Source organism: Panthera pardus, unplaced genomic scaffold (genome assembly GCF_024362965.1).
Source record: "Panthera pardus isolate Hobbes unplaced genomic scaffold, ASM2436296v1 HiC_scaffold_20, whole genome shotgun sequence".
NCBI lineage: Eukaryota > Metazoa > Chordata > Mammalia > Carnivora > Felidae > Panthera > Panthera pardus.
The window spans coordinates 35,167,006-35,455,363 of NW_026526766.1; the positions used below are offsets into that span (position 1 = coordinate 35,167,006).

At 35.2% G+C, this 288,358-nt stretch overlaps 1 long non-coding RNA gene across 1 annotated transcript; it reads right to left on the minus strand.

The window, feature by feature from the left end:
• Nucleotides 1–16,285: 16,285 nt before the first annotated feature.
• Nucleotides 16,286–241,008, minus strand: LOC128778580 (uncharacterized). The gene is made up of 3 exons (XR_008424196.1): nt 240,870–241,008; nt 98,934–99,005; nt 16,286–16,462 (listed from the first exon to the last, which is right to left on the minus strand). It is a non-coding gene; the product is annotated as an uncharacterized LOC128778580 (long non-coding RNA).
• Nucleotides 241,009–288,358: the final 47,350 nt, after the last annotated feature.

Below are 288,358 nucleotides of genomic sequence, written 5' to 3' on the forward strand. Positions count from 1 at the left end.
GGAGCTTTTGAACTATGATAATAAAAAGACAAAATTACCTTTTATTTTCAGTAAAGTCCTTATAGCCTTTTATTTACATTTTCTTAGGCATATAGTCTAATGTATAATGCGATACGATGGTTTGTATAATTTCTTTTATCTCACATCAGGTCATAGTCTCACAAGGGTATGCAGTGTCTTTAATTCACCTGCATACAACGGTATGCAGTATGTTGTGTTTCCAGTTCCAACCAGGCTTTCTATAGTAGGATTTCCAGTAAGCAATATATCGGTACATGACTTTGCCTATCTTTTAGTTTAGAAAATTAAAAATTAAGTCTAGCCACCTGTAGGTTTTCTACTCTCAAGGTTTTTGTTTGTTTGTTTTATGTATCATTTCCTACACTTTCCTTTATTTTTCTCTCTGTCTTCAGAAAAATGTCTTCTTCGGGCACCTGGGTGGCTCAGTCAGTTAAGCATCTGACTTCAGCTCATGTCATGATCTCACAGTTCCTGGATTTGAACCCCACATTGGGCTCTATGTTGGCAGCTCAGAGCCTGGAACCTGCTTTAGATAGTATGTCTCTCTCTCTGCCCCTCCCCTGCCCATGCTCTGTTGTTCCCTACCAAAAATAAATAAACATGAAAGAAAGAAAGGAGAAAGAAAGAAAGAAAGAAAGAAAGAAAGAAAGAAAGAAAGAAAGAAAGAAAGTTGGAGCCACCTTCTACACATACACCTTGGATTTCATTCATTATCATTTCTTCTGAGTCTTACCTAACAATTACTTTTCCTCCTTCTCCCCCTCCTTTCTTCTTTCAGAATGTTGATCATACATACATCAGGAAGTGAGTTTTGGGAGAAATGACTCTCATTTGGCACATTCACACCTCTCCTTGCACTGATATCAGAGTTATTATATAATTTAAGTGGAAATATTTTGAAGACAACACCATCATTTTAAGTAATAGATAATACATTTTCTTCTAGAAAGTAAATTTATAAGAGATTCCATCCAGTAAACAAAGTCAGTCTTTGACTTGATAAGAGAAGTACTTGGGAAGAACCTTGGAAAGATACATGAATTAGAATGGGTTGGAATGAGAAGTTCTGCTTTGGCTGGGATAGAAAAAAGATATACAATTGTCATGCACAAGAATTAGGTTCTCTGAAGTCACAGGGACCAATAAATTGGTGAGTAGTGAAGCATTGCTCCTCAGGCAAATACAGGGTTACATTCCTGGGCTTCAGTCACAATGTTTTCAACAAATCAAGACATAACCTTATTTTAAGTGTGTTTCTGTTTAAAGATACCTTATTTACCAATATATTGTTAATTTACTAACATTTAATGTATAGCTGGCAGCAATCTAATCCATGCCTGAATGAAGCTTAATTTACACCTGTACCTTCACCATAAAATAAAGCCAATCTCAGTTAACTTGCCCTTAGGAACACTGACAGCACCTCAGGACTACAATTCAGGGCTATTTTTAAACAGTGAAGATACCATAAAATCCAACAAAAAGGAAACATAGCACTAGGTAGACTGCAAAATGGACACTTGTTTAGAAATATAAACAAAACTGCAGAGTATCAGCTGTTCCACCTAAGGTGGGAAAGTATGCAGGGCAACGCAGATTTTCCCTGCTCTGTGCATGTCTGTGAATGACCATGGAAGTTCCATGAACATTGATTTTAGAGGCACCAATACATTTTAGTAAGTAGGTAAATTCGCAAATATTGGAATGCACATCAACTGTATGTATGTATACACACAGACACATAGTTGATATACATGAAGTTCTGAGTAATAGGACAGTTTACAACAGATTCTATTATGCTCAAAACCACATTCCTGTAGGTGGTTATAACTGAAGTCCATGCTTAAACATCTACAATAGGGGAGCCTGAGTGGCTCACTGGGTTAAGCATCTGACTCCTGATTTTGGCTCAGGTCATGATCTCACCATTCTTGAGTTCAAGCCCCACATTGGGCTCCATGCTGACAGTGGGGATCCTGCTTGGGATTTTCTCTTTCCCTCTCTCTCTGCCCCTCCCCAACTCTCTGTCTCTCTTAAAATAAGTAAAATAAAAAACCTTAAAATACAAACATGTACAATAAATTCTTTCATACTGTATCTCTGTGTATCATGGCAACCATTCTTATATAAGGTCATAGAGTCCTATTGGATATATTTTTGCATTTCACATGGAAATAATCATAATATAAAAATGTAAATTTTATTTTCTTCACATTATGTCAAAGAGCAGAATGGGCTTTGTCTCAACCCAGAATATTCTGGGAATAGTCAAGCAATATCATTATAGTTGGAAATTCAAATAAATTTGTGAGCTTGCCAAAGGTCATATTTAAAATTCAAATATAAAGCTGTCCTAATAAGGAGATTCATTTTAGGGAATGACTTAAAAAGTGGTAAGGATGAAGACTATAGAGCCAAATATTCCTGACTTTGCCACTTAGTGGTTTCACAATTTTTTTTCTTTTTTTAAATGTCTCTTTGAGGGGAGGCGAGGAGGGTCAGAGGGAGAGGGAGAGAGAATCTTAAGCAAACTCCAAACCCAGCAAGGAGCCCGATACAGAGAGATGCAGACATGAGCCTAAATCAAGAGTCGGACTTTTAACTAACAACCAACTCTTAACCAACCTGGGCGCCCTAGGAGTTTCACAGTTTTTAATTAGGCAAGCAAAACTTACTGTATGCTATTATCTTGATATTTAAAATAGGAGTAATAATTAATATATTTATAGTATTTACAATGTAATACATGTAGAGTTCTTAGAAAGATGTCTGGCATATAGTTCCAACTCAATAAATGTCATTTTTTTTCACCTTTACTGATCCCAATCTTAATGTTGAGGAGGTAGAATATTATCTGGCAGGCTTTATTGATTCATGTGAAGCAACCAAAACCAGCTTGTAAGAAAGCAAAAATATCTAACTGGTTAAAATATGCGATTTACAAAAAATGAGATATGAACAAGCTTATTTGAATTTTAGCTATTTTTCCTCCTCATTACTCAGGACTTTGCCCCTCACACTCATATCATAGTGCCTTTTTCTTACTTCTCCAATCTCTTTATTTCCACTTACTCCATTGTCTTGTGATCACAATCTTGAAAGTTCATTTCTCTTCCTTCTAAGTAGCTTCAGAACTTTATCACCTTGACCCTCAATCCCTCTAAGTCAAACTCATTGACCAGAGTGATTGAGGGTCTTGCCCGAGCCCCACCCCAATCCTTCTTCAGTCAGGGAAGTCCCTGTTCAGGAATAAATGTGGCTTTCATGTCAGGTGCCCTTTTCTGAAGAAGGGTCTCAGCCCCCTTCTCAGCCATCTCAAATCCCCGCCCTTTAGACTGCTGTGGAGTCCTGCCTGTGCTGCAGAACAGTTATTCAGCTAAAGTACACTTAGCACTTCCATTGTCTAAAGGCCCATTGATCCGTGCGACTCCCACATCAGCACAAATGAGAAGTTCCTGCCTGAATGCAGCAGATGGAAATGGAAATTATATACTCTGGTAACACTGACTTTATTACAGCTAAATTATTTGCATTTTCCAAGTTGGGAGTTTTTCAAAAACTAAAAGGAAAGAGTCCTGGGCCATCACTTAGTGCAAAACCAGCTGCAAGTAACGTAGGTGCCTTGACCTGGTGCTAATCATTTCACCTGGCTGAGCCTCAGATCTCCTTGCTGTCACATTTGTAAGGTGTCATTGCCTGTTTGAGCTAATGCCTTATAAGGATCGCTGCCAGGACTGAATGACATAATGGATATGGAAGCAGTTCACAAATTAGAATATTTCATAAATGCAACAATCTGTTACATTTATATAAGATCTATACTCTTGTATATTTCCATCCTCATCAGGACCTCTATGTTCCCACTGTCTTCAAAGATCCTTTCTTCAGGTTAAAAAGGGTAAGATTTAACTCATAAACAGGGCTATTATCAATTTTCTGAAGGGTTCTTAAAAATATTTAAAAATTTTACATTTAATTGGTAACAAATTATGTTTTCAGTTTTTGTTTGCTTCTGCTGCAACACAATCTTGAGAACTTGCTCTTTAAAGGGGTGCTGTAATCTTGCTGAAAGGTGTTAGAAAAAAAAACAGTTTGTCTGCCTCAGTTTTTGGTGATCTGTTTAATTTGTACACAGCTTTCCAATAAGCTGGTTTGTCTCCTTGTCTACATAGGTTTTGCTGTAGCCATTTCACGTTCAAAATTACTGCAAAAAAGTAATTGATCCTCTATTTCAATATCCCTGCTGTTTCATGAGCTATCTTACAATTCGGAGGAATCTATTTCTCACTGATGTTGAAAAACATAATAAGGTCACAGCAGGAAGGCTTTAGCTTCATTAAAGAACATTATTATAAAAATAAAATGATCGAGGGCAAATTGTTTTTGTCCTTGTGGTACTCTTTCTGCAGATTCACATTAATCTGAGTGTTTAAAGCAACAATAAATGTGTAATCTTCTCTTTATCATTCACTTCACCATGGTAGCCTCTAGTGGTAGAAAGAGATGTCAATCGCTCACGTTCCAGGGGATTTCTAGCTCTGTTGAATAAAAAGGAATTAAGCCTCTCTGGAAATGAAGGCTGCAGCCTGTCAAGTAACTAAATTTATTTCTGCTTTTAAAATATCACGGAGAATGCTGGTGTCCAGCAAATGTAATGCCAGCATTATTTAAAAAATGATTGAGCAGAGAAATGAATTGAAATTTTGACCCACTCAGGCTTCCATCTATCATGGAAGCCTATAATGGGGGGATGAGGAAGAAGGATTTAAGATAGAGAATCAGTGATTGCCCTATTAATCTAGTTTAACTGAAACTAAAATCTGACAGAGTGCATTACAAGTTGCAGGCAGTAAAGCTTATCAATTCATTACTACTTTCAAGGCTCTCCCTTGCTTTCTTTCTGCCTTCGGCTCCTGGCAAAGGACAGCTTTTTACAGTTCAATTTCTCAGTTTATTTTTGACTGCTTTTAATTAAATTTGATGGCCTGCTTCTGCACCACTGAAGTTATCGGAGTTGCAAAGCACTTTGCTGTTATAATGATAGCTCCCTTGATGTCTGTTCATTATTAACTGCTTTTCAAAAGTGCTGCTCTCAACTCTCATTTTATAAATATTTAAATAACTGAATTTCTGTAACATAAATATCAGTGCACAGAAGATAAGGATTCTATTGCCTGTTAATAGGTTATACATAGTAAAAAGAGAATGCCTTTTTGCAAAGTTTCATATTATAATATTAATTGGGAATGTGATCTTAGATCATCTTGTATATAAGTTCTCATATAAATAGTACAATGTCTGAAAACCACAGTAACCAATGACTTAAGACTTTAGGACACCTCACACCTATAATTCTAAAATAAACTACCTTAGAAAGCAGAATGAAGGATTTTCATATAGATAAATGAAATCCTGAAATTAACCTGGCTTTTTTTTTAATGTCATTCTTATTCTTAAGGTAAGTGAAAGAATGTGCCAAGAGAGCTTAATCATCATACAAAAAAGTCTATTCTTCAATTAAAAAAAAAAAAGTAAATAAGAACCTTACTAAGATAAAACCAAAAACTAATGAATTGACCACAGTTATTAATTTCTTCAGCTTCCCAAACCACAAAAGACAGTAAAATCTTAAAAAAAAAAAAAAAGTCACCTAAGGGCTGATTAAAAAACAATAAAAAGTAGGGGCTTGGAACAAAAGTGGAGACAGTACTGGAAGAGGTAGGGCAACAATGTGTCAGTTGCTATCAATCTTGCTTTGTTCAGGCACTGTTCTAACCCATTCTGTACCTATAACATCTCCACAATCGTCTTTTCATAGGTAAGAAAATAGAGGTTCAGGAACATTAAGCAACCTGCTCATCATATATTCAACAAGTAACAGACCCAGGCAGTCTGGTTTCAGAGTCATACCCTTAATCACTAAACTGTATTTCAATACATTGTGGAAGGTAAGGAGCAGATAGAGGAATGATGATTGATGGAGCAGAGCTTAGGATGTGCTGCCCACGTGCTCACAGTGCAGAGTACCACAAGAAGTCAGCTACGCACCCACAGAACCTGCCAGCAGTCCAGCCCTTTGAATAACTGAGTGCTTTGGAAGGCAGGCGTGAGAAGCAGTTCCAGAAAGGGGAAATTTGTTAAAATTCTAGAGGGGTTGCTCTCTCATTGCCCACAGCTGGCAATTACTTCATTCCCTATCATCCCCTACCCCCAAATCCCAAATTCTAAGTCCATTCTCTGGGGAAATTAAACCTAGTACACTTGACTTTGGACAGAGCTCTTATTTGAACTAGACATACTTAGTCATGGAACCTATAACCCTCTTCCCTTGCTTCCTTGGTTTCTAGAACATGAGCAGCCAAATTATACTACCCCAACTCCTACTCAAAGACCCCACTTTATACAAATGAAGAACAAAAGGTTAGTTATTTGAGGAAAACAGTCACATTACTGAGACCTACAACTGAGATGTTAACACCCAAAAAAAAGGCTAAAAATAAACACACAATATAGGGAGTGAAAGAACTGGGGGGGGGGGGGGGGGGAAGTTACTATAAGCAATATAGAATAAGAATGTATGACAATAAAACAAAAACATGCTGTGACAATCAAAATAAGTTATTAAACCTTAAAAGATGATAAATAAAACTTAAAAACCAGCAGAACATCAGATACAAAAATCATAACATTCTTTTTTTTTATTTTTTACAGTTTATTTTGCACACACATGCACAAGAGAGAGCATGCAAAACAAGCAAAGGAGGGGCAGAAGGAGAGAGAGAGAGAGAGAGAGAGAGAGAGAGAGAGAATCCCAAGTAGGCTCCACACTGTCAGTGCAGAGCCCAGCAAGGGGCTCAGTCCCACAAACCATGAGATCCACTAAATGAGTCACCCTGGCCCCCGAATAATATTTTATTTTTTAAAAGGCAGACTGCATTCTTAACAAATGATGTGGTCAAAGAAAAGCTGCAAAAATGTTACAGAGTGAAGGGTACCGCAGAGACATGGCTGTTGTTAAATTAAAGGAGGCCATTTTACTCAAGTGGCTGAAGTGCCATGGTGGCCTATGTAAACAAGCCAAAATCTAAGCCTGTAAACCCCTTAAGACTATGAAATTGTAACCTGAGGACAACCAATCACAGTCAATGGGCTGCCAGTAGGCTTTCAGCTATAGCCAATCAAAAATTTCTTTACTGGGGCCCCTGGGTGGCTGAGTTGGTTAAGCCTGGGAATCTTGATCTCTGGGTAGGTCATGATCTCACCATGGTGAAAATGAGTCCCAAGTAGGGTTCCCTACTGAATTTGGAGGCTGCTTGAGATTCTTTCTCTCCCTCTCTCTCTGCCCCTCCCCTGCTTGCACTCTCTCTCTCTCTCTCTCTCTCTCTCTCTCAAAATAAATAAACCTTAAAAAAAAATCCTTACTTTGCTTTTCCCTTTTCTCAATAAACACCTATCATTGACCTCCTGTTGGGGTAGTGTTCCTAAACATTTCCTTTTTGGTGTTGCCTATTTGAATAGATTTTTCTTCAAATTCCCCCAAATTTTAATATGCCTCAGTTTGGTTTTTAACACCACAGAATGCAATACATTTTTCTATACTATATCCCACAGTGGGATAAAAGCATACTATGAAAGATTGGTTCAGCTGATATCATTGGAATACCAGCAGTAGATTAAATCAAAGTATTATATAAATGTTATTTTTTCTAAAGCAAATTACCTTACTGTAATTATGTTAGAAAATCTCCTTGTTCTAAGGAAACACAAACTGAAGTATTCACCAGAGGCAAAGGGCAATGATATATGCTACCTACTGTCAAATGGCTAAGGCAAACAACAACAACATAGATGATTGATACAGCATATGTGTGTGTGAGTATGCAGAGAAATCAAAGACACAAATGTTAACTATAGATAATCAGGGTAAAAGGTATTGATGCATTCCTGCATTTACCCCCAACCCCCAACAACCTTTATGTATGTTTCAATTTTTTTTCCAAATAAAATTATTTTTTAAATTCCAAGAAAGGTATAAGATAAAGTCAAGGAGATCACCCAAAGAACAAAACTAATAGAAAATGGATGAAAATTTTTTTTAAATATAGGAAAAGAGTAATTCAGAAGGCCCAGTAGCTAACTAATAAAAAGAGAAACCTGTGACAGCTAAGATGAAACTAAGAAATTAAATTTTTAACACAAAAATATCAATCTCCAAAATGAAGTTAGTCGCACATCAAGGCCCATTGTCATGAGTTTCAAAAACCCTGAGAGGTTCTTAAAGAGAAAGCAAAACAGAACACAAGAGAGAAGTAAAACAGGAGAATGGGGCTGGGATTGGAGCGATCATTGCATAATAATCAAGAAGGAAGACGAAGTGCAACCCAGGACCAAGAAATCCAACAGAGAAAAGCAAAAACAGGGAGACTCAGAGAGCCAGCAGGTAGATGGGAGCAGCAGGATGGAAGGACGGAGTGTGCTCACATAAATAATGGAGGTCACAAATCTTTTCATCATTCTGTGCATTTGAAATTTCAAATAGTCATTAACAATAATATAAACTTGGAAAATTAAAAAATATCTTAGGTTAAAAGTTGGAAACCGACTAAACAGCATTTGTATAATCATGATTTAACGTTGAATGTTGATTTCTCTAAAATAGTTTGATTCAGTACATTGAGAGAATAGTGGAAAAGAATCCCTACAAATGGTGTTCCTGTCCTTCATCCTAGGTAAGTATCATACTAGGAAGTTAATAGGTAATGCTTAAGATTAATCAAGATAATACAAACACAGTAAAATAAAAATAAGGTAACTACCAACAGATAAGAGTAGAACTTTGTTCTCCATTCAGTGTGACTGAAGCATAGATGTGCAGCAAGCAACTGTGATCCTGCTGCTGTTGCAAATCTCTTAATACAATTTGATTACTAGATCATGAGTTTCTATTTTTAAGAATAAAAGCAATTTTAAGAAGTAGAACACTTCTTCATTCTCTGAAACTGATTAAATCATTTTAAAAATAGAGTACGTTGATCATTATACAGAGAGGTCCCCTTCCCCAGTTTTTTCTGTCATTTTTTTAAAAAGGAAGCATTTGTTCAGTGTTACATGTGATGCACTTTTGAACAGAAAACCCTCCCAACAAAATAAATTTCAAAGACCCATATGTTTTTGTTGTCTTTGTATCTCTTAAAACAACTGCTTTACAAAATTAGGATTGATGGTTTGAGAGAAATTTGAGAGCAAGAGTTTTATGGCTTTCAGTACGAGGATACTAACACCACAAATGCATCTAACTTTCAATGTTTAATATGTTTGAGGGGCTCCTGGAGGGCACCGTTGGTGGAGCATCTGACTTTTGATTTCGGCTCAGGTCATGATCTCATTGTTCCTGGGACAGAGCCCTGAGTCAAGCTCTGTACTGATGAAGTGGAGCCTGTGGGGGATTCCCTCTCTATTACTCTGTGCTTCTCCCCTCTCCCTCAAAATAAATAAATTAATTAAAAAATATATTTGAAAATGAGGCACATCCTATCCCTGTTTTCAATTCCCACCCAGAGTAAACGCTATCTCTACAGCTAGTGATAAGATGTCAATTTCCACAATTTATGTGTGCACTCTCATTTCCAAATTGCCAATATTGAGTACAATACCTTTGACTTCAGCAACTGGTATATACTGGTTTTTACTACAGATGGTGGTATTTAACTGTTACAGCATATTTCAACAACAAAAAATTACTTTTTCACATATTTAAGATACAATGACAGATTTTAATGGCAAAGATCACTTATTCTTTCATAAAAAGGAAAGGGATACCTAAAACTCTAAGAAAATTCTTCTCATTAAGATAAAAAAAAATTGCCTTAACAGGAATTTTTATGTATTTACCATTTACTATTGTTAAGGTCTGAGTTTATATAATCTCATCTATAGCATCTGTCATAGATCTAGGAAACATGCTGATGTTTCTTGTATCTGAAGTCTTATTTTCTATATAGAACACTGAATGAGGTTCTATATAATATAAAGGATCCTTGAAGGGATTGATTTACCTTTTTGAATAACCAGAAAGGTGCTTCACCTCACATTAATTTTAGAAAAAACAACATCCGTTTCATTTTTGTGCAGCAAAAATGTATTTTATCAGTTCTCTTTTTCCCATCGGCAAACATCAGCAGATGACAACAATAACCACATTTTAAATTTTATTTTAAATGTTTTTATTACTTTTGAGAGAGAGAAACGGGACCGGCGGGGAGGGATAGAGACACAGGGCGAGAGGAAGAATCCCAAGCAGGCTCTACACTCTCAGCAGAGAGTTGAACTGACAAACCGTGAGATCATGACCTGAGCAGAAATCAAGAGTCTGGTGCCCAACCCACTGAGCCACCGAGGTGCCACAACAGTTTTTAAAACACTCCTTCACCTAAACTCTCCTACTTTTTCATCATGACCTGAGATTATTCCTTCTCTGGCTAATCGTTTTTCTTTATTTTATGGACATTATGGACATTATTTTAATGTCCATGCCTCAAAACAAGTTTATTTTACCATCTGTCCTTTGTCTTGCTTTTGTCTTTGTCTTCTTCTACCACAAACTAAGTATCTGTAGAAAGGAATCTCAAATCTATGCACCCAAACCCCAACTGCTCTTCTCAGTTTTTCACTCTTTTAACTGCAACATTGTCCTTCTGTATAATATCCTTCCACTACGCCAATCCCTCAAAAACTCAGTATAAAGAGACACAATAATTTTGGTGAACTATAGCAATAGGATAGTGCCTCTATCTTAAAAGAATTACTATGGCAAAGATATGACAAAATAAAAAGGAGAAAGAGGAAAGGGAGACAGTATTGGAATAATCATTAAGGAACAGTTTTAAGTATCCAAGACAAAAATAATCCAGTTTAAAAAAAAGGGATAGACAGAGGAAAAAAGGAAAATACAAAAGAGGTTGTGAAAGAAGGCTCTGGTATTTGGAAAAGTGCTTCACTTCAACAAATCCTAGGTGAATAAACAGATGTGAGGAAATGAGGAGAAAAGACAATTAAGTAAAACCTCCATGATTTAAAATGTTAATAAGTGTCAAGGTAATTCTATCACAAATAGATTTGAAAAATGGTAGAAATAAAGATTGTAAGCCTCAAATATATTTAACTCATTCTTGACTAAAACGGTAGTTGAAACTTGAAGCCAAAATTTTGAGCTAGTGTTAATCTGGAACGTTCAAGAGAAACTAAGAAATTGACACAAGTACTTTGAGAAAACAAAGCTATGACTCACTCACTGTGTGTAGAAAGATATAGATTACTAAATACCCATATGCTATCATAAAAGGTGCATTTTAATCTATGCTTTTTAGCATTATGTTACATGAATTTGATTTTGTTTAGTACAAATGGTAAAAAGCTTTTTGTAATATACCAAGATTAGTTTTGATAGTTCCAAGTACCATTGATTTGTAACCTTGAGACCAATATTTGTTGTGAAAATTAAATGTACTTAGAGGTTGTAGGAAAAAGTATTAAATTTTATATTTTATCTGACTTTGGATGTAAATTTTGTTCATTAACTCACACTGCTCTGAGCCTAAAAGTTTGGTAACAACTATTATATGCTCCACCAGTATAAGATGGTGAGCATTTTTATTTTAAGTTAGAACAAGACTATGCAAGATTTGTACTTGTGATGGTATTGGGGTCCAATACAATGTTAAGTTCAAAGATCACTGGAAGGTGATCACAAAATTAAGAACACAATATTTGGGCCAACATTAAACACCATCAGAATTAGTCTCCATCCTCCTCTTTCCAATAATGTCACCCTTTATTAAAAGAAAAAATTGCTGGCTGCCCTTTTCTGCATCTCCTCTACATTCAATGCCATTGTTTGCATATAAATTGTCCCCTCCATCTACAATATCATTCCCAGCCTGCACGTCACCCATTTAACTTATCAAATTCAACTTCCTTCAAGAAGCCTTTTCAGTTGCTGAAACACAAGTCAAAAGTTTTCTTGTTGGAAGCCATTGGAACTTGATCTCTCCTTATCTTTTGACATCTGACACTAATATTTATCTAAATAAGTATGATATGTATCTACGTAATGTCATACTACTTAATAGTGTCTATATTTCCTCTCATGGGGAATCCTCACTTTAATATTTGTATGTCTCTAGACCTGTGGGGAACATAAAGTGTGTTGTAGAGGCTTAAAATTTTTGAGTGATTGCGACTTTTAATTATTGAGAACCACCATTTTGAAATTTAGTCTTTTCCTTCCTTCCTTTCTTCCTTCCTTCCTAAGCTATGGTCAATTTTCAGGTAATCAAATTTTCTTGAAATACATGAAAAAAGGACACACACATAAATCTAGTTGAGAGTATTGGTTTGTGGTAATCTAATTCTCACAGATTTTACTGTACATTATTTAGAACTCTAGGTGGTTTCAATGCAGCCAAAATGAAATGTATTTTGATTTATTCTAGGCATATATTATTGAATGTCTAATGAATATTGATTCATCTAACCAAATTCTCATCTTCTGAGGAGAATTTCTAATGTCATAGTTTGCAAAATATTCTCAGTACTTCAGCAAATGTAATTTCAACTGTTAAAGTTCAACATCACTACAGTTGTTGGCAATATTAAATAATTTTTGTTGCTGTGTGATGTTCGCTGCAGCTTAAATTTCAGGTCATGGAGTGTTATTAATATTATATGGTTGGAAATAATTTCCAGATCAATGAATCAATGCTATCTTAATAGTCTGTGTCTTTAAGTTTCATACTACATTTATTTGTGAGTTGATTTCATAAGAGAACGTTGCTTTGTGTTGCCTAGCTCATTATCTTGTGAATTTATCCCGAGTTGAAGTCCCTTTGTGACCAAAGGGCAGAGAGAACACCTCCTGAATTATTGAACTGTGCTGATTTGATGGGCAGGCCACACATTAAAGTAAAAAAGAGGGAACTTTCTCTGCAAATACCTACTTGAAGATATTTTACCAAAAAGCTAAGATATCACTGTGGAAACAACTACTCCTACTACTTCAATAGAAGTAGTCTGTCTTTCTATATATGCATACACAAATGTATATATACATATACACACACGTGAATATTTTGGGAAGTTGTATCTGTTCTCTATGATTGGTAACAATCAATGCTCAGGCTCACAAAGTGCTTAAACATTTACACACTGATTACACAAACACTGTATTAGTTGACTTATAGAATTGGAATAACGTACAATGAATAATTTAAGACTTGGAGGCTTGAAGAGAATGATAGATTGTAGAGTGCATAACTCATGCATGGAAGAGTAGATATTTGAGCCCAGATCACCCAGTAGAAATCTGTCCCACATGCCCATGTTGGTATGTTGACAACTCTAAACTACCATTGTACACATTCTTCTGCCATTCTTCTCATTTCAACTTCATGTTAGGCCATGCATTTATAATGTGCGTATTGTGGGGAGAAGCATAGATAAGGGAATGATGAAGAATTACCAAGGGTAAATTCACTGATAATGGAAAAAGGGAGAAACATTTGTATTATTATTAAGCTATTAATATGTTAATGACAACAAACTTGTCCTTTCTCCTGTCCATAATTCAGGCCTACTCAGTCAATCTGGGCACCCCCCTCCATATCCCTATAAGAGGGATTTTACCTTTTCAGAATTGACATCAGGAGGGTGGAAACAGGAGACCCCATTAAAGAGGAATCTGAAGAAAAAAATGCAGAATATACAGCCTAGGAGACAATGATACCTGTGGTTCTTCTGGTATTTTGATTCAGTGGACGATTAGGGTGTGGGTTTAGAGTTATAAATCTGGGGATATTAAAGCCATGGGTGTCCACATGATCACCCAAGCAGAATATAGAAGAAGAATAAAAAGGGCGAAGAATGGACTTGAAAACCATAATCTAAGTGGAAGATAAGTACAGAGAAGTGTGTGTAAGAGAACATTACTGCTACTCTTCACAATATTTATTTTTAAAGTGAAATGTTCACATAAGAAATTAGACTTGTTTCTTTCACTTTGTTTTTCTAAGATAAATATGCAACCTACTTAATGCATCACAGAAGTCATATAAAGGAGAATTGCAGATGGCTATGGTAATGAAATATAAGTAACTTTCACAGATTTGGCGAATATGTTCATACTGTGAATAATTACACAATGATGTAATTTTTGTTAAAAATGCAGTAGTATTTACAAAATGTCAGTGAGGGATAAAAGATACCATTTAGTTTGGCAATTTGAGTATTCTGAACTTGAAACAAATATCAATATTCAAATTCAGGGAGGTTGGGTGGCTCAGTCAGTTAAGCATCCTACTTGGGCTCAGGTCATGATCTCACGGTGCATGAGTTTGAGCCTCACGTCAGGTTCCTCACTGACAGTGTGGAGCTTACTTGGGATTCTTTCTGTCTCCCTCCCTCTCTCTCTGCCTCTCTCTCTCTGTCTCCCAAAGTAAATAAATAAATAAATAAATAAATAAATAAATAAATAAATAAATAAACTTTCAAAAATATTCAAATTCACACAGTGTGTATTACTTATGCTATAATTTTTTACAAAATGAGAAGTGGAACAACGCAAGTGAGCATCATATGTGCTTCATCCATTTTAACAGGTCAGATGATGTTATTAATACTCATGAAAGCACATTTCTGTGTATTTAACCTTCAACGCTCTACTCAAATTTCAGTCTCTGGGGACTTTACATACTTATCAAATAGGAATTATCTTCACTCTCCCAAACTCTTTTATTTAAACAGAAAAGTTGCATATATTGAATACACACACACAAGCACACATACATACATACATACATACACTTTAAAAAAATACAAATACAAGTGCAGGATTTTACCCAAATTCTGTTTTGTTATCTATATAGATAGGTGTTTTACACAAATGTAGGATTTTAATCTAATTCCATTTTGTAACCTGGTTTTTAATGTCTGAGATACATGGTATTTTTTCATTACTTTATTCTTGTAAAATCTTATAATGATTTAACTTTCAATGTTGAGTCATATTTTTTCTGATTATAGTAAAAACAGCCACTATGAAAACATCACAAAAATAAAGTTAAAAGTAAAAATAATCATAGGTAACTTTCTGTCTTTTCTGCATAAACACACAAATGCTATTTTAAGACATTTTGAACTTTTATAAATTTAAAAATATACCTGTTCTTTCTTTCATGTCATAAGCATTCTTTTAAATCATTTGAACCGTTCTATAGAATTTCACTCTTTGAACAAAAATATATTTTGTAAGTTCAATACAAGTAAGTATTTGGGTTGTTTATCATTTGTATTGCTGTAAAACAGACTATGAAATACATCCCTAGCTCATATCTTTTCAAGTATCTTAATTTTTTTTCTTACATTGTCACTAGATACAGAATTGCTGTGACAAAATATACACTAAGTAGACTAAGTACTTATTCCATGCTCCTTACATCTTTTTTTAGTCCTTGTCCTAGTAGTCTTAATTAGCTTATCTCCTTTATCAATATTTAAATCTGTTGAAGGCAGAAATTATATGTGAACAAAAATAACATGTGTGTTGGCCTCGTATGTAAGTCTTCCAAAGTTAAAAAATTGAGTTGTGTCATATTTGTCTTCCATTCCTTAGATCTAGAGCCCATTAATCTATTCAGCCCACAAAAGTTTCATATTAAGGTCCCTAGGTGATGCATACATTCTGGCTTATGAATTCATGAAGGTACATACTCTGAGAATCATAATTAGAACACAGGTATGTCTGACCCTTACTTCTGATCTCCTGCAATTTAGAAGCCAGAAGTCAAGGAGTCTTTTGAGTTACTGGATTATCTGCTTGCTCTAAATGCATGACTTTGGAAGTGACAAAATCTGGGGTCCTCAAGGCTAACTCAGCCTTCATGTGCCAGTCATCAGAAGGCTATAGAACAATGTGTCAATCTGAAATGCTTAATGATAACTTTATTCCCACACTGGTCACTTATAGAAATAGCCTACCCTCCTTAATCCTCAAACATTCTATTAAATTGCATCTTTCATTCTATTTATAGTTCAGGCATTTTGACACCCAGTTCAGAAATAAACTTATTCATAGTTACCTGTTTCATCACTTAAAGAGGAAAAAAAAATATATATATATATGCATTGACTTTAAAGTACTATTTTTACAGTGATAACATTTTGAAAAAATGCAGTACTCTTGTATTTTGAGAGGGTAAAAATCTTTCTGGAGTTATCTTATGAGCTCTGTGCTTAAGAGTCAGAAAGATGCACACTTTATGCCTTGGCAACTGTACTTACCTGGAGCAAAGCCCATCACTTCCTTCAATGCTGGTGCCAACATGCTTGTCAGTCAGACATCTTTAACTGGAGTACCACTGGCCAGGAACCGCTTGCTTTTTACTCCTACCTGGAACAAAATACAGTGTCAGTCATTTTTTTTTTTTTTATGTTCATTCAAGCACATTAAGATATTCATTATGTTATCTTTCCCTGTCACATTAGACACCCATTTATTGGAATGTTCAACACAAAGGAGAGAAGCATAAACTCTTCCCCTCTATCATTTGTACCGCAATGATTAATATAGCACCTGTTTAAGTCAAAGGGACCGTCTGTATTTTATCTCCTAAAAAATGTTCTTTGTAAAAGATTATTATTTTAGTGCCATCATTCCTATCCATTTGGTTTAAGTAATTGATGTGTTAATTTAGGAAGCCATTTTTATATATTGTCCTTGGAGATGGTAAATCAGAATACTTTAAACCCAGAAAATATGTTGAAAATATTGTTTTCTGGATTTTTTTTAACACCATGAGAAGGAATCCCAGTAGGAAACAATTTAGGAATGCAATAGTTTTTCAACTTGTGAGACATTGATGAAGAACACAGATGCTTTCTCAAATGTACCAGAGTGTTGCTACTACAGAACATTCAATAAAAATAGACATTTTGACCAGATGATGAAATCACAGACTAAAAAAAAAAAAAAAAAAAAAAAAAAAAAAAGCCCTCAGAGCTGGGCTGCCTGTGTATGAATGCAATGTCCTCTGTATGAATGGGATGTTGGGTTATTCTGGTCCTTTACTTGTCACAGTTGGGGCCACGTGACCTTCAGCAGTCTCTCCAGTCTGCTGCACAATTGGGTGGTTTCAGGAAACAGAAGAAATCAACAATGTTCCCATCTTGTTCCAGTTTGTCCAGCCAGCACTTGTTTTGCCTCTGCCTTCGTCTCCTTCCCCAGCACTTGGAATCTGACTCAGGATTGAATCTCATGGTGGAGATCCTGTTATCTGCTGACCTTCCTCCTGATGCTTGCTGCCTGACTAATCCCCTGAGCCAGGCTGATATACCCTACTGTCTGATCTACCTGCCAGGGTAACCTATTTATTATTACCTCTTGTTGGACCTACTTTGCACTGATAACTTGTTTGAATCTCACCACCCTCTCTGAATGAATAATGTGGCTCCATGTGCTTCAACACAAGAAGTGAAATCAGCTTCCCCAAACCCTAAACTCCTTGGTGTCAAGTTACAAACTACCTATTTTGTCCCATGTTGCTATTGATTTAAGAGCGGGTAACATAAAAGGTGAGAGACAGAGTCATTTCATTTTCTTAATAGAATTCAGATCTTAAGAGAGAATATTGTTCATACTTTGCAGCCTTTTAAAAAATTCAAATTTTTCTTATCTCACACTGAAATCCATTTTATTCCCTTTGTTTCTTCTGCTCGTTGCACAATAAACTTTCATTAGCTCTCATTTAGAAAATAACAATAACTTCTTAAATGTTGATCTAGTGCCAACTGAAAACAGATGGCACTTTCAATTAGAATAATTTGAAGAGAGTTTAATAAAGAACCTATTACAAAACTGTGGGCTCCACAGAGAGGGAAACCACAGAGAGGATGGAACAAAGTTGTTATCACCCTTCGGCTGGCAGAGATGAGGACAGGGGGCAGCTACTGCCTCTAGGAGCCCGATGTATAGCGAGAGCCTCCTGGGTAGAAACACTGATCTTTAATTGGAAGTCCTGTGTGGAACAGGATGGCAGGATGGGAGGGAGCCCTGTCATCTTGCATTCTCTCATCTTCTCTCCAGTTTCCTACCTACACTACCTATGGGACAAATCACACTGGACTCTCAAGGTCATTGAGCCTCTTGTTGAACCCCATCTGAACTAGTTTCCAGTGTTAGTAGGATGGAGAAGGGTAAAGAGTGAATCTGAAAGGAGAATGGAAGAGGTTCAGCAAACACTTACTCATAATCCAGATCATGGACTTTGGAATTAGATACAGGTTTGATTCCTAGCTTTACTCACTTGTGTAACTAGATAAATTTTTATAATTCTTGGTATCATCATCTGTGTAATTCAGATAACATACTTCAGAGTTTCATTGTTAGAATTAATGGCATAACATACCTAATACAAGTATATCTAGTAAGTAGTTAGTATTAGACACAGTGGCAGTAATTCCTCTCAAAATGTGTTGAAATCAAACACAAACACACTCTAGCCACACGACACTCTTCAGCACTCATAATGGACGGTGTATTTCCAGACCTTTCACAAGTGCTATTCCTTCCCCCTCTCCATCCCAACTTGTTTGCCTAGAGAATCCCTACTCATGTTTTAAAATCCATGAAATGGTCTGAAGGTTCTCTTCCGTTTCAAAGGACATCATTCTCTTTTTGTCTTTCCATGGCACATATCACTCTGCAAAGTAATTAGACTATGCCATCTTCCTATTTGACTAGGAGTTCCTTAAAGGAAAGGTTATGCCTGAGAGATTTGTTTCCTCAGAAAGTGGTTCATTCTCAGGTTCTTAGTAGATATTCAATAAACATTAAGTGAATAAATGTGAATTACTAGAGTAAGTCTATGACAATGAAAGGAAAAGGTTTCTTAACTTCTTTCCTCTTTGCCCAAAGGGCAAATCAATCTGTAACTTGGTAGGTGGTGGGGAGTAAGATTATCATGGAAAGTCAAGACAACTGAAGAAGAGGTCCCAAAGGAAACTCAGTGAAAAGGCAAGTTGAACTGTCAACATTTCCTCTATGACTAACCCAACACTTTTTCCCTGAAATTTAAAATACATATATTGGGGTACCCGGCTGAGCATCTGACTCTTGATTTTGGTTTGGACCATGATCTTGCGGTTCATGGTTTCGAGCCCCACGTCAAGCTCTGCACTGTGCAGAGCCTGCCTAGTCTCTCTCTCTCCTTCTCTGTCTGCCCCTCCCCCCATGTAAGCTTGCTCTCTCTCTTTCTCTCTCTCTTTCTCAAAATAAATGAATAAATAAACGTAAAAATATAAAATACACATTTTTTTCTGTTTTGTGAACTGGTAAGAAATTTGCATGAATCTAAGCATCATAAAATGGCATATAGGACTAAACCTTTCTCTCACCCTTGCCTCCTTCCTCTTCTTATGTCACCTTCAACAAGATCACCTTTATTGGCAACTGTGGATCCCTGCAAAAATTCCTTATACAAATACAAGAAATCTTGTATATTATTCGGCTCCCCACCCCCACTTAAAAAAAAAAAAAGACTGCATTCTTCACCCACCATTATGGGTCTTGCCTTTCCCCCTTCCCTACATAAAGTAACTAGCAGGCTTTTTATATTAGGAAATAAACAACACCTCCTGTGTAGCCTTCATATCTATTATTCTGAATCACCTAAAGTTATTTAATTATACCCCAAGATATTTATCTTTCAAAACTTTTATCATTCTTGAGATTTAAAAAAAAAAGTGTTAATTTCTATCTAAGAGGTACATCTGTAGGATACTTTCCTCTGAGAGTGGAGAAGCCAAAGGCAAATGCATTTGTAATTTTCAAATATGTTGCCAATTTTCCCTCCTTGAAAATCAAACCAATTAATGCTACCACCACCAACTTCTACTTGGTTGGGCAGACTTCTAGATTCTCGAAAATCTGATAATGAACATTTTTATCTCTGTCATTTAAATGAACATTTGAAAAATTATGATGTAGGTTCAATATCTCCTTATGTCAATTAAGGGATATTATGTATCTTTTTGTGTGAAACTTCTATTACTATTCTTTGCAGTTTTTAAATTTCAAGTACAATTTAACACATTCTTTCTCATTCTATGTACTTTCAAAATGAAGCAAAGTCATTAACGACATCAGCAAAATTCCTCTAAGTTAAGGTTTTTAAAAGCCTGTGTTCCCAAGCTCCTTGCAATCTTATGCTGGAAAGCAAATCCCCGCAAAGAGGTCCCACAGCGCTCTCTGGTGGCCGTCTGCTCCATCGCATCTTCCCTGCATTAACTCTTGGGGCAGAAACTATAGGTAGATACTGCTTGTTATCAAACTCTTCCTTAACCTCTAAACCTAGTCCCAGTCTCCTCACCCTGGAGACTATATGGAACCGCACCCAGCCTGAAAACGAGGAGACATTAGAGCTACGTTAGCCCTCAAAGAACGAGGTTTGTGTCTGCATATTTGTGGGTGTCCTAATAGGCAAGATTCATTTTTTTTCCTAGGCGCCACCCCCCACCCCCACTCCACCCCCACCGCCACTCAGATGTTGTAAAAATGGCCCTAGAGTATCTTGTCTTGTCTTGGGCTGAAGTACAAGGCTTGTTCCAGGAAGTCAGGCTCTGCTTCACCCATCTCTGTACATCAGTGTGTTCAAAAGACCTATCATCATTTTTTAGAATTCCAAGGAGTCAAAATAGCACAAAGTCAGCTCAGTCAGAAGCTTGAAATTCCTTCCTTCCACAAGTATTTCAAGTCCTATATGCACTGTTCTAGGTGCTTGTGATTATTTTCAGTGAACAAAATATACAAAAAAAAAAAAAAAAGTCTGTCCTCTTTGGAGCATATCTTCTAGTTCACGGAATTCAGGAAGAGGGTAATTAAGTAAGTAATATCCTTATATTGCGAGATATGGGTCTGTGAGATTATGTGGGGCAGAAGAGTGCATGTTTCTCTTTAAATTAGAGAGGAAAATAAAGGGTAGGCCTCTTTGAATAAGGATGTGAGGGTGTGGAAACCATGTGGTTCTTAAGACAAGAAATCATCTAGAATATGGCAATAGTTTTGTTTTGTTTTGTTTTTAAATTTATTGATTTATTTTGAGAGGCCGGGGGGAGAGAGAATCCCAAGTAGGTTCCATGCTGTCGGTGCAGAGGCCGATGCGGAGCTTGATAACATGAACAGTGAGATCCTGACCTGAGCTGGAACCAAGAGTTGGACACTGAACCGGCTGAGCCCCCTAAGAGTCCCTGGAACGTGGCAGTAGTCTTATGCCCATAGCCCTGCAGTGGACATCTGAAAGATGCCCTTTCAGGATTAATAAATCTTTTCACCCAGCTGATGGGAGTGCTGCCAACTGCCACTTCTAATCCCACCTGGAAATTGCCCCAGGCTGGCCATGTTGCCTCACCAGCCCCTCGCTCAAATGCAGCCTGCATCCAGTTACAGACACTAAGCATGAAGGCCTGGCCTACAGCCACCATGCAGGACAGCTCCCTGTGTTGTTGAAAGAAACCTTAGTTGAGGCTACATTGCAGCCCATCTGCCATTTGCTCACTCCTTGTTCCTTCCCTTCTGTTTCACACAAGTGGATCCCAGAACACTGCCTATAAACTTCCTGCAGGCTGACCTCTGCCTCCTTCTGCTCCTACCCAGAACGGCAAGGTGACTACTGTGCAGCTCATAACCTGATACAGCATCCGGTCTTTTTCACAAATATCTGTTGACTACCTACTAGATGCTAGTACTAATTTTGATGTTTAGAACACAGTAGTGAAAAAATGCAATTTGTTCATATGTAGATCATAGCAGAGAAGACAAACATAAAATACATAATAAATAACATAGCAATAACTGCTAAGGAGAAAAAGCGGCAAAAGGGTGGAAGAAATGTCTGGAAAAGGTTACAGTTTTACACGTGAGAGTGAAGTAAATCCTCACTAAAGCAACATTTGAGTAAAGACCTGAAGGCAATAAGGTGTCAGCCCTGGGGGCAACTGGCAGGAAAAAGTTCCAGGCAAAGGCAACTTGAACAACAAAGTCTAAGGTGAGTATTTTTGGTGTTGTTGTTGATGTTGTTTCAGAAAAACAGCAGGACACCGAGTTAATTTGGAGTGAGCTGAATGAGAGAGAGAGAGAGAGCACATGCACGTGAGGGAGCCTAGTAGAAGAGCTCAGAGAATAATAAATCTGAGAGTAATCATCTAAAAGTTACTGTAGAAATAAGACACCAGCTTTTATTCCTAATGAGATGGAAAGACAATGGGGGATTGGGGGTAGATGACAGATAGAACCATTCTGGCTGACTTTTGAAAAGTAACTGAAGGGTGTTAAAGTCAGGAGCAGAGAAAGGAGACTATTGTATCAAACTAGGGAAGGCATGAATATGGCTTAGACTAGGGCAGAAGCTGTGGAGGTGGAAAGAAATGGTTAGAATATTGTATGTTTACAGGTAGAAAAGTTAGGATTTGCAAACAGATTCCACGTGGGGTGTTAGTGAGAGAGATAAAGCATAGCCCCATGGTTTTATTTTTATTTTATTTTTTTATTATGTTTTAAAATATTTATTTATTTTTGGGAGAGAGACAGAGTGCAAGTGGAGAAGGGGCAGACAGAAAGGGAGACACAGAATCTGAAGCAGGCTGCAGGCTCTGAGCTGTCAGCTCAGAGCCCGATGCATGGCTCTGACTCATGAACTGCAAGATCATGACTTGAGCCAAAGTCAGACGGTCAACTGACTGAGCCACCCAAGTGTCCCATAGCCCTATGGTTTTATATCTGAGCAAAAGGAAAAGTAGAGTTGGCATTAACTCAGAGAAAAAGGACCACCAAAGCTTAGGGGGAGTTATCAAAAGATCCATTGTGGAAATGTGAGTTTTAGGATGCCCATTAGGCAATGAAATGAAGATATCAAATAGGGATCTGGGTATCTGAGATCCAGGGGGAAGATTGTGGCTGGAAATATCACTTTGGAAGTCATTAGAATATCGGTAGTATTAAAAAGCCCTGAGAGCAGATGACGTCACTGAAGGAGAAAGTCTGTTTGGAAGGTTAAGAGGTCCAAGGACTGAAGGCTGGCAGATGAAGAGGAGAGAGCAAAAAAGAATGAAAAGGAACAGCTACTGCAGTATGCAGGGAAACCAGAAGTCAAGAAGAAACAGTCCTTTGAAGAGGAGAGAATGTTCAACTGTGTCAACTGCCCCTGCTGAGTCGAGGAAGAGGAAGAGCAAGAAGTACGCAGTGTATTTGCAAAATGTAGAAATCGATGACTAAGACGAGATTTGTCTCAGTGAAATGATCCAGGAGGGTGCTAGAATGGAGAGGAACCAAGACCTATGTAAAGGGGAGACACCAGAGAATGTGTAATATTTTCATGTACAGGTTTATTAAAACTGACTAGATTTCTATTAGAAAGCAAGCCTTAATTTTAGAAAGTTCATGGTGAAAGGACATGGTCTATATAGGAATTCAAAAAAATAAGTTGAAAATCAATACTAAAGAGATACAAAATTAACCTATTTATCTGGTAACTTAAAAACGCATTTAATAACCCAAGAAATATTAGTTTAAATGTAGAATAATATGTTCTGAATGTAACAGAACTTCTTCATATTAAAACTTGAGAAGCCCTGAGGACCCTTACCCTCTCTGTCATGCTCCACTTCCACAGGCTGAGGACTGCTTCTAGCAACGTATGCAAAATAATTGGCCATGCAAACAAAATCACCATCTTGTACCCTATTTCTAAGATAATTTGACTATTTGCTCATCTTCCCCACTGCACTGTGGGAGGTTTAAACATAAGCATTTATCTTGGTAATCTTTAGCACTTGCCAAAATACCTAACAAGTGGGTGGTGCTCAATGCATGCTTATTTAATGAATGGATGAGATGAATTTTTGAACAATTAATGGTCTTACACATTGATAAGTATAACTGAGGGATGTACAAAGCTGTTAATATGGCTGAAAATACCTAGATTAATAAGTGGCATGGCAGACATCAGTTAAACTTTTGGAATTTTTTAAAAATCTGCTCTTTAAACTAGCTGCAAAAATAAATATGCACAGAGTGCAGGGTTCAGTAGCTGCTTCTCAGTCCCCCAAAAAGGATCCACTCCTGAGGACTGCCATGACCTTTTGCCTGGCTTTTACTGAAGCACTCACCTCTCAATACACTCCTTTCTTATTGTAGGTCTCCAAGCTCCTCGTCCCCAAATCTCCCACACAAATACTGGCTTTCTAGAGTACAGTTTCAGCAGCACAGAGGCTGGGAAAGTTTACAAAATGCATAAAAACACTAACACAGTAATAGACACCTAAGCTGTAAAGTCACAAGTATTGTTTTCTCCTTAACCCATGCCTGAAATATCGTAAGAAAGTTTTCACAATAAAATTAGAAGTAAAAAATCATACAAGTTTCACTGCAACACAAAATATATTTTAACTGAAGCAAAATGTTCTGTGAAGCAGAATTATGAATATGTGCTGATTCATTATCATGTTTATAATGCAAATGACAGGATGAATAGTGATTATATATATTAAACTCCTGATTTTGTGAGCCTCACGTAGAATTCTATTTGCTTCTGAAAACCAAAATTGAAGATTTCTTAGTTGAAGATCCAAAAAATAAATGATTATCTTTTTATAAAAAATAATGAGCTGAAAATTTGACACTTCTCTTTAACATGTGCATCTCCGTATAGAAGAGGATTGCTCGGTATGGTGAGCAGTTCGATGATAATAATACATCATGAAGCTTTCAGTAAGGTACCTTGGGATGCAATGGTAACATTTAGGTGTCCGAATCCTTTGCTAGATATATTTGACATGTGCTCTCTGGATGACAATGCAATTAAAAATACTATGACATGTAGGTAGTGAGACGGCAAGGTAGATTTTCATTCTGACTCTTGGTTCTAAAGACTAAAATCCTTAAAGTTAGCAATGTTGTGAATATCTCATCTTCCAAAAGCTTTTTCTTCCCTTAACATTTGTGAAACTAGATAAGTTAACTTTGCACATAAAGATATTTGCATAATGTGACTATCAAGGCTGTTTTATTAAAATGTCTACTTCTCAGAGTGAATATCTCTCCACAGAAAACACGTCAAGAAAGGCAGCAACAACGGAGCCTCCTTACTCTGGAAGGAATCTATGTTTCTTTGTTGGAGGAACAGCGTGCTTGCAAAAGAGCACATTTTTTTTTTTAATTCTCGACTTTATCCAGAAATGTGACAGATGGAGGAAACAGGTAAAATGAAAAGAAAATTTAGAGCACAAACAATTGTGGAGATGCTTACTGATTATCCTAAAAGGAGTCATAATTTGTCAGTTTGGTGTCTTCCTCATCATTTAAGACCCTGCTGAAAGTCATCGGCTATCCTCAAAGTTAGTTGTTCCATTTACTTATAAATTGCACTGTGATTCTCTATCAATACCACTCTCATTGTATTTTAATTTAAAAAAAAAAGTCACCACTTTCCCTCATTTGATCAAGATATTCCAAGAAGGATATGTGTCCCTTATTACTGCCACTCTTTTCTCCTCAAACCTGCCATCATCCCAGTCCATCTCTAGTGCCTAGTATCATGCCTGGAAAACAGGTCATTTGAGTGTTCAGTGAAAAAAAAATGACTGAAGAAAACACACAACAAATGTAAGAGATAAAGGCAACTAAAAGTAAAATTAAGCTAGATCAAATACCACTGCACTTTTAGCTTCTCTTTTTCTGTGATTGGTTCATCTAATACTCTCCTATATCCATATATCTTACAAAGGTGAAAATTTAAAGGTTAACATGCAATATTTAGCAAAACATTTTAAGAAGTCTATTCAAGCAATTGCAGTACCTTCAGGAACACTGTTCTAAGAGTAAGGCAAGTATTATCAGTCTAACAACGACAACAAATTTGGCAGTATCCTAAAACATGATCGTAGCAGTAGGTACAAAGGAAAAGACCGAAAAGATATATTACAATAAGAGGATAATTACATAAAACAAGAGGCCAGTCACAAGTATAAAGGCTATTTGAAGTGAAAATAATACACTCAGTAGCAGAGTTACATAAGTAAAACAATTCTTACGTGCAGCAAACGACACTAGCATTGATACGATGGCAGGATGGTGAAGCTAAGACTTCTGGGGTAGAGTAAAGGGTCACCAATGTGAGAAAGCAAGATGTTTCACAAGGGAAATTTTAAGTCAGATAAAGTCCAACCACAAGAGAAATATAATCAATGATTCTCATAGGTTTAATTTTCCTGTCACGGATCTATACAAAAATTTTCATGTTTGATTCATATTTACGACTTTCCTATTCTTCATACTTTAGCAAATGGTAGTTACTTCTAAACCTTTCTAAGAGATTTTTAAGATTGACAATATATTTAGAGTGAAAAAACTGTCCCGGTAGGAGGACCCTTAAAAAATTATTTCTTGATGAAATCTATAGGTTTTCAGAATTCTATCTTTAAGTTGATTTTACTAAGAAGTAACGATTTAGTGATTTATGCAATCACCCCTATTTCCTTACCTCAGTGTCCATGTGCACATTTCTCCTTTCAAACATCTCCAGATGGGTGTTGACTATACCTTTGTCTAGGGGACTTCTACTCTCATCATTAAGGGAAGGGTCACATGACCTAGGCTGACCCAATTACCACACATCCAGCCCCCTAGTCACATTCAGAGGTGGGCATGTTCTAAGTCTACACTTCTGATGAAAACTCTGAGAAAAAGATACTTTGTCATTCTCAATTAATGAGAACTTGGAAACATGTAGCCCTAAGTCTTGTCCCATCTTGAGATGAGGTGATTTTATATTAATGACAATACACTGAAGAGCAAATTAACACAAAGAAAATGGGATACTTGGTGACCCCATTTAATACCTGGACCATGGCTGTTCTGGAACAATCATCACAAAACATTTTAGTTTAACTAATACATTTCCCTTTTCTGTGTAAGCCAGTAAATTCACCTTTTGGTTTCTTGTGATCATTTCCTAATTTTGTCTCTTCACATACATAATAAGGTCTCTCTCATTTGTAACTTACAGCCCAGCTTATCTGTTATCACTCACACCTTATGAATAACTTTAGGTTTTCTTGGCCTTAACTTGTCTTCTGTCCTAGTTGACGCTCTGGCCGTTCTGTGAGCTGTGGCAGACTTCATGCTGACCTGGCCTAACAGTGATTTATCATGAACTCATACCACATACCTCTCATCTTCTCCCTGTGACTTCCATGTTGACATCTAGATGGGAAGGCTGTGAAACCCTTTTTAGCAAACACACATATTTAAGCCAGAACTGTGGGGTTTTAATTTCCCAAGAGGTAAAGCTTTGACAACAGTCTATGGCAGCTGGTAGAAAAATTATTTACCCTTTCCTTCCCTGGACAAACTTCCTTTAAACGGTTTTATTTGGCACCCAACGAAAAACAAAACAAAACAAATGAAAAACAACAAAAAAAAAAAAAGAAAAAGAAAAAGAAAAAGAAAAAGAAAAAGAAAAAGAAAAAGAAAACACTGAGTATGAAATAATCTATTGAAGCTCTGGCTCAATAATGCACCTTTTTATTATATTTCCCCATTCTTTATTCTATTTTTCCTTTATTCCTATTATACAGGGATGTCCCTAATAACACTAGTAGCACATAATATTTTGTTCTGATTAAGGCAGTTGGAACCATGCATGACACTGGAAAGCAAGATGAGAAAGGATTTGGAAGTGGGATTACTCACTGGTCTCATATAAGAGATTCCATTTTTGCTGGTAATAGGGTGGTGATAATCCACAGAATGCAAATGTATCCCAACTACTAAGGCTTTTTACCTGTGGTTAGTAAGAATCAAACTGAGGAAGAAGGTGAAATACTAGCTATTTATGGCCCTTAATGGTACAGAGACAATGATAACTGTGGAGAGATCTAGCTTTTGTTAACTGAATTAGAAGCCTTAAAAGAGAGAAAGAAGAAAAAATTGAGTGACAGACCCCAGGCAACCAATCTCAACCCAAAGCAAGCTGTAAAAGCCTGAGGGTGGGTCCCTAAAGCAGTTTTTGAAGATATTCTTATCTCCCAGAATTAAAAGGCAAACTACACTGAAAATCAAACCCAGGATTTAATTGTGAAATTAATCCTATTTCACACTGGAGCTATGAAGAACACTGTAGCCTTGGTTGATCTATAATGAAGGCCTGGTCATTCCACAAAACACTATGGGAAACCAAGTCTTACAAGGGTACATTTGAGTGGATGAGCCTTTAAATTCTGAACTCCTAAATTCCTTGGAATCCTCTTAGCCAGAAAAAAAGCAGCACCTTCAAACTCTTAGAGAAAAGTTATACCTCTGCTTGCTTGGGAATGTACAAGGACATTACTTGTAATAGGTCCCTTAAAAGATAATATTATTTTCTCAAAGATCCCACTCTGCAACCCTTTTTGTCCCCACAGGGCAATAACCATGGTGAGATCTTAGCACAGCCTGACTGGAGAAGTACAGTCTCTGCTTCAGAGGGAAATAGCTTACACACTGTAGAAACAGCAGGATCTACCATTCCACAGAGCAGGAACCAAGATTCAGCGTGTTTAAATCTGCTGTGGTAATTAGACCAAGGTGGGGTTCCGAATTAGGCTGGGAATGAGGAGAATTTGACATAGAACCTATTGATGATTTGGATCCCATGTTTGGATAGGAATATCTGGCCCTAGAACAAATGTGCGAGTTGGAATAACTCTTTGAAGATTACATATAATCATGGCCTGCATTAAATAAACTAGAGATTTGCAGGCGTTTTTTTGTTTGTTTGTTTTTTGGGTTTTTTTTGTGTGTTTTTTTTTTTTTTTTGCAAAGTATTAAAGAAATCTAGAAGTTTAGAATGGTAGGAAAATTTGAATGGATTTACTAGGTAAGGTTTGAAAACTAACCACCTGCATTTATGTCCCTAGGAGAGCCCAGAAGACTCAGTATGATTTAAGCAGTGAAGGGTACATTGGTAAAAAGGGAAAGGGTAACACTGGGAAACTCAAAGGTGCTATGTTCTGTAGTACAGGTTGAAGATGAACTAACAGGCTCTGCAGTTTCACAGAGGATGATGGGACTCCATATTAGAATCCAGGTAACCATCAGGAATAGTTACAATGGAAGCAAGGTAGATATAAAATGATATAAACGCTACAGTGCATAGTAATGCTGGATTGACAATCACAGAGCCTTCATCCACAGGTTCTTTTGGCAATGACTGGTAGATCAGTGTTCCTAGTGACAAGACTTACATGTGACTGAGAAGGCGATAAGGGAGACTGAGCAGAAGGATGACATCAGTCTGCTATGGAAAATTGTTGTTTCTCAACTATTTTCTACAACCAAATCAAATCATAGACTTCAGAGTCCACCGATTGAATGAGAGGCTTGCCTCCTATTGAGGAAGTATCCTTCAGTATCACTGCAGATATATAACAAACATTTTCCCTTCCCCAAATAATGCTAGGGATGTTTGCCAGGGTAACTTTTCACTGCCAAGTGGCAGATATAGAGTCTTCTGACTTGCTGACACAGGATCTAACCCTGAAAATAAAGCACTGAGATACTCTCATGGACCTGTGGTTAGAGGGAGGGCTCACGGAGACCAGGGGAAAAATTAAGTTTGTTCCAAGTTCATCGCACAGCGGTCCTCATATGTTTGCATTTCTGACAGTTATTTCCCTGGGAATTGCACCTGAAAACTTCATAGATCCATACATAACAATGATACAGTTAGCAACTAGAGGAGCCCTCACATTGGCTCCCAAATCTGGGGTAAGGGACATTATAGTGGAAAGGAAAAAGTGGCGGACCCTGAGAAGTCCCCGCCTTTGTTTTAACCAACATAGTTAGTCATATGCAGCAATGATTTACAGAAATTAGTGCTACCAAACATCTGAATCCTTAATCCTTAATCCATAAGGGGCTGTTTTTAATAAAACCCTGAGGCATTCCTGCAACTATCACTGAGCCTCAGTTGCCTCACCAGAACAGTCCAGATAAGCCCCAGGATTCCCTCTATAGTGAGAATTCCATTAAGATAAAGACAGAGGCATTTCTAAATCTATCCTTTCATTTATTTATGCATTTGTTTTTCATTTAGCATTTATTGAATTAGAGGTATAGGATGTTAAGATGAGTAAGATAAGATCATTTCTCTTAAAACTCACATCAAGTAGAAAAGTAAATATATTATAGCATGATGTGGGGGGATGAGCTAAATGGATAAGGAGCATTAAGGAGGACAGTTGTTGGGATGAGCACTGGGTGTTATATGTAAGTAATGAATCACTAAAGTCTGAAACCATTGCTACACTATATGTTAACTAGTTGGATTTAAATAAAATTTAAAAACATAAAATAAAAACAAGAAAAAAAGTATATAGCATGATGTGATAAGGGCAATGCAGAGCTGTGTAGAATAGAATAATGTGATAAGAGTAATATGTATATACTATGTAAGAGACATATACACCAGGCAATATAGGAACATGTGGTACACTAAGCAACTGGGAGTTTTAACATACTAAGCAAGCAGATAGCAAATGCAGAGAGGATATTCTGGGTAGAAAAGACCAGTGCTTTCTAGTAGGAAAATTAGAAGCATCATGGTGTGTTCTAAGAACAGCAAACACTTAGGTGTTTATGGAGCATGTTTAAGCAGAGGTGAGAGCAAAGATATCAGGATAGAAAATGTTATGTTAATAACTTTGACATTAACTGATATGATTTTCATGGATTAAAATATGCACACATTTGCATGTCGTTGCCGAATATTAATATTCTTGAGGACTTGGCATGTATTTCACTGTGAAACTGTCCATGAATAGTGTAATATCAATATTGCCTTTTACCAACGTGGTCAAAACTTAGATGAAATGAGGGTCCAATATCACACATATATATGCACATATATTTACGATGTGTATATTTGAATGTCTCACAGGCAGACAGAGTCTTTCTTCCCAACTATAATTATTGCCATATTTATCATCTATTCCATATCAAAACCTACAGTTAGAAATTTTGAAACCAGAGAAGTTTGAGACACAGCAAACATGCTTTCAACAATTCCTTGTTTGAGAAATAGTAGAAAATATACTTTCTGCAACTGTGGTCTTAAATAACTGAACTTGGGAGTAAATATGATTTCCAATGTACTGTTTAAACAAAAATATTCACTCCAGCAATATATGATAAAATCAATCCTCTTCCCCAAAAGGCTTAAAATTTCTAAAAGCATTAGTAAGGATTCATTTAACAGACATTAAATGAAGCCTTCCAAATAATAGGCACTGTGCTCCATGTTGTAGGTTAAAGCATGAAAAAAATATTGTTTTTGCCCTGATGATGATTGCCTAATTGACTGGTGTAATAAATGCTATGACAGACAGCATAGGAAGTAGCAGGCACGCAAACCTGAACACAAGCGCATGTTTTGTTAATGTGAAAATCAAGTGAGGTTAGCGTGAAAATCAACTGTGTAATATAGTGCTTGGTAAAGCTAATGACCAGTTATCAAAACATAACCATCATGAAATTTAGAAGTCAAAGTTTTGTGGGCCACCTGGGTGGCTCAGTGGGCTAAGCGTCTGACTTCAGCTCAGGTCATGATCTCACGGCTTATGAATTCAAGCCCCGCATCAGGCTCTGCATTGGTGGTGTAGAGCCTGCTTGGGATTTTCTCTCTCTCTCTCTCTCTCTCTGCCTCTCTCTCTCTCTCTCTCTCTCTCTCTCTCTCTCTGCCCCTTCCCCACTTGCATTCTCTCTCTCAAAATAAATAAACTTTAAAAAATTAAACAAAAAAGAAGTCAAAGTTTGTAAAAATAAACCCAAGAACAATTACTAGTGGAAGATAGATATAGTGGTTATGACTGGTATTGCTTCTATCAGTACTTTTAAAGAATTCCATAGAAAATGTTTCAGAATTAAGAACAGTACCTTAGAAGTAGGTATAAGTAAACTTGCAGGACATCTTCCGTTTTGCTCCTGATAACAGTGGTAGCTTTTTAAAAAGTTGATGATTAAAAGGATATTTAGCTTTCTAAAACTGCAAACAAAGCAATGAGGGACCAGGCATATAAAATATGTCTCCAGTTTGTAACTGGTCAATTAATTGCATAGAAGAAAAGCACTCCATAACTAAGGTGCATTTTAAGACACCCAAAATATGTAGGTGAGGTGATTAAAAGATAGAATAATTGAGAATAAGTGAGAAGCTAAACGAAGTAATATTTCTAAAGTATGACCAATAAAGAATTTTATTTCCTATCCATCCAGCTTAACTCATGATACCATACTAAATAAGTACTCTATTATAAAAGTGAACGTAGGCTAAGCATATTGGCTCTTGTACCCATTTGTTCTCTTTTGGTGCTCCAATTTGTTTTCAGAACACAGTCCTTTCAAATATTAGGCAACAGTTTTTAGAAAACTGCCTTTATAAACTACTGCCTGTATTTCCACAATTGTCAGTTTCATCTAAAAGTTATCATTCCAACGCAAATGCATATATACATACACAGATGGGTGCAGAACCTTTGCCCTTTTTTATCCTGTGTCTTCTAGACTCCTTATTGTAAGCCTGATTTTAAAGAGATTATGGTATTCATCAATGCTCTTCTTTCAATAATCCTGACTCTTCATCTCCTGGGCTCACAATAAACTACACCTTCTGCCCTAGGGTTGGGTGGAAGAAATTTGTGGTATTTGGCAGTAACAAAAGGAAGTGATGTACCCCTTGCAATTCTAATATGCCCACCCCCTCAGATGCCAGTGTTGATATTAATTTATGTAATGATATGTACTTTTTTCACATGTGTATGTTGTATGATATAATGTAACATGTTATTGTTCACATGTGTGTTAAAGGGAGCCAGAAAAAATTGTGCATGAACCACTGATCTAAGTTCTTTATTTTCTCTCTGCCTCAACTGTCCAGTAAGACGCCCTGTGCTGAATATAGCTCACCTCAACCCAAAGACAGTCTTGTATTTTTAACCAAAACACATTTTCCATAATTAGCTAGCTCATGTGAACTTGTGGATACATCTGCTGCCACCAGGGGTCAGACTAATAAGTGTGTAATTGAAGATGAAGGTAATTAGGTTGTATAATTAGGTTGTATAATTTTCAGCCATTCAAGTTTAATTTCATATGTTATGTTATACAGAGGTATTACGTATGATGACTAAAAAGTGAATAGATGTGAAGCAGAGAGCTAATCTGATCTTGGTCAGCTTGCTGACAAATGTTATTAGAAAAGAAAAACACTAATATATTTCTAATTAAATGCCAAATCTTAAAGAAATCTCAGCTGCTCTAACTTCTTTCATTAACAGCCCATCTTCCCCTCTCTCTCCCTCTCCCCATCGCTCCTCCTCTCTCTCACTCACCATTTAAATGTCCCTATTACTTTGCATGCCTAGGGTGCTCTAGCGGTTACACATACTGCCATCCAACTCCACAAAGTTGAACATCTCACTGGCTAAAATTGCAACAGGTTTCCAACTTCTGCTTAAACTTACTCATTGAGAATCATGGTTGAAACCTAAGAGGTTAATAAAAATTATACACAATAGGAGAGATGTCAATATATTTGTTTTAATTTTTTAAAAATGTTTATTTATTTTTGACAGTGAGAGAGTATGAATGGGGTAAGGGCAGAGAGAGAAAGGGAGACACAGAATCCAAAGCAGCCTTCAAGCTCTGGACACAGACCCCGACGTGGGGCTTGAACTCACGAACTGTGAGATCATGACCTGAGGCAAAATCGGACCCTTAACCGACTGAGCTACCCAGGCCCCCAGAGATGTCAATATATTTTTTCAAAATGTGATACACTATAACTTGAGTAAACCAACTGAATAAGAATGTATAAATTTATGTGTTAAACCAGAAAGATAAGAATCTATCAGGGCAATAAAATAGTGGAACATTAAATCACACCTCAAAATCCTAGAGAATAGATTTCTTATTCTCTATTGCAACCAGAGAAATAAATTTAGAAGTTGTCAAGAAAACAAATCAGGCATATTTGATGTCTTTTTAAAATGCTTTTGTAAACAATTAATACTAACACTTAAACATTCCTTGTCAAATTCAGACAAATTTAAAAAGAACTTACTAGACTCCATTAAACTGAATTGTATGCACCTAATTTTCCATTACTGCTGATTACCAAGATTTAATATTCTAGGTCTATTTGCCACTCAGTTGGCCCCTATAAGTCCCATTAACAGTAACGGGAATACTATGGGCACTGAGAAAAAAAGAAATACCTATATGTTTACATAGTTTTCTCCTTTATAATTAACCTCTGTCTTCTGCCCAATTTCTTACGTTTGACATTTTAATTCTTTCAATGAAAATGATTGGATTGTGATAGAAACCAGATTGTAGTATCATTAAATAAATCAGGGCAACAGAGAGAATAGCTGCATCACAGAGATTGGCATATTTGCCAGTATAGAGTTCATTGCCATGCAAAAAAGGCAGCACAAAATATGCAATCAAGAAATTGAATTTTGATTAAGTTGAGCTGCTTGATGTTTAAACATTTTCAGAAGAAAGTAAGGAAAGAAAGTCTCTTTTGGTAATGAAACCCTGACGTCCAGATCAAGACAGACAAATCTGTTATGTTAAAGACTTAGAGTTTATATATAAGGAAATAAACTTGTGGTTTCAATTAGTTCCTAGAGGGTACTCGGCACAATCTTATCAATGTTAATTAGAAGGCTGCCAAAGCATTCATCAACCTTAATGAGTACACATGTGGGTTCATAAACATTTTGAGTTAGAATAAAATTCTTAATCTAGAAAGTATTTTGCTTTGGGTACAAATAAGCGGTGTTTCTGTTTCCATTTATATGGGCATTTCTTTCATACATTAATATATAAATGGCATATCCATGTCAGAGCTTATTTAAACTACCTTTGTTCAAGTGTGTGTGAAACTATGCCCCGAAAAGTTAATGAGGTTACAGCTAACAAATTTAAACTTGTTTTTCAGGGACCTGTTTCTGCCCAATCAGCTGTTGTTTCTTTTCAGACCCCACTCACAAATGCACTAGCTGCCTCCCGAGGGGCCCAAACTGACACAAATGAAGGTCACTGATGTGGTTGCAGAGTATGAACCAGCAAGGCCTACATTCCTTCCCTGCGATAAGGAACTCAAAACCCTACCCAATTTATCTGTGTTCTCGGATCGTGCCCATCCGGATAGCACCTCTCCTGGACTTCCCAACAAGAGGGGCTGAATTTTGCCTCATTTTAATGTCTCCATCTCAAAGTAAACATGGAATATGTCGCATGCTTGCTCAATGCACATGCTCCACATTTTCTCAAAAGTAGTCATGAGTTTTTCTAATCTTTTCATCAACAGCTATACAACCCAACTCCTAGGATTATAAAAACTTGCTCTAATCTCAATTGGGTGAGGAAGAATTAAGGCTTTCCCTCCTGTCTCCTTGTAGGGCTGCTTCTCAAACCCTTGCCTTGCTGCATACTCAAGGTCTCAGTGATTGGCTTTGCTACACATTGGGCATACAAACTTAAGTTCAGTTACATGTGTATGATGTGCATGGTTTCTGAAATAGAATCAGAGAGATATCTATTCTTTTCAACTAGGGACTCAAATTCAGTCTCAAAATGGGGACAAAAGCAGTAGCCAATTTAGCAGTGAATTTGGTTTGGCAGTAAAGGAATCCAGCTATCAAATATTTAATCACTACCAGGACAGAAAGGAAAGGGACAGGGCATCTTACTAGAAATATTACTGCCTCTACTTTAAAACATGTGATATATTTGAGACAGGTATGGGTCATGGGGTCAATGTTTCTCATGATTTAGAAATAGAAGCTCAAAAGGAAAGAATTGAGAAACTTCTTTCTGGGTAATTCCAAATGCTGTTTATGATGCAGAGTAAAATTTATAAGAGCTCAGCAAGGAAACAGGAAAAAGGAGAAAATTATACCTTAATCATGATTCATAATGGACCTGAGTAAATCCTCCTGATGAAGGTTAGGAGTGGCGTAAAACTTGTTTTTGGATAGAACATTATACAGCTTTATTTTAGTTTTACAGTTTATAGTTTCATTTCTTAAATCTAATCAAACTGCATAGCAAGCTAGATTATATTTACATTTCTTCAGGAAAAAGTCAGTTTTCATCTCTTGCTTATAACTTAATGTGATTGAAGTGATACATTTTAAGAACATAATGAAAGACAATGAAAGCTTAGTTTGTGTAGCATAACTATGGGATTTGTATGCTTTGTGTTTAAACCAGAAGGTATAATGAAAAGGTATATTCCAAGATCTGAGTTAACTAAACCTATTTTTCACTTGAAACGTAACTAAATAGTAAGCTTTTATTTTTGTTTTCTCCTCTTTTTTGGTTATTTAAGCAAAGCTATGTTAAAGAACAAGTCTGACATTAACAAAAATCTGTAATCTTATTTTGGTTTTGGAACCTCTAAGTCAGTAATGGTCATAATGACTTATTTCAACACTATGTAAATTTAGGAGAATTTTGTGATTTGCAAAAGATCTGCAAGTAGGCACACACGTGTGTATGCTCAGACGCAACACACTGATGGAGTCTAAATTAGTAAATTCTTTCAGATCTGGGCAGACCCTGGGAAACCGTCCTCAAAAATAGAAACAATTTTTCTGTAAATACTAGAGCCAAGCAATTAAGAATAAAATGCTGTGAAATCTCAGGTGAGGAGTAAGAGGAGTCAATTCTATTTTAAGATGGTTAGATCAGGTAGCTTTAAGAAGAGGAATAGAAGGGCACCTGGGTAGCCCAGTCAGTTAAGCATCTGACTTCGGTTCAGGTCATGATCTTGCAGTTCAGGTCATGGGTTCGAGCCCTGCGTTGGATTCCGTGCTGACAGCTCAGAGCCTGGAGCCTGCTTTCAATTCTGTGTCTCCCTTGCCCTGCCTCTCCCCTGCTCATACTCTGTCTCTTTTTCTCTCAAAAATAAGTAAACATTTAAAAATGTTTAAAGAAGGAGGCAATAGGAAATTTTTCTAAGAAGAAATAGTATTTGCATTGGACACTACATGAGAATAGAGGAAGAAACTAGTTAAGGCAGGAATAAAAATAAAATAGGTAGTCCTAGATTAGCAGAAAAGAGAGCAGCTCAGTGTTAGTTTAGAATGTGTCAGAAATAGGAAATGTTAGGGGATGCAATCAAATTTGTACATGAACCAGTTGAGAAGAACCTCATATGCTATGCTAACAAGATTCAGAGACCCTTTAGGATTTTACCGGCACAGAGAGTGGCAACATTATTCCATTGTCTGCTCTCCTTTTCCTTTGACCTAACACTGGTTTCCCACGGTGGGGTTAGGATAAGTCCAGTATCTGAAAAATGGTCTACTTTGGTTGCAGGCTCTTTTGGTTAGTATTAATTGTTCCCGAGGATGACAGAGGAGGGGAAAAGATTCACACACACACACACACACACACACACACACACACACCCATGAGTGCTTTAGACAGAGTTTAGAAGCCGAAAGGACAATAGGTGCTTGTATCCATTAATAGAAATAGCTAACTTACACCCGTTTACACTGTACCAAGTATTGAGCAAAGCACTTGTGTATACTGCCTCAATAAATTCTTATAAATGCTACCCTCATTTTACCGATCATAAAGAGTCCTAGAGAAGCTTAGAGACTCAAGATCAAAGATAGGAGGTAGCTATCTGGATTTGACCCCACACATCATGACTCCAAAGGCAGAGGGCTTCCCTGAATGGTAGTGGCGAGTGTAGTATGGGGAGCCAGGGTAGTTTAATATTTGAGTCGGTTTCCATAACCAGACTGCCTGGACCTGCGGATTATCTGGACACTCTTGAACTAAATGTCTCAACCACCCTTTGCCTTGGTTTTATCATTTGTAAGTTGTAGATATTAACAGTTTCTCTGAGTTGTTTTGACAATTGCATACACTACACAAAATGTTAGCCGTTGTCATCATTATCATCAGTATTATACCATTTAGGTGACAAATTGATACAGATAAAGACGCTTAGCCATTCGAACATAAGCCAGGCTTAAGTCATTCAGAGGAAGATAAAGCATGGCATTCTCTAGATCTGTAAGCCTCCTCCTGCCCTGTTTTAAAATCATCTGTATGCCCACTAATCAACAACCTCTGTACTAAGATATTAAGATAGTGCAGGGGCAGAGGTTGAGAGAGGGAAAGATAACATGCGAGACACAATTATGTATTAGAAGGTATGCCTCGTAATTCTACATGTTATATCATTGAATCCACAGTGCTCATAAAAGGTGATTATTATTCGGATGAGGAACTTGAGGTTCGCAGAGTTCAAAAGACTTTCCTAATGTCACCCAGAATTGAAAGTTATATCAGGATTTGGAACAAGTCGTGAGGGGTCTGTCTTAATGGAGTTGGTAGCTTTGGTTTATAATGTGCTTTCATTCCTGTTATCTCAAAATCACTAAGAAGGATAATTGGAAGAATGCAATAAGTTGAAATGTAACTCAGTATTTTTTTAGTAAGAATTATTGTAAGCACACCATGCCTGAGAAGTTAAAGAGATGGAAACCATGCTCTAAATACACTGTTTAGATATATAAATATGTAGGATATATATCCTTATATATGAAATCGTATATTAAAAAAACAAATTCAAAAATTTAGAATGTTATATTCATATTAGAGAAGCTTTTGTGAAACATTCTGATTAGAAGAAATGGTAAGAAAAATGTTCTCTAATGCTTATGGTAATGAGTATATATGTATACAGGTCTAGTGCTTTTAATATTTTTCATTAGGTAGAAGAATTCTATTTCAGAATATAAAAAGATTTAAAAGGAAAACTGCTATCTGTCTGTTAAACCATGAAGTCACAATATTGAGTATTTACTATATGCACATGTGTCACACTAGGACATTTGAAGGCCACGCTTTTGTTAACTGCCAGTGAAGCTGGATTGTGAGGGCAGCTAATTTGATTAGTGTTAATGATATTTCTAGTAGCCTCATTCAGAAGCACAAGCCCTGAAACGTCATTTTGCACTGTCTTATTAAGTAACAAACACTGTATAGGAAATTTTGAGTATATAATAGTAAAAGATTAAAAAATAAATTGGATGAATAAAATAACACTGCCCTTGTAATTATAAGCCATCCAGATTGCCACTAGAGAGACAAAGGCAAAAAGCAAACAACAACTAGTTAAAGGATCTTGAAGAAATGGGCCAAAAAATAACATAGTCCCCAGAGAAGCAGAGAGACCTGAGAAAGGATGATTTATTTTGGTTTTGTGTTTTGAGAATTGAAAGGAGGGGCAGTCTTCCTGAGCAGATTATCAGACCTTTTCTTTCTAAATGGTAAGGATTCACCTGGGGACTTTGGCACACCTCTTCCTCTCTTGCAGGAAAGCTAGGTTACAGAAATAAAATGTGAGCACGGGGTCCATGATCTCAGCGTTGACTCGGTATGGAATTACAGAAAAAAAGGAAGGAAAGAAAACCTTGTCTCCCAACCCAGCAGTTTTACTGCTTGCAGAAAGCCGTAGTGGAGGAGGAGGAACAGATACACTTTTCCCTCACACTGCCTAGCCTTTCTACACTTAAGAATATAGTAAATACAGACAATTTATTGTTCTTTATGTATATATTTTTAAAATTTATTTGTTTATTTTGAGAGAGAGAGAGAGAAACAGAGCAGGGGAGATGCAGAGAGAGAGGGAGAGAAGGAATCCCAAGCAGGCTCCATGCTGACAGAGCAGTGCCCCACATGGGGCTCCATCTCACAAACTGTGAGATCATGACCTGAGACAAAATCAAATCGGACGTTTAACCGACAGGGCCACCCAGGTGCCCCTATTGTTCTGTATTTTGATTTTAAATTCATCAATCTTGTTCTTAGTTATTCTAATGAAATCAGTTATTTCTAATGAAATCTCTTTTCATAGAGGAGGTTAATTCAAGAATCTCAGCAGTTATTATTTACGGAGGAGCTAACACTCAAAAAGTACCAACCTACAAACAGGAAATTTCTAATTGGTTCTATTTGTCATCCTGCCTCAAAGATTTTTACAGAGTCAATATTCAAAAGGAGAAACTAAACAATATAGTGAAAAATCATGTGGTTAAAAAAATTATTGAAAAGTGAAAATATCCTCACTCATATGTGGAAGTTGAGAAACTTAACAACTTGACAGAACACCATGGAGGAAGGGAAAAAAAATATATATATATGGTTACAAACAGGGAGGGAGGCAAATCATAACAGATTTTTAAATACAGAGAAGAAACTGAGGGTGGAAGGGAGTGGAGGGGGGTGGGAAAAACGGGTGATGGGCATTGAGGAGGGCACTTGTTGGGATGAGCACTGAGTGTTGTACATAAGTGATGAATCCTGGGAATCTATTCCTAAAATGAAGAGTGCACTGTATACACTGTATGTTAGCCAACTTGACAATAAATTATATAAAAATAAATAAATAAAAGGAAAAGTGATAAAAAGAGGGAGAGAGAGAGAGAAAAGAAAAGTAAACATAAGTATAAAGAGAAAATTTTAAAGTTTCTTTAAGAATTCTGAAAACTTGGGTGCCTCGCTGGCTCAGTCAGTGGAGCATGCAACCCTTGATCTCAAGAGTTCAAACTCCACACTGGGTGTGGAGCCTACATTAACAAAAAAGAAAAAGAAAAAGAATTCTGAAAACAGATGTGCAGCACTAGCTGAAGATCTCTGAAGTAATTAGACTGAGGTGCAGAGTGGAAACCAGGTATCTAGTGGGCTGGATATTTATCAGGAGAGGTGGGGGAAGAAATAAATGAAACAAGACAGGCCAGGAATTGATTGTTCAAACTGGAACACAGCTTTACAGTATTTTCTACTTTTGCATTTTGGATTTTCCAGAACAAGAAGTTTATTTTTTTAATTTACTTTTTTAAGTATGTATTTTTTAAAGAGAGAGAGAGACAGAGAGAGAGATAAAGAGAGAGAGAGAGAGTAGAGGAGGGGCAGAGAGAGAGGGGGACATAAGATCTGAAGCAGGCTCTGTGCTGACAGCAGCAAGCCTGAAGCAGGTCTCAAACTCATGAACCTTGAGATTATAAACTGAGCTGGTCCAACAATTAACTGACTGAGCCACCTAGGTGCCCCATAACAAGTTTCTGGGGAAAAAAAAAGACTAAATCTTCACAATTTTGAGGATTTAAGGTTTAGAACTTAAGATGTTATGGGGTGCCTGGGTGGCTCACTCAGTTACGCATCAGACTTCAGCTCAGGTCATCATCTCACAGTTTGTGGTTTCCAGAACCTCATTGGGCTCTGTGTTGACAACTCAGAGCCTGGAGCCTGGAACCTGCTTCAAATTCTCTGCCTCCCTCTTTCTCTACCCCTTCCCGGCTCGTGTTCTGTATGTCTCTCTCTCTCTGTCTCTAGGAAACAAATAAACATCAAAAAAATTAATAGAAATCAAGATGTTAGATTGTAAAATAAGCTTTAATTAATTTGAATTAGATCCTGTGAAAAGAGAAACTGTTTTTTAGTGTGTATACACACACACACACACACACACACCTCTAAGTATATATATAGAAAAAGCACTCAACATGCTTGGACAAAATCCTTGTATTGATTTGGTGGTAGCTGGGCAAATGGCTGTTACCATGATTCATTTAAAGTGGTACTTTATGATTCATATAACAAAATAAGCTAATTCATTGAAAATGTAACTTATCCCAAATTCTTTTATGTGCTTACATTTTTTGAATTCTTTTTTTTAAATTTAATTCCAGTGTAAGTAATATACAGTGTCATATTAGTGTCAAGTTAAAATATAGTGATTCAGCAATTCTCTACATTATCTAGTGCTCATGACAATAAGTGTACTCTTTAATCCCCATCACCTATTTCACCTATCTTCTCACCCACCTCCCCTCGATAACCATCAGTCTGTTCTCTACAGCTAAACGTGTTTCTTGGTTTGTTTCTTTTCTTTTTTTTAACTTTGTTAATTTGTTTTCTTAAATTAAAAATGTGAGAGAAAATTGTTGGTATTGGTCTTTTTCTGACTGACTTACTTCACTTAGCATTATACCCTCTATGTTGCTGTAAATGGCCAGATTTCATTATTTTTTATAGTTGAGTAGTATTCCACTCTGTGAGTGTGTGTGTGTGTGTGTGTGTGTGTGTGTACGTGTGTACACTCTTCTCTATTCACTCATCTATTGATTAATACTTGGGCTCCTTCCATAAATTTTCCATTGTAAACAATGCTGCTGTAAATATAAGGGAGCATATATATTTTCAAATTAGTGATTTCATATTCTGGGTAACACCCAATAGTGAAATTACTAATCATGTGGTAATTATATCTTTAATTTTCTGAGGAAGCTCCCCACTGTTTTCCAAGTGACTGCATTGCCACCAACAGTGTATGAAGTTTCCTTTTTCTCCACATCCTTGCCTTGTTATTTCTTTGTGTTTTTGATTTTAGATATTCTGAGGGATGTGAGGTGATATCTCGTTGTGGTTTTGATTTGTATTGCCCTGATGATTAGAGATGTTGAGCATCTTTTCATGTGTCTATTGGTCATCTGTATGTCTTCTTTGGAGAAATGTCTGTTCATGTCTTCTGCCCATTTTTAATTGGTTTATTTGTTTTTTGGATGTTGAGTTGAACAAGTTCTTCATATATTTTGGACACTAATCTTTTATTGCATATGTCATTTGCAACTATCTTCTTTCATTTAGTAGGTTGTTGGTTATTTCCTTTGCTGTGCAGTAGCTTTTTATTTTGACATTGTCCCAACTGCTTTGTTTCCCTTGCCTCAGGGGACATATCTAAAAAAAAATGTTGCCAATGTCAAAGACATTACTATCTAGGCTCTCTTCTAGGTTCTTTATGGTTTCAGGACTCACATTTAGGTCCTGAATCCATTTTGAATTTATTTTTGTGTATGGTGTAAGAAAGTGGCCCAGTTTCATTATTTTTCATGTAGCTTCCTGGCACCATTTGTTAAAGAAACTTTTCCCCATTGCACATTCTTGCCTCTATCAAAGATTAATTAACCATATAATTGTGGGTTTATTTCTGGGCTCCCTATTTTCTTTCATTGATCTATGTGTCTATTTTTGTGCCAATACCATACTCTTTTTGATTACTACAGCTTTGTAGTATAAGCCTGAAATCTGGGACGGTGATACTCCACCTTTGTTCTTCTTTTTCAAGGTTGCTTTGGCTATTTGGGGTCTTTGAGGGTTCCATACAAGTTTTGGGATTGTTTATTCTAGTTCCATGAAAAATGCTGTTGGTATTTTGACAGGGATTGCATTAACTGTGTAAATTGTTTTGGGTAGTATGGACATTTTAACAATATTGGTTCTTCCAATCCATGAGCCTAGAATATCTTTCCATTTGTTTGTGTCCTCTTCAATTTCCTTGATCAAGCTTTATAGTTTTCACAGTATAGACCTTTCATGTCCTTGATCAAGTTTATTCCTAGGTATTTTATTATCTTTGCTGCAATTGCAAATGCAATTGTTTTATTAATCCATCTTTCTGCTCCTTCATTATCACTGCATAGAAATACAATAGATTTCCACATATTGAATTTGTATCCTGCAACGTTACCAAATTCATTTATCATTTCTAGTAGTTTTTTTGGTAGAGTCTATATATACACTATATGTTATCTACAAATAGTGAAAGGTTTACTTCTTACTAATTTAGATAACTTTTACTTCTTGTTCTTATCTGACTGCTGTGGCTAGGACTTCCAGTATTAGGCTGCATAAAAGTGTGCAAAGTAGATATCCTTGCCTCATTCCTGATTTTAGGGGAAAAGCTTTAAGTTTTTCACCATTGAATATAAGGTTACCTATGGGCTTTTCATACATTGCCTTTATTATGTTGAGATATGTCCTCTCTACACCTAATTTGCAGAGGATTTTTATCATGAATGGATGTTGTATTTTGTCAAATGCTTTTTCTGCACCTATTGAAATGATCATATATATATATATATATATATATATATATATATATATGATAATTTTCTCTTGTTGATATGGTGTATCACCTTGATTGATTTGTGAATGTTGAACCACCCTTGCAACCCAGGAATAAATCTCACTTAATTTTGGTGAATGATTTTTTAAAATGTATAGTTGGATTTAGTTTGTTAACATTTGGTTGAGGACTTTTGCATCTGTATTCATCAGAGATACTGGCCTGAAGTTCTCATTTTGCGGTGTCTTTATCTTGTTTTGGTATCAGGGTATGCTGACCTCACAGAATAAATTTGGAAGCTTTCCTTCCTCTTCAATGTTTTGGAATGGTTTGAGAAAAATAGGTATTACCTCTTCTTTAAATGTTTGGTAGAATTCACCTGTGAAGCCATCTGGTTTTGGACTTTTGTTTACTGGAAATTTTTGATTACAGATTCAATTGCTAGTAATTGGTCTGTTCAAAATTTCTATTTCTTCCTGTTTCAGGCTTGGTAGGTTATATGTTTCTAGGAATGTATCTATTTCATCTAGGTTATCCAATTTTTTGGCATATAATTTTTCATAATATTCTCTTTTAATCCTTTGTATTTCTGTGGTGTCGGTATTATTCTTCTTTCATTTCTGATGTTGTTATTCAAATACTCTGTGGGTTTTTGTTTTTATTTTAATTTTTTTTGTTTGTTTTTGATGAAGCTGTCTATGTTAAAGGTTCATCAATTTTGTTGATGTGTTCAAAGAACCCTCCTGGTTTAATTATTCTGTTCTTTTTTTGTTGTTATTTCTACTTTGTTTATTTCTGCTCTGATCTAATTAATTTCTTCCTTTTGTTGGTTTTGGATTATGCTGGTTATTCTTTTTCGAGGTCCGTTAGGTGTAAAGTTGGGTTGTTTTGAGGTTTTTCTTGTTTCTTGAAATAGGCCTGTATTGCTATAAACTTTCCTGTTAGAATAGCTTAAGCTAAATCCTAAAGATTTTGGACCATTGTGTTTTCATTTCCATTTGTCTCCATGTATTTTTTACTTCCTCTTTGATTTCTTGGTTGACTCATTCATTGTTTAATAGCATGTTATCTAACCTCCAGGTATTTGTTGTGGTTCCAGATTTTTTCCTGTGGTTGACTTCTAGTTTCATAGCATTGTGGTCAAAAAAGATGCGTGGTATGACTTCACTATTTTTGAATTTCTTAAGACTTGTTTTGTGGCCTAATTGTGATCTATCCTGGATAATGTTCTATGTTCACTTGAAAAGAATGTGTACTCCCCTGTTTTAGGATGGAATGTTCTGTATATATCTCTTAAATCCATCTGGTCTAATGTATCATTTAAAGGCACTATTTCCTTATTGATTTTCTGTTTGAATAATATATTCATTGATGTAAGTGGGGTGCTAAACTCTCCTATTATTATTATTGTATTGATATCTATTATTTCCTTTATCATTTCCCTTTATTATTATTTTTCTCTCCCCTGTTCAGTTTTATTACTTTCCATTACTCTGTTCTCCAAGTCACCAATCTGTTCTTCTCCTTCCTCTGGTCTATTATTTCCTCCATCTACTGTATTTTTAATTTTATTTATTGAGTTCTTCATCTCTGACCAGTTCTTTTTTATGTTTTCTATGTCTTTGTTGAGGGTCTCATTGAGGTAGCCCACTCCTTTGTCAAGTCCAGTGAGTATCTTTATGACCATTACTTTAAATTATCTATGAGACATATTATCTTTGTTTCATTTAGCTCTCTTGCTGTGATTTTGCCCTGTTCATTCATTTGGGACATATTCCTCTGTCATTTTGTCTAACTCTTTATGTCTGTTTCTGTGTTAGGAAAGTCATCTATGTCTCCTGCTCTTGAAAGTAGTGACCTTTATGAAGGGATCCTGCAGTGCGCTGTAATGCAATGCTTTCTGTTCATCAGAACCTGGCACTTCAGGGGTGTCTCCTATGTGTGTTGGATGTATCCCACTGTTGTGGCTGAGCCATGTTTGCTTTCAGTCCAGTCATCTATATTGGTTTTCTTTGCCTGTTGTGGGAAGTGTTTGGTCCCTGTGCTGTTAGTGGGCCAGTCTGGGGCTACCTTGGTCTTGGTTGAGTCAGATCAAGGTTTGCCAGAGATGCAGTAGCACTGAACTGCAAGGTGCTCTCCCTATGTTGTCCCCTGAAAATCTTTCTTTGGTTGGCCAGCTGCCTGCCCCCAGCCTACTGCCAGGGCCACAGTCAGACTGGTATGTGGTTATCTCACCTTTCACTGGAGCAGGAGTCACTTTAGAGTGATGCTGGCTCCTGTCAGGGCTGCTTGCACCACTGCCAGGCTTGTAGCACCACTTTGGATAGGTTCTTGCAAAGGTCAAAGGCATATTGGAAGGGGCAGGCCCACAGGAGAAGATGGGGGTGGGGCACACTGTTAGTAAGCTAGGTGGAGTGTTGGCACTGAGCTTGTTCCCATGAGTGTCCATGTGTCTAGGATGAGGAGGGAGAGAAATGGCACCCCCTAGCTCTTTTGTTATTGGAGAAATCTCCCAAGGATCCCTGCCCCTCCACCACATGCTCTGAGATTAGTAAACAAATATCGATCCTGAATATCCCATGCAGTTTTCAAACTGCTGCTGCTATGCTGTATCTCCGTGGTGCTATTTGTTGTGCTGTGTCTTTGGAATAGATATTTGGTTTCTTCTTGCCCTCCTGACAATCCCAGAGCTTAGCCTACTGATTTTTAAAGTTCCAGGTATTAAGTTCTGCAAACTGTGAGGAACTTCTGAGGTTAGGTCCCTCTGGTTTTCAAAGCCAAGTGTCATGGGGATTCATCTTAACCATGCAGGTCTCCTGTGCCTAGGGTGCCTGTTATGAGGGTCTGTTTCTTTCCCCTCTGTGCTCCCATGGTATCTGTCCCCCTGAAGACAGTCCTGTAAGTTCATTTAGCTCCTGACCATGCCTCTGCCCTTCCTTCCTTCTTTTATGTGGCCTCTTCTCTATATTTGGCTGGGAAGAATCTGTCCGCCAGTCTTTAGGTCATTTTCTGGGTTATTTACAGTGATGTGAGACTTATCTAGTTGTATCTGTGGGGAGAGGTAACCTTAGGATTTTTCTACTCCACCATCTTCCCTGGAATTCTCCTTCCTTGTGTACTTACATTTTAAACAGCATAAACACTTAGTATTTTGAGAACAAATTTGGGACAGGTCACAAATTCACAACCACTGATCTATATTAACAAAAAAAGGAATTTCATAAGCAAAATCATCTTCAGTAATGTTGCTAGTAACTTATACCTGACCATTAACTTTAGTAAGAAAGTGTATTGTAAATAGAATTTTTAAAAATATTGAATTCTTCACATTAAAAGTCTGTTTCATCTGAATGAGCTGCGTTTCTTCGAGTAATATAAATCAAACTTGCAGCATTTGACAATATGCAGATTCATGCTGTATGCTATTTGATTATGTAGAATTTGTCAGTCAAAACCTGATCCACAGAGAAAATGAACAAACATTCATGGCCATTTCTAGCAGTTTTCCCAATTTCTTTGTCACAGTAAGCATTAAAGAATCAACATTCGGCATTTTAGCGTGCACATTTGTTCTTTACCTCTCTTGAAAAATATGAAATCTTGACACCTGTTTTACTTCCTTCAAGAGGAATCAACTAAAAAGTTAATGAGTGGTTTGGGGAGTCCCTTGGGAAATTTCTGTTTTATGCTTCTGCAGTCCTCCTAGCAGTTATAGTTTGGCTACAGTGAAACTTCCTGCTATTCCCATGCTAGCTTTTTAGGTTACCAGTATGATTTTAAGTTTACCCCTTCACTTCATTTAATATACATTGCGTGACTATTTGTCAATGTCCTGGTGCATTAGTTTCCTGTTACTGGCACAAGAAGTTACCATGAACTTAGGGACTTAAAAAGTCCTGGCGGTACTAAAATTGGAGGTACGAAATCCAAAATCAGTCTTGTGTCAAGATGTCAGGCTTTGTCAAAGCTCTGAGGAAATGGTCCATTTCCTTGTCTTTTTCAGCTTCTAGAGGCTACAGGCATTCCTTGTCTTATAGCCTCTTGCTCACATTACTCCTATTTTTTGCTTCTTTCCCGACATCTCCTAGTAATTCTGACCCTTCTGCCTCCCTCTTATAAGGATCCTAGTGATTACATTAGGCCCACTTGGATAAGCCAGGGTAACTGCCTCATCATTAGATCCTTAATTAATCACATATGCAAGGTTCCTTTTGTGATATAACATATCCATAACTTCTAGAATTAAGGCATGGACATTTTGTGGGGGGCATAATTCAACCTAGCTCAAAGGGCTAAACAGGAACATCCTCAAAACTGATTTTGGAGACTTAGAAAATTCCAAAGAGCCTAGTATATAGTTACATTTACCGGAAGGGAAGAAGACACACACTAACATGGTTGAATTTTTGCAACACTATTGAAGTTTGGCAGATATTCTGATGATAATTGGAAAGAGACATACTCAATCTGAATTGCTCAGAAAATTTCCATAACTCCTCACTCACTCTTATCATTCTAAACCCAATTTTCCTGGCTCAGAAAAGAAGAAACTGCATTATTTATACGCATTCCTTTTTAAAAAATGTTTACTTATTTTGAGAGAGACGGGAGGGGAAGAGAGAGAGGGAGAGAGGGAATCCCAAACAGGCCCCACACCCAGCAAAGAGCCCCATGCAAGCCTCAATCCCAGACTGTGAGATCATGAACTGAACCAAAATCAAGAGTCAGACACTTGGGGCACCTGGATGGGTCAGTTGGTTGAGCATCTGACTCTTGATTTCAGCTCAGGTCATGACCCCAGTGTCGTGGAATTGAGCCCCATGTCAGGCTCCACCATTAGTGCGGAACCTACTTAAGATTCTCTGTCTCTCTCTCTCTCTCTCTCTCTCTGCCTCTTTCTGTCTCTCTCACTCACTCTGACCCTATCACCCACTTGGCCATTCTGTCTCTCTCTAAAATCAAAAAAATTGTATAAAAAAAGAGTCAGATGCTTAACCAACCAAACTACCCAGGCACCCCTATACTGCATCCTTTATATGCCTTATAGAGACTAAGTGCCTCGGGGACTCAAAGATGAACACAAGGTTAGCTCAGGTGCAAGATTTTTACCTTGAGTTAGGAAAATATGTTGATGTGAAAATATATACCTTGATATAAATTAAGGGGCTTTTATTTGTATTTTTATGGTCTTTTGTTGTTAGTTTTCTAGTTAACTAGTCAGTGCAAATGTGCTCCAATATAATTAATACTTTAAGGAGGACACAAAATATTGAAAAGTAATCACAGACTCTCCATACCTCTGAAATTGCTTTGATACTTGTAAAAAGGGAAAGCACATATTCAGCTTGCTCTATAAATAGATTTGTCCACATCATAGGAATTTAGAAATTATGACCCCTGGGATGATTTGCATCCAATTAAATTATGAAGTAACTTTCACTACAGGCAGCTAGAAAAAGTAGGCTTGCCCAACATCTTCAACTTGATGAAACATGGAGATATCCTCCTCATTATCTCTGACCTACATATCAGAGATTTTTTGGTCTTGTTTTATTTTGTATGATCTACAACAGAAAGGCACTGACTACATAGCTTCAATGTATTAGTTCTGAACCTAATGTAGGCTTCCAGAGATGTTTAAATATAAAAACTACCAATTAAAAACATTTTATTTTCCCACAGAAGTATGCACAGATAGCCTGTTTTAAATTATGCCAAAATGTTTACAAAAAATATTTCTCTTTTGCTATTAAAGAAGCTGCCTACAGCCTCATGTGGACAACGAATACCATTCACTTTACAAGTAGTGTTTAATTGTGTATTTCTTTCCATAAAGGTGTTTTGACACCTCTTGGCCAGGGTCACTGGGCTTTGAGAAATTTTTTTTTAATGGTTTCTTCAAGATGATCTGTTTTAATGAAGCTACACTTGGTCTCCTACTAACACCTACTTATTCCATTAATTTCAGGATAAATTTCCTAGGCTGGGGTGCTTTTCTCAGGGGTCTCTGACATCCTTTCAAAACCTTTCCAGAATACTTCCATATATACTTCCCTCTGTATCTTAACTAGATTGTGAATTCTTTGAGGATAAGAACTCTGTCTAACACCTTTAATTTTCTATCATATTGTTTGATATATGAAAATTTTTTGGTACATCAGTTGAATAAATGAATTCATAAATATAACACGCAATGAATGAGGCCTTGCTCTATTCGTTCACCTGGTAAGAAGATGAGAGATTTCACAAGTCTTATTATTGAGATGTTTATAGTTTATTTAGGGGTAGAGACAAGCAGAACTGGAGAAAAATCTCAAAACACAACATACAATTGAAATGTAACTATAATACATGCTCTAAATCTGTGATTCTCTAGGCATAGATAAGACTATATCAGAATCACTTGGGCAGACTTCTTCAAACTGTACATGTTCTCTTCTTCACACACTCTTGCATTAACAACATATTTTAGCTTTACCCTCCCCAGTTCACCTCCCAGTGATAGAGAGCACCATTCTTATGTATATAGCTGATAGAGTTGCACCCCATGACACAGTCATAATGTGGCAAGGTGGGATTTAGCCTCACCATCTCCACCAACTCCCCTCCATTTTTTCAGCTCCCTAGATATTTTAAGACATACCCTCTAGCTTCTCCCTTCTGAATAGGGCTAACACATCTTTTGGGGATAAAATAAAGTAATAAAATAAAATAAAATAAAATAAAATAAAATAAAATATGTTAAAGTAATGTAAAGGAGGTTCAGACAAAAATTCAACTGTGGTTCCTCTTCTGGCCATTATTCAGAGTAACCTGTGAGACTTTTATAAAATGCAATTGCCTGTGCTCCATCCCCAAGTTTCAGAGCAGACAAAACAACAGGTAATTCTGCTACACTCAGGACTGAGAAATACTGAGCTACTCAGAATGGGGACCTAGGACCAGCAGCACTGCATCAGCTGGACTTGTCGGATATGCAGAATCTCTGACTTTGCCGAAAACCTCCTAAAGAAGAATCTGCATTTTAACAAATTTCTTATGTGATTCACACATGCAGTGAAGTTTGAGATGCACTACCCCATGTTATGTCAACCTACTGAAATACAAAGCGAGAGAACTCTCTTGAGCTAATCAGGAAAGGCTCTTGAGGAAGGCATTATATAGCCTGTGGGCATCTGGGTTCTGGAATCAAACTACTTGGATTCCAACAGATATTAAGTTACCTTGATCAGGTTAGTTACTTTAGTATAAGAAAATGGAGATAATGATAACACCAAATCTATAAGGTTGATATGATTCCTTTAATATTGTTGGGCATAGAGTAAGCAGTCAGTAGAGTTTGTTACCACCACTAGTACTAAGTAAACTTGGATTGGAAAACAGGTTGAAGATGTTCTCTTCAGGAATTATGAGCCTTACAGTAAACTAAAACAGAAATCTGCAACTGGGATACACAACCCTGAAAGGTAATAATAAACATGCCAAATGGAACAGAGGTACCATTAGGTTTAAGTGGAACATTTGCAAGATCACCAACATCCTTATGCATCTATTTAAATTTATATAAAGTTAAAATTTGTCATGTCTGCTATAGTGTCTGAGCTTTGCCTTTCTTTTCCCAAGTTGCCTGGTCACAAAGGTCCTCCTCACAATATACAAAATCAAAATGTAACTCTGCTATTTAAGTTTTACACTGTCCTGGGTGTAAATGGTTGCACGTGCGTGCACACACACATACACACACACACACACACACACACAGCAGCAGCCGCAAAGGAACTTTTCATGTATTATGAAGTTGACAAACTAATTTTTTTTTCTTAATTGAAGAATAATTGACATACAATATTACATTCATTTCAGGTGTACAGCACAGTGAGATGATAAACTATTAATAGCAAAATTGTGTGCTTTATTCTCTAGCTAGCCATCCAGCTACCTATTTTAGAAGAGCTCAGACTCTGCATATGTGATGAGTATTAACAAGTTTACTTAAATTAAAACATGAAACCAATCTTTTCTGACAGCAAATTTGATTTGATGTTTGTTTTGGCCATGAGGACTAACTTTGCCATATAATTAGAACAGACATTTTTTCTGTAAATTGAATGCCTTATAGCTGAAGGTAAAAGGTTTCAATAAATAAATTTTAAAAACATAGAAAATATATGGTACTCTTAAAATAAAATATTTTATAATTATTTAAAAATGGTAAATATGATTCAGATGTCAACTTAAGCATGTACAGTCATTACTTAAATTTTCAAAGTCTTTTGAAGTTTTTAGATTACTCTTTTAAGTGATGCCAGTTCAGGGCCTTGATAGATAGACTTATCTCCCAGCCTTGTAATATTTATACATTTCTGTGAGGTAGTAAGAGCTCCAGAGTGGAAATTATCAAATAGAAATCCCAAATGCATATCTGGGTTTAATACAAGTAAAACATAAAACAGCATGTGATGTATGATCTTATCTCAAGGCTCTTACTGGTATCCCAATACATTTATAATATCAGATTCCAGCAATAAAATTACATCTCAAGGAAAAGAGCTTAGGTGCATGCATAAAGTACAGAGTTTAATATTCATAGATCTATGTTTAAGCTTTTAATGTTGAAAAACCAAATCCACAAATACAATGATATAAATAACATGTAATCACAGACCTGAACATAAAATAGAGGGACTAGTGATGGGATGGGGGGGTATTTTTTAAGCCTTTGTGCAGAAATATTAAGGTATAATAACATGGTTCAAGAATGGCACCTCACGCCAGTCAGAGTGGCCAAAATGAACAAATCAGGAGACTATAGATGCTGGCGAGGATGTGGAGAAACGGGAACCCTCTTGCACTGTTGGTGGGAATGCAAACTGGTGCAGCCACTCTGGAAAGCAGTGTGGGGGTTCCTCAGAAAATTAAAAATAGACCTACCCTATGACCCAGCAATAGCACTGCTAGGAATTTACCCACGGGATACAGGAGTACTGATGCATAGGGGCACTTGTACCCCAATGTTTATAGCAGCACTGTCAACAATAGCCAAATTGTGGAAAGAGCCTAAATGTCCATCAACTGATGAATGGATAAAGAAATTGTGGTTTATATACACAATGGAGTACTACATGGCAATGAGAAAGAACGAAATATGGCCCTTTGTAGCAACGTGGATGGAAATGGAGAGTGTGATGCTAAGTGAAATAAGCCATACAGAGAAAGACAGATACCATATGTTTTCACTCTTATGTGGATCCTGAGAAACTTAACAGAAACCCATGGAGGAGGGGAAGGAAAAAAAAGAGGTTAGAATGGGAGAGAGCCAAAGCATAAGAGACTCTTAAAAACTGAGAACAAACTGAAGGTTGATGGGGGGTGGGAGGGAGAGGAGGGTGGGTGATGGGTATTGAGGAGGGTACCTTTTGGGATGAGCACTGGGTGTTGTATGGAAACCAATTTGACAATAAATTTCATATATTGAAAAAAACAAAAGAATGGCAAAAGAGGGAGTGGATACAATGAAAATTGCCATGACTATATCTGAAGGGAATACATCAATTAGCTTTTGATGATTCCCTTTGAATTCAATAAATCTCCCAGAATTTATGTAACTCATTGTCATTTACCTTTAAGTTATTTAAAGATAAAACTAAGAAAGAAGAGACTTTAAGTTTATTTATAATTATAATTCAACATAAGCTGGTTTGAAGGGATGATTTTTAAAAAGCCATTAGGAGAGCCTGCGTGGCTCAGTCAGTTAAGTGTCTGACTCTCCGTTTTGGCTCAGGTCATGATCTTGTGGTTTCATGAATTTGAGCCCCACATCAGGGCTCTGATGGTGCAGAGCCTGCTTGGGATTCTCTCTCTCTCCTTCTCTCTCTGCTCCTCCCTTACTCACACTGTCTCTGTCTCTCTCAAAATAAATAAACAAACTTTAAAAAATGTTTTTAAAAAGACTTTAGGAGGTTTATTTAAATATGAACCTAATAGTTCTTCTTACACAATCAGGTATTTTGAAAAAGTATTTGTAAAATATCTTTTCAGAAAAAAAGAGGTTACGAGTTTTCTGCTTTTATCTAGGATGTAGGATGTGGGAAGTACTATTGCTACTAACCAAAAAAAAAAGGAAAAGTATAAATTTTCTCAATTCTATTAGATCAGTGATATTACAGAGAACCAATTAGCCAGAATTCCAAAAAAGACAATCATGGAGGGAAGGTATTACTGACATATATAGGAGTAAGAAAAATAATTTAAAACAATTATTGAAGGTCAAGTTCAATGGAATGTCCTGTTAGCCTTACTTCTGACTACCTTTTCTCAATCCTCATACAATGGCCTATCAGAATAACAGGTACGTCATTATCAGGCATAAATGCTATTTGCCTTGGTCTCTCTTCTTCTATAAACTCATGTCTGGCATTCAATAAAAGATTGAGAAACAGGGGCGCCTGGGTGGCGCAGTCGGTAAAGCGTCCGACTTCAGCCAGGTCACGATCTCGCGGTCCGTGAGTTCGAGCCCCGCGTCAGGCTCTGGGCTGATGGCTCGGAGCCTGGAGCCTGTTTCCGATTCTGTGTCTCCCTCTCTCTCTGCCCCTCCCCCGTTCATGCTCTGTCTCTCTCTGTCCCAAAAATAAATAAAAAACGTTGAAAAGATTGAGAAACAAACACTTCATTGTCAAGAGACAAGAAAATCAATATAACAAAACTCATACATGACTTAAACACTGGATTTATTGGGTTGGGACTTTAAAATAATTGTGAAACTTGTTAGAAATCTAGTAGAAAGGATGAAGAATGTGTTTCCATGGATGGTGGGTTTTAGCAGAGATATGAAAACTATACGAATGCTAAAACTAAAAACATGATAATAAGAATTGAAGATTGCCTTAATGGACACATAAGGGTACTTGATACAGCTGAGGAAAGAAACAAAGATACATGGGTAGAAAATTCACAAACTGAAACACAGAGAGAAAAATATAGTGATGAAGGGAAAATTAAACAACAAAAACAATGCAAAGAACAGAGCATCAAGAGTTGTGGGACAATATCAATTGGTGTCTCATGAGTGTTTTTCAGTCCCAAAAAAGAGAACCAATAGAGAACAGGAGAAAAAAATATTTAATATATAAATGAGATAATGGATGGGAAGTTTCCAAAATTAATGAGAGCTCACCACAGAACAAAGAAGTTCAAAGGACCTTAAGCAGAATAAATAACAAAACATAGAAACATATGTACACACCAAGCTACATCTCAGTCACTATAATGTAAGGAAAAAAAAAAGTTTTAAGGCAGCAGAAAAGAAAGATATATTACACATACAGGGACAAAAACAGTAACAAAATAAGACAAAACAAACCAAAGAAAATTAAGCAAAACCCTCAGAAACTATGTAAGCTAGAACAACAAGAACACACAGTGACATCTTTAAATTTCTGTAAGAGGGGCACCTGGGTCGCTCAGTCGATTAAGCGGCCGACTTCGGCTCAGGTCATGATCTCGTGGTCCGTGAATTCGAGCCCCGCATCAGGCTCTCTGCTGAGAGCTCAGAGCCTGGAGCCTGTTTCAGATTCTGTGTCTCCCTCTTTCTGACCCTCCCCCGTTCATGCTCTGTCTCTGTCTCAAAAATAAATGAAGGTTAAAAAAATTTTTAAAAATAAATAAATAAATTTCTGTAAGAAAACAAAATCTTCAGCCCATAATTCTATCTTCAGTAAATACACTGAAGGCCAGCTGACAGGCTGGTAGCCCAGAGCCTGTCCCAGGGCTCAATCTCACGAACTTGAGATCATGACCTTGTCCAAAATCAAAAGTCGGAGGCTTAACTGACTGAGCCACCCAGACGCCCCTAAATATATGTTTTAAAAATAAATATGAGAAAAGCTTCTCAGAAAAGCTAAAGCCTATCCTTTTTCAGCATACTTATGCTATAGGAAATGTCGAGGGACATCCTTTAGACAGAAGGGATATGATAGGAGACATAAATTTAGATTTACACAGAGAAATGCACAGTGTCAAAAGTAGTGAAAAATGAAGAGAAACATAAAATTCTTCTATTTTTAATCATTTTACAGATTATGAATGAGTATGACAATCTTCTTAAAGAAAAATTTTTGTATGTTGCTTTTCTAAATTAATGCTTTAAAAAATATATTCTATAAAGTTCTTATGGTTCCATACAAGTAATCAGTAGCCTAGTCACTTGGTGGTAGGACATCAGGACTCTGAGATTCATACACCATTTCTTCAAAACAACTCAATTAGCTCTGCCATTTTTAAAATGGTCAATAGACATCTATGGGGTAAATATTCTGTCAGGTGGTAAAAGTGCAATAATAATGCAGACATAATATGTATTGTTATGAAGCTCACATTTTACAAAAGGTTATAACAGTCAAGAATAAAATATGTAAGTATAACAGAAATAGTGAGCAATACTAGGGAAAAAAAAAGTAAACACAAAAGAATAATCTGACCTATATATAGAGTGGTCAGAGAATATATAGTGCGTTTGAAAAGACTGTAGGGGTGCCTGGGTGGCTCAGTCAGTTAAGCCACCTACTCTTCATATCAGTTCAGGTCATGATCTCACGGTAGTGAAATCGAGCACCTATTTAGCTCTGTGCTGTGTGTGGAATCTGCCTAAGATCCTCTCTCTGTTCTTTGCCCCACTCCCCCTCTATCTCGATCTCTCAAAAAAAAGAAGAAAAGAAAGAAAAGAAAAAGAAAAGAAAAGAAAAGAAAAGAAAGAAAAGAAAAGAAAAGAAAAAAAGAAAAAAAAAACGTAGACATCCATAAGCCATGCATTGGATGTATGATTGGGTTTGAATGGGTTTGAAGCTCAGAGAAATGGTCTTTACTAACACATAACATGCGGTAATCAAAGCCAGGGATAAAATTTAAAGACATGAGAATGGAGGCGCACAGTGGCTCAGTCAGTAGAGTGACAGAATCTTGATTTTGGTTCAGGTCATGATCTCAGGGCTCATGAGTTCTAGTCCCATGTGGGCACTGTGAGCACAGAGCCTGCTTGGGATTCTATTTCTCTCTTCCCCTCCACTGCTTGCACACATTCTCACTCAATCTCTCTCAAAAGAAATAAATAAACTTAAAGAATAAAAGGACATTGGGGCGCCTGGGTGGCTCAGTCGGTTAAGTGTACGACTTCGGCTCAGGTCATGATCTCATGGTCTGTGAGTCTGAGCCCCGCATCAGGCTGTGTGCTGACAGTTGTAACCTGGAGCCTACTTAAGATCTGTGTCTCCCTCTCTCTCTCTCTGCCCTTCCTCTGCTCATGCTCTGTCTCTGTCTTTCAAAAATAAATAAGTGTTAAAAAATAAATAAAATAAATAAATAAAAGACATGACAATGTAAGACAGTAAGATGGGCAGATAGAAGTTTTACAAAATTTGTCTGTCATGAGGGAGGGGTAATTAAAGAGTCATGCTTAGGGGAGCCTGGGTGGCGCAGTCGGTTAAGCGTCCGACTTCAGCCAGGTCACGATCTCGCGGTCCGTGAGTTCGAGCCCCACGTCAGGCTCTGGGCTGATGGCTCGGAGCCTGGAGCCTGTTTCCGATTCTGTGTGTCCCTCTCTCTCTGCCCCTCCCCCGTTCATGCTCTGTCTCTCTCTGTCCCAAAAATAAATAAAAAAACGTTGAAAAAAAATTAAAAAAAAAAATAAATAAAAAAATAATAATAAAAAAAAAATAAAGAGTCATGCTTAGGGGCGCCTGGGTGACTCAGTCGGTTAAGCATCCAACTTCGGCTCAGGTCATGATCTCGTGGTTTGTGATTTCCAGCCCAGTGTTGGGCTCTGTGCTGACAGCTGGGAGCTTGGAGACAGCTTGGGATTCTGTGTCTCCTCCTCTCTCTGCCCCTCCCATGCTCATGCTCTGTCTCTCTCTGTCAGTTAATAATAAATAAATGTTTTTTAAAAAAAGATTTATGCTTAAAATATTTGAAGATAATGGTTTTAATACTTTTATATTAAATTATACATTTATCTCATTACATTAATAAAACTTATTGAGTAAAATAGCTTTATTAATGTAAACATTTAATAGGAATTGAAATGTATTTTAGTATGTAGGTGATACATTATATGGCTATGATTCACAGTTTAAATCCACATAAACATATACATATATGGTTACATAATCCAAATAAATATACATGATCAAAAATAAAATTTTACTCATTTTTTGAATATATCATATAATTGTTTTTCTCCAATAAAATACTTCACAATTACCTTTTATTTTCTTTAGGTTATCACTAAAATTGTTACTTTAGAAAACATAGCTAATTAGTGGTCATGCTTTAAGAATGAGCAAGAGAATATGGTGTACAAAACTATAAAAGACACATTTTCCACTGATATTTTCAAGACATATACTCCCAATTATTCTACCCCATCTCTCTTGCTAAAACCAAATTATTAAAACAACAGCTTCAGGCTTATGACCCCAAGCTTGCTACCCATACGTACCGCACCTGTACACTTTTTAAGTCCCTTGCTCCCATAGAACACACATGAGAGCTGCTTTTACATTAAGTATTTGAATACAGACACGAACTAGTAGCTTTGATTAGTATTTCTCTTCTACACTGGGTAGTAAATAAAAATCATAGCAGAAGTTCTCTGCTAATTTATAATGTATATAATTACCTCTAGAGTTTATGTTGTATAATAGCGGTACTTTATATAACTTTTTTCCATTATACCATATTTCAAATAGTACTAAGTATTTTTATAAAGATATTTGTAAGTGAACATTTTGTTTTTATATTATTATATATGTCTTCCAGACCTTTCTCCTATACTGGGAAATATGTCCTGAGATGGTCAGAGACATCAATGTCAGCATAGCTTAGGCTTTTAAAAATAATTTTCTCTTGGGGAGCCTGGGTGTCTCAGCTGGTTAAGCGTCTGACTCCTGATTTCAACTTAGGTCATGATCTCATAGTTGGATCATGAGATCGAGCCCCATGTTGGGCTCTGGACTGAAGTGCAGAGCCTGCTTGGGATTCTCTTTTTTTCTCTCTGCCCCTCCCCTGTTTGTGTATGTGCACTCTCGTTCAAAAATAAATAGATAATTTTAAAAAGTATTAATAATTTTCTCTTTGTGGTGCTCTAGAAGGCTTTCCTAAACATTAAAATAAACAAGTATCCAAATAATACTTTCAACATTATCCTGACTGTCACCTCCACTATTTAATATACAATTCTAAGCTCTGGATAACTAACTGAGTAAGCTATAGAACAGACTATATTCTATGAAGGTTTTAAAATATGCCTGAAAATTCTTTGACATTCCCCACTGTGGAAACCTGATTTCCTTCTCTCAAATGTGACCCAGAGTCAGTAACTCCTCTGTAATGAATAGACTATGGTAGAAAAGATATTATTTGGCTTGTAAGGCTAAGTTATTAAAAATTACAGTTTTATCTTATATTACCCAGTTTGGAGAAAGCCAGATGCTCTGTTCTGACACCAGACATTCTGTGAAGAGGTCCATGTGGGAGAGAAATTATCCTCCTTCCAAAAGTCATCAGCAACCCACCAGCCGTGAGAATAAGCTACCTTGAAAGTGCATCCTCCAGCCAGTCAATAGTTGTTTGGTTTTGTTTTGATTTTGCATTAGTTTTCTGAGGTTAGCAGTGAGGTTATTTACTGGTTTATAGTTTTATCTTTCTGGAGCAAAGATTTCTTGGGAACAAGCAACTAACTCATGTTAACCATATGTAGTCTCATTTCTTAGTCCTTTTTTTTTAATATTTATTTGGAAAGAGAGAGTGTGTGTGCATGAACAGGGGAGGGGTGGAGAGAGAGGGAGAGAGAGAATCCCAAGCCGACTCCATAATGTCAGTGCAGAGTCTGACATGGGGCGCAGTCTCAGAAACTACATAATCATGATCTGAGCTGAAATCAAGAGTTGGACACTCAACCGACTGAGCCACCCAGGTGCCCTCATTTCTTAGTCCTAATAGCTATGTTTGATGCAGTGGGTTGCAGTCCTCATCCTAAAATACTGAAAAGAGTTAAACAATTATTATTTTTTAAAATATTATGTTCACCTGGTATAATTTAATAAGTAATCTGAGAAAAAATAACAACATATAATTTACAATAATTTTTGATTATGAGAAACACACACACACACATATATATATATATATATATATATATTTTTTTTTGTATATTAGCTAATTATATATCGTATTTGGAAAAATATAACAATATTGTACAAGTCACACTCTCTTTTTTTCTATCTCCAATGTCCTGGAGTAGAATTATAGCAAGTCATCTAGTTGTCTATAGTAGTGAAAAATGATGTGTAGGTAGAGCTTAAAACCAAACATTGAAAACTCTGAAATAATTGTAGAAATATCAATTTACTTCTTAGAAGATTAATTTATCTTGCATATGGGGAGAACCCTATAGGAACTTGGGAATTCTGTAATTCAAAATAATCATTGCAAAATTTGTACTAATTAAAAGTTTATTCATTAGTCAGAGATTACAAAGATGAAGTTAGCCTGGTTTAAGAAAAACAGCCTCTCTCTTACATTGCTAGAAATACAAATTGTTACCAAATTTTTTACAGCAATTTTGTAGATGTCAAAATATTTAAAATTATATCTCCTGAACTACAAATTTCACATCTAGAAAATAACTGAACAATTATGAGAAGAGGTAAACATTACCTTTTACTTTGTAGTATTATTGCAATAATGGTAAATGGATATAGGCTAAATATCTATCAATGGAAAGTTCAAGACATTATAAGGCATTGATATAATTGCATACTACTATACATTTATTAAACTGATATTGTAGGACAATATTTTTGGTGTGAATAACTGCTCTTGATAGCATATAAAAATAAACACTGGAATTATAATGCAATCTTACTGCTTTGAACACAATTTATGCGTGTATAAACACAAAAGTCTCAAACTATAATCTGAAAACAATTCACAATAATTATCTCCTCCTTGGGGAGGAGGACACTCTGACGGTCTTTTATTGTTTTCTTTTTTGTTTCCTAATATCTATTTATTTATTTCTGAGCAGGGGAGCTGGAGAGAGAGAAACAGAGAGTCCCAAGAAGACTCTGTGCTGTCAATGCAGAGCCTGATGCAGGGCTTGAACTCACCAACCATGAGATTACGACCTGAGCCAAAATCAAGAGTCAGACAACCAATTGAGCCACCCAGGAACCTCTCCTTTATTGTTTTATTTAAAAAAAATTAATATTTTATTTTTGAAAGACAGAGAGAGAGAGAGAGAGAGAAAGAGAGGCAGCATGAGTGGGGGAGGGGCAGAGAGAAAGGAAGACACAGAATCTGAAGCAGGCTCCAAGCTCTGAGGTGTCAGCACAGAGCCTGATATAGGGTTTGAACTCACAAACTGTGAGATCATGACCTGAGCTGAAGTTGGACGGTCAACAGATTAGCCCCCCAGGCACCCCAGCTTTTATTGTTTTATTAATGTGTGTTCATATTACCTAAATTTTTGGATTGAGCACTGTTAACATAAACAAAAGCCAACATTTTTATAATAAACTTGTATATTACATATTTTTATTGTGTAATTTAAATTATGTTAAATGTTTATATGATACAATAAATTTTATAATAAACTGTTATAATAAACCAAAGAAAAATTTTATATTAAGAAAGAAAACATTCACATGGTTTAAAATTTACTTTTTAAATTTTATCACTTAGAAAAGTAACATTTTTGTTTATCCACATTCTGATAAAAACGTTCTAGATATCACCTGTACAACAATACACATATAGTTAATAACACTGTACACTTAAGATGTTGTTAATGAGATAGACTTCATATTATGTGTTTTTTATCTTAAAAAAATTACTCTGTAGAATTCTGGAATGGTTAAACTTGCCCCTATTACTTTAACAGAAATGACATCTAACTGAAATTGGTTTTAGAGAATTTAATCGAGGAGAGTAGCTGGCGAAGAGAGAGAGGGGGGCGGGGGAAGGGAAAATATATAGGGTATATATGGTGTGACTGGGGAGGAAGTTATGTAGCTATAATCAAGCAGAGATTAGACTGTAACTCAAGAGATTTTTGTACTCTTAACTCCAACAAACAAGCTTTTCTCCAGGTAGGCTAAATATTAATCAAAATCCTAAGCACGGATAGTAAACCTCCAACACAGCCTTTAAATATATGATTAGTACATGGATATTAACACCAAATGAATAATTTCATAGATTAGACTTTATAATCTTAAACTAATTACACTTATCATTTCTTAACAAAGATTCATTCCCAAAAGTAACTACCACAGTTTCTTCAAGGTTTGGTATGTCATATATTTCATGAAAGACTATTTACTTTTTCATACTCAGCTTGCCTAGCATTACAGTAATGCATGGAATAAATCTTACCACTCATATAGGGTTTTTTTCAGTATACTTATTTCACACTGGAAAAAGATACCTGGTATACTGAAACTCATTTTTCACATTTTCACAAGAAAAATGTTATTTACTGTAATTGGTAATGAAATCCTACAAAGCAGCTCTAGCGTCATATCAAACTGACAGATTTGCAGTGACAGCAGTTTTGTTATAATCATGTCAGCACATTTCTTCTAAAAGATGTCAATAACAAGGCACCTAGACAATCATCTGCTTTTACAACAGGTGTCTGAATATAAAAGAATATTTATTTTGGGATGCTATATAGCTAAATACATCACTAACCTTATTTCAAAAGTAAATTGCCTTTATTGATTGTACAAACATGATGATTAAAATCTGTCATCAAATAGAAAATCATCTATTGAGCCTCAATGAAAAACCAAAATTGCTTTAGACTATATTGCACACATTCACCCATTATTTCCAAAAATTGTATTTTGTGAAATTATGCCAATTGTTAAAGTTCTCCTTGTCTATTATTTAATCTTTCATTTTCTCTCTCAGACTAAAACCTGCCTGAATGTATTATGAATTCCAACTCGTTAGTTTTTATTTAATTGATTAGTTCAGGAGTTCTCTGACCTTCAAGCTTGAAGATCAAACTGATTTCCTTAAGGTAACAAACAACATTTTTTTTCCAATTATATTCGATATAGTATCTGTATATTTTGGATTCGATTTTAAGCACACACAGAATGTAAGACTTAAAAGTAAAATGCCTGGTCTGAGTCTATCACAAATACATTGTTACATTTATGCCTATTTCTTAAAACATTTATTATTTTTTTTCTCTGTTTAGTAATGTTGTTGCCCTAATATGTAGCCTTAATGTTGTCATTTTTTTCTTTTCTTTCTTTATTAAAAAGTTTCAGGGTGATTATTTCACATATCTAGAAGTAGTAGAGCTCAGTCTATCAAAACTCTAAAAAGTATGTTTAAAATACTTTTAAGATACAAAGATTTGTTTTCCCAGATCTAAAGGAAAGCTTTTATTTTCTTTGTTATGGTCAGGAATTATATAAGTGACATCTTTCATACATCAAAAGAAGAGAAAATTTTAATTTATTTTCAATAAGAAGAAAAGGAACAACTGATCTAGGGAAACACAGAGAAAAACAAAGCAAGACCAATTACTTTCTGCACTAATGACTATACGTAATGGTGCTGTGTTCTTCCTCTCATACATCAGGACAGTCTGTTTTAAGTAAATGTCGCACTAAATCCAATCACAGGGCTCTAGTTGTTACCCACTGTTTCTACTGGCAATAAATAACTCCATGCAGCTATGCCTAAAGAGTTGTTCTAGCTAGTAGCTATGCTCTCTGCCAAAACTAAGAAGTTCAATATGCAGATTGTACATTTTTACTCACATGTCTTCTATATTTCAATGTATGGAAATGTAATATAGAATAAATTAAAGGAAAGATAGTCCTGAATGGAATTATAGACCAAGGTCATGTTTATTTCTATAAGTGAAGCATTTTTGCTTCGGTGAGAGACAATATTATTTTAAACTGTATTACCAAAGATAGATATGACATATATGATAGATAGATAGAAAACATACAGCAGAGCACAACTGATGGTGCATTGGAAAGAACATTACCCATGGGGTCTTTTAAATCAGAGACCGAGTCCAGTCCTACAAACTGGATGACTTTGGATTGCTTATATAACCTCACAAAGTTTGTTTTCTCTGTCTGGAAAAATGGGGAAATAATTGCATAGGCTGCAGCAATATGTGGGCTAATAACCAAGAGGGTTAAGTGAGATAATATATGAAAGCTGGTCACAAAGTTTAATACATTTCATTTCATTCTAGGATGACAAAAAAAAGTTACACGTGATTCACATAGTGGAAAATGATGGCTAAAATATATATAAATATAAACATATCTTACACTGAAAAATAGCAACCTAGCAAACAGACTAACAGAGTGAGTCCATGTTTAATAAGCAATCCATCTCTAAAGTTCTCAGTCATTAATTTGGTTTTGGTTCTTTGTGTATTTTTTAAAAATAGTCCAATTAAAACATCTCCTTTGAACTTAGATTTTGCAAATGCATACATCTCAGTTTGTGGAGTGTAGAGTTTAATGAGGAATGGATTCATAGGTAAAATTTTTCTGGTGACATTTATTTTCTGCCATCTTTTTTGCAACCAAGATACATGACAGAACAAGTTTATCTGTATTAGTAATTATATCTATTCAGGTCATCATTTTGGATTTATTTCTTATAAAAGGGTCAAGAAGGGTTTCCCACCATTAAATATCAGAGAATTTCTCCTACAATGTAAGATGAGCTAGCCAAGTTGTTTCTGTCATTTCTTGGCTTACATGCCTTACAGAGAGAATCGGAACATAGAGCTTAATCCACATAACGTGATTAAGACTTGAATAAAGCTGTTACAGGGATCAGACCTGAATTAGATAAAATCACAATGACAAAAGGAATGTTTTTGTTTACTGCACAAGTTGATGTTTGAATAATCTTACATGTGTAAATAAGTAAAACTTACATGTTTTAGAATTCTTTTAGAATAATCTTGCCACAGTCATTTCAGTTGCAAAGCCCATTATAATAAACAATTTTCAACATAAAATTGTGTATTTGTGAAATTATTAATGTGGTTATACATACCATCTTTATTTTTATATTGTGATAATTCAAAGTCAATATAACAGCTTTGTTCTTGCAAAGCTGTTTAGCCCAGGCCTGGGAAGGATGTCTGGTATATGCCGCTCACCAACCCATCCTTGAAGAATTGTTTTTCTTCAAGTGCACTTTAGCAAGATGACATCTGCTTACATGCAGTGTTATTATAAATATCTCCATTAAACTTATTACCATGTTATTCCAGAGGACATGCCACCACAGTAGATATATCTACCTCATGAGGGTACTTCGGAGAAATGCTTTGTCTCCATATCAAAATAGCTTTGCCAATACAAAAAGTAAAATCTTTAGGGAAGATAAACAATAAGAGAGCTTCATGAATTTGGACTTGAGAAAAGATTTTTTAAGCAGAACACCAAAAGCGCTAACCAAAACAAAGAAGATTGGTAAACCAAACATTAAAATTAAGAAATCCTCTTCATCAAAATACACTGAAGCAGTGCAAGGGAAAATCATAAAGAGAGAAAAGATATGTGCAATGTATATAACAAACAAGGGGCACATAGTTAGAATATATAAAGAGCTTGCACAAATCATTGCCAGATGTGTGACCACCCAGAAGAAAAATGTGTAAGGGACATCAATGGCATTTCACACACACAAATTCCAAATGGCCACTGATGTAAATAAAATGTGGTATATTCATACAATAAAAAAATAATCAGCAATAAAAATGAGTGTAGTATTGATATATTCTACAACATGATAAACCTCAAAAACATGCTAAGTGGAAGGAGCCAGTCACACAAAAGACTATACATTGTATATTCTCATTAATATGAAACATCCAGTACAGGCAGATCTGTAGAATCAGAAAGTAAATTAGTTATTTCCTAGGGCTGGGAGTTTGGGGAGAATGATGGTTATGAATACTAATGGGTAAAGATTTTATTTTAGGGGTGATAAAATATTTAGAATTAGAATGTTGCATCACTTAAAAATATACTGAAATCTATTGAATTGTGTGTTTTAAATGAGTGCACATTATGTGATATAAATATATTCCAATAAAGCTACTAAAAATTAGATGGAATGAAAATAAAAAGTTATAATAAAATAAATGGAATGGAAAAATAATAATGTGGTCCAGCACATCAGGCATAATAAACTAAAACAACGATTAGATACCAGTGTGAAATTTTACATACAGATGGTGGTTAAAAAAATTTGGCAATATCAACTAAAGTAGAAATGACAAATATCTTCTGACTTAAACTTTCCACTCCAGGTGTATAATCACTCATAAGAGTTGGCAAAGATATGAACTTACTGGAATTGAAAAGTAGGCCAGTGCTTGTTAGCTTGGTTTTTTAGGGATATACTTTAATTATTAATTAACTCAAAATCTAAGTCAACTGTAATGCTAGGTTGCCACACTTCATACCAGTGGAAAAACTACTTTTCTCAACTTGATCGTATTCTATTGCAAAGAATACAAAACATAAGGAGGTATAAAATATGGAAAGCATTTCTTACAGAATTTTCTTTTTTGTCTTTTATATTCAGCCCAGATAAGGTTCATTTTATAACTCTTTTGTGATTGTATCTGTTACTGTCCTGGGACAGCAAATGGCTGGCACTGGCATTTCCAAAGGACCTAACCAGCAGCTTTTAAAGGTAAATGGAAAAATAAATAAAGGTAAATGAGACACAAGCACTTTTTATTATTTGATAATTATGATGATAGACTTTACGTCTGTATCACAATGGCAATTCAGTTTTAAAAGATAGTTAAGAATAAGATCCTTTTCAGAAAACAGTTATAGGTGCTACTTGTGCTCACCTTTCAGGGACTGCTGCCTGGCTATGTCCCAGCTCCTTTCCTCCATCCTGGCAGGAAGTTTGGCCAAGCATCAAAAGGTTGTCACATATTTTTTTTTTTTTCTTTTTCATTGTTCTCCAGATAACTCTAAAATGCATACTGGCTGTTGAGAATTTTAAATTGTGTCCCAGCTCCTCCTTTTCTATTTTTTATTTAAAAAGTAAGAGAGGGGCGCCTAGGTGTCTCAGTTGGTTAAGCGTCCACCTATTGATTTCAGCTCAGGTCATGATCCCATTGTTTGTGACATCGAGCCCCTCTTGGGGCTCTGCACTGAGAGCATGGAGCCTGCTTGGGATTCTCTCCTCCTCTTTTTCTGCCCCTCCTCTGCTTGTGTTCTCTCACTTGCTCTCTTTCTCAAAAATGAATTACATACTATTTTTTTTTTTTTTTAAGTAGTAGAGTTGTCTGGGGGTAGAAACACATAAGCAGATGTGTATGTGCCTTTCATTACTCAACAACAGGTTCTCCCTCTCATGTAATCTCTCCGGCATGACACAATAAAACTTTGTGGAAAGCTACCTGGTAATAGATATCAACAAAATGAAAATAACCATGTAGACTTTGACCTAGTTATTATCCTTAGAAAGATCTTATCCCTCTCTAACAATCTGAAATGCACACACATACATAAACAGAGATTCATCATAAGTATTATTCATAAAAAGACAAAACTGTATTAAAATCTAAACAATTATGGTAAATAGGGGCGCCTGGGTGGCTCTGTCGGTTAAGCATCTGACTTCAGCTCAGGTCATGATCTCATGGTTCATGAGTTCGAGCCCTGTGTCAGGCTCTGTGCTGACAGCTTGGAGCCTGGAGCCTGCTTCAGATTCTGTGTCTCCCTCTCTCTCTGCCCCGACCCCACTCAAGCTCTGCCTCTCTCTCAAAAATAAATAAACGTTAAAAAATTTTTTAAAATAATTATGTTAAATGCATGATTAAAAATGAAAGGAGAAACTATTGTAGGATCAATCAATAACATTAAGATTTTAAGAATTTTTAATGATATCAAAAATTCTTACGATGTAACATAAAGAAAAGCTACAAGGCATGATATGATATATATTTACATATAAGTATATATATGTATATAATACAAATATATTATAAAACAATATTTGTAAATATATTATAGAATAATATCGTTATATTAAAAATGAAGTAAGAAAATGATAAATATTGTGCTAAATTATATACTGGTGCTTTTGATTCTTAGATTTCAAATTTAAAAAAATGTTTATTTATTTTGAGAGAGAGCATATGAGCAGGGGGAGAGACAGAGAGACGGGGAGAGGGAGAATCCCAAGCAGGCTCTGTGCTATCAGTAGAGAGACCAATGAGGGGCTCAGTCTCACCACTATGAGATCATGACCTGAGATGAAATCAAGAGTCAGACGCTTAACTGACTGAGCCACCCCAGGTGTCCCTAGATTGCAAATTTTTAGGTTAAATATTCAAAAAGTGTAAGTGACAGGAAAAACTGGGAATTAATAATGAGAATTTTAGTCCTTTGATAATTTTCAGTGGTTCTTCACTAGAATAGCATAAAAATTCAACTATCATTTCCAACGTGACTATTCCTTTTAATTGTTGTCTCGCTATTACCACTTTCCCACTAATTTTACTAACGCTATAATTAATCTTAACATTAAGGTATATGCTGATCCTTCTTCCTTAAAATTTTCTTTTCCTTTATATCTCCCCAAACTCTTACTTAATATTTATGATCTAGTCCCTACAAATAGCCAGAGTTAAAGTGAGCTGTTTTTGGATCATGTTTCTGTTTTATTGAATCCATTTACTGTTTTATTGAATCACAGCACTTCTCCAGTTTTGTGCTGTGCATGAATATAATTAGAATATAATTAATATATCCATTCAAATAATGTAAAAGTGTGAGTTCCTATGTCAGCCATGGTTTATATCTCCTCTCATCAAACCAATAATCAGAGTCAAAACTCTTTACTCAAGTAAGTAGGAATTCCTCCATCTTTCCAATCACTCATTCGGTATAGTTCTATCCTATCCACAAAATACTAGAGCAGACTTCTGAAGACTTGCTATAATATAGATATGCTATTTTGGCAATAAACCCTCATTCTACCTATGTCTAATAGCCTTTTAAAGTAAATGGAATGAAGTTATTTATTCTGACATTTTTCATTGTCAAAGATTGCATTTTAGTTTTCAGTGGTCAGTATTTCCTTCTAACTGTTTTTCCAAAATAAGAATACTATTGCTGATATATTAGCTCTAATAGCAACAATTTTAATGTAACAAATACCCACACTACACCAGCCATTTTAATAGTTATATTATCTGGTCATTCAACTCTCAAAACTATTCTAAGGTAGAAGTAATTGCTTCTGTTTTTCAAAAGAAAATATTGGACCTCAAAGAGTTTACTTTTAGGGACATACAATCAGAAATTATCTGACCCAGGAATCATATGCAAGTTTGTCTGGCTCTAAAATCTCCGTCTCTGCACCAGACTACATAAACCTTTAGTGCACTGACATCACACACATCAGTTTACTCTATTTGTATGATTATTATTTTTATCTCATCTTCATGGAAAATGGATTAGAAAAAAAAAAAGAAGACAGAAGTTGATTAAGCATTTAAAATATAGAATATTTGCAGATGGATTTTTATATCCATTTTTATGGAAGGTAGTCTAATAAACAAAAAAGTACTGAGAACAAAAGCAGCATTGAAGAAGAATAAAAAAATTCTGATTATAATAGTGGACCACAGGCTACTTACTAAGAGATGTTCTGAATTACTTGTCCATGGGGACCTGGGGACCAGTTAAATATGGCAGAAAGCCATTGTTTGGATATCTGGGCACTAACTGGCATTGCATTCAAGCTGAACCATATGATCTCATGAATTGCTTCTGGTAATATGGTTCTATTCAGTGGTGTTAATCTCTTCTATGTCTAAATTGCTTTGTCAGGAGAAATATGACACAGCCAACAATTTTGTTAGTAAGCCATCTACTGCCATGCATATGAGGGAGGTTTTGGCTAAAATAGTAAATAAATCCAGTGATATTTTTAGTATATTTTTGGATATTTAAGATATTAGCTCTTAAACTCTCTGTTCAGAGTCAAAACTGGTTAGGAATAAACTCTGGGTACAATCTATGCAAAACCATCAAACTGTATTTATCAGTCCCATATTTATTTTACCAAAATTTGGTTGATTTTTAAGGTTATGGATAAATACATTTATAACGGTTCCATACTTTTAGTCTTACCTAAGATTCACAAATTCTAGTTAAGTATATAGAGAAAGTAGTAAATTAGCTACATTATGAAAAACCCACTTGGTTTAATACTACAAATCTGGGGACGGTTAGCATTTCCAATTTGATTCAAGATTAGTTTCTAGTTGACCAGTAATTCTGTATGACACATCCAAAAAAGACCAAAATAAAGAAATGGCTAATGCCCCAGTAAAAAATCTGGTGATTGAAAACAAGTGTGTGAATAAACTGACTATCTGTAATATAAGTAACAATACTTACAATGGATGATTTTATTTTATTTTTCTGCTTCTTTTTCTCCAATTACTGATTGCCAAATCTAACCTACTGTCTAAGAATAAAGCATAAATGAGGGCTTTAAATTTATTTAGTGAAAATTTGCTTTGAAAAGATCAATTATCTAATGCCATAGAAAATTAAATTAATAACACTGAGAAACTTTGGAGTCTTAAACCTTTGCCTGGTACTTGAAATATTCTATATATTTAATCTTTACAACAACCTAATTATGGGTTGATATTATTAAAATGTTCATTTTAAGCTGAGAAATAAAATTTAGGAAATAAACTTACTTGTCTACATTCACCCCACTAGAAATTGGAGAAGACAGCATTTGAACTGTGATTCATGTGTCTCCAGATATTATGTAAAAGGAAAAATAAAATCTATCATCTGATTCATATTCAGAGAAAAGCTGAATATGAATTTTGAAGTATTTTAAAATGCAGCATATTTACATAGTAATTTTCTCAAATATATACAAAAATAAGATGTCTACAATTAATCTATAATGTTCATATAATGTCTCCTTACCTTCTCAAATGTTCAATAATGGTTGCTTGTGGCTTGTGAGAATGTTTTGGGAGTTGTTTGGTTGATTGTTTTTTGTTTTGTTTTATTTTGTTTTTTGTTTTCTTATGGAGATTGGGGAAGGGGGATGTGTTTCACAGATGGCTCAGTGCAGTGTGCAACCAAGGGGGCATGCACAGGACTCTGTGGCAATTCATATGCTGGACTCAGTGGTGACTGGCTTTCTAAGCCAGAGGTGACCATTAAGTCCCAACTGCTGCCATCTCACAAAAAGACACATATACAGAAATTCTGTATCAGAAATGGAACAAAATTTGAGATTTTAGACAGTCTCATCTAGATCCTTTTGGTTATGGAAAGACCACAGAGAACTCTATGAAATTTCTGCATTAAAACTGATGAAACACAAAAACTGTTTTTCACATTTAAGAATCATTACTTTTGTCATTGTATTCAAACCAATACAATAACTTCTAATGGAGAGAAAATGCTATGTAAGCTAGGTAACATTTTTAATACTCCAGATTTATCAGAGAAATTAAAGTAATTATAGATAGAAACAAGAAACAATAGCAAAATATTTCATCTCACTAGCACATAGAATACACTGCAAATTCTACAAAGTTGTTTATTTAAAACATAATAAATGAATGATTAAATAGACCCTTGCTATAAAAAAAAAAAATAATTCCCCACAACCCGTCCACCAAGTCTTTATCACTATTAAAGACATTTATTTTTGAAGAAAGAAATCACATACGATTGGGTTATTTTTCTTACAGTGGAAAAAGATTTAATAGACCCTTGTCAGTGCTCCAAGCTGTTAACTTTGATTTCACCTACTAAAAGCTGAAGCTCCTATCATTAGAAAAGCATTTAATTGTAAAACATTGGTTGGTTAGATTGAATTTAGTTAACTTTCATTCAGTTTTCTTTTCCTTGGTAGTCAAGTCAGTAATCTGTTGTCTGAAGAAGTACCAAAAAGCTGGCATTTCCTGGCATTTTGGAACTTGGAATTTAACAAAACAAATACACGAAAGAGCTTACTCTAATTCATTTTTCACTGATAGGTTACTAATGTATTGATTTCTTAAATTAGTTTTCATTGATTTCTCCACTTCATTCAGGTAGTCAAAGCACACTAAGGGATAGGCCAGCATCAAAGCATAATGCTTAACTCCTGACAAATACGCAGTGCTGAGCTGGTTTAGATAATATTTGCATTTTTGTTTTTTGAGGGGGAGGACTATGCTTAGCTCTCAGAGAGATATATACCATTGCGGCATGTGGAACTCTGGGAATTCACATGTTTACAATAGGAATTTATGATTATACTGTGAAAAGAGTTTCAGGAACTTTCATTGCTCTTTACTTACTAGCTTTCTATTAAAACACTAAACTGGATTTGTAGATGCATTCCTTGTGACTTAAAATCACCTCCTAAATTCTAACTTTATTTAATCAGTGATCAATATTCCAAATTTTAGGTGAAGGACAGAGAGACAGTAGGGACAAATACACTTGGAGGGCCTTCTATTATGTTTGGTCCATAGCAAGTTTTTTGGTCCATGTAAATGCCCAAAGTTTACTTGTTTTTAGCCAATTAACTTTATTCCATTAAATCCTTCCTTTTAAATGATAAATTTGATATTGACAGGTAACCTGTAGGTAATAACTATTTTAAAGGAAGTAAATACATGTCTAATCATTCCCTTAATCAAACTGGAATATTTACTTACCTAATCAGAATTTTAAATACTGTAACAGCTGTAAACACAGAAATTTATATAAGATTTTTGGGGAATATAAAAAATACTTTATATTTTTAGAAAGGACAAACTAAAATGAAGCTGTAATTACAGTATGAACAAGAGATGAAAGAGGAGGGAAAATTCAGACAAGAAAAAAAATACTTTAGGACAATCAGATGTGAAAAATTACCATCTTTTCCACTGCTTCTCTGAGCACTATCACAGTTGAAACTTTATGTATGAGTTAATATTTTTAAACTATGAATATGCATCTTCTCTACCAGACTGTAAGTTCTATTAATGCGGCAACAATAATCAGCTTTTACTCACTATTTCATCTGCCAAGACTAGCATTGTTATCTGCACTAGATAATTCCTCAGTGTAAGATTTTTAGACCTATCATAAAAGCACTGCAAAACTCAATATTTGTGGTAATTGTTAAATACAAGTAAAAAACACTAAGATTTCCAAGGACCAAATTGCCTGTGTAAGTGTTGTTATTGTATATATCAGGACAGCTGTTTATAGGCTAACCTCCTATTGTTCATTGCAAGAAACAATAGAGAACATACAACCCATCAAAAGCATCCAAATCAATGAGCTGCAAGATTACATTATTACCTGGACATGGTCCATATAACATTTGAGATCATGACTAAATAAATGAAGTATATTGATATTTTATTAAAACTTCTATGATATGCTAGAGGAATATGCGCACTCTGGAATATATTTATTTAATTCTCAACAAGTTTGTGCCATAATTATTATCATCATACTATCAGTGATATGAAAATTCACTGACTTACAGTTCTGTATCCAAATATAGGATATGTGGCAAAAACATGATTTGAACTTCAGTTAAATGAATTCAAAGCTAATATTATTTCTACCATATCACACAGTCACTATAAGTAAAAGAAGTCTTTATTACTATCATTTTATAAAAGAATAAAGATATGGTGGTTTTCATTGATTTCTGCAAGGTTGTTATTGGATCCTGGAAGAGGTATCACTCCCCAGCATCCAGTTAAGAGCACTTTACTGTGCTAATGGTGGCAAAAAGATAATTTTCACAGAAACAAAAAAAAAAAATAAATTCATATTAAGAATGTAAAAAACAATCATGAATATTCCACTGATAAGCATGATAATCAGTTCTTACTCATGCTTCTTATTTGTGTTTTTCAATTGCTTAGGTTCATACAGATAAACCTTTTTCCCTCTATGACATACAATACACAAGAGGTAGGAAAAAAGAACTCAGCCTTAGGAATTTCTGGACGATTAGCTTCAAAAATAAAATTTGTATCTATAGCGGAAATTTCTTCACGTTTTACAGAAACAGAATAGTTGAAAAAAATTCACCACAGAGGAAAGTATTTGATGGCAATTACTACCAGAGTATAATAAATTCTATAAAAAAGCTATACTGTACATGTATGAAATATTTCATTGGGTTCTTAATAAAAATGGATGTAGGAGATGTTGATGGTTTAATTACAGAATTTTTTCAATGTTTTATACCTATGGGAGATACATGCAATTTTTTATATTTAAATTTCTGCTAGCCATTTTATGTTTTAGTTCCTACTGTGATGCTTTAAAATTTGATACTTTTATACACTATATGTTAACTAACTAGAATTAAATAAAAATTTGAAGATAAAATAAAATATGATAATTTTGGCTTGCCATCATCTTTAGTTTGTTTGTTTGTTTTTTCCATTGAGTACAGTTCTCAAAAGTAAGATTTTGTATCTTTCTGCTAAATAGCATAGAGGGAAAGAAAGGGCAAATATATACTTCTAACCATGTATTATTGATTTTATTCTCTAGTTTAAAATTATCTACAAGGTAGTCAGAATGTCTGAATGAATAAATCTTCACATAAATCACCTCTTCTATCATCCATTTTAAGCTGCCAACTGGAAAAATGATACATAAAAGATTAGACTCAAAGGTACACAGCAATTCAGGCACAAATACAAGAATGCAAGCCTATTCACTGACATCAATCAATGAACACACAACTATGGAATGTGTACCATCCAGTGAGACACATGGCTATGCTATTGGAGGTACAAAGCCAAAGATGCTTAAAATAAAACTATTACTCATCTATCTGATCTCATTTTTTAACACTCTCTGACACATAGTCTAATCTTCTACAATATTTTAATACTGAAGCAGGAACTCTGAAATATGCATTTCTTCAGCACTTTGCTCACCTTTATAGTACTTAAGTAATTGCCTTTTTAAATTGTTTTTTTGTCACTTGACCACTCAGTTTTGAGCTATCAAAGGGTAAGTTCTGAGTTTTTACATTAGTATTCCAACATTTAGAATATAGTAGATACTCAACTTTCTATTAATCTATATAAAAATATGGTTCATTAACTGTATTAAGGACTTTGAAGTGCTGCCTAATTGTATGAACACTAGGTGTTAAGAGTAGTTTTAGATGTAAACAGAGGATCAGAAAACTGCAGACATATGTCCCCAAATATCGGTTGTGCAATATGCACTTACTTTTGTTTTAGTTTTATTTTTGTAAATTAGAGGGATACAGAAAGATAAGTGTGCCATTATATTTATTTATTTTTATCAAAATATAGTTGACATACAATATTAGTTTAGTTTCAGATATGCAACATTGTAATCCAACGTTTATGTATGTCGGGAAATGATCACCATGACGAATCTACTTATCATCTGTCACCACAAAGTTATTATAATACTAATGACCATATTCCTCATACTGTATTTTACATCCATGACTTGTTTTATAACTGGAAGTGTGGTTTAATCTATTTTCTGACTCTACCAGAGGGAAGACAGTAAGACTGCATAATTACATAGGCTTGCATATTAAATTTTATTTCTCCATTCTTTTACAGTCTTCTCAATAGATCACATATCAAGGTTTTGCTAACTTTTCAAGGCATCCTTCCCTTGGTTTTATATAGGTTAGCTACCTACAAGATAATAGTAAAAGTTGATTATCAGAGAGCATCTCATTCTGACATTTCAAAAATTCAACTTTATTTCTCAATTTGACTGCAATTAAGCAGTCAAATGCAACATCATATAATGGTCACTTTGCTCTTACCATATTAAATCATAATATTACATTAAAGACAGTGTGAATTCCAGATTGTGGACCTAGCAAAAATTCTTTTTCCCTTTTAAACACATCTCTGACTTGTTTGTTAAACACTGTCTGTGATTTCCATTGCTCCAACAGTAATAAAAGAGATAGTAAAATTTTAAAAAAATTACATTTTAACTTGTTTAGTAATGCTACTTATTGACTACACAAACTTAACTTACAAATACACAGAGAGTTGTTCAAGAAGATGCTCATTAAGAATTTATGGTATAATTTGTGATAAAGTAAAATACAAACTTCATTTTAAAAATCTATCTTTGATGTAGAGAAAAAGTAAGTGACTGTAGAAGAGAAGACTCACTCATGTATAATTTATTATGGACTACTATGTGCCAGCATGATGCTAGAGACATTACATACAATATCTCATTACAACTTTCTCAATTATTCTACTAGGGATACTAACTGTAATTATTCACATTTTACAGTTGATGAGAAAAGAGCTTCAATCAATTAAGTAAATTCATCCATATAATCACATATATTCAAAGATCCATTCCCAAATAGTATTATTTTTTGTTTTGTTTTATTGAAATTTATTTATGTATTTTGAGAGAGAGAGAGAGAGAGAGAGAGAGAGAGAGAGAGAGATTGAGCGCACAAGTGGGGAAGGGACAAAGACAGAGGGGGAGAGAGAATCCCAAGTAGGATCCACACTCAGAGAGAGAGACAGAGAGAGAGACAGAGACAGATACAGAGAGACAGAGAGAGAGAGAGAGGGGAAGAGAGAGAGAGAGAGAGAGAGAGAGAGAGTGAGCACAAGTGGGGAAGGGACAAAGACAGAGGGGGAGAGAGAATCCCAAGTAGACTCCACACAGCGAGATGCAGGGCTTGTTCTTACCAACTGTGAGATTATGACCTGAGCTGAAATCAAGAGTCAGACACTTAACCGAGTCACCTGCATGCTCCCTCCAAAACTAGAGTTTACCAAAAAACTACCCAAAACATGAAATATGTCTAACACTGTACACAAGAGTTCTCATTCTGCAACCCTTGAAAGGAAAGGAAGAAAAATTAGTTCAGACAGACTCAATGATTATTTTCTCCCATTATAATCTGCAATATTAATATAATCTCTTATATTAAAAAATAAAAAAAAATAATTCTACTATGAAAGTTATGCACTTTTATAGCTGAATGTAACCTCAGTGGCTGTGAATTCTAATCTCATACTCTTATAGATGAGGAAATCAGCTCTTAAGGAAAAGAGATATAAGGACTTATTCAAGGTCATATGGGAGGCTAGCAGCAGCAGAGCCCAGGCCATGAACCAGGTCTCCCATTCGCCAGTTCTGTGCTCTTTCCATTTGTACTTCCAGAATTCATTTCATTGCCATCCAAATACTATTGTGCTTCTGATGATTGTTTGCTACTCTATTCTTGAAATGATGAATAAATCTCATTGTTAAATGTACTTTTTTTTTTTTTAAATTTTTTTCAACGTTTTTTATTTATTTTTGGGACAGAGAGAGACAGAGCATGAACGGGGGAGGGGCAGAGAGAGAGGGAGACACAGAATCTGAAACAGGCTCCAGGCTCCGAGCCATCAGCCCAGAGCCTGACGCGGGGCTCGAACTCACAGACCGCGAGATCGTGACCTGGCTGAAGTCGGACGCTTAACCGACTGCGCCACCCAGGCGCCCCATGTACTTTTTATCTATTCTCTTTTCTCCTTAAGGTCATGCAGATCTTCATCTTGGTACCCTCATAACATCTATCAAATTGCTTTATACATAATAAGTCTCAATTAATATTTTTGGAATTAATGACTTGTTAAATGGAAAACTTATGTATATGTGAGAGGAACAAAATTCATGTTGACATTTTCTCAACCTATCAGAATATGCATTATTCTCTTAAATTTTTGCCCCTATTTCAAGTCTTGCTCTATCATTGTTTTAAATAGGAATTTGAATTTTAAACTCTTCATAATGCCTTGGAAAATATATGCAATCTTTTTAACCAGTTAAAAATTAAAAAAAAAACAGTCTATTGTATAAGTGTTAAAGTAACTTACATATCAAATATCAAACAATGAATAGATTAGTGAAGGGATATTTTAACGTCATGAAAAATTTGCTGTAGAAATATATTTGATGGTGGAAAAATTGTTGACCATATGTTTCAACAATGAAGTGATTTTTGAACAGTATGTATGATAGAATCTAAATTTTTTAAAGAAAAAAACATGAGTAAATTTTCTAGATAAGTATGCATTAAAAAACACATCAATAGATTCTATATTTTAGCCTTTGTGTGATGTCTACTTTCTTCTTTGAGCTATTCTGTTTCTTTAAAATTTTCTACAGTGATAGAATGAACTTTTGCAAATTAAAAACTACTAATTGTTATTTAAAATCTCATTTGTTTCCATTTTATTTTTGAAAAGTCCTTCTCACACATGGGAAACCACCTGATACCTGGAGACTGATTTTTGCTATTTAAGTGATTCATTCTATATATAGGAAATATCACCAGTCTCTCTCTCTCCTGCCATTATTCAATGTACTTTTCTATAGATCATTGCTAGTCTAGTTGGATTAATTGTTATTTGAGTCTTTTGTCTCCTTGTTGATTTTCTTCCGAGTTGTTTTATTAGTCATTAAAATTGTGGTATTGGCATCTTTATTAATATTGAATGGTTTATTTTCCCTTCAATTTTGTCATATTTTACTTAAGTAGTTTACTTTATGCATGTATTTCTGTTGTTAGGTGTATATATTTTATAGGTGCTATATTTTTTAAAACTAATTTTGACAATCAGCCTCCTTAGGTTGATTTTTTTTTATGTTTATTTATTTACTTTGAGAAAGAGAGAGAGAGAGAGAGAGAGAGAGAGAACGTGAGAGGGGGAGGGGCAGAGAGAGAGGGAGGGAGAATCCCAAGTAGGTTCCACACTGTCAGCACAGACCCTGAAGCTGGGGCTATATCTCACTAATTGTGAATTCCTACCTGACCCAAAATCAAGAATCAGACACTTGAGCGACCAAGCCACCCAGGCGCCTTAGTTGCTATATTTTCTTAGTGGATCAATACTTTCCCCATTACAAAAACACTTCACAGATGAGGAAACTAAGACTCAGAGCAGCTAAGTAATTTTCCAAAGCTGTAATTCCAATTAAGGTGTTTAGTCTGCAAAAATCCATGTTATTTCGCCTTTTCCATTGACTTCCAAGAAGAAATTCTACATTTACTTTTTCATATTTCATTATGAAAACTGTTAATTGCACATACCAAGTCCAGTGGCCATAAATTATTGTATGTGAGTTTTGACTGGGAGAATTACTGATGTATTCAGACCTTTTTTCTCCCAAAAACTTAGGATCATAACAAGAAAATAGTATTTATTCTAGAAATAGTACACTAAATTACAACATTAAATTTTGTTTTCATTCACACTGTTTCACTACATTTCACTTCAAAAAAGCGAGAACAGCCTCAACATGTCTTAAATGACAAAAGGAATCTTACTTTACACAATGAGAAATGACACATGGAATAAGAAGAATGAAACAAAGAAGAGAAAAATTTGGATTTGGAGATATAACACACACACACACATATATACACATATACATATATATGTGTATATATATATATATATATATATATATATATATGTAAAACATGTATATAATCATATATTATATACATATCATCACTTTAGGGTGAATATATATATATATATATATATATATATATACACACATTTTTTTAAAGATTTTAAGTAATCTCTATACCCAATGTGGGGCTTGAACTCACAACCCTGAAATCAAGAGTTGCATGCTCTAATGCTCTATCAACTGAGCCAGTCAGGTACCTCTGTAATAAATATATTTTTAATGTCCATTATAAATTATATGATGTGGGCTTATTTCCTAACAGTTTTTGCATCAATCTCTATTGTAACAAAAGACATCTAATGTGAGTAATGGCATAGTTCTTTCTTTTTAAAACATTTTTAACTATTTGTTTATTTTTGAGAGAGAGAGAGAGAGAGAGAGAGTGTGTGTGTGTGTGTGTGTGTGTGAGCTGGGGAGGGGCAGAGAGAGACATGCAGATTCCAAGGGAGACACAAAATCCGAAGCAGGCTCCAGGCTCCAAGCTGTCAGCACAGAGACCAATGCGGGGCTCAAACTCATGAACCACAAGATCATGACCTGAGCCAAAGTCGAACACAACTGACTGAGCCACCCAGGCACCCTAAGCATAGTTTCTATATTTAACTGTGCTTTTTTTTTCTTTTTTTCACTTCTAATTCAAGAGACCTGTTACTCTATCTTATGAGTATATTTTAAAAACGCTCCAGTTAGCACTTCACCTCATTGGATTGTTTGGGGTTGATTAAAATGTCTTGAGAGACGGGGTCTATAAACGGTAATGACCACACAAAGTTCACTAGAGCAGTCCTATTGTGGATAATACAGTCAAAGTAATTTTTGTAGACAAGTGCCTTGCTCACATGTATGGAACTCTCACTACCTACTTAAGCAGCTTTTCTATAATTTACTTTTATGGCTTTAAGTTTCAATTGGATTTTATGGGCTTAATGGCTTGGGAAATGATTATGGGTAACAATAATTCAGAATTGACCTTTCAGAGTTACCTGCTTTTTGATTGGCTTAGCTAGAAATGCCTCTAATTGAATTTGTTAGCAACAAAACCATGTGCACTAACAGCTGCTGACTTACATTTTATAATTATTGTTATTATGTTAGATAAATATTTAAATAGTTAAGAAAACCTTGATAGTAGAAGAAAGCAGCCCATAGTAACATAAAGTCAGTGTGTCTATGTGAAAATATTTCACACTCAGACTAATCATGCTTCTTTGTGAAAGAAACCCTTTGGAAGCTGTTAAAAATAAAATTTCAATGAACTGACGATTGAATGCTAGGGTTGCATAGGCCATAGTAGAAGTATAGAGGTAATTTGATTTTTTATATGTATATTAAGAAGTAAAAGTCAATTGGAGCCACAACTCTAAAATGAGAATCCCTGTGAGATTTAACTTCTGTGCATGCAAAGCAGTTAATACAACGCTGGGTATTTTACATGTTGTAGGTGTTTCAAAACACAAAATTCTATGAGTTATGCACTACTATTATATACAATAGGCCATTTTGTTGATGCAAAACTGATACAGAGAAAGGTTAAATTTTTGCTCAAGTTCACACTTTCAGTAAGTACAAAAAGTTTGTTTTTTCCTCAGGAACCTGATTCTGGAGCCAGATATCTTCATTATAATCACACTCAAATACAACTGATACTCCATAATTGTAAGCTTTTTGTCTTGTTGCTACTTTCTACCAATAATAAGAAACTTAAGTTTTCAGAAGAGTGAACTTTCTAGAAGGAAAAAGAAGGCTCCACAGAAGAAGTAGTAGTAAAAAGCTTGATTTAAAGACAAGATATGATTTGGATAGGCAGATGAGAAAATGAAGAGCATTCTAGATAAGAGAGTGCATAGTGATGGAATGTTTGGAGGGAGAACTAAGCTTATCATACTTAGGAAAGATTGAGGAGACTGAAATTAGAAAAATACTATAGGGAGATATAGGAGATAAAGCTGAAGAGATGAGGCAAGCCCAGTGGATACAATGCCTTAAAAAGCTAGGCAGATTGTGGTAGTTTTGACTTGAGAGAAGACAGATGTCTGAGAACACTGACACGTGGTTAGTATTAATGGGATAAATTAATAAAAGGTTAACACTGTATTCAGATTTCAATAAAACTATTTAACCTTTTTTTGAATTTCAATTTCCTCATTTGTAAAATGATGAAATAATGTTTCTCAAAGAACTATTGTAAGCACTAGTGAAATAATATATAAAAACCACATAGTGGAGTGTTTCAAGTACGAAGGGATTTATTTGAGGCATCTACTAAAATTATTATCTTAACAGTAGATCTTATAGAATAAAAAGAGGAGGAGGAAGAGGACGAGGTGGAGAAAAGGAAGGGCGAAGCACAACAGAGGCCAGTAGGAGCTACCATTATGGTAGAATCTTATAAAATGTATGTCCTCTGGTGGGATTTAGAAACTGAGCAGATTTTATAATAAGATATCACAGAGTTCTTTTGAAACATTTCATCTTTGGGTTAGTACTAGGCAAAATTCAAAGTCCTATTATGCTGCTCCCAAGATCCCATACTACGTGTGTCTCGTATACATCTCTCTAGTTGTCTTTTGACTGGTATTGCCCCTGATACATGTCAATCCCTTGAATCTGCATCTACTGTGTGAGGCACTAGGCTACAGTTATCTCTACCTACCTGTGTCTGTCCTTCTTCCTCAGAACTTGCTTGCATACTGTCAATCTGGCATGTGCAGTTGATACGGCTTAATGTAATCTGCCAACATGTGATGCAATATTGAATGGTTTGTAAGTAAATGCTTTATTATAAATATTTTCTTCATTTTAACAAGTGTTAGAAAAAATGCTTATTTTTGTTAGTGATGCAAATTTATTTTGAAGCACACTTATTTATAAGTAATCCATTTATATCAAATGGATTTGAATAAAATAGAAATATATTGTCTAAATATATGTAAACAAATGATAGATGATAGATAGATAGATGATAGATAGGCTCTTCCTTAGTAGAATGCCAAGTAATAAATACAAAGGAAATAATGGAGTTTAAATATCATCAGGAGAGGCTGCAAGTAGTGGGTGGAAGTTCGAGAAAGAACAGAAGTTTTTTTTTTAATTCAACTCCCATTTTATTTTATTTTATTTTATTTTATTTATTTAGTAAGCTATATGCCCAACGTGGGGCCTGAGGTCAAGAGTCACATACTCTACCAACCAACCCATCCAGGTACCCCAAGAAAGAAGAGAATACTTACATAGTCTCAAAGAATCTCTCCACAAGGCACTTATTAATTATGAAAGAAACACTGTAATTGAAAAGTGGAGAAACCTGTAGACTGTTTCTAGGATGGTTGATTTTTTGGTTTATTTCTCATGCAAATAACATTGTTAGGGACGTTATGGAAACGCCTCCTACAGCACGTTTATAAGCGTTTCTTTAGGCTATTATTCCTAAAAAGGGGAATTGTGTGTCATGGGTTACACATACCTCTGGCCCAATGAGAAAATCTTCCTAAACCGATTGCTGCAACCTACATTCCCACCAGCAGCATGTGAACCATTCCCATTGCTACACACTTTCACTGACAATTAGTAATGATGACAGATTTTTCAGTTTTCTCAATCTCGTTAGAACAGACTTATTTCTCATTATGTTTTGATCTGTATTTATCTTACTGCCAGCATATTTTCATATAGATATGAGGCATTCATTTGTGAAATTCCTGTTCATGACTTTGTCTATTTTTTTGTTGTTGTCTTGTACTTTTGCCTATCAATTTTCAGAAGCCTTTTTATTATACTGAATTCAGCCTCAAGTGTTGAAGATTGAAATCATAATCATTTTAATTTTGTCATTTGACGAGGTTAAAGATATATTTCTAACAATAAAAAATACTTCTTACATTATAAAAGGAAACATTTCATAATCAAATATTTCAAATACTGCTTCTACTAATTTGGACCTTTTCTTCTCTGCTTAAACAAACCACCAGCCTTGGTACAACACAGCCGCATTCCCAAGTTTAGGAACACATCCATATTGTTCGTTTTCACATTTATTATGCCATAAGAATATTTTTAGTAATAGGGGAGCCAAAGTGACTCAATCAGTGAAGCGTCAGATCTTGATTTCAGCTTAGGGCATAATCTCGTGGTTCCTAAGATCGAGCCCCCACGTGGGCTCTGCACTGACAACACAGATTCTGCTTGGGATTCTCTCTCTTTCTCTCTCTCCCTTACCTGCTGTCCTCTCTCCCTCTTTCTGTCAAAATAAATAAATCACTTTTTTTTAAATGATATTCTCAGAAATAGATGTTAGTCACTTAATACAACTGGAAAATCCTGTTTTTGTTACCCTTATCCACTTATAAACCCCTTGTTTTATTTATTTTTTTTTAAATTTGTTTTCATGTTTATTTATTTTTGAGGCAGAGAAAGACAGAGCATGAGCAGGGGAGGAACAGAGAAAGAGGGAGACACAGGATCCGAAGCAGGCTCCAGGCTCTGAGCTGTCAGCACAGAACCCAACACAGGGCTCGAACTCACAAACTGTGAGATCATGACCTAGATGAAGTCGAACGCTTAACTGACTGAGCCACCCAGGCACCCCTAAACCCCTTGTTTTAAATGAACAATCTTAATCATCCTCTTTATCACAAGTATTATCCCCTCTATGCAATTTTACTAGACTTATACACACCAAGGTGTTTTTTCTACACTCTGTAAACCACAGCAATTTGTTTATGCTTCTTCTATCAAGTGTGCTGGTTTCTCATGGAACAGCGACTAGACTTACACACACACACACACACACACACACACACACACACACGCACACACATGTCTGATACATCTGTCTCCCATTACACATTATGAAAATGTGAGATACTTAATCTTACAATGCTGCTTTCCAAATGTGGTCATTGGATTGAGAAAGTCTGCCAGGGAGTTCTAAAGAAAATATCAGGCATTAGAAAATCAGACCCTCACAGATAAGTCATCTTATGACCTTGAGGGAAATAAACTTGAATATGAAAGAAGTCCAGGGACTGAGGAAGGGAAAAGGACAAGAAGCAGTTTTCAAAATGTTTTATACTCACAGAATTAACCAAACCTAGAACTTTGTACCTCCTTACTTGATGTGTCTGATGGTAAACCCCTATTTTTTAAGGAAATTTTGGTCCCATATCTCTTACTTGTTTCTGATATGCTGCTCTCAAACATAGCATTCTAATTTATTGGCATGTGCAACTGATATGAATAAAATGTTTGTGGAATAAGGAATCACTCTGCTTCTCACACCTGGATGCTACTAATTTTTGCTAATATGACAAAAATATTGCTACCTGATTCAAAAGATAACTGGAGGAGAAATAAAGCCGAAGACACTTGTATTGCATAGGCCAAAACCACCATACATAAGTTTTACACACTGGGTATTGAATTTCAAACTATAGTTAGAATCATTAAACTAATTTATTACAGTTTATGTAGATTGGGCAGGAGTTAAGATTTATATTGGCTAAGCCTTATTTTAGCCACTAGAATGAATAAAATGCAATAAAATGGAGCCAAAAGCCAAATTCCATTTTAGAAAAAAATTTTTTCCATTAATTGTTTTCCAGTTCTCGATAATTCACTATCATAGAGCAGAAAGCCCATTGAACTGTATGGTTGTAATGAGTTGTTCCTGTAACATGTTTTATGCCTCAGTGTTAAAAGCCTCAAAAAAACCCTGATATTGGCTTCATATGAAGCTGTCCTTGAATGAAATTGTGTTTCATCTCAGAAAATAATATTGTACTAAAAGCATATACTTTGTCCAAATTAAAAGTTAAAGTAAAATAAAAATAATATATTTTACATATTTATACAGGAAAATTTTTTCATAGATTATTTTGTAAAGATTAATCAATAACAAATAGACCCTAAACAGATTTTCATAAATCACTAAATGTATATATCACTGTTATGCTTAATTTAATTATGACTACTCATTATAAGTATACAGCAGATGATATACATAGTTCCGAAATTTTCTTCAGAGATCAGAAACCACAATATGTCAAAAGCTCTTCATCACTTCAAGAGTTTTGAATATCATCATAGAAGTCAATAATTAGACACTAGTCCTGTTAAAAGGAATATTCCCAAAAATCCCATCTCATGATTTCCATATAGAAACAAAGCCATATATTAACTAATTTCCAAGCTTCCTATAAACTGTCAGTAAAGGAGACACTAAGGCTCCATTGGGAAAGGAGTCTGGGCCTCTCCCGTTGTGCCACAGATGCACGTGCCTGTGTAATTGGGGTATCATACATTTTAAAATGAAGACTCTTGTTCTTCCTCAGGTGAAGGAAAACCAATTATTATAATTTCTTCCATGAACTTGAAGAAATGAAAGCCCTACCTCTTTTAGCTAAATAAATCTGTTCTTACCTTCAAATATTTCACAAACCCTCAAACTTACCATTGTTCTTTTTGAATTCTGTCCAGTGTTCCCTCACATATTTTATTGTCAGAAGTCAAGTTGCACACATTTTTTTTTCTGATAAAGTATGAGAGTTGCTACAGAATTATATAAAATCTATATTCTTCATCTTATTAAGTTCTAAGTTTGTTTTATTAGCTACTAACACTCATATATTATATTGCATTGCAAGTAAGAGCCTAGTACAAATGCTTAAGTACCTACGTCCTCAAAACAAAACAAAACAAAATAAAACAAAACAAAACAAAACAAGCTTGAGAAAAAAAAAGAACAGTTCACTTAAGATAGGTAAAGACATTGTTTACATCCATAGTAGATATGCCAATGCTTATTCTTCATCAAAATATTACATTAGTTTCATGCTTCAAAACAATATTTTAAAATAATGATTGGGAATTATTTCAAATACACTTTTTTTTTTACAAAATGAGAACTTTAATTTGTAAACTTTAATTATTTTGATTTTAACTGAAAAGCATATTATTTATTTTTCAGTCAAGTGTACTTCCTATATTTTTATAGTGTTAACACTTGAACATTGTTAACATTGGACAATGTTAACATTTGTTAACATTGTCCAATGTTAACATTGAAATGTATGTTCAATCATTTCAAAAATGTATTTTCAGGGACTCCTGGCTGGTTCAGTCGGTAGGCCATGTGACTCTCAATCTTGAGGTTATGGATTCAAGCACCATGTTGAGTGTAAAGATTACTTAAAAATAAAATCTTTAAAAAAATGTATTTTCAAATATTTTATGAAAGTAAGATTTGAATTATCTCTGTCATGAAATGTGTTTGATGAAAGATAGCAAATATTTTAATAATATATAATTAAATTGTGATAAGCATTTGTCATGATTATTTAAAGTATTGTTCAAGTCCTGTGTTGGACATGGAGCCCACTAAAACAAGCAAACAACAAACAAACTAACTAACAAAAATAAAAACCAAAAGGAAAGGAAAGATTTTAGGGGTGTCTGGCTGGCTTGGTCAGTGGAGAATGTGAGTCTTAATCTTTGAGTCATGAGTTCAAGCCCCACATTGGTTGTAGAGATTACTAAAAAAATTAATAAGTTAAAAAATAAAACTATATATATATATGTGTGTGTGTGTGTGTGTGTGTGTGTGTGTGTGTGTGTGTAATTACATAGTGGTTTTAAAATCCATTTCAGATTAAGTATGCAGAAGATTTTATAAATGGAATTTTGTATACTCTGGCTGCTACTCAACCAGGAAGGCAAGTTTTCCCCTCAAAACGAGTTCTGTTTGTCATTTATTAGATTTGATTGCTCCATGTGATTGCCTAGTGCCTTGAGAAAATAACATCCCTTAGACTCTAAAACTTTTATGACTACAAATCTGCAATCCCTTTATTGTAATTACATAATTAACTCTCATAATGTCATACTTTTTAAAAAAATGATATAATGCTATAGTATATTCACTACTGCAACCACATGTCCCAATTCACTACTTCAAGAGTTTCATTACTGATCCACTCACTCATTTCCACTTTTCCCCAAGTCCTTATAGAAATTCTGATATTTTATGATTAAACAATTTCAGCTGAGAATAATAAATATCAAGATATGTATATTTAAACATAACCATAACCCAACCCATTTGACAGCCAGATTTGGGTTTTTTTGTTTGTTTGTGTTTGTTTGTTTTAATATGAAATTTATTGTAAAATTGGTTTCCATACAACACCCAGTGCTCATCCCAACAGGTGCCCTCCTCAATGTCCATCACTCAGTTTCCCCTCCCTCCCACCCCCCATCAACCCTCAGTTTATTCTCAGTTTTTAAGAGTCTCTTATGGTTTGCCTCCTTCCCTCTCTTTGACAGCCAGATTTGAACTGGCTTACTAAATTTTCTGAAGATTCAACATTGATCATGGGAGAATTCATATTTTTTTCAGAATTTCTTTAGCATCTAAGAGAGACTTAGAATAGATGTTTGGCTGTACACATTTCAAGTGGATTCAGTCTTTAGACAAATTTTAGATAATTTAAAATTTAGGTAACTTGGGGAGCCTGGGTGGCTCAGTCAGTTAAGTCTCTGACTTTGGTTCAGGTCATGATCTCACAGTTCATGGGTTCAAACCCCATACCAGACTCTGCATTGACAGCTCAGAGTCTGGAGCCTGCTTCGGATTCTGTCTCTCCCCCTCTCTCTGCCCCTCCCCTGCTTGTGGGCTCGCTCCTCTCTCTCTCTCTCTCTCTCTCTCTCAAAAATAAATAAACATTTAAAAAATAAAAAAATAAAAATAAAATAAAATAAAATAAAACAAAACTTAGGTAGCTTTTAAATCTCTCACCCACATTGAGAAAATAAGAAACTGAATGATATTTCAAAAAGATTTCCTTGGAAAAAGCTATTCTATGAGTTTCCCCCACTGACTTTTTACAAATCTGGGGTACAATCTACTAATACCACAACAACAGAGAGTGACCCTCAGGTAACTGTTAGGAGGGTAAATACCTTCTAGGGGTTTTAATACTTGCATTACAGTGGGGGGGGGCATTTTTAACATTCCCACTTGAGAAATACAAAGGGTGAGATAAAGATTCTGACAGAAAAGAGAACTGTAGGGCATGGACAGATCTCAAGAAAGAAAACTAGAGGTAAAATCTGATGCCTAAGTGCTGAAGAATGTTTTAACAATGAATGCCAGAAAAGTTTGCTACTTGCCTGATAGATACTGCTTTACAATATCTGAAAGATTGGTGGGGTCTTTGAAGAAACCACAGATAGACTGACAAGAAAAAAATCAGCTTTACTTTTTTTTAATGTGCATTTATTTATTTTAAGAAAAAGAAGTGGGGGGAAGGGACAGAGAGAGAAGGAGGGAGAGAAAATCTCAAGAAGGCTCCTCTCAGTCAGAGCAGAGCCTGATGCAGAGCTCCATCTCACAAACTGTGAGATCATGATCTGAACCAAAATCAAGAGTCAGGCACTTAATTGACTGAACCACTCTGGGGCCCTGAAAAAAATCAGTTTTAAATATCTGCCAGTTCAGGCCAGTATCATTTATCCAAGAACCTTACTGATCCCCCTACCTCTTCTCTCTCATCATGCCCCAAAACTAAGGATTTTGAAACTGTTTGGCAAACTGTAGTGAAAGGAATCAATTGTACGAGAACACAGAAGGGGAAAGAAATTGATCAACCAATCTTTCCTGAACTACTGGCCTGCAAATTGCTCAGACTGGCAAGGAAGAGAGGTCTTCACATTAATCCGGGAGACTAAACATGAACTGACACTGTTTTAAAGTTCTGAAGGGATTGTGGACATTTTTTACATCATAAAGTTACCAGAAAAAAAAAAAAAAAAAAAAAAAAAAAAAAACCATGAAGTTACACAAAGAGCCCGCCTGAGTTTCTCAAAGGGCAGGGAAATAACTATCCTGACAGTGATTAACATAGACAATAGAACAAAAAGTAAAGTTGATTTTGTTTGTTTTTTCTCCCAATCTGTGATTAAGCTTTCAAACAGTATTCACAAGAATAAGGCTGCCTTCACAAGGGGGCGCTGTTTCATCAATATAGCAGCACTGTTAATTGCAAATACACAAGGTCTTAGCTCCTCATACTTTCAATTTACTCCTACCATGTGCAATATTATCTGTCCTGGTTTTGACACAACCACTGTGTGGTGGGTCTGCCTGGATTCCAGGTATATCACACATTTACAAGAACTGTTTCCTTAGAAAAAGGAAGTTGTGGTCTCATAAGCAAGGAAGACACTTGGTTTAATGTTATAAAATTCTTTAAAAGACATGAGAAGGATATGTAATTGCAACACACCACAAAACCTACAGTGCTTCTCAGGTGACAGAGAAATTACTCCAATCGATTTTAACATCCCATTAAGGCCAGCCAGCAAACCAGGGATGTATTATCTGCAACAATGAAGCATTCCTCTGGAGACTCAGCTTGGTAGAATAAATAAAAAGGGGTAATTCCTTCTATTAATTCAGTTCACTCTGGCCATTGATAGGAACAGAGTCTGATTCCTGAAAACTGACCCAGGGTGGGTGGATGAGCAGGAGGGAGGAGGGTCTACCATTAATAAATAGAAGTTGGACCATGATATGAATTATCAATTTTATTATATCTTACAGTAATCCCCCTATCCATGGGGGATATGTTTCTAGACCCATAGTGGGTGCCTTGAAACCATGAATAGTACCAAATCCTATATATATACAGTTTCTTCCTATACACACATATGTATGCTAAAGTTTAATTTATAAATTAGGCACAGTGAGAGATTAACAACAGTAACTAATAATACAATAGAACAAATATAATAAAAAATTATAATAAAAGTTATGTGACTATGGTTTCTCTCTCTTTTATTGTACTGTACTCAACCTTCTTGTCAAGTGAGATGCTAAAGTGCCTATTTGATGAGATAAAGTGAGATTAATGATGCAGGCACTGTGATATAGTGTTAGGAAACTAGGGACCTTCTGACAATACTTCAGAAGAAGGATCATCTACTTCTGGATGACAGTTGGCCGCCAGCAACTGAAACCATGGGTAATGGGAAACATAGAAAGCAAAACCTATTATATATGCTAAGGGCAGCCAAAATTTCCTCTTCCAGTAATAAAAAAAAAAGAAATATTGAGAAAACTGATAAAAACTTCCATTGTGATGTTCAAAACCACTGAGATAAAAATATAAGCATTAAATTTGGGGGGTAGAAAGAGATGGATGAGATATGACCATCTCCAACTTGTCAGGACAACAATTGCTAATTCACAAATATGTTTCAGTACATGGTGAAATGCACATATGAATCTTTCAAACAATATTTTTGGCCATGCTAAGTCTGTGTCCAAAAGTACTATAACAAAGATCAAAGATGGCGGTAGAGTAGGAAGACCCTAGACTCTTCTCATCCCATTCGCAACTATTAAATCATCCTAAATATCCAAGACTTACAGGCCTGAAGACTTACAGGACAAACTCTACAACTAAGCGAGAAGAGGCCACATCAAAGAAGGTAGGAAGTATGGAGATGTGGTTTAGGGAAAAAATGTATTACAGGTGCTGTGGAGGCGACGGAGCTGTACATGCAGAGGAGTGAGAGAGAGAGAGAGAGAGAGAGAGAGAGAAAGAGAGAGAGAGAGAAACACACAAGGGAATGTAAAAGAAGAATGTTTCCCCAAACCATTGGCTTGGAAAATGAGAGATACTGAATGTCTTAAGTTGATGCAACCAGCTGGGCTTATCACCTGGAGTTTTAAAGGTCAGCAGGCTTGGCTGGGATACAGCCCAGAGGGCACTTCACTGCTCCTGGAGAGAAGGCAAACAACCTTGGGGCAGATGGCCTGGAAACAGTGATCTGAAGAATGCCTGGAGCACATGGTGGGGAAATTATTCACTTGTCTCAGAGAGTATTCTTGGAGGCAATGTTCACAGAGTCACCTCTCTGGGAACAGAGGTGCTGGCCAGCACCTTTTCCCTTCCCTGCCCTTCAACATAAATGCAGAGACATGGCAGAAGGCAGCACAGCTAACTAACTTGCTTACACCAAGCCCTACCTCCCTGCATTCTGGCAGACTGCCCTTTTCAGCCAAGCTTGCCTCAGTCCCAGCGTGGTAGGCCCCTCACCCAAAAGACTAGCACAAACCCCTACCCACACCATGTCTCCCAACCAGAGTACTCTGGGGCTTCAGTTGTTGTGGAATTGGTGCCAGGTCTCAGTTCACAAGCAGACCAGAGCACACCTAGTTAAAACTTGCCACATTCAGGCAAGCCACCCAACACTCCCCACAGCAGGCAAGGAGAGCCTCTGCAGATGACTGGTCTGAAAGACAGAGCAGCCAAACCACAACAGAAGAGTGCATGCAGAAAATACTGGAGATATTCCCCAAAGCACCAGGCCCTGAACACTACATGTCCTCTTCTTCATAAAGCCATTTACTTTCAGGACCAGGAGACATACTGGTTTTTCTAACTCAGAGAAGAAGGCAGAGGCTTAGACAAAATGCCAATGAAAGAACAAGATAAGGCCACAGCCAAAAATATAGTGAAACAGACATGTAACAAGCCTAATGGAGAATTTAAAGCAACAATCATAAGAATGCTCACTCGGGTTTGAGAAAAGAATGGAAGACATCTGAAAGACCCTTATGACAGAGATAACAGAATTAAAAAAGAATGTCAGGTGAAGAATGCAATAAATAAGATTGGAAACAGGCTTAATGCAGTGAACAGCAGGCTAGAGGAAGCACAGGAACAAATTAGTGATCTAGAAGACAAAATAATGGAAAATAATGAAACTGAACAAAAGAGAGAAAGAAGAACTATGCAACACAATAGATTTAGGGAACTCAGTGACTACATCAAATGTAATAACGTTCATGTTATAGGAGTCCCAGAAGAAGAGAAGAAAACGGGGACAGAAAATTTTATTTCAAGAAATAATAACAGAAAACTTCCCTAATATGGGAAAGGAAATAGACATCCAGATCCAGGAGGCACAGAATACTTCCATCAAAATCAACAAAAGTAGGCCAACACCAAGACATATTGTAATTAAATTTGCAAAATATAGTGCTAAAGAAAAAAATCTTAAAAGCAGCAAGACAAAAGAAGTCAGTAACTTACAAGAAAAACTCATAAGGCCAGCAGGGGATTTTTCAACAGAAACTTTGCAAGCCAGAAAGGAGTGGCATGATATGTTCTACATGTTGAATTCATGTTCTACATGAATGAATGTTCTACAGTCAGTAATATTCAATCCATCATGGCTACCAATCAGAATAGAAGGAGAGATAAAAAGTTTTCCAGATAAAAACTAAAGGAGTTCATGACTACTAACCCAGATCTGCGAAAAATATTAAAGGGGATTATTTGAATGCAAAAACTGACAAAGACATGAAAAGATAAGAGAAAATCCCAGAAACAAGACAAAACAAGTAATAAAACTGCAATAAACACATTTCTATCGATAATTACTTTGAATGTAAATGGACCAAGGACTCTAATAAAAAGACATAGGTATCGGAATGGTTAAGACAAACAAACAAACAAACAAGACCCATCTATGTGCCATCTAAAAGAGACTCATTTTAGACCTAAAGACACATGCAGATTGAAAGTGTGGGGGTGGAGAAACATTCACCACACAAATGGATGTCAAAAGAAAGTCGGAGTAGCACTACTCATATAGGACAAACTAGACTTTTTTTGTTCTTGTAATTTTTTTAGCCTGCTTTGATATTAGGATAGTATTGGCCTCATGGAATGATTTTAAATGTGTTCCTTCTATTCCATTATTTGTAAGATTTTGATAAAGATTGTCTTTAAATATTTTTTTAAACATTTGGAAGAATTACCCAATGAAACCATGTGGCCTTGGGCTTTTATGTGCTGGGAAATTTTGATTCTTAACTTTCAGAGTTGTTATTGGTCTAAGAATATTTCCGATTTCTTGGATTCAAGATTCATGATTCAATTATGGTAAAATGCATTTTTAGGAATTATCTGGGTTTTTTTAAGTTATCTGATTTGTTAGTATATAATTGTTTATAGTAATCTGTTATCACACTATGTATTTCTGTGGTTATCTGTTGTATTGTTTTCTCCTCCATTTCTCATTTTGGTTTTTGAGTCTCTCTCTCTCTGTCTCTCTCCCTCTCTCTCTCTCTCTCCTTCCCTCCCTCCCTCTCTCATTTTTTCTTGTTATTGTAGTTAATGTTATTTTTAATTAATTTTTAATTAGCACTGCTAATTTTATTTTTTTATAAAAATGGGTCATAATTTCAGTGTTAAATTGTTTATTATGGTCTCTATTTTATTTATTTTTGATTTTTCTTTGTTATTTCCTTCCTTTACTAGATTTCAAGCAAGTTTCATCTTTTTCTAGTTCCTTTGGGTGTAATATTGTTTATTTAAACCATTTTTTCTTAATACAAGCATTTAAAACATAAACTTCACTCTACCGTCAGCTTTTGTTGCATCCCATAGTTTTTGGAATATTGTGTTTTCCTTTGCTTTTGTTTTGAGACATATTTTGATTTACCACTTGGTTTCTTATTTAGCCCATTGCTTGTACAGTAGCAAATGTTTAATATTTACATTGTAAGTTTTCTAGCTTTTATTTTTGGTATTTAGTTCTGTACCATTGTGTTTGGAAAATCTACTTGGTTTGATTTCAGTCATCTAAAATATGTCATATTATATGTCTCTTTTTCTGTGATTTAACCGGGGGATTTTTCTTGTGTACTTAAAGAAAATGTGCATTCTATTTTTCTTGGATAGAATGTTTTATAAACATGGTTTATAAAACCATGGTTTTAGAACCATGTATTCTGAAGTATGCTTCAAGTAAAAATATGTTTTTGTTTAAACAAAAACAGTAACTTTAACTGACAGTACTCATTGAAATAAAGAATTTCAGAGGGGAGATAGGTGGGGTAATGGGTGAAACAGGTGAAGGGGATTAAGAATACACTTATCATGAAGAGTATTGAATGATGATGTATAGAATTGTTCAATCACTATACTGTACACCTGAAACTAATGTAACACTGTATATTAACTATACTGGAATTAAAAACTTAATTAAATAAAAAAGTGGCTAAGAATAAAACTACTAAAACATTAACACAAATGTGTGTCATATGTTCTATTCTATGGAAAAGGATTGGAGAGGGGTGCCTGGATGGCTCAGTCAGTTAAGTGTCTCACTTCAGCAGAGGGCATGATCTCACAATTTGTGACTTCAAGCCCTGCATCAGGCTGTGCTGACAGCTCAGAACCTGGAGCCTGCTTCGGATTCTGCGTGTGTGTCCCTCTCTGCCCCTCCCCTGCTCATGCTCTGTCTCTCTCTGTCTCTCAAAAAATGAATAAACTTTAAAAAAAATTTTTTTAAAGAAGGATTAGAGAAAAATACATATGTTAAATCACAACATGTGAAAGCAGTTATGTTAAATAACTCTTTTCTCACTGATATTATTACATAATGGAAATTTTTGAACATTAGAATTGATATGATTACAGGGAAATGATATAATGGCTCTACAAAGATATATGCATATGTATTACAGGCAAGAAATACTAAGGTATTAATGAAACAAAATTAAAGAGATTGGAGTTTATAGTAAAATACAATGAACTTAATGATAAAAAATTATGACATTAGCTCTTACTTAGGGATGAATTATCTTTTCTATTTGTTTTAGATTATGATGATCATTTTGTTTCTCTTTTTTAATGTTCACTTATTTAATTTGAGGGAAGGAGGCAGAGAGAGAGAGGGAGAGGGGGCTAGAGAGAGAGAGAGAGAGAGGAGAGAGACTGAAAGCAGTGGAGGGGCAGAGAGAGAGAAAAAGAGAGATCCCAAGTAGGCTCCATGTTCAGCCCAGAGCATGACGCAGGACTTGATCTCATGGCCTTGGAATTATGACCTGAGCCCAAATCAAGAGTCAGATACTTAACCGATTGAGCCACACAGTCTCAATTTCTCTCAATGAACTTAGTTTCCACTGGCGTTTCAAACTAGTTTTATGATACACATTATGCTTTTTCTTACTGCCAGTGACATTCTTCATTTGCCCAGAGGTAGAATTAATAAGACATCATGGATGATATAATACGAGAGGTGAAAGAGGAATCCAAGATACTTCCCAGGTTTCTTTTTGGGAAACTGGGTAGATGGTACTTCAGAGAAACAGGAAAGAAAAAAAAAATAAGCTTGTGGGAACTGTGAGTTCAATTTTAATATACTGAAAGTTGAGAAGCTTAATGTGCTATCAAATAGATATGCTGATATGATTCTAAGGAATTAGATCTTAAGAGAACATATTGATTAGGGTGTCACTAGAAATAAATGATCTCTGAAGCTACAAGAGTAGATGAGTTCAAGCATGAAAGGTACAGACTGAAAGGAGAGGAAACATAAGTCATTGAGTTAACATTAACCCTTGAAAGGGATATCTGGGAAAAGGGAAGACTTACAGCAAAGAAAAGGGTTAATAAGGGCTTAGTGATAGGTAAAGAAGGAAGGGAGTCACCATGGGAAGTCTACCCAATTATAAAAATACCAATTGGGGAAATCTTGACAGTTTGAGCCTTAAAGGACAGTTCCTATGCCTTAAAGGATGCACATAGTTTATTCAATAAAGAGACAAACTAACCACCTTGTTAGAATCACACCCCACCTCATCCTCACACTTGGATTCTATGGTTTATGATTTTTCACTAGCAATTTTGAGTACAGAACTGCTTAAAACATCACCTGTGTTGTGGGAGGGTAGCAAATTAACCTCTTTTTTCCCACTTTTTTCTCAACATCTAACAACTCAGACACCTTTTTGAAGGGATTGGCTGCTCAGAACACAGAACAGGAAAAATTCAATCCAAAGTGAAACAGCAAAACTGTTGCTGTGCTTTCTTTCTTTTTCTCTAGATCAAGTCATAAAGAAATACTAGAGCCCAAGTGTAGTGAACCTAAGGCCAGGTAATGAGTTGTTTTTTGTGTTTTTTTGGGAGGGTTCTTTCGCTTGTTTGTTTTAGACAAGATAGATTACATGTACTATGACTAGGTAAGATAGAAGATCCCCAAAATATCTGTAAGTTTAAAGGAATTCTCTACCACCTGAGAGTCCTGTGAAGAAAGCCATAATTGGTAAGTGTCATTAAGGATTTACTGAGTTTTGTCAGACAAGTCTCATTTTATTTCTTATTGTTTTTATTTTTTATGAGCATTTTTAAACCAATAGATAAATGGAATGAAGTGGGTACAATAGATCCATATTTCAGTAAGGTGTCTGATAATGAGATTTTCGAAGATAAGAGGTAGAGAGTTGGTTCCTGGATAACAGAGCATCTAAATGGATTCTTTAACTGGTTCTGCAGTGTTAGGCTCTTAAATTAGAAGAGGGCTCAAGTAAGTGGAATCAGCAATTATGAAGACTTTGCTATTGAAGATTTAATGAAAGTTGCCTTGTCTGGTTAATCTTGGATTTGTCATTAACTGTCATACCATGTCCCTGCCTGGCTTCAGATTTGAACTGAGATTTGACTCCAGTTAAATGTGAGCTCCTTTTGTAAGGATAGGGGTGGGAAGCTCTTGGTTTATATTCAACAATCAAAGGAAATTAACTTGAGGTACTGTGAAAAACAACTCTTATGAGGTTGTTGGTTCATATATGGAGAAATAATAAGGATTAAATGATTTCACTCTAACCATTTAATCCTCCCCTCATCTCTTCATAGTATGATACCTGATGGCTCACCACTGAGGACCTTATTGAGAAAAAAAAAATGGCAAGCCTATGTGTAACTAAGGAATTCTATCATACAGTGACAATAAGTGGTGTGAATCTATTTTTGCCAAGATATCAACTTGACAAGATATCTTTTGAGGTATTCCATACGACACAAGGTATCCCTCCTAACTATTTATTTGGCTATTTGATTCCCTATAACAGACCCTCTGAGTTATTTTACTCCTTATGCTTACCAGAAAAGGAATACTCAGATAAGATCATTGGCTGTGACTCTAAGCCACCCCAAAATCTTGAGCCAGCCAGTCCTATCTAAATCATCCACATGCACACACACACATTTGTGTATATAAATGTATAAACACACTCACTGACTTGCAGTATACCATGTATCTATACAAAATCATGCTTAAAATGAGGTTTTTTAGAATCTTTGAGTACCCAGTATAACTTCTAGGAGTATACAGAAATAGGAAAAAGCAAAGGATTTCTAGAGAGACAATATATAATATACATAGAGAGAATACTTACATTGTCATTGTATCTTTTAAAACTTTATTTTAGGAGCATTTCATATTTTTACCATTATTTGTATTTCTAAAGATAGCAATAAATTAATGTAATTTACAAATAATGTGCCTATTTTGGAGTGTATATTTAATATTTTTAATTTATGGATTGTTTCATCAAAAACATTTGAAGGTCATAGCTACAAAGCATGTGAGGACATGAGAAATACCTCAAAAACTGAAGTTTAGACAAATTGGAAAAGTTCAGATTAATTAATTTTGACCTAAACATAGCACATAAATTTAAACCTAAGTATAACATATGAAATAAAGTTTGATATTTTAAGGAATGGGTGAGTGTGAGTGTGTGTGTGTGTGTGTGTGTGTGTGTGTGTGTGTGCGCTCGCGCGCGCACGCGTGTTTGCGCAAGATAGAGAAAGAAAAAAAACTTAGTTGGATAATTGAGGTGAGGGTTGTTCAGAAACATGATATTAGGATACATTAATGCCATTTATAGGTAGAAAACTAATAATAAATTGAAACAAAAACATGTATTTGATTTTATGGCATAAAATACATAAGAATTATTTAACTTTAAAATTGAATTTCAACATGCAAAATAACTATTATGTATTACCAAAATTGATAGAATTTATTAGCTTTTATTTGCAGCCTCAGACTTATTCATGGATGCTCATTCAACTACTGCTTGTGGGTCATGCTGTAAATTAACAAAATATATATAAGTAATACCACCACAATTAGAGACTAAAAAACTACTAGTGTGCATTCTGTATATAATTTTAATTTTACAACTACAGGCTTTAATAGTACTCCTATTAGTAGATTGGTTAAAAATAAAACCCAATCCTGATGTTACAAATTCTGTTTGAAAAGAAGTCTTTATTTACCCAGGCAATGATGTTAGCATGACTTTAGTCCTCCTTGTTCTGCATTACAATCAAGTCAAACAGGTTTAAAAAGAGCTATTCCAATGAGTGTGACTTACCAATGTATAGCCTTTCCCTACAGGATGATTAATGGCTGGAGGATGAAAAGTGTCAAACCCCTCAGGATTTCCCTAAAAGGAAAAAAAAGGGGGGGGGGGGAGGAGGAACACATTGTGAATTCACATTTTTTGGTAGCTATTAGATGCTATATCTAAGTCAGCTGATGAGATGAAAAAGGAGAGCAATAATAGACAATTTATAGATTAATAAAATTGACTAATTAATGCTAAATAATAATGCCATCAAAAGGGTTGCTTTAATATAAAGTATTATAACCATCACATTTAAAGAATGAATACGATTCTTAAATATTTCTCTGATATAAAATTTCATGCTAAAAGATATTAATTTGATTAACCACAAACCCATTTTCTTTTCTTAAAAGACAACTTACCTTATTAAAACATAATATGATCTTCATATATATATATATATATATATATATATATATACTTATATATATATATATATATATATATATATAATCTTTAAATCTTTTTTCTCTTTCATGTTGCATAAAAAATGAACCACTCACAACTTTTTTCTATTATATTACTCATTATTCAGATATGTTTTCTCATAGATTCCGAAAGCACTGCTTATCAAATTATGCTTATTATCTATAAAACTGTTATCCCACATCCAAGAGACTGTTGTACTCTAGAAAAGTTCACAATTTTCAAATTAACAGCACAGTACTAAACATAAAATATTTGAGGTCATAACTAATGTACATCAAAAACTTTTAATGTATCAGGATAGAAAATACACAAGTGAATAGCTGAATATTTACCAGATAATCACAGCTCAAAGAAAAATCACATACAATTAAATAGTTAAGTTAAAATTACACATTTAACAACATAGAATTGATCAGTAACAAAGATCAGTGATTCCATGAACTATTTAATGATTATCTGGTCATTTGCTCCTGAGATCTGAGGAGAAATCTGCAAAATTTCTGCCATTTACTGTCCACAGAAAAGTGAGCTTTAAGGGCACCTTGGGGGAGACGCAGAGAGAGAGAGGGAGAGAGAGAGAAACCCAAGCAAGCTCTGCACTGTCAGTGTGGAACCTGACCCTGGGCTTGATCTCACAAACAGTGAGATCATTACCTAAGCTGATATCAAGAGTCAGATGCTTAACCAACTGAGCCACCCGGGTGCCTCCATCATTCATGCCTTCTAAACCAAAATCTAAACACCTAATCTATGGAGCCATAATTTATTTTGCATTCATAGGCTTGTTCCAATTCTAATATCTACTTCATCACACATTTTTACATATATGCCTTCTTTCCTCAACTACGTTTTAGATCACTGGAACTGAAGTCATGCTCTATACTTCTGTATGTATTCAGAAAGTCAGAATATAGTAGAATTCTAGCTACTTAGATGGGAAAATACATACATGTTTTCATCACTTAGTTAATTGGTGAGTCTTGCTACTACACACTATATATGCAATGATTAGTGTGAAAAACTCCATTGAGTGACTGCTAGTCTGTCCAATTTAACAAATAGTTCTTGTTCAAGACTGATAGAAAATTGTATCAGAACTAATTTTTTCTACTTGCTTTCAATGGGTACTGTTAAAAGCTTATAAGATATTGCTATAACCTTTTGCTAAACTTCTGAACAATGTAGGGTCTACAGAACCTAAGCAAAATAACATTGAGTAGTTACCATGTGCCAGAAGACTTGTATGCACATTACACTGACCATTTCTTTTCATGATCAAATGCAAAGTAAGAAGGAAGAAACTACTGTTGATTCCCTTTATTTTGGAACGTGAAGCAGAGAAATTTTGAGTTACTTCCCCAAAGCCTGCCAGTCTGTAAGTGGTCAAGATGGGATTTAAATGCAGGCAGTCGGATTCAGAGCCTTCCATTCTAACTTCAATAATATGCTACCTGCATCTACAATTCACACATGCTAGATAAAGGGGAAGAGAATGCCAGGAGGAAAGAATGAGAAAGATAGTTTATATATTGTCAAAATGTGAAACTGACATTTTTCAAAAATCAGTAGCAATTCCTAAAGGATTGTACTGTTCATACCCCTTCCCCAATATACCCCAGGCAGTCTTAGAGTAAATTAGTTCATGAAAATGTGCCAAAAAGTTATAAACCTTTTGTCTAGATGTAGGAATATATTTAGGAGTTTAGGAAAAAGAAATGAAATTTCTTAAATAGTTACATGGGCACTAAACATTTCTAACACTTTTTTTGTAAGATATTAGAATTCAAATTGTGCCATTTAATTTTAACATTTAAAATAGCTTTTAATTTGATTTGTACCTTTACCTCTCTGTTCTTGAACATTTTAACCATTTTTATATTTCCATTAACAGATACAGAATGTGTGAGACCTGCATATAATTTTGAGCTTTTAGTGCTACAAACTTCACATTTCCCTAAAGAAGCCCTTTCCACTAAAGTATGCACATTTCATAGAATAAAGCAATATTTAATAATGGTGGTATTCAAAATTATGCAAGAGGATACTCTAACCCTTTCTTTCTAAAAGCTAATTCACAAGTTATTATAAGTCTTATAAAAATATTTTCTTGAGATTTATAGTATGCACTTAACTTTGAAGTAGATATCTTTGACAGAATCCTCCCCGTTTAAAGGTTAGGAAAAATGTGTCACAAGCATGTTGAATCACTGCCCAATGTTACTCAAGTTATTCTTAGAAGAGCTTGGGTTTTTCCTTTGCTCTTTGATATTGGGTTTCCTATTGTTTCTTTTTGCTGTGTTTCTTTTGTGTTGTATTGTTATCATTTTCTGACACTTCATTGTTTGCTTTTAATTTTCACAGAAAAAGTGAATAATAGACTCAAAAACACACACTCCAGATCAAATATGTTGTTTAAAACACATGCTGTTTGTGTTTAGACCCATTATTTACATGGCTTTTTACATAATTTACAAAAGATCTGACATTATAAATTTGAAGCTAATTTACCATTCCTTGTATGCACTAATCATTTTTAAAAATTCCCTGACCATGGATGTTGCAAATTAAATCCTATCCCATAGTCACTGATTTTAAATATTAGAACACTAAAGCAGCTTTTAAAATATGTTATAAACACCAGTAGTTAAGGAGACTCATAATATTGGAAAGGGGAAAATTTATAAAGTATACTTTCTGTTCTATAATAAATTATAGAAAAGAAGGAATTTCTGAGGGTAATAAAGGTAGACAGTAATAGGAAAAAAGTCAAAATTTTAAAGAGTATGTATACTTATTTTAAAAGTTGTTTAGTATCTGGTATAATTCTGTGAACAGATATTAAAGATACATTCCCTAATAAAATATATGTGTAATGAAAAGATGAATATAAGATAATGCTTTCATAAAAGATTGTAAAATATAATCATGTAAGCAACTGGCCTCAATCCACAGGTAAAGCTAAAACCAACTCTGTATCTCACTGAAATTCTTTCTTACAATTGCTCCTTATTATTCAACCTCCACTCCTTCCTCTAAATCATTTCTTCAGCATAACTATAAAGTTCCTGCCTCTGACCCTTCCCCTAGTCTATATCAGTCTCGTCCCCTCTTCCTGCTTCCATTTCTGGGTTGGCCTCAGGTCAACATCTTCATACACCCAATAACTAAAACCCTACTAGTCTTCCTGCATTTTCACTATCTTGCTAATTGAAAACTCTAGACCAGCCCAACAGTCCTTTTCCTCCATTCAATATCTTCTTTTTTGCAACCCTGACAATCTGAGTTCCTTATTAATAAAACTCATAATTGATGGCTTCTTTATTTTTTTTAATTTTTAATGTTTATTTATTTTTAAGAGAAAGAGATAGAGTGCAAGAGGGGGAGGCGCAGAGATGGAAAGAGAATCTGAAGCAAGGCTCCAGGCTCCTAGGTATCAGCGCAGAGCCCCATGCTGGGCTCCAACCGGCAAACCGCGAGATCAGGACCTGAGCCAAAGTCAGATGCTCAACCAACTGAGCCACTCAGGTGTCCCTGTGGCTTCTTTATTAATAATAGTAATCTATTTTGTCTACAAACTTGGGTTGGAAAAGGATTAGTGAGTGTATAGCGGCAAGACAGTATGCTTCTGAAGATGAACTGTAGAGCATAGTCCAAGAATAAGACAGCCTAGATCTTCATTTGTCTGCATTTAAAAGGTAGGAAGAGACATGTGCTCATGTAAATTGTGGGATGGAATATGCTTTACCAATGATTATTTCAGATTCTTGCTAGCATGTAGGTCTAACATAAGCTACAATGTCAGGCATTCACACCTGGTGGCTAGCAGCACACTCACTGCTACTCACTTTGCATATCTTCCAAATAACAATCCAGAAATAGATACTTCAAAAACACGTACTAATATACTAATTCTTTTGATAAGAACCAGGGCAGGTTAGGGCTGACAGTGTGCACACATTAGTGACATTTCTGCTTTCTAAGGCAGATTTGCATACCTTTCCTTGACATGTGGGACTCACAAATGGTAGCTTGTTGACAGCTACATGGTGACTACAGTGTTACCACCATGCTTAACTCACTGATGTTTCTGACTGATAGGCATTACTAACAGTTCTAAGGCTCATTTCCTTGGTGAACACCAACTTTGTCACAATTTCAGCATCACATCAGATGGCACCCATAAGGTGTGAGTCAACCATACTGAATATCAGCAGAAGATATTATATATGTTTAAGAAATTTGACCAGGATTCCATGAACTGCATAGAATTTTTTTAAATAGGAAATCGATACATTCACTTTACACTTACTGGATGGTGTAATCAAGACAAGTTTCCCATGAGAACAGACTAGAATATTTGAAAGAGCAACAATCTGTGTTGTGTTGGGAAGCATGGCAATTATCTTACATACAGAAAGATATTTTGTTTTGTTAAACTGCAGCTGTAGTATCTACAAAATAATTACACTGAAGAGAACTTGAAAGCTCCAATATCTCAAAAGAAAAAGAAAGCAAAGAAATGAAATACTTGTAAGCTTCATATTCTATAAAGTTACTACTTTTCTCCATTCTCCTCTTCTCAGTCATGCCCTCCCAAAAAAAGTGGTTAACCTTTACTATCTCCACTTACAAAGTTCTCTTCATAACTTAAACACTTCCTTAGAGATTCCTGGTGCTGACTCTGCTATATCTGGAGTTGCCAATGATCTCCATAATGATAATTCCAATGCCGATTAAGTTTTCAGTTATTTTGCCTGTGTTATTTAACATTTGGTTCTGCTGACTACTGTTACCATCTTAAAACTTCTCTCCTGACTTCTATGACATTGTTTTCCTCTAGCTTTCCTCCTATCACTCTGATTATTCCTCCTTAATTAATTACATGTTATCTCATGTTTCCTTAGCATTTCATCTTTCATTCTTTGAATTTCACGTTCTTTTTTTTAATGTTTATTTATTTTTGAGAGAGAGACAGAGTGTGAGCAGGGGAGGGGCAGAATGAGAAGGAGAGACAGAATCTGAAGTATGCTCCAGGTTCTGAGCTGTCAGCACAGAGCCCCACATGGGGCTTGAACTCACAAACTGCAAGATCATGCCCTGAGCCAAAGTTAGACACTTAACCAACTGAGCCACCCAGGCACCCTTCATTCTTTTTTTTTTATGTTTATTTATTTAATTTGAGAGAGAGAGAGAGAGAGAGAGAGAGAGAGAGAGAGAGAGAGACATAGAGCACAAAGAGGAGGGGTAGAGAGAGAGAGAGATGGAGAGAGAACCTTTCAGAGAACTGTCAGTGCAGAGCCTAGTGAAGGACTCAAACTCACAAAACATGAGATCGTGACTTGAGCTGAAACCAAGAGTTGAATGCTTAAATGTCTGAGCCACCCAGGTGCCCCCCATTTTATACCATTTCTTACCATACTTCATATAAAGCCATGTTTCCTAAAATAGCCTATTACTGATAAATCCCAAATGCATAGCCCCCAAACATATATACCAAACTTACTATTGGACATTTATACATGGATGTGCCAAAGACATTCACAATTCAGCTTGGGAAATTTTCAATCACCTTGCTTCCATTCATCTGTTCCTGCATTCTCTATCTCAGCGAACAATAAATTAGATAACATTTAATTCAGCATTTTCTCTATGGCTGACACTTTCAATATCTGATTTAAGTATTCTACAAACACATATGAAGATATTAATAATATCACCATTTTGAAAATGAAATTGATACACAAAGAAGTAAAGTTACAGGTTTCATGTCTAGGTGTTGTGGGAGTGGCTGTTGAAGGAAGTTTGCAGTGTTGCAGCTTTTATTCCCTGTGCAACAAAAGCTTAGAACCTGTTAAAGGGATATGAAAGCTGCAAAGAGTACAGATGATAATTAGCCATGCAAATAAAAACTTTGATTTGTTAAAAAAAAAAAAACACACATCAATTCATGCAAGCGATAAATACTAGAGCTGGAATCAGAACAGACTGTCTACACTCTTAACCATTATACCTTGAAAGATATATGCCCAGTTGCAGAATTAGATGGAAACAATTTAAATATATCTTTTATTCACCACAGACAGCTATCATCACTCTGATGATATGGGTATCACTTTCGTCACTTTACTGATAATGGGTAAAAAATATTTATTGCATACATTTCCTCCTCTCCATTCATATGGCTCTGATTTTAGTTTAGATCTTCTGGATTATTTTAATAAGTATGGCTCTTACTGATTCTCAATACTTTGTTCTGCTGTTGTTTAAGATCAGTCTAGGTAACCAGAAAAAACAAAGTGTGTGACTATGAAAAAAGTTGACCTCGATATCACTGTGATTTTCAACAGGCTATATAAAAAGGACATATGTGTGGATTTGATGGACACAAAATTCTTCCCATCTCTATAGTTTGATTTCCTAAGATAATGCATACAATTTCTAATAATCAAAAATGGGATTAATTGTAAAAAAATTGAAAATTTATAAAAATTACGAATAAAAGTCACCCCTCTATTTGTACTTTGACAATTTGGAGCTCTCGTTTGCATTGAAATAAACTAAGTGCAGACTCTGATGTAGTTCTGATGTAAAGTGCAGGAATGTAAATCGTCCATTTCCCCAAAGCCAATCAATTATTTTCATGATATGGCAAAATAAACTTCTGAGAAAGAAGGGTTCATGAGTTTTGGCTACCAATACGTAAAATTTACAAGTGGCTAGCATCTGTGCATGTTTATACAGAAATGAAACAGAAAAATTGGGAATTAGGGTGCCTGGGTGGCTCAGTTGGTTGAGCATTCAACTTCAGCTCAAGTCATGATCTCACAGGTTTGTGAGTTTGAGCCCCACAGCAGGCTCCCTGCTGTCAGTGCAGAGCCTGCTTCTGATCCTCTGTCTCCCACTCTGCTCCCCCACTGCTTACGCTCTCTTCCTCAGAAATAAATAAACATTAAAAAAAAAAAAGAAAAATTGGGAAGACTAGCACAAGTAAGCTAAATTACTCTCAGGAATTCAGGAACATTTTTCTCAATTTCCACCTAAAAGAACTATTCCTCACATTAAAAAAAAGACATAAACTAAAACTCCTGGATTAAGATGTCATTTCTATCCATGTCCAAAGAAAGTTGCTAAGTTTCTACCACTCTCAGCTTTCTTATCTGGGGGAAAAGGAAGAGTGTGGGGTGGGGGACATTTTACTACATGAATTCTAAGATCTTTTTCTGCTCAGCATTTCAATTTGGGGAGATTTCTCAAATCGGATAACGTTGCTTTGGTATCATCATGTGAATTAATGCAAAGGGCAAAATTTGAACAATTGACAAAACACTATTATGTCTATTTGGAGAACAAAAAATATGAGACATCTGTTATTTAAAATGTGAACTTCAAAATTTGAATTATTTCAATTTTGAAGGAAAAAGTCCACAAGATTTAATGCTATTCTCCTAAATTACCTTTAGTTAAAGTGTACAAATTCAGAATTACAAAGGTATACACATTGCTTTCAGTAATGAATGACTTTGTTTCAAAGTGAAGATATATTTACAATAGAAAAAGTAAAAGACAGTAGTAACCTCAGTGTTTGCCACAACTCTGTCCAGAAAAATAAGCTCAAACTAGAGAAAGAAGTGAGATGAACAAGCATTTTTGGGTCAAAGGATCAATAAAAATGAATGTACTGATAGACAATTTCTGACCAGAGAGCTCAAAGTATTCCCATTTTGTTGCAAGTCTGATGCCATTGAATTAAAAGCACTCACACAGTTTTTATGCATGCTGAATGTAGCTTTGAACAAACAGCCATCCGGCACTTTCAACAATTGGTCAAAATACATTAGATGCATCTAATAGGGACTCCTAAGAGCTGATGTGTTTCTGTCCAAACCACATACTGAGAATTCCAATCAAATAAGCAGCCAAATCACTACAACCTAATTGCCACCACTCTGAATGTGGGATGCAATCACTGCTGACCTGCCCTTGTTTTTCCCAAATAAAAATTGGTGATCCTCTCAATTTAGCAGAACTATGCAGGCTATTGGGAGATCCAGCAGCAGAGTCCTAAGCAACTATAGACAACAAATTGGTTTCTGTAGGTGTCTTTATGGGGCTGATACAGGTAACTTCTTTCTGAGTCAGTGGCAAAGAGTAAGACAAAGACAAAAATTAAGACAAAGGTGGCTTAAACATTTCAAAGAATGGTTCTTTCAAAAATGAGATAAAAAAATCATGAAAAAATGAGAGAAAGAATTTAGCAGAACGGTATTAAATGCAAAAATTAAATTGATCACTGATAAACCTTACTGCTAAAGGCATTTAAACAAATTGCAATGTATTCTTCCATCTCAGTTTCACACAAAGTGGCATATGCACTATTTTAAAATTAGATAATCTGCTTAAAAGCTATTACTGTAAAACTCTGCCTTCTAGCTAACCAAATTTACAGTAATGTGGGTGGTATTGTTTTTCTTTCACAATTTCTATTTGTTGTTTTGGAGAGTGATAAATTGAAAAATGTTTCCATTTCCTTAAATAAATGCATTTTGATGTTTTGAAAAATAAGAATGTAAAATATATAACATTTCCATAAAATGTGCATGCTTTCTTAAATATATATATATATATATATATATATATATATATATATATATACAAATCAAAAATGCATTATGCCACTAGTAAAAGAAAGTACTTTTTAAAGTTACTGTTGTGAATAATATTTTATTTCTTCATGTCCACACACACACACACCAAAAATCGTCGTTTGAGAAATATATAGTTATATCTTGAGATGGTTTGAAATTATGTGAAAGACTGAGACTATCATTGAAGAGTTTTAGATTTTGACTTCGTACTAGATTTTTTTAAAAATGTGAAATTCAATGGAATTGAATTTTAGGAAAGTCAGTTTTCTTTTCTTTTTTTTAAGTGTTTAATTCCAGTTAGTTAACATACAGTGTTGTATTCATTGCAGGTGTGTGATATAGTGATTTGCCACTTCCATTTAACACCCAGTGCTCATCACAGGTGAACTCCTTAATCCCCATAACCTATTTCACCCATCCCCTGCCCACCTCCCCTATGGTAACCATCAGTCTCTTCCCTATAGTTAAGAGTCTGTTTCTTAGTTTGTCTCTCTCTTTTCCCTTGTTTGTTTTGTTTCTCAAAATCCACACATGAGTGAGATCATATGGTATTTGTCTTTCTCTGACTTATCTTGCTTATTAACATTATATTCTCTAGCTCCATCCATGTTGTTGCAAATGGCGATATTTCATTCTTTTTTTGTGGCTGAATATTATTCCATTCATATATATACAACACAAGTTCTTTATCCATTATTCAACCAATGGACACTTAGGCTGATTCCATATCTTGGCTATTGTAAATAATACACCTATAAACATAAGGGTACATACACAGATCCCTTTGAATTAGTGTTTTTGTATCCTTTGGGTAAATACAGTGTAAATAGTGTGCTTGCTGGATCATAAAGTTCTATTTTTAACTTTTTGAGGAACCTCCATACTGTTTTCCACAGTGGCTGCTCCAGTTTGCATTCCCACCAACAGTGTAAGAGGGTTGCCCCTTCTCCACATTCTCACCAACACCTGTTGTTTCCTGTATTGTTGATTTAGCCATTCTGACAGGTGTGAAGTGATAACTCACTATAGTTTTTATTTGCAGTTCTCTGATGGTTAGCAATGATGAATATCTTTTCATGGGTCTAGTGGCCATCTGGATGTCTTCTTTTGAGAAATGTCTATTTGTACCTTCTATCCAGACTTAACCGATTTTTTTTCATTATTATTATTTTAATTTACATTCAAGTTAGTATATGGTGCAATAAGGATTTCAGGAGTAGATTCCAGTGATTCATCCCCAATGTGTAACACCCAGTGCTCATCCTGACAAGTGTCTTTTTTGATGGGTAGGTGTTGAGCTGTATTACTACTTTATATTTTTTGGATACTAAGCCTTAATTGGGTATGTCACTGACAAATACCTTCTTCCATTCAGTAAGTTCCATTTGAGTTCTGTTGGTTGTTTGCTGTGCAGAAGCTTTTTATTTTGATATAGTCGCTGTAATCTATTTTTGCTTTTGTTTTCCTTGCCCAGGAGGCATATCTAGAAGTTGCTATAGCTCACGTCAAGGAGGTTACTGCCTGTGTTCTCTTCTAGTATTTTTATGGTTTCAAGTCTCCCATTTAGGACTTTAAGCCATTTTGAATTTATTTTTGTATATGGTGTAGGAAAGTGGTCCAGTTTCATTCTTTTGCATGCTGCTGTCCAGTTTTCCCAATATCATTTGTTGAAGACACTGTCCTTTTCCAATTGGATATTCCTTCCTGCTTGGTTGAAGATTAAGGTCATATAGTTGTGGGTTTACTTCTGGGTTTTCCATTGTGTTCTATTGATCTATGTGTCTATTTTTGTACCAGTACCATACTGTTTTGATTACTGCAGCTTTGTAATATATCTTGAAATCCTGAATTGTGATGTTTCCAGCTTTTCTTTTTATGTAAAAAAAATAAACATTTATTCATTTTTGAGAGACAGAGATAAAACACAAGGGGGGAGGAGCAGAGAGAGAGGGAGACAAAGAATCTGAAGCAGGCATCAGGCTCTGAGCTGTCAGCACAGAGCCCCATGTGGGGCTTGAACCCACAAACCATGAGATTATGACTTGAGCTGAAGACGGACACTTAACCGACTGAGCCACCCAGGTGCCCTGCTTTACTTTCTTTTCTAAAGATTGCTTTGGCTATCCAGGGTCTTTTGTGGTTCCACACAAATTTTAGAATTGTTTGTTATAGTTCTGTGAAAATGCTATTGATATTTTGATGCAGATTGCATTAAACATATACATTGCTTTGGGTAGTATAAACACTTTAACCATATTTGTTCTTCCAATCCATGAGCATGGAATGTTTTTCCATTTCTTTGTGTCATCTTCAATTTTTTTTCATTGTATTTTTCAGAGTACAGGTCTTTCACCTCTTTAGTTAGGTTTATTCCCAAGTATTTTACTATTTTGAGTTCAGTTGCAAATGGGATTTTTTTTCTTAATTTCTCCTTCTGCGGCTTCATTATTGGTGTATAGAAACACAACAGATTTGTGTACATTGATTTTGTGTCTTGTGAACTTACTTAGTTTGTTCGTCAGTTTTAGCAGTTTTTCATGGTGTCTTTCTGGGTTTTCTATATATAGAACTGTGTTGTCTGCAAAATAGTGAAAGTTTTACTTCTTCCTTACAGATTTGGATCCCTTTTATTTCTTTTTGTTGGACTGTGGTAGGTACCGTGTTGATAAAAGTGATGAGAGTAGACATCCTTCTCTTGTTCCTGATTTTAGTGTTTTTCTCCACTGAAGATGATGTTAGCTGTGGGTATTTAATATATGGCCTTTATTATGTTGAGGTATGTTTCCTCTAAACCTACTATGTTGATTTTTTTTTTGTCATGAATAGATGTTGTACTTTGTCAAATGATTTTTCTGCATCTATTGAAATGATCATATGAAGGGCGCCTGAGTGGCTCAGTCAGTTAAGTATCCAACTCTTGATTTTGGCTTAGGTGATGCTCTCATGGCTTGTGAGACTGAGCCCCATATCAGCTCTGCACTCACAGCCTACTTAAGCTTCTCTCTCCCTCTCTCTGCCCCTATCTCACTCTCTCTCTCTCTCTTTCTCTCTCTCTCAAAATAAACAGATAAACATTTTTTAAAAAGAAATGATCACGGGGTGCCTGGGTGGCTCAGTCAGTTAAGCATCCGACTTCGGCTCAGGTCATGATCTCACAGTTCGTGAGTTTGAGCCCCACACTGGGCTTTGTATTGACAGTTCAGAGCCTGGAGCCTGCTTTGGATTCTGTGTCTCCCTCTGTCCCTGTCCCTCCCCCATTCGCACTCTGTCTCTCAAAAATAATAAACATTAAAAAAATTAAAAAAAAAAAACAAATGATCATATGAGTCTTATCCTTTATCTTACTGATGTGAAGTATCAACTTGATTGATGTGCAGATATAGAACCACCCTTGAAACCCAGGAATAAACCCCACTTGATCATGGTGAAAGCTTTTTTAAAAAATGTATCATTGAATTCAGTTTATTAGTATTGTGGACTTTTGCGTCTTTGTTCATCAGGGGTATTGGCTTCTGGCTCTCTTTTTTAGTAGTGTCTTTACCCAGTTTGGGTTTCAGATAAATGTTAGCCTCATAAAATGGATTTCAAAGTTCTTCTTCCTTTCTTATTTTTTGGAATAGTTTGAGAATAGGTATTATTAACTCTTCTTTAAATGTTTGGTAGAATTTGCCAGTGAAGCCATCTGGACCTGGACTTTTGTTTATTGGGAGTTTTTTGGATTCAATTTCTTTGCTGGTTATCAGCCTGTTCAGATGTTCTATTTCTTCCTATTTGAGTTTTTGTACTATATATGTTTTTAGGAATGTATCCATTTCTTCAAGGTCATCCAATTTCTGGGCATGGAGATTTTCATAATATTCTCTTAAAATTGCTTGTATTTCTTTGGTGTTGGTTGTTATTTTTCCTCCCTCATTTGTTATTTTATTCATTTGAGTCCCCTCCCCCTCTCTTTTTCTTTCTTGATAACTCTAGCTAGAGGTTTATCAACTTTATTGATTTTTTCAAAGAACCAGGTCCTGGTTTCATTGATGTGTCCTATTGTTTTTTGTAGTTTCTGTATCACTTTTTTCTACTCTAATCTTTATTATTTTATTCCTTCTGCTGGTTTTAGGCTTTGTTTATTCTAGGTGTAAGGTTAGGTTGATCACTTGCAATTTTTCTTGCTTCCTGAGATAGCCTGTATTGTATATAGTTCCATCTTAGAACCACTTTGCTACATACAAAAAGTTTTGGACCATTGTATTTTCCTTTTCATTTGTTTCCATGTGCTTTTTAATTTCTAGTTTTATTTCCTGGCTGGCCCATTCATTATTTAGTAGTATGTTATTTAACCTCCATATATTTGTGATCTTTCCAGATTATCTTCTTGTGGTTCACTTCCAGTTTCATAATATTATGGTCAAAAAAAGATGCATAATATGGCTTCAATCTTCTTGAATTTATTGATACTTGCTTTATTGGCTAATATGTGATTTCTTCTGGAGAATATTCCATGTGCACTTGAAAAGTGTGTGCATTCCACTGTTTTAGAATGGAATGTTCTGAATGTATCTGTTAAATCCATCTGTTACACTATGCCAATAAAAGTCTTGTTTCCTTGTTGATGTTCTGTTTAGATGATCTGTCCATTAATGCAAGTGGGGTGTTAAAGTCCCCTACTATTATTATATTATTATCAATTAGTACCTTTAAGTTTGTTATTAACTGTTGTATGTATTCGGGTGCTCGTATTTTGGGTTCATGAGTATTTACATTTGTCATATCTTCTTGTTGGATTGTTACCTTTATTATTATATAATGTCCTCCTTTGTCTTTTGATATGGTCTTTGTTTTAAAGCCTATTTTGTCCAATATAAGTATTGCTGCTCTGGCTTTTTGACATCCATTACTATGACAGATGTCCCTCCATCCCCTAACTTTCAATCTACAGGTGTCTTTAGGTCTGCAGTGAGTCTCTTGTAGGCAGCATATAGATGGGACTTACTTTTGTATCCATTCTGTCACCTTATGTCTTTTGTTCAGAGTGCTTAGTCTATTTACATTCAAAGTAATTATTGGTAGATATGTATTTATTGCCATTTTATTATTTGTTTTGTAATTGTTTCTAAAGTATTTCTCTGATTCTTTCTTTCTTTCATGTTTTGCTGATTCCCTTTAGTGATATATTTGGATTTCTTTTTCTTTATTCTTTGCATATTTGCATTAAAAAAATTTAATGTTTATTTGTTCTTGAGAGAGAGAGAGAGAGAGACAGAAAAAGAATGAGTGGAGGAGGGGCAGAGGGAGAGGGAGACACAGAATCCAAAGGAGGCTCCAGGCTCTGAGCTGTCAGCACAGAGCCAGACACAGGGCTCAAACTCACAAACTGTGAGATCATGACCTGAGCTGAAGTTGGACACTTAAATGACTGAGCCACCCTGGTGCCCCTATTTGTGATTTTTGATATACGGTTACCTTTAAGTTAATATATAACCTCTTTGGAAATAGCAGTGTATATTAAATTGATGGTCATTTAGGTTTGAACCCATTCTTTTCTCCTCTCGTCTCCATGTTTTAGGGTATATGTTGTTATATTTTATATCCTTTTTTGTTAGTTCCTTGAGTTATTTTTACAGAAATATTCATTTTTACTCCTTTTTGTATTTCCTACCTTTATACTATCATTTTGGTCTCTCCTTCACACTCAAAGAGTCCCCTTTAATATTTCTTGCAGGGCTGGGTAGTGGTCATGAACTTCTTTAGTTTGTGTTTGTTTGGAAAGCTATGTATCTCTCCTTCTTTGTGAATGATAGCCTTGATGGGTAGAGTATTCCTGGCTTCAGATTTTTCCCATTCAGCACTTTGAATATATCATGAGTTTCTGTTGAAAAATCCTTATGAGTTTTCTCTAATAAGTTACTGACTTCATGTGTCTTGCTGCTTTTAAGGTTTTCTCTTTATCACTGTATTTTGTAAATTTAATTACAATATGTCTTGGTGTAGGTTTGCTCTTGTTGATTTTGATGGGAGTTCTCTCTGCCTCCTGTATCTGGATATGTTTCCTCTCCAAGATTAGGGAAGTTTTCAGCTATTCTTTCTTCAGATAAATATTCTGCCCCCTTTTCTCTTCTTCTGGGACTCCTATAACACAAAGGTTATTATGTTTGATGTTTATGTTCTTATGTTTGCATTCTCTAAGTCTATTCTCATTTGGCACAATTCTTTTTTCACTCTTTTGTTCAGCTTGATTACTTTCCATTATTCTTCTAGGCCACTAATTCATTCCTCTGCTTCTTTCAGCCTGTTGTTCATTCCATCAAACATATTTTAAGTTATTTTATTGAGCACTTTATCTCTGCTGTGTTATTCCTTATTTCTGTGTTAAGAGTTTCACTCATGTCTTCCACTCTTTTCTCAAATCCACTGAGTATCCTTTTAAGCATTGCTTTAAATTCTCTATCAGATATGTTACCTGTTTGGTTAGACTGTTTGGTTAGATCTCTGTTTGCGGACTTGTCCTATTTGGTTAGATCTCTGGTTGTGGACTTGTCCTGTTCTTTCATGTGGGATAAATTTCTCTGTCTCTTCATTTTGTCTGGCTCTCTGTGTCTGTTTTTCTGTGTTAAGAAAGTCAGGAATGTCTTCTGCTCTTGAAATCAGTGGTTTTATGAAGAAGAGATCCTGCAGTGTCCTTCAGTGCGGTGTTCCCTGTTCACCAGAAGCTGGCACATCAGGAGAGTCTCTTATGTGTGTGGATTATGCCCTGCTGTTGTGTCCGAGTCAATTTTCCTTTCAGCACAGTTGTCTGCACTGACTCTCTGACTGTTGTGGGCTGTGCTTACTCTCTTCGGGCCCTGAGTGGGATCCCGGCAGGCCAGGTCTGAGGGGGTATGTCCACCAGGGAATTTGGGAATGGGGTGATGGTGTTAGTAAAATGTGCACTGAGCCACTAGTCCTATGTTGGATTCCCTGAAGTGCTTCATTGCCTGGGGACTGGGGGCCAGGGCAGTTGAGGGTTTGGCATGGCTGTGTCCAGCATGTGATGGTGACTGGGGGCTCATGGCTGGGTGCAGCATGGCAGCTGGGCACACAGCAGCTGGGCGCCACACAAGGTAGTGGTTGGGTGCAACACAATGGCTTGGCATGATATGTGCACTAACAAAATTTGCTCTGAGCCCAGGGGTGCCGAGGCTAGTTGGCTTGGAGTGGGGAGTCCTCAGGGGAACTTGTGGGCATCATGCACTGCTAACTGGTTAGGTAGTGTCTGTGCAGTGCCCCCTCAGGTGGGTCTCTATGTTTATGCTGGGAGGTGAGGGGAGAAAAATGGTGCCTGCCAGCTCCCTTGTCTTCAAAGTCCCCAACATGCTTCGAAATCAGAATGAACAGATCTGTCTTTTGTTTGCCCCCATTGTTGTATAAGCTCATGTTCTCACCTTGCCTCTCTACACAGGCTGATGTCTCCTTAAGGGCAGAGACTTAGCTATTACTTGCCCTCCAGCTCTCCCAGTGCTGAGTCAGAAGACTTTTAAAGCTCCAGGCTCCAAGTCCCACTGGTTTTAAAAACTCATGGACTTCAGCCCCTCTGGTTTTTATTTTATATATATTTTTTCACCTTTTCCTTTCATTTTAGCTTTTTGCTTATTTTCCTCTCACAACACAAATAACTAGGACATATTTGGATATATATTGTTAGTTCTACATTCTGTTTTCTAATTCGTTAACTTCAATTATGGACTTTTTGGTTTTTTCTTGTGGTTTTCTCAAAGATCCTATTTGTTTTGTTCTCTTTTTGTTTTTCTTGCCTTTTTGAGTTATTACTTATTTACCTTCTTTTAAACTAATGAAAGTATTTAAGTGTAACAGTTCCCTTTTGAGTAGAGTTTTGATCAGGTTCCATATGTTTTTTTTGTTTTTGTTTTTTAATTTTTTTTTAATTATTTTATTTGCATCCAAGTTAGTTAGCATATAGTGCAATAATGATTTCAGGAGTAGATTCCAATGATTCATCCTTATGTATAACACCCAGTGCTCATCCCAACAAGTGTCTTCCTTAATGCCCTTTACTGATTTAGCCCATCCCCCCACCCACAACCTCTCCAGCAACCCTCAGTTTGTCTCTGTATTTAAGAATCTCTTATGTTTTGTCCCCCTCCTTTTTTTTATATATTATTTTTGCTTCCTTTCCTTATGTGCATCTGTTTTGTATCTTAAATTCATCATATGAGTGAAGTCGTGATATTTGTCTTTCTCTGACGAATTTCGCTTAGCATAATACCCTCCAGTTCCATCCATGTAGTTGCAAATGGCAAGATTTCATTCTTTTTGATTACTGAGTAATACTCCATTATATATATATATATATATATATATATATATATATATATATACCACATCTGCTTTATCCATTCATCCATCGATGGACATTGGGCTCTTTCCATACTTTGGCTGTTGTTGATAGTGCTGCTGTAAACATTGGGGTGCATGTGCCCTTTCAAAACACACTTGTATACCTTGGATAAATACCTAGTAGTGCAATTGCTGGGTGCTAGGGTAGTTTTTGAGGAACCGCCATCATCTGTTGTTGCCTGGGTTGTTAATATTAGCCATTCTGACAGGTGTGAGGGGGTATCTCATTATGATTTTAATTTGTAGTTCCCTGATGATGAGTGATGTTGATCATTTTTTCATGTGTCTGTTGGCCATCTGGATGTTTTCTTTGGAGAAGTGTCTATTCATGTCTTTTGCCCATTTCTTCATTGGATTATTTGTTTTTAGCCCCTCTGGTCTTTAAAGCCAAACGTTATGGGGATTCACTTTCCCTGAGTGAACTGTGGTGCCATGTCCTGTTTCTGTGCCCTCTCAGTGTGGGCAGCCTCCCTCAGCCTTCCTAAGCTTTCAGAGGCAGCTTGTCTAGATTTGATTGTGGAGATTGTTCTGCCAATCTTCAGATTGCTCTCTGGTTTATTGACTTGGATGTAGATGCAATCTAGTTGTTAACATGGGACAAGGAGAGCTCAGAGTCCTCCCTATTCCACCATCTTCCCAAACTCCCTAGGAGGTTTTTTTTTTTTTTTATGTTTATGTATTTTTTTAGAGAGAGAGACAGAACGCAAGTGGAGGAGGAGCAGAGAGAGAGAGGGAGACCAGAACTGAAGCAGGCTCCAGGCTCCAAGCTGTCAGCATAGAGCCCTATGTGGGAATTGAACCCACAAACTGTGAGATCATGATCTGAGCCGAAGTTGGATGCTTAACCAGCCACCCAGGTGCCCCAAGTCAGTCTTAAAAGAACCAGATTTCTAGGGGCATATGCCTAGCTCAGTGAGTAGAGCATGTGACTATTGCTTTCAGGGTCAGGAGTTGAAGCCCCACGTTGGGTGAGGAGCTTACTTACCAAAATAAATAATGTAACACATTCACTTGCAGTCAATCTTTAGGAGAAAAAAAAGGGCCATTTAAAAAAAAGAAGCAATTTGTTGATTTTATCTATAAAAAAGTTTTCTCAATATTTCAGTACCCCACTTTTTTAGGAACCTAAAATAAAACAGCTCTCTGAAAATAAGCATATTATATTTTGGAGCAATTATTCAAACACATTTTTAAATTCTGTCTAAAACTGAGGGGTGGGTAAGGAACAAAATCATCCCCAATTTTCTTGTTACATTTGAGGCTTTGCAGGATTCACTAAAATATTTAATACGAGAAAGAAACATAGCTTTAAAAAATCTTAGCAATCTCAGCACCACTGGTACAAAAATACCACTAATTGGGTTAATTTTGGAAAACATACTTTCTTTACATGAGCAAATGCATGAAATGTTTAAGCACTTTAAAAGAAAATTATCACCTAGGAAAAAGAAAAGTTGTTGTTTCTTAAAAGCTAATGCAACTTAAATAAAATATAAAGTTTAGATCCAGACTGTAACCCATTAGCAGTTTCTTTCCCTATGAATCCTAAATATAATGTATGATCTCATCTGCTCATGGCAAAATAACATCCTTCTTAGAAGCACATCTTTGGTGACAGCATTTCTGGAATCTCATCCTAGCTCAAGTAAAGCAGCATCCGCAGTACTACACAATCATCCTCAGAAGTATTGCTATTTAGAAGCAGAACGACAATGAATAATGGTAAGAAATAGGGCACTGCCCTCATGGGAACACAGTAGCAGAGGTAGCAAAATACTGAAACCTCCAACTACTTTTTCCCAGAGATTTAAACACCAGCAAATAAGGCCCTGTAGGCATATAAAAGATAAGAGCAAATTTAACCCCCTTTTTTACGTTTTCAGCTGCCACCAGGGTCATTTCCCTATGCGTAATTTAAAGTGTATTCCATTCCTGCCCGACTATTACATATTCTGATGAGTCAGCATAAAAAGGAAGGGGAGATTTAAGATTCAGAGATTAATCCTGTAAGGAGATTAATTTATTAAATATAATATATTAAAACACCAGATTGCCAACTTAGTTAAAAGTAGCCCAGTAGAGCTATAGAAGAGGAACCTATTTATCTAAACCATTTCCTGAGAAATCAGAATGCTACTCTTGCTCTGGGGTAGAATTCCACCCTCAGCACTTTACCTGCTGCTTTATGCTGGTATCCTTAGTAAGATGCAGTTACCCTTAGGAAATATAACAAGAGGGGCTACTGGCAGAACTACTAATACATTAGTATTGACGAAGAAATGGGCAGAGTTGTTGCTCTTTGTGGAAGGTAAAATACAGAGAACTGAGAGCAAGTGGAAACAACCAGATGAGGAAGAATTTGAGAACAGGAAGGTTAGGGCTGCCTGGATATGCTTTGTGTGGCACCAACTGCAAAGGACATTGTTCTTCACCTTACCCATCCTCATTCAAATAAATTTAAATGACAGATACCATCCAGCACTTTTAAAATCATGACAATATTTTATGGTAAACAGAAAGCATAAAACTGCTGAGAGTTCACTGTTTACCTAATATGAATACGTCCCTGAAAAAGTTTTTTTTTTTTTTAATGCCCATACATATGAACAGGTGAAGAGTTTAAAGTTCAGAAGAAAGAACACTGAGTTTTAACTGAGAATATTTGATTATAATCTCAGTTTGAACACTTACCAAATGTGGGCAGTAAGGGGCTATTTCTGGATTTCAGTTAGTTTCTAATCTGTTCAAAAGAGGGCAGGAAAAGCAGATCTCTAAGAGATCACAGATTTCTAAAAACACAAAACTGTATGAAATATTTATTTTTTCTGGTTGTGGATTAAAGACTATGAATTGTGCTACTGCCTTTCTGCTAGGGTTGGACATCAGAGTATTTCTGCACAATAATCTATAATTTTTACATAAAACTAATGTATACTATTCACACAACCAAAATGATTCAAACCACTGGAATTTGAAAGGAAGCATATTTGTTGCTTTACTTAGAGATCAGGACTATGTTTGAGGAAGAAGGCAATTCTGATATTCCACATAATATCCTCTCTTTCAAAGTGCTCATTTATACATGGGAAGTATTGCAGAAAACAGGTTGGCAATCACCAACTAGGATGGTGAACTTCTATGGGATGCAAGTCTTAACCTTGGGGTTCTTATGAGTCTCCTTAATAAGTTTTCACAATTTCATATGAAGCAGATGTACATTTTTCTCTGAAATGTTTCATAGCTTAGACTTACAATTCAGAGTAGCTTATGATGCAAAAAATGTAAGGAAATGGTTCTCACCTTAAAATCAACGTGACATAAAGAGACAAATGTCATGTTTCTGAGGAACCTTATAGGTTAGTAATGTAGGATCTGCCCACCCACAACTGCAAGATTCCAAAAGTTGATTTGTCTTTTACAATGTAAACATCCAAATGAGTGAGCATGCATAATGGATTGCAGTTCCAAAACAAATATTTTGATCATGAGCTGTGATCATTGTGATTTAAATCAACTCCCCAATTTTGATTACTGCTTATTTCTTATGCTTTATAACACAGGGACACAAATTTAGAATTGCAACACATATTGGCCCCCATTTTCCCTGTAGTCTCAGAAGTCATGGAAGATAATAGAGAACCCTCATTCTTGTTTGACATCCTGCCATCTACTATTGAAGATACTTATAATGCATCCAATTTGTGCCACTATAGAATAAATATTCTACCAAAAATTTTGTTTGTGAGTATATTTTAACAGGAATAAGAGAATAGTGACTAAGAGTTTTTCCTTAAAATAATTCTTTGTGATTGAACAACAGAGAAGACATAACAGATTATCCTCAAACTTCAGAAGATATAAATTTTGCTACTTTTTTTTTTCAAAATTACAAACAAACAAAACTATAACAATGAAGTCATTGATTTAATTTAGTGTGTTGGCTCTGTATCCCAGGGGAATATCTTTTCAGATGTAAAAATGGAATTAGGTTTGGTTGATACCTATGATCTTTCCCCATAAAGAGATTAAAGAGCAATGTTAAAATCACCACTTTATGAATAAATAAACAAAATATCCACAGATACAGATTGAGAACCTTGCCATTGGAATAAATAGTTTGTTCTCATTTTGCATTTCTCAGTGTTCACAAACATTATCTCATTTGGCCAACATCCTGTTAGGTCATTAATATTATACTCAATTTATAGATTAGGAAATAGATGCTCAGCAAGAGTGGCAACTTTTTTTCAAGCTTAGTAGGCATAGTAGACAATAGAGCTGGGATTGGAATCCAAATAATTATTGTAAATCACAGACCAATGCAAAACTTTCAGAACTTATAGGACAGATTTTGTGTCTTCATGGGAATAGGCACAATCTAAAATAATCACAGGCTTATTATCCACTCTTCTGATTATTTGGAGCCATTCAGTATTCTACCTTTTGCTACCAGTCTATGAGTGATTTTATTCATAATTATCTCCTGCATATCACAATGTGAAGGCTTCCCTCTCTCTCATTCCAAATGGTGAGTATATTCTATGCAGGAAAGTTTGATGATAGAGTTTGGGAAAGAAAATTTGTTCAAGATTTAGAGATCAAAATGAGGTCTTTGAACTAATTTGCTCATCTTTTTCTTCTCTTCACATTATTAGGAGACAATTCAGAGAATACCCATAATTTTCCATTAGGCCAAGTAGTACCCTTTGATTTCCCTACAGACAAATTTCTTAAGAATTTTTTAATAAGAAGTATAATTTGGAAAAAAAATAATAATTGGCAAAACACTTTAATTGGGGGAAAGTAATGTTTAAATATTAGAAGGACATCATTTAAAGTGACTTCCTATAAATTGAGAGTCTTGGGACAAATGAACTGACATATATAAAATGTGACTCAGTGTTATCAATCTGTCACTGTTCTAAACTAAAAACATAGCCTTGCTTATAGAGGACCAGCTTATTAAAGCTTAATAAACTTAAAAAATACACATCACTGAAATATCTGTTTTAATAAGTACATATTCTTTAAATTCACTATCTGTGATAGCAGTTATGTGTACATTTTTTCACCTATCATTTTCAAAACAATTTCTAGGCAATTTGGAGTGGATGCAAAATAGAATGAATAAGGTATATTTGGCTAATATACTCTTAAGATCCATAAAATTATAGTGTATTATGATTATTATTTAAACATATCATTTGTTTAATACCATTTCATAATATATACATACATATGACTACCTCAGGTAACATGTCCCAGAATAAGGCAAACATTTGCTTTAAAGGCATGGCCACTAGTCTGTGCTGTTGCTTAAGAAATATTCATTTTCATCAAATTATTTCTAAAAGGACCTAGTTCCATTTATTTTCTTCTAAGAATCATAACTGTATGGAATCTCAGGTTTCTATTTGCAATTTTCTGTAACATATTAAATTGTAAGTCAATATTGGGGAAAGTGTTAAATTAAAATAATAGAAATCTCTCAGTGGTTCCCTGTTTTTCTTTTTTCTAAATTCAAGAAAATAGTATGTTAGTAATATTACATTGATAATTTAAGAAATATGAAATATATTAAGGTACAGAAAACACCTTCTTTAACTTGATTTACAAATTTTTTTTAGCAGCTGGATTTAGCTAATGACCAGATAATTTTCCTGAACATTATAAATCACCATCAACTGCTTTTCTAGATGGCCTCACTAATGATTTTAAATAAATATACTAAAGTGCATACATTAGTGATAATTTTTATATTATATTATGTTTTACGCAATTGTTTTCCCAGTTATCCATAAATGTTTTTAGGTTGCCAGTTAAAACATAACTGAATCTTTGGATTTTTAACCTTTCATCTTCAGCAAATTTCTTACACTTCACTAAAAACTTGAAGAACTGTTAAATCACAGCTGCAACATTCAAAATTGTTCAGGATTTGGAAAAATGGACATTTCAAACTAAGGCAATATTGTAAACTCCTTTCACCTTTACGAAACGCTGTTTCAAAATGGCCTGAATTGATTTTTCTAAGTACAGGCTAACAACCAGAATGAGGAATGTGAAGGTATCTCAAGAGTTGTCTCAGGATGCTTCAATGTTTCTCAGCATACAAGGTATATCTAAATATAAATATTACTTGCTACTGAGCAATGGTTTATTTCAGAGAAAGGTACATTTGCTAAGACATGAACCATTTATCTGAAAAGATATGATGGATGATTGCATTCAGAGAACAGTTAATATTCTCCACTCAATTAATGAAGACGAACAAGTACATGCTGTTCTTCTTGATAATATTTTTATAGTGGAAGCAAGATAGTTTAACCAAACGCCCACCTTGTTTAAAAATGGGAATACCACAAAAACTGCGCTGGTCTGAAAACATCACTACACCTGTCAAAGAAAAATCTATTTTCCGCACTCAAAAAAATAACTACAGACATCCAAACTATAATATTTTATAGGTAATAAGCAGATCAAATTGGTTATTCAATGTTAAATGCCATGGATATTTTGTTTTACTACTATGGATGTTTTACTACTCAAACATCTTTCACTATATTGTATAACAAAGAAGATTTAATCTTTAGGAAGAATAATGTAATGGGAGCCTACCTATAGTTTGAATATTGCCACCTATGACATAGGTAAGTTAAATATATTATTTTGTGAACATGAAATTACAATGTCTGGAGACTGTAAATATGAAGGAGTGACACCCATCTATGGATCCTTGCACCAAACCTTTCATAAGTATGTGGCCCTGGGCTAGTGTGCTAAATTCTCTGTATCTCATTCTTTTCATCTATAATATGAGGAAAATGATAGTAATTACCTTACAAAGTTTTTTATGAAAATTATATATATGATTATGTCTCCTGACACTAACATACCTGGCAGTGATTGTTGAATATGTATTAGTATTATTCACTTTAGTTTGTTAATTTGAGGAAATAAATGTCTTCAAAAGAAATGAATTTCCATAAAATTCATTAAAAAAAATCCTCCTTCTGTTTTCAATTTAGCATCGCTGGATTTTTATTACAACACTGACCACATAAATTTTTGTTTCCACTATTGCGGCTCCCAAATTTACGCCCCTGACAAAATTTTGTTTGACTCCATAAGGATAAAAACATTGAAATTTCATTTTTTATATGGCACAGTACTATAAGTAAAATAGGATCCAATTGGAAAATTGGGTTTTATTCCTACACTGTCAACTTGTGTATTTGGATCTGAGTTTTTGATCAATCAGTTGGTTGGCCATAGGCAATTCATTTGGCTTTACTCAAACATGTTTATTTCATTTATTAAAGATTACTAACAATTTCTCAAAACTGTTGCAAGATGGTTAAATGGGCTGAAGCAAGCAAAAAGTCTAGCACAGAAATATGAGCTCCTTCTCTTCACCTTATCCTATTCATTTTTCTGCTCCCAGCAGGATTGCCAATGAATTCTCATCTTTGATAGTTCACATCCACCAAGTGAGCTTCCTATTTTCCTAATGCAAGCATTAGCTGCCTCCAGGTTGTATGTTAGTTCTGCTCTTGAATCTCTGAATCTAGCTATTTCTTGCTACAAGTTAAAAGCATATAAAAGGCTTCCTAAGTGATATTTACCACATTTTCATTGCCAGGTATTCTAAGAGCTAGCGTCTACTACTTTGTTGACCTTCTGCTTTGTTTTACTGATTTCCTTAACCTCAGCACCCCCTCTTCTTTGTGCTCCTTGTCTTGACTTGCTGCTCTTGGCTCCTAAATTATTACAATCTGTCCTAAAAACATTTATGGATAACTGGGAAAACAATTGCATAAAACATAATATAATATAAAAATTATCACAAGTGTATGCACTTTAGTATATTTATTTAAAATCATTAATGAGGCTATCTAGAAAAGCAGTTTCTGGTCAACAAATGCTCAGGACTCTAGTCTTCAGTACCCCAGCTCTGCTTACAGATTCCATATCTAGTTTAAACCCATGGCCTGATGGTGGCCTTTGACTTTTGCCAAAACTCTGGTTTGGGGCTTCTTTTATCATCTTTGACCTGTGCTTCTGATCTGACCAATGACATTTGGATTTATTCCACCTGTCTTCTTGATTTTATATCCACTACTTTATTTTGGCTTCCGGTTTCACTGAATATATTGAATTCTGACTTCACCATTGATTAATTTTCATCTTTCACGCTCCTAATTTCATCAAGACTCTTAGTTACTTATACCCACTCTGGAAACTGGTGGGGAAAAAAATCTAGAGAAACGTAGGATCTAGGACCATTAGCTTTTGTAAAGGCAAGTAAAGGAGTTCCCCATAAGCTTGTATTCTTATATTTAATCATCTTAGCTCAATAGTTTCTTTGTATCCAGAGAACAAATAGTGACTGTCAATTCCTAACCCTTCCCCCCAACAATCCTATTTTCAAGTGTGTCACTAAAATGCTAATGACTGAGATTAACTTAAATGGTAAGTATCCAAAATATAACTCATTTTTATTCTTTTACTGTTTATTTATTGAGAGAGAGAGAGAGAGAGAGAGAGAGATAGGAAGGGGGTGGTCAGACAGAGAGAGAATCCCAAGCAGGCTCCACACTGCCAGCACAGAGTGGGATGCGGGGCTCAAATTCATGAATCATGAAATCATGACCTGAGCCAAGGTCAAGAGTCCGATGCTTAGCCGACCGAGCCATCCAGGCACCCCTCTAATTTTTAAAAGTCATGTTCAGTAAGTGGAAAGAGCAAAAAAAGATGGTCACAGGATGGTTACTTAGAATAAGGATGTCTTGAATTATACTGGGACTGGATGTCATTTGTCATGAGAAAGGTCTAACTCTAGGTTAATCTCAGAGCAGGAGAGAGCTGCAGACCTTGAATGAGACATCAGTGAGGTTTGAAAAGAAGTTTCAAATTTATAAAACGTAAGTGTCAAAAGAGAAATGAAAAAAGCAAAGCATTTAGAGGAAAAAGCAGTGATGTCATCTGAGAACTGTTATTGGTTCTGGTACCACTTCCATGTGGCTTTGCGGAGGACAGACAGGCACAGGGTACTGGAGCTGGAAGGGATCTTTGCAACCATCTATGGCAGCCCCCTCATTTTTCCAGGACATTTAACATCTATCATTTCCTTCCTGCCTCTTGTGGGTCCATACTTAGAAACTTTGGCCCTGCATGTTCAGTGCTTTCAGAAATAGTAGCTGCCTTAGAACATACTGAACTGGATTAAAAGAAGCATCAGCTTCCCCGGCAAGAAACCTATATGTGTGTGTAGAACACACTTTACCATCTGTTTCTTTTTCCACTTTAAGCCAGGTTCCCTTTTTTGTATCCAGTGATGCAATCCTGCCAAAGCTTTTGGGTCAATGTTAATAGAACTATGAGAGAATTTTTTGAAGGGGAAGTCAAGTTACTATATACTCTGTAAGTGATACTCAAGAGTCTTCCAACAGTAATTCTCTGCAGATATATATATGGATCCCCAACTACTCTTAATTGGGGAGAATAGTATATATCAAGTAGGGTAGGTATTCTTTAAAACATTTTTTTCTAAAGTATTTACAGCTGTGGAACATGTAAATACTCTGATGCCAAGTTACTTATAGACAAGTAGCATGGCTTGCAGGCCAAGTACATGTATTTACCTACAATAGCATCCTATTTACACCTGACAAGGACTTTTGAGTGAACCAGTTAGTCAAGATTCACTTTATGGTAGCATGATCTATCTCAGAATCCAGTACATTCTTTTGGCATTTATTCGAATCTGATTACATCACTTAATATAAATTCTTTTTATATGTATTTATTTACTTTTTCACCAAGATGTGGGTTTTGTGAAGATTGAGATTATATCTGTCAAGCCATTTTTTATGCCAAGTATCTGGAATAATAGGTTACAAATAGATATCTACTGAATTAGATGATCAATGAGAATTTGGGAAGATTGTGGTGTGAGAGCTGAGCTGGGACCCCAAGAATGAGGGCGGACTGTAAAAGGAGAAGGAAACAGGCAAGGCTATGTTGCAGGTGTGTTGGGGGTGGGGGTGTCCTTGGCCACATTTGTGGGCTGTTGCCATGACATTAAAGAAACTCCGACTTTTTGTCAATATAAAAATTAACTTGCCTTAGTACAATAAACCTGGCAAAACCTTGCAGAAATATTCTGAATGTGTAAAATTACAGTTGCAATGAATAGTTATTTAATAAACCAAGAATAAAAAAATCTCCATGGAACCCTCTCAAATGTATACCCTTGCCTTATTTTTATTTTACTGTGTGGTTCAGTTTAACCCTGAATTTCCTACCCAATACTTTGGCAGCTGTGGTTCTTCATCCATACTAGACTCTGAAAAACATTCTATGTAACCATTCATTAGAAAATTATATGAAGTTAAATGTTGACTCACTTTGCTGTTTCAACTTTATGAAAAGGGTAAGCATATGCAATGCCTAGTTTTCATCAATATTAAAACTTCCTAAGTCAGTATAAACCACACATTACCCCATGCTATGCTAAATGTACCTTAAGCAAAATCAAAGTTGTTATATTCTCACAGCAGATTTGACACCCACATAAAAAAAGAAAAAATGCAGAAGCCACTGAATACTTTGTACCTAGTATATTATTCTCTACAAGCATAGAATGAAGTCATTTTTATTTCTAAGTGAAGAGAAGAATATTCTTAATTTTGAAGAAAAGAGTTCTGTTTTAGGAAAACATGGCTTAGTTATAAGTTGGCAATTATTGTTCTGTATTATTCCCCTAAAGGTATTAGAAATATTAACCAGTACTTACTCATCTCCCACTGTGAGCCCTCTCCCAGCTCATGCATTTTAATTCATCTTCTGTTTTTAGTCATACTGTGATTTTTTTCCCCTCCATAATGTCAGTGACACTACAGTCTTCCTTTTCCTCTGTCAAGGGACACTGCTTTGCCTCTTCTATGATCCTACACTCCTTTTTTCTAGTCAAAGGAGAGTAATCTTTTCTCCTTTAATAAATATATGGAAATTTTGCTCCTTTTCAAACATGATTATGTTTCAATTAACTTTTTTTTAAGACAAGGAATGCTAAAATATGTTAATGTTCAAATCCACGTGAAACTTAAAGATAAATCGCTATAACCATGTATTTTACTTGGTTAATTATTTAGGCTCCTTTCTGTGATTATTTACACTGCAATGCAATCTTCAGATAGCATGTCCATATGCCTCAAGGAATGCTCCACCTGGCTTTACGAATCAATAGTTTCTATTGATGGAATAAAGCGGAGTACAAGAAGGAAACTTTCTCCAAAGATGAGCTCACTCAGAGTGAGGTTAAAAAAGATGACTGCTTAGTGGCCAACTCCCAAAAGAAGCAGCACAGGAGGGAGAAGTGCGAAGAGTTGGAACCGTGTCATTCCCCACCTTCGAATCATCTGTTCAACTGTAACTTGGAAATACTGAGAAACCTGTCTTTAAGGTAAAATCAGGCCAAGCTATGCAAAAGAAGAGAAACAGACATTTATGGAACACCTATTATATTTCAGGTATTGTGAAAGTGGGCATTTCTCCCAGGCTATCTGCTTTGATTTTCAGAACACATGAAGTGAGTATTATCATCTGTCTCACCTCTTTTTTTTTTTTTTTTTTTTTTTTTTTAACAGGTGTGAAAGCTTGTTACACAGCTAAAAAGATCCAGGTTAAATGCAAACATTTCTCACTCTGTTTTCCCCACTCAATTATCACAAACTTCCCTCTTCCCTTCAATTCCATCCTTCCTCATCCATCCATCCAACCATCCATCTACTCATCCTCCCTTGCTCCCTCCTTCCCTCTCTTCCTGTAACAAACATTCAGCATTTACCACACACCAATCACTATGCGGGATATCAAAAATTATCAATCATGCTGCTAACCATGAAGGGTACAATATACTTTGTGTTTTTTTTCATATTATATTTTTGTGCTTTACAGAATATTTCTACAAAACTAAATTTCACACTAATGTAAAATGTGCATAATGTACTTAATGAATGAAAGTAGACAGTATATTCACAAATCTTATCATGAGGAAGAAATAAAGCAAACATTGATTCTTAAAATGATTATGTAAACAAAACATAAAGAAACTAAATGAAACTCAAAAATAATAGACTTATGATGTTTGTGTCCTTACAATGAATGATTAGTTGTTAACAAACAGAGCTGAAATGACTTTCAAATATATAATAAGCCTTAAAGTTGTTTGGCATTTAATATTGGAGCTGCACAAGTGAGGAAGCAAAATGGCCCAATATCTTTCTTCTGCCATTCTCTTCCCTTTAGCCCTTAGTACTTATATTCTTCCTTCTCATGGTCTATCAGTGGCTTTCAGAAGTGAAGGAAAGAGCTGCTGCTTTGGGTCAGGTGTTTGAATATTTCATGGTGTATGACAGTGGATGTTCTCAGTGGGTGAATAGAGGAAAAATATGCTTGTAACCCTGTAGAGATTATGTATTCTGTACAGAAATAATGACTTTTTAAATTAACAGCAATTGAGCTTTTTGTTAATAGTGCATTGAGGTTTTTAGGTAGTATTTCATATATTTTACTCATCAGAGAATTCTTTACACATTTTGCCATTATAATTTATGAACTTGGTAGAGGACTGAGAACATATCATGAAATGCTGTTATTATTTCTGCCTTCATAATAAACACAGGGCAAATTTCACACAGTTAAAAATAATTTAGATGTGAATAGCTCCTTGATTTATTAAACTCAAAAATATAAGCCTTTCCCCAGCCCACTCCATTTCAAAAGTCAGGAGAACCATCACAGAAGACTCCCAATAGCCATCAGTCAGAGGAGAATATTTAGTAGATAAGTATAGTAATTGTCAGGGAGCAAGAATTTCTTCTGTTCCTCAAAGGTCCTTCTAGCTGGACTAAGAATTAAGTTGACATGAGAAAGATTAACAGGGGAAAATCAATAGGTATACAAATGGGGGAATCCACGTCAACATGGAAATCTCAAAGACAGGCAAAATGAGCTGTATACATCATTCCAAACCAAGGAGATGGAGGGTGGGGGTCTGGGATTTAAGAGGAAAGGAGTGGGCTTCATAGGCAATAAGAAGAGCGGATGTTTGGTAATTAGATGTTTGCCCTACTGTACAGATGGGTCACTCAGATAAAACTTATCTCTGCTAATAACCCTTATTCTGGGAAAGACTGTCCTCCCAATTTAGATTATTTTATGTCCCTACAGGAGAGGCAAAAGTTTCTCTTGAACCCATAGGGTCTCAAATGTCTTCCACTCAAATTAATCCACAGGCCAAATTGTCCTATTCTGGGGAGGGGGTGCTGTCCTGAACCCCTTCATAATCATACAAATAATGTTGTGCTTAATGATGTATAGATAGTATTTGTCATTATACTTTGAAGAGATAGCCAACAGATGCTGGCAGAGATATTTTCATGTGTCTCTGCCCATGTAGATTTTGTAGTCTATAAAGATATGCAAAATTTGTCTTTAAAAATGGGGTTATGATAGGGGCACCTGGCTGGCTCAGTTAGTAGAGCATATGACTCTTAATCTTAGGGTCATGAGTTCAAGGTTCACATTGGGTATAAAGTCTACTTAAAATAATACATACATAGATAGATAGAGCACTTTTAAAAATAGGGTTATGATAATATTCATCAATTATACTAATGAAGTTCTTGCATATTTAAAAATAATGGAAATGCTTACAAATATCCATGTAATAATTATAGCTAATATGAATTTATATAATACAATATATACAATAATACTGATTATATATGATATAATCAGACCTTTCACATATATACTCTTTCACTTAATTTAGCCCTGTCATCTATGTTCTAATGAGGAAGATGATGTTTTTTACCCCAGTATACAGAAGAGGAAACAGACTTGGAGACTTGAAGTCATGGAGCCACAAATTTAACTAAGTGGTGAAGCCAGAATTTAAATGCCGGAAACTGATTTTGGGGTCCTTATTCTTAAACACTTCACTATGTTATATGGGGGAATCATCATGATTTTTGAGATTTCATCCAATTTTCGGACAATGTGAAGACACCATTTTATTGTGTCATCATATGAATTGGGTGTTATAGTATGTATACAACTAGGGGAAAGAATCACCTAATATAATAAAGCAAGCTTGCTTTTAATGCTTGTTTCTGAACTCTGAGCAGTACCTCTCACAAGTACCAAGTACATTGTGAACTACAATGTTTCTATTAGAGAATCTGACTAGCTGAAGTTTGCAGGCACAAAGAGTGTCAAGCAAACATAATACTTAACAGAAGGGTAACCTCTTATATTAGCTGCTAGAAAGGGGGAAAAAAGCAACTAGTGAATAAAAGATTACCTAATTCTTAGTCATTTTTTTTAAGTAGTCAGTTTTCTTTTTAAACAGAATTGTGAATAAGCATAGGTATAACATCCATCTTTGAAAATAGTTCCACGCCCAGAAGGAAGAGCTAACCTCCTCCCAAGAGTAATTGTGATTCCGTTAAGTCCACAGGAACTTAATATTGATCCAAAAACACACTTCTCTATTGGGAGTCTTTGAAAGGGATTTAATGAGCCATATTCTCCCTGTGTATGGGCTATGTCTTGGGAATAAATTAAGCTCCTTTGCAAGCTGAATTAACTCTTTCAAGCCACTTGAGTATTATTTAGTGCACTGAAGCAGTGCCTTACAGACAATCTGTCTTAAAATTTAAAAGTTGTTGAATCTTGAAAATTTTGCGTAGGTATTCACTGTGGGATTATTATTTCTGGTTATGAAAAATAAGTGAATTTGTATTATATGGAGAATTATAAGCAGGATCAGAAATATAATATTTACAAAATATAGAGTAATATAGAAATAAAAAGACACTCAAAAGGAAGTCAGGAGAGCTGGTACCTAGCTCCATCTCTGTTCCCAGATATACTACTATGGTGAACCTCTTAAAGTTTCTAAATTTCTGAGATGCTGCAGTTTGCATCGGAAAGACCTGGAAGGCTTTACAATAATTATAAGGAATCTGCACATTTACACCAACATCAAACATTAGCCACAGATGTGATAAATAACTGGGAACACTACTAGATCAGTCTGAGTCCAGTCAGGAACATGTAGAGGGCTCTTCAAGGCTTGAGCAATGGAATGTAGAGCAAGGCAAAAGGGCCCACAGTGACCCCAGAGCTGTATACAAACAGGCCCATTAGGTGAGCTGCCTCAAAATCTCCATAGCCATCGCTGATCAATGGGTTACTTATAACTGGACACAGTTACCAAACGGAAAATCCCACATGTTCCCTTACTCCCTCATGATGCCATTCAACTCACCCTGCCTCTTCACAGTCTCTCTTGCTGTCTTGTGTACTGCTCCCTTTTGCTATGTATCAATACTTCTATCTCCTCTGTTCTGCCTCTGGTGAATTCGTTCACCATCTGCACCACCAGTTTCCACTCGATTGGGTCAACCCACATTTGTGGGCCCCCATCTGATCAGGAGAGACACCACAGAACATAGCGGACATAACAACATTTAACAGAGGATATTTAATGCGGGAAATAGTTCCAACAAGGTTGAAGAGGTGAAAAGCCAACCAAGGAATTAACAGCAAGCAAGACTTGGCAGCCAACTTAGGTGCTGTATACCAGCATCAGCTGAAGTGAATTTCCACATAATCACACTCCCTCTTGTATGGTCCTAAGAACATGAAAGAAGAAAACAATCCTCACTCAAAAGGGCAGCATTTAGAGCAAAACATCTTATGTTCCACTATGCTTGGAAAGAGATATGGTCTGAGGTTAGGCTCTACATTGACTACTAGGGAATGACAGAGATTTGGCACATGGCCAGGAACTTCTAGGGGGTAAGACTGGAGGATTAAAAGAAAGAAAAAAAAAAGATTTATAGCAGTCTATTAAAAGAACTTTTGAAAAGAGATTCTAGACCCTCAAATATGTGTATCTATCGAATGGCCACCAAAAGGCCTCCACCATAGAAGAAGCCTTTAATCATAGTTTCCAGCTATTCCAGTGCTTGCCATGGTGGAAAGGACAAGGGATACAATGAGTACCATGGAATCTTCCTTTGTGTTCCTTCCTAAAAGAACACTGGACTTTTCAGGTAGATCCTGCTCCCCAGAAAAACCCATGTAATTAAGGATGCTAATTCCAACTACAGAGGTAAGCCTGATTAGGTTATGATAAGGATAGCAATTCCTCCCTGTCCTCCTTATTTGTTAGTTTAGGAACTGAGGCTTAATCCAATAAAACTTGGCAATCCAAGGCCATTGTTATTGGTCCAAAGTAAGACAGAATCAATCAAATCAAACAACTTTTTTTCTTTTTTTTAATAATTGACAAGTTTTCTCTCATCTTTCTGAGGTTAAAAAAAAAAAAAAAAAAAAGCCTAGGGCACCTGGGTGGCTCAGTTGGTTAAGCTTCCTACTCTTGGTTTTGGCTCAGGTCATGCTTTCAAGTTTCCTGAGGTGGAGCCCCACATTGGGCTCTGAGCTGACAGTGCAGAGCCTGCTTGGTATTCTCTCTCTCCCTTCCCCCACTCATGCTGTATGGTCCTCCCTGTCAAAATAAATAAACTTTAAAAAAAATCATTAAAAAAAAAAGCCTAAATCTTGCTGGAATCTTCTTGTAAACAAGATATAACTAACCTAAAATCAAAGCTGATACACCAAATAGAGAATAAAGAGAATTATAGGGAAATGGCACCAGAGCCCTAATTCTAATGCATGCATATTCTACTAGAATTAATTCTGTAGGGCTGCCATAACAATGTGTCACCAATGGATGGTTTAAAATATAAGAACTTACTGTCTTACAGTTCTAGAGGTCAGAGCTCCAAATCAAGGCATAGATATGGCCATGTTCCATCTGAAGGCACTAGAGAATAATCTGTGTCTGATCTCTCTCTTAGTTTCTGTTAGCCTTGGTGTTTCTTGGCTGGTAGATACTTGTCTTCTCATTGTCTTATTTACAAATATGCATATCTGTCTGTCTCTATGTAAAAATATCCCCTTTTTATAAGGACACCAATATACCAGATTTGAGCCCACACTAATAATTTCATTTTAACTTGATTACCTTCATGAACACCCAAATTCAAATAATGTAACATTCTGAGGTACTAGGGGTAAGAACTTCAACATTTCTTTCTTTTTTTTTTCTTTTTTTTTTTTTTTAGAGGACACAATTCAACCTATAAAAATACCTTTCTGTTGAATTTCCTGTTATTCAAAGAGCATATAGTCTTATATTTTATTCAAGTCTGGGTTTCAAGTTTCTTACAACCCATAGTCCCACACTTAATTCAAAGGCTATATAAGCAGTTAACAAAGTAGACTTTTGCTGTCTATGGTTGAGAGCGAAATTTTCCATCCATAGTAACTCAAAACTAAAGGTTCACAATCTTATTAGGAGGCTAGGCATTGTTACAGGTGAAGGGGAGAAGAATCTGCCATCTAAAATATGCATAGGATTATTTTAACATATGGATTATTTTGAGCTTGTTATTTCTTTAAGATATAGCAGACACAGGAAAAACTCTGAAAACCAAGTAGAAGTTACCCTTTTATAAGAGATATTTATATTTATAAGGGAAATTTCCATTTGTAAGAGTGTCTTCATCTGTAACAGGAAGAGGAAGATGACTAAATCTCTAGAAGCCCTTATCAGTGGGGAAGGCTATGACCTACATCTTCATAACAATCTAACCCTCAACAACCTCCTGATAGCCTCCCATACCTGGCTGTTTTGCCCCCCAGTATTTTGACAGTATTTAAGGTGGTGTTTTGAGCCATTTTGGAGAGTTATTTAGTTTTCTGGATATCTCCCATGTAAACAGAAGGGCTATTTTAAAGCCCAAAATAAAATGAATTCATTTATTTTGAATAGATATGTATATGCTCAGTTGAATTTAACAAAATTATTATAAGTGAATCAGAGAGAATGAGTAGAAGCAACTTTTACCATCTCATTTATTTTGCTAATGGCATTATGTTTGTCCTGAAGCAGTAAGTTCAAATCTAAGATTATATTAGGGCCAACTGAGTCTCGTGAGTGAGCCTGAACTGGAATAAAGGGTTAGATAGAAATGTTCTTTATACACTCATGTACAGTAGCTTGCCAATATTCACAACCACCATGTTGACCAATGCTCTTGGGCCTTCTCTTCAAGGATTTGCATACCAAACATAGGGTAAGTCTAAGAAAATCATGACTATTGATGTAGGAAACAAAGGCAAATGAAAAATTAAATTTCCTGACTGTCTACAGCCCACTGACAAGTCCTTGAAACAGGCAGAGTGACCTTCTCTGGGAACTCAGCTGCCTCAGTGTGGATACTTGCTAAGGACAAAAGGCAATCTTAGCCCGACTCCCCAGTATCGCGTAAATCTACTTTAACATATAAAAATTCCTTTGGAAACTTCCTTTATCTTTACCTTCCCAGGATATAGGTTGGCAATCATACTCCAAGCTTAGGGCTCCCTGCTTATACATCTAAAGGATCTCATGACTGAGGTTTTCCTAGACAGTAATAAGTGACCTTTTCCTAACAATAGCAAGCCCCCTCAAGGTCCTGGAAACCTTGCTTCCAAAATTCCTTAGAGACTTAGCGGTCCTAACCCTCTCCCAACTTGAAAGTATATAATCAGTCAGCTGTCACAACCACAGTGCATGCAGCTGTTTCTGCCGCTGGGTCCTGTCCCCGTGCTTTAATAAAACCACCTTTTTGCACGGAAGGCATCTCAAAAATTCTTTCTTGGTCATCGGCTCTAAACCCCAACATTTCCACATCAACTATGACACATTTACTTCTGGGAGTCAGAGTTAGAATTGCAGGCAGCTCTTGGACCATTCCATTATAACAAAGCAGTCACTTGTACTAACCATTCCCTCAATAATATGCAAAGTCACTCATGGTATAGTTTATTTCTTAGATAACTTAACTGATCACAGCTTATTTCATAGTTCATTTAACCTATTAATATTCAAGGGAAAAGGTTTTATTCATAAAAGTGTGATCTTTGAATTAGAGATTTGGGGTGTTTAGTATTTGAACAGATTATACCCTTTTCTTTGTAGCATATTTTTTTTCTACTATTTTAGTCATGGATACATTAGATGTGAGGATAAGCAAATTACTGTTTTTCCAATTATGTATAATTTGTAAGTATCCTAAACATAAAAACACCTTATCTGTTAAAGACTCTTAGATAATACTTCAGAAATGTAAAAAATAAAACAAAACAAAATAAACCCCCCAAACCTAAACTTTACTTGTGGATATTTTTAAAGAGTACAGGTAATATGAAAATACCTTACAAAATTCAAATGAAAGTATGCATGATTATTAGATAATTTAGAATAACAGGCAAAAATCTTAGTCTCAAAATATCAATACATTCAGGGGGAAAAAAACTTAGGATTAAGGTATTGCTCAGATATTTTTATTCTTTCTAATGTTAGTGTTGAGTATCAACCAATTAAACAGTCTTCATAAATCTCTATGTTAGATGCTTCTAGTATTCTATTTGTTTGACATCCCACATGCAAGGACTATGAAGAGGTACCATTGCATAATGGTTTTGCTTCAATAGCTTTCTCCACCAAAGTGAAAACCTCCTAAAATGGCCCTGAAATTTGTGATAATAACACATTTCATTTATGCCCTCAGCTTTCAAGTCCTGACTTTATATTTGCTTTATAATGTTGAATTGAGAGTTTATTGCTCAAAGGAAAATCAAAATGGGAGGAAAGAAAACAGGGGAGAAAAAGAAAACCACTTTCTAAATCCAAATTGACTCAGACACTGTCCCATCCACAAATTCTCTCCTCCTAAAATAATGCACTGTCTTCTACTTACTCAAAGTGCCATTACTGAGTTTCTGTTTGAATTAAATACAGGTCAACTTGTGTGTATAAAATTATCAAACCCTTACGGAAATTTAGTGTGCAATTTCAAGTGCTCAGTTTGTCCACTAGAGTGCACCGTCGTAATCTCATGAATATAAGAGAAATGTGTTGATGTTTTTTTAATGTACATAACAGAGAAATACAGTATTAAAAAACTGCATTTCTTAATTGCCACCAACTTCTAAATACATGACAAATTGCATGCAAATTAGATTTAATTTACCTAATGTTGTATGGGTTCACAAAAGGCTTTTTAAAAAGTCAACATCAAGTATTTGAAAGTTTTGTTTATATTTTTCCCATTATCAGCATAGCAATGACAGGACTTGCTTTTACTTTTTTTTTTTTTCACTTGGGAATGTGAAAATACAAAAGGAAAACAATAATTACATCTTTAGGTGGCATATATAGTGTTCATCCAAGGGTATCAGGATTTCCTTTTGATTTAAATAAGGAAAAGATGTTTGTTCATTTAAAGTACTCTCCAATGCTGCCTTCCTGTCTGACAATAAAAATGCATATTGAATTCTATAGTCACAATAGGGAAGGATAATGTATATCCTGCAATAGGAAAGGGGAAAGAAGAAAAATATATAACATGTCCCAGTGAGCAAATGAATCATAGAAATTAGAATGGAAAGGACCTATTATGCAATGAAGACTACAGCTCAGGGAAAACACAGTTCCATTTATGTTTATTTCAGATTACTCTGCTCAGCATTTATACTGTTCTTCCAACAATAGCTCTGTCTTCCCCTTTCTAACACCACACACATCCCATAATTGTCTGTAGTAGCTTTTTCCTCAGCCCGATTGAGATTACTTTGAAGGCTAAGTTCACACACTAGAGTAATTAACTACATAATTGGTCTAGAGTGAATCTTATATTGTCTTCTATGATACCGTCCTATTTCCCATCACATTACTTAATAGAAGCTGCCACTATTTCTAATGCTCAAATCGGGAGATTTAAGAGGCTGATGTATTCAGCCATAGGGGGAAAAATGAAAGGACTAGAAACATTCTTTTCACATAGGGACCTGAAAAAAGTTTAGGGCTGCAGATTAGGTTTTGGAATGAATATCTTTCTGCTTAGGCAAAGTGGAGATTTCTTGGGATTGTAATCATCAGCCTGGGGCACTATGATCTATACCAGTGGTTCTGACATGATAGTCCCTGGACCAGCAGCATCAGTATCACCTGGCGCTTACTTCTTTTCCCTTCTTGGGCCCCACTCAGCAATATTGAATCAGAATCGCTGGCAATGGGGCCCAGTGATCTGTGTCTTAACAAGCCCTCTAGGGGATTGTAATACACACCAGAGTTTGGAACCACTGATTTATACTGCTAAAGCATTTTTGAAAAAGTGGCAACATTATGACTCTCATATGATTTTAAATAATCATGTGCTGATTTATTTAACTCATTAATGAGAGGGATGGTAAGATGCCATAACCAGTTCAAACACAAATTCAAATAACTATACATACCTAGATAATAACAAACACTGAAATGAATGTGTAAAAGACTTAAGACTACTAAATTCACTGGGCAGTAGTCAACTGTACTCATCAAGCACAATCCGTTTGCTTTTCTATGGATCATCTGTATTATTATTAGTTTTCTGCCACCAGTTTTCTATATCAGGGTTATAAAGTAGCCATAGTCACTTTGGGAATGGTACCCTAGGCAAGACAGTGAGTTTTTTTTTTTTCTTATTATATATATATATATATATATATATATATATGCATATAAATCTTTTATATGTATCTTTTCTTGACAGTTTAGAACACTTTAGCTCACATAAAGCTTAGTATGGTTAAACATCATTCATCTTGGAATTCTTGTCATCCTAACTCAAAATTCCCATTTTTATGCCTATCTTTGCCTCTGATCTACTCCCAGTTGACATCACTTAATTAGTTAATACTGAGGGAACATGGAATAAGGGGGATAAAATAGTATGTCTTTTTTTTTTTTTTTTTTTTTTTTAGGCATGATCTGAGCATTGGATGTCCTAAGAATGAATGTGAGAAACACTTCTGGAAATAGAATCCCATGCAGTATCTTGAAATTTTAGTGTAGCAAGTAACTTAGTATCATTTGCAGATTATCTGCAGGGCAGAGAAAGTCTGCTAAATGGGCAGTAGAAATCTATCCTATAAAGGCAATAAGTTATAGCAAATAAAACAAGTATCCTAATATGTTATTGTATGCAATAAGGTCAAGGTTTGAAAAAAAAAGAATTTAGTAAATTCAGCAAAATTCAAGTGTTCTACTTCTGTCATAGTTTTAACCAATTCATACTGACATAGGTACTCAACTTACAAAACTTAGCCTGTCAACAACATAGAGAGAAAAAAAAAAAAAAAAAAAAATATATATATATATATATATATATATATATATATATTTCTCCTCCTTTCTCTTAAGAAATGTATCCCACTTAATAATAACTGCCAATCCCAAGCTAGGTTTAATTATGCCTTCAAAGCATCTATTGAAGAGGAGGGACCAGTGCAGTATAGTAATGAAGGGAAACAAAATTTGCCACCCTAAAACATGACTCTGCCACCAGGGTTATTTTAGGCTACTTGTGGGTAGGAAAGAGCAGACAGGAAAAAACTCTGAAAACCAAGTAGAAGTTAACCTTTTGTAAGGGACATTTACATTTATAAGAGAAATTTCCATTTGTAAGAATGTCTCCATCTCTGTAATAGGAAAAGGAGGATGATTACATTTTTAGAAACTGTATCACTGGAAAAGGCAAGGATCTGACAACATGCCCTTGTTTACTGTGCTATGCCTGCAACCGTCCTGTAACTGGCTCTGACCCTACCCCAACCTCACCCCATCAGCCTCAACACATTTTGTCTTTAGCTAGTGGTGGCTTGGGCGATATTTGGGAGTCACTCTGTTTTCCTGGCTATCTCCCATACATACATGGTATTAAGTTTCTGATTGTCTTTTGCATGTTAATCTGTTAATTTTATATCACAGAGAGTCTCAGTCAAGAACCTAGAAGTATAGAGAGAAAATTATTATTTTTTTTCCCTACAGTGGAACAAAATAGTTATGAAAAACCAAACCAGAATTTGGGGCATGAGGTTAGATCCAGATCTATTACTAATTAGTCTACTAGTTAATCTAGTAATTAGTAATTAGTAATTAGTACTTACTAACAGATCATTTAGTAAGATCCTTCAGTCTCAGTTTTTATATCTTTGAATTGAGGAGACCTCTACTGTATGGCAGAAAATTGTGTATATCATAAAACAATAATTAAGTTCTAACACCAGACAAGTGAGCATCATATGCACGTGTAGGGAAGAAAAACATTTTTTTTCCTACTACCCTTAGCTACCCTTCTAGCTAACGCCCCACAAATTAGACTTTAAAAAGACAGATTAATAAGAGAAAAGCATAAAACATTAATTTAATATAATTTTTATGACCAGGAAATGACTCAGAAAACAGTTAAACCTGAATTTTTAATTTTTAAAAATGTAGGTTTAATGAATTATGGGAAGTTGTAGAAAAACATGATAGGACAAAAGATTAAAGTCTGTTCATTTGGATTCCAATTGGTGTCTCACTGTCTTTGGAGAAAAAGAAGTTTCTTTCCTCCAGGTATGGAGAGGACACCTCTCACAAGATGGTGATATGACCTGCTTCAGGAGAGAAGGGAGAGGTTAGAGTCCTTTCTTCATCTGCATTTCTCAAGTTCCTTCAGTTTAAAATATCTAATATAGGGATGCCTCGGTGGTTCAGTTGGTTGAGCATCCAACTCTTGATTTTAGCTCAAGTCATGCTCCCAGGGTCATGAAATACAGCCCAGCACTGGGCTCTGAGCTGGAAGTGGAGCCTGCTTAAGATTATCTCTTTCTTTCTGCCCCTCTCCCCACTCAAGCTCTTTCTCTCTCTAAAATAAAAGGTAAAAATAATAATAATAAATATCTAATATGCCAGATGTCATATTTTGGGGTAGCATGTTTTGAATTCCATCACACCTGATTATAAATATATGAAATTTGGAAAGTTATGGTCCAAAAATGTCAAAACTTTAAGATGTTGAACCTGAGGTTTGAAGGTGGCTGGAAAGTATTCCATATTTCTTGCAATCTAACAATACCATCTAGTTGAGAGAAAGTGTGAGTAGTAATACAACACACACACACACACACACACACACACACACACACACAGAATCTCCAGTTTACAGTGGATAGTCCTCAACTTACAAAACTCAAAAACATCTACTATTAGCCAATTTTAGGATTAAAACATCCCTTCATGGATGTTGATATAAATAATGTAAAAACACATCAAATCTCTTCCCTCAACCATCATAAAATTTCCATATGTTTCCCAGGATATTTTCCTTAGCTTGTAGTGAATGTCCCTCCCTTATTTTCAGTTAGTGAGATCTTTTTCAGTCTTCAATGTATAATTTAAAATACTTTTTTTGGAATTTTCTTTGTCTACTGCTCATCCTTATAAGACTTAGTCCTCTCTCTTTGTTTCTGTTAAAAATTCTTTATACTTGGAATGGTTTTCATTTAATTCTGGCTTTTAGAAACAGTGAGCTGTCTAAATATTTATCACTGACTCGATTGTGAGATTTTTTAGAGGAAGGACTAGGGTGTATTAACTTATAACCTTTCTGCCCAACAGAGTACTTTATGTTTGCCAAATTTGGATGATAGATATTCCAAAATCCAGTTGACCTCAAAAATGACAGAAACTATAATAAGACTAGGTTTCCTATTCTCTCATGTCTCTCAAGAGGGGAAATATATTTTTATCTTTGATACCTGTTTTCTTTTGTTTTTTCACTGAATTCAAACTCATTTCAGTCAGAGAATTGTAGTTAATGATACTTTCTTTCCTTCCTCCATTCCTTCCTCCTTCCCTCCCCCCTTTTTTCTTCCTTCCTTCCTTCCTTCCTTCCTTCCTTCGTCCTTCCTTTTGTATTTTTACTAACAGCATCATCAAGAATTCCACAAAGTTGACTCTCTCCAAGAAGCTCAGAGTAGGTTTGGTCTTATTATTCCCAGATTGTCCTCTTTCTCGAAAAAAAGGAAATGAGCTTTAAAGACATTAAGCAGTTAGTCTTCAAAAACCATGAGACAAAATATTTGATCTGCTATTTCATGGTCCAGGTCAGTGTCCTACATATTAAAGCAGAATGCTAAACTGAAATTCTAGTTCTACAATTACTTCCTGCTAACTTAAGAGTTCATGCAACCAATAGCTGACTTAAATTGTAACATTTAATTAAGAACCAGAGAAATCCAATTAGGCATAAAAAGATGTTTTCAAATATACACAATAATATGCCTTTCTTAGAATGCTGCACTGTCTCTCTAAATTTTAAAATGAATTTCTCTGCCTATTATTCTGCTGTGGTTTGAATTTAAAAAAAAAAAGAGTGGGGGGAGGTGCTTTGCAGGGATCCAGAAACTCATCATTTCCAGTTTGCACATATTTATTGCCTGAGAACACAACTCTAATCCAAGGTAACTGGTGCAGAGTTGCATAGTCAATGGATCCATGGTTGTTTTCTGTCATTGGCCACTAGCCCTATAAAAGTTAGAATTTCAACAAAAAACAAAATACCATGCAGCTTTGTCACAGTCAGATGGTTTTACTTTTCATGCTTGAAGCAGGAACTCCATTAGGCTTTTTTCCTGGGAGAAGGCCTATTTTATTTGCTTGCACCACTAGACCATTGGATTTTTGTTATCGTGCTCTACCATTTTCATTACAAATAAAATCAAATTTTTGGTCTGATACATTTGAATCCCCAGGGCCTGACAGGAAATATCCACTTAAAGAATTTACAGATTGCTATAGTTATGAAGGCAGACCTCAAATATCTACCAAGATATGGAAGAGCTAAAAGGCAAGAAACACTGTGAAATTCAACCAAGATACAAAAAAATGAGGTGGGCCTGGTGATTTTTTTCCTTAAATATTTTCCCTAAAAAACTGAGAAAGAATGCACTTGCCAATGATTAAGAGAGCTAGGGAATTTTATCATGACCAATTCCATTTGGGGGGCTGGAAGACTGGTCTCTATTTCAGATCGATTTCTTACTTATTACCAGTCTTTTCATGTTACTGGTATCATAAAGCAAATGAAGCCAATGCAAATTTCCAGAAAGCATTATTTTAGAGATTGCACAGAAGCAACTATGTTTTTTCTCATCCAAAAATATTCAACTTTCTGGATGTTAATACCTCCTAGCAAAGTGTCAATTCTCTTGGAACATAAAGTGAAATATTTGTTTCCAGTAATGCAAGCAGTCTATTCAGTGACCTCTTGGTTCTTTTGCCAACTCTGGAGGATATTCCTCCTTCTCAACATCAGCCAATGATTTTAAAAGGAGAGACAACAAAGCTTTGCTACCAATATAACCTCATATTTCAGAACCCTCTCCTTTGTCCTGTAAATGCTTATCTATTTGCATACAAAGAAGCAATAGCAAATTTAACACTTATTTCAAAGGCTTCCTGATCCACAACCAAGGTTCTATTGTTCATTTTTTTGGAGGAGAGGCCCCTTAACCACTTCATTAATCTAAACCATTAATTATACTTTTATTACAAGGCTTCAATGAATAAATACATAATCATCTATATGACTCACTTTGACCTGCTTCATACCTTTCATAGAATAAGCAGAAAATGGGGTACCTCAAAAGCTGTTATTTTCTACATGAAATCATGTCCTAGTAGCAGGACTTCTTCCTGAGTGTCTTCTACATGGCATTAGCAGGCATTGCAGTGCCCGTTAAATTTCTTCAATGCAATGTGCCTGAAGGACCAAAAAGGTGCTTTCCCTGAGTCTGAGGTACCCAAAACAGTTATGCTCCTCAGCATTTCTACTAAACAAAAGCTAGTTTTCAATGTTTTGTCATTATGCGCTTATTTTCCTTCTGTATTATTTCTGGTTTCACCACTACTATGTTTACTGCCTTGTATATTGAAGATTTCACAATACTTGTATTGTCTTAGGTTCCTTGAGTCCCTGGATGTTGGAATAAGATGCTTCTTATAGAAATGTCACTCCTAATCTAAACTCTAACTTTGATACAAGAGTTGGGTTGTCATCCTGAGAAAAAAAAAAGGAGCTTAGGCTTCATAGATGCTCTTTAGAGTGTATTCATCTCCAAACAGGAAAAAGAAATTTGGATATTTGGCAGTGCTTATGAGGACGCGGCTGGTGGCACTATTCTCTCCAAGCAAGTATTGAATGGATGCCCCAGGATAAAATTAGGACTGCAGTGCTTGGCGCTGTGAATCATATGAAACAAAATAACCAAAACCCTATGCTTCCAACCAATTTATAAATCTACAGATCCTTTGGAGGAGAACGGTACCATTTACCTCCTGTTATTTCAATTTGGCAAAAGTAGCTCTCTCTTAGCTGGATTTTATATTCTGTTGTATTGTGTAGTAACAATAAATAGCTAAAATTATAATGGTACCTGTTTCTAAAGAGCCTAATGGATTTTATCATTTTTTCCCATTTGAAAAAATCTTTTCTCCAATGGCATACATCTTCCACAGAGCACAAACGTGATTTTAACTTTACTCATGTGGAAACTTGTCACAAAGGAAAATAAAAAAAACAGTGAAGTTTCTGATAATCCTAATAATAACACCTAAAATTGACTTCTTTTTATATGTCAGCACTTACATACATGATCATTAATCCTAAAACTCTGCAAGGATGTTATTAGCTGCTTAGGCTTAATAGGGAATGAGGCTCAGAGAGAATGATTTGGCCACTCTATTCTCTAATGGTACAGACAGAACTCAAACCAAATTCTTTTTTACTCCAAAGATTATACTTTTCTATTATTCATTACTCATATCCCCACCTCCCACCCCAATGTGCAAATAAAATTACTTAACTATCTTTCTAGACAAAAGAATCATGACTGCATAGCATTTACTTGTTTCTCTAATGTAAATACACCCACCCTGGCCAATTTCAAGTTACCAATTACAAACTTTTGAACATGGAGTTGAAAATAGATGTTAATCAAGTGGCTCTTGGGCTCTTTGGTGCTAAGTGCCTATAGCACGAACTGGATCAAATTCAAACTTTTTCCTTCTGTAGTTATGATGTAATCTTGTGTTTCTCTGCTCTATATCTTCTAGGTCTGGTGATCAGGAATTGATTTAACTGATCTACTGAAATTAACAACAGTTTGCAGAAACACTATTAGTTTTTAGAGTTGTTTATGCTTTATGAGAAGGCTATCAGATATAGGGGAAAGCACACTAGACAAGGAATGAGAAGAACTGATATTCAGTTTAAGTTCCACATCCCACTTGCTGGTTGGTTAGAAGTAGGAAAGGTGAAAAACATTCTCCTTTCCGAACCTTGGCTTTCTTACCATGCCGAGGAAAATGGTAACTCCTCTGTTAACTGCCTTCAAGGTGAATAACATAAAAGGTAATCCACCCCGAAATATTTAATAAATAATAATATGATTAACAAAAGTATAGAACATAATTGATATCTATGACATTATTCCTTTGTGTTAGTCTGTCACACACTCTATATCCTTTCACATAACAACTAATTTCATCTACATAATATAGAGAGTGTATCTCACACAATACAGACTCAAAGAATAAAATAACTGACTATATTTTTAACCAGCAAACCAAGTTCCTCTACATTTTTGAGCTCCTCTGGGCCAACTCTTGGAGAGTAATTAATGTAACTACAAGCACTGTTAATGCACCTTCTAACATTGTGTGTATTAATTCCACCAGGATTGAACAAGCATTTTTATTACCAAGTTGGAGCAGAAGGGAAGGGCATTAACAGTGGAAACAGCATGAAAAAGTAAGAAGAATGAGCACAAAAACATGCTTTCCCCTTTTTGCATATTTGTTTAGCATATATGCTGGTTTTGTATTTTTGGCCCCTTAAAATACACCCAGCATATCCATAAAGTATAAGAGGTAACTGAAATCAAAAATATCCTTTGTATCTGTGGTCTGCTTTCACTCTCAGCTTCAGATTATTTCCACTATATTAACCAGCTTCTTTATCAGTATAATCTTTACTCATCAATACTGTGTGTGCACACGTGCACTGTTTTGGTTGCCAGATCTCTTTTAGACGTTTGGATTTGTCAGCTTTGTTTTGTTCTGTCATCTCAAGTTTAGACCCTTCATCTCTTCACAAAAGGCTTTCATTGTTCTGCTTAACTTGTGAACACTGTATGCCTTCCACCTATCTCTCAGAGAAGAGAGATAGGACATCTATCCTGACCTTCTCACTATAGTCAGGCTGGAGGTGGTAACACAATGGGAAGAACCCCAGACTATAAGAAGGCAACAAAATTGGTGAGGCTTGTCTCCAACAGAGTGCAAACAAAACGATACTCCCTTTATGATTCTCAATTATAATTCTAAGAGCATGAGCACCTGCAAAAAGTCATACTGTGAACATTAGCCCCTTCCTGGTTTGCGACAATGTATTATGCCAGCCTCCCTATTGGAATTGGATTTTCTCCTCCACATACCAATTCCAAACTACCTGACCATTTGTCAGTTATGAATAGTTCTAGTGGAGTTGCTCCCTGGATTTCTCTTGGGAGAATGATGTTTTCCTTTCTTTCACAAAACCACATGCAGTTATTCAGATTTATAGTGTGCAAGTCTGCCAAATGAGTAGGTGAGTAGATGGCTGGGTTAGCACTCAAACTAATCATCCACTGACACTTTGCCTTTGACCCCAATAAAAGAAGATCTTTATTTCTTAATTAATTTTATTATAAAATAGCGTTATTTCCAATAGATAATGACTCTTGTTCTTTGTATCACAAAGAGAGAAATAACCAAGAATCAGAAGCCGTACTCCTTGATATTATGACATCTCTTGAGAAATGAACAAGCTAAGATATTTCAGTATCTTGTTGGTTTCAATTTTTCACCATTTTGAAATAATTAATGCCAACGAAATTATGTGTTTTATAAAGGAAGAAATCCTATGTAGTTAGTGCTCAGCATACTTATATTAAAAATATCTAGCATTATAATAGATACATGATATAAATAGTGCAGGAGGATACTGTATTAGTTTGCTAGGGCTGCTATAACAAAATACAATGGACTTGGTAACTTAAGTAGCAGAAATTTATTTTCTTACAGGTCTGGAGTTTCCAAGTTCAAGATCAAGGTATTGGCAGGTTTGGTTTCTCCTAAGGCCTTTCTTTTTAGCTTGAAGATGGTCACTTTTTTGCTGTGACCTCACATGGTCTTTTCTCTGTGCACATGCATCCTAGTGTCTCTTCCTCTTCTAATAAGGACATCGACCCTATCAAATTACGTTTCCACCTTTGTGACATCATCTACCCGTAATTGCTTTTTTTCAAATTTTTAATATATATTCATTTTTGAGAGAGAGAGAGAGAGAGAGCATAAGTGGGGGAGAGGCAAAGAGAGAGGGAGAGGGACACAGAATCCCAAGTAGGCTCCAGGCTCTGAGCTGTCAGCACAGAGCCAGACATGGGGCTTGAACTCATGAACAGCGAGATCACGACCCGAGCCAAAGCCCAAGGCTTAACCGACTGAGCCACCCAGGTGCCCCTCTTTTAAAGGCCCTCTCTCTAATGACACCACACTGGGTGTTAGGGTTAACCAGTGAATTTGAGGGGAAACACAATTCAGTACTTAACAGGTACTTTCTCAAAATATGTCTGCCAGACATCCTAACTATTCTTCAAATTCAGATTCCCATACTTAAATCCAGACATACTAAATCAAAACATTTGGTGTGAAGCTTAGAAATAAGAAATATGAATAGCAATAAAATGTGATTCTTTTGCTCAAACACAAGTGGAAATTGCTCATAGAGGATGCACCAGAATATGGGCCAGTTGGTCCAGAGAGCAGTTTGTATGCTGGCTTTTCTGGCTCACACACCATGCCATCTCTACTTTAAACACTTGTCGCTGTTGTATCATTTTTGCCCCATGAAGTTTTTCAAACACTTCTATCCCCTCACTATTGACTATTTTAATTACTTAAACTGAAATCCCAAGAAATAAAATAGGTCAAAGAAAGTATTATAAATTTTTTCTAACCTCTATCTGTACTTCTTGCTCGATAAAATTAATTAAAGATAGTGTAATTACTTCACGTTGGATTCAGCAATTTTGTAGCATTATAGATAAAATCTAGTACAATAACACTACAATAACAATAATATGAAAGATTTGAAGCTTTTTACATAAGAAATTCCATGACAGAAAGTAACACCAAGAACAGTGCATTGTACATTCATTGACAATAATATCTTTGTCTCAAGTTAAAGGAAAACAAAAGAAAAATCAGGTACAGAGAACTTAAAATCACCTTATTAAATACTTCCTTAATTACTTTTTTTGTTAACGACAGAAGTAATTAGGAAAAGAATGTATTTGCTTAGTATTTTTCAAACAAATTATGAAAACAATCTTTACATCAAAGTTTCTTGTTGAATTAAAATTATTGTTACTGTTTAGTAAACTCTTACTATGTATGAGATTCTGTATTATCCATCGCCTTTATAATACTGTATTTTTGTTGTTGTTAGGTTAAACTATGAGGTGGGAGTTCTTATTAGTCTTATTTTGTAGGGTAAAAAAAATAGTCATGAATCTAAAACAAACAAACAAAAACAACAACAACAAAATCTTCCTAAAAGCAGAAGAAAGAGAAATCAAGGAATAAATCCTATTTACAATTACACCAGAAACCATAAGATACCTAGGAATAAACCAAACCCAAATTGTAAAAGATCTATATGCTAAAAACAGTTAATCACTGATAAAGGACATTGAAGATGAAACAAATAAATGGAAAAACATTCCATGCTTATGAATTAGAAGAAAAAATATTGTTAAAATGTCTATACTACCCAAAGCAATCTACACATTTAATGCAATCCCTATCAAAATATCACCAGCACTTTTCACAGAGCTAGAACAATCTTAAAGTTTGTACAGAACCACAAGAGACCTCAAATAGCCAAAGCAATCTTGAAAAAGAAAAGCAAAGCTGGAGGCATCACAGTTCTGGACTTCAAGTTATGTTACAAAGCTCTACTCATCAAGACAGTATGATACTGGGACAAGAACAGACACCTAGATCAATGGGACAGAATAGAAAACCCAGAAATGAACCCACAACCATATGGTCAACTAATCTTTGACAAAGCAGGAAAGAATATCCAGTGGAAAAATGACAGTCTCTTCAACAAATGGTGTTGGGAAAACAAGACAGTAACATGCAAAAGAATGAAATTGAACTGCTTTCTTTAAAAAAAAAAATGTTTATTTATTATTGAGAGACAGAGAGAGACAGAGATCGAGCGGATGAGGGGCAGAGAGAGAAGAAACACAGAATCTGAAGCAGGCTCCAGGCTCTGAGCTGTCAGCACAGAGCCCGACGTGGGGCTCGAACTCCCAAACTGGGAGATCGTGACCTGAGCCGAAGTCGGGCACTTAACCCGAGCTCCCCTTGGACTGCTTTCTTACATCATACACAAAAATAAATTCAAAATGGATGAAAGACCTAAATATAAAACAGAACACCATCAATATTCTAGAGGAGAACACAGACAGTAAACTCTTTGATGATGGCCGCAGCAACTTCTTACTAGATATGACTCCTGAGGCAAGGGAAACCAAACCAAAAATAAACTTTTGGGACTTAATCAAAATAAAAAGCTCTACAGAGCAAAGGAAACAAAAATAAAAGGCAGCCTATGGAATAAGAAAAGGTTTTTGTTTAGTGCCCAAAATTATAAAGAACTTATAAAACTCAACACCCAAAAAACAAATAATCCAGTTAAAAATGGGCAGAAGGCACAGATAGACATTTTTCCAAAGAAGACATACTGATGGCCAACAAACACACAAAAAGATGCACAAGATCACTCATCATCAAGGAAATATAAATCAAAACTTTAATGAGATACCACTTCACACCAGTTAGAATGACTAAAATTAGGGGTCCTGGGTGGCTCAGCCAGTTAAGCATTGACTCTTCATTTCAGCTCAGGTCATGATCTCACAGTTCATGAGATCTGACAGCACAGAGCCTGCTTGGGGTTCTCTCTCTCTCTCTCTCTCTCTCTCTCTGCTCCTCTTCTGCACATGCACAAGTGCATGCATATGCAGAAGCTCCCTCTCTCTCTCTCAAAAAAAAAAAAAAAAAGGCTAAATTAACAACACAAGAAGCAACAGGTATTGGCAAGGATACGGAGAAAGGGAAATTCTCTTACACCGTTTGTGGTACAGCCACTCTGGAAAACAGTATGGAGGTTTCTCAGAAAATTAAAAATAGAACTACTTTATGATCCAATAATTGCACTACTAGGTATTTACCCAAAGGATACAAAAATACTGATTCAAAGGGATACATGAACCCCAATGTTTATAGCAACATTATCAACAATAGCCAAATTATGGAAAGAAGCCAAATGTCCACCGACTGAGGAATGGATAAAGAAAATGTGGTATATGTACATATGACATGGACAGAGCTAGAGAGTATTATGCTAAGCGAAATAAGTCAGAGAAAGACGAATACCATATGATCTCACTCATATGCGGAATTTAAGAAACAAAACACGGATATGGGGGTGGGGGAAAGAAAGAGAGGCAAACCCAGGAAACAGACTCTTAACAATAGAGAATAAATTGATGGTTCCCAATGGGGACGTGGGCAGGGAGATGGGCTAAATGGGTGATGGGCATTAAGGAGGGCACTTGTGGATGAGCACTGGATGTTGTATGTGAGTGATGTATCACTAAATTTGACATCTGAAAATAATATTACACTGTATGTTACCTAACTGGAATTTAATTAAGAATTTGGAGAAAGAAAACAAAACAAAACAAAACAAAACATCTGTAACTAAGGATTGAGTAAGGAAGTCAGAGGATACAGGGTCAATATGTAAAAACCAGCTGCTCTCCTATATTCTAGCAATAAATAACTGAAACTTCAATTGTAAAAAAAATGCCATTTATGATAGCAGAAAAAATAAAATACATAGTCATAAATGAAACAAGAGATTTGCAGAATCTGTAGGTGGAAAATTACAAAGCTCTGATGAAACATATCAAAGAAAATCTAAATAAATGGAAAATCTAAATAAATGGAAATCTAAATAAATGGTTCCATGTTTACGAATTGGAAGTCTTCATATTGCCAAGATGTCAAGTATTCTTAATATGATCTATAGGTTTAGTATAGTTACAATAAAAATATTAGCAAGGTATTTTGTATATGTCAACAACTTGATTCTAAAATTTATACAAAAAGGGAAAAGATACACAATACTGAAGAAGATCAAAGTTGAATGACTTGTTCTTCCCGATTTCAAGATGTACTGTAAAAATACAATAATCAGTAATCAAGCGAGCAGGGTATTGGTAAAGAACAACAACAACAACAACAAAAAGGCACATCAACAAGGCAGACAAAGCAGTAAAGCCACATCAATGGAGAAAAGACAGTGTGTTCAACAAATGGTTCCAGAAAAGCTAGATGTACATGCAGGAAAAAAAAATAGCATAAGTTTCACAGAAATTAAGTTAAAAAGGATTATAGGCCTAAATATAAGTGTTAAACATCTAAAAGAAAACATAGGGGGGCGCCTGGGTGGCGCAGTCGGTTAAGCCTCCGACTTCAGCCAGGTCACGATCTCGCGGTCCGTGAGTTCGAGCCCCGCGTCAGGCTCTGGGCTGATGGCTTGGAGCCTGGAGCCTGTTTCCGATTCTGTGTCTCCCTCTCTCTCTGCCCCTCCCCCGTTCATGCTCTGTCTCTCTCTGTCCCAAAAATAAATAAAAAACGTTGAAAAAAAAAAAAAAAAAAGAAAACATAGGAAAAAACTGATGTGCCTTTCAATTTGGTGATGGATTTTTAGATGTAAGACCAAAAGCAAGACTTATGAAAAAAAAAAAATGACAATTTGTATTTTATTGAAACTAAATCATCATCTGTGAAAGATACTCTTAAGAGAATGAAAAGATTAGCCCCAGACTGGGAGAAAATATTTATAAAACATATGTCTAATAAAGGACTTGTATCCAAAATAAAAAGAAGTTTTAAAATTCAACAGAAAGAAATCAAAGAGGCCATTCAAAACATAGGCAAGAGTCTGAACAGATAATTCACCAAAGAAGGCAGATAGATGTCAACCAAGCATATGAACATATGCTTGATGGCACCTAGGTGGCTTGGTTAGTTGAGCATCTGACACCAGCTCAGGTCATGATCTCACAGGTTCCTGAGTTAGAGCCCCACATTGGGCTCTATGCTGTCTATGCTGTCCCAGAGCCAGCTTGGGATCCTCTGTCGCCCCCTCTCTCTCTCTGCTCCTTCCCTGCTTGCATGTGTGCATGCATGTGCTAAGTCTCTCTCTCAAAAATAAATAAACATTAAAAAATATGAAATGTGTTCTCTGTATTTTCCATTAGGGAAAGACAAATTAAAACAACAACTAGGTATTCCTACACGCCTATTAAAATGACAAAAATCCAAAAAAACTGACAATCATCAATTGTTAGGAAGGATGTAGAACACCAAGAACTCTCATTCACTGCTGGTGGGAATTTAAAGTAATCCATCCACTTTGGAACCATTTGGCAGTTTTTCACAAAGCTAAACTAAGTCTTATCATACAATCTAGTAATCACATTCTTAGAGCTAATTTGAAAATATATTTCCATATATAGTCTTCAAAAAATGTTTATGGCAGTTTTATTCATAACTGCTAAAAATTGAAGCAACCAAGATATCCTTCAATAGGTGAATGGATAAGCAAACTGTGGTTCCATAGAGTGGAATACTTCTGTCATAAAAAGGAATGAAATATCAGGTCATATAAAAGCAGGCACCAATGCATATTGCCAAGTGAAAGAAGCCAGTGTGAAAAAGGACAGGCAAAGCAACAGAGAAGATAGATTAGTAGTTATCAGGAGTTCCAGTGAGGGGGAGGGGTTTTGAATAGATGAAGCATATGGGATTTTAGTACAGTGAAACTTTTCCTTATCATACTGTAATGGTAGATATATGACAATAGGCAATTGTCAATATTCCATGTAACTTTACAGCACAGAAAGTGAAACTTAAAATTAAAAAAATCTAAAATTTAGGAACTTGTGAGACTCTGGGATAGAGTGTAGACTGTGACAAAAGAAGCTAGTTGCATACAAATGTATGAAACAACCTTGATGGAGAGAGTAGGCGGCAAAGGTGCCGACCCAAGTAACCTGGAAATGAGTGTAGTCTCTAAGATTAAAGGCAAAGGAAACTGCATACAAACACTGTATTATAGCTGATAATTAATAAACTGGATGGAGAATAGGTAACTAGATCCTTCACTGTTGGGGTGGAACTTTATAGATAAGGAAGGACAATTGTCCAGAATAATCCCTGTTATAGTGTATTAGAAATGAAGACATCAGTATAAACTCATGTGTGGCTTAATGTAGATACAGATGAAAACACATACAAATATTTAGCAACAAGCTCAGTATCCAATGAACCAAGGCTCATTAGAGAAGTTGCTGACTGCAATACTGAGCCTGGAAATCTAAAAGGTAAGCCAAGAACATCTATTAGTGCCAAAAAGGAAAGAGAGTATTCAAAAAAGCAAACATCCACAATAATGGGGATATGACAAAGGGACAAGAGCCAAATGGAAGAATTCCCAATGGTAAAGCTCACACAACTTGATCCATAAACTCAGTATGCATGAACCTATACTGATTTTAATAAATCATTAAATATTTTAACCAAGTAGATAAATAAATGAGGGAAATGAAAATATTCTCATCTAGAAGAATTCTAAATATGTTATTTAGATATTCCAGTATAACTCCCCTCTCCTATCAGTATAGATGATATGATACATCTCTGCAAAGTCCACAGTATGGAAACAGGGGAGAATGAATAACATTACAGTAGAGAAATCTGACAAACACTATGCCATCAAGGTGGCCAGATTAATACCAATAGCTATAATTCATGTTGATGGTGTGTACCCTTGATATTCAATGATGAAAATGGTACTTCACTTCTGTGATTTTCCTTCCCAAACCAAGACCCCACTGTGGCCATGACAAAAACATTAGACAAATACCAGTTGAGGGATGTTGTACAAAACACTTGACTAGTAATCATTAAAACTGTAAAGGTCATCAAAAATAACGTCTAAAGAACTATCACAACCAAGAAGATAGTAGAATATGGCAACTAAATATGGTTATCCTGGATGAAACTGTGGGACACAAAAAGGGCATGAAGGAAAAATTAAAGAAATCTAAATAAATATGTTCTTCAATTAAAAACAAAACCAATTAAAAACACACACAAGAAACTTCAAGTCACAAAATATTTATGTGATTTCCTAAAAATCCCAAAGCTGGAAAGTGGCAGCACACTTGCTGGACATGATTTCCTCTGACTTTGAGTCCAGAGCTCTTTCCACTAGGAGACAAGAGATCTCATCAGTGTGCATGCATTCCATCCATAGCCTTGGATTTCAATGCCATTGACAACTGCCAACAGTCCAGGAATGAAAAGACCTCCTGTTGGCAAGAGCCAGATTTTTTCATCCAGATTCTATTATGTTTATCTTCCACTCATTTCTGTAATGAGTTTTTGGAGAAAGGTAGGAGTGAAACACTATATTGGGTTCAGATCCTTTTTTAAAGATTTTTAAAGATTTGAAGATTTTTGAAGATTTAACAAAAGATTTTTCAAATGACTGATTTAAAATGTACATTAATGCTTTTCTAATTTTAATAGACTAGGAACTTTTTTTTAAATGTCTTTTTAATGTTTTATTTATCTTTGAGAGAGAGACAGAGAGAGTGACCGGGGGAGGGGCAGAGAGAGAAGGAGACACAGAATCCAAAGCAGGCTCCAGGCTCTGAGCTGTTAGCACAGAGCCGGATGTGGGGCTCAAGCTCATGAACTAGAAAATCATGACCTGAGTCGAAGTGGGATGCTTAACTGACTAAGCCACCTAGACAGCCCTGGACTAACAACTTTTAAAACTAGCAGAGCTAGAACATGGAATAAAAGAAAATCCCCAATTATTCTTTTTTATGAAGATTTTATTTTCTTAATTTTTCAATAAAGATTTTATTTTTAAGTGATCTTTACATGTGGCAAGGGGATTGGACTTACAACCCCAAGATCAAAAGTCAAATGCTCTGTTGACTGAGCCAGCCCGGTGCCCCATCAATTGTTCTTGATAAAAGGTAAAGTGTCCATAAAATATTGTGATACCTATAATTCTTTTACAATCATCAAATGAGTGTCTTACAGAGTTACACTTTACCTTGGGTAGGTTGTCTCTGAATTTGTCAGCTCTCGTGCTAGGATCTCCGGGTAGGTATTCAAATTTCTACCACAGTTGCAGGTATTCCAATGGTCTACTTAATTCTGTACTATGTTCACTGGACTGAACTGTCCCATCAGAGAGTTTCTGGCCTCCCTCACTTCCTTGCTTGTACACCATTTGATACCACGGACCACCTGGCTCTTGCTCATTTCTGCAGGTTCCTGCGGTGGCCTGATAATGTTTAAATTATGATAACCACAGCAGTGAAAACAGCTTACAGCTTTTCAGTCCAAACCCAAAGCCAATGTTACATCCATAAACAAACAAACAAACAAACAAACAAACATCAAAGAATGTGATTCAATGCCAGACCCTCTTTAGGTACCTATCTACTCGGGGTGTTTTTGGTTCAGTTTGGATCTCTAGAACTTCTAAAACTGACAGCAGAATGGTATTTTTAACCTTGTTTAAATTTTTTTTTTGTCAATGTTTATTTATTTTTGAGAGATGGAGAGAGACAGAGCATGAGCAGGGGAGGGGCAGAGAGAGAGGGAGACATAGAATCTGAAGCAAGCTCCAGGCTCTGAGTGGTCAGCACAGAGCCTGACGCGGGGCTCAAACTCATTAATGGTGAGATCATGACCTGAGCCAAAGTCAGATACTTAACCAACTGAGCCACCCAGGTGCCCCTATTTTTAACCTTTTTAAAGCTACTGATGAGTGCTTTTTGAGAATCTGATGAGTGGTTCGGATGCTCTTTTCAGGAAAAAAAAAAAAAGGATGCACTAAGACACTACATTTTCACTTGATTTCATGTTGTTTTCTCTGATCCTACTAAAGCCATGGATGCCAAGTTAAGGTCGCCAATTTTTGAAGTTATTCAGAAACCTTTCATCCCAGATCTGGTTAGAAAAAAGAGTGAGCTCCTATGAGTTCCCTGTATACCGTGTGTACTCAGCTCATATTTCCAGAGTAATGGAAGGGATTTGATAAGCCATGCTATATACCAAATATGGTATATAAGGCATCAATCTGAAACCATCTGAATTGTTAAATGGTTATCTACCATTTAAGACCTTCAGTAATGATGGGAACATAGTTCCCTTAAACCACTTTGTGGAATGCTTACATTTTCCCCTAGAGTTTTTTTGGAAAGTTTTACATAGCCAAATAATTTGTTTCATTTCCATTCCTTTCCATAAATAAGATGTATGGAGAAAGAGGGAGACAAAAATATGAAGAAATTCCAAATCTGTAAATTCATTTTCTGTATGTGTACTAAATGGATTTAATGAAGTAATAAGTCATTGGCACAAATATTGATATGGGAATAATATTAAGATTTCCATTGGATTCCAGTACATATTAACTTTTACCAAAGAGAAAAAATACAGCAAGATGAGGTTTGCCTTTTTGTTTTGAATACTTGCAATAGCTGAACATTTATTTTTACTACTGAAAATGTATCTGTTACAGAAGTGGACCCCTGGAGTTATGTAATGATTATTAACTATAAGCCAAAAATTTGGTGAATTATATGAAATATGCTTTTTTGTCATTATTGTTAGATTTCTAGAATAAATTTTTTTAAAGATTTTATTTTTAAAGAATATCTATATCCAGTGTGGGGCTCAAAGTCACAACCCTGAGACCTAGAGTCACATGCTTCACTGATGGAGCCAGCCAGGTGCCCCAAGAATATTTAAAAAAAAAAAAAAAAAAGATTTAAAACAAATGTAAGTCCAAGATAAAAATAACTTACTAAAGATTTTGCACTTTATTAGATACTCATTCATTTATTTTCCACAGCATTTACTGCCTTATATTATATAAATTTTCTATTAATCATTAAGATTATGGGAGATTTTCATCAGTTTTGTTTGCTGATATTCACAGGTGCCTAGACAGTATTTGGTACATAGAAGGCACTCAGTAAATATTTGCTGAGTAGATAAATTATTTCTTTTATCTCTGTTTCACTTTTTGGGAGTGGAGGGGTTGTGTTGTGGTTGTTATTAGGATAAAATTGCAGTATTAGACATGTTGATTCCAGGGTCATTGTAAAATTTAAAGTTTTGAAGTCTATACTAAACTTTACTTGTTTAACAAAATGGAAGAGGACCAAAAGCTCAGAGTCCTGTCATTTCTGATAGCTATGATATCATCTTTCATAAAGTATATGCTGCTATTTTCCTCTGCATAAGTGCTTTAAAACCTTCACATTCATGGGGCACCTGGCTGGCTCAGTCAGTTGAACGTCCGACTTTGGCTCAGGCTGTGTTCTCACAGTTCACGGATTAGAGAGCCCTGCATTGGGCTGTCTGCTGTCAACACGGAGCCTGCTTCGAATCCTCTGTCTCCCTCTCTCTGCACCTCTCCCCACTAGTGCTCTCTCAAAAAAAAAAAAAAAAAAAAAAAAAAAGCAAAATCCTCACATTAATGTTTTACTTTCTGTGGAATGGGAAAAATCACTGGAATCAGATTAACTGATACTCTCTAACATCTTCCTAACAAAGGTTTCAATTCTGGCCTCAGTACTTCCATCATAGTCATCTGATCTGTTCCCTCTTCCCATTTTCACTGCCAACATCTTCATGAATCCTCATTATTTTTCATTCAAGCTACTGTTAAGTGGCTCTCTAGCTTCTTGAGTGCATATCTGAGTGTTTATTGTGTGTCATGTGCTGCTTGCCGCCTCTGTCTCCCCCACCTACAGTTTCACTGCCAATATTTTCTCATACATCTGCTACCAGCTAATCTTCTTGAACTCCAGTACTCATCATAACCTTCTGCTCACAGACCATCTGGGGAGAAAGGATTAACAGCAGGGTATACCTTTTCTCTGTGGGAAGATTTCAGCTTTGTTTCTTTGAAAATGCATAAACAGGAAACTGTATTATGAGACATCATTGTTTATTAACTCCCATTGGTGAATTACATCGGTACTGGGAAGACTTTGAATGAACATATATAGACCCTGAAGGTCTACATGACAAAAAGAAAACATACAAAAACCTAATAGAAAATACAACCCTTGGCCTCTTTGTGTCATGTCTCTTGTAAAAAGCATGGCTCTTGAGGAGGTTATCAGCCACTCTCACAGGCTGTTATGTATGAGGCTGGCCTATGCTGAGGTGACTTTCACCCACCCCTAGGGACTCAACTTTTAAAACTGAGCTGCCCCCTTTTGTGGAGTTTGGAAAGCAGTGCCCAGACTCTTATAAGAAATCTCAAGGAAAGCTTACTTGATGAAGCCATGCTGACATGCTCTTTCCCTTTCCTTCCTCAAAGTTAAATAAACCTGACACAGGTATAGTCAGTGGTTCCCTTAAACATGAATGCCAATTTGAAATCACGATTGCTGCTGGGTTTGCAGGAAAGACGTTGTGACATCAATGGTTTTGTCATTGCCTAGTCATATAGCCTGGCACACACCAAATGCAACTGGGCTTCAACTTTATTTTCCTTTCCCCTACAAAACCAATTTTGAAGCCCATAGCTGAAAGTAAAATGCATCACAAATCTAAGAATCCCTGCACACACTAAGCAACTTGCGAACAGAATCAAAATCTCATTCATTTTGTATCTCCTTCACCTTACACACAGTACTTGACATATTGCTAGTTCCCAATTTTTATAGGAATGAATTATCCACAGAGAAATGCCTTGGAATGGAGTAATTCAAAGGATCAGAGAGATGTTAGAAAATCCCTTAGAAATGACTCCAGGAGAGTAATAAAGAAAAAAAAAAAGAATAAATCAAAACATAACCAAATATTTTGGGGGCACCTGGGTGGCTCAGTCAGTTGAGCATCCGGCTTCGGCTCAGGTCATGTTCACAAGGTTTGTGGGTTTGAGCCCCATGTTGGGCTTTGTGCTGACATCTCAGAGCCTGGAGCCTGCTTCAGATTCTGTGTGTCCCTCTCTTCCTGTGCTTCCCCTGCTCACACTGTCTCTCTCTGTCTCCCTCAAAAATAAACCGTTAATTTAAAAAAAAATAACCAAATATTTTATATTGATAATTATATAAATTCATAGAATCTTAGAGTTAGAAAGAACTTTTTCACATAATATAAACTAGCCTTCTACTTATTGTTGATGTCATTAAAAATCTCCACCAGGTAATTGGCCATCTAGTCTCCTTTACTCTTCAGAAGATGAGTTAATCATTATTTAAGTATTTCATGAAATAGCCTTTGTAACAGCTCTAATTTCTATAATTCTCTTCCAGTTACCTTAACAATATTTGTCTCAGGAATTTATATCCATTCTTTCTTCTTCTTCTTCTTCTTCTTCTTCTTCTTCTTCTTCTTCTTTTTCTTCTTCTTCATCTTTGTAAAATAAATGCTGCCTCTTCCAGTTGATAATTCTTGAAATATTTTAGAGGTGGTTTTCGTATTTTCCCCTATTCTTCTCCTTCTAACAACATTAAATACGAGACATTATTTCTAGAGTCCTCACCATCTGGCTTTTTTTTTTTTTTTTCTTTTCTGGATTTCTTCTGATTGATCATTATCCAGCTTAAATCTGCCTCCTATCACACTATGAGTGGGGATCTGTTGTTGTTGTTGAAATTTAAATATAAGCAGACAACATTTAGATCTTTGTCCTTTGCACCCGACTTTACCTGTGTTTTAAATCTTAAAATGTTCCCCTAAAAGACTAATCTATTTTATTGCTACCCTTCCCTCCAAGCCAATTTCAGATGCCAGTCCTGGAAAGTAAAAGCAGCACTGGAAAGCTTCTGAACTCTAGTTTCCAGCTTAAGGTTGTGTCTGACTACCTGATATGGATTGATCTGATTTAGGCAGACATGCCACTGTGGCTATTCTGGTGGCTTTACTCTTGCAGATGGCAAATTCACTCTTGGCCGAGTACACAGGGATCGCACTAAAAGAAATGGTAATACAAGGCAATACCCCTCTCACATCCAAATGTTCATTGGCAGGAATGAAACCCTGAGGCTACCCTGGGGCTATTGCTATTTTTTTTTTTTTTTTTTTTCAGAGCAACCAAGGCAAGAGGCACTCCAGAATTAAGACCCTTTGTTTTTCACACTCCTCTTTTCCACTACACCAATGCACTGCCACATGTTTCAGTGAATACATCAAGGCTGGAGATTTGAATTGTATTCTGGCCTTGTTGCTAATTACGTGATCTTGGATTTAAATATAGTACCCTGACAACAACCTCACCCTTGTTTGCTTCAATTACTTTCTCTATAAAACTCAAAAATCCTGTTCAGCTGTAAATCTTCATGCCTGTCTTCATCATCTTGTGAACTGGCATTGACTAAGTTAAGGTTGGTCTCCCTCACTTTTGGGAATGGGTACTCAGCAAATTCAGAGTCACTCTGAAGCCAACTGCTAAATGGGTATATTTGCACTGATTCTCAAAGGGCAAGGAATGCAGACAGAGCATTTACTGGAAATAACTCTCAGGGAGCACAGGAATAGATTCAGAGAATGCAAGGTAATTCTAGTCACAATTTTTTCTTCTGCTCGGTGTGCACAATCCCATTCTGTCACATGACACCATCCAATGTGTGGTCAGAACAAACAAGGAATTGTGTGACAGAAGAGAACAGTACTTAGGAGACAGAAAACACAAATAGAGAAGAAGGAAGAGAAAATGCTGCTAATGGTCTAAGAAAACCTAAATGCAAAGGGAACGGCATACATTTAAATGATAAGTTAAGGAAGCTTTCTGTAACAGCCTGACAGCATATCCTCTAAAGGAAACTAGTTACAAATCACCATCGTTAGAGCTGGTAGCACAGAGTAGCAAAAACAGTTCACAGTGAAGGAAAATCTGGCAGAAGCAGGAAAACTGAAAATAGAAAAAATAATGACAATTTTACCAGAGGACAAAATGCTGTATCTCCTTTATTAGACTAAACCTGAATGTTAAGAGTGTGCTTGTAGACTAGATGCAATAGGAAGGCATTGGTATTCAAATCACTTGTCATAGTCACATTTTAATCCAATCATGACACAAGGGAGAGAAGTAGAGAAATTAGGAATGTATTAGAAGAAACAGGAAGAATGGGGCAAATAAAAGGTGACAAGCTTAAACTGCTTAAACTCCTAGCCCTTCCCTCGTAAAAGCCTCAGATTTATCTGTGTGAAACTCCTGAGAAAATATGCTTTACATACAAATAACAGACCAGCCAGGATGAGGGGCTTTGACCTATCTCAATACATAATGATAGCTGAAATCTATTATCATAGACATTATAGATAGTTTTAAAAAGTGATAATAACACCATTTCTTTTCTTTATAGGAGTTCTTATTCCTTAACTAGGGAGGCAAGGAGAAAGATAAAATTATCATTTTATGCTCTAGAGAATTATAAAACTATCATCATGAAAATTAATTTCCTGGTGAGTTAGACATACCATTATTAGTGTGAATATTCTAAAAACATTACAAAAATAGTGGAACAAATGGATATACTAATAATTGAAAGAAATGATGACAATATATTAAGGTGTTTTTTTTTTTTTTAAACTAGGAACCATTATCTATTATTTTAAGACATAGTTATATCTTTCAATAAAATTACAATGTTTTTTAAACTGGAACACCTAAATGACATGAAATATCCACTAAAATATTTCTTTTTTACCTTTTAAAAATATCTGCTGTTCTCATTATCCAGTTAAGGTAAAAGTATGAGGATAAATAAGCATGCTTCTCAGTATTCCTTTCAAAGAAATATTAATTCTTAAATTTCTAGAAAAAGTTTTAAACATTACAATATTCTAATACACATGAATCAATAAATTATTCTCTAAATATTGGTTATTTTCCTCAAAGATTTAAATTAATTATGAAACAAATGGAAATGGGAGTTATAGTATTATTACTATAAGGAAATAACATTGGCTATGACTTTTAGGGTTTTTTTTTTAATGTTTATTTATTTTTGAGAGACAGAGAGAAACAGAGCATTAGCAGGGGAGGAGCAGACAGAGAGGGAGACACAGAATCTGAAGCAGGCTCCAGGCTCTGAGCTGTCTGCACAGAACCCGACACAGGGCTTGAACTCACGAACCTTGAGATCATGACCTGAGCCGAATTTGGGCACTCAATCAACTGAGTCACCCAGGTGCCCCATGACTTTTAGTTTTAATTGCTAAGTACTTTCTTGTATCCTATGTGGATTACTAGGTTTGCTTTTATAAAGTTTCATATGGAATTTCTAAGTCAGCTACTCATGAAAGTAACTGAGTACTTCTTAATTAATCCAACCACTCATCATTACCAGTGTTTTGTAATAACTTGAAAAATTTAGACTTAGGTCACTTAGGATTTAGAGAAAAACTAAGTGTAACATTTAACCTTCACTGGGCCAAATAGAAGAATTCTATCTCTCTGAAATGCCAACAATAAATCCATGTGGCTGATTTGCTTTGGCAGCTGCAAATGTGTTGGCTTCCTACAAATGTCTTCATTACTAGCTATTATTTCATGATGGCATTGATGTAAGAAATTTTCACAAATCTATTTTCCTGGGGTTAATTATTTAATTAATGGTATCTGTCAAGCCTGCAAACACTGCTTTTAACTGATCAAATTGGTAAGGTTCAGAAGTATCATCATCTTCACACTTACCATGTGGATTGGTACCTTTGACCTGCAACTGGAGGACAGCACCAAGTAGCCTGGACGCGACCCTTATAATATGAACAATGACCCCATGCAGGAGTTGCTGCTTTCAAGTTGACAAGGTGCAGGCACCAATTATGCTGCAAAATGTGGGTGTGATTTTTGTGGCTACAAGGACTTGGCAGCAAATAATTCCATCAAGCAGAAATTTACTGTCAGGTTTTATAGTAAGCACTATGGATTCCAAATGAGGGAGAGTGAGGCAGAGAGGAGAGAGAGAGAGAGTTACATACAATCTTCATTGTCATTTTGAGTTTGACCATTTGAAAGTACTTAGGGCCAAAAAGTTCTGCAAAGATGATCTCTGAGCCCTGACAGCACTAGGTGTTTAAGAAAAGTACAGTTCACAAAACTGATACGCTAATTGGTAGAATATGTTTATTTAACCATAACAAGGTTTGTTCAAGGAAACTATGCTAGAAAGCAAACTCCATCTCTTCCTACCCCAAAAGCATACACACACAACATTCTTTTAATTGTCGGTGGCAATATTTCAATATTTGGTCACATTGGTGATTATTCAAAATGAAACTAAGTGATGACAGTCCCTGTTTTTTAAAAAAACACTTTTTAATAGTTTTTTTAAATTTTTTCTTTGATCTTTATTTTTGAGAGAGAGAGAGAGACAGCGTGTGAGCAGGGGAGGAGCACAGAGAGAGAGAGAGACACAGAATCTGGTGCAGGCTCCAGGCTCTGAGCTGTCAGCACAGAGCCTGACACGGGGCTCAAACTCACAAACTATGAGATCATGACCTGAGCTGAAGTCGGACACTCAACCGACTGAGCCATCCAGGAGCCCCTAAAAACATTTTTTTTAATCTTTATTTATTTTTGAATGACAGAGTCCGAGCAGGGGAGCAACAGAGGAAGAGGGAGACACAGAATCCAAAGCTGGCTCTAGGCTCTGAGCTGTCAGCACAGAGCCCAATCTAACTCACAAACTCCAAGTTCAGGACCTGAACCTAAGTCGGACGTTCAACCAACTGAACCACCTAGCTTCCGACAGTCCCTCTTTAGGAAAAAGATAACATACAATCAATCTTGGATTTAGACATTAGAAATTATTTTCACCTTCCAAATCTGTGTTTCTTAATGAAATTCTGAAGCTATATAAATTCCATCTGAAGTATATTTTCCCCTCTTCTTTCTACCTCTTTACTTATGATAATATTCTGAATCTTATAAATTCTATACTATCTTAAAAGTCTTCCCTGACTCGCCTAGTCCCTGGATATTGCTGTCTTCTGATTTCTTGTAATAACCCTCTGTCTAACCTACTCACATATGTCACCTTTTAATAATAAATTGACTTTTTATGTCAGATTAAATTTGGTTTCCAATTGGATTAGAAGTCCCTTATAGGTAGGTGCCTTGTCTATATTTCTTAGCTACCCTCAATATATGTGTAGATAGTCATATACACATATTACATACTCAACTATTTGAAAAGGACACCATATGGTATGTAATGCCTGTGTAAGGAGGGATAGATGATATTTCTGAACCATTTGCTTCTCAAAGTCTGGCCAAACTGCTTAGGGAGCTAATTCTTGTCAGTAAATTGATGTTTATACAGCACACTCTAATAAAAGCATAGAGTTTTAATGAGAACTTAAAATATAAATACAAATGCAAATTACTTAACACTGGCAGATAACACTCTTAAATGACCTCACAAATGGGTCAACACTAATACTTGGTTATAGTCATCTAGAGAACTGGGCTCAAGATCATACCTGATCTCTTAATAGTCATTGACTTTGGATGAAACAAATTTCCTAAACCTGTATTCTCCAGTCTGAAAACACAGAGAATAAGAGGTGTATTACCTACTTCTTAGAGTTTTAAGTACCAAGTGATATAATATATGTAAAAATACATGTAAACCATACTATGCTATAGTCCTGTTAGGTATCATTTTGTTATACTTAGGAATAAAAGTGCTGTGATTAGATCATCAGTATATATATATTTTTAATTTTTGTAATGTTTATTTATTTTTGAAGAGAGAGTCAGAGTACAAGTGGGGGAGGACAGAGAGAGGGAGACACAGAATCCGAAGCAGGCCCCAGGCCCTGAGCTATAAGTAAGCACAAAGCCTGACGCAGGGCTCAAACTCACACACCCCAAGATCATGACCTGAGCCAAAGTTGAAGGCTTAACCGACTGAGCCACCGGTCACCCCACAAATTCTTTTTCTTTGTCTAGCTATCTCTTATGAAGTTTAGAAAATGTATATTTTTCTCCTTTGTTTCTCCAGTGCCTAGTATAATGCCAGATGCTCTACTGGAAACACTATAATTCAATTTTCAATAACATAATAAGCTAATTGTATTTCTGTTACATTGTGTGAGGACCTAAAAAAAAAAAAAGGAAAATATAATGCAAATAGAACTATGTCAGGGTGAAATTTAAATTAATGACTAAACCTATTTTTGTATGTATGTTCGTCTATCATTAAATCAAGGTTATAATCCACTCACTCATTAATTTACATTAATAGGCATGGCAATATTTGCTGGTATTCTTACATATTAATACTAATCTCTTTGTAAGTATCACTAGCTAAATATAATATTTGATTGATTAGTTTGGGAGTCAGTAAACATTTTCCATAAAGGGCTAGATAATAAATATTTCATGTTTTGCAAGCCACATAGTCTCTCACAACTACTCAGTTCTGCCCTATAGTATGAAATTAGACATAGACACTATGTAACAAATGGGTATGCTCTGTTAGAATAAAACTTTATTTAGAAAATTCAGGGTAAAACAAATTTGCTCCATGGGATTTGCTGGCCCTTGTTCAGTTCAACACAACATACTTAGAACATAGTAGATAAAACTCAGAAATTTTAGCATACATAGAAAATATCAATAAGAGCTTCAGTTCTTCTGGATAAAACACTTAGGATGATAGCATGAGGGTGCATAGATTTAAACCATAGTCATGATTTGGAATAGTCTGGAAAAATTAATTTCAGGGCTTTTCAAAGTAAGGGGTGACTTCTCTGGGTGTGAGGTAAGGTGAGTGGATAAATGACCATTCATTAAGACTGGCTATAAAATGTTAGAATTTCTTTGCCATTAATTTGTGTATGCAATATAATGCATAAAATATATTACTACAGTTTTATATGCATTTATATTTATGTAATTTATAAATAAATATATACCAATATTGAGGCATAGAGCCAACATTTTTTAAATGATATGGCAAGAGATTAAACAAAATCTGGAGTCGATGGAACTTAGATAACCAATTAATTTCAAGTTTCTGATTAACATGAGTGAGTAACAGAAAAATTACAATGAATATTGATCTCATGGTGAACCCGGCCAACATAATTTTGAATGGTGAAACACCCTCCATGTGAGTGGTAATGGGATTTATTTATAAGTGCTGGTGATATTTTTAAGCACTTTAAAATAGGAATAGCATTCAGGAGCCTAAGTGTGAGACTGTACGATCAAGTTCTGCATTGAAAGCCAGTGTTTCTGTCGGTCCTTCAATTTTTTCTTGTTGAGAAATGAAAGACTCCACACAGTGCAATATGCCATAAGAGACCCAGGCAGGAATGGGGTAAAGATGCTGATCATGGCTAAAGCCCAGGAAGCAAGTTACAGGGTGGAAAGTGGGAAAGACTGATAATGAATAATGGTGCATGCATGCACACACACACACACACACCTCCTCCACCATCAACACACACACACACACACACACACACACACACACACAGGCCTCCTGTTTGCTGAGCAACAACTCCCAAAGTGGGAAAGGATTAGGGGAAGCTGTCATCTTAACCTGTAATTTTTAGGTAAAAAAGTTCTGTTTTATCAATTTCTTTAGACATCATCAGTAATGTTTTTGAAATTTCTCTAAGTATGTTTCAGAACCTGATGAACTGCCAACTTCTATCCTATGAAAATCTCTGCTTCATGAAATCTAACCCATCCGGTTACAACCAACACAATGTTTCTAGGATACAAGATTAAAAACAATGAAATCCTAGCAGCATATTTAACAACCAATTGGGGTCTTATTCGATACCTATATGATCAACTCAATGTACAAAAATCAGTTGCCAAGGTCTCAGAAAAACAATTTAAAAAAATTATCTGATTCTTAATATATAAGAACTGGTAAAGGGTATGACACATCAGTGGCACTTAATAAGGACTGGCAAATAGGTGAGTTTCATAGTGACAAGTGAGATGTCTAATACAAAAAGGCCTAATTATATCATTTGTATAAAAAATGCTGTAGACTTATTTGTAATTTTAGGTACATGTGATGACTGTATAAAGCAGCGCATGACTCATCTAACATCAGTACTCACTGTCTGGGAGTTTGTTTCCCACAGTATCTTAAAAGTTGTCAGCAATAGAACAATCCAGCCATCCTCTGCTTTTCAGTCACCGTGATGACCACTGAAAGGAACTCCATGTTCTGGAGTTCAGTGCTTTAAACCAGTAGCTCAAACTATTGCCTGCCTCAGTGGCATGGAAGTGAATCCGTTTCAGCTCAGAAAGACATGAGCTTGGCTCCTCATCTCTGTCCCTTTCCAAGGAGCAAGCTTAGACAAATACTTCTGATGCTGGGACTCTCATGTTAGGCAAATGAAGAGCTTCTTGCAGGTTGTTAGGATTGAGGTTAAGCTTATTAAGCATGCAAGTCCCATGTCTACCTACTGAAGGAGTGCAGGATGAGATGCCCCAAAATATGCCACTTTGACATAAATATTATTTTGGGTTAAAAGTAATAAAAACCTAGCAGATGCATGAATAGCTTTCTGCCTCCTCCAAGACTGCCTAAATTTACTTTGGAAAGGAGAGCCTGCAAAAGGAACAGAACTATTAACAGAGGCTCCCTTTTAAGAAAGGACATTATCTGCATAATAAAGCAAACTTGTCTTCCCCCCAACGTCCCTTTTCACCTTCTTTAGTTTTCTCCCCTTTGTATACTCAGACCGCTACCCCTCTCTTTAACTCAGATAAACTGCAAGTTGCCTCACTGATCTTCAGACTTTCATTTCTATGCAGATTCCCCCTATATACATCTATTAAATCTGTTAATCTATGTAATGTCAATTTGATTCTAAGTCCCTTTAGCAGGACCATAGGGCAGAGGAAGGTCCTCCTCCCCAACACTAGAGGCACTAATGTTGAAAAGAATCACCTGTAGCCCTTCAAACAACTCTCTAGCCTATTCTTTATTGTATCTTGTTTAGGGTAAATGAAAGAAAATATAAACACATATTGTTGTAATGGCTCCTTTGAAATGGTGATTTCAAATCTAGTATCTACTCTTCATAATTAAAGTTCTTTCTAAGTTTATAGCAGTTCTCATTTTTAGGGGAGAACAAACTGTGGGTTTGACCTCTGAAATGATTCCAAGTGAGGCCTCAACAGTATCCTTTGCTGACCATTGAATTAATCTGCTATAAGCCTTTTTAAAGTTGCTAGGGGAAATATTTTTAAGTAAAAAGTAAACTAAGCAGCAAAATATAAACAAAGCTTTTTTTTCCCCTCAAAAACATTTTGGATTTACTTCTTTTTTAGGAACCAAAAAATAATGTAATATATATAATGAGGTAGCAAAACGTTATACTTTTTTAAAACTAAACTTTGTAGACACAGATGTATTTGTATTACACTCATCTTATGTTTAAATTCTTCTCCCAAATGGAAATATTCATCTTCACTGTGGCTTAAAGGTAGCATGAGGACTGAATTTTAGTCTCTAAAATTCTGAATTTACATAAAAGGAATACCTGCTAGTATTATTACTAGATCCTCCAATTATGCTACAACTTTTTTTCTTTTTTACAGCATCTATTGAAGATGTGGGCAAACTTTGTTCTCAATGTTGATCCTTTAGAGTGTAGTTTATTCATTATATCACTATAAATATAGCCTCCCATCAAACCCAGGCAGAGAGTTGTTAGGGAAGGAAGGGACTGAAAAGAAATCTAGTAACACTAAGAGACTAATATTATAATAACTGATCATCTGGAGTGCCATGAGAACTTTCCAAAATATCTCTTCACAGAACACCCAGAGGAAATTAAGTTCTCATCTTGCTTTGTAGGTAGAAATGAGTGATTCAATGTTTTATAACTGAATGTACTCATAGAAAATGACTGCTTAGCATTGCAACAATTATTATGAGATAAGCACTTGGAACCAATGGAAAAACAAACAAGCATTTACTGTGAAGCATCATAGCTCTATCTAAAGTGTGTAGCTACATGGAAAAGTTTATAAATTTGAGATTTCAATATAATAAGTTCTCAAATAAATATACAGTTTTCAGACTACAAATATAGTCTACTGCTTTTGGAAAGTTTAAGTTCTTCCCAAAGTACAATCAAATATACTTCAATATGTTATAATATGTTTACAATACTTTAGAATGAATTTCTTTAAGGCAGTACAGGGAATTTGAAAATAATGACATATATTAATCCATTTATTACTTTATTTATTCAATCAATATTTATTAAGTAACTGGTAAGTTGTAAAGAAATGACTACTTAAAACCTGGCTATTTGGAACAGTCATCTTTTTCTATACAAACAGTGCTATGAAAATTACATCCCAATGAAAAGTTATATCCTCCTACTGAGTAGGAGTAGGACAGTTTCATCTCTGCTTAAACACCATAGGTTTCCAGAGGAAAATGTAATTGGAATTTCCAGCTTTAATGCAAGAAATGAATATGTTTCCAACAGAAGTAAATCTAAAATATGTAAGATTTTCATATATATAGACTTCAAGTACACATCTTCTGATTTATAATCAAATGACAGGGGAAAAAAGATTTGAAGTCAGGACTCTCTTAGAAAATTCAAGCTATTCACTCTTGAAATACAAAGATGGAGAAAAGAAGATAGGATTCCTATATCTTATTGTCGCCTTTATTTCTATGTGAAAGAAGATACCTCTTTAGGTCAATTTCATCTTCAAGAAGAGAAAAGAACTGGAATGTTACTACTGAACACAAGAAGTCTGCAAGGTGTGGATAGTAGTCAAGAATTTCTGTCATATACTAAATCTAATCAGCTTCTCTTAATTTCAGTTTTTCTACAAAATAGGTGTGGAAATTTTACCTACCAACTTTGAACTATTACCAGTATTAAACAATACATTATACATAAAGTGCTCAGCATAGTGCTTAATCATGGAACATACTCACTAAAGTTTAGGTGTTAATGTGTACTGTATTACTTTTTTGGTTGATAGTGATGTTCTGGAATTGCTTGATGGTGACGCACAACCTTGTAAATAAACTAAAAACCACTGAATTATACACTTTTAAATAGCAAATTTTATTTTATGTTAGATATTATCATGGATTATATGTCAGAAAAACAAAAAACAAAATAAGGCTTGCTATGATTATGTTTATTATAATACACATTAATAAATGCAAAATATCTTGTACATAGAATAGAGATTTTCTGTCTTGAAATACTATGGCACAAAAGTCTATGAGAAAAGTTTGACATAGCTAATAGCTAGTGTAAGCTCGAAGTCTTTTAGTTATACCATAATGTATAATAATAGTGGGTAAGGAAAGGACAGGAAGGGTTAGAAAAATGGAGAGATAAACGATGATAAAGTTGAGTGGCGTCTGGTAGGCTCAGTCGGTTAAGTGTCTGACTCTTGATTTAGGCTCAGGTCATGATCTCACGGGTCATGAGTTAGAGCCCCATGTCAGACTCTGTGCTGACAGCATGGAGCCTGCTCAGGATTCTCTGTCCCCATCTCTCTTTGCCCCTCCCTCTCTCTCTCTCAAAAATGAATGAATAAACTTGAAAAAAAAAAGCTTAAATGATGATGAAGTTGATACGTTTTATAAATAATTGCTGAGATTTTGTGATGTAGTTGAATAAATACACATACATTTGGCTAAAAAAGTAGGCAATATTGAAGAGTGCAAAATAGGATATGACATAGCATCCAATCCAATTGAGCCATTTACTAGAGGAGTAGGTACTGGAAAGTTAGCAAATTCAATCATCCCCAATTTTCATGAATTCAGATTTTGCCAGAGCCAAATTCTAACTTCTCCAAATATAGTAAATGAATGACTTGGATAAAGTAGATTGGTTCAGTATATTTCTTTTTTTTTTCCTGATTAATCAATTGAAATTATAATGTGCATGCTTCTTGAGATGAATTCAGTAAACTTTAATTCTTTTCTCTTCCCTCTTCTGCAATGTCTCCAGTGATGACTGCATCCATACTTCCAATCGATGGAACACGAAGAGGAACATGAGGACAGGGCTCAGGATACTTGTTTCTATATAAGTTATTAATTAATCTATGTACTATATGGATATTTATTGAGTATTCTTTGTGTTCCAGATATCAGTAATATGTAGAATATCCCATAGTAGAACCAAGTTTTCTGATTTCTGGCCAGGGTCTGTTCTGCCTCCCCGCAGTCCCCCTTGGGAGATAGAGAGGCTGCTCTTTATTTAAATGACTTTAATTGAGGCCAAAAAATTACAAGAAAAGAAAATTCATGAAAGTGTTTTATTCTATCTTTTACACATATTACTATACCTGGATATTACATAAAGGAGGCTAAATTCTTTAATACCTTTCAAACTTTGAAGGAAAATAAAAGGCTCTCTTATTCAGTCTACATATAAAGTGTGAACTAAGCTGGGAGAAACATAACTCAATAAAGTCTAATACTTCAAGAGTAGAACCAGCATACTTTTGGCAGTGTGAGCTATTGACCTTCTACTTCAAAAATAAAATGAAATGTAAAGATGTTGAAAAAATATTTCAAATTAAAAGCAATTGATGAAATAGTCCATTATTTAGATCGATCTCTCTCTTTCTCTCTCTCATTTTTTAACATGACAGAGTATGCCAGCACATGAAAAGAGTGAAGAAAAATAGTTACAAGTTAAAGAAATTGCTCAGTTGTCTTAGTTGGAAATTCAAGAACAGTTCAAAACCATGTTTCTGATTAAAACTAGGTATATGCACCTAATATAGTAGAGTTGTCATCCTTAATATCTTTTATTTCACTCTTTAAAAACAGCTTATCATTTTCTTGGTTTGAAAAAATTTAGGGTTGGTCTATAAAACTGTGTTAAAATCTAACTCAGTTGACATATAATTTAGTCCTTATTCATTCTAGCAGCAAAAACTTAAGAACATTTGGAGTACTCTAGAATAGTATGTTCACCAAGGACTTTAGGCATTTGGGACAAAATCTGCACTAGTAAATCTTTTAAATCTCTGGGGAAAATTAAGCCATGACATAAGATATTAAAAACTTAATTTTGATTGTTTTTAGTCAGCTCTTTGAATTTTCTATTAAAGAAAAACAAAAGAACAGTTTCAGCACATAGGAAGTACCAAACTATTCACAAGCAGCTTAAAGATTAAAGTATACATGTGAATCAAAACCCATCCAGCAAGAACTAGACTATCCCAAATAAATGACAAAAATTATAGAAAACAGGCTTTGTAATAATGCATTTAGTTGATTCTAAGATGCAAAGTTTTTTTCACATGTTAACAACCCTGAAATAAAGTAGCATGTTTGCAATCAATGGTCTCTTTTGATAGTATTTTTCTTTCTTAGTGGAATATAAAATTCTACTACATCATACATTTGCCGTATTGTATCCTACAATAATATGTATAATAATATGTTTCTTACACAAATATATACAAAAGTAAAATAAAGAAGTGTGTATACATACACACACACACACACACACATTTCCCCTAAAACTAATTGTCCAGAGAAAAATGTTACCCATTTTCATTTCCGACATTAGTCAATACTGTCATATACTGCTTCTATAATCATGTTTGGTTTATGCAGAACAAGAGACAGCAGAGTTTGATTTCCTAATGGAAAAAACTCAATGAACTATAACAAAAATGCATAAAGCATGAAAAACTATGTACAAACTGGGCTGAAATTTAGGATTAATAGGACATATTTAGACACTTTTATTAATTACTGCATAGTTTGAAAGAATTTTTTAACTTCTCTCTTTCATAAAATGCAAGTAATTATTTTTGTCTCTCTGGCAAGATTGTGATGTCCCAATAGTAAAAGGAAAATTATTTGAAAGTGTTTCATTGAGAAGAGTTAATTGTTGTAGGTACTATATTTAAAATATAGACCAAGTCAGTACTGAAGTGTTCAGTACCAGAAATTGATTTTGAAATTGAATGCAAATAGCATTGTAAGTGGAGATGGAAAGTAGACCTTCCAAATTCAATGGTGAACGTTTCTTCCTAAAATAGAAACTTAAAATATTTGTGCATTTTGATGGGTTATCATAAGGTCTTACAGCCCAAATGTTTTCCAGTTCTTTTAAAATAGTTGTGGTTTGGAATTGTCAAGTATATGTCAATCAAAAGATAGATGTTTACCAAAATAATTATTTTTAGAGTAACTGATTTGTAGGCTTTCTAGGAATAATCAGAAAGCAGGGTCATTTATTATTAAGACTGCTACAGATTATGATCATATATCCATATTTTCTTCATGAAAGATAATACTTATCTCTCATTTCCTTAGAGAGGCAGGGAAGGCATCCAGCTTACTCAAAAGTGATGTCATCATTAAAGAACAAGTTCAAAAGAAGTTGGTTAGCAGAGCCTACCTTTTTTATCCACACTGGAAATTATTAACTGATCCTTTAAAAGGCCACTCCTAATAACCTTAGCTTCAGAGTAATGTATGGTTTGAAATGTATGTAATGCATGGTTGTATGGGTCTACATTTTTGAGGTTCTTTTTGAGATGATAGGTTCTTTTTGAGATGATAAATTTTGGCTTACACTTGATTCCTGCCCACAGAGTCAAAGACCAAAGCAATGCTGTTAAAGACACAAACATCTAATCAATACTGTACTTCCCTACAATGTGGTAAAGATGAAGTAGAGCATAAGGGAATCTGTCTCCCACCTATACCTCATATAAAACATTGACATAGGAAGCAGTGGCTTGCTGTATGTCAAGGAAAGAATCAGGATATATGTCTGAATAAAATGTCTATTTGGATATAAAGTTGTTTTTCTGTTTCCATTATCATTGGGTGAGTTTTAGGTATTATACATGCAAGCTTTTGAATTCTGAAAAGGTGAGGGCCTGTACTTGACAGGGAATTGTAGGCCAATCTGTTAATTACAAAACCACCCTAGGCACTTCTCAGAAAGCATCACTGAAATCTTTTTCTGCTAAGAAAATATTGCAATTGACTTCAGTCACATAATATTATTATCAAAGATATTTATAATCAGAGATTTAGAAAGCATTGCTATTTGTCAAAAAGTGCCCTATGAAAGCTGTAAATTTTAAAGATTATTTAAAATGTATTTCTCTAAAGCTTCCAGTCTTGTAAGATTGGCTGACTTGGTTTTAACATGTTACACCTTCCACCTTTGTATTTATCCATCTTTGAATTTATCCTACTTTTATTTATCTTATTTTATTATTTTAAAATGTTTGTTTGTTTATTTATTCATTTATTTATTTAAGAGGGAGAGAGAGCATGTGTGCACACTAGCGTGGGAGAAGGGCAGAGAGAGGGGGAGGCAGAGGATATGAAGTGGGCTCTGTGCTCACAGCAGAGAGCCTGATGCAAGGCTTGAACTCACAAACTGTGAGATCATGACCTGAGCTGAAGTCGGACATTTAATTAACTGACCCCTGTATTTATCATATTTTTTAAAAGTTTTCCTTCTTTTCTTATATATTAATATTTTTAGTAAATTTCAACCCCTATGAGACTTATTATGATAGTTATAGTATAAAATTACTCACAAAGCAGAGACACTGGATGTTGAGTGAGAATAGCAGAAGGTCCTTAACATAAATGTGATGTGATTTTCCCAATTCTCAGCACTGATTTGAGACAAGGGATTGAAAATCAATCTCACGCTTTTTCTTTCTTAAACAATCATTTGTGACTTACACTAATCCTATCAGAGACCATAGAGAGCAAAAATAAAATCACTAAAAAAATGATAGTTCATTTTCTTCTGAAACAGGGCAGGATAATTGTCCAGAGAAACATATTATATCATTTCCCATTTCTGATATCAGTCACTTCTGTCACATGGAGACCCACCATATCTATAATCATGTTTGGTTTATGTAAAACATGACGCTGTAGAGCTTGACTTCTCAACAGGAATTTCAGTAAGAAATTAAAATAATGGCTTGCATGGCAAAAGACTGCTGTGATGACAGTAAGCTAATTTTCCAAGCCTGAGAATTTCAAAAAATGTTTTGACAACCAACAGTGAAAAGCTTTCATCCTTATTTCACTCTTACACCAAGTGCCAGGTTTTTATGCATTTGTTATCATGGACTTCTTCAAATGCAAGGATATTAGCATTACTGATTTGTTTTCCATTATCACATACACTCCCTACACTTTAGAGTGTCCTATAGACTGGTTTAAGATTCATTACAATAGCAATAAACTTCAGAGAAGAGTATTTTAAGCCTTAAGGTGTCAGCATAGAAATTTGAAGAAAACAGAAAACTATGCACAATCTACAAAGAGGAAAGAGGCGTGGGTAAGATATTCTGTCATTTTGCTGGTTCTAAACAAAATCGTGTATGAAGTCTCATACTGACACTTCAAATAGTAGAGGAATGCTTTCACTTTAATGGATTTAGCTTGATATATTCTCTTTCTTTTTGCAGTGCTAAACCTGCAAAACACAGTAAAATATAAGGTAAAAGTGTGCCTACCCCACAGATGGAACATAATAGAGTATTTCAATATTTTATCCTAGAGTCTGGAAATGTCTGTCAGGAATCTATAATTGTGCCATATTTTACTTCAGAAGCCACAAATGAATAATCCACATCATACCTGCACGTCACCTCTGGTGATACTTGCAATGCAACATTAGAAAAAAATAGATCAGCCATACTGACATGAATACAGTCTTACCCTTCTCATTACTCATGATCACCTACTGCAGTTCAATACAGAAAAGTAGCCAGTGATTTCTTCTCTACATACAAGATTGCAAGAACAGCATGACATCCGGACAAGAATGAAAACTGACTTTATATGCATAGACTTTATTAATCTAATGCATAAAACATAAAAGTGTTAATCTGGAACATTTTAAAACCAAATTTACAGCAATTCTGTGTTGTGTGGTAATTAGCCATAATTAGTCAGCAGTTCACATGAGTTACTGTAAAAGGCATTATTTTTATGCAACCAAAATGTGTCTCCCACATTAATAAAAAAAATGTATAGATTTATGTATTATGACCGTAGATAGGATTTTTAATAGTCATCGTCCTCATCTACACATATCTCTGACATTTGAACATATTATAGCACAAAAGTCAGGCATGCTTCTTCTTTTCCAGTAGTCAGTGATTCTCTTCCCAAAGTGCCCAGTCTCTCATGTTTACTGTTGCCATGCCTGAAGTCATATTATCTGTCCCATCTTATGTGCCTTGTGTACCTCCATTGCCCTTACGTATACACCAAGGGGACCTTGAACTGATGTGGGAAACAAGGGACAAAATTAAATTCCCTAACTACTTGTAGCCCATCGACAAGTCCTTGAAATAGGCACAGTGACCTTCTTCTAGGAATTCACCTGCCTTGATGTTGACACTTTGCTAAGGGCAAAAGGCAGTCTTAGCTTGACATTATCCCGACCTCCAGGATCCTATAAGTCTTCTTTAACATATAAAAATTCCTTTGGAAATTTCCTTTATCTCTACCCCCCAAGATATATGTCAGCAATCATCCTCTAAGCATATAACCCACTGATACACATCTGGAGGGTCTCATGGCTCAGGTTTTACTGGACAGTAATAAATGACATTTTCCTCACAATAGCTAGCCCCCTCAAGGTCCTAGAAACCTTGTTTCCAAAATTCTTTAGAGACTTACACTATCTCTAACCTCCTCCCAACTTGAAAGTATATAATCAATTGCTTCTCACAATCCCCGTGCAGTTGTTTCTGTCCATGGGTCCTATTCCCATGCTTCAAAAAAACAACCCACCTTTTGCATTGAATACATCTCGAGACTTCTTTCCTGACCGTTTGCTACGAACCCTAACATTTCCACATTAGAGCTGTAATGGACGTTCAGTAAGCTTATAGCAGTAGAGCTGCAGACTGACCATTCTGATCACTTAACGGCACAAACATATTGAACAATGGAGGAATATCATACAAGCAATAATGTCACCTCTTCTAGGCTACACTACTGGATTTGGGTACTGGTCAAACACAGGACGACAGGAAAAGTTATCAAGACATAGATTGTTGTATCAGTTGTCTGACACGTCTCTTTTATCACTATTACTGAATTCAAAAAGCAGCTCACGTGATGAAAAGCATTCCCCATACATCACCCCTTTTCTCTGACTGAAAACAGCTGTTAATGACAAGTGTTTTTTGTTTTTTGTTTGGGCACACTCTGTCACATCTCAGTATTAACAGGTGGCAGTGTCTTCCTGTGTCACACCTTTGTCAGCCTTGCAGAGGGAAAGGGTAGAACAGTTTTGTTCTAGCAGAAAGACTCTGATCACTTTAAGAAGCTTTTCTCCTTTGGCTGGTTTATATGTTCTACATTTAAACCCTCAGAATATCCAAGAACTGAGTTATTATCCCAACTTTACGGATGGAAAAACTGCACATTAAAAGGTAAATAACTTATGCAAAGGCACACAGGCAGTAAGCTGCAGTACTGGGATTTAAAAACTGTACTATGATTATATAGTTAAAGATCAGTGATTTTCCACTTCACTATTTCAGCACTCCCTACAGTATCTTACTCATTCTTTTTCAGATTAAAAAAATGGAGTAAGGAAGTCAAATTTTATAGGCAGCAAAAGCCACTGAGCTAGATACTCTCTTTCAATGTGATCATATACTAGAACATTTAAAACTATGTTAAGGTGTGTAAACAAATGGTATCAATGTCATAATTTCTTTAATGCATGCTTTTACTCTTGATTTCCATAGATAGTTCATTAAGGCTCATAGTTTTCATTATGATTTTAATGTCAGGACTATATTTTGAAAGACAGTATAATTATACTTGTTAAGTATAATTGTGATTCAAAGTCAGAATTATTTCCTGGGTTCAAATTCCAGAGCAGCTGACATAAAAGTAATGTGAACTTCAGCAAATTTCTCTGTGCCTCAGTTTTCTCAACTGAAAAATAGGAATAAAAGTAGTATCCTACAACACAATTGGTAGAAGTTAAATAACTTAATATATGTTAATCCCCCAATTTATAGCAAATACTATTTCAGTGTTTGCTGTTATTATTTTTAAATTTTGTAAAATTTGCAATAACATGGTTAAATGATTTGAGGTTTCTGGCCATCCTCCCTAGAAACAAATAAAACTTTGTTGGATTTATTTATTTATTAAAAAAGTTTCTTAAGGGGCTCCTGGGTGGCTCAGTCAGCTAAGTGTCCAACTTCAGCTCAGGTCGTGATCTTATGGTTCATGAGTTCAAGTCCCAAGTCAGACCCTGTGCTGACAGCTCAGAGCCTGTAGCCTGCTTCAGAGTCTGTCTCCCTCTCTCTCTTTCCCTCCCCCACTCACACTCTGTCTCTCTCTGTCTCTCAAAAATAAACATTACAAAAAAAATTAAAAAAAAACCTTTTAATGTTTATTTGTCTTCAGAGAAAAGGAGAGTAAACAGTGTGGGGACAGAGAGAGATGGAGGGAGAGGGAATCCCAAGCAGGCTTCACACTTTCAGCACAGATGAGGGGCTTGAACCCATGAACCATGAGACCATGATCTGAGCCAAAATCAAGAGTCCGGTTTCCAGGCACTCCTGAAAATTTTTTGTTGTTGGGGCTTTATTTCATATCTTTTTGTAATGCCCATTCGACAAGCTGCCCTAAGCAAATGAGGTAATAACTGCAAAGGCCAAATTACTATTGTCTCACAGTCCTTAGACTTCTGTGCTTGTCTTAGTATGCTGAGTCTTCTCTTTTTGGCAATAAAAGATCATGGAGCTGGGACAATTTGTCATGCAATGTCTAAAACATGCCAAGGTTACCAATTCCTGGTGTTTAAAACAAGGATGGGTAGAATTAGGATTAAAAAGAGAGATTTGAAAGCCTCTTCACTAGAAGGAAGGTATTGTGGGTAAATTAGTATAGTACATACTATGTGTTCCATAATCTACTGATGCACACTGGCATACTGAAGGAACTGAGAATTCATCCATGATATAAACATGTACAACTTTCCTTAAAGTCAGCTTTTCACAAATTTATGTGTGTGTTGTGTGTGGGTTTATGTGTGTGTAAGCTTTAACCAACAATATTTATTAACTTCTCTTTAGAAGGACACACTTTGGGAAATGTTACTCAGTTTAGATTTAATTCTACAATCGGACAGATGGGTTTTCCTGAGGAATGAAGTAGAAAATGATAAACAACAACAAACTGAGAATTTGCTTAGTCCACAGCATTTCACGAAACACCTTTCATGTAGTCCTCTCACTAAATATTCATAACAACCCAAAGTGTAGGTACCATCATTATTCTCAGTTCAGAGATGAAACAATTAAGAATAGAATATATAAGTATCTGTCTTAAGGTCAAATGGCTAGTAAGAAGTACAATTTGAACTTATGCTGTCTAGCTGTAAAGCCTGTATTCTCTGCTCTGAGCTTTATTACTTCCTGAGGTAGGGAAGACAAGTGGTATAGGAAGTGGTTTGCGGAACTGGACATTCAGGAATGCATTCACGAGAAGGATGATCTCAGAGCTGGCTATCTGCAAGGAACTCAGGAAACATCAGGTGTGGAGTCATAGAGAGGACGGGTGTCATAGATTTTTAAAACTCTGAGACTCCCTTTGTTATTATTTGTAGTTTTAATACTAGTGAGAAACAGAAATTAAAAAAAAAAAAAACAACTAAAAACATGTATAGCTTTAAGTAGTAGCACACAGGGAGGGAAAAAAAGGAATAGATATATATTGAGTGCCTAAGTGCATCCTAATTGCTGTGCATCTGCTCGTCACTGGCATGAATTACCTTTCTCTTTACCCCATAATCTACAAAGTAGGAATAATCTTGCTTATTTTGTATAAGAGGAAGTAGAGGCTGAAAATTATTAGGCCACTTGCCCATGAGTCAAATAATAAGGAAGAAACAGAGGTGGCTTCAAAATTCAGAGGGATTGATTGAAAAATTTCCCCTAAAACAATGTGCAAAAGTGGAGCATGTAGGAGACCATTTTGACTCATGAGTGAGAACAATGCTAAGAAGCAGAGTAAGTGTCAGCAGCCTTCAAAGGAAGTAAAAGTGGATTTCCTACTAGATTGGCTGAAAGTAAAGAACAGGGATGTGAAAAACACTTATGTGAAGAAGAAGAAAAGACTCCCTTTCAGCAGGTAAAATGCAAAAAGGCACCCAATCTGTAGAGACAGATTACAATATGGCACTCCTTTCCAATAGCTGATGCAGCATCACCCAATAGCTGATGCAGCATCACCCCAGGATGCACTGCCTGGCGTGCTGAGCATAGCTGGTATCTCAGCTTTCCTCCTCTCCTAGATGCCTTTGAACAGTGTACAACCTGAACAACCATAGGAAGTATCCCTGGGCATGGGGACCCAACTTAATACTGACATATGAATACCAAGGTTTAACCATAGAAAAACCAGCTTCCATGATATACTTCTTCTTGCCTTTATTTCATATCATATAGCTAGCTTCTTACGGAAGATGCTTTGCACAACTCCTACTACTTTCTCCTGTATAGCATATTTTAAGGTTGGGAGCAACCACATGAAAATACAAGTTAATATTATAATGGGGAACTTATCGTGCAATGAAAAAATGACCTCAAGTGCACTTTGTAAAAGTTATTTAAAATCATAAATCCTGGCCACAGCTGCAGTGTATTAGAGACTACACATTACACCTGTAAATAATAGCAAATCCATTCTGGGGATGATTGTAGGTGCTATGAGAGACAACTTTGGAAGCATATATTTGAAGAAGCACTGCCAGTACCCTAGCTGCCAGGAAAGCAGGTCACATGTCACTTAACCGGCCATACACCTGCTACGTTTTATAGATGTGCTAAGAAGAAGCACCTTTGAAATTTACATCTCAGTGTTAATTAATCATACATTTATTGAATTTGAACCATTCTTTTTAATAAATACACGTGCATATAACAACTTATTTTATACTCATTTTAAATCAGTTGTTTCCTCTAGTTTAATTACATGACAAGTTTGTTTTTTATGTCTTATAAAATCTTCACTCAGTCTTTCTCTTTCTCTAATTTCTATAATACTCATTATTTTCTGAAACTTACACTGGATCAAACTATTTCATCTAAAATTTGCCATAGATCCTTCAATATATTCTGCTGCCTGGGGTATTAAATTTGATGAAACATTCCTCGTGAGTAGAAAATGAAAACAACTGTAAACAAAGATCAGATACCGAAATCTTCAGATTGCTGCTAGAAGGGTGTCAATATAAACAGAATACTGAGTTTATTATTAATTAAGAATCCCTAGAACTAATCTCAATATTATTGTAATGCTTACTAAATCAGATACAAAACAATTCACAATAGCTAGCTATCCTTCTCTGATGGTTCATTACCATAATTATTTATACTAATAAAATGTTAATAAAATACTAGCAAAATCCATAACTTATGTACAATTTTATCCTCAAGATTTCAGCTGTTCTCATAGATGTTTTCTGTGAGATATATAGGTGGTATCAGTAGTAATAATAGCCATCAGTAGCTACTACTTCAGTTTGACATATGTTCCGTTTATTCAGTAAGTGTTTCAAAATGAGTTTAAAGAAAAAAAAATACCTTGTTAAAAAAAGGCATGAAAATATCATAGAGAAGATATAAGACTCATTTTCTAGTCAAATTCTTATAAAGGAGAAACAACTCATAACGTAAATCAGTGTTTGCCAATAATTTACTCCAAACATTTCCTATCCTTTATAATAATAATTACACATGCATTTCTTCATGCATTCCTTCAATGGTCTTTCTTAAAATGTGCACTTTGTGGGGCGCCTGGGTGGCTCAGTCGGTTAAGCGGCCGACTTAGGCTCAGGTCATGATCTCGCGGTCTGTGAGTTCGAGTCCCGCGTCAGGCTCTGTGCTGACAGCTCAGAGCCTGAAGCCTGTTTCAGATTCTGTGTCTCCCCCTCTCTGACCCTCCCCCATTCATGCTCTGTCTCTCTCTGTCTCAAAAATAAATAAACGTTAAATTTTTTTTTTTAAATACGCACTTTGTTCCAGATGTCAAGAATAAGAGTGGAACCTGGTCTCTAGAACCCAATGAAAAAAAAATTAGACTTCAGTAATGCAAATAACATGATAAAGAGATTGCCAAGTGTTGGAGGAATATGCAAACCTATTATAGCTGAGGGAGAAGAAAAAGGATGAATAAGAAGCATCTTAGACTGGTTTTCAAAGAATTTTCATTTACCCAGCACTAATATCTGCACATGCTTTTAGTTACTTTATATAGCTGTCTTTTTTATTTTATGTAAAGCTAGAACTGCTTCTTCATAAATATCCGTACATTTCCTGATTGCTACAATTTTCTTACCTAAAACCAGGAAATATGATACACATTGTCAGGATTATTGCCATTGGATTATAATGCTTATTTTAAGCCAAATTTTAATATGTATAAATATATTAAGAGCATTGTAGTGAGATGAGCTTAAAAGTAAATAAATGAACAAAAACATGGCACCATTAGCAAAAAATAGTACCGAAAGCTCACCTCAAATTCTGGATCAAAATGGAAACTACCCAAGTGCCTCATTACACACTATCATCCCCTTAAAGCCCTCATTGTTACATGGATGTGTTTTTGTCTTATGCATTATTCTGAGACATTCAAGGGGAAGGTTTAAGGGGTCCACTGTCCCGCCCTGATTCTTCCCTAACACTGATTCTAATGAATCTTTGCTGCCTTCTCCCCAGTGGAACTCTGGAGTCCTAGGGAAGCTAATTCTTACTTTGAAATAGAATCAGGATTGGCCCACCCCTTTTCCACATGGCAATTTATCACATTTTTGCTGGGTGTTCTTAAGGATTTAGATAAATTAAAAGTGGAATTATAGAAATCCCATGCAATGTTATTTAAGCAACTCATTATAGCCAGAAGTAATAAAATAACTACAAAATTATTAAAATAAAAGTATTAAATAGCTAATTATTAAAATAATTATAGTTTGTAATAGAGTTATATATACATCATTTTATAAATACAAATTTATTATAATTAATTAGTTAATTAGTAAATTTTAAATTTGAGAGAGAGACAGTAAACATGGGAGAGGGGCAGAGGGAGACAGAGAATCTTAAGCAGGCTGCACACTCAGCACAGAGCCCCATGTGGGGCTCCATCCCATGACCCTGGGATCTGAGTTGAAATCAAGAGTTGGATGCTCAACCAACTGAGCCACCCAGGCACCTTGATATGGATTTTTAATTAATATTTTCTTTTTTCTCACGTTTCTCATTTATTTATCTGCTTTATATATTCATTTATTTTTGTTTATTTATTTTTGAGAGACAGAGAGCACAAGCAGAGCAGGGGCATAAAGAAGGGACAGAGGAGAGAGGATCAAAAGCGGGCTCTGTGCTGACAGCAGCAAGTCCCATGTGGGGCTTGAACCCACCCACAAAATACAAGATCATGACCTGAGCTAAGTGGGATGCTCAACCACTCGAGCCACCCAAGGTGTCCCTATCTGTTATATATTTTTAAGTAACATTAAGTTATACAACATGATTTTTAAAGTACAGTGTAATGATTTAACATACATATACAGCATGAAATGATTACCACAGTCAAGTTAATTAACACATCCATCACCCCACATACTTACCATTCTTTGTGTGTGGTAAGAATACTTAAGATCTACTGCCTTTCGTATGCCATTTAAAAGTTATTTAATAACAAAATTGATGATCCTTGTCTTCCAGTTTGTCTATTTATCCAAAATCATTACTTTTTTTAATGTTTACTTTGAGAGAGAGAGAGAGAGAGAGAGAGAGAGAGAGAGCATGTAAGCAGGGGAGAGGGAGACAGAGGATCTGTGCTGACAGCAGAGAGTCGGATGCAGGGCTCAAATCCACAAAGCATGAGATCATGACCTGAGCCAAAGTCGGCTGTTTAACCAACTGAGCCACCCAGACACTCCCCAAAATCATTATTTTTTTACTTAATACAATAAAATGCTGAAAATTATTTGTTCAAAAAATTTTAATCCAATGTGTACATGGAATCATTCAATGCCTTTTTTTTTTCATTCAAAATCTTTAAGAAACAGAAGAATTATATTTGGCATAGATTATGATTCCTGCTTTAATCTTTTGTCTCATTTCTTGCAACATGTTTCAGCCATACTTGGCACCTGCATCATGCATTCCAACTTTTTAATGTCTGCAAACTCTCGGCCATCAGAACACATTCCTTCCCTTCTGTATCTGGAAAACTTCTCTTAATCATGTTTCAATTATCAGTTCAATTAGTCCCCCTTTGAAATACCTTTTCTTAACCAGTATCTCTTCTGTGTTCCTTAGTGCCTGGAGAATAACTGAAATAGCACTACACATATCACTTTAATATGAAGGTTTCTTCTACTCTCCATTGGACTGAGGAGTCGTTGAGGATGGTGTTTTTCTTTGTTTGTTTGAATATTTCTTTTTTTTTTCTCTAATGCCTAGCAAAGTACTCTATACATTAGGCAATAAGATAACCTTGACAGAGTAATATTAGTCAATGGCCTGTATTTTGAAAACTACATTACAATTAATCATAAAGTGAACATTAATATATATTATTGAAGCATGCTGTTAACTACCTGGTTCATTTTACTCTACAGTTCTGATAATGGCTGCAACACATTTTCAAACTAGATTAGCTAGACAGCTAGACAAAAGTTAAATGGAAGGAAGAATGTCATTTCTTCAGGGGAAGTGTATATGGCAAGAAATGCATGGGATTAAAGGGCAAGAAACCAAGAGTCTTGCCTCTCCCCTTTTACCTACACTTCATATGCCTTTCTGTTTCTTCATCTGTACACAAAGTAGTTAACCTACACAATTCTTCAAAATTTTTGCAGTTCTATTATCCTGATAATTAGTAATTTGCTCATCGTTTTACTCTCTGCTAACCTGCCTTTGTCCAGCTTGCTACTTTCTAAACTTTAAGGTTGTTTTTATTTTTAAAGATTTATTTATTTAGGTAATCTCTTAAACCCAAAGTGGGGCTCAAACTCACGAACCCGAGATCAAGAGTCACACGCTCTTCTCACTCAGCCAGCCAGTTGCCCCTAAACCTTAAGGTTGTTAATTTCAAAGATATATGAACATATTTGTTATTAACATGTTAGTCGCAGAGTTATTATCTCGTATGAGAAGCTCCTAAAATATTTGCCAATATTTTCATAACAAAAACAGTACAGCAGACAGCAAAGTGTGGTTACTCAGGGCCCTAATCTGATGGATGCACCACTATTTTATGATGTCACCACATAAGCACATCTCAGGATTCCTGACAGCAGGAAAAGGGAGAAAGAAACTCATACACTCCATCTTAAATACTATTACCTGGAAATGGTACACAGCACTTCCACTCACATTTTATTGGTCAGAATAAGTCTCATAGACACAAATGCCTATAAGAGGGTGAGTGCTCAGAAGAAAAAGGAATCTTGGTTTATCACATATTCTTAAAAAAAATAGTTTTTGTAACCTGCTCCCTCCTCCTCTAACCTTATATGTGCAGGAAATTAGATTGATTCCCATTTTCCAAAAACATAATACAATGCTCTAAATTCTCCTTGAAGTGAAATTTTGAGGTCAAAGCTAATCCACACTTATTTTAGTTTTTTTTTAAAGATTTTATGTTTTTAAGTAATCTCTACCCCTAATGTGGAGCTCGAACTCACAACCCTGAGATAAAGAGTCACATGCTTGGGGTGCCTGGGTGGTTCAGCTGGTTGAGCTTCTGACTCTTGAATTCGGCTCTGGTCACGATCCCACAGTTGTGGGCTTGAGTCCTGCATGAGGCTCTGCACTGAGCTTGGAACTGCTTAGGACTCTCTCTCTCTCTCCTCTCTCTCTCTCTCTTTCTATCTCTCTCTCTCACCCTCTGCCGCTCTCCCAGAGTTGGGTGCGTGTTCTCTCTCTCTCTCTCTCTTTCAAAAAACACCACCACCACCACCACCAAAACTTAAAAAAAAAAAAAAAAAAAAAAAAAAAGAGTTGCATGCCCTACTGACTGAGTCAGACAGGGGCCCCAAAGATAATCCACATTTTTTTTTCACTAATACTGTTTAGTTGGCTTACAGAAAGTTATCAATTTGATAACTTATTGGACACAATGATGCTTGTAATCTACCTACTATAGATAAAAAGTCAATCTATTAACTCAGAAGTTGTGGATCCCAGGCAGAATTTGTTATTCTTGTTGATTAGTGCATAGAGAACTCTAGTAACACAAACAAAAGAATAATTTACCAAGCTATGAATGTGCTATAGTATGTTACAAAACAACAACAATGAACTTTATTTCTGCCTAACATAATCAGTGAAGTTTCAATAGGTATTTAAAGTATGAGAGGACAACCCAAATGATAAAAATAACATGATTAAAGGGTCAGTGGTAAGAAAGTTTAAGGTGTATTTAGAAAAGACTAGTCGGCCAGTTGCAATAAAATAAAAGTTTTGGCTTTGTTTCGTTTATTTTTTTTTCTTTTTGTAAAGGTTTTTATTGTATTTTTAATTTAAAAAAATGTTTATTTTTGAGAAAGAGAGGGAAACTATGTGCAAGTGGGGGAGGGGCAGAGAGAGAAGGGGACAGAGGATCTGAAACAGACTATGCATGACAGCAGAGAGCTCACTCAACCCAGGGCTTGAACTCACAAACCATGAGATAATGACCTAAGCCGAAGTCGGATGCTTAACCGACTGTGCCACCCAGGCACACCTTTAAGATTTTATTTTTAAGTAATCTCTATATCCAATGTGGGACTTCCTTATAACCCTGAAATAGTCACCTGCTCTACCAACTGAGTCAGTGAGATGCCTCTATTTTGTTGTGTGTTATACATGCTGGAAAATAAGCAGGAGGAGGAACACTAGGCCAGAATATAGAGGAATTTGAATGCCAGCTATTAGATATAAAAAGTCTACATATTCAACAGAAAATTTAGGCAGTGACATGAAGAAAAGGCAAGGAGAATGGAAACTATAGCAAAAGTTTGGAATTGATGTCACAAGGGACAGAATTTTAGTAATGAGTTTGACAGAAAAGGAAAAAAATGCAAGAGCCATTGTGATGGATAAGCTCTGTTTTCTTTTCTTTTCTTTTCTTTTCTTTTCTTTTCTTTTCTTTTCTTTTTTCTTTTCTTTTTTTTCTTTTTTTTTTCTTTTTTTCTTTTTTCAATTTGAGAGAGAGAGAGAGAGAGAGAGCAGGGGGAAGGGAGAGAAAGAGAATCTCAAGCAGGCTCCATGCCCAGGGTGGAGCTTGACATGAGCTCCCATAACTCCAGAATCCCATAACTCCAGAATCACGACCCAAGCCAAAATCAAGAGTCAGATGCTCGACTAACAGAGTCACCCAGGCACCCAGAGCAATAAGCTCTAAAATGACTGGATGTGGGGGTGAGGAAGATATCAAAAATGATATTAAAGGGTGGAGGCTGAAGAACTAGAAAATATTCTGAAGATTAACTAAAATATATATTAGAGAAATGTGGCTTTTAGAGAAGAGTGTATAAATTTTTTAAAACTTTAAAATTAATGGGATAATGAAACTAAAATAGACCTGGCACATAGGAATGGAAAAGGAAATAAATACTGGTATTTATTTTGAATGTGAGACCTCATGTGTACAAATGGATGGCACTCTCTAAGGAAAAAAAAAAAAAAAAAAAAGAAAAAGAAAAAGAAAGTATAGTACCAAAACAAAAGAAGGTTGATAAAGGCCCACGATTGCTGGATATGCAAAAGAGAAGACAACAAAAGTGAGAAACTGTCAAACCAGAGTGCGAAATTTATTAGTCATAAAGATTCTTCTGCATGAGTAGGGAACTGTTTGGTTTTGGTTTTTATTTTCACATTGGCCATTTCTGTTGTCACATATGTTTAGAAAGAGAAAACTTGTCACTGTAATGACCAAGGTGTATAGGTTAACTCTGCCATTAAATTTGAACAAGTTTATGCTCCTTTCTTAACCAATGTCCCCATCTGCCCAACAAGAGTAACATAAACTTAATTTTATTTGTTGTAAGGATACACAAAATAAAATACACAATAGTATCTGACACCATTCCTAGCAAAAAATAAACCTTCAGTAAATGTAAGTTGAATGCAGATTCATGGATTTTTAACCTATTCAACTACACAGTATCTGGTAAATCACATATATGCAGTATGTGCTCAATAAACATTTGTTGCATTCACGACTGGAAAAAGATAAACTTTAGAACTGGAAGGTAAATTGCAATCCATCTTGGATTATCCCTAAAGATATTTCCTCAATTGGCTAAATGTATTTTCAACTTCCTTAGCTCAATCTCCTCACAAATGTTACTCCTTTTATCTGGCATTATTAATGATTTCTTTGGTGCTGATAGTCATTGGTCTGATCATTCAACTATGGATGGTTCTCCCTCCTGTGTGGCAAATGGCAGGATTTCTACTTTTTGGCTCCCTGTGGCTGCGAAAATGTATGGGACTAGTTCATGACTGTACATTGTAAGAAAAAAAATGACATGTGCTGATGTTCGGTCAGTTTAGTTCTCAGGGTTAAACCAACCTGACATGGATATGTGCCATGAGCAAGAAATAAACCTTGTTGTATAAACCAATAAGAACTTGGATTTTTTGGAAAATGCAGCATAACTTAGTCAATCCTGACTAGTATATTCAACTTAATGGAAGGAAAGTCCCTTCCAGATTTACTAATTTAAAAATCTCAGCACCTCCAGTACCACTGAGATTAGCATAATATTTGCATTTTCATGATTTAAAAATGAGTTATGACACTATAGTAGACTGATGTATCAGAAAATGACTGATATTAGTATATAATTAGTATATAATTAGTATATAATACCAATATAATATATTAGTATAAAATACATAAATAAAGGGAAAACATAAATATGTTGCAATATTCTTTAAGGAATCGGCAAAGCCAATACCTTAAGACATTAAAGGAGGCTGAAGAGAGATTTTCTACAAGCAATGTATTTCTGTTATTGCATTCTGATTTCCTTCCTCTGGAAAGTTCTGTTACTAAGAGCAAACTGTTGTATTCTCATTGAGATGAAGAAAGAGGGCTGCTGAGAAGACTGATGCTCTGATTTTATAATTAAGGGTACATTCGATGTTAAATTGGCTAGTTAATAGCCATTTGGCTAATTAATAGATATTTTGGAGGACAGAATGGTGTTTCCTAACAAAAATTGTCAAATCTTTTGATGTAACAGGTAAAATAAAATCACTTGTGTAAGTATGAAATCCAAGTGCATTCAATAAATATCCTATCGAGTATCTACTATTCTAAACGAATTCCTTCTAAAGAATTCTTGACCAGTTTGAAAAATATAAACCAGGGTAAAACAAATAATCTACTTTTACTTAAGCAACTTTAGTTCAGATTTTCTACTGACTACCTATTATTATGATCATCATATTTGACACAAGTCATATTTAACTGGCAGTGTTCATTGCTGCTATTGGTACCTGATGAAGGGTTGAGTGACGGGGTGTCTGGTAGTATTTCCATGGCAAATATTACTAGTGGTTGATAAATCCAGACCTCTAGGGGTCAATTTTCCAAAATTCAGGGGAACAAAATAGGAGCTAGAAAATGAACTACCTGGATATATATATATATATATATATATATATATATATATATATATATTTCATTTCATTGTGCAAGGAGACTATTTTTGAGAATGATTGTGACAGTAATAAAAAGACAAGGACAAGCAACCCCAAACTGTCAAAATTCCAGCATCCTTGCAGCTGCTTTCCTGATATATGCCAATGACTTATGCCAAAGAGAGGGGGGAAAAAAGGAAGAAAAGTTTCTTTTCTCAAAGATGATGTTGACATATCTGATACACTAGCTATAATGAATAGTGTGGGTGGTATTGTTTCCTGTTTGTTGCTAAAGACAGATTAAATTACCCCATAAAAGGGTGAGAACACCCCATCACAAATCTTCTACTAAGTACTTACCAACCCAATGTTGGAAGGAGCATATACAAGTCTCTTTCATCCATAGCATTAAGTCCAATTATTAAGTTCCTCTTGTATTTTAGGCCCTGTGTGCTACTTGCACCAAATTTGGAATTTTACTTCTCACAATAACCCTGTGAAGTTATTATTGTTGCCAGTCTGGAGGATGAGAAAAGTATCTCAGAGAAGTTCAGCCCTTGGTTCAACATTGCATGACTATGACGTGGTATCTGATGAAGCTGTTCCCATAACCCCTCCCCCCCCAACAAACAAACAAACAAACCAAACTAACAACACATGGAAGAGTAAATCCAAGAAAAGCAAAATAATCTTAAAAGCAAGCAAGAGGAGAAAGGAAGGAAAAAGAAACCATGAGGAAGATTGTTAGCTTAAGATCATTTTTTTTTTAAAGGGAGTCGGGGAGATGAGCAATTTTACTTCAGTTTGCCACATTAGCCAAGGTCAATTAGAGACTACATTTTGCCAAAAGGAAGGCTACTGAATGGCTTATTGGCCGGTTCAATCAAGAAAAGATTGACAATAATTAAGGTGGGAAATAACTTATTTTGGAAATAATCCCTGGTTATTTTCAAGAAAAATGTGGTTTGAAAGTATCAACTCCCTCCACTCTTTAAATATTAACAAGTAGATTTTTATTATGAAACATAATAATTCAATGTCCCATATAGTTGACTTTGAAGCTAGCCAAAGCTTTATCAGAACCTTAGTGAAATCTTTTAAACAGAACTTCATGAATGAAACTATTGATTTTGATTTTGAGTTCTGAGGACTTTCAATTTGGGCATAAAGTGTCATTCTGGCGTCAACACATGAGAAAGTCTTGTACTGTAGTGATACTCAATTCCCATATGGCCCTACACACACTCCTCAGTTCCCGCATCTCTTTTGCCTCCTATGCAAAATGGAGAGAACCAATGTTTTTAAGGTTTTTGTGAAATTAGATAAATGCCATGGCATTTTGTGAACAATTCTATGCAAATGAAAACAGTGATTATAATCTGTGTACTTCCATTTGGTTTCTCATAGCAGAAGAAGGGCCAACCTTATTACTGTAGCAATTATTATACACTTCAGTGATACTTCTGAGCTTTTGTCCTCCTTAATTACTCCTTTCTCAGGTATAATTTGACAATTGAATGAGTAGCAGTTTGATGGTTTCTACTTTTCATTCTAAATTTGTTGTAATAGAAAGATCAATTAAAAAAGATCATTCTGCCGATAAATTGATTCTAGGTTTTATTTATTTATTTAATGTTTAATTTTTACATATTTTTTTAGAGAGATAGCAAGCTGGAGAGAGGGGCAGAGGGAGAAAGAGAGAGAATCTTAAGTAGGCTGTGTGCTCAGCACGAAGCCCAAAGTGGGGCTTGATTCCACAACCCTGAGATCATGACCTGAGTGGAAACCAAGAGTTTGACGTCTAATTGACTGAGTCACCCAGGTACCCCTGATTCTTGTCATGGACAAGTCATTTAGCCTCTTTGAGGTCACTTCTTCGTTTATGAAATATAAGGATGAGAATTCAGAAAGATCATGTATGTATAGGCAATAGCATATTTTGATTAGATGAAATGCATTTTCTTTTATCTCTATGAGTTTTGCATTTCAGCTCTAAGTCCAGTGGATATGCTCTCTCCCATGTAATTCTGATATACAGGCTTGATTGACTGTAGTGGTTTAAGGCAATTGTGAGTAAATAACAAGGCACATAGGGTGATGAATACGCAGGTACCCTCGGAGGGGAAGACTATCCCAGATTTCCACTTTTGTTCACAGTGCTGTTGGTGTTCATGAAATTGACAAGCCACTTTCCTTTTCAGAAAGACCAGCTGTGAGGGCTTAGCTTGTTTCATGCAGCCAGAAACCAGATAGCTAGGAAAACAAATCCTAGCTGAGCTCTGAGGTTGATCCAGAGCATGTACTTGGCACAGCAGGCTAATTACTTATTATCTTATGCATGGAGTTAATATGAGCCTCATTAGTAACAGATATTGTGTGATTACCTTGCCAAAACAATGGACATATTACTTTTATAGATTTATTCAATGATATATCTGTTCAACCAACACTTATCTAACACTTTTTTGTTAAGCCCTACACTTGACACTGGGGACTTAAAAAAAAAAAAAAGTAAATTAAGGTCACTGCTTTCCAGGAATATCAAATTTGGAAAGAAAGAGGAATAGATACACAATTGACTGTTTTGCAACCATGATAAATCCTAGATGCATAACAGGCTATGATTAACCCCACCCACGTTGTGGAGGAGGCAGACTTCTCAGATAAAGCTATTTTTCTTGAATCCAAATTCTAAAAGTCACAGTAAGGGAACAGGAAAGCTAAAATTAAACAAAATGCAAACAGGCTGGGTTTCAATATTCTCATGAGTTGGAAGATAATTCACTTACTAGGAAGAACCAGGAAAATGATTCTCAAATATTCCCCTCCTTGACTTTTCCTGGATTTCCAAGGATGGTCCAATGTGCATGCCTTCTCTTTAAATAAAGTAATTCCCCACCATTGTGGGGATAGAGCAGGATAGACCAGTTTTCTGTTATCTCAGAACTAGTCTCCTTCAAGCCCACATGACTTATTTTATAAGCTGGAAATATGGTGTAAGGGATGTTTGCCAAAAGTGGCAATTCATCCTGCCCAAACTCTGGGAGAGTTGACTCTGCCCTTGCCAATAGTCATTTGAAGTTTTAGAGACACTCTTTTTGTGACATTCCCAAAGTTCCTGTGGTCTCAAGTCCCACTCTGTTCATACTAAACCTGCAGAAATTAAGCCTTCTACAATGCCTCAGTACTAGAAATCTACTTCTCTAAAAACTGTGTGCCCAGGAGTGTCAACACAATAGCTGGACACTGATACTCCTTTCTAGGACCTTGGAGGTCGAATTGAGATGAGTGCAAGTGGTACAGGAAGGGGAATTAAATCAGGTGGAAATGGGTCATAACACATAAGAAGTCCTTACTTAAATTGAACGTTGAATTGGCAAAAAAATCAAAAGTTGAATTTCTAATAGACTTGTTTTGCCCCCAGCTGCTTGGATGGTTGGCGATAAAGACGCACTTGGGAGCTCAGCTTTGGGGAGGCCATACATAGAGTGGCTAAGGGGTCAGACTTGGAATTGGGCTCCCCACTTTCCAGTTCCAGTTCCAGCCCTGATAGTGCCCTTGGGCTACTTACTTAATATCCTTGGTCCTGAATTTCTTCATCTCTAAAATGAGGACTATAATAATAATGAATATTACTTCAGACACTGGATGAGTTAATGCATGTTAAACTAAAGCCTGATCTGTTGTAAGCATTCAGAACTATTAGCTATTATATTAATTTCTTTATCACCAGTCTCCTTTTTCCTAAAATGTTTTATCTTGAACTGTACTTTACTCTGCATTTCCCCTATTCCTTTCTGAAACACGGAGAATATATGACTCTAATGGAAAAAGCTGTAGCTTCAGAGACCAACTGACCTGCGTCTGAAATCAGGATCCCTTACTCTGTGTGGCCTGAGCGAAAATACATAATCTTTCTGTCAGTTAACCTATCTCTAAAATGTCTTTGCAGGCTTTTGATGTAAATAAAATCATTTATATCAAGTGATGCTCAATATTTGGCCATTCCTTCCACTGCCTCTTTGCATATCTCAGCTTTTTTAAGGCTTCTTTTAGTCACAAGGTGGAGATGGTAACACCCACCTGGCCTGAAATAGAGCGGGAACAGCTGCAGTTGAAATTGGGGTGCAGGCTAGCAGGTGGCTCTAAGGAGCTCTTTCATACCCAAAATTTTACCTACAGACTTTTTGCCTACATAGGAGGGGAGGGAGAAGAGAGGAAAATAAATCTGGGGTGTAGGAATCTAAATTCCCAAATCTAATTTAACTCTTAAGATGGAGAGCTTGCAAAGAGACACAGCAGTGTTTGGAGAAGTAAAAACAAAAAGTCAAGGGCTCAATTATAAAGCAGTTTTGTAGGGAGGCTACATATTAGTAATATCAGGTAAACAAGAACTGTTTTTGGTAGTTTTCATAATAATTCATTTATTCTTCACAACAACTCTAAAAGTATATATGATTGTTGTCCTTATTTTACAAATGAAGAAACTGAGGGCCAGAGAAGTTAAGTAAGTTTGGCACACCCAGGCCACTTGTATCAATGTGCTCATCATCCCCACACCATGCTGCTTCTGCACAGATACAGATAATTTGCTACATCTGCCTGTTGAACAATAAGTCAAATACCAACCCCAAACTCCAACAGCCAACAGATATACACATCAGAGACTTGGTATTAAAGATAATAGAAATGATGGTTTATAAACTTAACCATTGGTAACGATCATCTGGGGTGCTTTGTGAACACAGATTCCAGACACGTCCTCAGACCTAGAAAAACAATCTCCAGGGAAAAGTCTGGGGGGGTCATGGTTGACAAGGCCACTAGGTGATTACTAGTATTATAAAAAAAAAAAAAAAAAAAAGGTTTGGGAAATACCAAATGAGGTGAATAATAAATAAGTCTTAAGGCAGTACTTCTCACACTTTAATATGCAGACAGATCACCTGGAGATCACGCGGCATGCCAGTTTCTGCATTTCTAACAAGCATCCGGTTATGCCAGTGCTGCTGGTGCACAGACCACATTTTGTGAACCGGTCTCCAGGCAATGACTCAGCAGTCTGAGATCTAGCACTCATTTACTGGTAGCCATAACCTTGGCCTTTTCATAAACAAAACAACAACTTTGGTTGTTAGTAAAAAATGCAAATTCGAGTATCTACTCTTTTAGATTCTGATGTGACAGGGTGCAGTTATCAAAAATGTACTTTTTTTAACAAGAATCTCATGGGATTTGGTTCTGATGCAGATAGTCCTAAATCCCGCTCTCCACTGATAAACACTGAAAAGGCAGTGGAAATCAAAGCACTCTAAAGGTGGAAAGAACAGCAGTGTGCCATTATAGAAGTCATTCAGTCCCTTGGTTTTATCACCCATAACCTGGAGAGAACAATGTGTGCCTTTATAGAGTTGTTAGGATAAAATGAGATTAAACATGAAAGCAAAGAACAGCTGAGCCACCCTATTCAAGGGGTCAACGGAAATAGGCTATGGATCCAGCAAAGAATCACTTTCGGCCAAAGCAGCAGAAAAGCTTTCCTGTATTTTCTTGATTCTTAGGTGGTAAAGGCAATTCACAAAATCACTACATTCACTCTATCTACTTACTAGCTAGGCAGGACCGATCCCTGTCTGTTATTATAACATGATAGTCTATCTCTTTGTACATATTCATTTCACACCCATAAGCAAATATCATCTGTTTACTCTATCAAGATAAATACATTAGTGAGTGTGCACATATGCATGTATATACTTGAGTATGTATAATATATATGCTTGCAGATATGAAATATACACATAGGCATATGTAGTTAAATTTTATAGATTCCTTGAGATTCTAAAGACACATGTAATACAGCTAACCTTTAAAACAATGCTAATGTAGCTCACACCATATGACATTTTAACAACACCTTTTTAATAATGCATGTTCTTAAATGTTAAGCTGATTCATATGTTATATTCCCAACTTTTAAATCTCAAGTTCTACTTAAAATATCAATAAAATACGGAAAGACACAAATTTTTTATTATAGAATTTTCTGAGATAATACAGTGGTCTGCTATTATTACTGTGTCTTAACCTTATTTGATAGTTCATTATTACTTTTCTAAAGGGAGAGGGTCTTCAGCTTCTTTCCCAGAACATTCCTTATTGGATTACCTCCACCTCCTCCCCTGCCCGCCAAAAAAAAAAAAAAAAACACCTTTCAAAGTACTGCCTTTCAATAGCCTGTGGCAAGGACAAAGCTTAGGTTGACACCTATTAATGAAGCAGGAAAAATATGTCTATTAAAAAGAAAAGTCACACACTATATTCCAGTTGGTATATCCAGATGTTTTAAAATGTGGATTAGGCACAAACAATGCGAGTATGAAAATCACAATTAATTAAATATGCTTTCAATATGTTTAATATCATGTATTTAACACAGAGCTGTTTTGTGTGCATGCTAGGGCTTGGTGTATATTTACTGAATTGTCCTAATGTGAAGTATAAGAGATAGTGCATTCTAGCACATTCTGAAAGAGTTAAACATTTTAATGAGATGTATAAAGTTATGTTGCTTGGGGGCACCTGGGTGGCTCAGTCGGTTTAAGTGTCAGACTTTGGCTCAGGTCATGATCTCACAGTTCCTGGGTTCAAGCCCTGCATTGGGTTCTGTGCTGACAGCTCAGAGCCTGAAGCCTGCTTTGGATTCTGTGTCTCCCTGTCTCTTTGCCCCTCCCCTGCTCGAGCTTTGTTTCTCTCTCACTCAAAAATAAACATTAAAAAAATAAAAAAAAATTATATAAAATTATGTTGCTTATGGTAATTAAGTGACTAAAATGACTTTTGGATTATTTGCTACATGATGAAATTTCCAAAATAGAACCCTTTGTTTCTTCATGATTTGGCTAAGACATTGAGAGTGAATGCAAAACTTTGTTTAAGTTCCAGAATTGTGTTCACTTTCAAATTTGATGTGTTTTAAGACCTACATGAGAGTAAGGCACTTAAATGATATTTGTTAAAATTTTATGAGATTTTTTTTTCCTTTTCGATGTAAGGAGAACGATTCAGTGTAAATTTGTGTAGGTGTATTTCCTTTTAAAACCTAAACTATTTTAGGCTTGGATTATAACTGGAGTAATGTAACACAAGGTCTATTGGCAATACTTAAGTTGAGTTACTTTTTCTATCGAGGTTCATTTTGAATCTAGGAGAACAAATTAATATCATAAATTGGGAAGTAAATTGTGTGTGTGTGTGTGTGTGTGTGTGTCTCAAGATCAGTATCTATATCATCTATATTATCTACATAATCTATCAAATAAGTATGCTCTTTGGTAACAATACAGTCATCTTTAGGGGAGTAAACCCTCACTTTTTCCATATTTGTACCTATAATTGTATCGGACTTAACATGATAAACTAAATATAAACTAAAATGTAAATTCTTTTTTTTCTTTCCTACATTTGAACATTAAGAACACATATTGAAATAGCCATATAAATAGCCACATCATCATAAAAATCTCTTTATTACTAAGCGGCAAAATGTGAGTCAGAATTAAATCATATGATACATGGATTCTTGGTGTTTCTGCTTCTAGACTTGATTTTGTTAAAATATACATAGAACCAATGGTTATTAATTTTGAGAGAATTCAGGAAGTCATTTCACTGGTTATGAATACAGACAATAAGACATGGTAGTATTTTTTTTTAATTAATGTTTATTATTTACCTTTTGAGAGAGAGAGAGAGAAAGAGAGAGAGAGAAAGAGAGGGAGGGAAACACAGAACCTGATGCAGTTCCAGGCTCTGAGCTGTCAGCACAGAGCCTGACGTGGGGCTTGAACACACGAACCATGAGATCATGACCTGAGCTGAAGTTGGACGCTTAACTGACTGAGCCACCCAGGTGCCCCTAAGCCATGGTAGTATTAACAGTATTCATATTTGGGTCACCAAAATTTTTTTACAAGTGTTTTCATATCATATTTAAGTTGCCACTGATATCTTGAAATATCAATTATATCCATCACTATTTCAAAATTACAGTATTTAGTATACATACTGCTAGGTTTTTAATGAATCTCATATTTTGCTCTATCACAAATTTGTGATATGGTTTACTTTGAATTATCTAGACATTTAATGTTATTAACATTAAAACATTCTTCTAAAAGTACAATATGGACTACAAATTCATGACACAAAAATGATTGAAACATTTGTTTTGAGGGACTCCTGCGTGGCTCAGTTGGTTAAGTGGCCAACTCTTGATTTCAGCTCAGGTCATGATCTCACAGTTCTGTGAGTTTGAGCCCTGCATTGGGCTCTGTGCTGACAGCACGGATCCTGCTTGGGTTTCTCTCTCTCTCTCTCTCTCTCTCTCTTTTCTCTCTCTCTCTCTCTCTCTTTCTCTCCACCACCCCCTGCCCCCCCCCCCCATGCTTCCACTCTCTCTGTCTCTCAAAATGAGAAAAAGACATATTTGTTTTGAGCATGAGACAGGTCATGTCACTGCTCTCTTAAAAACTTTCCAATGGTTATGCATCTTACTAAGTGAAATTTTCGTGGTTCCTTGATTTTTATAGCCATTAGCTGTGGCTTCATCATTCTATTTCTCAAATATATCAAACATACTCCCAACTGAGAATCTTTGCATTGGCTGTTCCCTCTAACTAGAATTATTTCCCCTTGGACATGATCATTTTGTACTCACTTACCTCCTTCTAAACTTTTTTTTTTTAAATGTCACCTCATTCAAGTCTGTGCTTTTCTTTTTAATTTATAATCATATCCCTCCATATGATCCTATTTTTCCTCACTCTGCTAATGACATTACAATCTACTATTATTTTCTATCAACCTTCCCTAGAATATAAGGTCCATCAAAGCAGGCATTTGTGTGTGTGTGTGTGTGTGTGTGTGTGTGTTTTGTTTTTTCACCACAGAATCGTAATGTATTTGAAGGTACTCAATAAAATCTTGTGAAATGAGGGGTACCTGGGTGGCTCAGTTGATTGTGTGGCCAACTCTTGATTTCAGCTCAGGTCATGATCTTGCGGTTTGTGGGATCGAGCCCCACATTGGGCTCTGTACTGATGGGTGTGGAGCCTCCTTGGGATTCTCTCTCACCCCCTCTCTCTGCCCTTTCCCTGCTCATGCTATATATTTAAATCTTGTAAAATGAGAGACTAATGTGTAAAAGTAAATGACACTTTAAATAAGGCTGGAAAACAGAGTAAATTGCCTCTGTAACAGATTACCTCATTTTTACAATTGCTAAATGTAGAACCAGAAAAGTTAGACAGAAAGTTGATGTTATTTCTTTATCATTGTAGTTAACTAAAAGTGTCTATGGAAAATATACTCATTTCCTGGAGCTATTGCAACAAATTACCACAAATCTGGTGGCTTAAAACAACAATTTATTCTTTCACAGTTCTGGAGGCTAGAAGTCCCAGAGTAAGGTGTTGGCAGGGCTCCAGTCCCTCTGAAGGCTCTAGGGGAGAATTCTTCCTTGAGTCTTCCAGCATCCGGTGGCTCCCGGTGTTCCTTGGTTGGTAGCAGTAGAATTCCAGTCTGCCACCATATTCACATAGCCTTCTCTCCTGTGTGATGTGTGATCATACCCCCCTTTCTTTTCTCTTGTAAAGTATTTTTCTTTCTCTGACCTACTTATTTCACTTAGCATATGATTTCATGCATATATGGAATTAAAGAACCAAAACAAAACAAGTAACATAGGTAGAAAAAAGAGAGGAAAACAAAGACACAGACTCTTAACACTAGAGAACAAATAGATGGTTACTAGAGGAGAGTTAGGGGGCTGATGGGTTAAACAATTCATGGAGATTAAAGAGTGCATCTGTTGTGATGTACTAGGTGTTGTAAAGAAATGTTGACTCACTAAATTCTACACCTGAAACTACTATTGCACTGTATGTTAACTAACTGGAATTTAAATAAAACTTTAATAAAATATAAAGATACCAGTCATTGGAATTTAGGGACCACTCTGAATCCAGAATATTTGAAATCTTTAATTTAATTATACATGAAAAGACCATATTTCCAAATAAGGTCATATTCATAGGTACTATAGATTGGGATTAGGACAAATCTTTTTGAAAGACATAATTCACTACAGAAGACAACAACTGATCCAGAAATTTCTGCTTAAACAAACTAGATCTTTTCATTTACCTTGCTTTCAAAAAGGACACTTAGGCCTTCTTAATATTTTTCTAGAATTATATACCTTATTATTCTGGAAGATCTGCTAATTGATTTTGAAGAAAAGAAAAGTGGTTTGATATTTCCAAAAGTTCTTTTAAAAATTTAAATGGGACAAATAGTAGCACCGTGGAGTAGGACTCTAAAACTCTGCATAGTTAAGGTGACTAGTGTAAATTGATCTTCAGCATCAAGCTGGAAGTAAACTAACTACAGACTGAGAACTCTGACTTGATACTTTTTCCCACTGGGAAAAAAAAAAGTGATAAGAAATACCTAAACAATGGATGCTACTTTCTTTCCATAGGCAATAGGTCAACTGAGGCTAGCCTGACGGAGATTAGACTGCATCTCAGGTCACCGACCTGTGAGATTCCCATGGCAGTGATTAGGGAAGCATCAAATTAGAGGGTAAGTGCTCAATGACTAAAAGAAACTTGTAACATTTATTGAGTACCTCCTATGTGCCCAAAAGGAATAATATGTGCTGCATATACTTGATCTAAATCCATAAGAGTAACTACTTCCAAGGGTTGTCTTGTGTGTTAAATGTGTTACATAATATAATTGACTATCTCTGTTATCATAAGTGATACATATAAATTTCTAACGTTTGATTCAAAATGCCAAACTTGCAAGTAAAAGAGGGAGAGAGAGAGAGAGAGGGAGAGAGAGAAGGTGGGAAAAAAGACTTGAAGATGTAGTTGGCTATAAAAAGCTCAAAATTAGCCAAAAATATATCCAAATTGATAAATGTAAAGTATTGGGAAGTCTGGGTGACACAGTCGGTTAAGCATCTGATTTAGGCTCTGGTCACTATCTCATGGTTTATGGGTTTGAGCTCCACATGGGGCTCTGTGCTGACAGCTCAGAGCCTCGAGCCTACTTCAGATCCTGTGTCTCCCTCTCTCTCTGCCCCTCCCCTGCTTGTGCTCTGTCTCCCTCTCAAAAATAAATAAACATTAAAAAATGTTTTTTTAATAAATGTAAAGTATTTTTGGATTGAATTCCTGAAAAAAATAGCTTTGATAAATGTTGGTTCAACACTACATTTTAGTTCAGATCACAAGGAGCTTTTGGTGTTAAGGTTTAGCCACAGGGGTGCCTGGGTGGCTCATTCCGTTAAGTGTTCAACTTCAGCTCAGGTCATGATTTCACAGTTTGTGACTTCAAGCCCCGCGTCTGGCTCTGTGCTGACAGCTCAGAGCCTGGAGCCTGCTTCGGATTCTGTGTCTCCCTGTCTCTCTGCCTCTCCCCTACTTGCACTCTGTCTTTCTCTCAAGAATAAGTAAATATTAAAAAAAATAAAGAATCTCAAGTTCTAGGCACAGTACTTTGAGGGTAAATTTTACAAACTACAGGATAACCAGGAACGTAAAGAATCTTGGAAATATACAATATTAAAAACATAAGGGAAAAAGGGATATTTACCTTGAAAGAGCTATTGGGAAAAGAAATAACATTTGTATTAAAAACTTTGAACCATGGTCATGTGGAAAGTAGTAAAATGACATAAAACCAAACGAAACAAACAAGCAAACTAGAAAATGAAAGTTACGGCAGACAAGGTTAGAACTCCTTGTAAGAAACACCTGCTAAATATGAGAACTATTAAGCAGTGAAATGGACTGCCTGGTCACACACTGAATTTCCATAACAGGGATAACTGCTGTTCATTGAAGTGCTTGGTACCAAGCTAACTGCATGTCTCCACTATCGCAATCAATCTCAACAGCAATCCTACGAAGCAGAGATTATTATCTCCATTTCTGGGAAGAGGAAATATAAGTGATTTTCCCATGGTTGAACAACTGAAGATTCGAAACTTATTATTTCAACCATATTCACAATCTTGGCCTTATACGGTACACTGGACTGAGCACATCTGTTATAAGTCTTTTAAAAGAATGCCATGCATCCAGAGTGTAGCATTCTGACTTCTAAGGTTAACACATGAAATAAAAATTGTTTAGAATAGTTCTGACAGTGAGAGTAGTTAAAATATATTGAATATGTAAAAGGATAATTTTTAGAAGCAAGTGCAATCATATCATTATAATTCACATACAAATATAAAATGAATATGGGCCAAAGATTTTATTTAATTCACCAATTAATGAGGGAGTCAGTAAGATATTACAACTGTTCTAAGGAGAATTAAACCATAGTTACGTACACACACACACACACACACACACACAAACTCACTAAATATTATAGTTTATTTACAAATAATACAAAACATGTATTTTACAGGAGGGAGGGAAGTCAGTCATATTTTGTTAGAACATTTTATTTTCATGTGTATGGAAAATAATGATGTGAATTGCTATCAGTTACCTACAATGTACAGTGTTGTAAAATAGCTCCAAGATAATGAGAGGTACAGAGACCCATTGCAATCAGACAATATAAGAGGCCGTGCTTAGAAAACAACCAATTTTCAATTGAAGACACCCATCGAGGCCCATTCCAAAGTCTTTCCCAATGTTACCTTCAAGTATTCATTATTACTATTGTACAAGTTACATAGATGGGAAGTTGCAGAGGAATGACAGAAATGTAGGTCTCTTCAGCGGGAAAGAAAATGACACTCTGGTCTAAAACACGTGGCCTCCCCAGTGTATGTGTATGTTCGTTGCATAGGAAAGCAGGAGGAAACTGATAGTTCATGAATACCTACTGCATTCAGTACTAAGCATTTTACATTTTATGATAACAATAATAATTATTGAGTGCTTTCAGCAAGGCAGGCTTTGTGCTAATTGATTTATGTGCTTATTATGTATACTTTTCCTACTAGTCATAATAGCATAATAGCATCGGGAAAAACGCAATAATGGTATCTCAGCTTAGTTGAATAGTTATGAAAGTCAAGTACTTGTCCTAAGTATTAACTTTTATTAATTTTAACAACCATAGCTGTGATTTATTATCCCCATTTAATTGTGAAAATAATTGAGGATTAGGGAGGTCAATAAATTAGCCAGTATCACACAATTAATAATATTCCAATCTAGGTCTCTGAAGACAAAGTCTGTGGTTATAATTATTGTACTACTAAACTAAACTGTCATGGATCAGAGGTCAATGCACTCTGAAGTATACCTATTAGAATACAAAATTGTTTCCTTATGATATTCCTAGACATCATGAAGACAAATAATAAACATGTTAAGTTTTCAGAAGAGTTCCTATAGTTTTAATGACCATCGATGATTATATGTATTTCACAAATAGATTGCTTAAAAACATATTTAAGAAAATCCATAGCCAAATTTGAAATTTCTTTTTATTTATTTATTTATTTATTTATTTATTTATTTTTTGAAAAAGAGAGCTCATGAGGCACCTGGGTGGCTCAGTCGGTTAAGCATCCAACTTCAGCTCAGGTCATGAGCTGGTCTCCCAGATTGTGCGTTTGAGCCCCACATAGTGCTGACAGCTCAGACCCGGAGCCTGCTTTGGATTCTGTGTCCACCCCCCCCCCATTCCTGCCCCTCCTCAACTCATGCTCTGTCTCGCTCTGCCTCTCAAAAATAAATAAATGTTAAAAAAAATTTGAAAAAGAGAGTTCAGGTGGGGTAGGGGCAGAGAGGATCTGAAGTGTGCTCTGTGCTGACAGCAGCTAGCCTGATGAGTGGCTTGAACTCAAAAACAGGTCATGAGGTCATGACTTGAGCCGAAGTCTGATGTCCAAGCGACTGAGCCATCCAGACGCCCCTGAAATTTCTTCTTTAAAAAATCTATTCAAAGAGCCAATGATTAAAACCATAAGCAGTTTCCTTTGGATGACTTATCTTACAAAATATTTCCAGAGCAAATGCTAAATCCTACCCTCACTCCTGCCACTTCCCTCATGTCCCCTTCCAAAGTAACAGTTTGTACAGGTTCTAAGAGAAAAGAAAAAAAATGAATAGACCTCAGAGACAGAGGACAGAGGCAAACTATATTACCATCAGTATAGATTTATTCGCATTTGATAAAATATATTGGTTATTTTTATTGATATGTAGGGTTGTAGAATTTTGCTATGGTTTGTAGCAAAACAGATCACTTTAATAGGTCAAATGTGTTTTAAAAGATGACTTTAATATTTTCAAAATTCTTGATTAATCTTATTAAATTGTTAGCTTGCCCAGTAATATAGATATATAAGGGTTTTCATTATCAATGGTAATTCAACCCAGCTCCCACCTTAATGATTAAATATGCCAAATTCATACAGATTGTGTTTTAAATTACCTTTGTTTAGCCATGTAATTGGAAGGAAGTATTGATGTGGATCATCCTAAATACTGAATGATTCCAAAATCATTTAGAGTTGGCTTTGGGATGTGTTTCAATTTGGAAGCCGATTTATTTCCTAATTGCACTTTGCTTAGGCTAAAATTAAAATAGGCAAACATTATTCGATAAGAAGGTGGGATTGCCTAAAGGTGGTATGACCAGGGCACTCCAAACAGGACTGCTGATTGTAGTGCCAACAACCACAACACCTAGCAACAATAACAACATAACATCAACAACAACACAGACTTAAGGAGGAAACCCAGAGGCTATCCAAGTATATCCAATTTGTGTTGCCAGTTAGTGTTTGCTCTAGGTTTCTCATTAATTCTTGCCCTATTACTATTGTTTCTGCCTATAGTCTTCTATTTTCATGTATCCATATTCATGTAAAAGTTCGAAGTATACCTCAAGTGCCACATCCTTCATTAAACAATAACACTATGACATGAATATTAAGTCTTCCTCAATACTTAAGTAGACCCAGCATAGTTATCCTACAGACTGCAGAGGGAACACCAAGATTATATTCTCTCCATCCACAAAGACTGAGGGTGAAGTGTGACATTTTCTCCTACCTTCTCCCCAGACAGGCCCTATTCCGACTTCAACCTTTATGCCATGAGCTTCCTGAAACACTAACTCACATAACAAACTTTCAAGATGAGTCTCAGACTGGATTTATTTCTAAAGAGTCTGTGTTTGTTCCTTCAGAGGTTGGTGTGCCTGAAAGCACAGGCTTTGTACTAATTAGGGTTAAAATAATGAAAAAGATATGGAGTTTACAAAAGTTCATATTATTTCCTGTTTCCCATTACTGCCAACAATAAGGACTTCAAAAGCATAGATATAGCTATGTCCTGGAGCAGAGGCATATGGAAAAAATAAAATATGCTCTGTTCTGCAAATCTAATGCTAATTACCACTATTGATATTAAACAACTATTAGTGCTACTGTTACAGGTACTAACAACATGATCACCACAATGATGTATTGTTTATCATGTATGTATACTATGCCAGCCACTGCTAATGAGTTCACATTAATTTTTTAATGCCGTTTAATAAAAAATAAGTGCATCTATATTTTATGATTTAACTATGGGAATGGGGATAGGGAAATGCCTTAAAAGTAAAAGGGACTTTGTTTTTGGAAAATGCTTTGCCTTATGAAAGGGAAGAGTTGGTTTCATTGGGAGAATTTGAGACAAGGATGTAAAAAGGAAATCTTAGTTATCCCTTCACAGTTGATTCTAAGAGAGGATAGGGACTCCTAGAATTCAGAGGCAAGGGCAAGGATGAGTAAAAAGCATAGAGAGAAGTTAATGAAACAAACATAAGGGCCTCCCATCTGCAAAAGTTCCTCCAACACACTGGGGTCAAATTTGCATTCATAATTGTGTATGCCTTTTCTAACAGAAGTACACAACTTGTATGAGCTTCAGGCCCAGAAAACCTGGGCCTGTCTCTGGCAGAGGGATGTTTCCATTCCCAAGAAAAGCATACTAACTTTTCTGATACTCTATTTTAATTTGGTTCTAGATTCTGCTCATTGTAGTCTTCCTCCATTAGTCCTTAAGCTTCAGTAAAATCAGGTCTTCACAGTAGTCTTAAGCTGTTATATGCTTAGGCTTAAGGTCTTACAAATACTCAATTACAATATTTTTGGACCACATTAAGTGGGTCAATCAGAGTAATATATCCAGGGGGTACCTGGCTGGCTAAGTTGAAAGAACATGAGACACTTGGTCTCAGGGTCATGAGTTTGAGACCCACACTGGGGGTGGAGATTACTTAAATAAATGTTTAAAAACATACAAAAAGCAATCTAATATATTCAATAAAAATGGTTTTATTTCAAATAAATCTAGTAATTTTCAGATATCAAAGGGTGACCAGGGAAAGTATGAATTTATTTAAATTTGGTTGAGGTCAATGGGATGCTTGAATAAGACTGGAAGTTTATGAAGAAAACCAAAAATATCCTTTTGGTGGATATCATGTTGAAGTGGATATTATGTTTGCTTAATGAGCATCAGAGTATCAATCTAGACCTGGTTAACAAAGTGGACCCTTTGAGTACAATTAGACATTGGTAAGGATCTTCAGTTCTCTAGATCATACCATTTCTGTATCTAAACCATAGCTCTAGTTTGCAGTTAGAGAGTAAGACTGGGCTGGAGCATGCTATTTTCCCTATAAAGAGGAGTCAGAGAAATAACCTTAGGCTTCCCTAACAGCACTGACACTGCCTGCCCCCCCCCCCCCGCTCTCCCCCCTGCATCACCTGGCAGTTGGCTAACCTCAGGGATTGTAAAGCAGTCGTAAAGTGGAATGTGGTGGAGAGGGCTTTTCCTTGACAGAAGCAACCCGAAAACAGCAGTTTAGAAAACTGCTGCAGGTATCAGGAGGGTGCATTTAAGCAGCTCTCTCATTAACAAATATGCTTGCTTAGGTTAAACACTTGCTGAAGTGGTTGCCTGTCTGTTGCCTGAGTCCTAGAAGCAGGAACCAGTTCACATACCTGGTCTAGCGAAAACATAGAAGCTGGACATTTAAGGCAACAGCACAGGCATATCCTACAGGACATACTGTTAAGAGGAGAAATTCCCTAGAGCAAAGGGATGTTGAGAAAGGGTACACAATGAATTGAAGCTTCGCAAATGCTCCTTCCTGTACTTTAAACTTGCATCAGGGACATGGACACCTTTAGATTAAACAGACCATATTTATAAAACTTACCTAGTGATTAATGAATGACTGGTGTGCTACCATGTGTGTTTGTGAGGTGAAGAATTGTTTCAAATTTTCTATAGCATCAGATTTGTTCTTTCATATTGTGCCCTGCAATCATCTCTATGAAGTCCCAAATTGCCAAAGATAGCATTTGATTTTATTTTCCTTTCCTTTTGATACAGGGAAATCAATGAAGGGTTGTCATGGAAGTTGACCCTAGATGGAGTTTCCAAAATTTCATCCCAATTATTCTCTGTGACTTCCATCCCTGTCATTCATGCACTATCTTGTTATATGACCACTGTCAAAAGTGACTTTTGAAAAAGAATTCACCACCAATTCATCTTTAAGAAGATGGAGGAAAATGAAGGCAGATCAAGAGAACTACATCATTATTTTGGAGAACAGGGATGGAGAAAAATGACTGCATGCTACGTAGGTTGGAATAGTGAATGTGTCTTCCTTCAAAAACTGTATTCATGGTGTTAGTTTCCGCATTATTGCCCGTGTTGTGTTGTAGTTACAGCATGGTTTAAACAACTGGGTGGACTGGCTGGAAAATAACCTAGTGTGTATACTAGGTTACATCTACAATGCATCTATAATGCCAAGGTCATTGCAGGCACCTGCTGAATGTTTGTGGACTTGAATACTATAGACGTTACTAGAAAACATGTGTTCTTTATAACTTGCCAAACAACATTGGTGTGGAGCTGTCTAATTTTGAATGTGGGGTGCAAATCCTAGAATGAAGATCTGTGTTATGTGACTACCATAAATTCAGACGCACCCAGGATGCTTTTAGAGGGCTGATAAAACTTACTTGAAACTACTTAGTAGTTTGAGGAATCTTTTTGATGGAAGAGAGGGTTGAGCTGTAAAATTTGGTGAAGGAACAAGAATTGGTTGCGAAAAGGAAGAGTTTATTTTGAAGACAGTCTTTGGATAGGTTTCTTGCTAAACCTTTGTAACTTGTGCTTTAGTCTTAAGGTAGAAGGACTCTAAGAAAAACTGTCAAAGAACAAAGAGCCAGAGCACAGAATTCAGCAATGATTTGTTATATCAATTGTACTCAAACATGATTTTTAACATAATGTATTCTACAAGTTAGAAATTACTGTTTTAATGCATACTTGTATAATAAAAATCAGTGCATGTATTTTTGGTAAATAGAAGAATCATTTTATTGTATAATTTTCCCAAAGCGTTAATATTGTGTGTCACTAAATACTGCTTCTGAAAGCAAAGTATATTACATGGCTTAATGCAGCAAGTTGTGGAAGAATACAATATAGTACACCATGCTCACTCATCCCCTGTTTTTTTTCTTTTGGCACAGATTGGCCACATACTCTGAGTTGGTCATTCTTGTGAAGATTTCTGAAATTCTGGATGTTTATTCTTTGATTCCACAGTTTAGAGATCTAAGTCCTTCCTTAGAATTCTTTCATATCAAGCTATGTACATCCTTACCTTGCTTTTTAGAAAAAAGTATTTTTTATACATTGTAATTTAGGTTTACTAGGAAGTTTGCATGCGTTTTAAAGTGTGGTACTATTTTTGCTAGAATTGTTATTAGTCTTGTTAATACTGTAGTAATAAAGTTGCATGGGTTATGAACACTCTATTCTCAATCATATTTTTCCAAAAAATCTTTTTATTTGAACATTTTTTTCAAAGCACAAAGTTTTTCTGGAATTTCTGTTTTGTGTTATAGCACAAATAAATATATTTGTGTGAGGGGTGCCTGGGTGGCTCAGTTGGTTAAGCATTCGACTTTGGCTCAGGTCATGATCTCATGGTCTGTGGGTTCAAGCCCTGCATCGGGCTTTGTGCTGACAGCTCATGCCTGGAGCCTGCTTCAGATTCTGTGCCTCCCTCTTTCTCTGCCCCTTCCCCACTCATGCTCTGTCTCTCTCTGAAAAGTAAATAATAAACATTTTTTAAAACTTAAATATATATATATATATATATATATATATATATATATATATATGGAAGCATTAAAAAAAGTAGGAACAATCTGAAATGTATCAACAGAGCACACTAGTCTTACAAAGACCATGTTCAGAAATAGTAAAGGAATCTAGCAAGAGGCTGTGAACTCACATAGCTCAGAACAGAAAAGACATCAAGGTAGCAACTGAGTAGTCATTTCTGAGTAAGGGTAGTGTGTGTTAACCAATCTCCAGTACTGTATTTAGGGTCTCATTTGATACATATGCTGAAGATTTTCCGAGGCAGAACTGATTTGAAGGATACTAGGGTTCTTGAGATTCTATAGGTGAAATCTGTCAAAGGCAATATGACCGATTACCTTTGTTAGGACACTATTATACTATTGCCATATTCTTTAGCTAGTCTCTTAATGAACATTGTATATATATATATATATATATATATATATATATATATACACACACACATGTATATATACATAGTACCATTAAAATTTTTGTGAGGAGAAATGTGGGATCAAAGGAAAACTAATCTTTTTCTTTCTTTTTTAAATCTCTAATAAAACTAGCAGTTAACAACATGAAAATCTGATGTGGGGATGGATAATGATACAGATATAAATATGGATATTGTTACAGAAATAGATGCTAGCATGCAAGTTCTTTAAATGTAAAATACCATGACCAAAAACAATAAAAATGCACAAATGATGTCACTATAATAGTAAATTGGTAAGTTATCCTATTACTTTTGTACCTATAAAACAGAATTTGTGAACACACTATAAAATGAATTTTTAAATTTAGTGTTTTAGCACAATATACAGAAGTCATATTTTCCTTTAGCCTTTGGTATGCATTCAAAAATATGGTCCATATATCAATCTAACAATTCAAGAATTAAACTGGGAAGCAAAAGGCAAGTGCATATTATAGTGTTCTAAAAGCTGGGAAAAATTGAATGCAATTTCCTGACCTCTTTTTCGTGAGATGTGCTATTAAAATATTTTTCCTGTTACAATATGCCTAGTATTTGATGTCCTCTAATATCTTCAGACTGATTCTTAAATTTTTGTACCTTACAATCTTTCTTTCATTTTCAGGGGTTGATAATTGACAAATTTGATTCCTTAAATAATGCAGCTTTATATAGCTTAACTCTCCTCATCACCTCAAACTTTAGAATCAATTTATCACCAAATTTTATAGACCGTTGAGCTCCTTGTTATGATAATAAACCAAGAATTAATTCTTATTCGTCTGCTTTTCTCATTTTATATCTTACATGTCATTTAGTTTTTATGAGCAATGCCATATTCTTTTTTTTTAATAATTTTTTTCATGTTTCTTTATTTTTGAGAGAGAGGCAGGGTGTGATTAGGGGAGGGGAAGACAGAGAGGGAGACACAGAATCCGAAGCAGGCTCCAGGCTCTGAGCTGTCAGCACAGAGCCTGACATGGGGCTCAAACTCACAAACTGTGAGATCATGACCTAAACCATAGTCGGATGCTTAACTGACTGAGCCACCCAAGCACCCCAACACCAGATTCCTTTTTAAACGATGTGCAGGAAAAAGCATGACAGTCTGTGCTTTAGGAGAATCTGCTGATAGAGATGGGTGTGGGCTGGCATCTGGGAACTTGGCTTTTAAACTGGTCTTTCTGTCAGTAACTGATAAGGTTGTTTTACCATATTAGCCTCATTAGACTATACAAACAATGTGGTTGATGGCGAACAACTGGTTTCTTTCTGGGAGTCTAGAATTTTGATAGCTGTGAGTAGGCAGACTGCCTATATAATCATGGTTTCCCACAAAATTCTTTAAACTCTGTCTCCGATGGACTTGTTTGGGAGGAAACACTATAAGTGTGTCTCCACATTTAGTGGAGAGCATACTTGGTGTGATACCTTTAGGGAGAGCCTAGGAAGAGTGCACGTGGGTCTCTCCGAAGCAAGCTGATACATCTTGCTCCCTTACTCATCCAGCTCTGTATCCTTAATATGTTGCTTCAATAATTATCAGTCATGAATTCAACTATACGCTGAGTCCTGTGAATCTGAGACTCAAGTGTAGTGGAGCAGCTGACAGAAGTGGGGTCACACAGGACATCTGTCTTGAACACAGTTCTCATGCCTGTAATGCCCCCCAAGGCATTTTTTCTTAGTGCTTTTACCATTATCTCAAATTAAGGTGGTAAAAGAGAATTTACTTTTTCTTTAAACACAAACATGCCACAATTCTGCAAATGGTTTTGAAAATCTCTTTAGTCACCTACATTCAAAATATTAGTGTGATCTTTGAGTGAAAGTAAGATCTGTAATAAAGAAAAGAGGTTTTGAAGTCAAGATTCCCATACCAGCTTTATTTTCAAATCCCAGTGTATTAGCTTAATGAACTTGAACAAGTAGGACACAGCTTGACATGGAGTGGAAATTAATATATTGTAATCATTTATTAATTAAAAATATTAATCATCTTATTCGTATTCCTTCTTATAGCCACCGTCATATTATTATTCGAACTTGTACAAACTGTACCACTTGCATTAGTAGAGTCATTAACTTTCCCTTTCTCATTGGCACCACCTAAGTGGCCTCATTTTCTCATTTCTGCAGCAGTGCAGTAATCTATTTAGGTCTCCTTTTCCACTGTGTCTAACTTGTTTTTTTCTAGATTAATCCTCTGAAGCGGAAGTTTTCAAATTCTGCTCCAGGGAGCCTTAAAATTTCCCATAACTGTCACAGAGATGAGGGGGGACAAGATTGTGGAGAGCCATAGATCTCACATCAGACTACAACCAGAGAGGCTCCGCTTTTTACCCAATTTATATACTGTGCTTCTTTTTGACACTGTGTTTGGAGAAAGGCCTTGGGGGCTACAATAATTTTAGAAAAGCAGTAGTGTTAGCTGTCTTCAGGATAAAGTCTGATCATTTAAATTTCTAGATACTCCCTTTTCTGGCCCCAGATTTCCCTCTGACACCAGGTCTCTTCTGCATGAGCCCTTATTTTGGTCAAAATGATTTGTTCATTGAGTTCTGTTATAAGTTGAATTGCGTCCCCTCAAAATTCATGTTGAAGTCCTAATCCTAATATATCAGAAAGTTCCCTTATTTGGAAATAGGGTGTTTGCAGATGTAGCCAGTTGGTATTAGGTCATACTGGAGTGGGGGGGGGGGAGGGGAGGCTGTAATCCAGTAAGGTTGGTATCCGTATTAAAAGGAGAAATTTGGACACAGACATGCACACACAGGGAAAACAGCATGTGAACATAAAGGCAGAAATCAGAATGACACAGCAGAAGCCAAGGAATGCCAAAAATTCCAGCAAACCACCAGAAACCGGGAGAAGTAGAAGCCAAATTGCTTCCCTGAAGCCCTTAGAAGGAACCCATTTTGCCAACACCTTGATTTCAGACTTCTAAACACCTGAACCTGAAACAATAAATTTCTGTCATTTAAGCTACCTGATCTGTGGTACTTTGATATGGCAGTCTTAGAAAATTAATACAGTCTCTGAACATCCTAAGCACATTTTCCTCTCTGTGCCATGGTTCTATCTGCAATGCCTTCATTACATGCCTTCCTCCTTTAAGAACTACCCCAAGTCTTACAGCCTTCTCTTTAACTGTTTTTCAGTTGCCTTAGCTCTTGGCAAACTTCAGTTTTTTGAAACAGTTAATAGTACTTAATTCACTTGGAAAATATCATATGCTGCCATATTGATTACTTGAAAATAAAAGCCAGACTTCTATTTAATTTTCATATATAAACATAAAGTAAATTGGAGTGTCCTTGTGGCCACTCTCATTGACATAGGACATCTATAGTAGTTTAAACTGTATAAATTGGCTCTGGAGACACACAAGGATAAGCAATACATGAAGATAAAATAATAGCTAGTATCAAGAATAGGAGCAAAACATTTTCTAATATAGTAAGCTATCTATTTCAATTCTCTTGATATGACTTCAAATAAGGAGTGATTGAACCTTTCTGTTTCTTGTTTGTGCATGAATTTGAAGGCATACTACACTTTTTTGATATTCATCTGGATATTGATCATGGGTTATATTTGTTGCACTATCACCTAATTATGATTGACAGACTCACAAAGTCCATGCATACTAATGGAATGTATAGATTATTCTGTACACTTCAAGAATCCTTTCTTTAATCCTTAAAATGTGTTCAGTGCCCTTCTTAAGGTCTCCAAAAACCTCTTATTTTCCAAAACTGATTCTACTTTCACTGCTCTTTTTACTGATGTCTATAAAACAATCATCATAGTTGACTACTCTCTGCACTTGAAATTATTGTCTGTTTGACTTTTGTTCTCTCTTTTCTTTCTTGGTTTTCTTCCTAGTCCTAATCCTTTTGCCTGTCTTTTGTGGGTTTCTCCTCTATTGCCTACTCTCTTGCCCGTTCTCAAGGATTCAATTACGAAAAGAATACAAATGATGCCCACATTTTCTAAAGTGGCCCCAGAAACATATTTCCAATAATTTCCTGGGCTATGCAGAAGTTCATACCTCATATTAGTCTTAACAATAGTCTTTTAAGCAGCAAACTTTCTTATTGTGCATGTGTAATATCACTTAAGCACAACCACTCCAACTCCATTATCCTGTTTTGAATCATCTAAATTGACTGGGTTGTTGGTACTATTCATACTAATTATCAATATTTCTTTTTTCACCAAAGCCATCATCATAGAAAAAACATAACTGAATTGAACATTATTTGATAATAAAAATCATGATTGTGAATGACCAAGTTTAGTGAAATAGACCACAAAGTTTTAGAAAAATACCTACCTTTCCAGGATGACTTTTCTGGTGTATTCACTTACAAATAATATTGCTGAAAATGAATTTAAATTGGCACATTTAAGTGTATTTTGATTTGGTCTTGGACTTTGATAAGGACATATGTAGACTTCTAACATTTTCAGTGGTTCTCTACTCCTCTTGTCTTCTTAGACTAGCACTTATAACCTTACACGAACTGACCCAAATCTACTTTTTTGGCTCTTTCTTTTCTACTGCCCCATACAATTTACATTCTAATTGAGTCAGCTATTCAAAAAGCATTCAAATATTTGAGATTGCTACCTAAGTATTAGAAATATTATCAAAGACGTTTCTTCCACATAAATCCTTTCTGTTTGTACCCTCAATAATCATGCTCATCCTATTACAAAGCCCACCTCTTCATTGTCCTTTCTCTGTAGCATAGGTCAGATTTACCTTCTCTTTATAGCAATGATAACAGCATATTATGTCTGTAGTTCATTTGAAATATATGTGTCCTATTTAACTGTGGGCTTCTTAAGGTCAGTTATCAATGTCTACCTGGCATTTCTAAACATAATGCACAACGCATAAGCATCACTCACATGTTATAGAACTGCACTGCTTTGACTGAAAATATCCATCTTCTGTGTGGACACAGGTGCAAAATGCAAAATAGGAGGAAATCGGAAGTGATTATAAGTAAAAACCCATCCAGTAAATCTGTTTTGAATTGACAGAAATAGTACAAGTAACCATATATCTAAACAATAAAATACATTATACTGAAGACATAACTGTAAGAAAAAATAAAAATAAGTTAGAACTATAGAGAGATGATACATTATCTCTTTGGAGCCAAATCAGACTTTAAGGTAGGCAGAGGAGCTGGAAATGGAAATTGAAGCAGTCTGGGAAACAAGACTCCCAGACCTTTCTTTATAAAGAATTGTACAAAGTAGGTCAGCACTTCTTAGAAAAGTGGAGACTGAGAGCAGAGAACATTCAGAAAAGAAAAGAAAGAATAGATCCCTTAAAACTCTATAAGTTAGCATCAAATTCAAGAAAAAGGAAGTAAGAGTGATAGTAATGTCCGGCAGCACAAAAGAAGAAGAAGAATTGTATTTGGTGGAGGCTGGGCTGCAGGGCAGGTTGTGGAAGACTTGCTTTAGTGTTTGAGAGGGAAAGAGGAGGGGAAATTAGGCAAAACTCAAGAAAAACAATCACTGTGTTTTTGTTTTGGTCATCTGGTCTTAGTATCTAACAGTATTTAAAACGTCAAAGCTCTGAGGTAAAAGATGTCTGGCTAGCCTCCGAGTTCTGTCAGTTAGGAGCCTGATGGCCTAACCTGACTTGATTATGCATCAGATTCCTTTTTTGGGGAAGAGGAACAATAGTAGTAATTCAAAGCACTTGTGAAGGAGAAAATAAGAATGTTTAAACATTTAGGATAAAGCCTATACTGCTAAGTCTCAATAAATATTAACTATTATTTTCAATCTTTAATACACTCTATATTTTAGAGATTTCTGGAAGGCTTTCCTGCTCCCAAATTCAGGATTGACTCCCAAATACTCAGGCACTATTATATATTAAACACTCCCATTCTTGTATAACTATACAGAGAAGGGTGTGATTTATTACATATTTTCTTCTGTTGGCACCTAAATATCTTTCATAACTGGATATCATACACACATATGCATATATACACATAAATATGAATATAGATATTTATATAGGGGGTACGTCAGGTGGGGAATGTTCAAGAAGAGCACAAAAAAGGGTGGGAAGGTGTGGAAGATCAACTACTTCACAATTTTGCTAAAGCTGGCTTAAGTATACAGTATGGTATATCTGATCATCAACGTTCTCATTCACAGCCCATGGAGGATAGTTGCATAGTTCATGTAATGCGGAAACACAGGTAATTATAAATCTGAAAATCAAAAATACACTGGAACAATAAAGACCATATTTAATGATTTTAATTTTTATTTTTGAGAGAGAGAGAGAGAGAGACAGAGAGAGCTCAAGTGGGGACAGAGCAGAGGGAGAGGGAGACACAGAATTTGAAGCAGGCTCTAGGCTCTGAGCTGTCAGCACAGAGCCCAACGCGGGGCTCGAACCCATGAACCATGAGATCATGACCTGAGTCGAAGTCAGATGTTTAATCAACTGAGCCACCCAGGAGACCATATTTAAAAGTTAAGGGATAGATAGGATTCTGCTGTATGTTGGCCTGACATCTCATCCAGTATATACTATCGTGTTATCTATTTAAAATAACTACAATGATAAAAGACTGTACAAAATAGAGTAAAAAAGTAGAGGCACCATTCATCACTGAAAATGTTTACATTAGTGGTCATCAGTTAAAACTGGGAATGCTTATTCTTAACACATTTAGTAATTTAGTGCATTTTAAATATATGATTGAAAGTATTATTTATTTATAAAGTATGGAAAATAAAAGGAAAAATTCTGTATATGGAAGGGTGGACATTCCATGAGATTTTTCAGAAATTAAGGGGTTCCTGCTATGAAATGTTTACAGCCACTCCATTCTAATATATCATTAACCATTATTACAGTTAAGAGTATTTCTAGCTTCTCATCATTTTTTATGCTGACTCAGTTTACTTGATTGTTGACCAGGAATTAATAAAAAATTTTACAAAGTATACATACTTAAGTATATATTATTCTCTTTGAAATAATCATTTATTTTAATTTAGCAAGCCCATATGCAAACACTATGTTAAATATGGGAATGAAAAGAGTCAAATACAGAGGACAACAAACTCCTTATAGCTAGATGCAGAATATCTCTTGAGAAGATAAACTGGAGTAGAAATGAAGACCTTAGTGGATCCATAGCACAGATAGCACTGTTACGCTCACAATAAGTCAAGCAATTGGCTGGTTGATCTTGAGAGAAAGTGTGTGTATGTCAGGAAGTGGTGGGAAGGGGTATGGAAATAAATAAGAAGGATGGTAAGTAGAAGCCCACACCATGACAGGAGATTTCTGGAAGGTCATGCTTCTGTCTGTTGTAGCTTTGAGAGCCAGTGAGCATACTGAGCACATTCTGCACATGTGAGCTACATCGCTGGGGCCAGAAGCCAGACTGTGGTAGGCAACCTCCAAGATGGCCCCCAATTATGCTTTCCTCCTGGTGTTCATGCTCTTGTGAAAGTCCTTCCCACATTGATCTATGTGACCAATAGAATACAGCAGAAGTGATACTATGTCACTTACACGATTAGGTAATAAAAGCCTATGACTTCTCTCTTTGACATTCTGCGTGTGTGTGTGTGTGTGTGTGTGTGTGTGCGCGCGCGCGCACGCGCGTGCATGCGCTCGTGAGCTCACGTGTGTGTCTTTCTCTCTCTGCCTTTTTGTCTTCTCATTAATCACTCTAGAGGCAGCCAGCTGTCATGGCCGAGGGACACTCAGCCCAGGGAGAAGTCTAGGGGCAAAGAATCCAAATTCTCTTGCACAAGACCAGTGCTGGTAAAGTTGGTAAACTAGAACATGCATGGTACACAAGAAGATGTGGGTAGCAGGATGGACCACCAAAGGGGTGAAGGTATATAGCCAGATGACACAGGGGAACTGAAACAGCACTCACAGGTGTAAGGGAATCTAAATAAATGTGGAGAAACTCATTGGGCAAATACAGAAAGTGCAGTGAACATGGAATCTCTAGACTCCTATAGCTAAAAAACTGTATTTGTGTCCAATGTTTACTGAGGATCAGAATACCCCTAACTCACATCTCAGACACATAATGACTACAGGCTTGCCTGGGTGGCTCTGTCAGTTAAGAATCTGACTCTTGATAATGATTGGCTCAGGTCATGACCTCATGAATTTGTGAGATCCAGCCTCTGCACTGACAGCTTAGAGCCTGCTTTGGATTCTTTCTCTCCCTTTCTCTCTGCCCCTCTCCTGATCATACTCTCTCTTTCAAAATAAATAAACATTAAAAAAATTACTTAAAAAAGACATATGACTACCACATAGGAATGAAATACAAAAGTATATATATGTGTACTTAATATAAGTAATTGATATATAAGTGCATAACTAACATAGATCACTTAAAAGTAACATGAAGTAATGTAAAAAGTACATTACAGAATAACTAATATGAACATATTGTGGGGAAAATAACTGCCATAAACTTAGCCTAATAAAAATTATATGTGAAATAGAAAAACCATATTAGATGGTAACAAATAAACTAATTAACTAATTACTAATTAACTAAAACACACCAACTTTTAAGTTTGTATACAGGGAATGTTTAAATTTCAGCAATGAGTCTGATACATGCTAAACTAATTTTCGGTTGAAAAATAGGTTATATATTAAGATTAGCATTTGCATTATCACTGTACTCAGGTCTTATAATTATTTTTCTTTGTAAATTATGTCAAATTTTATTACATTTTCCTATATATTCCAGAAAAGTATAAAAGTATAAAAGAGAAATGTTGATATATATATATATATATATATATATATATATATATACACATACACACATATATATTTTTAAGGTAATGTTTTATCAAAACTTATAGAGTGTGGCAATACCTAAAAGTGTTACATTGTTGAATTCTAAGACTGTTTAAGACATTAAGGTAGTATTTATTCTATATCATCCCTGTGTAGCTAAGTACATTCTTTACCAAGTTTCCAGTATTTTCATATATTCTCTTTTTAACAAAACTTTTTAAAGAATTTCTTTGCAATATTTAACCGAATTAGATCAGTGTGGTCATTTTAAATTATGTCCACAATTTCTTTAATACTTTTCCCATCAAAAGGTGAAGATCAATTTATTGTTCCTGAAATGTAGGCTGGATTTATATTCATTCTAATTAATATAATGTGGCAGGAGTGTTACTATATGACTGGATCACACACACACACGCACAGCCACACAACATGAACACAGGATCTCTTTGGACCACTTACTCTGGGGGAAGCCAACAGTCATGTCATAAGCCAAAAAAAAAAAAAAAAAAAAAAAAAAAGTGGAGATGTGAGGAGGAACTGAAGCCTCCCCTCAACAACTGCTATCAACATCCCAGCCTTGTAAACAGGACTCCTTGGAATTGAACCTTACAACTTCTGAAAAGCCTACAGATAACATCTGACTTCATACTCATAAGAAACTCTAAGACATAAGCCCCTACGTAAACCATGCCTGAATCTTGGCCCACAGAAACTGTGAGGATACTGTTTATTGTTGTTTTAAGCTACTACATTTTGAGACTTTTTAATACAGCAATTCATATCTAATACAATCACCTCATTATTTTATATTCCATCTTCAGTAAAGAAGTGGTGGAGAAGACAGATCACCTTTTATGTAGGACAAAAACTACAATTTAAAATGCCTACAATCAATTGCTACTTTAGTCTTGTTTTTAATGATGTGTATGTTAATTTTTGAACCTCTGTATAGATATGACATTTTTATAAGTATTTTTTACTGATCATTATATGTATGTGTTAAAACTTAATTTCAGATTAAGAAAGCATATTGGAAATCTAGTTCTCTCTTGAAACCTCACAATAGAATATGTGTACCTGGACTGTAACATTTGATTCTTGCTCAAAATATTTATTTATATATTTGGAAGAAAATCATAATGATTATAAAATTATGTCTTTTTTGTGGTATATTCTTCAGTGTATCATAGTAATAAAAACAGTGAACTACTGCTAGCTTATTGGAAATAGGAAACTAAATTTACATGATAATTGCCTTATTAAATTTATAATGCAAATTAATTAATTTATATACTTAATGGTGCAATAAAATTCATTTTTGAGTTAGTAAGTTAGCATTTGTTGTTTATGATGAGGCAAGCACCGTTTTAAGCATCATTTCATAAATCTTTCACTAATATATTATTGCTGCCATTTTGCCAATTAAGAGAACAAGGCGGAAAGGTGAAATTACTTGCAAAAGATCACACATATAGTAAATGGTAAACTGGTTTTTTGTAAGCATCCTGATGTCCTAATCTAGAATCCAGTTTTCCCACGTACATATAATGAAGCATCTGCAATGAAAGCTCATAAAAATGACACAAATATCCACAGACTCAAAAATTAACATATGCTCCATTAAAGGCAAGACTATCAGTACTGATTGTGCACACTAAATTGTTCACACCTTTAAACAATTAGAACATGAGCAAGTTGCAGTATATTTTTTTTATAATTCAAAGTCTTCTCAAGACAACCTACCCAATTCTATCAGAATAGATATATCAAAAATGTCAAACCAACAGCATTCCCTACAAGCTACTTGGAACTCTAGGAAATAAAACAGCCAAGTCACAAAATACATCATTTTAATGGGGTACAACTCTGGGGTTGCTGTTACATTAAACAAAGGGTAAAGGCAGTCTCTAAACTGTAAAGTAGAAAGGAAAGAAAGAATGAAAGAAAAAAAGAAATGTCTAAGCGAAGGCAAAGAATTGGTGACACTGAGTTGGACTTAAGTGCTGATCAAAATTGAGCTGCTTTCATTCCTGCTTTTTCTATTTCAGCATTCAGGAACTTACTGCATTCCCCCTGCTATTAAGGTGGGATGAATATAAAAGGCAACATACATTGTCTAAAAATAGACCTCAGTCGGCTTTGACAAAGCACTCCATCCAGTGGCCCTCTGCTGCCACACTCTCATTAAACCAGTGGAGATGTCAGCATCATCTATTTTGTTTCTACTTGGAGAGCACAGAGCTTCTTCAATATTTTGACCTGTCTTCATTGGAAAGGAAGAATTCAGTTTGAAAAAGATAAGGGCCTGGCTTCATTAGGTATTAATGAATCAGCTAAGGCAGCATCTATATGGCATAGGAGCAGTTTAGTATATAATACTATATAATAGTATTCCTATTATCAATCTCTTTCTCTAATAAATTATGCTCCTAAAAAAATCACTTCAGGATGAAATTTGGCATGTGGTTTATTCATTTCTGGGCTAATCATGATTTTTTTTTCTCTTTCATTAGCAAAATAAATATATAAATAAATAAATAATCAGTGTCCTAATCTATAGCACTATGCTAAACTTACTAACAAGAAAAAAACATAAGACTAGCTAGTCCTCTTGGAAAGTAGAAAAATAGAAATATCATCTTTTATGAAAGGAAAATATAAAAATAAACACACCCATTTTAACAATATTTACTTTTGTTTCCTATATAGGTTCCATCTGTCTACAGGGTTTACACTATGACAAAAAATGCTTTCTGAATACTATTATGTTAGGAGATTGTCAGTGATTAACATTTTGTCTCCCAGAGGAATTCATTAAGGATCACTTCAATTTCTTCGGGCACCCTCATAGAATTTCAGATAAATTATTGCTTTTTTCTGCTATACACAAAATGAAATACAATTGTGGTAGAATAGTCTGTGAAATAGATATAATGGCAAAATAAAAATTAGTCAAAATCCCATCCAGATATACTTATTATATTTTGATTATAATCCCCATCGACATAATTATATAAGCATGTGTTTATAAATGTAAGTATAAATCCAACTGATATCCCAAACTTTAAATATCAAATCTATTGTTTTTATTTTAATATATTAGCAAAAATGTCTGCAGAGATGGTACTTTAGTTATATAAAATGTATGCCATTTCACTTTCTCCTTATGTTTTCTTACTTTCTTCTCAGTCGAAAGCTGAAATGTTAATTAATGAATTCATCCATATATCCACCTATTCAGGCATTTATGCACACATACAGATATGCAGTCATATACCCATCTATCCATCCATATATACCTGCAATAAGTGAATAGTTTAATGATCCTATCTCCTGAAAAAAAATCACTGTCCTATGTGGTGGGGATACAATGGTTGATAAGACTAATAAAATGAATGTCCTCATTTTAACTAACAGTTTGTGGAGACGACAACTAATAAATAAATGAAGAAATATCTAAAATAATTTGAAGGTGGCTCTTTCTGGGCAAGGTTGACATTGTAACCTCAGAGAAATCGAGTCTTTCCCAGAAGTTAACTGTCACAGATAAATTTTGTGCTCCCAGAAAATAGTCTTGAAAGCTAGGTTTTTGAGGCGTGAAAGGGATAGGCTTTTCTAAAGCTTTTTAGCCTAGGATATCTAGAGCTCGACCTATTTGGGCCTGATCAACAGAGTAAAGAAAAGTCAGGATAAGACGTCAAGCATTAAAAACGCTTCCTCAACCAGTTGTTGCATTGTGAGCAGAGGAGAGTCTTAGGAGGGGTGAAGATCTGAAACAAAGTCCTCGTTACTCCCCATTCCCATCTTGGAGCAATACCTGAGAATACAGGAAGTCTTTGCAAGTAAGAAGTACATTTAGGAAAGTCTTAGAGTATCAGGGGCATGAAGGTGCTGCGGCTGGCAGAGTCAGATGATGAACAGAGACCTGGGGTCCAAAGATACAGGTGGTGACTTTGAGTCTGAAAACAAATTAATGCAACCAAAGCCAAGTGAATATTACACCCACTGTCAAAATGGGACTGTAAACATCATCACAGTAACAAATACAGGTGCAAACTAGACCTACTTCCAGCAGACACTGGGAAGGAACCCAAGGATTCCAGGTGGAGGTGAACTCTTTTCTGACCCTCTGCCATGTTGTCCAAGCAGTGGAAAGCACACTGCCTATATACTCAGAAGCCACTTCAAAGAGAAGATGGGAGGAAATCTAATAAAATAAACATTTAATTCTAAGAGACTGAGCTACATAATGAAATGATTTCAGTTTATAGAATAAGAAATTTTTATTCCACTAAGCTAACTTTAATTTTTCTCAGCCATAAGAAAGGTTTAGGAAGAAGATGAGTTATAGAGATTTAAAGCCTACATTTACTTTGCATATTTGAGTATAGTAAGTCCTGAGCCCATTATAAATATGAAAGCAGTATGGTCAAGGGTTTTGACCCAAATTTTGTTTTTCAGAGATACCTGAAATCAAGAGGCAGACAGTAGTTTCTGGAATTTGTTCTTCTGCCTCACCCTCTTCACTCTGTCTGCATTTTCAACAATGAAATGAAAGGAATGTGCCTGAATATGAGACACATATACAATGTGGGAAACAATTCAAAGACACCGATGTTGTTGCTTGTATTCCTCCTGTTCTCCTAGTTCCCAGTCACTTGCAGGGAAAGAATATTCATGGATTGTTTCTGTCTGTTCTCAATCTAATTTACCTTTCTCACTTATGAGAAATGAATGGGTCTACTCATTTGTTCAACAAGTAGTTTTTAAAGCACATAATAGGTGTCTGGTGTGATGCTAAGTATTGGGGACACTGAGGCACAGTTCCTGACTTCAAGAATATTACAGTCTAGAAAATTAGTGAGATGATGGAAATAAAAAGAACCTCACCTCTTCCGTTTGACCAGAAAGCTCTATGAATTTATAAAGAATGGCATCACAGTATGCTATGTACTACTTCTTGAGAAGGTTGAAGGAAAAAGAATAACTCATGGTATTGATTTTAAATGCAGAGATGAAAATGCTGTTGGTAATAATAATTACAAATTATTTATTTATTGAGCTGCTATTATTGATCAAAAACTGTGTTGTGAAACATACATTAGGTAAGTGATCTCACCCATGGCTAAACACTAGAATCGCCTGGAAAGTTTTTAACAACTCTGATGTACAGGGCCACCCAAGTCAATTCAATCACAACCTGTGGGGTAGAAACCACCCTCAGCATAGTTTAAGTTCTCCCAGGTACTTCCAACATGCAGCCAAGTTTGAGCACTAATACATCAGAGACATGTTGAAATATATATTCTTTATTAAATATAGGCTTGTGAAGATCAGGACTATGTTTATCTCTTCTATATATCATTAAAGCTGAACAGTAACAGAGATTGGGGTATGTGAGGACAGAAATGTGGTTTCACAATAAATTAATGGGATTTTAGTGTGCTTCCTGCAGCTGGCTCAGAAAAGCCTTTCATTCACCGTAGAAGGGAATGAGAATATGTGATTCACATTCAAATGAATCATTAATGTCCCTATATCATGGCCACATAGCAAGTACAAGTACAGAGCAATATTCATATTATCATTTAGAAACACTGAAATGAAATTAGATATTAATTAATACATCACTAGGAAGCTATAGATTCTAGGACAGACACCCTGCAACACAGGTGTCACTTGTCACATTTTCTTCAAATATTTTGTATTAAAATATAACAACAACAATTCAAGATGGCAACTTTGCCAATGAGGAAATAAATCGCCACCTGGAAACTGGAGCAGATTCACCCAACAAAAGTACCTGAATACAGATATTTATTGTTTGGTTTTAAAAGGTTGTAAAGAGTTATCAACCTTTCAAATAATAGCAAACTCTAGTTCCCAGCTTTTTCTAGACTGGTCTGTGTTCTCACATGACAATAGTTGGCTGTAGATGAATAACAAACAGCATGTTGAGGCAAGGCATTTTCCTCTAGCTCACTTGACCTTTACCTGGTGTGCACCACCTACTCATATGACCTTCCTGATATCGATGGTTATTTGAATTCAAGGCTTTTGATATATTGATATAGACTCAGGGCCTGGGACTAAAATGAATGGATTATAATTCCAGCTCACTATTTACTGTCTGCATAATTGTGGACATTTAAATGAGATCATATGTGTAAATGTTCCAGCACAAGATCTTGTCCATTGTTCCTATAGTTAGAACTTCTTGAAAAAAATCCACCTTATAAACTATGAAACTTCACATTAAATTTTAGAAATATAACATTTATAAATAAAGAAATTCAGAATATTTATGTTCAAAGATATTCTCAAATAATTGCTTATAATACTGAGGAACTAAAAAAAATAACATAAATGTTTACCAATAAGATATGGTTAAATAAACCCTGGTAAATCAACAGAATGGAATACAAGGTATTCATTAGAAAACATGATTTGAATTTCCTCAGTGGGATAATTTGCTTAAAAGGGAAGGCAGTAAATGCATTCACAAAGTCCAATAAATTCTTTTACAAGTTTTAAATTTGCTTTGAACACAGGAAATTTCAGTTTAAAAGCTTAATCTCGTCATGATTCATCCATCCATCCCACACTGTCTGTATGGTGGGTTGTGAGTTTAAAATTAATCAATTAATCAAATTTGGCTGAAAAATGTAATTTTTGTGTATATATGTATAATTTCTACTCTTTTTGGTTAACTTTTTTATAATTCTTTTTAAATTAAGGTTTAATTTACATAAATTTCACAAATTTTAGTGTGAAGTTTTATGAGTTCTGAAAATTCACAGAGCCTGTGTAATGACCACCACAATCAAGATATAAACTGTACCAATACCCCCAAATTTACCTCGTAGGCTATTTGGAGTCAACCTCTCAACCCGCCTTTAGGCCCAGGCAACCAGTGATCTGTTACCTACGACTATGTCTTTACCTCTTAGAGAAACTTATAATATATAGCCTACTTTCACTTATCATATTGGACTTGGAATCCATATCTGCTATTGTGTGTATCAGTACTTTGTAGCATTCTATTCAATGGATATACCACAGTTTATTTATCCAGTCACCAGCTGAAGAGTGATTGGGTTTTTTCCAATGCAGGGCAATTTTGACTAAAGTTGTTTATCAGCATTTGCATACATGTTTTAGTGAATATGTTTTTATTTCCCTTGGAAAAATACTTAGAACTGAGATTCCTAGATTGCATGGTAAGTTATGTTCAACTTTGCGATAAATTGCCAAACTACTTCCCAAGGTGGTTATAAAATGTTCGCATGTTGCCAGCAAAATATGAGAATCCCTATTAGCAGCATTTAGTGATATCAGTGTTAAAACAAAACAAAACAAAACTTCAGTCATTCTAGTAAATATGTGTACCTATCTCACTATGGTTTTAATGTTCATTTGCCTATTGCAAATGATTTTGAGTTTTTTTATGTTTATATGTTATTTGTATAACTTTTGTATCTGTTCAATTATTTTTCCCACGTTTAATTGAATCATTTGTTTTTATTAATTTTGGAGGTTTTCATATATTTTGGTTATAAATTATTTATCAGATTTCCAAATAGTTTCTCCTGGTTTTATCCTACAATTCTCTTAACAATGTCTTTCAAATAGCAAATGTTCTTTATTTTGAAGTCCAATTTTTTTTTCTTCTATGAGTAATGTTTTTGGTGTCATACCTAAAAATATATTAGTTTAATCCAAGGAAACTAAAATTTTCTCATACCTTTTCTCCCAGAAGTTTTATAATTTAAGGCTTTACATTTAAGTCTATGATTCATTTTGGATTGATTTCTCCATGGTGTGAGGTATGAATTCTGTGTGTATGTGTGTGTTTTATATTTTGACATACACATATTCAACTGTTTGGTGCTATTTCTTGAAAAAAAAAAAAACTTTATAGAATTACTTTCTAACTTTTGTCCAAATTAATTGACCATACATCTGGGGGTCTATTGATAGATGGACCATTCTATTCAAATGTTCTCACTCATAACCTTTTGATAATATCACACTGCCTTGATTTATGTTGCTTTATAGTAAGTCTTGGTAACAGGTAGTTTAATTCCTCTAACTTTACTCTTTTTGCTCCCAAATTGTTGAGGCTATTTTAAGATATTTGCATTTCCATATAAATTTCAGAACTCATTTGTTGATTAAAAAACCCAAAAAACAAACAAACAAAAAAAAAAAAAACTGCTAAAATAATCATTGGGATTGTACTGAATTTATAAAACAATTTAGAGAGAATGACATCTCCACTATATTGGTTATTTCAATCCATGAACATAGCATTTTTCTCCATTTATTTAGGTGTATTTTGATTTCAAGGTAAAATTTTAGCATCTTGATCTTGGGCATGTTTTATTAGGTTTATACCTAAGGATTTCATGTATTTTTAATGTGTTTCAATCACTAATGAAAATGGAATTAAGATTTTTAATTACTCCCACTTAATTGCTAGTATATGGAAATAAGATTAATTTTAGTATACTGATTTTGTGTCTTGTGACATTCTAAACTCATATATTAGATCTGGTAGCCATTTTTGGTATATTTTTGGGTAATCTTCTAAATAGAAAATCATGCCATCTTTTTAAAAAGAAATAATGTTTATTTTTGAGATACAGACAGAGTGTGAGCAAGGGAAGGAGGGAAGAGAGAGGAAGACACAGAATCCAAAGAGGTCTCCAGGCTCTGAGCTGTCAGAACAGAGTCCACATGGGGCTCGAACTCACAATACCACGAGATCATGACCTGAGCTGAAGTTGGACACTTAACCAACTGAGACACCCAGGAGCTCCATATATATTCTTGATACAACACAAAAAAGTCATAATATATGGGCTAGGAGTAGAAAAGTCAAGTGAGGGAAAAAGACAACTGTACATATGAGTTAGTAACAAAGTGTTATCTTTTTTGTCCAACATTCAGTTTAAAAGAGAATTTAGATTCGCCCAGAATGGGAGTTAGATGAGATCCATCATTAAACACCCCAGGAAAAAAGAGAAAAGAGGAAGAAGGCAAGGGTTATCAACATCAATTGCATAGCTTTTCCTAACAAGTTGGGGAATGACACTGAACTCCTGGAATTGCTACTGCCTTAATCGCTATCCACATTTCATTTCCTATTAGAAGCATGGAGTTACTTACTAAAGGCATATATTCAGTAGAGACAATGCTAAATTCATAGGCATTGCATTGCCCACAAATAAAATCTGAAATGGTAGTCAATTTTTATATGGTGTATTCCCTTTGTTTTTATGAGATTATTAACTATAATAACAAATAGAAAGTAACATGTCCTATTCTAAAACTAATTCACTTTTTAAAAATCACAATTCAATATATCATAATTCAAATCCCAAACTTGGACAGTGAAGTGATTTTGGTATTACTGAATAACTTTATTAAACAAAACTTTATCGCAATCCAAAATACAACCTGAATACTTAATATAAAATCCATATTTATAAGTACCTTGATTTTTTTTTAAATTTGCATAAATTGTATAATAAGCATTCACTATTACCTATCTACTTATACAAATAAACAAGATTCAAATTGCTAATTTCTCTTGGTTTACCAATCAAGGTGTAACTCATTGGGAAAAAATATTCCATTTCACTGCTTATTAATTTGCTTTCCTGCTGCTCAAAAATTTGTGAATGCTTTGGTAGTTCTTATGTGAGCTTCATAAATTTCCAATTTTTATGCTGATTGATATGACTGAGGAGACCATTCCACTGCTAAGTTATTAGATCAATTACTGCTTATATTCTAAGAATCAGCATTACCACTTCAAATTCCAGTGTTAGCTCTCTTGATCTCATTTTCTCTGTCTGCTGAAAACCCTATTTTGAATCTTATTTTGGTCCATATATGTCACTCTTACATGAATTGTCCTTTGAACTTTTCCCCATCCATTTTTAAGAAGATATCATTCTATACACACACCTTTTCACCTCCTATTCAGTCTTGGTCCCTTATTTTCAATTTTCAGAAATAGCTCTTTCCCTACTGAACCACTTTCAGCAATATTCTGTGGGCAGTTTCTATCCTTTATATTCATAAAAATAATGAGAAGAACCAAAACAAAAAATGCTAGTGAAGGAGGAGGAGGAAACAAAAAAGACACATTATTTAAATATACAATGTATATTAGCTAATTAACTATCATTTAAAATTTTTATAATAAGTATTTGTTTCAATGTAAAATAAAGGCATTGAGTTTCAGATGATCAACTTGTTTTCCCAAAATTACCTAATATATATACATGATTTAAAAACCAGGTCTAACTACTAATAGCTACCATTTATGGATCACTCCATTTATATCAGGTCAAATTTATACATCATTTCATTGAATATCACAAAGAACCTCTGAGAAAAGTAATTTAATAATCATATAATTACCTCTCTAGTGAAGCTTCATAGATGGGCAAAATTTGCTCAAAGGTACATATTCAGTGAGTGAGACTACTATTATTCAAACCAAGTAGTTGGCCCCTGAAACAAGTGGTATTAATTTTCCTTCTATATTACATATTTTTACTCTATTAAGCTATGCCATATCTATAAATATTAAAACTTGGCTGTTTAATTTTATTATTTTTGTATATTTCTTTTATTAATTAGCTGCTATTTTAGAGGAAAAATATAAGCAAGATGTATTACTAAAGGTTTTTGACAGATTGACACCAAAGTGATTATACAATGCAAATATATATCAATATTTATCAGTCTAGATGGGGGAGATAAAACGAAGGAATAAGGAAACAAAATTTTCATTTTGATTATTTTTATGTTTTTAAAAAAAATCATCTAGGGGCACCTGTGTGGCTCAGTCGGTTAAGCGTCCAACTTTGGCTCAGGTCATGATCTAACAGTCTGTGAGTTTGAGCCCCGCGAAGGCTTTGTGCTGACAGCTTAGAGCCTGGAGCCTGCTTAGGATTCTGTATGTCTCTCTCTCTCTGCCCCACCCCTGCCTGCACTCTCTCTCTGTCCCTCAAAAATGAACAAAGGTTAAAAAAATTAAAAAAAATCATGTATATTATATTGAATGTTAAATTCTGAATTTCCTAATTAAAAATGATTTAAATGTCATTCCTGTCTAACTTACCTACCAATTATGTAAATTTCTCATGCAGGCCAATTTTTACTGTTGCTGTCCTCTCCTTAGACCCTAAATCCACCCTTCATTTAAACTTGATTCTAAATACAATATCCCAACATGTATGACATGTTACTTAGAAAATATTACGCCATTTTACGCGATAAATGTAAACCAGAGACATCCTTTAACTATGATAGAATTTAAACATATTTGCATTTAAATGTATTCCTATGATAATATATTCACTTTTATAAAGTGAGTTTCTAAGCTGACTAGAATAAATATGTCTCAATCAGCCACAATTCCATTAAAGTTGATGTTATTTTTATACACTGAAACATATTTTTCATTTCATATTCCATTTCCAAATTCAAGGTATATAGATTATTCTTCATCTGTAGAACTAAAGACAGATTGAAAATCAACTCAATGTATAATGAGCAAGTTAGAACAACAATTTTTATTCGAGCTGACCAAGGTCAACATTTCAAAGCAATATATTTTTGAAGAATATTCTTCAAGATAATCCTTTTCAAAAATACGTCTAAAACTACATATGTCTGGAGATCGCTATTTGGATGTGAGCTACACCAAAATATCCAAGTCATCAGTATGCTCAACCATAGGACAGGGAAAATCTACTGACATTTTTCTTTGAAGGGTTATTGAGAGTATTACCTGTTCTTGTAACTGGAATAAGCTTTTTAAAATTATTATCATTATTATTTTATTTGAGAAAGAGAGAGAGAGAGAGAGCACAAGCAGGGGAGAGGGCAGATGGAGAGAGAGAGAGAGAGAGAGAGAATATCAAAGCAGGCTGCATGCCCAGTGCAGAGCCTTACTGGTTCTCGATTTTATAATCCCGGGATCACAACCTGAGCTAAAATCCGTCTGAGCCACCCAAGAGCCCCTGGAGTAGGCTTTTTAAATTTCATACTCTTTCGTAGATTATTTAAATAATATTAATCCAAAGTAAATATATATTGAAACTCATATATAACAATGAACTAATTTTAACACACACACACATTCATGTAGAATTCAAAAATTGTCTTGGACTAAAGCAGAAGAATGAACAATGTTATAATCCTCCTTTCAGGTGGAAAATACAATTTAAAACAATGATGAACAGATATCTGAATTTCAGAACATAAAAATGACTGGATTAGATAAATGAAACCCAATCACCAATCAAAAAGCTCCCAATAAACACAAGTCCAGGAACAGATGGCTTCACGGGTGAATAGTACCAAACATTGAAAGAATTAATACTTATCGTCAAACTATTTCAAAAAATATAAGAGAAAGGAAAGCTTCCAAATTCATTCTTCAAGGCAACATTACCCTAATACCAAAACCTAATACCAAATAAAACTACAGGTCAGTATGTATCTCTGATGAATACAGCAAACTGAATCCAAAAATACATTAAAAAAATCATTCAGCACGATCAAGTTATATTTATTACATACCAGGAAGGGGGGGTTCAATATTCACAAATCAATGTGATGTATCACATTAATAAGTGTAAGGATAAAAACCATATAATCATCTTAATAGATGCAGAAAAAGCATTTGACGATGTACAACATCCATTCATGATAAAAACCCTCAACCAAGTAGGTTTAGAGGGAGCATACCTCAACATAACAAAGGCCATATATGAAAAATCCAACATCATTCTCAATAGAGAAAAACTGTGAGCTTTGCCTATAAGATCAGGAAGAGGACAAGGAGAATGGTCTCACTACTTTTATTCAACATAGTACTAGAAGTTCTAGACACAGCAATCAGACAACATAAATAAATAAAAGGGCATACTATCGAAAAGGAAGAACTAAAACTTTCACTATTTGCAGAGGACATAATACTATATATGAAATTCCTTAAAGCTCCGCCAAAAAAATCCTATTAAAACTATTAAATGAATAAAGATGCATGATACAAAATTAATATACAGATATATGTTTCATTTCTATACATTAATAACAAAGTAGCAGAAAGAGAAATTAAGAAAACAATCCCATTTGCAATTGCATCTAAAGGAATAAAATTCTTAGGAATAAAGTTGACCCTAGGAGGTGAAAGACTTCTACTCCGAAAGCCATAAAACACCGATAAAAGGACTTGAGGATGACACAAACGAAAAGATATCCCATGCTCATGAAATGGAAGAACCAATGTTGTTAAAAATTACATACTACCAAAAGCAATCTACATGTTCAATGTAATCTCTATCAAAATACCAGGAATCTTTTTTCACAGAACTAGAAAAGATAATCCTGGAAATTGTATGAAACCACAAAAGACCCCGAGTAACCAAAGCAATCTTGAAAAAAGAAAAACAGGAAATATCATAATCCCATATTTCAAGATATGCTGCAAAACTACAGTAATCAAAACAGTATGGTACTGGCATAAAAGCAGACACATAGATCAACAGAACAGAATAGAGAGTCCAGGAATAACCCATATTTATATGGACAATAAATCTATGACAAAGGAGGTAAGAATACACAATGGGGAAAAGACAGTCTCTTCGATAAGTAGTGTTGGGAACACTGGACTGCCACATGCAAAAAAAATGAAATTTTACCACTTTTTTACACCATACACAAAGATAAACCTAAAATGGATTAAAGACCTAAATGTGAGATAAAATTGCTAGAAGGAAACATAGGCAGTGATTTCTCTGACATCAGCCATAGAGACATTTCTCTAGATATGTCTCCTCAGTAAGTGAAATAAAAGCAAAATTGAACTACTGAGACTACACCAAATAAAAAACTTTCTCACAGCAAACAAAACCACCATTAAAACTAAAAGGCAACCCACTGAATGGGAGAAAATATTTGCAAATGATAATATAAAGATCTCATACAACTCAACACACACATACACACACAAAATCCAAAACATTTATTTTTTTTAATTTTTTTAACGTTTATTTATTTTTGAGACAGAGAGAGACAGAGCATGAACAGGGGAGGGGCAGAGAGAGAGGGAGACACAGAATCTGAAACAGGCTCCAGGCTCTGAGCGGTCAGCACAGAGCCCGACGCGGGGCTCGAACTCACGGACCGTGAGATCATGACCTGAGCCGAAGTCAGACGCTTAACCGACCGAGCCACCCAGGCGCCCCAAAACCCAAATAATTTAATTTAAAAATCTGCAGAGGACCTGAATAGTATTTTTTTTTCCAAAGAAGACATGCAGATGGCCAATGACTTATGAAAAGATGATCAATATCACTAACCGTCAGGAAAATGCAAATCAAACAACATTGAGATATCATTTTACACCTGTCAGAATGGCTAAGACAAAAAAATACAAGAAACAGCATGTATTGGCGAGAATGTAGAGAAAAAAAAGAATCCTTGTGCACTTTTGGTAGAAATGCAAATTTGTTCAGCCACTCTGGAGAAAACAGTGAAAGTTCCTTAAAAAATTAAATTTTGAATTACCATTTGATCCAGTTCCACTACTGGGAATTTACTTAAAGAAACTGAAAACACAAATTGGAGACGATATATGCATCTCTGTGTTTACTGCAGCATTATTTATAGTAGTCAAGGTACAGAAGAAACCCAGGTGTTTATCCATAGGCTAAAATATAAAAAAGATGTGAGATACACACAAACACACACACACACACACACACACACACACACACAATGGAATACTATTCAGCCATAAGAAAGTATGAAATCTTGTCATTTTCAACGACAAAGAGGCACCTAGAGGGTATAATGCTGTGTGAAAGAAGTCAGTCAAGTAAAGAGAAACACAATATGATTTCACTCACATGTGGAACTTAAGAAACAAAACAAAGGAACAAAGGAAATAAAGAAATGACAACAACAAAAAATACAGACTCCAAAAAACAGGTAACAAACTGGTATTTATTTATCAGAGGGCAGGTGGGCATAGGGATGAGTAAAATAGATAAAGGGAATGCAGGGTACACTTAACTTGATGAGCACTGAGAAATATATAGAATTGTTGAATCATTATACTGTATACCAGAAACAAATATAACACTGTATATTAATCATACTTTGAAAATTTTTAAATTACTGTATTGTTATTTATGAGGCTTGAAGGATTATAGAATATAGATTAGAAAATAGTTATATTCATATCTTTTCATTTGTATTTCTACAAAATCTACAAATCAATGTTAGCACTTAAATAGCTTCAAGAAGCCCATGAGATTGAATAATTTAAAAATAGAGATGACTGCCAATTTCTTGAACCAATTAGCTTAAAACCATATACTATACGGTTCCTCAAACAAATGTAGTTATTGCTTTTATTCATGAGGTTTCCAAGATTGGTTGTCTCCCATTGTACTAAATTTGCCATCAATTAATCATATTCAGTGTGTTTCCATTAAATCCATTAGATTAGGCTGGACAAGAAAGAATACCTACTAACACACATCTGATTTATGAATTTGGACTACTGAATCTATGGTTTAACCTAAACTGGCCCATACTGATTAGGGATCAGAAAATAAGGAACAAAGTACTGCCATCTTTGAAGGTCTGAATTAATACTTGTGCTAGAAGCCATACCGAAGACCACAGAGCTAAAAGGAATTCTGAGGGTCTGGTATCTGCAGAAATAGAAACTGAGTCAGGAATCTCCATAGAAGAGCCCAGAGTCCTAAACTATGGAGCCTTTATTTACATTGCTCAAGAGATTATCATCCTGTGACTAGGCTATAATGTCCTGTATTTGTTTGAAAGTAGCATTGAGTTAATCCCTTCACATTTAAAGATTCTATTTTATGTGCCATGAGTGATTTTCAAGACTTTTGAATCAATTACTGTCCTCAGCGGGGGTTTGATGCCATGCATTTTAGTAATCATGAAACCACAACTAAAAATCATTAAAATGTAGTATCTTGTAAGATTTCTATGTTAAAGCAGAATCAAAAACTGGGAAAACAATTAACAATCTGTCAAATATAGAAAAAATACTGTTCTTTGTGTTGAATGTAAGTGGCTTTGTTTTATACCCACTTCCTATTCTTATATATAAAAGTGTGGCTAGTAAAAGGTTTTGCTTATTTACCAAGAAGTAAAATATTAATTTTTTAAAGGAGTTAGTGCTTTCAACTTAACAATGTATCATGGTCAAATTTAATGTCACAATGATAAAGGCTTAGAAGAGTTACATGTATTAAACGAATAGAAGATAAATTCAAATGCTTGTTACAGATGGAGATTTTCTGTAAGGTTTTGAAACACTTACAAAAATATTTTATCTAAAATAAGATTAAAACATCCTGAAAAATTGCTTATCTAAATATGATATCATGCTTATAAATTTGTAGAAATCTGAACGTTTTAAAATAATGAGCACTGTAAAATGTACAGGACATTTACACACACACATATATACATATATATGTATATATATATATATATATATATATATATATATATACACACACATAGAGAGAGACAGAGACAGAGAGAGAATATCTGAGTTTTATCATTTTAATTGTTAAAGATATTTGGTGGTTAAGCTACGTAAAAGTAAAAAGCAAACAAATAAATAACACAGAAAAAAAACGTGTTTGTGAAGCTTGCATCTGTCACTAACATCATATCAGTCTGCATATTAACTGAACAAAACACTTGCTCTTTTTTTGATGCCAGTGCTTCTTTTTTGTCTGCTTGTTTACTTAAAACAGTCGTTTTTGTAGAAGTTCTGAAAGGAGCTTTGGTGTCTAGTTCATTAATAGTTTTATTAATTCAGCTAGTCATCAGGTGCAATTCATCAACTGCACAACCCTTTGTGTTCTATTTTTGCTAAATGCTTCTTCTCTGGAATTTAAATTATGAAGAAAAAGTGGCTGACTAATCTGTATTTCTCAATTTATTCATGTTCAATGGAAAGCTATTCATCAGCGTAAACTCTGCTGTGAGTTCAAATCAAATTTAAGCCACCTGGGAGTAAACAAAATTGCTCTTCTTCTCTAGCACTTGGAAAAATATAAAAATAACACATTTTCAAGAAAGTCAAGATACTAATATGTTTCACGGAAATAAAATGAGAGACTGTAAGACATCAGACATTTCCACTCTATCAGATGCTTTGTCCGTGTACTACCTGTTTCCAAAATATTTTTTTTTCTGTAGTTTTCTTTTCATCATATAATGCTGATTTCTTTTACACCTTACAGGTATAAAACAATCAGTTATGCTTACTGTCCTCCAAATATGCATAAAATTTACAAGACTATTGCATCCCTTTTGTGTGAAAATATTTGATATATAAATTGAATTAGTGGTCAAAACAAATTACTCACTCTTAGAATTGTATTAAGCATTAAAGTCCATATAAATCTGAAGTACAGTATTTACCTGCTTGGATTTTGCAGGTACTTAGTCTCATAAAACCTTTCATATTTAAACATATATCTAACAATGGAGTAGGAGGAAGGCTGATGTGAAATTGAAGGAGGCTCTTAAAGACAGTCCTTTAGAGATCACTCCCAATAATATTGGAAATAAACTTCATCTGTTTTTGAGTTTCAAGGCAATATAAAGTTACATTTGGAACTGAAGATTTTTCGTCCCTGCATATTTGTGTAAATAAGTTATCAGTTGGTTAAAAAACCAAGAAACATTGCGATGGCACACATTCTCGTTCATTGATTCTTCATGAGGACTCAACAATATTTTGATTTAGCCAAAAAATCCATATATCTATCACTTATCACAGATAGTCCTCAATTGTTAAACTGAATCTACATATATTTCCTTTACAGAGGAAGTAACCTATGGATACCTGAGCTATTGCATTACAGGGCTGCCCATAGACAACAGTAAAGCTTTGGCATATTTATTATGTCTGTTTAAAAGGTAGAATCTGAAAATTTGGAATATTTTATGGCAATTACCTTTTATTTCTTCACATAGTATGTCAAAATATTAATTCGAAATTATTGTTACTAGTTATCAAAAGAAAAGGAACCATAAAAATAAAAGACCTGAAGTAAAAATAAAATCTTCTGACATGCTGAAAGCAGCAAATATTTTACCCCAGTGGACACACAGGTTGACTGTTCATTTATGAAGGAAAGGAATATTCAAGGATATATAAAAACATATTCAAGGATATATACTAATGATACAAACATATTACTGGAGATTTTGTCTACAAGGTGGGATATACTAAAGATTTTTTGTTATCTGTTTAGCTATTAGGAAATGGAATCTTCTTTGTGAATTGAATTTTTAGAAAAGTACTATGCATACAGTTTGGGATATCCTATAGTTAAAAGTCGATGTACTGAGTTTTTAAAAGATTGATTCACTAATGTTCTGTTTAGTCTTATTCCTCAGCTTATCTCCAGAAACTCTGAGGCTAGTATTTTTATTTCAGGGAGAGACAGATGAAGTCCAAATTCACTTTCTCCCAATGTGGCTGTAAGAGTTGCCGCTGTGTCAGCGATGGGGAGATGAAAATGTGCTGGAGACACAAGCTTGCAGGGAGCCTGCAGAAGCTGCACTGTAACTCAAGTATCAGTGTGAACTTGATGAGCAGATACTTCATTGGTGCCTCACTGACCATTATCCCTAGAAGTGATGGTGGGTAGCTAATGGAGAAAATTTAATTTTTTCCTTGTAACTATATTTTAAAAAACTTGTAGAATACCTTGAGGTTTAAGAAATATTTATGTTCATAGGAGATGGTTCTATTATAAAATATTTTTGCAAAATATATGAAAATAAGCATTGTGTTTGTTAAAATAAATTTAAAGTGGTACATAATGATGTAATAAAATTGTATTTTACAGTTATATTTTTATTCAATCATTCTATTAACATTGAAGCATTTACTGAATCCTGAAGTCGACTTCATGAAAATTAAAAGAGCTTTTATTACTGACTTGTTGTTTTTGAAAATCCAATATTCATTCTAATAGGTAGTACTGTTTAAAATGTCGGTGTAAAGAGCTACACTATGGTCTGCAGCAAAAATGATGTTTTCACAGCTGCTCTATGCCTGGAGTCAGTCATGTCCTTTATGATACCTTGCCTCTGCATGGGCTCTTATCCCTAACATTTGCCTTTTAAAATCTCTATAGAGATCTAACAGAAAAATCACAAGAACAGCATCTTTTGTGTTTCTCTTTCTCTGGAATACCAAAGCAGCAGTGTATCTTCCCATATTTAAAAAAGAAAGAAAGAAAAATGTTTTAATCTTTCATTTTCCAATATAAAGTTTTTAGCCAAAAGGGTATTTATTAAAAGAAAATAGATCTGTCACTCACTAATTCAATGACTAACTACATAAGCTTAAAACTTACTTTTTCTGTGAGTATCAGACAAAAGTGAAACAAACTGGAATTTTCAGTCCTCTTTCAGAAAAAAAGAAAAAAATATATATATCCTATTAGCCTAGCAATTAAATCTAAAAAAGCTTATCTAGACTGAAGGCAAAGTAGATATGAAAGTAGAGGTGAGTAACTACAGTTTAATTCTTAGCTTATTTCCCTCTAAATTTTGACCAGAAGATCAACCTGTCAGAAGTTTATTACAGAAGAACAATGGTGACTTCTGGGAACTGATTTCTCAAAAAAAAAAAAAAAAAAAAAAAAAAAAAAAAAAAAAAAAAAAACAACAACAACAAAAAACAAAAAAAAACAAACAAAAAACAAAAAACAACAACAACAAAAAAAAAACATGTGGGGAAGGGGACTGGTTCAAATATACAGATAGCTTCCCGAATGGAGGGGAGATTCTGAAAATACCAGTTGCTACCAGTTGACCCCTATATTCCTACTGCCATCAATGCATTCATGTCTGAGTCCTAATAGAGAAAAACCTATGAATACAAATAAAAGAAGAGGAACATTTATCATAATGTCAGATAAGTGAGATGGTTGTGCCTTCCACACACTACAATTATGAACCGGATAACAAATTTTAAATCAACTCAACTATTTAAATCTACGTTAAAATGTCCTAGGCAGAGACAATCCAGAGGAAATTCTCATCTGTAGTGTGGTTCTCTGACCTGGGGCACTGTCCACACTTCATGGCTATAGCTGCAGGAAATATCAGAAGAAAACTCCATGGCCTTGCCAGGAAAAGGTGCCACAGAGAATTTTTCAGGCTAGAAATCTCCAAAATGTATTATTTGTAATGCCCAGCTTTCAGTCCAAAATTAGGAGACCTGTAACAAAATAGGAAGGTATGACCCATACTGAAGATACGCAATAGAAAGTGGTTCCAAGTAGATCCAGAGAGTGAATTTAGCTGACAAAGAATTCAGAGCAGCTGTAATAAATGTATTCAAATAAATATAGAAAAATATGTCCAAAGATTAGAGAAAATGTTACCAATATGATACTTTTGTATCACAAAATTCAAGGAAGATCTTTTTCAAACCTGGCATTCGAATGTGACATAGAACTTAGAGGAAACTTTCGTGTATTGAGAATTCCAAAGAATGATAGAGAATCCTTGGAGCATCACATGTGCTAGTGCATTTATCATAAGCAGGTAGAATAAGCAGGCAGAAGGGGTCACAATTCCTCTCCACAGTGACAGTGATGGATCCCAGAATCCGATCCCTAGCTGCTATTGCAAGGATCATGGGGAGATGTATAATTAGGTCTTTTCACACCCACTTCTTTTGTCAAAATGGTCACTGAAAGCACGTGTGAGATGCCTTTAAGTAGGCATATTTTATTGTGAAACTATTTAGATACTCTGGAAGATTTCACCTACAGCTAAATTATTTTTAATAATTAAAATCAGGTTTTGGAAATCATGGAAATCATGTTTTTTTTCAATAAAATAGCTAGAGTCACACATTTATTATTCCAAATACAAATACTACTACTTTAAGCACCCCCCTTTTTTAGTTTCCTTTATCAATAGAATATTATCACACTAATAGAAACTGTGGATGTGAAAATATTCATAAGAATAACTTAAAAAATACTAAGTTTGAGGGTGCCTGGGTGGCTCAGTTTGTGGAGCATCCGACTCTTGAGCTCACGTTTGATCTCAGGGTCGGGAGTCCAAAAACAAAAACAAAACAAAAACAGGAAACCAAGACTGGACTGTAATTTAGGAACATCTCCACATATACAGTACAGGTACCCTCAAGTTCACTTCCTAGATTTCATTCTAGTACCATTATATCTCAGTGCCTACTACATAGTGGGCACTTCACAAATATTTGTTGAATAAATACAGGGTCAGATGCCACAAAGAGCAGCAACATGTAAAGTCTTTCACTCCAGAAGTGAATAACTCCTTAGGGAGTTTTAACTATACCTGAGAAATGTACTTCCCTGCTTCTTAACCATGCACTTTAACCATCAATATATTTTTCTAACCCAGGAACACCAGACAGTAGAAAGGGCAGGAAGAGCCTTTTACTTAGGTGTGACAACACACGGTGTTATTATTTTTCTTGGGCAATACATCAAGTGACAAATACTCTAGCCTTATATTACCATGTAGTTCACAGAGATACTTTAAGAATAAGATGGTGTTTCAATCTTTGTAAAGAGTATTAAAATTAACACACCACTGTTATTAATATAAATATACAAGTATACAAATAAGCAGTTGAAATCATACCTATTGGATTATTTGAAAGTGACCTCGTTATCTGAATGATTTGTTACACCATCCATAATTCTGAGTCAACAAATCATGCCTTTGAGGGATTTGCCTTTCTAGTTCTGTTTACCTTTGATGGGGCTGGTTAGCCTATTCATGGCTGACTCTCCTCTTCAGCCTCATTTAATGCTGAACTGAGCTGGGAGACAGGAAGAAAAAATGGATATGGCAGATGTTGGGGCCTTTTCTAAGAGCATGTATTCTAGAGATGCAACAGCATTCTACTTCCTCATGATTAATTACAATGACAGGCCTGCTGGTGAATTCTGGGCCAATCAACATCTAAAGTTGAGTACTAGTGAGTATGTGAAAAGAGGTAAACTGAGATTTATACAGCATCAATGACAAACCTTATCAGCTGGCAAGGACTTTCTGTGTCTTACCAAGAAGATACTTGTGCATACTTATAAACAAAATTGTTAATTTAAATGAGACAAATGAGAGCAGGGTCAAATTACCACTGTCACATAAATATCATTAGAGTCCCCCTTTTCCCTTGTAAATATAAAGCCATTCGTTGAAAAATAATTTTCTGACAAATAATTCACATTACAGAATGTAGTGTGGCCATTTTTCCATCTATATTTGGAATATAACATCAGAATATGATTCCAGATGGCAGTTTTATATTAACATTTTATTATAATTAGATCTATTTGTGTTGGGGGAATTTAATGTGAAGTGAGGGATCTTACTCTTTAGTATATTCTGGTATTTTTTTTATCTTGTTAGGAATAGCATCTTTGAGATTCTTAGAAAAGAAATTAGAAAAAATATTACAAAAATTAAAGTTATAAAACACTACTAAAACAGACATTTTTTTTTAATTAAAGAGCAAGTAACTGCATTAAGGAAAGTGTAAATGACTTGCTTAGTCTAGCCCATAGGTAGTAAGATGTAGGGTCAGACGCCCCACACAGGTTATCATATACTTTTATGATCGTATCAAAACCAGTCATTCCTATTCCTAAAGAATAATGCCTCCAACTTTGCACATTCTTACGTTTACAAACATTGTCATTCATGTAGGAATGTTTTCCTTTATCTTAACATTCCCAAATAAAAACTGGCCTTAAGTTTTTTTCCCCAATGGTATTTTTTCACCATAGAAAACATTTTCGTATTTCAGAGGAGGATATCTGACACGTAAGGATACACAGAAAACAAAAAAGACTCACAGAGATACCTGCACTTGTGTCACGTAGCCTTCTCTCCTCATCCTTTAGGTAAATGCCTCTCACAGATCGCTAGACTGAAAGGTGAGTCAGGATAATTACACATAATAACATGTACTGAGCCTTGCGGTCTCACATGAGCAGTTAAACTGTGACTGTTAAATTTAAGATTGTCAGTATTCAACTCGGTACTTATAATAGTGTTGATAGCACTTACCATACTCAATTTGGGGGAAAATTCTTTCCAAACAGTAACAAAAATAACTGCCAGCCATATGTGTATGCATAGAAAATGAAGTCCTCTATTTAGAACTATATGCCTTAGCAGTAATTTGCTTTTGTTTGGCATTATTTACAAAATAAAGGCAATTTTCCTAATGTGTCAGAGGTGAGGTAAAAAATTTCACTCAGAAAAAGATTTGAACTTTTGGTTATAATAAATACATCAACAAAGGATATATATATATATATATATATATATATATATATGTATTTTTTCCTTTTAGCTTTCTTTTCAAACAAAAGACTTGGAATTTAAAGAATTAGGTGAATTCTCTGACAGTTTTTAATTCTACTTATGTCCAAAAATAGAAGTGCAAGCAACTAATCGTAAGTGCACATATACACAGATAACACTCATGATTATTTTATTTTATATTATTTTTATGTTGTAAATGTGTTTTGAGAGGGACAGAAAGACAGAACACACACGAGCTGGGGAGGGAAGAGAGGAAATCCCAAGCATGTTCTCCACTGAGAGCGCTGATATGGGGGTTGGGGGGTGGGTAGGCTTGGACTCAGGAACGGTGAGATCATGACCTGAGCTGAAATCAAGAGCAGACCTCTCAACCTGCTGAGCCACCCAGGCACCACACCCATGATAATTTTAAATAACATTGACAGGAAGATCACAAATGACACATAAATTATCAAAAGACAGCAATAAAAAAGTAATGCAATACTAGATTTACCTTCTAAACTTTTATATTAAACTTATTTTACTCTTTCTTTTGATTCAGGAATTAAACAGTGTAATAACTTTTCTTAAATACAGGCATGCTTGGTGATCATCAGTAAAATCATTTACGTCAGCAAAAATGAATGTTTGTAATTGTTTAGATCAGCAAAAATGAATGTTTGTAACCAATTACTTGGGAGAGTATCTACCTTGGGATTACTTATCTTTAATATTATTGAATATGTTTTTGAAAATAACAGACAGTAGTGAGGATTAGAGCTCTTTAAGTTAGTGAAAGGGTTATATAACTTCTTTTTGACAATAAATACTTGATTTCTGTCTCAGTTTAGGAGAGTTAATGACCACTTGATGGAAGGAGCTGGATCATTACAACAATTATCAAAGTGTCCATGCCTCACCACTACTGACATGATCACCTAACCTTACCAAAACTTCAGTCCCTTTCTCTGTAGAACTGTGTGCAACTATTATCAGAAGGAAAATGTAAGATTTACAAATCACGTTGAAAAAAGCACCTGGCCTACCCATCACTCTCAATGAATGGCAGCTTTTATTATATAGTCCATATCAAATCAGAAAAGAAAGCAACAACTTATCTAAATTTAAAAACCTAAGGAAAAATGACATTGTATAACCTATTGTCAAATACAGTTACCTTAAATAACACAATTTAGAATACCAAATCATTTTCTATAATAGGTATCCAATTGTAGATAGTGATGACCTATCGTTTTTTAAACAATTTATCAAGATTGACTTATAAACAAAAAGGTGTGCATATTTAATGCATACAATTTGATGAGTTTGGAGATAAATATGCTTTCATGAAACAAATACCACAATGTATGCCATAAACATATCCATCACCTCCCAAAGTTTCTCTCCACCTTTTTTCTTTGTGATGATTATAATGATAATTTGTGATAAGAACACAACATAAGATCTACCATGTCAGGAAATTTTTAAGTAGATGAAACAGTATTACTAATGATAGGCAGTATGTTGTACAGTAGGCTTTTGTAACATTGCTTTCTTTATCTTTGAGTGTAGTGAAACACCTTGTGGTCCCTTACATCCAGGGCATAGGTTCATTATGACAGTAGGTAACCTCCTTAAACATAAAGAGAAGTTATTTTAAATTTTTTTAAATGTTTATTTTTCAGAGAGAGAGAGAGAGAGAGACACAGAATGAGTGGGGGAGGGGTAGAGAGACAGGGAGACACAGACTGAAGCAGACTCCAGGCTCTCAGCTGTCAGCACAGAGCCCAATGCAGGGCTCGAACCCACGGACCATGAGATCCTGACCGAAGCCAAAGTCAGACACTCAACCGACTGAACCAGGCACCCCAGAGATGTTATTTTTAATAGCAAGTTTCAATATCTTTTTTATTCTTTTGGCTGCAAAAGGAGTTACAGTATCTGTTAAACCTACAAACGGCTTGTTACTGTTCCAAGTATCCCTTCAAATGCAGTGCTGCAAACAATATTTGCTAAAGGACATTTTCTTTTCTTTGTTTCTCTGAGGAGCATGAATGGTTGTATTGCTTGAAATACTTCTTACTCAAGATAGCAAAATACTTTGTATTAATCTTTAAATATTACAATGTAAATACAATGTTTTATTTAAACACCACTTATTTATGTAGTTATTTTTATATAAGTTTCTCTCAGTAGAAGGTTAAGAGACGTCAATGAGTTTTTATTTTCCTATTGATAATTTGGTGTAAGTCTAAACCATAGTTTAAGAAAGTAACAGCCTAGGTATTTAAAACACTGAAAAGCCTAGGCAGTTAAACCTTAAAAACCCAAATCACTCAGATTGTCCATAAAATCGTTCAGAACCAAGTGAAGAAAAAAGGCAGCACTTTGACCTATATATGAAAAATAAAATCAATTTTCAGACCTGTAAATAAACGAAAGAAGGATCCATGAAGGCAGAGAAAGATCCCAAATCTCAAGATACTGTGACAGTTACATAATAAAAGTAATTGGAAAAGGTTATCTTGAGCAAAGGTTCTTTGCAGGCACATAAATCATACAAATAATTATCTCTGTGTGGTGACAGGGGCTTAGGAAGCCAGCTACTTTAGGAGTAGCCTCCAGAGATACTCAACCATTTATGAGCCACACCACCTTCTCTACAAAAGACAAACTCTAGTTGAGAAAACCATATAAGTGCTGTATTCAAAAAAAGAAATAAGCTGTGAATAGAAAAGCTAATATAATACACTCTTGATATGAAATAAATATTTAATGTCTAGTTGTTACCAAAAATTGCTTGGGATCGCTTTTTTCTTATTTATTCACTGAAGCACATTCTTATAAAGACAAATAGGCGAGCCCAGCATGTTTATTGGGTGGGAGCCTTTCATACACAGTTTGCCTGTCTGCTTCTTTTTTCTGCTCATTCATATAACTTACCCACATTGTGGCTACTGTGCTAGGTGTTTAGAATATAGTAAGATTGAGTCCTTACCTTCACAAATCTTATACTCTAAAAAGGGACAGAGAAAAATCAATGGAAATAGAAAGCTGTTTCACACTGTGATAGATAATATAAAGGGAGCAACATACTTGGTCTCATCATGGAGTGCTTTTTGCATTCAAACTAGGATTTGAAGGATGAGCAAGAAATCACTAGGGGAGGTGAGGAGTGAAGTGTTCAAGGAAGAGGATATAAAAATGAAAGTCTAGGGAAGAAAGAGAGAGAATGACAAATTAAGGAAGCCTAGTAAATCTGGACTGGCAAAGGTGAAGAGGGCAAAGAGAGGAAGGAAAGGCAGAAAACCAAGGGGCTATATAACAAGTGACATTGTATGCTGGGATAATAAGCTTTTTGTTTCAGTACAAAGAAAGGCTGTTAAATGGTTTTACAAATGAAAGCGTTATGATGAAACTTGCAAATTAGAAAACTCTCTCTGGTGGCTGTGTGGAAACAAATGGAAAAGTGGACAGGACAGCAAGATCAAAGGGGAAAAAAATGAGTTAAGAGGCTATCCCACATTTCATGTAAAAAATGACAGTGGCCTAAATTAGGCCAACGTCAATGGGAATGGAAATGTGTAAGTGACTGGAAATATACGTTAAAGGTGATTTAACAGGGCTTAATCACTAACTTTTAAAAATTATGGCATGAGCTTGCTGAGCATGTTTTGTTTTGTTCTATTTCATTTCGTTTCGTTTCGTTTTGTTTTGTTTTTCCCCTTCCATGAGCTTTGCCTATTATACTGAGGGTTAAGTTTGAATGCTGTCTCAATTATAAATTTCAAGCCAGGAGATTCCTTTGTTGAACATTTTGAAAGGAGTTGTCATCTACTATCCGGTTCCTTTCATGCTTAAGAATATTCTTCTCTCTTATATCTAAGGTACCAGATATGGCAAAGTACAAATCAACATGGGAAATGGCTAGTGCCAGGTGGAGACTATGACCTGAACTGGAGGAGAGATTTCTCATTTCTGGTTTCTAGTGACATTTTTCTTCCCTCTCCTAATGGATCATTTCTCATCCTGTGGCCATGATGGGGCTACCAGTCCCTAATGTTCCCTCCTTGTATTTTCCCCATTTCTTCCCTTGACTCTATTAGTGAGAAGTTATACCAAAGACTGTCTGGATACCAGATGAATTTCTAGATGGAGAGATTATGTGTCTAAAGAATACAAAACACTTATCTTGGAGTAGGTGTGGGTCATGAGGAAGGATTATATGCACAAAGGAAGACTAGAGTAACCCCAAGTCCCTACACTCACTTGGAAGAATGAAAACTAGGGGTCTAGAATTTTGTCCCTCTCCACCCTTCCCCACCCATAATCAAGTGGTCCAGGAATCTTATCATCTTCAGGGAATAAAGGACAGAAACACAAGAAAGAATTATGAAGTATCTGAGGGGTATGAGCACTTTGGTCAAATAAAAAAAATAAAAATACAGAAAAATAGACGCTAGAAGAGCCTAAATTAGTAAGACAAAATGAAAAAATGTTAAAGGCACAGTGAATGCCTTCAGGGAGATAAGAGAAAACTAGATATGAAAAATGGTAGTGATAAAATACAGATTTCATAGATGGGCAGGATAGTAGAATGTATTTAGTATAAAAAGAAACTATTACATTGGAAGATGAAATTGTGGACCTCAGAGTAGATCAAACGATAGGAATATTAAAAGAAGAGGTAAGATATACTAGGATTTCTCAATGTCAATGCTACACATGGAATGGATAACTGTTGTGGTGGTGAGGGGTTTCTTTTGCATTACAGGACACTTAGCAACATCTCTGATATCTACCCACTAAGACGTCAGCTGTACTCAATTTGCAACAACCAAAAATCTTCAGATGTTTCCAAATATCTGCTGGAGGGCAAAATGGCCCAGTACAGTACCACTAAGATATATGGATAAGAGAAGTACAGATGTAAATAACTGTATCTTATGAGTACCAAAAAGAGAAAGAAATAAAAATGAGAAAATACAGAATTAAGGAGTAAGAATTTTCTAGAATTAAAAAAAAATGTATACACATGATGGAAACCATTCATGGACTATCAAATAATAAAAGAGATTTTTAAAAAATCCATACTTGGTCAATTGTGGTTAAATTTCGAAATATCTAACCAAATTTTAAATTATAAATGCTATTGACAAGTAAAAGATCATTTTTAAAAATGGCAACAATTAGGCATCATCTATATCAACAACAGCAATGGATGCAAGAAGACAGTAAAATATTTTCAACATTGATGGAAAAGACCTTCGAGTTAGAAATGTTTTTTTTAGGCAAAAAAAAAAAATAAAATAAATAAATTTGGGGCCAAAACATAGATGTGCTGTGTTATAAAATTCTTACAAGAAGTACACAAAAGAGATCTTTTGACATAACTCTTACAGGATATTACCAGTATCAAGAGCAATAAATCCAAGACATAGCAATGAGATATGGGAAATAGGGGAGTAAAAGTGTTATTAAGTTTGCTCTTGTCTAAATGAGCAAGACTAACAATAAAGTATATCCCTAAAATACAGAATGAAGATCTCAAATTACACCAACATGGTGCATGTATATGGCATAGGAAAAGGAGAATTTTGAGGAAAAGGGTTTGAACAGAGAGGTAAGAGAATATGAAGATTTTTTGTCTGAGATATGATAATAACATATTTATTGTGGGTTTACTGCATGTGAGACACTTTTCAAAATGCTTTACATGTATTTATTTAATCCTCACTAAATTACAATAAAATAGTTTCTCTTATTATTGTACATGTAAAATGAGAATCCTGAACACACCAAGAGAGGTTGATTAACATGGCCAAAGTCACAGGGTTAGGGTTCAACACAGGCAGTCTGAGGAGCCTACACTCCTCTGCAGTGAACAGAGAGACAACTAGAAGATATTACTGCTAATCAGATTGAGACAGTGATTGGAAAAATAAGCACACATTTTAGCTCAAGCTGGCAAAATCAAATTTTAAAAATAAGAGTGGCAAAAAGAAAAGAAAAAGCATGGTAAATATAGAAAATAAGGAGTATCAAAAAATAACACATGATAGTAATTCAAATAAATATTAATAGACTAAATTCACTAATTAGAAGATAAAGACTTTACAATTAGCTTTAAAAACCAAATCTTGATTTACCAATACATTGTTTATACCATATGCATTTAGGTTAAATAAAGGCTATAGAATATTTGAAAATTATATATATATATATATATATATATATATATATATAATACATATAATAAATTATATGTATAATTTATAATTTATATATAAATTTATTTTATATATTTGTATATTATATATATACACACCAAATGGAATCTATTTTATTTCAGGTAGACAGAAAATTAAGGCAAAAGGCAGACTTAAGACACAAGGATGGATGTACATACTGGTAAAAGAAACAATAAGTCAGGAAGAAAAAAGTATATACTTTAAGCTAAAAAGTAATTATCATTTTTAAAAAGTCAACATTATCTGCCATATTATCTCTCTTTCCTCTCTGACTTCTTTTCTTACCACCCTTTCCCCTTAGCCAGTCTGCTTGAGCCACACTAGCTCAAATAAATATGAATTTCTAGATAAAATGGATACATTTCTGGCTGGGTGCTTTTACTGGTAAATATGAACAAACTCTTTAAAGTAATACTTTAAATTGTTCCAGAAGTTTAGAAGAGAGAGAAAAAAAAAAAAAACACTCATTCTTTAAATGATGGTATTATAAAATTGACACCAAAATTAGAAAAAGACAGAAATAAATCATCAACCAATTTTATTTATGAACTGAGATATTTAAAATCTAAATGAAAGAATGACTCACTACACTACAATGTATTTTAAGAATTATATTATAGTGATGTATGTTTTATCCCAGAAATTCAAGCATAACCCAATCTTAGGTTACCTATAAATGTAAATATTTGCATTCCTGAGTCAAAGGATACAAATTACACCATCATTTCATTTGTGCAGAAAAGAAAGGATTCTATTAAATTGAAGTATATTCAGGATTAAAAAGAAAATTAAAAATCTAGGTCAGCATTAAACTTCTTTAACTTGATAAAGATTATTGCTGAAAAGCTAAGTAGATACCATATTCAATGAATACGTTTTAGAAATAGTCTTTCTAAGATCAATAACAACCAAAGGATTGTCCTCTATCATCACTTTTGTTTAGCACAGAATTCAAGGTCCTAGATAATGCAGTGTAAGTCAAGGGGGAAAAATATCAAATAATTTGGGAACTAAGAGACAAAATGGTAACATTTATTAACTTATATGATTACTTATATAGGCAATTCAAGATGTCCACCTTATTGTTATAGGAGGTATTATAGAAGGACATCCGACTAAAGAAGGTTGTTTAATGTACTATCATTATTTACATGAGCAATTAACAACCAGAAAATATAAAGCACCATTTATAATACCAAGTGAAACAATGGGAAATCTTTTTTAGGGAATTAGCCTAATAGAGAATATGAACTGCATACATGGAAGTTTAAAACTCCATTAAATAACATAAAAATAACTCACCAAATATAGAGAAATTGTATATTCATATATGAAAAGATTTGACATTGTAAAGACCTCAGTTCTCCTTAAATCTATTTATAAATTTAATACACTCTAAAACTTTAGGAAGATTCACAAACATTATTCAATTAAAATTAAAAGAAGATCTTGTATAAAAGTTATGAAATAAAAAGCATAAGCAGGGAAAACTAATCTTTCCAGATACTAAAGCATATTTACAGCCATAGTAATTAATATAGAATTATACTCATGTAGTTACTGCCAAATAGAATAACATAATTGATGCCCTATAAACATACAATGGATATATGCAAAAGATGAGCTGTTTAATAAATAGTTCCATTACATAGTAAAAAAAAATTCAGGCTATATTCTAATTTAACTTCGAAAGGATAAAATGTCAAAATGTGAAAGGGAAACTTACAATGATAACAGAAAATAAGACAATATTATTGAAACCCTGAGGTAGGAAAACTTTCTTAAATACTACAAAAGAAAAAATGTATTTATTGAGTCAAAATTATAAATTTCTTAATCAAAAGTATCCTAGAAAATTTTAAAAGAAGAGGCGTTTGGGTGGATCAGTCAGTTAAGCATCCAACTCTTGATTTCAGCGAGTTCAAGCCCCATATCAGGCCCTGCACTAATAGCATAGAGCCTGCTTGAGATTCTCTTTCTCTCCCTCTCTCTCTGCCCCCCATCCCACTTGTGTTCTCTCTCTCTCTCTTTCTCTCTCTCTCTCCCTCTCTCTCCTCCTCTCTCTCTCTGAAAGTAATACATAAAACAATTTAAAAAATAAAAACACTTATAATAAAAGAAAAATATAAATGGATAAGTTAAAGATATGGGAGAATATATCTGGAATGTCTACAATTTAAGGGGATTGGTGACTCTTTCAAATCCTTTGGAAAATCTAGGAAATGAAATAGAAGCTATGTTAATTAGCAATGACAATACAACAACAGATGCCAAGACCTTACTATTTATCAGTAATGCCTCTAAGTGTTTTATATCTATTTATATGCTTAATAATATTAATGGAAAATTCACAGAAGGGGAAAACAAAGTGACAAATATATATTTTGAAGAGATATCCAAACACACCAGAAAGTAGATAAATGCAAATTTAAACTATCAGTTTCTACTTTATACACATAAATCTGGCTAAAAATGAAAGTAGAAAAATATTAAATTCTGGGTATGGTATAGATGTTGTGGGGACTCATGCAGTGCAAACAGGACTGTAAATTGGTACAGCCATCCTAGAAACAATTTGGCAATACTTCAGGAAAGTCCATTCCCAGGCCTATTATACTGTGAAGTATGAAGACAGCAGCTAGATAATACAATATAATTGGTTGAAAACACAGGTTCTCAACCAAACTCCTTGCATTCATATACTATATTTTTCATAGACTGGCTTTTGAGGTTGGGCAAGCTTCTTAATATATTGGTGTCTTAATCTCTTTGTGTCCATTCTAAATGGAAAACGGAAATAATAATGGTAATAATAATAATAATAATTGACTGTTGGGATTGTTATAGGTTTTAACTATGACAACTTCTCAGGTCAGATCCTAGCACACAGTAAATTCTCAGTTTGTGACCATCACTTTATACATTAGCGTGAGTACCTATAAGGATTGGGGTTGAGGATAAGGGAAGAATAAGGGAATGAGGAAAGGGGGTGAAAAACAAACCACAAGAATAACAAGAATTATCTTCCATGGGCAGAATGATGATAACAGTTCATGAACTGGGATTATGATCAATTCATATTTATGATCTTTTGTGCACCTGAAGTATTTGAGTGAAAAATAAAAAGGAAAAGAGAATTGCATACCTCTGAAGGTTCAAACTGGTGAGTGACTGAGGAAACTCTTAATGTTTTAAAAATATATCCTTCTATGAAGTGTTTATGATAAAATTACTAAACCTGCATTAGGAATTATTTGAAAGAGAGAGCTAATATGGGCCAAAAAAAAGTGCTGTTGCAGCTTTTTAGTTTATTCATTTGTTTCTATGCCTTTCCTCAAGGACTCAGAGTCAGCCGTATCTAGGGCCAGTATGAAAAGACAAAAGGAAAACGGGAGAGATGAAAACTGAAAGAGTAAGCAGACAAAGAGAGGACACACAAAACCTTTGTGAGGTTATTTATTTTTTTTTTAGGGAAAAATTGTCAGAGAAAAAAAAATTAAAGTCTCACTTTACTATAAATAAACTAGTAAGCCAACAATGAAATGCATGATCATATTAACAGATTGATATTGTAAACAGCAAAGGGGAGATAACTATTATAATTGTGCTCCCACTGAGGGTTTCATAAAGAAATATAATTACTTTTCACTCACATGAAATAATTCTGAGTATCTTCAAATATTTTTCATTCACACTTTAATGTGTGACGTTCATGTGTACGTTACTTTGGAATCTCCCTTACAACTAAAGATATTATTCTACTATTTAAGGAATGACTCATAAGGTAGGATAAGAATGATTCCAAAACCTTTTAATAAGGAGAGGATTTGCTGGTTTCAATGAAAAAGAAACTTTAGAATGCACTCACCTAGACACTAGAACTTCAAGATGAGAATTAGGATGCATCTAGTGTGAATTCCTAGCCCCTCGTCAGCTCATGGAGCACAGTGTACGTTTTGGGAAATGTTTGCTAAACATTGATAGTAACTCTGTATGCAAATAAAAAGCACTGGGTTATATGGTAGAAGTATGCCCATCCTTTCCCCCAGTTTCTTTCCCATTCTCCTTGCTGTTTTCACTTTTCTTACCCTGGCTTTTAAAAGGACTAATGTATAGGGGCAAGGCCAGGAATTTCTCTTCAGTCAAAGTGATAAATGGGAGGTTTTCTGAGGATCACATAAAAGAATGCACAGGAGACTCGTAGCATCCTACGTGACATAGAGCAGATACTTTGCAATTTGATATAGCTCTTTTCATTCCTCTTTATGTATCACCCTGAAAGGCAGGAAAACTTAAAGTGCATATAATAAACATCTATAACCACAGCACCATTGTGAAATTGGTGGACTCATTCAAGAGAGTATATTAAAGGGGTGCCTGGGTGGCTCAGTTGGTTGTGTCCGACTTGGGCTCAGGTCATGATCTCATGGTTCGTGAGTTCAAGCCCTGCATCTGGCTCTGTGCTGACAGTTCCGAGCTTGAAGCCTGCTTAGATTTTGTGTCTTTCTCTTTCTTCCTCTCCCCTGCTCATGCTCTGTCTCTCTCAAAAATAAACATTAAAACAAAATTAAAATTAAAAGATTGTCCTGCGTCGGGTTCTGTGTTGACAGCTCAGAACCTGGAGCCTGCTTTGGATTCTGTGTCTCCCCCTTTCTCTGCCCCCCATCCTGCGTGCACTCTGTCTCTCTCTGTCTCTCAAAAATGAATAAACATTAATTTTTTTAAATAAATAAATAAATAAATAAATAAATAAATAAATAATGTTTTCTATATGAGATCTTACTACTTGTTTCTGAACTCCGATTTACTACAATTTACTGTGTTTAATAAAAGAACACAGAGAATGGTTTTCCAACTGTCAGCATATAATTCAGACTAAAATTAAAAAGAAAAGCCAATGAATGTGTGAAGCAATAATTTTGACGATATTTTCCGGTTTGGAATAATGCATAATCTTCCCTTACAATAGGAAATTTACTTTATGTTTTAAGGAGTCTTGTGACTTCTTCTGAAGGAAAAGAGACAGAGAAAGAGAACTGGCATTTCACAAATTCCCTCCTTTGTGGTAAGCCGTATGCAAGGCATTTCATATATATTTATTAATTATCTCAGTTAATTCTCATAGAAACTTTATGGAATGGTTCTATTTGAGTTTTACAAACACCTCAGGGCAATCTGATAACCCGCCTAAGGTTAGATAGCTAATATGTTCAAGACAACAGTTAGAACACAATCGAATTTGACTAAAACTCATGCTTTAAAAATGCCAGTTGTCGGGGCGCCTGGGTGGCGCAGTCGGTTAAGCGTCCGACTTCAGCCAGGTCACGATCTCGCGGTCTGTGAGTTCGAGCCCCGCGTCAGGCTCTGGGCTGATGGCTCGGAGCCTGGAGCCTGTTTCCGATTCTGTGTATCCCTCTCTCTCTGCCCCTCCCCCGTTCATGCTCTGTCTCTCTCTGTCCCAAAAATAAATAAAAAAAAAACAAAAAACAAAAAAACGTTGAAAGAAAAATGCCAGTTGTCATCTTTTCATATCTGCATTGCAGATTCTAATTAATGTTTTCACAGGAATTCACTGTGTACCTGGGAGCTTCCTTTCCTTGTTTTCCTCGTGGAATCTACATATGTGGGTTATGACCTAACTCACTTCCTGTGAAGCATCTGACATTTTATCAGAATAGATGCAAAAGTAGGTAATAAATCCTGCTATGTCTGTTCACTGTGTGTGTGTGTGTGTGTGTGGCAAGTGTTTATCAAAATGGTGTCTGTATAAAAGGGTGAGAATTTCCATCGGAATTACTACCAGATCCTTTTATTTGTCAACTTTTGAACACTATGTCTGCAAACTAATGACTCAGGATTTTGAGGTAGTGATAACCATTTCATTTGTATATGAGAACACGCACAATGGTAGGAGACAGTTATGTTCAAGTAAAGAATAGCCCTTGTTAGTGACAGGGATATGGGAGTGAGGCATCCAAACTTAAACCAACTTTTCAGTACAATCCAGATAATCAGAAAAGTTCAGCATAACTAAATTCAGCCCAAAAGTCAATTATTTTTCTGCAATTGACCTACATGCAAGGTAGCCTTAGGATTCTCTGCATAATTTGAGACCTCAAAGATATATGATCAATCTTTTTGCTTTTAATTTATTGGTCTATAGATTAAACATTTTGCAATCTTGTTTACTCAGGTCCAATTTTCTCATTGGATTTCAGTTCTTAACTGACTAAAAGAAAAAGTAAGCAGAAAGCATTTTATCACATTAATGCAACACTTGCAATTTGATCTAACAATATGATAGATGAAAGGATGAGGTTATTATATTACGTTGCATTTATCATCTTTTACAAATCCTCGCCTAAACAAAATTTACACTGAACCATTTCCAGTGAGGTTTCTAAAATGACTGGCCTTGCCAAGATATGTTTTTGGTTCATAAATAACATTGGTAGAAAAAATAAAATCACTAAATGCTATAAAAACGCACTATCGGGAATCACTGAAGTGTGGAACATTAAATACACTACTCAAAATGGTATCTTCAAGTGTGCAAATCATTTGTGTGTATGACAATACCCAGCCTATTGTCGTAGGATACAGACAATTGACTTTTCAGATTATTTTAATATCTAAGGAAGACCATTACTCAAGAAAATTCTCAGCTACTGGCATCCATGTTAAATAACTCCATAATTAGAAAACCCCACTGACTTCTTGCTGTATTCAAGAATCTCCATTATTAATGTTCCTAACAGCAATGATAGCCCTCATCCCATACAGGAAATAAAATATATTCTGCTTTTCTAGTGACCAATGCAAGTAACATACTAATATGTTTGATTCAATTTATATAACTTTCTATCTGTTAGTGATTCATAGGTGTTCATTTTAAAATTGTTCTTAATTTGATTGTCATATTTGTAAATCTCTCTTTCATGGCAGAAAATGGTGTGTTTTTCTACATCTTGGTCTCTCCAAAAGTATGCAGCACAGTACCCTGGGTGAAATACATATATGCATTCCATTATTGAATGGATGAGTCAGTTCTTTCAATCCAGCAGTATCACACAGCTTTTGGGTTTTATGCCATTTATCAAGGGTTTAGATTTCACCGATATTACTTACTTAATTCTCTAATCACTGCTTAGACATCTTTAGGATCTTGATTTTGTATTCTAACGGGAGCTTCTAATATACCATAAAGTAGATATTTGCACAGAGACTTCCCACAAAAAGTAAATTAAGGGCCTAGGGCTTGATTCCTCAAATCCCCTCCAGTTTTAACCTGTAGTGAGCACCAAATTCTTCACAGTCACTAAAATTATTTTTCCAAAAGACCCAGCAAAGGAAGCTGTTACACTTCCCTCCAATACTGAAGCTCCTCTCCATCCTGTGCTTTGTGTGTAATGGGATAGGACGAGGGAGAGAAGAAGTCCTCTGCTTTAGAAAGATATTCCTCCATTTTCATGGACCATTCTTCTGCATCTCCATGAACTGGTATTGTAGGTGACCCTGGGATTTCATCTCTCACTTGTATTATGGCATAAGTCTTCCAACTGATCTTTCCTGGCTCTCCTATGTATGATTTACAATATGGCAAAAATTATCTTCCTAAAATGTGGTTCCATAATTCTCGTCTTAAAAAAAAACCAAAAAACAAAAAAATCCTAAGCAAAGGCTTTCTATTATAGTGAATCAATATTAAACTCCTTAGTCTGACTTTGAGAGATCTCTATAATAGAGCTCCAATACATCTCCAAATATCTTCACTACTCTGTTTCTTCTCATCTCATATATCCACATTTTCCAGTATTATTTACCATTATTTGGGAATCCTATGGAACTTTCAACTAAAATTCATTTATGTAGTTTGTCCCAACAGGAAAGCTACGAAACCTTCTCTTCTTGATTCTGCTTATATCCATTAACTTTATGAATATGTATTAAGTCAAATATCTTAGCTGACATGATTGAGATTGTATTCAGTTGGTTAATTGGAAATGTTTATTAAAATAAAACTCATAAAATCATGATACAAGCACATCTTAAACATTCCATTTAATTTCAGAGTCTATATGTCTACATTCACTTCAGAATCTTTTGATGTACAGCCAAAACTTATTTTTGAATGAGGTTTTTGAGTTGTCTCTGCATAAACACCAACCATAATATATCTTTGTAAGAGTTCCAGTTTAATTTTTTTAATGTTTATTTATTTTTGAAAGAGAGAGACAGAGTGTGAGCAGAGGAGGGGCAGAGAGAGAGGGAGACAGAATCTGAAGCAGGCTCCAGGCTCTGAGCTGTCAGACAAAGCCCTATGTGGGGCTCAAACTCACGAACTGTGAGATGATGACCTGAGCTGAAGTCAGATGCCCAAACGACTGAGCCATCCAGGCACCCCAAACTCCCAAAGAGTTTAATGAGGAGTGATAAATTACTTGTAATGTAATCTGAATGTAGAATCCTTCAAATTTTTGGTGATCTTCTCCCAATCCTTTATAGTTGTCATGCCTACACCTAACTTAGAGCATCCTTAAAATCTTAACCTTTTTTTTTTTTTTTTACTTTCCAAGTCATTCATTAGTTTTCTTATAAATAATTAGTTCTTGCACACAATTTTTTTAAAATTTTATGTAGTATTTAGAAAAAGTCATATATTCTCACAAGCAAAACTGTCATTTAGAATTTTGAGAATAATACAGCTGATTTTGGAAAGCATATATCTCTATAGGTGCAAGCTTCTTTGTATTGGAGGGTATGCTTATTTAAAGAATGAAGACAGAAAGTTCATCATAAGTAAACAGCAGGTGGATTAAATTTTATACTACTATATGTGAGGAAATTGTGACAGGCACTGTAAATATAACAACTCTGTTGGTCATCTATTGCTGCCAAATATACAACCTAACAACTTAGACTCTTCTAACAGACTAACTGTATTTATTCACTTTGTTGTTCACAATTTAAAATGGTCTTGCCTGAGGTCGTTCAGGCTGCTGCAATGATCTGCTGGTAGAAGACAGCTGGATGGTCTTACCAGATCTCGTTCAAACATGTGTGGAGTTTGTACTGATGTGTTCTCTCTTCATGAGTATTTACCTCTCAAGGAAGCTAACCCTGTTTTTTTCACATGGGGGTTTCAGTGTAAAAAGAGTCAAGAGTGGATGTTGTAATACCTTTAAAGGCTTATGACTATAATCTCTGTAGAATTTTATAAGTTAAACCAAGTCATAAATCCAACCCAGATTCATTGGGTTAGAGAAATAGAAGTATTATTATATCATATATTATACTATATACAATATTAATTATATTATATATGATTATATATTTTATATAAAAGTATATATAAAATAGGTAATTGTTATTAATATATAATATATAATATATTATCATGTATAATTATATATTTTTATTTATAATTGAGGTATGTATAAAATATATAAAAGAGACAGCTGCTATTATATATATATATATATATATATATATATATATATATATATATATTTCTTTTTAAGAAGAGGTGGAATTTAGGGCACTATAAGAATAAATAGCAGGAGTATCTCCTTAGACCAGTGGGGAATCAGAAAATTTTCTTATCGATAAGGAAAATATACTGAGACTTCAGGAATGAGTAAATAAAGAAATGTAAGGGGGAGTCTTCTGAGTTCAAGGAACAACAGCATGAACAAAAGTCTGGAAGCAAAAGAGAGCATGGAAGAGAGAGGAAGAAAATGTTTACTTTGAAAAACAGATATTTCTGATAGAAATAAATATCAAAATGCCATTCAACCAAGATGCACTAAACTGAGTGTCCACAGTGCTTATAGTGGTGGTTAGCTAACCAGTTATTGTTATTATGAATTATTTAGTGGGTAACAAAATACTAGGTTAAGATTCACAAAACAACTTAAACCATTATCTACCCTAGGTGAGGTCTGTAATACATATTTCATTATAACTTAAGCAATTTTTGTGAATTTGAGAAGAAAGGCAATTTCTTATTAAAGATAGGCTTTATAAAAAATATCAAGTAATGATCACCCTTAGGTTGTTAAGTCAGCTTTTGTTTTTATTTTTGAATAGGCAGATATGTACTTGAAAAAGAATTGGATATTTCTAGAATGTCTCATTGGGAAAATACAGCTCATGTAATTGTCTGTGAGGTTACTGTGTAAACACCCTGTTATAGTTTCTTATGGCTGCTGTAACAAATTACCACAACCTGGCAACTTAATGCAAAAGAAATTTATTCTTTATTCTGTATAGTATCAAATTACTGAGATAAAACCAAGCTGTTGGAAGGGTCACAATTTAGAAAAAAAATTAAAATTAAAAAAGTTTGTCATATAAACAATACTCCCCATAAAATGATATAAAGCCTTATAGGCACAGACCAACAATTTAATGGTTTCAATAGGAAGAAAGTAATACTGCTTAGGGCAAAATGTTTTCTGTACTATTCAAATGATATGTGCTCTCAAACTGGGTAAGAGTTATTACATAAGACAACATGAAATATTGAGCCTGATGTTCTTTATTCATCACCAACTTCCAAATCCTAACCTTGCTGTCAGATCAGGACAACACATGTTTGAGAAAGAATAGCTCACTTAACTGGGAGCTATCCCTTTCTAGGAATCCCAGCAGACAAATAAGCTTAGCCTGAAAGCAATGTTAATGAGGATTTCAGAATTACAAGAGCAAAATGGTACACTAGGGATCTGTAAGTCTACACTTACGAATTCAGGAAGGATAAGAGCCTAAACCTTCTTAAGCAGCGGACATCCAGCTTATTTCTCAAGAGGTTCACGGAACTGGACCCCCAAAGCATCATAAAAACCCTTTTCTAGAATTCAAGTATTTCCCCTTTTCCTGATATAAACTCCAAAAGCATCTTATTACAGTATAGGTCAGTTTTTGTTTCTTCAACCGAAGGTATGTTTAACCAAAAATACCTTTGACTATTTTCGGAGATACTTTCAATTCCCTACTCTCTCTTCTGTGGACTTCCACTGTTAAATGATCTCCATTCTTCAAAGACTCTAGTTTTTGTTTTCTTGCTTTTCTCCTTTTTTAAAATTTGAATTACTTTACATGGTGCTTTGTTTTGAAATTTTTACTTCAGTTTATGACTTTGAAAGTTTGATCTGGGGGAAAAGTCTGCTTAGATATGTCACTCAACTTATATTTAAAATAAGGGTTTGGGGCACCTGGGTGGCTCAATCGGTTAAGTGTCCAAGTTAGGTCAGGTCATGATCTCACAGTTGGTGGGTTTGAACCCTGTGTCGGGCTGTGTGCTGACAGCTCAGAGCCTGGAGCCTGCTTCAGATTCTGTGTCTCCCTGGCTCTCTACCCCTCCCTCATTCATACTCTCTCTCTCTCAAAAATAAATAAACATTAATTTTATTTTTATTATTATTATTCTTTTTAGGGCGTCTGGGTGGCTCAGTTGGTTAAGTGTCTGACTTCGGTTCAGGTCATGATCTAACAGTTCATGGGTTCAAGCCCTGCGTCGGGCCCTGTGCTGACAGCTCAGAGCCTGAAGCCTGCTTGGGATTCTGTGTCTCCCTCTCTCTCTAACCCCTCCCCCACTCACACTCTGTCTCTGTCTCTCAAAAATGAATAAACGTTAAATTTTTTTTAATAAAAAAATATATATTTTTAATCTAAGGGTTTATGTGTGTATTAGGTTGGGAAGAGGAATATTAGCAATTAAATACTTGGAGATTAGCTGGAAGAGTCAGAAAATGAAAGTACTACCACGTGAACATATTATCATAAGGCAAACAAATGTAAAGCCAGGAAAAACTACTGACACATTGCACCATTAGTAGTATTTTGTGCAAGTTTATAGGAATGGGGCTTATTATCAGCTTTAAATGTCAAGAAAGTGTGTTTATGAATACATTTGAAAAGAGTCCTTTCAGGATGCCAATAATCTCACACAGAATTTCATTTGATTTTATTTTATTTTATTTTATTTTATTTTATTTTTCATAATTTCTTTTTAAAATTGTTTTTGTATGTCTTCGTGTACTAGTCTTACTTTGTAAAATATGCAGGGTATATGTAGGAAATTGTAGGAAAATAAGTTATGTAATTATTTTTTAAATAAAAAAACACACATGTCTATTACCTTAAATGTGTATTTATTTTTTGAGAGAGAGAGAAGAGAGAGAGAAACAGTGGGGGAGGGGGGAGTGAGGGGAGGGGGGTACCAAGGATCCTAAGTGGGCTCTGTGCTGACAGCTTGAACTCACAAACTGTGAGATTCTGACCTAAACTGAAGTCAGACTCTCAACCAACTGAGCCACCCTGGCACTCCTCTTTCTAGTACTTCAAATTAATCAATGCGGTATATGGGTGGCTTAGTCAAGGGTTGGACTCTTGATTTCAGCTTAGGTGATGATCTCCCCGTCATGAGATTGAGCCCCTCCATCCGGCTCCACACTCAGTGTGAAGATTCTCTTTCTCTCTTCTTTTGCTCCTCTTCCCCGCACATGCTCTCTCTCTCTTTGAAAATAAATAAACATTGAAAAAAAATAATCAGTCGAAAGTTTGGCACTGTTATGGGAACTAAACAAGAAAAGAAAGCTAAATTAAGAGAAAAATCAAGAAGTCATAATATTACATGCTTAATCAGTTCCAGAACACATTCCATTTTAATTCTTAAAATAATTATTGCTATGCTCAAATTTAGAACAAAGGCCAATAGCTGAAAATTCTCCTATTTACCTATTGTTATTTTGCTTCTTTCTCCAAAATATTTCTAAAACAAAAGGACCACATACAATCAGTATTCAAAGTGAGGGTTTTGCCAAAATACAATTTTGAAAGGATAAAAGCTGTCCCCAATATAATATCTTTAGACTTTATTGTCATTTTTGTTTCTTCCCCCAGTGCCTCTCCTAGTAGCGTCTTTATTCTGGGCTATCTGTTCTGGATTATCTGTTTTCAAAACTTATCCTAGTTAACTAACTATTTGAAATATACAATACAATTCATCTCAGAAACAAAATGGGACAAACTACATATGCATGCAATAACACGGATGAATCTCAAAAGCGCCATCTTAAATGAAAGTAGCCAGACATAAAAGGCTACCGGTTGTATGATTCCATTTTTATGACATCACTGAAAAGCAAACCAATGATAGAAATCAAATCAGTGATTGCCAGTGATTGCTGGGAGTAGAGCAGGGGGATTAACTACAGAAAAGCAAGAAGAACTCTATGGGGAGATAAAAATACTTAGCATTTTGACTGTAGTGGTTTTTCCACAACTTTATACAGTCATCAAAATAACTAAAATATATAGCTAAAATGGATGGATTTTATTGTATGTAAATAATACTTCAAAAATATTCATGACTTATACAAACATATAAGCTATACAACTATTACATAGCCTTAGTTAGCTGAGGATCACAATTTGCCTCTGAGTTTTTTGTAAACCCAATGTAGGGATTAAAATATTACCAGTTAAAAGGTCTTCAATGTCTTTGAAAATACTATGAAGAGAAATAATCAGAGCAAGGGCAAAATAAGGTGGGGGTAAAGCACTATCATTTTTTGTTTGTTTTGTTTTGTTTTGTTTTTTAGCACTATCTTGTAGTTTTTAAAATATTTTTGGGGGGTGAGGGGCAGAGAAGGAGGGAAAGAGAGAGAATCCCAAGCAGGCTTTGCACTATCAGCGCAGAGCCTGATGTGGGGCTCCATCCCACGAACTGTGAGATCATGACCTGACCGGAAATCAAGAGGCAGGGACTTAACTGACTGAGCCACTGTAGAACTATCTTTTAAATACAGTTTATATTCATCATAGTTTTGTGATTCCACAATTAGATAAATATTTGACAATACCAGTTATGTGAGTTACAAGCTCAAGGTACAGCACTTAAACAGGAGTAACTACTGCCTGGGTAGTCTGCTGATTGATACTGAAAGTCTGAAATTGTATACTTCGATGTGTTCAGAACTCTAGAGAGCTATATATACCCTTTGTATGAGTGCACAAGAAAATATGTGTAAACTAAGTTATTCAAGGGTCATTTAGAATTCTTATTTCCAACATGGTCTTGTCAATGTGAATTTTGTCAGATAACCACTTTGTAAGTTCATTCTAGTTTCTATAGACCTTTCTTGGTCAAATTGCTTTCACACAAGATCACCCCTTATTTAGTTCCTCTGTAGAGTATTTTAGTACATTTAATAAAAAAGAAATGAAGAATCCACATTTTAGTATCACACAATTTTGTTCAAGATCCTAGGAAACTATCATTTGTAGAAATATTCCTTCACCCTGGCTCCCTCATTTCCTACTTGGAACCTTGGAAAATGCACTTAAAAGAAAGAGTATTTCTTTCACAAAGTTCTATTTTGAGGGTTAAATTAGTTAGTATATGTAAAGTGTTTAGAGGATGCTGGCAGAAAGTAAGCACTGTATTAGTTGCTGCTATTATTGCTTATAAATCCATTCTTAGATGACCTGAACATTCCTCAAAAGACAATTCTCTAGTTCCTTTCTATGTACCCCTTTTTTAAAATTAAAAAAAAAAAGTAATGTTTATTTTGAGGGAGAGAGAGACAGAGTGTGAATGGGGGAGGGGCAGAGAGAGAAAGAGAAGCAGAATCCAAAGCAGGCTCCAGGCTTCAAGCTGTCAGCACAGAGCCTGATGTGGGGCTCGAGCTCACCAACCTTGAGACCATGACCTGAGCTAAAGTCAGATGCCTAAGCGACTGAGCCACCCAGGCACCCACCAGGTACCCCTTTTTTAAAGTAATTTTTCCTAATAATTTTCTTTTTTTTAGGTTTATTTATTTATTTTGAGAGAGAGGGAGAGAGAGAACATGGGGGGAGGGGCAAAGAGAGATGGGGAGAGAGAAAGAACCCCAAGAAGGTTCCATGCAAATGCTGTGAGTGCAAGCCTGATGCAGGGCTTGAACTCATGAGCCCTTGACCTGAGCTGAAATCAAGAGTCAGATGCTTTACCAACTGAGTCACTCAGATGTCCCTCCAGGTACCCTTTTAATGTCTTATCACCTCCTATTAAAAAAGATATAAATATTAATCCATGGAAATAAATGGTATTAAATCTGCACTGCATTCAAAGCAAATGCCTTAAAGGAAACATTTATATGAAAAGAAAAAGAAAAAACTCAATCCATCAACCAATCTGAATACAGTACCTTATGGTAGGGAAGTTTATGTTATTATCAAAGTGCAAGAAAAAACACACACATACAGGAATAGAAATAAAATTTGTGGTGTGTTGCCAAAGAACCAAAAGTCTGAAGTTGGATGGTTGCCAGTCCCCCCCTACCCTACTACTGCCACTACACTCTAGCCTGATTTTTTTTTTTTCTTTCAATGCATTCCATCTAGGATGACTTATTTTTACTTTTGATAAAACACAGGACCTAATTACAAATCTAGTCATTAAGAAAACTCTGTGGGAATTATACACGTTTGAGATATGACGGCAGCCACGTACATTGAAGATAGGAGCGGCTTCTCACAGGACATACTGTGATAGAACTGCATCCCTTTTAACAGGACATTAAAATTGCTTGAGCAATGCCATGAGCATTACACTCTCCATAATTTCATCACAGTTTTATTTTAGACAAATTCATGCTCCACTTCTCATTGGGAAATTCATATTTGTAAGAAATAAGGGATATACCATGGCTTTGTTTTTACACTGAGGAAATCAGCCCATTGAAAGTGTTGATGATGGTCTTCCTGAACGACACAATTAGACACGGAGATATGCAGGGGTATAAGAATGCATTTCACCAGTAAATAGTCTTTATTTTGGGAGAAGCTTCAGGAAGAGTAGATGCCTGAATGCTTACAGGGGAGACTGACTGGTAAACAAACCCATAGCTTATGGTGAAGAACTTTTCATTAGAAGCCTAGTGGACCATGGTAGGAATGGGTCCAAGAAGGGACAAAGTAGTCAGGGAAGCAATAACTGGAGAGAAGACCAAGAAAAGCAGACACCAAAAAATAACATTCAAAGAAGCTTGAGACATCTCAGAATGTAACATATCACTTAAAATTTCTGTAAAATATAAGCCCTGTTCCTAACCTCAGAAATTGGAATTATGTATTCCTCACTTACAGATAATTCACTCTTTTAAAATTCACTCGGGGTGCCTGGGTGGCTCAGTTGTTTGTGCGGCCAACTTCAGCTCAGGTCATGATCTCACAGTTCACGAGTTCCAGCCTGCATCAGGCTCGATACTATAAGCACAGAGCCTGCTTTGGATCCTCAGTCTCCCTCGTCTCTGCCTGTCTGTCTGTCTCTCTCTCTCTCTCTCTCTTTCTCGAAAATATAAAAAATAATAATTAAATTGTGTCTTCAATCTATACTTTTTAAAATTACTTACTTGAAAAGAAGAAATTATCTTGCTTTTTTAAAATTTATTTTTTACTTATTATTTAAAAATTTTTTAAGTTTATTTATTTTGAGAGAGATAGAGGCAGTGTGAGCAGGGGAGTGGCAGAGATAGAAGGAGAGAGAGAGAATCCCAAGCAGGCTCTGTGCTGTCAGCACAGAGCCCAATGTGGGGCTCCAACTCACGAAGCTGTGAGATCATGATCTGAGCCTAAATTGAGAGTCAGAACACTTAACCGGCTGAACAACTCGGGCGCCCCTATCTTGCTTTTAATGAATACTTTATATCAAAATTATCACTTAATCTTTTATTGATACATGTCATTTTTCTTAAAAATATTTGGAAGAATTTACTTCACATAGATAAAATCAATTAAAATAACTGATGATGATAGCAGAGACAATTCCAGGAATACATTACTGTAGAGTTGAGAGAAAGAATAGGTACAGTATCATGATCTCAGGCACTGTAATGCTGATTGATCAGATTATATGCTGTGCACAAAAGGAAGAGTGGTCAGGCATGAATGCTAGTGCCTGAAAGGCAGATAGAATCAGGTGATACCTTACAGCTGATGGCCAAGTATGATCAGCTCTAACAAATGGAGTACAGTAATAGAAGCTGAAAGTTGTAATGATTGCCTGAAGAGGTGGGTCAGAAAAGATTCACAGGACATTTGATGCTTAAAGGCATTAGCATTATGGACATAATTGAAAAAAACGAGAGGCGGGACCCATTACAGGACTGTTAGAGGCAAGGGCAAAGGAAACACTGAAAGGATAAAATGAAATTTCATTTTCACTGATGGCCCTTAATCAAAACTTTGAAAGCAGATAAACAACTGGAAAGGTTTACTTAACAATACATCAATTCTCCAGTAGATTAATATGCCTCTTTTGTTCTCAAAGGTAGAAAAATGAATGTTGAAATGGCAAAAGTAAATTACGTGAATTCATTATGTCTAATGACAATTTCTTTTATCATATGACAACATGTCTCTTTCTCAAATCAATTTGGATGTTATAATTTCAAATGTAATACACAGTGTGGCATATACATTCAATTGATAATTGTTTCTAAGTTTGCAATAAAAGGATGCATGTTAAAGAAGCATAAGGGTCACTATACACAACTGCCTTTTTATTTATTTTACTTTTAAAATATTTTTTTGTTTGTGAGTGAGAGAGAGCATGACCAGGGTAGGTAGGGGCAGAGAGAAGGAGACGGACAATCCCAAGCAGGCTCTGAGCTGTCAGTGCAGAGCCCGATGTGGGCTCAAACTCAATGAACCATGAGATCATGACCTGAACCAAAATCAAGAGTCAGGCACTCAACCAACTGAGCCACCAAGGCAACCCCACAATTGTCTTTTTAAAAATGGATTGGCTCAAATTTAGCTAAATAAAGTTCACAGAGAAGATAATCCATTATGTTGAAATACGTACACAGACCTTTCCTTTTCCTCTTTTCCATCCCCACCTCCCTTTTCCTCTTTTTTCAGCCTTTCAAATCCTCTTTCATTTTAAGGCAGAGTTCAGGTTCTGGAACTTCTTAAGATCAGTGCATGATCACAATGTACTCTATTTGAACTGGTTATTTTTCTTTATTACATAGTTGCTTGTGCATTTGTTAAAACCAATATATGGCCTCAGGCACTCTATTTCTTACCATAAATTACTTAGTGTATAATTAGTTGTTTCTAACATATGCTATTTGTCACCTGTAAATCAAAATTTTCCTATTCCTACCCTCAAAACCAATCCACAAAAAATGATAGCAGAACCTTATAAACAATCAATATTGATACATGGATGCTTATGGAAGGTCTGACATTACTGACATGATACTGCCCACCTCTGTTCTCTATTCTATTGGGAAAATTGTTGGCATGAGCCACTATTATTTTATTTCTCATCACGGACAGGATGCAGGGAATGGAAACAGTGAGAGCCCACTAAGTATGAGGCAATAGGTAGGGGCTTTTCAACAACCAATCACGGGAATTCTCACAACCACTTCAGAAGTTAAATGTGGTATTTGCCTCATTTTTCAGATGTGGATAAAATATACTATTTAATACTTATATATGGAGATTAAATAGTTTTCCTTTAGTCTCGAAGCCTGTAAGGAGCAATACTGAAATTCAATTCCTGGGCAGTATGTTTCTTGACAGATGTTTTTTAGCTCATTTATTTATTTTGAGAGAGACAGAAACGGCGCAAGTGGGTTGCGGGTAGAGAGAGAGGCAGACAGAAAATCCCAAGCAGGCTCCTCCCTGTCAGCCCCGATGCGGGGCTTGAGCTCACAAAACCATGAGCTCATGACCTGAGACCAACCAAGAGTCAGACGCTTAACAGACTAAGCAACTCAGGTGACCCTCCTGACAAATTTTTACCAAAGGATAAGCACCCTGATGAGAGAAACCAAGACAGTGAGAAAAGTAGATGTGTTTTCAAATAAGGAAAGGATTTTTAGATTGGGAAAGAGAAGACACATGAGGAAAATGACAACTTTTCTCAAATCTCTTCTGCTTTTATATGCAAATGAATTTAGTGATTCTATATGATCTATCTGATATATATGATTCTTCTGAGGATGAGACCACAGTCTTCACAGGTAAAATTTATAAAAATAATGTTGGCTCATTATAAAAAGAATGTTATCATAACTGAGTCACAGCATCCTCAACTTCCTTAGAAAGTAGAAACTTCCATACCACTAGAAGTTTCAAATAGAGGCTGCTGACCTTATGCCAGTCATGTTATTGAACAGATTCTAGGTTTTGTTAGGAGTTGAATCTGGGTAAGCTCTAAGGTCTCCTTTCACCTCCAGGTGCTACAATTTAAATACAGGGCTGGCTTTAGAAATGATGCTAAATAAAATGAAGAGAAAATTTAGCCTCTTGAAAATTTAGCTTCCATGATGACTTATATTTCTTATTACAACATGTACACTTCTTCAAATTATCCTTTGATTGCCTGATTGAGATTGTCATTCTGAGAGTTAAGTGGGCTACATTGAGGGGTGCTTCAAATTCTATACCACCTGGCTGCCTATTTAGAATTCATGATATGTGTACATACCAGTGAAGAGTTAATATGTGTTAATTCCATGTTTATATATGTCACATCTTATATCTTTTATAGGCAACCCAACCTAAAAGAGAAATTGTTTTCAACCTTTATGAAATCTATCCATTATCTGTGTGTGTGTGTGTGTGTGTGTGTATAAAATAATGTATATATATTATATATAAAATATATCTATATCTATATCATCTATCTATATCTATCTATATCTGTATCATCTATATCTATATCTATGTCTGTATCTATATATCTTTGTGTAATATATATATATATATATACATATATAAATGTATTATATATATAATTTAATGATATTTTGGATGATGACATTTTTAAACATTTATTAATTTATTTTTGAGAGAGAGAGTACGCAGGGAAAGAGAAGAAAGAAAGGGGGACAGAGAATCCCAAGCAGGCTCTGTGCTATCAATATAGAACCCAATGCAGGGCTCGAACTTATGAACTGTGAGATCATGACCTGAGCCAACATCAGGAGTCACACACTTAACTGGCTGAGCCACCCAAATGTCCCGATGATGACTTTTAATTTGCTTAATACACCAAAGTGGAGGGATGCTGTTGATTCAAATCCAAATGAGTTCCTGAGAAATGTAGTTCCTATTTGCTATCTTCCATTTTCTATATGTGAATTCTGAGATTTTGGAGGGAAGAGTCTATGTGCTGTTAGATTCTGTCTTACAGCTCGGTGGCCGTCACATAAGAAGAGCTCAAAATCAATGATGAATAAATCGAAAGTTGCATACTATTAACTAGCTTTCCTGGAGTCCACAGGGAAATAAACCCATTATCAGCTAATGCCAGCTTTATAGGTATTATACACTATGGTTGCCAGCTCTGGGTTTACAGCAGGACATTTGGTGGAGGTTTTGGTAAATCATCAATGATGTAAAGACCATACCATATTCTGAAACAGAGGGTTTATTGTTTTCAACCAATATAGAGATTGAGGAAGCTATTATCTATCTATCTATCTATCTATCTATCTATCTATCATCTATCTAACATCTATCATCTATCTAACTATTTTAATGCTTATTTATTTATCTTGAGAGACAGCGAGTGTGAGTCTGGGAAGGGCAGAAAGAGAGGGAGAAAGAGAATCCCAAGCAGGCTCCATGCTGTCAACAGAGCCTACATGGGGCTTGATCTCATGAACCACTAGATCATGACCTGAGCTGAAATTAAGAGTCTGACGCTTAACCAACTGAGCCACTCAGGTGCCCCATGCAATCTATATTTTTTAACTGCTTTACCAGTTATTCTTACAATCTAGAAATTTGAGAGCCATTTTCTTTTGGTGTTTTTAATTAAGTTTTTGTTGTTGTTGTTGTTTTTAATTCCAGTATAGGTACCATACATTGCTATATTAGTTTCAGGTGTACAGTACAGTGATTCAACAATTCTATACATTACACAGTGCTCATCATGGTAAGTGTGCTCTTTAATCCCCATCACCTATTTCAGACTTCAGAATCACTTTTATTGACATCCATTTATTCACAGACAAGGAGGTGGACATGCTTTATGGATACAGGACTTTGTCACTTACTTAGTATGCTAAGAACTACATATCCCTAATTGAGAACAGACTCTGCCTCTCACTATCAACCATGATCTTTGGTGTATGCACATAACTAAAATGGGAAAAAAATCACTTCTATGTATGTCTGTGACAGTACAGAACCATTCCATATTATAAATGTCTCAGTCTAATCTGGAAATAACATATAATTAAAATAGAGGAGTTCAGCTTAAGTTATTAGGTCACACTGCTATTTTTCTAACTCATAAAATTATAAAGAATGTAGAAACAAATTTCCAGGGGCTAAGTTGAAGATAATCCTATAATTTATATCCTTTCCTCAGTTGTATGTAAAATGTGATGGCAAACTCAAATGTATGTTCTTCCTCCCCCAAACTCCAAAAAAAAAAATAGTGGAAAAAATAGTTTCTGGATTATGGTGAGTGTATTTCCAATTTGTGAGCTTGTGCTATTGCTGTTGAATCTCTGGCTTTCTAGGTCTTTTCCTTGTAACTCTCTCATGCTTTGGTTTTAAAGGACTTGACCTCTATAAGATTTGAATGTTCCTCCTGCTTTTCTGACTGTCCTCTTTCTTTCCGGTATGTACAGAAGCTACATAGAGATTTCTACCTCAGTGTAAACAATTTTTTGTTTTTGCTGCTTGTCCCATTGCATATGTTCTATTAAACCAATCAGTCTTGGTCAACTTAATTTCAGAGTATTCCTATCATACCACTCCACTTTAAAATACTAGCAAAAAGTCAGATACCTTCTAACTAAGGTATATTACTCCTATCCAAGAAAAGACCTCACTCCTTGTGTTTTCAGTGCCTCAACTGGATTGCATCTGGTTGACTAGCATTAAATATTTGTTGCATAAGCAGATAAATTGAGATGATAGTTTTGGCATAACCAATATGGAGAATATAGCACTTGTTCTGATTCATAAGTTTAGACTCAATTTTTTTTTCTAGCCAAGCAATGCTGTGCATGACTATGACAAAGGTAAGATTGATGATAACCTAAAAAAGATATCTGCTGAAGACTGTCTTACTGCCGCAAGAATTGGTTGCAAAAATTTTCTGCAACATAAGAAGAACAAAGTGTATATGCAGCAAAATTAACATTGAATACGTTTAATTTTATCAGAAAATCTATTGTTGAATTTTAAGTAAGTCTATAAATGTCAAATAAATTACTTTCTCTTCTCCAAATAGAGAATGCATACAGTTATGTGACAAGCTCAAGACTTCTCTCCAGCATTATGCTACTAAAGCTGAAACCTGTGAACAGCCATCTCTAATATAGTTCTTTTACTGGATGATGTTTTTAATAATGCACATTTAGGTACAAATTATTACTTCGAATGCCACAATTATAGTTTTCTTTCAACAATTCTGCTAAGCTTTGCATTATTTTCAAGCCCATTACCCATGTTCTGTATTTATTTATTTGTTTTAATTTGTTTTATCTATACTTTCTCTGTACCCATAACTACAAACTTTATCAAGTTAATAACATTTTTAATATTAAATTTTGCTTGTCTGTGACCTAGGGATTATCTTTAACATTTTCTTTTTTTTTTTTCTTTCAAAAAAGTTTCTTTCTAACACTGCAAAATATATAAGAACTAAGTTTTTTTTTTCTTTCAATATATGAAGTTCATTGTCAAATTGGTTTCCATACAACACCCAGTGCTCATCCCAAAAGATGCCCTCCTCAATACCCATCACCCACCCTCCCCTCCCTCCCACCCCCCATCAACCCTCAGTTTGTTCTCAGTTTTTAAGAGTCTCTTATGCTTTGGCTCAATAAGAACTAAGTTTAAGTAGTGTAATGAACACTGAGAATTTATAGAGGTCAGATATTTTAAAATAACAGAGTTGTTATTACTTTAGACTTTGTGGTCACATTTTTGCTCTATTTTAAAAACTTCATGAAAACCCATGCTTCAGTACAAATTATTATTAAATAGTCATAAGTATTTAATATGAGACAGTGCATAGAGTTTTCAAACAATTTTATAATTATGTGAAGTGGCATGTAATTCTATAATTTATAAAATAAGCTTAATTGTATTATTCATGTTCGTTCCATCTTTCATTTACTCAATGGATGCCCGTTGAATTACATGTGACTTTCCTGTCCTAAGCCCTGAATGGGAAAACAAAGATGAATCAGATACTGCCATGCTCACCATGAACTTCTAATCTAGTAGGGAGTAGGGAAATCATGTGTCTATAAATCAATACTTCCATTAATAGCTTTATAAAAAAAAAAGTGTTGGTGACTCAGAGACACCAGGGCATCACGGAACTTAAGGAGCTTTAATTGTGTCTTAAAGAGAAAGTAGGAGTTTGCAAGCATACAGGTGAGCAGCACTCCTGGGAGAAGAAACAGCATATGTGAAGTCAGAAAGAAATGGAATATCACAGCATATTCAGAAGACTAGAAGGAGGTTAGTTTTCTGAGGTTCAATTTTCAAGGAAATCTACTAGTAGAAAAGAACAAACACAGGAAGTGTTAGTAAATGTCAGAATATAAGGACTTTGTCTCCCTTCCCATGCTAAGGAATATGTGCCTTTTTTCTGAAGGCACTGGGTGATCACCTGGAATTCTCAAGCAAAGTCATCTCAGAGTGGACTTAACTTTTAGAAAACCACACTATCGGTAATACATACAGCAGATTAGAGGGAAGTCAGACCAGAGCTAGGTTTCAGGCTATCGAAATAGTCTTCATGAGCGTGAACAAAATATGAAGAAAATAATGAAGATGATATTTTTTTGAAGTTAAAATTAATAGAACTTGGAACATCATTGGATCTATCAAGTATAGAAACAGTTGTGAATTTTCTTGTTCCAGTCCATGGAGAATTACAAATCAATTAACTGAGCAGAAAGAGGGAGCAAATTTTTTAAGAAAAAGATAATCTGGGTTTTAAGCACATAGGTTGAAGTATAAGTGTAATGTCCAGATAGCATATCTATTAGGTAGATGGGTACATTTAGGTCCTGATCGCAGCAGAGAGTTCTAGTTGGATACAAAGACTTAGAAGTCTTTGTATACAGATTATGAACAAGGTAACAGAAATAGAAAAAGTAGTTGAGATTGATGGTAATAAAGACTAGAAACTCAGGAAGCACCCACAAGTATAGACTTGGACATGACATTACATTTTAAGAACATAAAACATGATCAGATTTCCATATTCTTCAGTTATAAACAATATCATAAAAGTTTATTTGTAATTAAACAGTGATGGTGTTCTAATGAAAATATTAGCTCAATTTAAAGCACTATTTGACACAGAATGTATGTTCAGAGTAGTTTTAAAATACCATTTTACAAATTTAGTTCTTAATGGAGATCAACCAATTTTGTTCTTTTTTGCTCTGAAATAACAATGATCTATACTTAAGTCTGACATCACTTGAATCCACTGTAGAAGAGTGGGTACAAATTAAAAAAAAAATTATTCCAAGAAAAGGAAACAATAACAAAAAGGAGCTTGCAACTTCTTGTATGGAGGCAAAAAACAAAACTAAAAAAACTTGTTTAAAAAAAGAAGAAAAAAATAATTTACCTATGTTGCTACAATCAACAGTATATCAATCTCCACACATTTGGAATCGTTTTCTTGGCAAAGATTTGTATTATTAACGTATTCCCCACTGATCCTGCATATACACAACATTAATAGAGAATCAGAAGTTGTCAATCATTACCTTAAATATAGCTCTAGGCTGTAAAGTCCTTGGCTCCCAGGAGCAACAACCACAAAAACCTATTTAATGGGGGCTTTTGTTGTTAACATCTTCTCTGGGAAATAATTGTGTTATCTTGTAATTTATCACAAGCTATTTTTTTGATATACTGCATCTGGTAGTGTAATAAAAAACTAAAACCACTTGAACAGCAAGAGAAATTGTGAAGAGCTAAAATACAATCCAATTCACCGCTGTTTTATCCACAAGTTATTTCATCTTTTAATTTCTAGAACTAAAATCTCTTCGGCATTGTCTGTTTCCCCATATTAGTTTAACAAACATGCCCTGAATTTTTGTCAACATAAGCTGTTTGGGAAGGAATAAAAAAGAGAAAATGTTCCTTTATTACCAGAAATAAGTACAGAATCAAGAATGCAAAATCAAGCCACTATCTTGAGTAAATATAAAAATTAAACACGTTTATTAATTAAATGTGGACAGGTGATGACAAGGCACCATGTCACGTTGCACCAGCTGCAAAGAATGCAGACAGCTTTTATCCTACCAGACCATTTATTTATTATGCGACAGACACCCGTGCACTAGAAAAGGTGTCAAAACAAAATGATATGAAGAGCTAAGATTTCAGTTTTTCAAATGTTGAATACTACTTGGTTTTATCTGCTTTTTTAAGACACAATCTGAGTTTCATGTTCAGAAGTTTTATGGATGCTGTAGGTCATGATATTTTTCTTCTACTAGACACTGTATGACTAAATACTGTTTATAAAGTTCTATGGCATGCAATACACCAAGAAGATACACAACACTGCTTTAAGTATGGAGTCTGCTTTTAGAGAAAGTCCACAATAACAGCAAGTATTCAGAAGAAAGTAAAAGAGATCTACAGAAAAACCTATGAAAACACAAATCCACAATCGGTTGTTAATACCCAATTTACACTAACCTCAATTTTTGGAAATGAAAAATAAAATGTACAAGGCTTATTGTGAGACACTGTGATGACCAATTCATTCCAGTCTCAATTTCTAATTCTGCTCAAATTAGTAGCAATCAAATTTTTTCATTTAGGCAATTTGATAATAGGCCATTAGGGTAGTCAAATCAATTCAAGTTTTTTTTCCTCCTCATGCCCCTGCACTCTTACATAAAATTGTTTCAATAACATTGATTGACAATTGACCTTTAGTTTCTTAGTTATTTTTTAAAGTTGTTATAACTTTTTTATATTGCTTTATTTTTTGTACTATGTAATTTTTTTGGACTTAATTTTATGGTAGTACACAGAGCCCTTGATCTCATATCTTTCATTATTTTACGTAAAATAAATGATGAAACAAAATAAAAGTCCTTCAAAGACAATGAACAATAACAGAAAAGTGCAGAAATGCAAGTAGGAACTAAATGAGGAAAATGTTTTCCACATTTCCAAAATATGATCTACAAGTTTATTCATTCCAAATCAGAGAATATTAAAGGTCAGAAATGTTGAGATAAATCTGGCTCTTTTGTTGTGGTTAAGACAAATAAGTACAATTTCCTTGGAAAGCAATGTAAAAATCAGTATCAGGAACCAAACTTACACTCTTCGCAGATGACATCATACTCTATCAAAAAAGATTCCGCCAAAAAAACTGCTAGAACTGATCGATGAATTTAGCAAAATAGCAGGATATAAAATCAATACACAGAAATCAGTTGCATCCCTATACACCAATAATGAAGCAACAGAAAGAGAAATCAAGGAATCAATCCCATTGACAATTGCACCCACAACCTTAAAATACACAGGAATAAATCTAACTAAATAGGTAAAAAATCTATAAACTTAAAACTATAGAAAGCTTATGAAAGAAATTGAAGAAGACACACACAAAAAAGGAAAAATATTCCATTCTCCTAGATAGGAAGAAGAAATATTGGTAAAATGTCAATACTACCCAAAGCAATATACATATTCAATGCAATACTTATCAAAATAATACCAGCATTCTCCACAGAGCTAGAACAAACAATCCTAAAATTTATATGGAACCAGAAAAGACCCCAAATAGACAAAGCAATCTTGAAAAAGAAAACCAAAGCAGGAGGCATCACAATCCCAGACTTCAAGCTGTATTACAAAGCTGTAATCATTGAGACAGTATGGTACTGGCAAAAAAACACTCAGATCAATTGAACAGAATAGAGAATTCAGAAAGGACCCACAAACGTATGGACAACTAATCTTTGACAAAGCAGGAAAGAATATCCAATGGAATAAAGACAGTCTCTTCAACAAGTGGTGCTGGGAAAACTGGACAGCGACATGCAGAAGAATGAACCTGGACCACTTTCTTACACCATAAACAAAAATAAACTCAAAACCCTTGAGGAGAAATCAGGCAAAAACCTCGTTGACCTTGGCTGCAGCAATTTCTTACTCAACACGTCTCCAAAGGCAAGGGAAACAGAAGCAAAAATGAACTATTGGGACCTCATCAAAATAAAAAGCTTCTGCATAGTGAAGGAAAAAATCAGCAAAACTAAAAGACAACTGATGGAATGCGAGAAGTTATTTGCAAACAACGTATCAGATAAAGGGCTAATATCCAAACTCTATAAAGAACTTATCAAACTCAACACCAATAAATAAATAATCCAGTGAGAAAATGGGCAAAAGACATGAATAGACAGTTCTCAAAAGACATCCAGAAGGCCAACTGACACATGAAAAAATGCTGAACATCACTCAACTTCCGGGAAATACACATAAAAACCACAATGAAATATCACCTCACAACTGTCAGAGTGGCTAACATTAACAACTGAGGCAACAACAGAAGTATGAGGATCTCTTTGCATTGCTGGTAGGAATGCAAACTGGTGCAGCCACTCTGGAAAACAGTATGAGGATTCCTCGTAATATTAAAAACAGAACTACCCTATGACCCAGCAGTTGCACTACTAGGTATTTATCCAAGGGATACAGGTATGCTGTTTTGAAAGAGCACATGCCCCCCAATGTTTATAGGAGCACTATCAACAATAGCCAAAATATGGAAAGAGCCCAAATGTCCATTGATGGAGGATGAATGGATAAAGAAGATGTGGTATATATATATATATATATATATATATATATATATATATATATATATATATTCAGCAATCAAAAAGAATGAAATCTTGCCATTTGCAACTATGTGGATGGAACTCTGGAGGGTATTATGCTAAGTGAAATTAGTCAGTCAGAGAAAGACAAATATCATATGACTTCACTCATATGAGGACTTTAAGAGAGATGAACATAAGGGAAAGGAAGCAAAAATAATATAAAAATAGGGAGGGGGGTGAAACATAAGAGGCTCTTAAATATGGAGAACAAACAGAGGGTTACTGGAGGGGTTGTGGGAGGGGGGATGGACTAAATGGGTAAGGAGCATTAAGGAATCTACTCCTGAAATCACTGTTGCACTATATGCTAACTAACTTGGATGTAAATTAAAAAATAGATTAATTAATAAAAAAAAAAAGAACCAACCTACCATCCAAATCCTTGATCTAGTAAAGATGTGTTAAAAGAAAGAATTACAAAAAGTGAAAAAGGTTATCTATGCAAAAAATTGTAGTAAAAAATAAGAAACATGTTTAAAAATTCAAATAAATATTAAGTGGATTACCAATTCAAATTGTCTTCACGTCGGCCATTAAAATATAACTTTGGAAACTGTGGTGTATACTTTGTAACTTGCATTATTGGGCATTTATCAATTGTCATGTAAGAGAGTAATACCCACAGGTGAATCTGTATGAGTTGCCTCCCAAAGCCACAAAGATGAGAAAGAAAAAAAAAAATCGGATAGCTCACATAAAAGTGAGAAGAGACAGAGAGATGATATGAAAATATGGTTGAGGCACTTCATTAGATATCCAAAATGTATGGGAACAAGTTACTGATTATCTATAAATTCATAATTAAGGTAGTATCTTTTAGATGTTATATGAACCAGTTAGTTACAAGAAAATATCAATACCTTCCAGCTCTTGGGGAATGGGAAAAATGCCAAGGACATTTTCATCCATTTCCACTATCTATGAGACATCAATGGGGCTAATCATATAATGATAAAGTGATACTCTCAATCTTAACATATTATATGCATTTACATATATCACCCTGAGCTGAATACTTGAACTGTTGTTGTGATATATTTTTTTCAGATTTACAAGTTCAGAGCCAATGCTAAACAACATAGATGTCCATAAAACTGACCTATATAGCCATAATAAAACAAGAAAGGTACACATGACAAAATTTAATGGAATAATTTATTTGAAAGACACAGAATACAATTGTGTAATTACTATTTGAATGCAATTATCTCTCTATTTAATATATCTAAGGAAAAGGGGAGTACGGTGAAAATGAAAAATGGAAACAGTTGAATGCCCTGGGGTGAGCAATTTCTTTATTTCCTTTATTTTTATTATAATACCATCTGTGGAAGAAATAGAAATTCATAATAACAGAAATAACAGCCTTTGATTAAATGCCTGAAGAGTGCTTCAAAGGCAAAAACCTAAAGTTCCTAAACAAAGAAAAATAATGCAGCGTCAAGGGCAAATGTACTTAAGGACGAATCTATAATGATGAAAAATTTCACGCATGACTTAGACTAAACTTATTTCAAAGATGATTTTCTAAATTCAAAACATGCAGCTTGTCATGTACAGCAAACCTAGGACCTGCAGTTCTTGAACAGAAGATGCTACTTGAAGCACTGTTGCATCATACAAGCGTCAATCAGTAAATAGGCTGAAAGGAAAAACTCCATCAGATCTTCTGTGGCTCCCTCTCTGCCAATAGGGATGACACAGAACACCTGACATCAACTCATTAAATATGCAGCAGGCCACCTCGGCATGTACTATTACACTTCAGGATGAAATTTAAGTAATAGATGCTGGTGAGCAAGACTAAATATGATTTAGAAAACAGTGACCAGTGGAATGAACTTTTCTATTCTATCTAGTAGCCATTATGCAATTTGTACCTGACGGTGTTCTCTCAGTGAAACCTTCAAAGGTTTTGACAGCTCAGATTCTCACTTAATATGGCCATGAGCCATTGATCAAGAAGATTTCAGAGATTATTATTAGAGTAACTTGTTAGGGTAAGCAAAGGCAAAAGAAAGCTGGAGAAAAGAGGCCATGAAAGAATGGAACATATGGGAATTGGTATTGAGGTATCTCAATTTACCAGTTGGTAGTAGCTGAGGATAAATGTATGGGCAAAGATCTTATACAAGAGGTAAAGGATGAAGAAACTAGATTGTTATACCAATAATGGCAAAATATCTATGTTCCATATAATCAGGTCAGTATGAAGACAATATTAAAGATAAAATTGAAACTGCTTCTGCTATATATATTTTTAGAGAGTGCTTGATTCCACCAGGAGAATTTTACTACTCATATTAATAAAATAGCTTCCTTCAGTTTAAACACTTCAAGTATTTAATCAAAAACAATAATTAAATATACTATTATTCACCATTGCATGGAAAGTAAGTACTTGTAATCCCTTAAGGATTCTCTGGATATGTACTGTAATCCTTTCCCTGTAATTCAGGTCACAATTGATATCTTCTGCTCAAAGCATTTTACAATCTTGTTCTTGTCAAGAGGCAGACAGTGTTTTCATGGCGAACTTGCCAGAGTCCTAGAAGGCTTCACCCACAGGATCAACTAGTCTACTTTTGTAACCTACTCTTCCTTTCCCACATGGCTTGAGTGATTGCACGTCTGCGAATATTAAGGAATGCCAGCAGCTATGTATGACAGAGCTATTTATCTCAGAGAGCTCTCTCAGGAACGCAATGAAATTATTGCTAAAGTGTTGCACAAAGTGTAAGTTCACCCACCATTTTATAATAGTTATCCTTTATATTGTTGTCTGGCTTTTAAAAATCTAGTAAGTACATAACAAAGAAAGACACATTAAAACTACACAAGTTTTCCGATGATAATACAACTTTGAACCTTAGAAAGGAAAGAAAAAAATACATCATGACAAATGCTACTTTACATTTTTTTTAACAAAGCAGAATTATTTTTACTTGGATTTCTGTATTGTATTCACTAGATGGCACTATCAAAGTATTTCTAAATCCATAAGCTTCTCAACAAGATGTTCTGGTATTAAAAAAAATAGCATTTAGGTTTCTATGTACTTCAAAAAATACATAACACTAAATTTGTCACTTGAAAGTAGACTTTAAAAATGTCATTGAAGTAACCAAGATGTCCCAAATTAGCTTCTGGGACTGCAAATCCCAAGACTGGGTATACTATTTTTTAAAGAGTCACTTTTTTCCCCTTCAGTTTCTATTTATTTTTTCCCCTTTAGCTTTTAAAGACAACCTTATAAGGCATTTGAGATATACCTCCGTGGGTAAAGTTCTATGTGTGCATCTTCTTGTCTGATTAACAACACTACCAGAGAAGGCAAACTCAAAATGCATTGCTGATTCTGGCAGTTCCCTTTTCTAACAGGTTAAGATACATCTCTGAGAGGTAGGTGGGAATATAGAGACTTAGGGAGTCAGAAATGATGCTTCAGACAATATTTAATATATTTCTGAGGCTTCAGTCAATTATTTTGTGATAAAACAGAGTTTAGTGTCTACCGATTTGAAGTTAGTTTCCACTAGTTACAAAAATTGAGCAGTACTTACAATCTCTGAACTTCATTTTCTCTGTTAAAATGTGAAAAATGCATACTTCAGGGGTTGGTATAATGGTCAGATGATATTTTTATATAGAAAAACACACATTATGTAAATGACCCAAATCAATATTATAAAAAGAAACTGAAATTGTACGTACTTGTTCTAAGAGAATTGACTGAAGATGTTTTGATGGGTGTTCAAACTAGAGATGTCAAGATGAGGATCAAGAAGGTAAGTGAATTAAAACAACGTCACAAAATAAATAAAGTTATAAACAAACTACTTTGGGGATCCTGAGAATATAGGGATTTTCATGGCCCAGAAGAATCAAGGAAGGCTTCAGAGGGGAAGTAAGCTTTGGATACAAATAATGTGTGGTCCTTCAGGGCCTAGCTTTTAAGAAGTCTCTGTACCTCCTCCATGTTATGTCTCCTTGTCTGCAGGGTGGATGCAGAGGACCTTGAAGTCTTACAGGATGGCAGACAGACCTAAGAGCAGGGGATCTGGGGTCACGTACCTGAGTAAAGCCATCTCCTAAAAAGACTGTGAAGAGAGGAAGATATGAACTTCCATTATGTTAAGCCACTAAAGCATTGGAATTTATTTGCTAAATAAGTTTGCATCTAGCAAATCTTGCTTAATGCTGACTTTATTTATTTCACTTCAGAATACTGTAAGTTTCTTTTCTCCATATTTAAACTTTATACTATTTACCCAAGTTTCGCTCTGAAATCAAGAGTCCTGGAGCACAGGAAATACTGTAACATTGTGTTGTTAGCAAAATACAGATAAATCTCTGATGCCTAAGTGGATAATTTCTCTTTCCAAACATGTAAGGATTCTTTAAATTATCCCTGTTTATTTTAAATTTTATCATACATGGAACACATATTGAAATTATTCAGGCTTCAAAGCATGTTTCACTGCTTGTCTTGGTGTTTTCATTTGCAACATATTTCTGGGAAAATAATTCTATCTGTCAGCCTGGCTCCCTGTTCTCCTATATCAATCCCACAATTATCCATCGCCAGCTATAAAAGAAGTACATCTTCACCAAATCCATCAATAGGATTTGCATATGCACAAAAGAGTACATTTTACAAGTGTATTCTTACGTTTTAATTTCAAGGAGTTTTATTAGTGTACTTTGTTTTGCTATCTATTTTAACATGTAATCTTTATATTTAAGTATGTAAATTATATTTCTAAGGCTAGAAAATATGGAAAGTCCTGTCTACAAATATCAATGAATCCTACCACCGCCTTCATTTACTATGAATTCTTACTGGAAAATTTGCTTCCATTTAGGGAAATTGGCTGCAGGCATGGCTTTCATATTGATAACCTAACACAAGGCCTGCCTATATAAAAATCTTTCAGTCCTGTTGCAACAAAGCAGCTTTCATGAAGAATCACAAATTGGATAGAGCTGCTGAAATGCAACATTTTGAAGACTCTTCTCATTAGTCTCTTTAACAACATATAGCTAAGACATTTAACAGTCCTTTAGTGCTGAGACAAGTCTAGTGTGGACTTTGTTACACTGTACATGTAAAGTTGCTGACCAGATACTTTTCTCTAGGAAGATTTCCATCTAAGGCATTTAACCCCTGGAAAACCTCTAGGAGTTTAATATTTGGGCAACTCCAAGGAAATGATGAAGAGCTGGATGAGATATTTTAGATAGACAATTGGAATCTTAATACTGCACCATGTGGGTAGAAGTTGATTCCATACTCTAATTTTAAAATATGTCCTACCCTTTCCCTAAATTGTTCCTTGCTGCCAAGAACAATTTTTTCTTCCTCAAAATTCCAATGTAGATCTTCACCAAAAGATTTAGATATAAACAGTGCATCCATCATCAATTAAAATTATGTTGTAAAACATCCCCCTCATGCTTGAAATGAAATTTTTATACTTTAACTTCACCTTTTCTCTCAGAAACTTTAATTAGATATTTGTCAATGTCATGCAAGTAAATAAAAATGTAACTTGTATTGATTAAAACAGAGAAAAGTCCTATGAAAAAATTGAACAAATGAGATTTCTAGAAATCTGCAATGTCCACATTAAAAACGTCTTAAGTCTATATATTTATATATACAATTTTGCATATATATGCATCAAGAAACATGTAAGAATGTCCAAAGTACCTTTGTTTATAGTAAATACTAGAAACACTCCAAATGTTCATTGATGGTAGAATGTCTAATTAAATTGAGATACATGTGTTTAATACTGCACATGTAAACATGCTTGAATCTTTTTTTAATTTTTTTCAACATGCTTGAACTTGAAAGGCATGATTGGAAGTAATACAAAAATGATGAAAAACACATGTAGTATGGTCCTATTTATATAAGATTCAAAACTTGATTGAAGTCAGGGTGCTGCTAAACTTCCTACAATGCACTGGGCAGCCCCCACCACGAAGAATTTTCCAACTCAATAGTACTGACAATAGCACTGACAATGAGAAACTTCTCTGAAGAAATGTAAAAACATAATACAAATTCCATTTTTTATTATATTTTTAATAAAAAAGAATCAGAATTACTAATTTTTCCTTTTTAATTTTCCTTTTCACTGATACAGTATTTAAAGATTTAGTATTTCCTTATCATGAATTTCTTCATCAATTTTGATTATTTAAAAATACTGCATTATAATATTACTTATCACAATTATTGAGTTTTTGATGCCTCCTTAAATTTTGGGCTTGAACAAGGGCCTCACTTACTTCCTGTTGGTCCTAGCCCTGGAGGGGTGCAGGTAGAGGGAAGGGCTTATAGAATTTCAAAACCATTGATATTCTAATTTCTTTAATTTAATATTTTTAAGTTTTTATTTTAATTCCAGTTGGTTAACATATAGTATTATATTAATTTCAGATGTACATGAGGTGACTCAGCAATTCTATACATCACCTTGTGTTTGTTCATCACAAGTGCACTCCTTAAGCAGCACTACCTATTTATCCCATCCCCCCAACCCCCACATTCTAATTTCTTAAGCAGAGCCATAGTTATGGGGGGAAGGTTGTTTTATTATTTTTCTTCTAACTATACTTACAGTTCATATGCAGTATTTTCTATGCATAACTAAAATGAAAGCAAACTTAAAGAGAAGTAGAAATTATGATTAACTCATATGCTACGAATATACATCTTTATTATTTATTTATAAATCATTAGAAATATGCTATTGATTATGTATATGTTGGTTAGTCTAAACTATTATTTAAATATCAACAATACAGTTTTTTAATTGTTTATTTATTTATTTTGAGAGACAGAGATAGAGAGCAAGCAGAGGAGGGGCAAAGAGAGAAGAGAGAGAGAAGCCCAAGCAGGCTCCACACTGTCAGCAAAGAGTTTGACACAGAGCTCGAACCCACAGACTGTGAGATCATGACTTTAGCCAAGACCAAGAGGTGGACACTTAATAGACGGAGCCACCCAGGTGCCCCAATGATACGTTTTTTGGGAGTTAATATTAAGTAAACACTAACAAAAGGCATACAATGGTGTTTCTCCTTTAAATCCACAATTCTTACTTATGAAAGCTTCTAAAATGTATTCAAATACTCAACTTCTGCACACAGTAGAGCTTCTTTGAATTTTCCTGATGAAGTTACAAATACAAGGGATACATTTACATCACGTGTGGTTTATTAATTCCTGACAATGCTAGAAAGCAGTGACTTGACATGCAAATGTAACATTTTTCTATCTCTTCCTCTATTTCATTATCAAAATTCTCCAACTACCTTATTCACTAGAAAGATGGAAATCTTTCATTTGTTCAATTTCTGACTTTCATAGGGATGCTCACTCCAGCAACAGCTTTACATTCTTTTCCAACCAAGGTAAAAAATGAAAATCAAGAACTCATCCATTATATGGTTATGTCTTTGTTATTATTAATGGTCATTCAGTTGTAATCTAAATTTAGAAAAATCACTATTACAACATAGTATCTTTTTCCTTTTCATTTACTTGACTGCCTTGTTCCTTATTTTTAATAAGTGCTCAAGTGGCATTGAAAAAGTTTTCATTACTGAAACTTGCTTTCCACCAGATTTTTCTTTGCTTTATCCCTGTCATTACAAATTTATTTGCTTTTGAAAAAACTTAAATGAGCTGGATTTAAGCTATACAGTGTTATTTGCATGTCTATGTTGGCACTGTATTTTACTGTACTCTGTCAAGCCTGCACATAAACATGCCTACACATGTGTGAACACATATGTACACACGAGCACACACACACACACACACACACACACTCCACAAAGGTAAACTTCTGAAAGCTGGAAGCAAATTAAAAACTCAACCAAATATTACCCTCCAAAATTCAAAGCATGTTAGTGAGTGTTGTGTGAGCTTCCCAAAGCTGAGGACCTGGAACACAGGTGCACATGGAAGGTGAGTATATTTCTGTTAAGCCTTTTTCCAGCACAGTAGATATTGCAAACTGATTATATCACTCTTTTCACTAAGCCATGAAAATGCATTAAAATCCTTCTCAAGAAAAGCACAACAGGAAGCCACACCAATCCATCAGAGTTGGTGCCTAATTGCCTTCTCTGACCAATAAGAAAAATAGCAACTTCATTGAACCAAGTATCCTATGTTGCCCTATCAGGTCAAGTGAAATTTTCATAATAGTTTGAAGGTAAAAAACCAACCAAATGTATATATGAATTTATTATGTGTCCTGGTGAGTGGCACCTGGAAACACAGATTTCCACTTAAGCAAGGGAAATGATGGTAGAAAAATTCTGTGACTAAGACGGTGAGGCAACTTAAAGAGCTTCAAGAATGCTTCAATGGAACTTTTATTTTACTTTATTTACTTATTTATTTATTTATTTATTTATTTATTTATTTATTTACATAGATGGTTCATTAGCATTTATTACAGGGCAAAGTCAAGATGTACAAACTCTGAATTTTTTGTTTGGTTATTTGTATTTTTGTTAATGTTAACATAAATTTAGTGACTGTGGTGTTGCAGTTATTAAGGATCTTCTACTGTGGCAAGGAACTTTATTATAAATATAAAAACATATTATTAAACACAACACACAAACACACATAGATGTAACATATTTTTTCCCATTATATAAGAAGAAAAACACAGAGCGATTGCTTCTCAAAGTAGACTTTGCATACTTCTGGACACACTTCCTACATATAGGGCCTTTGTAAATGTAGACTCTTAAAAATACTAACAATGTAATAGACTTTTATTTTTAAAAAAAATTTTTTTAACCTTTTATTTATTTTTGAGACAGAGAGAGACAGAGCATGAATGGGGAGGGGCAGAGAGAGAGGGAGATACAGAATCGGAAGCAGGCTCCAGGCTCGGAGCCATCAGCCCAGAGCCCAACGCGGGGCTCGAACTCACTGACCACGAGATCGTGACCTGAGCTGAAGTTGGACGCTTAACCGACTGAGCCACCCAGGCGCCCCAGTAATACACTTTTAAAACAAACAAGCAAGCAAACAAAAACCCCCAAAATAATCTATGTCTTGCCTGTACCTCTCTATCTTACCTGTATCTACTATTTTCTCAATTTTCACTCTTCGAGATGTTTGGAAGAAATAGTTTTGTTACCTGTGTTTTTAAAATTTTGTTTGTACAATAAAAGATTTTAAAATTTAGTATGTGTCTTGGGGAAACAGTTTAATTTTTCACTTTTAAGTTTATAGTTTTATTTTTATTAGGCAGTGAATAGCACAAATATTATTCAATATAAGCGACATATTCTAAAGATTTTAGTAAACAAGGTCAATTATTTACCTTTCATTTTCAGAGACAGAGTGTATACAATCTTGAATTGAAGTGAATCACTAGAAATACATCAGTGTGTTTAGTCTGAATCCATTCACAAAATACTTAGAGAACTTAATCTATCTATCTATCTACCTATCATCTATCTATCTATATGCATATAGGAATGTCAGTAATGATGTTTACCAAAAACACTGGTTATTTAACAGGGCTTCTGGATGATTTACAACATATTTCTTATCTTTTCTGTATTGTTTGAGTTGTTTATAATAGTCATAAACTCATTATGAAAACAATGTTATTACTATGAAGCCAAGTAAAATAAAATGTGTTAACCGAAAATTCTTGAAGTTAAACAACACAGTAAGAATGTGACACAGTTAACTATATACAGGAAGAACCTTAAAAATAAAACAAAAAATTATTTCTGCATTTTATTTTTCCACTAACTTTGTGCTGAATGATAAACTAGGGCACCGTATGAAAGATTAAAGTCCAAATTAAAAGTTGTACTAGGAGATGAACTACTTAATCAAATGTTTCCAAATAATAATATATTAGAAGTGGTGAATGGAGGCCCAACAGGCATCTTCATTTCTCTTTCAGATGAAAAAAAAAAAAATAAAAATACAGCAAATTGTAAGAAAAGTTGATGTGTGCCATACGAATGAATTCTCAAATAAAACTCTCAATATAGTGTGAAGATTTATAGTTAAGGTAATGTAAAAAGAAACGTTATTTCAAATAGGTTATCTGCAGTTTAGAAGCTTAGCTTCTAAGCATTAGTATTATGAATATTATGTGTTTTTCCATGCCTGATTTTGCAGTAAGTTTCTTTATACAAGAGTCTTGTCTGAAGACTCTCCCAACCTTAGACTTGGGAGCTAACGTGCACTTACGCTGAAATCCCTGGCATTAATTGGTTTTACCACCATCTGATTTCTGTACCAGTGAAGGAATAGAATTCAAATGCTAAGAGGATGCAGAGGTCTATCTGTCTAGAGTTAATGTCTTCAGGGTAAATAGTTGGAAAAGAAGGTGTCCACCTAATTGTATAGCAAGCTTTTGGTAAAGGTTTGCCTAAATTGATTCTGGATTTCTTGTTAATCAGATGAGGTTTTCTTTCCATATTTCTAAAATATTAATCTTCGATTTTTTTCGTATATAAAATCATAAGTCATTCTAAATCTCTATTTAATAGCAGTTTAATATTCTTATTACATGGTTTAGAGAACAACTTTTGCTAAATTGAAATTTTTAAAATTACACTTTACTTCCCTTGTTTTAGCCTTTTGTGACTAATGCTTTTAACCACAGAGGAGTGACATAGTGGAGAACAAAAGCAGAATGTTCTTTTTCATTAAAAATAAATTAAGTATTTGAATGTAGCAAAAGGGCTGTATCTTTTTTTTTCAAGTTTATTTATTTATTTTGAGAGATACAAAGACAGCGTGAGTAGGGGAGGGGCAGAGAGAGAGGGGGAGAGAGAGAGAGAGAGAGAGAGAGAGAGAGAGAGAGAGAGAGAGAATCCCAAGCAGTCTCCACACCATCAGTACACAGCCCAATGTGGAGCTCAAACTCGCGAAGCCGCGAGATCATGACCTGAGCTGAAAGCAAGAGTCAGATGCTTAACCGACTGAGCCACCCAGGTGCCCCCAAAGGGCAATATATTAATATACAATCTGGATAGAGGTATGTCCTAAGAGCTAAGTAGGCACTACCATTTAGTCAGTTACACAGAAAGACCACATTTTTTATTTAATAGTTGATTGGATCTGCACAGAGAAGGATTTGAATATACATTACTATAAATATGACAATGCTGGATAGGATTACTGTATCACTGAAGTTTTGCTCGCTAAATTACTAGTAGCTCTATAAGAGATACAAGCTCCTCTAGAAAACACTATTCTGCTCTCCTCCCTGCCTTTGACTGCTCCACCTGCCCTCAAAACTGAATCTCTCTTTCACTATGACCCACAGTGCCAGGGACAAAGCACTTAACATTCTGTAATTCTTTTCATATATATATATATATATATATATATATATATATATATATATAATCTTAGAGCTGATATTAAGCATCTTGAGGGGGAAGCACTGTGCTTATTACTCTGAATCTTGACTTTTCATATAAAGGAGGTCACATGATAAGCAATGAGTCAATGCTTCTGGGTATAAATATATAAATATATGAATAAATGAATGAATAAACAGAATAGCCATTTAATAATTCAAGTATATATGGCTTATTTCTAGGAATCAGAAGGCCAGAAACGCCACCAATCGCTTCTTGGTAGCCAGAGGCAACTTCATCACTCAAAAGGCATCCTTTGTCAGTAGCAAGGCAAGCCGTTGGTAGTGGCTTAGTGTTTCAGGATAGGATTGGCCAATGGCAGAACATTATGGAACTTAACGACTGTATTTGCATAGTCTAGAGATTCATTTTCCCATTCTCAACTATGCCACTATCCCAGATCAGATAAAATGTGTGCTGTTTACAAACCTCAGCATTTAAAATAAAATTCTGGGGCATCTGGGTGGCTCAGTGGGTTACGCATCTGACTTTGACTCAGGTCATGATCTCATGGTCCATGAGTTCAAGCCCTGCTCTCAGCACAGAGACAGCTTCGGATCCTCTGTCTCCCTGTCTCTCTGCCCCTCCCCTGCTCTCTCTCTCTCTCAAAAATGAATAAACATTTTAAAAATAAATAAATAAAATAAGATTCCAACAGCAAATGCAAACATTGTGGCACTTTTATTACTCTGGAATTTGAAACACAAATCAATCTATGCTCTAAAACCACAATGTTGGTGGGGAAATGTCTTCCAAAAGATATCCAAAAGGATTTTTTTTTAATTTATTTATTTAAATTCAAGGTAATTAACACACAGTGTAGTATTGGCTTCAGGAGCAGAACCCAGTGATTCATTCATTGCTTACATGTAACATCCGGTACCCATCCCAAAAAGTGCCCTCCTAATGCCCATCATCAATTTAGCCCATCCCCCCACTCACTTCCCCACTAGTAACTCCCAGTTTGTTCTCTGTATTTAAGAGTGTCTTATGGCCAAAAGGATTTCTTAAAAGAATAAAAAAGAAGTCTAAAAATAGACAAAAATATACAAAAGCAATACTTTTCAATTTCAAAGGAAGAGATAAAAATACACAAAACAAAAATTAATGCCTAAACATTTACTAATGTTAAGTTGGGATTTCATTTTAGAAGGAATTCCAAAATAGTCTCTGAATTATTCATATTCTATTTTTTTTTCCTGGACATACCACTTAACATTACATGTCTTTATTCTAAATAGAATGATTTGATTTAATCCACTCAAGTCTAGAGCATTCATGAACTAATTAATACTGTTTGATTTTCCATGTCTTGAGTTTCTTCTCCTGCTCCATTTAGATACCTGAACTGAGACACGGTAAACTCATTATAATTTCACTCCACATTATATTGGCAATAATTAATTTTACAATATTAGATTAGGGCC